The 277337-nt window shown below is 43.7% G+C and overlaps 5 protein-coding genes across 5 annotated transcripts; 2 read left to right on the top strand and 3 right to left on the bottom strand.

Annotated features, from left to right (window-relative positions):
* Window positions 1-19889: 19889 nt before the first annotated feature.
* LOC115468195 (olfactory receptor 51E1-like) lies at window positions 19890-20879 on the bottom strand. Its single transcript, XM_030199732.1, has one exon. The coding sequence runs from the start codon at window positions 20877-20879 to the stop codon at window positions 19890-19892; it is 990 nt and encodes a 329-aa protein (XP_030055592.1).
* A 20976-nt stretch (window positions 20880-41855) lies between these two features.
* On the bottom strand, window positions 41856-42837 carry LOC115467815 (olfactory receptor 51E2-like). The gene has a single exon (XM_030199301.1). The coding sequence runs from the start codon at window positions 42835-42837 to the stop codon at window positions 41878-41880; it is 960 nt and encodes a 319-aa protein (XP_030055161.1). The 3' UTR covers window positions 41856-41877.
* A 24080-nt stretch (window positions 42838-66917) lies between these two features.
* Window positions 66918-67862, bottom strand: LOC115467813 (olfactory receptor 52K1-like). Its single transcript, XM_030199300.1, has one exon. The coding sequence runs from the start codon at window positions 67860-67862 to the stop codon at window positions 66918-66920; it is 945 nt and encodes a 314-aa protein (XP_030055160.1).
* Window positions 67863-117484: 49622 nt separating this feature from the next.
* LOC115468194 (olfactory receptor 52B2-like) lies at window positions 117485-118336 on the top strand. The gene has a single exon (XM_030199731.1). It carries the CDS (start codon window positions 117500-117502, stop codon window positions 118334-118336), a length of 837 nt encoding a protein of 278 aa, XP_030055591.1. The 5' UTR covers window positions 117485-117499.
* A 16923-nt stretch (window positions 118337-135259) lies between these two features.
* On the top strand, window positions 135260-264880 carry LOC115468266 (cytoplasmic FMR1-interacting protein 1). The gene is made up of 31 exons (XM_030199840.1): window positions 135260-135341; window positions 144943-145066; window positions 148196-148285; window positions 149976-150053; window positions 151085-151186; window positions 154091-154272; window positions 162741-162837; window positions 166684-166812; window positions 169647-169751; window positions 172005-172096; window positions 176006-176123; window positions 178146-178268; window positions 180029-180154; window positions 185988-186154; window positions 189548-189695; window positions 204120-204273; window positions 215356-215512; window positions 219231-219327; window positions 222129-222205; window positions 222299-222407; window positions 222598-222717; window positions 223354-223553; window positions 226762-226849; window positions 231057-231200; window positions 236262-236352; window positions 237190-237320; window positions 242083-242155; window positions 250020-250114; window positions 253488-253726; window positions 259200-259347; window positions 263259-264880. Exons 2-31 carry the CDS (start codon window positions 144950-144952, stop codon window positions 263421-263423), a joined length of 3762 nt encoding a protein of 1253 aa, XP_030055700.1. The 5' UTR covers window positions 135260-135341; window positions 144943-144949; the 3' UTR covers window positions 263424-264880.
* The last annotated feature ends 12457 nt before the right edge of the window (window positions 264881-277337 follow it).

The raw sequence follows: 277337 nt of genomic DNA, 5'->3' as shown, positions 1-277337 counted from the left end.
AGCCGAAGTCCTCTTCTCTGACGCGGCCGCGTTGCTGATCTGCAAGGGCAGGCTTCTGTTTCTGTGAGTCTGACGTCCTGCACGTACTCACAGAAACAGAAGCCTGCGCGGCTGCGTTACTGATCTGCAAGGGCAGGCTTCTGTTTCTGTGAGTCTGACATCCTGCATGTACTCACAGAAACAGAAGCCTGTGCGGCTGCATTGCTCATCTACAAGGGCAGGCTTCTGTTTCTGTGAGTCTGTTACACTCACAGAAACAGAAGCCTGCCCTTGCAGACCAGCAACGCGGCCGCGCCGGAGAAGAGGACTTTGGCTGGCGGGGGTTGGGGACTCCCACCAGCAAAGGTACCCGACGGCGGCGGTGGCGGAGGAGGGTTGGCGGCAGCGGGAAGAGGGGGTTGAATGGGTTGGCGCCGGGGGGGGGGGGGTCAAAGGTGGAGGTGGCGGCGGGAGTGGTCAAAAATGGCAGCGGGGGTTAAAAAGGGCAGGGGGTCAGTGGCGCTGGCGGGGGGGCTAAAATGTGCCCCCTCACCTTGGGCTCTGGACCCCCCTCCCGCCAAAGTCTGGCTACGCCCCTGCCACACACATGAGAGTGCAGGAAGGTAGCCTCTGTTTTTGATATAGTTAAAAGGAGGCAGTAGCTCCTATTTCAGAGTCCTGGGTCCAGCCTGCAAAGAGGACATCAACCAGAGAAGAGTGACGAAGATAAAGCTAGTCATCGTAAGTAAGCATCGAACTGGAGAAGATAAGTTTAGGAAATTCAAAGACCTTGTTACCAAGAAAAGACTTGTGGAGGGGCATTTTCAATATGCCATCTAAATCCAATTTTGGACGATTGTGAATGTCCAAAAAAACCCCAAAGAAACAAACAAACAAAAAATAGTAGCAAATCAAGCCAGAAAAACATCTAACTTTTTGTTTTGAAAATGGCCATTTGCTAGACATTTTTGTGCTCAATGCATCTATCTTTTAGGACCATTAAAAAAAAAAAAAAGTCCAAAGCAAAAATGCATAAGACAAACCATCAGGATATATGGGAAGGGGAAAGGAAAATGGGACTGGATATTCTGGCTTTCTTACATTTGAAGCAGTTTACATATATTCAGGTACTTATTTTGTACCTGGGGCAATGGAGGGTTAAGTGACTTGCCCAGAGTCACAAGGAGTTGCAGTGGGAATTGAACTCAGTTCCCCAGGATCAAAGTCTGCTGCACTAACCACTAGGCTATGCTTCCACTTGCATAGTAGCCAGTTCTGTGGGTTCTATGTGTGCTTGAGCAACCTTGACTATTGGGCAAACTCCCTGACTGTGTCCAGGGAGATATAATTTCCATAGGGTTTAGCACCTCCAATAATTTGAAAAGTTGGCTCCTACGATGGGAGGCCAACATTCTTAGTAGACTGGCCAGACAGACATCCCAAAAGAGCAGAGAGGCAGACTAGGGGGCTCTACAGTGGACTTCACATAAAAGGTCCTAGGTACATATGTCACCATTACCCCCTTATATTGTATGATGAGCCATCCAAAACCCACCAAAAGCCTACTGTTTCCAACTGTATACCACTACAATAGCCCATATGCCTGCAGGTGTCACCTCTATATAAGTACAGTAAGTTGTTGGTGGGATATTGGCCTGGGTCCTGCTGCGGTATATGCAGCCTGAGTCACTCCTTGTGCATGTGAGTGAGAGAGACAAAGAAGTTAGTTACTTCTTCCATTAAAGGCTTGGTTGAAGAGCCAAGCTTTCACCTGCTTCTTGAAGTAGAGGTAGTCTTGTGTTAAGTGGAGCCTTTCAGGCAATGCATTCCAGAGTGTGGGGGCTACTCCAGAGAAGGCTCGCTTGCGGGTATCACATCGTGTAATGTCTTTGGAGAGGGTGTAGTTAGCAAAAAGTCCTCGGGAGGACCTTAGTGTCCTTGGTGGTGTGTGGAGGATCATCCTATTTTTCAGGTACTCAGGGCCATGCGTTTGAAGACCCCTGAGGGAGGCTCTTATGCCGAAACATGGCCCGCGTAGGATCAGGATCATTACATAAGAATAGAAGAACATAAGAGTAGCCATATACAGGGTCAGACCAATGGTCCATCTAGCCCAGTATCCCATTTTTCAAACAATTACCAAGCCAGGTCACACGTACCTGGCAGAAACCCAAATCATGGCAACATTCCATGTAGAACCCCAAAGAATAGCAAGATTCTGGAATCCTAGAGAGTAACAAGATTCCATGCAGAATCTCAAAGAGTAGCAACATTCCATGTAGAACCCCAAAGAATAGCAACATTCTGGAATCCTAAACAGTAACAAGATTCCATGCAGAATTTTGCTACTCTTTAACATTTCATTTAGAACCCCCAAAGAATAGCAAGATTCTGGAATCCTAGAGAGTAACAAGATTCTATGCACAATCTCAAAGAGTAGCAGCATTCCATGTAGAACCCCAAAGAATAGCAAGATTCTGGAATCCTAAAGATTAACAAGATTCCATGCAGAATCTCAAAGAGTAGCAACATTCCATACTACAAATCCCAGGGCAAGCAGTTGCTTCCCATGTCTGTCTCAATAGCAGACTATGGACTTTTCCTCCAGGAATTTGTCCAAACCTTTTTTAAACCCAGATACGTTAACTGGTGATACAACATCCTCTGGCAAAGAGTTCTAGAGCTTAACTATTCATTGAGTGAAAAAATATTTCTTCCTATTTGTTTTTAAAGTATTTCCATGTAACTTTCTTGAGTGTCCCCTAAACTTTTGGAACGAGAAAAAAATAATTTTACTTCTACTCGTTCTACACCACTCAGGATTTTGTAGACCTCAATCATATCTCCCCTTAGCCTCCTTTAGCCTCTCCTTATTCACGCATGATAGGTCAAGACTATCAGGCTTATTTTCAAAGGAGAAGCACGCCTATCTTTCAACACAAATCACAAGATGGGCGTCCTCACAGGGTCGTTCAAATCTGCATAATTGAAAGCCAATTTTGGGAGTCCTCAACTGCTTTCCGTTGTGGGACGACCAAAGTCCATGGGGGCGTGTCGGAGGCATAGCGAAGGCGGGACTGAGGCATGCCTAAGACATGGGCATCCTTGACTGATAATGGAAAAAAGAAGGGCGTCCCTGACAAACACTTGGACGACTTTACCTGGTCCTATTTTCTTATGACCAAGCCACAAAAATGTGCCCTAAATGACCAGATGACCACCAGAGGGAATCGGGGATTACCTCCCCTTACTCTCCTCAGTGGTCACTAACTCCCTCCCACCCTCAAAAAGAATTTTAAAAATATTTTTCCAGCCTCTATGCCAGCCTCAAATATACTCAGGTCCATCACAGCAGTATGTAGGTCCCTGGAGCAGTTTTAGTGGGTGCAGTGCACTTCAGGTAGGTGGACCCAGGCCCATCCCCCCTACTGTTACACTTGTGGTGGTAAATGTGAGCCCTTCAAAACCCACCCGAAACTGTACCCACATCTAGGTGCCCCCTTCACCCATAAGGGCTATGGTAGTGGTGTACAGTTGTGGGGAGTGGGGTTTGGGGGGGTTTGGGGGGCTCATCACACAAGGTAAGGGAGCTATGCACCTGGTAGCAATTTATGAAGTTCACTGCAGTGCCCCCTAGGGTGCCCGGTTGGTGTCTTGGCATGTCAGGGGGACCAGTGCACTATGAATGTTGACTCCTCCCATGACCAAATGGCTTGGATTTGGTCGTTTCTGAGATGGGTGTCCTCGGTTTCTATTATCGCCAAAAATCGGGGACAACCATCTCTAAGGATGACCATCTCTAAGGTCGACCTAAATTTTGCGATTTGGGCGTCCCCGACCCTATTATCGAAACAAAAGATGGACGCCCATCTTGTTTCGATAATACGGGTTTCCCCGCCCCTTCACCGGGACGTCCTGCGAGGACGTCCTCAGGAAAACTTGGGCACTCCTTTCGATTATGCCCCTCCATATGTACTTTTGGAAGACTGTTGAAGATTAAAGTTATTTCATAACTTTGAACCGTTGCCTCCCAAACTGATTTCCTGGAACATGCTTTTTGTGTCTCATATTGAACACCGTGGGAATTTGTTGTTCCTCCTGTTTGCTGCAAGGTCATGGGTGTAGCACGCATTGTTATAGAATAACGTGGATATGCGCCTCACGCAGGCATGTTTCAGTTGGTACAAATGGCTGCACCTAAAGTTAGATGCGATTCCTGGGCATAACCACTATTCTAGAAAGAAACCACTCTTAACTTTAAGCGCGGCATTAGAATAGCGCTTTTTCAACACCATGTATAGAATTAACCCCATTTAGAGTACTTCATGCGATTCTGGAGACCGAACCTATGGAAAGATATAAACAGGATGGAGTCAGTCCAAAGGGCGGCTACCAAACTGGTAAATGGTCTCTGTCATAAAACATACAGGGACAGGCATAGACGATCGGTAGCCAACTATTGGGGGGAGGCTAAAGGGGGCGGTGCTTACCTCCATAGCGACATCAATGACGTCGCTGCCAAGGGGACAGAGCTGACCCCATACTCTCCGTGGAAGCGACATCAATGACGTCACTGCCACGGAAGTAAACAATTAAAACGCACGTGCGAGGGGGGCGTGTACGGCGGGCGCAACACCCAAATGGAAGTCGACCATTGGGCTAGGGAGGCTTAGCCTCCCCAAGCCTCTTATACGGGGTGCCTATGGGGACAGGCTTATGGAACTCAACATGTATACGCTGGAAGAGAGGCGGGAGAGAGGGGATGTGATAGAGACGTTTAAATACCTCAGTGGCGTTAATGTACAGGAAGTGAGACTTTTTCAAATGAAGGAAAACTCTGGCATGAGATAGGATGAAGTTAAGAGGAAACAGGCTTAGCAAGAATCTAAGAAAATATTCTTTCATGGAAAGGGTGGTGGATACGTGAAGTAATGAGTGGAGTGGTACAGGTAGACATGAATCACTTGTTTACTCTTTCCAAAAATACTGGGGACACACAATGATGCTACAAAGTAGTACATTTAAAACGAATCAGAGAAAAATTTTCTTCACTCAATGTGTAGTTAAACTCTGAAATTCATTGCCAGAGAATGTAGTAAAAACAGTTAGCTTAGCGGGGTTTAAAAAAGGTTTGGCCGGCTTCCTAACGGAAAAGTCCACAAGCCATTATTAAAATTAACTTGGGGAAAATCCACTGCTTAGTTCTAGGATAAGCAGCATAAAATGTACTGTTTTGAGATCTTGCCAGGTACTTGTGACCTGGATTGGCCACCGTTGGAAACAGGATGCTGGGCTTGATGGACCTTCATTCTGTCCCAGTATGCCAATACTTATGTGGAGGTCGAGGAGACGAGGACTGTGTCGAAATTTAAGAAAGAGTGGGACAGGCATGTGGGATCCCTTAGGAAAGGGAGGAGTTAGTGGTTACTGAGGAAGGGCAGACTGAATGGGCCATTTGGTCCTTATCTGCCATCATGATTCTATGTTTCTACGTTCTCTATGTCTATATAAACAGTATCTAAATGGTGCTGAATATCCTGCAATGTCTTCTTTCCCTTTGTTTTTTCCCCTTTTCCTGAGTTCTCATCTATCATCCGTATGGTTCACAGAAACATTTTTAAACTGCTTATTCTCTTTAGATGTCTGAAGGTCACTCATAGTTAGTCAGCTATTAAAAAAAACCAAGTAATGATGACACTGGTTTAAAATAAATTCTGGAATCTTCTGCCCCTTTCAGTAGTGTTTATAGTGACAGCAAGCATCCTCATGTTTATTTACAGTAACTAAATCCCTTTCAGTCCTTTAAAATTGTTTTTCAATGCTTTCCAAAGTGCGTCTGCCAGACAGCACTGTGATGCTGAGTGGGGTTTTGCCCCCAGTCTTTCAAGAATATTTAAAGAAGCCTATGAGTCTGATGCAATTTCTTTAATGCGACTTGTGAATCATCTTTCCAATCGTTTAAGGCAACTTAACATCTTTATGTAAAAATATTAGAAAAAGGCTAACATGTAATAAATTATCATTAAAATAACCCAAAACCAAAGTAAAAGCAGTGGCCCGAGAACCAGGGAGGCCAGGGTTAACATTTATTTATTTATTATTTATTTATTGCATTTGTATCCCACATTCCCCCACCTATTTGCAGGCTCAATGTGGCTTACATAGATTTAATAACATTGTCATAGTTGGATCTCAGATACAGTTAGTTAAGGAAGGGGAGAGGGAAGAAGGAAGAGAGTTGTTAAGGTAGTTACAGAGGGTGTACGATCATAATTGAGTGGATTTAGAGAGGTTATAGGTTTTCATTGTAGGCCTTGTTGAAGAAGAATGTTTTCAGAGATTTTCGAAACATAGTTGTTTCTTTGATTGCTTTCAGGTCTGTAGGTAATGCATTCCATATCTGCGTGCTCTTGTAAGAGAAGGTAGTGGCGTGCATCGGCTTGTATTTAAGTCCTTTGCAGCTGGGGTAGTGCAGGTTGAGAAACATAAGAGTTGCCCTACTGGGTAAGACCTAGGGTCCATCTAGTTGCCAGTCCAGCTCACAAGTACTTGGACTGAAAGTGTCTACAGCCCATTTGTCAAATTCGGATTGAGTTATAACCAACGTAGGCAGCTGATTCCAGCGACTAAATACAATCTTCCACGCATGGGCGTAGCTTGCCTGTTTCATTTGGGGGTGCAAAGGGTGGGGCTTGGTACATTAGCATATTCACTTGCATACATACATATTCATGCCAGGGGCACAGCTAGACCTCGGCGGGAGGGGGGCCAGAGCCCGAGGTGGGGGGGGGGGGCACTGTTTAGCAGCCTCCTCCCACGACTGACCCCCCCTCTGCCGCCGCCGCAAAAACCCTCCCCCGTCACCATCAGGTAACTTGTTTGCTGGTGGGGGTCCCCAACCCCCGCCAGCCGAAGAGTCTTCTTCAGCACCGATCGACTCTGGCGCCTTCGTTGTGTGATGATCTGTTTCGAACTCCTGATGTCCTACACTGCGCACGTCCTGTTACGTAGCCCCGTGCAGGATGTAAAGCGTCAGAAACAGATTATCACACAATGAAGGTGCCGGAGTCGACCGGCACTGAAGAAGACTCTTCGGCTGGCGGGGGTTGCGGACCCCCGCCAGCAAACAAGGTACCTGATGAGGCGGTGGGGTGGGGGCGGTGGCGGTGACAGGAGGGGGTCAATTGTAGAGGGGGGCAGGGCTTAATCTGTGGGGGCCCATGCCTCCGGGGCCCCACATAGCTACGCCCCTGATTCATACACACACTATCTATCTCTCCCCCTCCATGGATCCAGTGTCTTTCCCCATCTCCCCAACCCTCCCATCACAGAATCTGTCACTCTACTCCCCCATCCAGCTTTTCTTCACTTTCTCGCTTCCCTCTCCACCTCCCCCTGGGTCTGGTATCTCTCTTCCCTGTCTCCTCCTCCCCCCCACCCTCCACCATGATACAACATTTTTTTACCCTACCTGCAGGTATGGCATCTTTCTCTCTCCTTCCACCTCCATGAGGTCCGTTGTAGCTCTCCATACCCCTCGCCCCACCTGCAGTCCTCTAATCTTTCAGCCGCTGCGCCAGCATTGCATCTCACCAATGAAAACTCATTGCCTTCAGCCTGCCCTGGAAGCTCTTCTCGTACGCGGGAACCAACAGACGTCATTGTACAGAGAAGGGCTTCCGGGGCAGCCTGAAGGCAGTGAGTTTTCATTGCTGAGGCTGAGGCTGCCGGCGGCTGGAAGATTGTAGGACTGCAGATAGGGCATTGTGGAGGTGTTGGTGGATAGCGATACCGGGTGTGGGGGCTGGAAGAAGAAAGAGAGAGAGAGAGAACAGCCTGCAGCAAGCTGTTTTTTGGGGGGCTTCGAGTTCAACTAAAGGCAGTTTGTTTGGGGGGGCACTGCCCCCTCTTGCTCCCCCCAAACTATATCCATGCTGCCACATGAAACCAGGGCCACCGAGAGGTGGGGTAGGGGGGAAAAATTCCCCAGGCCCAGGCAACCAAGGAGGGCTGGGCCCCGGAGTCTCTCGCCCTCTCCTGCTCCCAGGCCGCTGGCGCCACAGTCCCGTCTCCACCTGCCTACCCTCAACTTCCTTCTGTCTGTTGTCCAACTCCCTGCTTTTAAAAAAAATCTCTAAAGCAGCAGCGCAGCGCCTTCTGTGCGAAAGCGGCAGATTGCCTCGGGCGGGCCTTCCCTCACTGTGTCCCGCCCTCCTCTGGTGTAACTTCCTATTTCTGTGAGGGCGGGACACAGTGAGGGAAGGCCCGCCCGAGGCGATCTGCTGCTTTTGCACAGAAGGCGATGCGCTGCTGCTTTAGAGATTTTTTTTTAATTTAAATGAAGGGGGTCGGACGGCAGACAGAAGGGAGTAGAGGATATGTAGGTGGAGACTGGGAACTGTGACGCCTGCGGCCTGGGAGTAGGAGAGGGAAGCGACAGCAGTAGCGATTGAGGGGTGGGGGGTGGAACGGTGGCGATCCGGGGGGGGGGGGGGACATTACAGCAACATCCTGTGCAAAAATCAACTGAAAAGCTGTCCCAGGAGAGAGTTAAACTAAGCTGGGTCTTATAAGACAGTAGGAATGAAACATTTGGAGCAGAAAGTCAGGGAGGGGCTTTTCTCACGCCCTTGCCTAGAACTGCTGCAGGCCCATCTCCAGATACGTTTTTTCTAGTCAGTCTCAATCTCTGCCCCGCTGACCTTAACTGATGTGAGCTTCCTTATGTTTAAATCTACGTCTTTCATCTGCTTCTCCATATCAGAAACATCAGACTGAGTGGAATAACTATGGTAAATTCTGGGGAATGACAACACACTTGAATAACCTACAGAAGTTTGAGCTCTCAGAGACACCATAGCTCTCTGCAGTTCCCCAGATGCAAATTGGCACCAGGGCAACTCAAGAAACACTGCAGGAAGGCCTCGGCCAAATTAATTCTCCCATGATGTGAAAAAATATTTCCATCTAGTTTTTGGACAAAATAGTGTGGTCTACTTGAATGTTTCTGTAAAATAATCCTGGGCCCAACACGGGCTTACCGCTCGCTAAACAGGAAGTACCGCCGGGCTACCGCAACAGCCTAGCAGTACCTCCCACCCCCAGCGCTACAGAAATATATTTATTTTTGTAGTACCAGTGTGTACCCGGCAGTAATCGGGCAGAGCTACGCGCTACCCAGTTACCTTCGAGTTAGCGCAGGAGCCCTTACCAGCACTTCAATGGCTCCGCGGCAAGTGCTTTACTTGCCGCACGGCCATTTCCTGCCATAAAAAAAGATCTACCCTTTACCCGCTATCGTAAAAGAGGCAGTGGTCTAGCTAGGTGGGGGTGGGGCGCCAGGGGAGCGACTGCTCCCCCAAACGGAGTTCTACTGGCCCCGGTGCCTATTTTTTTCTCATCGTGTTTCATTGAAAATGAGGGCCGGTGCTGGCGGAAGTCCGCTCTCGCACCGCTTTTGCTCCCCCCGCGCCGTCAACCTGGCTCCGCTACTGAAAAGAGGGCCTCGGCGTGCGTCAAAAAACACACGCCAACACCAGCGTAGGCCCCTATTTTACTGCACTAACTTACTACATTTCCTGACTTGCTTTGGGGAGCTTACATGATCCTTTTCAGGGTACACCTGATAAAATCCGCAAATGTTTTCTCTTTTTTATCTTTATTTGCACACAGTAGCTGAAATTTGAAGATCGCCCTCCAAGTTTTTCTTCACAGGATTCAGAAATGGGGATGACAGGAAACATTTTGCCTACCTCGAAGGCTTGTGGTTTCCTTGTTTGTTCTTCACAGTTTTCCACACGGTCTGGGAGTCAATAAATGGACCAGGGAGTCCATTTTCCAAAGCTCTATCACGTCTAATGTTCTCTCTGAAATAAAAATAACTAACCCTCCCCTCCTGTAAATCTTTTCGACGTTAGAAAATGTAGCTAAAAGTAATTTTTTTAGGAAAGTTTTGGTTGAGGCCTGGCCAAGTGTGTGTGAGCACGGATCTCCTCCTTTTCCCAATCCAAAAAGGCTCTACCTAGGCAAATGCCTTCTTCCTGCTGACAAATGAATCAGGAGCCCCGTTGCAGAAAACGTACAGGGGGGGGGAAGAGATCCTGCCAGAGAGCTGGAGATGTATTCCACCTGCTAGGAAGAACAATGATCTTCTCTTCCACTAGGAGCTAAGGTTCGTCTTCAATGAAGTGCTGCAATTATACTTCCTATTTCAACAATTCACAAGCATGAGGTGTACAGCAGTGAAGAGCAATTCAGGTAGTTCAACTGGAGAATGTCCTGACCAGCTGCAAAATTTTGGACCTGTTCAACAGAGCTTACAATCTAATTAGGACAGACAGTACTGAAATTGTTTGTAGCCCCATTGGACAACCTCTTTTGCCAGACAGAACACAAATGACCTGCTCTCACTGTTACATTTGATTTAATAGCAGTGTTTCATTGCGTACCCCCTAGTCCTAGTATTTTTGGAAAGAGTAAACAAGTGATTCATGTAATTAAACTCTGGAATTCGTTGCCGGAGAAAGTGGTGAAGGCGGTTAGCTTAGCAGAGTTTAAAAAGGGGTTGGATGGTTTCCTAAAGGACAAGTCCATAAACCGCTACTAAACGGAAAAATCCAAAATTCCAGGAATAACATGTATAGAATGTTTGTACGTTTGGGAAGCTTGCCAGGTGCCCTTGGCCTGGATTGGCCGCTGTCGTGGACAGGATGCTGGGCTCGATGGACCCTTGGTCTTTTCCCAGTATGGCATTACTTATGTACTTATGTACTCATTCCACTCCACTCATTATTTTAGAGACCTCTCTCATATCTCCCCTCAGCCATCTCTTTCCCAAGCTGAAGTGTCCTAGCCTCATTAGCCTTTCCTCATAGGGAAGTCGTCCCATCCCCTTTATCATGTTTATCAATTCAGAGTGGGAGGGCAATAGATTGACTTGGATAAGAAGCAAATATCCTACAGGCTTTGATTGCTGGCTTCTGAGATAACTGGGTATACCCACTGGTCTTTATCTGCCATACTGTTGAACTATGTTATCAACGTCTTGTAGTGGTAATGGAAAGGGAGAGATGAGGAGGGACCAGAAGGCAGAACAGAGGAGTGATGGAGAGAGGTGCATGAACGGATTATAGGGGAAGAAGAGGAACATGGGGCTGAAAAGAAACGAGGGGAACATAGATGGGAAAGATTAACATGATGGGGGTTATGACGGGGGGTGGGGGGGAGAAGAGGAACACGAAAGAGAAGAGAAGAGCACAAGGGGAAAAGATGGGAATCAGAAGCATGAGGAGTGTTGAGAATTTAGGGGTCCCGAGCCCCCCAAGAAGGCTGGAGTGACCTTAAATCTGACTCCATCTCTAAATAGCACTAATACTGGGGTACTCAAGGAGTTATTGCCTCTAAGGGAGACGTTAGGTCTAAGGAAAAGATACCAGCCTTATGACAAACTGGATTTAGATTACAAGTTATACAATGCATTTATACTTACAGCCTTTGATCATTAAGTGAAGCCCACGAATCATCATTTGGAATGAGGAGTTTATTTGCTAAGGTATAAGTCAAATCAGTGATGGACAACAGGCATTGTACAATCAATTAATTATAGGAATATGATAAGCTGCAAACAGGTGTCAATTATTTGCTAATCTTTTATAATTTATTTTACCAATTAGAGGTTTTACAAGGGAAAGCAATTAGGTAATTTGTTAATTCTGCTGGACACATTGGTTTCCCTTGGAGAGAGAGTGCCAACCCTTTTCTCTCTAACTTAAACCAGGAACTACCCTGAATTTTATAGGCGCCCTCAGGATATGGATAATATGACAGTAGATATACCTGATTGGATCTATGCTAATGTCATGGTTGTCACTGATTGGCTCATGCTAATGAGTAGCTTCTATCTTGCTACGCCTTTCCTTTCTCACACCAGCTGACCACAATCCTGCTCACAGGAAGTCTCCCTCCTCTCTGGAACAGCTAGTTCCCTATTTTCTTTGCACCTGCTATGACTCACTTATTTCTCAACTTGTTTTTCTAACTTACATTAGAGAAAATTCCACTTTGTAACAGATACGGGCTTCCATTTTGTGTTGAAATCCTCTATTTTGTTTCCATATCTATTGACTTTTCCTAATTTAGCTTATTTAGGCCTCAATGTGGGCTACCAACTAGGCCATACTTTTCCAGTAAACTCCCAGTTGTGTCAGCCATCAGATTTCTGACTCAGCCAAGGTCTGTAATGGCCTGAGCTCTATGACCGGGCCCTCCACCATTCCAGTGGGGGGATCTCTAGCTGTACCATAATTATACATTCCCCACTTGTCACCCCCTCTGGGGAGGGGTGACACAAAGCTCGTCAAGCTTGTCATCATCCATTCCAGAAGGTAGCAAGCTATCAAACGAGAGGGGGAGTTTTGGTCTTACAAATTGCTAGAAGGTATGGTGCAAGACAGGAAACTTCATTCTCAGGTTATATATTATTTGGGCATATGGAATTCCCTTTATATTACCTAATCCCTTGGGCCTTAATCCTGATGTCATCTCTCTTGAGACTTACTCAAACCTGTAGTGAGAAAGGTTTTATGAATGGGACAAATTCATGAGTTCATCTACAAAATCTCATGAAGTATCGGTATGTGGGTAATAGCAATTTCAGGTGGATCGTACTAATAAACACTTTCAGGTCTTTCTAGGCTTCTATTGTATCTGTTGCATAGTGCATGGGGAGATAATCTAATGTATCTATCTCAGTGGTCTTGAGAAGGAACAGTGGTTTTGATTAAGCATTGTTATGGTGGCTCAACAAATATATGGTTAGTACTCTGTTTGCAGGCTGTTTTTGTTGGATTATTTGTAGTAAATAATTAGCAGATCTTAGTACACACAGCTTCAGCTTTAGAAATGTTAATTTCTTTCTTCATCTCTCTCTCATTCACCCCTGAATAATTCACTGCTGAGTCACTTTAAAGTTGAAGTAACAAAACATCTGTTTACTCACAGTTTGTAGTTAGATTATAATCAGACAGGCTTATATATACATATTACTATACATTTGTATTATCAGCTCCTTCCATGTGCTTAGATGGTAATGGATGCTCACACCACCATAGATCCTCTCAGGTTAGGAGAGATCATGAGCTCCATGTGCTCCATGTGCTGCATGTGCTGTGTCTAACCCCCACAGGAAGTTACATAGCTGTGTGACCTCTCTAAGTAATTCACATCAGAGGTCACAGAGTAATCACAGAGAAATAATAGGTGACAGGCAATGCATGTAAAAATACAATACATTCCAACAAACCCCTTCTCATGCATAACTGTCATGCAATTATTTATTCATACAAAGTCCAAGCTTTATACGCAGATTCACAAAATGTTCTCTGGGTAACGGTTTGGTCATGATGTCAGCTGTCATCTCACTGGTGTGACAATAGTGTAGACTGATGACCCCTTCTTTCGCCAACTCTCGCACGTTGTGGTATTTCGTTGCGATGTGCTTGGTGCGTGACTGAACCTTGTCATTCTGTGACAGTCGGATGCAGCTCTGATTATCTTCCATTAACTGGATTGGTCTCTTTTCAGCTATTCCAAAATCCAGCAAAAGTTTTTCAATCCACATCAGTTCTCTGCACGCTTCCGATACGGCCACATATTCAGCTTCTGTAGAAGACAAACTCACAATACTTTGTTTATGACTGGCCCATGAAATTTGTACATTTCCATACATAAACACATATCCACTTGTGGATTTATAATCAGAATGATCCCCTGCCCAATCTGAATCACAGTAACATATTAGTTTTGGATTACTATTGGCTGAAATCTTTAATTTACAATCAATGGTACCCTTTAAATACCTTACCATCCTTTTAACTGCAGTCCAATCTGATTTGGTAGGTGAGCTGACCCTTCTGCTCAAAATTCCTACTGCATTTGCTATATCAGCCCTGTATGTGGTAGTTAGATATAAAAGCTTACCTATGGCTGATCTATATTGGATGTTATCTGGTAAAGGTTCTCTTACTGTTTCATCCTTCAGAAAATCAGTGATCATGGGAGTGCTTACAACTTGGGCATCTTGCATACCTAAACTTTCAATAAGCTCATTTATTTTCTGCTTCTGGCTTAGAAGATAAGAACCATCATTTTGTTTCTCAATTTCTATACCAAGATAGTATGACACATTACCAAGTTCTTTTATCTCAACATTGTGGTTTAAACATTTTACAATGTCCTTGTACTCTTGCTCACTTTTGCTTGCAATGAGCAGATCATCAACAAAAGCTAAAATGTATGCATATTGTCCATTTGTGCACCTAGTGTACAAGCATTTATCTGCTTCACCTTGCTTAAATTCTAAATTTGTCAATATTTCATGCAATTTGTCATTCCAACATTTTTCACTTTGCTTTAATCCATAAAGACCTTTGTTTAATTTACACACTAGCTGTCTTTGTTTTGTATTTATGAAACCTGTTGGCTGTTCCATGTACAAGTCTTCAGTTATATCTCCGTGAAGAAACGCTGTTTTCACATCAATGTGGTTGACTTGCATGCCTTTTGAGACTGCAATGCTCAGAAGTGTTCTGATTGTCGTGTGTTTCACTACAGGTGCAAACACTTCATCAAAATCTTCTCCATATTTTTGAAGATATCCCTTTGCCACTAATCTGGCTTTATACCTTTCCACTTTTCCTTGTGCATTCCTTTTTAACTTGAATACCCATTTGCATCCTATAGCTTTCTTGCCAGGAGGTAATTTTGTAAGAATCCAAGTATTATTTTTATCCAATGCATCAATTTCTTCTTGTGCAGCTTTATGCCATTCAGCAGCTTCTTCTGCTGGCATTTTCTCAATCTCATCCCATGTTAAGGGCTCTTGAGCTTCTGCTGACTTTGTGACGTAAGACAGTCTTGGGGGTGGAACACCTTTGTTTTCCCTGGATGAGCGTCTGACAACAGGTTGGTCTGACCTTTCCGCATCCTCTAAATCTGAGAGTCCTTCTCCAATTGATTCCCCTTCTCCAACTGTACTGTCTTCTTCAATGATCCTTTCGGTGTCTGCTTCCTCTGCCTGTTCCTCGTTAGATACAGGTGAGTTGCTTTCAGACATCTGCCTTGGTATGGCATTTATATACACTGGCATGTCTATTATGGTTCTAGTTTCATATTCTGGATGATAAGGCTCATCTGGGATAATCCAGCCTTTATCAACCCTTTTGTTTTCATCAAAATATGTAACATGTCTTATGCCAACAATGCCAGTTTTCAGATTCAAAATTCTATATCCTTTGTGTCCTGGAGCATAGCCAACTAAAATCCCCCTTTCTGTTGTGGAATCCAGCTTATGCCTTCTTTGCTTTGGTACATGAGCATATGCTGTACTTCCAAATGTTCTTATGTGTGACAGGTTTGGCTTCCTACCATGCCATGTCTCATGTGGTGTGCGCTCAGCGCCTTTAGTTGGCATTCTGTTTTGTAGGTACACTGCTGTGAGAATGGCTTCCCCCCATAGTCTTTTAGGGAGATTGCTATCTGACAGCATACATCTGGTCATTTCCACAAGTGACCTAAATTTTCTCTCTGCAACAGAATTTTGCTCTGGTGTATAAGCTACTGTTGTGATATGTTGAATGCCTTCTTGTTCTAGAAATGTGCGCATGCTTTGTGAAGTGAACTCACCACCATTGTTGGTCTGAAGAACCTTTGGTTTTCTTTCAAATTTATTGCTCACCATGGCTACGTATTTCTTCAGCATGTCTGTGACTTGACTTTTCTCTTTCAGCAAATAGGCCACACAATATCTAGAGAAATCATCCAAGAATATTAGCACAAATCTGTTATTTCCCAATGATGGGATATTAAACGGTCCACATAAGTCACTGTGTATTAAGTCCAGTACTTTATTACTCCTATTTCCTGTGTGTGCAGGAAATGAGGGTCTTACACCTTTTTGAGTAACACAGTCTATGCATTTCTCCATTTTACCAGCATCTGCACTTATCTGAATGCCTGTGGCTAGTTGCTTACTGTAAAGATCCTGGATCACCTTAAAATCACGATGTCCCAGGCGGCGGTGCCAGATTTCCAGACTACATTTACCATCATTCTTCCTTACTTGCGCCATATGTGAGGCTTCACCTGAAATGCTCAGTTTATAAACATCATTATGCATAAAAGCTTCAGCATACACTTCATCATTTTTAGAGATTGTGCACTTACTGTTTTCAAAATGAATCACAAATCCCTTCTTATCTAATGTAGATACACTAAGCATATTGCAAACTGCTTGGGGAATATACAAGACATCACTTACAGGAATTTCTTTAACTTCATTAGACACTTTGCATTTTAAGAATCCAATACCTTTTGCTTGGATCTTAGCAGTCCCTGCGTTTGCAGTTTTAAGAATACCTTCTTCTGGACACATTTCCTGAAAGAAATTCTTACAATTGGTTAAATGGCATGTGCTCCCTGAATCCAAAATCCAAGTACTTTCATTTGAATTATTATTTACCATAGTCAAAGATTTTTCTGCCATTAGAAAGCCCTTGTGTTTATCTTTGTCCTTCATACATTTCCTGGTTTGAAAATTCTTTAGTTCCATTGGCTTAGGTGAGCTAGAGGGAGTGTTTTGTGTTTCCTTACACCATTTAGATACATGTCCCTCCTTTCCACATGAGTAGCAAATCAGCTTGCCCTTGGGTGGAGTTTTCCCATAGCTCCGCCTTCCTCTGTTCTTTGCCAAGAAATTTGTTTCATTTCTCTCTGACTGACTTTGAGAACACATCTCCTCAGAATCATTTATTATGCATTCCTGCCTTAGTTTTGATGTTGCCTGTTCAAAAGATTGCCCTTCAATGGCCTCATTTACAGACCTAAAAACATCAAACTTCTTTGATAGTGAGGTAAAAAGAAATGCTCTTTTCAATGCATCACACATGGGAATTCCAGAAAGTTCTAGCTTTTGAAATGAAGACATAAGATACATAATGTGATCATTACATTTACTTTTATCCCTTAATTTGGTTTCATTCAACTCTGCCAACCAAATTGGTTGCTGCTTTGCATATGTAGTTGCATACATAGTTCTCAGTTTATATAAAATGTCCTTTGGTGTATCTTTTCCCTCCACTAATATGGCTTGTTTCTCTGAGAGAGCTTCCAAAAGCATGCACTTCACATAATAGTTTGCATTGTCCCATTCAGCCATATTTTCAGCTGTTCTGTCTTGGTCTAAGCATATATCTAATCTTTTTGCTCGAAGGAAACATATGAATCTTAATTCCCACTGCTGATAATTAAACTCAGTTAATCTAGGCACCTTGAGAGAATAGAACAATGGTGAATTTCTTCCCTCAGCCATTTTCTTAGCCTTCTGTCTGCTGTGTGGGGGGAGAGAGAGACAGACTGAATCTTTCCTTTAAAACTTAAGAGAAAAAATGTGGCCTTTTTTTCTGCCTGGTAATATTTCTCTTCTTTTTCAATTCCTGAGCCCTGGGCCCATAACCCTTTTGTTGGATTATTTGTAGTAAATAATTAGCAGATCTTAGTACACACAGCTTCAGCTTTAGAAATGTTAATTTCTTTCTTCATCTCTCTCTCATTCACCCCTGAATAATTCACTGCTGAGTCACTTTAAAGTTGAAGTAACAAAACATCTGTTTACTCACAGTTTGTAGTTAGATTATAATCAGACAGGCTTATATATACATATTACTATACATTTGTATTATCAGCTCCTTCCATGTGCTTAGATGGTAATGGATGCTCACACCACCATAGATCCTCTCAGGTTAGGAGAGATCATGAGCTCCATGTGCTCCATGTGCTGCATGTGCTGTGTCTAACCCCCACAGGAAGTTACATAGCTGTGTGACCTCTCTAAGTAATTCACATCAGAGGTCACAGAGTAATCACAGAGAAATAATAGGTGACAGGCAATGCATGTAAAAATACAATACAATCCAACAGTTTTAGGTTGTAAGTATTCAGAATCCTTAAACAGGTCGGAATTCCTGGACCTTACTATTACTCATCATTAGCATCCAATAATGAGCACTAAAAAGTGGATAGCAAGTATGAGGTTGCCTCATACAGCAAAAAGGGTCAATCCTAGGAAAATTTATATTAACAAAGGTCATGCATGGATTTTGACATATGCATAATGACCTGGAAGTACGGGAAGCATTTTATATATCCGTTACCCCACTTGGAGCTTAGTCAAACCTACAGAAAGATATGCAGCTTAAGTAAGCCTATACCAGAGTTAAACAATTGCATAACTGGTTGATACTAACAGGGTTTACACCTACATTATGATATCATAGCCAGTATTAGGGTTTGATGTTACCCTTGTATCTGAGCAATATCAACTTCAATTTAAATTACATAAACAGAAATAACGGGGAAACTCTTGGAAAAACAATTAGAACAATAAAGGAAATAATAGGAAAATAAAAATAAAACCTTTTGCAATATATAGACAGGATTACTGCGAAACTGAAAATAAAACAAAATATGAGTCTATAATGTCCATAAACAGCAACTATAAATCTCAAATGAAGTATCAGTTCTTAATCCTCTTTCATCGATCATGGTTGAGGCAGTGGAAGCGCAGAAGAATCTGGACGGAGATCTGGAAGATCTAACAGGGCTGGATTTTCACAGCAACTTGGGCACGGAATCAGTAGAAGGAATTGGGATTTGCAGAATGTATCCCCACTTCTGGCTTGCATAGTGTGCAAGACAGATTGGTAATTACTACGAAGAGATGATCAAATAACAATAGTTAAGTATATGGAACAAAGAAAAGGGTACCAAAAAAACAATATAAATTGAAAATTAAGAGATGATGTTGATTGTTCAAGTTATTGAGGTATGGAGGGTCAGGAATATGGTGCACAAAAATAGTCAAAAAGCACGGGCAATGCATTGAAATCTATCGCCAATAGGTATGGAATCTTCACCTGCGATGACTAACATTCACCAAGGGTTGGGCCCTCAGCTGCAGGAGGCCAGCAGGAGTTATGAGAAAAGAGAGCACCAGGTATTCAGCACTGGCATCCAGATACCAGCCAGTGGTGAGTATTTGGGAACCAACACCAAATGGTGATGCTGCCTAGTTAGTAGCAGAATTCAAATTGCTAACCGGATAACCATTAGGACAGTCTTTTTGCTGGTTAATAGTCTGAGTATCACCATTAACTGCATAACCTCCAGCTCCGCCCAAGCTTTGCCAGCAGACCACCCTGCCTCTAACCAGTTAGCGCCAATGTGGTCAGAAGGAATTTTCAGTGGTGCCTACCCTTTGATTATGTTGTGTGAAGGCAATACCTCTTTATCAATTTAATCATCTTTATTTCTGATGCAGGTCACAAACATTGATCAGTTAAGCAGAGCAGGTCTGTTCAGAGCCGGTTTAAGACATGGTGAGGCCCAGGGCAGAAATTAAGGAGGGGGGCCCCTGATCCCCCTTCCCTCCGATCTCCCCACCTGCGTTTCTACTACGCGGTCCAGGCATCTTTTCCCCTTCTCCCCACCACAGTCTGTCTGTCTCCCTCCCTTCTCCTCACCTTGCAATCTTCTTTAAAATGTTTATTTCCCTTTTCAGAGGGGCCCCAGCGCAGCAGCTATCCTCACAAGCGACCTGTGGCTGTCCCGAAGCTTTCCCTCTCTGTCACAATCCATCCAGGTGAAAACAGGAAATTATGTCAGAGAGGGGCAGATCACGGCAGAGAGGAAAAGCTTCAGGGCAGCCACAGGCAGCTTGTGAGAATGACCTGATGTGCCAGGGCCCCTCTGAGAAGGGAAATAAATGTTTTAAGATCGGGAAGGGAGAGGGGGATGGACTGTGGTAGGGAGAAGAGGAAGAGATGCCTGGACCGCGGGGCCTCCTAGAGCTGTAGAGCTCAGGACAATTGCCCTGTTTGCCCCCCCCTAACACCAGCCCTGGGTCTGATGATGTTACGATGGAACATCTTCACAACCCTTTGCCGAATCTGTTTGGTTTTCATTCCATAGACAAGAGGGTTCAGAACAGGAGGGACCAGGAGGTAGACATTGGCCATGGCAATAGCGATACTTGGGGCAGAATGTTTCCCAAACCGGTGCACCATGGACAGGCCTATGAAGGGGATATAGAAAATTAGCACAGCACAGAGGTGGGAAATGCAGGTGCTGAAAGTCTTGAGTCTCGCTTCCCGGTTGAGTTTGAGTACCGCCTTCAGAATCAGGAAGTATGACAAGAAAATCAACAGAGAGTCCACCCCCATTGCTGAAATAATGACAATGAGGCCATAGATGATATTAACACTGATGTCAGCGCAGGAGAATTTCATCACATCCTGGTGTAAGCAATATGAATGGGACAGTACAGTGGGCCTACAGTATGGCAACCTTTTAATGAGGCAGGGCAAGGGAGCCATGAGTATTGCCCCTCGGATTACAGCCACCAGCCCTGTTTTGGCTACGACTGAGCCAGTGAGGATGGAAGCATGTCTCAGAGGATTGCAAATGGCAACGTAACGATCAAAGGCCATGGCCACAAGGATGGTGGACTCCGTAGCTGAGAGGGAGTGAATGCAGAACATCTGTACCAAGCAAGCATTGAAGGAGATTTCTCTGGAGTTAAACCAGAAGATCCCCAACATTTTTGGTATCACTGAATTGACCCCAAGGATGTCAATGACTGCGAGCATGGCGAGGAAGAAGTACATGGGCTCATGGAGACTAGACTCGGTTTTAATGATGAAGACAATGGTGCAGTTCCCTATGATTGCTATGAGGTATATGCAGCACAGAGGGAAGGCAATCCAGAAGTGGGCATCATCCAGGCCAGGAAAGCCAATCAAGATGAACATGGAGAAACTTGTGTCTGAGGTTGCGTTGAGTGCTGACATGATGTCTCAAAATATCTTCATTTCCTACAATTAACAGACCAATATACTCATAAATATTAAAAACAGATTATGCGAATATGGGTATATGTAAGGGTATGTTGACTGGGATAGTCAGAGGCACTATCCGGATAATGTCTCTGAATATTCTTAAAGACCCCCTCTGTACTATCTGGATAGAGCCTCTGAATATCCTTACAGACCCCCTATGTACTATCCGGATAGAGCCTCTGAATATCCTTACAGACCCCCTCTGTACTATCCGGATAGTGTCTCTGAATATCCTTACAGATCTCCTCCATACCACCCAGATAATGCTTATTTTTAAAATTATTATTGCATTTCCAAGGTTTTTACAAATAAAATCATATTACAAAGCAACTTCACAAATCTATACAAATATAGCAAAACACTTCAAAGCAAAAGAATAGGTATCTTAGCCCCACATCAAGAGGCACATGTGAACTACAGAGAAAAAAGAATTAAAAAGAATAAACATTAGAAAACTACTAGATCATAATTAAGTTTCCTAAACTATCTGAGGAGTACATTAAAAATAAGGTCAAACACCAAACTCCCCCCAAACAAAAACTAACACAACTCTATCCTATAAATGTATTTATTTATTTATTGCATTTGTACCCCACATTTTCCCACCTCTTTGCAGGCTCAATGTGGCTTACAATACATCATGAATAGTGGAAATAAGAAGAGAAAAGACATTTGGTATTACAGAAGGATTTTGGGTTGCATGGTAATGGAATACATGATAGTAATATAACAGAAGGCATTATTAAACATTTCTGGATATATGTGGGGAGTTTCACATGTGTTGATCTTTGTGGTATATCTTGTCGAAGAGATGGGTCTTCAGTAGTTTGCGGAAGTTGGTCAGTTCATAGATCGCTTTTAGGTTGCGAGGCAGCGCATTCCAGAGTTGCGTGCTCATATAGGAAAAGGTTGATGTGTGCATTAATTTGTATTTTAGACCTTTACAGTTGGGGAAATGAAGATTGAGGAATGTGCGAAATGATTTTTTAGCATTCCTGGGTGGTAGGTCTATCAGGTTTGACATGTAGGCTGGGGCATCGCCATGGATGATTTTGTGAACACAGCTCAGGTTCTAAAGTGTTCTCACAGGTCTTGCATTTCGAACATTTAACATGACCCCCAGTTATATCTATGGGACTTAAACTTGATACATCACTGTTTGGCTTAGCGAGACATAATTATTCTTTAAAGTTAGAATTCCTTGTGTACGATATCTGTAAATTCTTGGCTGCAAAAGTCTCATGTAAAGAAAATATTGACCAGTGCTTGTATAGGATTTTAGTGACATGTTCAATCCCTGGAGCATACTGAAGAATGCATGTAGGAGTACAGTCTTCACTGGTTTTCTCTCTCTCGCTCAATAGAAGACTATAGACTTTTCCTCCAGGAACTTTCCCAAAACTTTTTAAAACCCTGATATGCTCACTGTTGTTACCACATCCTCCGGCAATGAGTTCCTGAGCTTAACTATTCATTGAGTGACAAAATATTTCCTCCAATTCGTTTTAAAAGTATTTCCATGTAAATTCATTGAGTGTCCCCTAGTCTTTGTACTTTTTGAAAGAGTAAAAAATTGATTTGTAGACCTCATTCATATCCCGCCTCAGCCATCTCTTTTCTAAGCTAAAGAGCCCTAACCTCTTTAGCCTTTCCTCGTATGAAAGGCGTTCCATCTCCTTTATCATTTTGGTCAACCTTCTTTGAACCTTTTCTAATTCCGCTATGCATTTTTTGAGATATGGTGACCAGAATTGCACACAGTACTCAAGGTGAGGTTCCACCATGGAATGATACAGAGACATTATAATATTTTTCATTTTATTTTCTATTTCTTTCCTTATAATTCTTTGCATCCTGTTTGCTTTTCTTGTCCGTCGCCACTGCACACTGGGCAGAAGATTTCAACATAATGTCTTGGATGACACCTAGATCTTTTTCTTGGCTGCCGACTCTTACGGTGGACCTCCAGAACTGGACACAATCCTACACATGATGTCACGCTAACAACCTGTAAAATATCATAATCACATCCTCTTTTCTACTAGTAATACCCCTTCTCATGCCCCCTAGCATCCGTCTGATGCTAGACAATGTCATCGCACCATCTCCCTACTTTGAAATCATAAGATATAATCACCCTAAGTTTCTTTACTGCTTCAAGAACATCAGCACTCCAGCCCTTGAATTTCTGAGCCCAAAATGCAAAGCTCTGCAGACTTTCAAGTGTATAATGCTGCCAAGCAGTCAACTATTTCTCAAGGTTCCTAAGACCACCTCTCATTTCATTTATTCCCTCAGATGTGTCCACTGTAATTCTAGACCTTTGCTTCATTCACAAGGGGCCAAATTCAATAAATGACACCTTAAAAATGGTTCCGTGGAATCTTAGCGGAGATTGGGTGGCGACACCGGTAATTGTGAAACAAAACGGGAGCTGGGCAGACTTCTACGGTCTACGCTCTGATCGTGACTGAATAGATAGGGATGGACTGGAGTGTAAATTTTAAGAGGCTTCGATGTTAGCTTCAGAACTTAGTACAAGAACAGTGCTGGGCAGACTTCTATGGTTTGTGCCCTGAGAATGGCAAAGACAAATCAAACTCGGGTATAAAGTATCACATACCATGTATAATGAGTTTATCTTGTTGGGCAGACCGTTCAGGTCTTTATCTGCCGTCATTTACTATGTTACTATTTTACTCTTTGGGGTTCTACATGTAATGTTGCTATTAATTGGGATTCCAGAACCTTGTAACTCTTTAGGATTCCAGAATCTTCAGAACTTTTAGTATAGGAACAGTGCTGGGTAGACTTCTACGGTCTGTGCCCTGAGAAAGGCAAGGACAAATCAAACTCAGGTATACATATAAAGTATTACATACCATGTAAAATGAGTTTATCTTGTTGGGCAGACTGGATGGACCGTTCAGGTCTTTATCTGTCGTCATCTACTATGTTACTCTTTGGGGTTCTACATGGAATGTTGCTACTAACTGGGATTCCAGAATCTTGTAACTCTTTAGGATTCCTGAATCTTCAGAACTTTTAGTACAAGAGACTTCTACAGTCTGTGCCCTGAGAATGGCAAGGACAAATCAAACTCAGGTATAAAGTATCACATACCATGTAAAATGAGTTTATCTTGTTGGGCAGACTGGATGGACCGTACAGGTCTTTATCTGCCATCATTTACTATGTTACTATCCTGCTTATTTTCGTAGGAGAAGGCTGGCCATCTTCCGACACAAATCGGGAGATGGCTGGCCATCAACTAAACCCGGCCAAATCGGTATAATCGAAAGCTGATTTTGGCCGGCTTCAACTGCTTTCCATTGCAGGGCCGACCAAAGTTAAAGGGGGCGTTTCGGCAGGGCACAGAAGGTGGGACGGGGGTGTGGTTACGAGATGCCCGGCTTCGGCCGATAATGGAAAGAAGAAGGCCGGCTCTGACGAGCACTTGGCCAGCTTCACTTGGTCCATTTATTTTTAGGACCAAGCCTCAAAAAAGTGCCCCAACTGACCAGATGACCACCGGAGAGAATCAGGGATCACCTCCCCTTACTCCTCCAGTGGTCACCAACCCCCTCCCACTCAAAAAATATATTTTTTAACATTTTTGTGCCAGCCTCAAATGTCATACCCAGCTAGATGACAGCAGTATGCAAGTCCCTGGAGCAGTTTTTTAGTGGGTGCTGCAGTGGACTTCAGGCAGCCGGACCCAGGCCCATCCCCCCTACCTGTTAAACTTGTGGTGGTAAATGTGAGCCCTCCAAAACCCACCCGAAACCCACTGTACCCACATCTAGGTGCCCCCCTTCATCCCTAAGGGCTATGTTAGTGGTGTACAGTTGTGAGGAGTGGGTGTTGGGGGGTTTGGGAGGCTCAGCACCCAAGGTAAGGGAACTATGCACCTGGGAGCAATTTCTGAAGTCCACTGCAGTGCCCCCTAGGGTGCCCGGTTGGTGTCTTGGCATGTGAGGGTGACCACTGCACTATAAATGCTCTGTCTACTTTTAGTTTGGCAAGCTCCTTATGAGCACAGTCCTCCATAAACGGGTCTTGGTCTACCATACATCCATCCCCTTTAGCCTTTGTTTTCTGCAGCCCTACCCCCGGACTTTCATTCGTGAACACAGAGCTAAAATAATCGTTAAGCAGTTCAGCTTTATCCTTATCATCCTCCACATATTTTTCTCCCTCAGCTTTGAGCCTCACAATGCTATTATGGCACTTTTGCATTGAGTGTCACATCATACATGTGGCACTCAATGCAAAAGACTGGATTGAACCCCTCTTGCTGCTGGACTGCTGACTCCATCTTTTTTTTTAAGTTTTTCAATAATTTAAAACTTGCTACAGTATTAAGGATATTAGCCTAATACATAAGTACATAAGTAATGCCACACTGGGAAAAGACCAAGAGGCATATTTTCAAAGCACTTTGGGAGGCTAAGTTCCATAGGTTTCTATGGAACTTTGGGAGGCTAAGTGCTTTGAAAATATGCCTCCAAGGGTCCATCGAGCCCAGCATCCTGTCCACGACAGCGGCCAATCCAGGCCAAGGGCACCTGGCAAGCTTCCCAAACGTACAAACATTCTATACATGTTATTCCTAGAATTATGGATTTTTCCCAAGTCCATTTAGTAGCGGTTTATGGACTTGTCCTTTAGGAAACCGTCTAACCCCTTTTTAAACTCTGCCAAGCTAACCGCCTCCACCACGTTCTCTGGCAACGAATTCCAGAGTTTAATTATGTGTTGGGTGAAGAAACATTTTCTCCGATTTGTTTTAAATTTACTACACTGTAGTTTCATCACATGCACCCTAGTCCTGGTATTTTTGGAAAGCGTGAACAGACGCTTCACATCCACCTGTTCCACTCCACTCATTATTTTATATACCTCTATCATGTCTCCCCTCAGCCATCTCTTCTCCAAGCTGAAAAGCCCTAGCCTCCTTAGTCTTTCTTCATAGGGAAGTTGTCCCATCCCTGCTATCATTTTAGTCGCCCTTCGCTGCACCTTTTCCAATTCCACTATATCTTTCTTGAGATGCGGCGACCAGAATTGAACACAATACTCAAGGTGCGGTCGCATCATGGAGCGATATAACAGCATTATAACATCCTCACACCTGTTTTCCATACCTTTCCTAATAATACCCAACATTCTATTTGCTTTTCGAGCCGCAGCAGCACACTGAGCAGAAGGTTTTAGTGTATTATCGACGACGACACCCAGATCCCTTTCTTGGCCCGTATCTCCTAACGTGGAACCTTGCATGACGTAGCTATAATTCGGGTTCTTTTTTCCCACATGCATCACCTTGCACTTGCTCACATTAAACGTCATCTGCCATTTAGCCGCCCAGTCTCCCAGTCTCGTAAGGTCCTTCTGTAATTTTTCACAATCCTGTCGTGAGTTAACGACTTTGAATAACTTTGTGTCATCAGCAAATTTAATTACCTCGCTAGTTACTCCCATCTCTAAATCATTTATAAATATATTAAAAAGCAGCGGTCCTAGCACAGACCCCTGATGAACCCCACTAACTACCCTTCTCCATTGTGAATACTGCCCATTTAACCCATTTAATATAAAAATGGCTTTTAGTTTATGTGGTATATTATATGATTTATTTAGTGTTTCCTTCTTAGATGGTAATGAAATGTATTTAAAACTCTGTGAGAGCACTCCTTACTTGTTACCCTAATTACAATATCTGACTATAAATGAAGAGTTGTCCTAGGGGTGGGCAGGTGTTTGGGAGGGTGGGTGGGAAAACTAAACTAGATCCTGCAGTGCCTGTCAAGCCTCTTAAGACTTGTTACTGTAAAGTCCTAATATCTTGGAGTATAACCTTGGCACACCAGAGCACACCTGAAGTCTCTATTATTTATTGAAGTTTCCTTTTATTGAATGAATACAGATAATTTACTCACAGTCATGATGTTCAGTAGTGTTGCCCCAGGGCACAGAGACTCCGTAATTCTGAGAGCTGTATCAGTGGTTGGAGGTAGAAATCTGAAGAGAGGCAGCTTTATTGCAGAGGTGGGAAATAGTTGAACAGATAGAAGTATCTCAGAGCTGGGTGACTGGACAGTGCAATATCTCATTAGGAAGACATATTCAAGGTAAAAAAAAAAAACAAGTTCGTTCCAAGGAGTGAAGCAGGACAAGTGCTGTCTGAAGCAAGATGGAGAATGCCTCATGGCGAGGGGGAGGGAGAGGCTAAGAAGGGCTCAAACAGGCCCAGGGAGGAGGGGGTAAATAGATCAATGGGAACAGAGCCTGCCATCGGGTAGCAAGGGGTGGTCCTAGAGGACAGAACCTCGATTGGAGAACCTCTCAGGACAGAAATAGTAAGAATGACCAGGAAATGATGAGATTGATATTGAGTAAATTGGTGATCACAAGTTATCCAAATCAGGGGCGTAGCCAGACACCCAAGTTTGGGTGGGCCTGGACCCAAGGTGGGTGGGCAGAACTCCGCCTTGCCCTACAAGTGATTTGGTTTCTCCCTCTCTCGCCTGCATGCATTATGGTCCTTCAAACATTCCCTCTCTCCCGTAAACCTTTTAAATAACAGATTTTCACTGGCAGCAAACAGTTGTTGGGAGTTTTTGGCTGGTGGGGCTTGGGGTCCCTGCCAGCTACATTATAGGTGTGTTGCTACTTGATGGGCCTGAATCTAAAGTGGGTGGGCCTGGGCCCACCCCAGCCCACCCTTGGCTATGCCACTGATCCAAATCAGTGGAACCTGTGCACAAAGTTATATCGTTGAATATCTCTGGTTATAATTACATGCATAGTTTTCCTAACTTTAGGGCAGACCTTTCACTTCAACCAGACTTATTCCCATCACTTTATCTGCCCAATGCTGAGGACTAACACTGAATGAATGAAACATAACTGCAGGTCAGGAATGTCTCTAGTTTAACATCTTTTTATGCGGCTAAATCTTCCATAAACGATAAGTTAGAGACACAAAATTTACCTGCAGAGTTGGGGAGAGGAGATTTGTCTGGTTAACTCTGAAAGTTAATCTCTTGCATGCCAGCAATTCAATACTATCAACTACATCTTAACAATTGTGATAACCTCTGGTATTTTCAGGCCAGAATTTTATTTCAAAGCCTGTCTTGTGATTTTTAAGATAACTCATGGTATCACTGCTTCAATACTTGTTTCCTGTGATAACTTTCCCAATGCATGAAGCTGCTTTTTGGCTACAAGATTACTTAGCCCTGCATCTACCGTCATTTAAAGTAGTTAGATATTTTAAAAATGCTTCTTTTTTTGGTTTGTTGCAAAATTAAAATATGGACTGATCTTCCTATGGATTTTAGATATTTCAGTAGTTACGTTTTGTTTCAGAAAGTTTTGAAAACTTGACTGCTTAAAAAATATTTACGTAGTAAATCATATTTTTGTGGGTCTCTTAATGAATGACATTATGTGCAACATGGTTTATGTGGAATCCCCAGGTATTCCTGGTCTCTTTTCATGTGATCTGCATAGAACTTATACGGTGTTTGCAGAAAATACATATTGTTTTAATATTAGTAATACCTCCTGGTGAACAGAATATAACAGTTGCAATACTGGGTCAAACCAAAGGACCCTGTAGCCCAACAGCCTGTTTCCAGCAATGACTAATTCAGATTTCTCTCGGTATTCTGTTGGTTTCTTTGCTATTCTCAGCCTTTGTGTTTCCACCATAATCAGTGCATTTTTTCTAGCGAATAAGGTGCCGGTACTCAAATGCCAGGCCACCCTTCAGGGGTGGGGTGATCACTGCGGGACACACCCCACAATAGCCAGGCCCCCTGCAACCAGTCACAGAATCTATGACAAAGCAGAATCAGTGTGTAGAGCCTGAGCTCTTTCATTAAAACTCAGGGACCATGGGTCAATTTTAGCAGACAATGGAAAAGATGCCGGTACTCAGTACCCCCAAGTACCCCCTCAAAAAAAGCCCTGACCATAATACTTCCTGTATTCAGCCCAGGCAGTCCATGTTTAGCTGAGAATCATCTAGATGTAAATTTTCACACAATTCAAGCTATGTCGAGCCCAAGGTGCCCACATACAATGCTTCGCAATCTTGATTTGTTCTAGAAATGTGCACTTGCACAGCCTTAAAACAATGGTGGAAAATATACAGTATGCCTTAGCCACAAGCTAACGGAACATGCAAGTTTATAAAATGGAATTGGACATGGAACGTTTCCAACCACACTTGCAAAATGCCCACAGATCATCTCTTTTTTAAAATCCCAAACGTGCAACTTGCTAAGAATGCATTGCATTAAAATTCCTCTAACCATATTATCTCTAATTTAGGAAGGTTACTACTACTACTACTTATCATTTCTATAGCGCTACCGGACGTACACAGCGCTTCACACTTGAACATGGAGAGACAGTCCCTGCTCGATAGAGCTTACAATCTAATTATGACAGACAGACAGGACAAATAAGGGATAAGGGTCAGGACAGACAGGACATATCAGGGATAGGGGACAGTTGAAGGGTTAGGTTTAGGAGTTAAAAGCAGCATTGAAGAGGTGGGTTTTTAGCTTAGATTTGAAGATGGCCAGAGATGAGGCTTGGCGTACTGGCTCAGGAAGTCTATTCCAGGCATAAGGTGCAGCAAAATAGAAGGAACGGAGTCTGGAGTTAGCGGTGGAGGAGAAGGGTGCAGATAAGAGAGATGTGCCCAGTGAGCGGAGTTCCCGGGGAGGAGTGTAGGGAGAGATGAGAGTGGAGAGGTACTGAGGAGCTGCAGAGTGAATGCATTTGTAAGTCAGTAAGAGGAGTTTGAACTGAATGCGGAAATGGATAGGGAGCCAATGAAGTGACTTGAGGAGAGGGCTAATATGAGCATAACGACAGTGGCGGAATATTAGTCGTGCAGCAGAATTTTGAACACATTGAAGAGGAGAGAGATGGCTCAGTGGGAGACCTGTGAGAAGCAAGTTGCATTAGTCTAAGCGGGAGGTGATAAGAGTGTGGATGAGGGTTCTGGTTGCATACTCAGAAAGGAAAGGGCGAATTTTGGTGATGTTATAGAGGAAGAAACGACAGGTGAAGCGAAGGAGAGGGAGGAGTCGAAGATAACTCCAAGGTTACGTGCTGATGAGATGGGAAGGATGAGCGTATTATCCACAGAAATAGAGAAAGTGGGGAGAGGAGAGGTCGGTTTAACTCTGATTTTGCATATATAAAAGCTGCTTAATAGCCCGATTTGGGGAAAACCCCCTTAGTGAAGAGAGTCTAAGGCACTGATATTCAGCTCATAGCAGTCATCATTTTTTAAAATGCTGACCGCCAGGATTAAACTAACACCGGATACTCAGCTCTGATATCCGGACACTGGCTGTGGCTAAATATCCGGTTTAACACTATGAAACCGTGCTGTCCACTAACCATAGAGTTAAATTGCCTCTCTGTCCTGTTCTCTCTTCCCCCTTGCTTTGTGTCCCTTCTCCCTCTTCCACTCCCTCCCCCTAGCCCCTTATACCCCTTCCCCTTGCTCTCATAACCCTTCCTGGCATCAGCTTTGGCCTGTATGTTTATTGCGTAAACCGCTTTGTCGCCTGTTAAGGATCATTAAGCAGAATATCAAGTCTACCGAAGAAAGCAAATACATGGATAAAGTTAGGACAGTCTGTTTGCTGTTTTAACATTATCTGGTTGATTATCTAGTTAGCTGTCTGAATATGGCTTCAAACTGGGTAACCTGCTGCTCCACCCAAGCTTCGCCTATGGATCACCCTATCATCATCATTCTGGATCATGACAAGGCAGTAACAGGACATATTCAGTGGCATTACCCACCCCTAGCTGTCTGTTCGTCTGTCCAATTTAGATTGTAAGCTCTGTTGAGCAGGGACTGTCTTTTCATGTTAATTTGTACAGCGCTGCGTAAGTCTAGTAGCGCTATAGAAATGTTTAATAGTAGTAGTAGTAATTATCTTCTAACCGGATAGATGCCTTTGAATATTACCTCTAAATTCTTGAATGCACTTTTTCATTGACTTTTCCAAGGAATTAACACATCTCTAGCTACATTCCTGGACACCTTCAACGTAGCTCTGAAAGCCCTTGCAAAAAAATTGCCAGACGAGTTCTCAGCATTGCCTGACTTCTAGCAAACACACTGAGAACACTTGATCATGGAAACCAAGTTCATAGCAAGCTCTCTGCTTCCTGTAGACTATAAAGAGTGTTTCACTTACTGACACTCTCAAAACACTCAACCGACTCACCAGATCCTGAATAGGTGAAGATTGAGCATGATCTGCATGTTGCATGCAATTACAGCTGTTGCCGAAATTGCACACAGACAGGCAGGCAGGGGTGATATATATATAATGCCCCTGCAAAGCCGCACAGGGATGCATTAATCACCGTAGTGCCACAGCTAATTCTAATCTCATTAGCAAGGTACCTGCTTTGCAGCTCAGGGAATTAAAGACACTATACAAACTGTAAGTAACTCTTTCCTTCCCTGGGAGAAACAAGTGCCTCTTGCACCACGTTTCAAATACCTGTATTGCCATCATCTTCAATGGGATTTCTCTCTGATAGCTCAAATATCACAAATCCATTTTCTGGGTCCATATATGATGTTTGAGGAACTGAAGCATGCATTGGAGAAATGTGCATTTCTTTTGTGCTAATTTCAAGTTGTAAACATCTGAATGTCTACTCTTAATTACAGCATCTTCATTGGAATAAATACTGGAGTTTTAATCATCAAAAAGGTAGATGGGTTCCACGCTATTTAACCCCAGGGATAAGCAGTGGATTTCCCCAGTCTATCTTAACAGAGGTCGTGTTAAGGACCACTGGGACTTCACTATTGCCCATGAGCAGACATGGTGGACTGGAAGCAATTTTTGCAACTCCCTCCATATTTGCATCCTGTGTGGTAGTACCATTCACACAGCTCTTGGCATGGCACTGCCAGAGATTTTTCATGTCATATTTTAGCTTTAAACCCACGTGGAGGGGCATAATCGAACAGGGCGCCCAAGTTTTCCTGGTGCCGTCCTTGCAGGACAGCCCCATGAAGGGGCGGGGAAACCTGTATTATCGAAACAAGATGGGCGTCCATCTTTCGTTTCGATAATACGGTCGGGGACGCCCAAATCTCAACATTTAGGTGGACCTTAGAGATGGTCATCCTTAGGTCATCCTTAGAGATGGTCGTCCCCGGTTTTCGGCGATAATGGAAACCGAGGACGCCCATCTCAGAAACGACCAAATCCAAGCCATTTGGTCATGGGAGGAGCCAGCATTCGTAGTGCACTGGTCCCCCTCACATGCCAGGACACCAACCGGGCACCCTAGGAGGCACTGCAGTGGACTTCAGAAATTGCAGGTGCATAGCTCCCTTACCTTGGGTGCTGAGCCCCCCAAAACCCACTCCCCACAACTGTACACCACTACCATAGCCCTAAGGGGTGAAGGGGGCACCTACATGTGGGTACAGTGGGTTTCAGGTGGGGTTTGAAGGGCTCACATTTACCACCACAAGTGTAACAGGTGGGGGGGGGGGGGGGGAATGGGCCTGGGTCTGCCTACCTGAAGTGCACTGCAGCACCCACTAAAACTGCTCCAGGGACCTGCATACTGCTGTCATGGAGCTGGGTATGACATTTGAGGCTGGCATAGAGGCTGGCAAAAAATGTTTTTAAAGTTTTTTTTAGGGTGGGAGGGGGTTGGTGACCACTGGGGGAGTAAGGGGAGGTCATCCCCGATTCCATCCGGTGGTCATCTGGTCAGTTCGGGCATCTTTTTGAGGCTTGGTCACAGGAAAAAATTGACCAAGTAAAGTCAGCCAAGTGCTCGTCAGGGACGCCCTTCTTTTTTCCATTATCGGTCGAGGACACCCATATCTTAACCACGCCCCAGTCCTGCCTTCATTACGCTGCCAATACGCCCTCATGAACTTTGGTCATCCCCACGATGGAAAGCAGTTGAGGGTGCCCAAAATCGGCTTTCGGTTATGCCGATTTGGGCAACCCTGAGAGAAGGACGCCCAGCTCCCGATTTGTGTCGGAAGATGGGCGCCCTTCTCTTTTGAAAATAAGGCTCTCATTTTCAATACAGATGGACATCTCAAAATGGTCAAAAAAAGGTCCATCTGCCAAAAAGGTCCAAATCGCCATTTTCGAAAGGCAGAATTTGGACATTTTACATTGCAGTTCATCCAAATAACAAGGGGAGCTGGTTGATATTGTGTATCTGGATTTTCAAAAGGCGTTTGACAAGGTACCTCATGAAAGGCTACAGAGGAAATTGGAGGGTCATGGGATAGGAGGAAAAGTCCTATTGTGGATTAAAAACTGGTTGAAGGATAGGAAACAGAGAGTGGGGTTAAATGGGCAGTATTCACAATGGAGAAGGGTAGTTAGTGGGGTTCCTCAGGGGTCTGTGCTAGGACCGCTGCTTTTTAATATATTTATAAATGATTTAGAGATGGGAGTAACTAGCGAGGTAATTAAATTTGCTGATGACACAAAGTTATTCAAAGTCGTTAAATCGCGACAGGATTGTGAAAAATTACAAGAGGACCTTACGAGACTGGGAGACTGGGCGGCTAAATGGCAGATGACGTTTAATGTGAGCAAGTGCAAGGTGATGCATGTGGGAAATAAGAACCCGAATTATAGCTACGTCATGCAAGGTTCCACGTTAGGAGTTACGGACCAAGAAAGGGATCTGGGTGTCGTCGTCGATAATACACTGAAACCTTCTGCTCAGTGTGCTGCTGCGCCTAGGAAAGCGAATAGCATGTTGGGTATTATTAGGAAAGGTATAGAAAACAGGTGTGAGGATGTTAAAATGCCGTTGTATCGCTCCGTGGTGCGACCGCACCTTGAGTATTGTGTTCAATGCTGGTCGCCGCATCTCAAGAAAAATATAGTAGAATTGGAAAAGGTGCAGCGAAGGGCGACTAAAATGATAGCGGGGATGGGACGACTTCCCTATGAAGAAAGACTAAGGAGGCTAGGGCCTTTCAGCTTGGAGAAGAGACGGCTGAGGGGAGACATGATAGAGGTATATAAAATAATGAGTGGAGTGGAACAGGTGGATGTGAAGCGTTCGTTCACGCTTTCCAAAAATACTAGGACTAGGGGGCATGCGATGAAACTACAGTGTAGTAAATTTAAAACAAATCGGAGAAAATGTTTCTTCACCCAACGCATATTTAAACTCTGGAATTCGTTGCCAGAGAACGTGGTGAAGGTGGTTAGCTTAGCAGAGTTTAAAAAGGGGTTAGACGGTTTCCTAAAGGACAAGTCCATAAACCACTACTAAATGGATTTGGGAAAAATGCACAATTCCAGGAATAACATGTATAGAATGTTTTTACGTTTGGGAAGCTTGCCAGGTGCCGCTGTCGTGGACAGGATGCTGGGCTCGATGGACCCTTGGTCTTTTCCCAGTGTGGCATTACTTATGTACTTATGAAGCATGTTGAAGACATGTTTTGGGCAGGACTAGGTCAAGCCCAAAATTAGGATGTCTTCCAGCGATAATGGAATGGGAAGACACGTCCAAGGCAAAAAAGAAGGACGTTTTTATCTAGACCTGTTTCAATCTCATCCAGGGTACAAAAAGCTGCCCTGATTGAGCAACTGACCACTGGAGGAATGAAGGCATGACCCCTCCTTCACCCCACAGTGGTACTGACCCTCTCTTACCCCCCTAAGGAGAGAAGGTAACAGTGGATTCTAGGCTTTATGACAGCTTCAGATATTATGGCCATTCCTATTAGAGCAACAACCAAGTGTAAGGAGTAGCCTAGAAATACTTACTGAATTTATAAGACACCTGCCAGCGTGATGGTCATTGTAGTGGTGGACAGTAGGTTTATATCTGTTCCTGTAGGGCTCACAATAACATATAAAGTGTTTATCTTTCTGCCCTCTCCCAGTTATAAAGGTACTAGTTACCTGTAACCTGGAATGTCCAGGACTTCAGGAATTATGATCCTAACGCCACCAGGTGGAGAGGCAGAAAGACACAGAAGGCTATAGTAATATGAGAATAACGAGTAATTGTTTATTACACTTACCAATCAGGAATACAATTAGAATACGTAATATAATTAATTAATTAATTAATTAATTCTCATATGAGACAGCAACCGGGACACAAACGTGACCTCTGACATTAACTCTCTGATTGCCTCTGTCCATAATTCACCTTTTCTACCCTTTTCTCCCATAGGATAGTATTGGAAGTACAAAGTCAGCATATTCTAGTAAATTCTAATTTACAGAAGCAAAGCTTTACTTTGCAAAAACCATCTTCCCAGCAACCAAAGTTATGTCTCTTCATTATCTGCTTCCATAGTCAGCAACAAATTTCCCCTTACATTACTATATTCATGCACAGTATTCTCTTGCCACACATATCTTTGTTATGACCATATCTGCCTGTCTCCTCAACAGAAAGGGCAAGCTGACATGAGACTCACATTCTGTGTAATTTCTTATGATTTAGCTTCTCAGTGATTCTTAACCTGTTCATAACCTGTTCACAGAGGCCTAGCTTTGCTCATAATTCTCAGTTACTGTTGTAAAATTATTTTATGGTTCATAACCTGCATATCCCATATAAACAAAAGGAATTAAGGTGGGATTTGTACTTGGGTCCCATTGTTTAAAGTTCATTGCACTGACTATTAAGCTGTCCTTGTGCTCTTCAGGGAGGTCTGTGGGGTCATTTTTGTACAAATGATGCCTTGAACGTTTCATTTTGGAAAATGGCTGTTCATTTTGGATGTTTTCAGTGCAAAAATGTCCTTCCCATGTATTTTTGAACAGGAAATCCCAATGCTTTTCCAGATTGTAAGCTCCTTGAGCAGGGACTGTCCTTCTATGTTTGAATTGTACAGCGCTGCGTAACCCTGGTAGCGCTTTAGAAATGTTAAATAGTAGTAGTAGTAGTAGTACAATGGCTTAATCAGAAGCATACCGAGTTCTATCAAGATTGGGTTAATGTGATCCTTTTCATTAGTCCTCTTCCTACCTTCATTCAAGAATCCTGTATTTCTCTTCATATATATGCACATGACATTCTACTACTATTTAGTCCTTCTAATCTAAATTTCTTGCCTCTTCAACAATGCCTACAAGCAGTGGTGTGCTGGAGCAGGGCTCTCACAGGCTCTCGAGAGCCGTTTGTTAAGTTTTTAAGAATTTTGGGAGCCGGTTCTCCATGGCTACTTTAACAAATGGATCCCAAAATGTGGGCTTGGGCCCCTCCTGAATTCTCTTTTACTTTGCTGGCGAGAGAGAGCCCCCTGTTAACAATTTACCAGCACACCCCTGCCTACAAGTGGCTTTCAGATCATCATGTTGTGATTAACTGTAGCAAGATGGTGGCCTGTTGGCTGACGGGACATCATATCGCACCAACTGCATCACTTCCATTGCTTGGTTCTCTCATTTCTCCAGTTTCCAGTTTTCGGTACTTAGGAGTCTTTCTTGGTTCTAGTCTTTCTTTTGAACCACAGGTCTCTGCTCTATGTAAATCCCAGTTTTTTCTTCTTTGACAACTCAGATCTGTTCGCTCACTTTTCGATCGTGACAAGTTCCAGTCATTTATACTATCTCTTTTTATGACCCGATTAGATTACTGTAATATTGTCTATTTAGGGATGGCCAAGATTTTAATTACTAGGCTCCAGACACTTCAGAACACAGCTATTCGATACAGAATGGAGAATCCAAGATGACGTTCGTGAGAGGCGCTGTGCTGTGAGCGTTCTCATTTCTCCACCGACCTGCGCTAAGCTTTCTTTCTAACCCCTTAATTAATGGGGAAACGAAAGGGGAAAACAGCGGCTAAAGCCTCCTCTAGCCCGGGTTTTATCCCAGTGGTGCGACAGACTACGATGGAGACGTTTTACGCCCCAACACAAGGACTACAGTTACCGACCTTGGTTGGGTCTCCGGGGGTTCTTTCTGGAGATCTTAGCTCTGAGACGGTCTCATTGAGCCCGCCTCAACAAACGGCACCTCCAAGGCCCGCTGGAGCGATTCTCCCGCAAGGAGAGCTGCTGCAGACATTGACAGCATCTACAGGAGGCCCCGCGGGAACGTCAACACCGGGAAATTTATCAACTGAAGGCGGCCTGAGTGGAGTACCTACTCAGGCCTCTCCTATCCTGGCGACTCCAGCGACGGGTCCTGGAGGATTTGTAAGACCTGCCGTGGTTACATTGGAAACCCTGTTGGAGGCAATCCAGGCTTTGAGTTCGACTGTGCAACAATACAATGATTTACTTAAAGCTGAAGTAGCTGAAAGGAAACTTCAACATCATATGTTAGACGAAAGGGTGAAGACACAAGAAGAAAAATGTGAGTTTAACAGTACTGAAATTAAAAAGTTAAAAGTGTGCTCTGAAACCTTGATTGTTGATACTGATAAGGTTCAGAAGAAGACTGAATACTTAGAAAATCAGTTAAGACGAAATAATCTCAGATTCCTGAACTTTCCAAAGTCACCAATGTTACCTGCAATAGAAATGTTGAAAAAATATTTCTTGGAAGTTTTGGGAATACCAGTTGACTTATTTCCACCTATAATAAAGGCATATTATATTACAGGACTGAGAGTACCGTCTGTCCCAAATGTATCACAAAATTTAACTGAGTTACTGCAAACCTCTTTGGAGGTAATTACAGAACGTACAACTTTGCTGGTAACCTTCGCCTTCGAGTCTGACAGAAATAATGCTTTGAGGCTCTACTTCAGAAACATTTCTCAACAATTTCTTGGGTCAAGGATACAAGTTTTTCTGGATTTAAGTAAAGCTACACAGAGATGGAGAAAGGAATTCCTAGTGCTGAGGCCACGTATTTTAGCACTGGGAGGTTCTTTTACTTTAAAATTTTCCTGTAGATGTTTAATTTCTTTGAACTCTTTGACCCTGGTAAATTGGCAGAACTTATTTCCCACAAGGAAAGTGACACAGCTGAGTGGTCCTTGACTGCTCCAACAGGTAGCGGAAACCGCTGGTTGGGTAACGAGTTCTAGCCTCTCATAATATTTCTTTTTGCTAAAGATTGAGATAATATGTTTCTCTTTAAATAATTACCTTATATCTTGGAGCTATTTTTGTGGACGAATTTAAATGTTATTTTTCCTGCTATTTAACTTGAGTGATACCTTATTTTTTCTGGCATTTATTTTATGTAAATGTATAAGTGAAAATATGATCATGTCACTTCTGTTTTTCACGATCATCACCGGTTACCAGTCCAATATCGCATCCAGTTTAAAGCACTATTTTTGGTTTCAAAGCTTTCCATCAAGGTACACCTCTACATCTGTCCTCATTAACTATTCCATACTCCTCGACATATGTGTTATGCTCTATTAACGACTACCGTATGGTCCTGCCAAGGCCTCATGTTGCCCAACTTGAAACGACCCATTGTAGTGCATTCTTTTTTGCTGTTCCCCATCTCTGGAATCCCATGCCTTTATCTCTTGATGGTGAACTCAATGTAAAGAAATTGAAGGCATTATTGAAAGCTTGGCTATTCCAGCAGGCTTACTCTGTCTGATCAGGATGGCTTCAGAGGTAGCTGGTACTTGAGAGAGGGAAACTTTTTACGCTTGCATGTGATATGTGTGTGATGCGACTTGCATGTGTCCTATCAATTTATTGATGTTCCTTTTATTTTGCTTTTATCTTGTTTTTATTGTTAACCACCGTGCTCTGCTTGTCAGTTAAAGGCAGTATAACAAGTTACAAATAAATAAATAAATCGTTATATTGTAATCCACCAATCATGTGAATAATCGTAAGGGTGTTTTAGTTATTCAACTAGACTTGACAGAGGCTTTTGATGTAATAGATCAATCAGTGCTCCTTTCAAGACTTGAGCAAACTGGTCTCTCTGGAGTAGTTTTAAAATGATTTAAATCGTATTTCTCAAGATCCAAAAATTGAATCAGATTTTTAAAAAATGACTTGATGATCCAGGTTATTTTTGAACCCCTCATGTGACTCACCTACTCCTGCCTTTTTCCCATTATCGAAGATCAGCCTATAGCAGAGGTAGGCAACTCCGGTCCTCGAGAGCCGCAGGCAGGTCAGGTTTTCAGGATATTCACAATGAATATGCGTGAGATAGATTTGCATACCTTGGAGACAGTGCTTGCAAATCTATCTCCTGCATATTCATTGTGGATATCCTGAAAACCTGACCTGCCTGCAGCTCTCGAGGACCGGAGTTGCCTACCCCTGGCCTATAGTAACAGGAAACATGATCACATCTTTGTGTAAATTTGGAGTCTAATCTTTCATTGTCTTTCCATATTTCAAAGATAACGAAAAACTCTTTTTTCCCACTTGAGGAAAATTAGATCATTAAAACATGGACTCAATTTTAATGCGACCAAGGAATCTGCATCCCTTAGTAATCAGTAGAACTGACTATTGTAACTCACAATTGGTAGGTTGTCCTCTATATCAACTAAAACAGTTTCAGTTAATTCAAAACCCAAAACACGACTGTATGATTGTTCTACAATGCTTAAACCTTCTGATCCTGTTATCCCTTTATTTCAAGAATAACATTGGCTTCCGGTTTCGATTTGCATCACGTGGAATATCTTGATAACGTCACATCAGGCATATTATACAGGGATGCCAACATATTGCATGCCTTACTTCTACCATACCAACCGCCTCATCATACATTGCTTTCAGTTGTGTGGCTCTTACCTTTTGGAACTCAAGTTATAAGACGTTTAAAATAGCCCTTAAGACATGGCTTTCCAAGCAAGCATGTCCTAGAAGCTGAAGATAACAAAGGATTTAAAAAATATATTTTTAGGTAATATAAGACAAAAGGCAAGACACAATAATGACTGTTTCTGTTTCCCTACCTTTTGTGTTCAGTAACAGTAAGTTTATAAGGATTATATTTTTGTTTTATGCATTTCCTTCCAAATTTTTCCCATATACTACCAGATTCTATATATTGCGTCGAGATTTCCATGCAGAAATCGACATCAGCATTTACACCAAGTTTTACTTGGCTTAACTGCCTGTGACTAAATTTAGTCGCGTGGACGGACACCCAGCGCATTCTATAAACTGTGTGGAAAGTTAGGCTTATTCTATAAAGTACAACTAAATTAAGGTGTACTTTACAGAATGCACTTAAGTGAATTTCATTTTGCCGCTGAATTTTTAGGCATGATATCCATAATGTTTTGTTCATTTACTGATCTCTGAGTTAGATGTTTCTCTATTTTCCATACCAAAATATATATTGTAAACTGCCTTGATAATACATTCTCCAAAATAAATAAATAGCTGCGTTTTGAGGCAGTTCTAAAGATTTCATAGATAACCTCGGTAATCCAATATATGATATACTGCAGTAATTGAGAAATGGTATAACCAGTAGCTGCTCCACCATTCAAAAGTTCTCTGGTGAAATCGATGTATGTGTATGTGTGAAGATTTTCTCATATCTCTTGGATTCAGAGGTTTGTGTTTCAGCATCCTAAAACCTCCCACTGTTTAAAGTTTAGGTTGCCACGTCACAATCTCAGCAACATGGTCTGAAATGCATCATTTTTTACCTCTGACATCTACAGTATTTTTTATTTAATTTATATTTCTCTCACACCTTTTTCAGTAGTAGCTCAAGATGAGTTTTATTCAGGAACACTGGGTATTTCTCTATCTCTAGATGGCTCTTAAGCTAATTTTGTACCTGAGGCAATGAAGGGTTGAGTGACTTGCCCAAGATACTAAGGAGCAGCAGTGGGATTTGAACCTACCACCTCTGGATATCAAGACTGGTGCTCTAACCACTAGGCTACTCCTCCATGCTAAAGGTTGATTGTTTTTGGTGGTACCGATTATGTCTCTCCCCCCTACCACTTCTCTCCCAGCCATTCCTAGCTGTTGTTCTGCATCTGGGGGTGGTTAAACCATAACAATCTGGCCAACTGCAATAGAGGCTGAATTGGAAAACATCTCCTACATCACGTGCTCTTTCTGCGGTTCCAGCATGATGCATCTCAAGAAGGTAACCAACCTATTTTGGAAAGAACATCATCAACAAATTCTTACCCAACACTCTCCCATCCTTTTTCAGGTCTCTCAGTAAATGATGACATTGGTCCAAGTTAACACATCGTTGTCTTGTACTGGTACACATTTTTTTATTTTTTTATCTTTTTAAATACCACTTGCAAGTCTGAAAGCTATCAAAGCGGTGTACATTCAGGTGTCCCTGGAGGGCTTACAATCTGAGTTTGTACAAAGTAGGCACAACACCCTTATAAGAAGTACGTGAAGCCCAAGTATAATAATGAGAATTAGACATTCTGAACTTGATATCTCTCTTAAATAATAAAAAGGGCAAGCCTTAAACAATTCTTCAAAACCAATAATGATGTACAAAGTAGGAACGATAAGATTCATTCCACATTAATGTGTGAAATAGTAAGTTGCCTCCATTTTATGCACATAGATCTGATTCATATTCATTCTGGAAATCCTGAAAATCCGACTGGGTTGTGGACCTCTAGGACCGACATTGAGTACCCCTGCCCTAATGATAGTTGACCTTGAAACTCGCAAAGCCTGCCAACATTTGAAAGCCTTTAGGGAGCTAGAGAGTTAATCATTAGTCTGCAGTGAAGTACATTGCACTACGTGAACATTTTAGAAGGCCAACTAGAAACATAGTTATGCTATATACTGAAACTGATCTTCCAGAATTAGATGAGTTGGACGTTGTTTTGCCTTTCCACCAGCTTCCACAGCACATTTGGATCAAGGAGCCAAGGTCTAAGTTAGTAGTCAAGCCCGTATCTCTTACTTAATGGCAACCATTGATTAGCTGCTGAGCACTGGAAAACCATCCTATGAATTGGGAGGACTGGGTTAAACTAAAGACAACATTGAGATTCTACGTTGGAATATCTTCAGTGCCCTCCTTCGGATCTGCTTGGTTTTCACACCATACACGATAGGATTTAGTGCAGGGGGTACAAGAAGGTAGACATTGCCCATAAAATTATGAGCGGTAGGAGCTAAGCTGTTTCCAAACCGGTGTATCACCGACAAGCCAATCAGGGGGATGTAGAATGTTAAGACTGCGCAGAGATGGGATACGCAGGTGTTAAATGCCTTAAGGCGTTCCTGTCTGGATGCAAGCTTTAGGACTGTTCTCAGAATTATAACATAAGACAAGAAGATGAGCAATGAATCTACACCCATGACCAAGAGAATGGCCAGTAAACCATATACTATACTGGGTGTAATATCAGCACAAGCCAGTTTCATTACATCCTGGTGCACACAATAGGAATGGGACAGTACGTTGTTTCTGCAAAAGGGCAACCTCATAATCAGAAGGGGAAACGGGGCAAAGAACAGCACACCTCGGACTATAGCCATCAGAGCTACTTTGGCTATGACTGGAATGGTAAGAATGGAAGCATGTGTCAGGGGATGACATATGGCAATGAAGCGATCGAAAGCCATGGCCACCAAAATTGTTGACTCAATGGCTGACAGGGAATGAATCAAGAACATCTGGATCAGACAGGCATCAAAGGAGATTTCTGTTCTATCAAACCACAGCAGCATCAGCATTTTGGGCATAGTGGAAGTGGATAAAAGTAGATCAATGACAGCCAGGATAGAGAGGAAGATGTACATTGGCTCATGGAGGCTTGGTTCTGTCTTGATGATGAAGAGGATTGTGGTATTTCCTAGTAATGTGATGATATATATTGAACACAGAGGGAATGCGATCCAGATGTGTGCAGCTTCCAGTCCAGGAATGCCGATCAGGATGAAGCTAGAATGGCTGAAGCCAGTAGCATTGGAAGAGATCATGGTGTACTCTGCTTCACGAGGTCCCATGTCCTGTGGTGAAGAAAATGAGTGATATTATTTAGGAGGCATTTTCTTCAGTAGACGTCTCTGTTTGAAGATGTATTTTGGGTACAACTCATCATAATTAATCAATTAAGGTTAAAAGTTATCAAATTAGCCTTGAAAAAGTCACTCAGAGGCAGTATACACAGCGATTGCTAATTACAAAATGAGAACCATTCAGTACTATACCCTTCTCTGTCACAATGACTCTGTGCAACACTTTGAGATCTATGCATTGGAGCATCATGGGGAGGGGGCACTAATATGTACATGCATATTACATGCATAAATGTTTAGAACACTAGTATGTGTGCACATACATGCAGAATGCCGACCAAGTGCTATTCTGCAAAAACCCAGTTAACTTACACAGAGTGGGCACAGGGGAGGAGCATAAGAGAGATAGGTAGACGTAACTTATACAATACTGTTGCCACCAGCTCTATAAATGCATCAAAACTGAATTGCACTAGCATTGTACAATGCAACACTGCTTGCCCTGGGATTTGTAGTATGGAGTGTTGCCATGATTTGGGTTTCTGCTAGGAACCTGTGACCTGGCTTGGCCACTGTTTGGAAAACAGGATACTGGGCTAGGTGGACCATTGGTCTTATGTTCTTATGTTCTTATCTGCAAATTTAATCACCTCACTCGTTGTTGCAATTTCCAGATTATTTATAAATATGTCAAGTAGCACCAGTCCCAGTACAGATCTCTGTGGCACTCCACTATTCACCTTCCTCCATTGAGAAAAATAGCCATTTAAACCTACCCTCTGTTTTCTGTCCAATAACCAATTCTTAATCCACAGAAGGATATTGCCTCCTATCCCATGACTCTTTAATTTTCTCAGAAGTCTCTCATGAGGTACTTTCTCAAAAGCTTTCTGAAAATCTAGATACACTACATCAACTGGTTCACCTTTATCGACATGTTTATTCATGCCTTCAAAGAAATGGAGCAAATTGATGAGGCAAGACCTCCCTTGGCTGAATCTATGCTGAGTCTGTCCCATTAAACCATGTTTGTCTACATGTTCTGTAATTATATTCTTTATAATAATTTCCACTATTTTGTCCGGCACTGAGGTCAGGCTTAATGGTCTGTAATTTCCCAGATTACCCCTGGAACCCTTTTAAAAAATTGGTGTCACATTGGCCACCCTACAGTCTTCAGGTACGACGGATGCTTTTAACGACAGTAGCAGTAGATCAGCAATTTCATGTTTGAGTTCAGTACCCTGGAGTGTATACCATCTGGTCCAGATGATTTATTACTCTTTAACTTGTCGATTTAGCTCCATACATCTTCCAAGTTCACCAAGATTTATTTCAGTTCTTCTGCATCGTCACCCCTGAAAATCATGAAAAATACAAAGAGATCAGAGATGCTGCACATTCCAATTTCCAAAGGTGGCATAGAGGGGAATAATCGAACGTTGCCGGCGAAATAGGTCGCCGGCGATCTATTTTGGCGGCAGCGCAACAGCAGGCCGGAACCGTATTTTCCAAAAAGATGTCCGGCCATCTTTTTTTTCGATAATACGGTGTGGGCTGGCGAATTGCCTTGGATTTCGCCGGGTTTGAGATCGCCAGTTTTGTTTTTCCGCGATAATGGAAAAAACTGCCGGCGATCTCAAACCCGGCGAAATCCAAGGCATTTGGCTGTGGGAGGAGCCAGCATTTGTAGTGCAATGGTCCCCCTCACATGCCAGGACACCAACCGGGCACCCTAGGGGGCACTTCAAACATCTTTTATAAACAACCAAATTAGCTTCTAGGTGCATAGCACCCTTCCCTTGTGTGCTGAGTCCCCCAAATCCCCCCAAAACCCACTGCCCACAAGTGTGCACCATTACCCTAGCCGTAAGGGCTGAAGGGGGGCACCTACATGTGGGTACAGTGGGTTTTGGGGGTTTTGGGAGGGCTCAACATTACCCACCACAAGTGGAACAGGTAGGGGGGGATGGGCCTGGCTCTGCCTTTCTGCAGTCCATTGCAACCAACAACAACTGTTCCAGGGACCTGCATACTGCTGTCAGGGTGCTGGGTATGACATTTGAGGCTGGCATACAGGCTGGCAAAAAAGGTTTGTATTTTAATAATTTTAGTGTGGGAGGGGGTTGGCGACCACTGGGGGAGTAAGGGGAGGTCATCCCCCATTCCCTCCGGTGGTCATCTGGTCAGTTGGGGCACCTTTTTGAGGCTTGGTCGTGAAAATAAAAGGACCAAGTAAACCCAGCGAAATACTGCTTATCGCCGGGTTTTATTTTTCCATTATCCGCGAAAGCCGGCCATCTGGTAGCCACGCCTAAGCCTGCCCATGTCCTGCCTTCGCTTCACCACCAACATGCCCCTTTGAACTTTCACCGGCGAGGCGAAGGGAAAGCGGCGAAGCTATCACAAATGTAGCTTTCGATTATACGCTTTTTGCCGCTTTTGCGAAATCGCCGGCCATATCCCGATTTGTGTCGGGAAATAGCTGGCGATTACTTTCGATTATAAGCTGGATAGTCAAATTACTAAACCAAAGCTAAAATATTATTTTCTACCTTTATAGTCTGACAGCTCAGCCTCTGTGCCTCAGACTATTTCCAAGGGTTGAGCTATTATGTGCTGGCTGCAGTTTCTGCTTCCACATTCTCCCACGGGCTTGCAGTGACTGGCTGAAGACACCACTTCTCCCATGAAGGGGTTCTCTCTATATGTGTGTTTGGGGTGAACAGAGCTTGGGCTCTTTCATTAACACTTTGGACCATGGGTCAGTTTTAGCAGGCAATGGAATAGCTTCCTGTACTCAATGAGCCCCCCATGAAAGAAGCTCTAAATTTAGCAGCAATGAGGGAGCTAGATTTTCATCTAGTGCAATCTAATTACGCCTCCCCATTACTGAACAATCTAACCACGCCTCATCAGTACTGAGCAATCTAACCACGCCTCCCCATTACTGAACAATCTAACCAGCCTCCTCAGTACTGAGCAATCTAACCACGCCTCTCCATTACTGAACAATCTAACCACGCCTCATCAGTACTGAGCAATCTAACCACGCCTCCCCATTACTGAACAATCTAACTACGCCTCATCAGTACTGAGCAATCTAATCACGCCTCCCTAGTACTGAGCAATCTAACCACGCCTCCCCATTACTGAATAATCTAACCACGCCTCCTCAGTACTCAGCAATCTAACCACGCCTCCCCATTACTGAATAATCTAACCACGCCTCCTCAGTACTGAACAATCTAACCACGCCTCCCCATTACTGAATAATCTAACCACGCCTCCTCAGTACTGAACAATCTAACCACGCCTCCCCATTACTGAATAATCTAACCACGCCTCCTCAGTACTGAGCAATCTAATCTACATGTTACTAACCACTTGAAGGTACTTTCCTCTTCACACTGGAATACCCTGCCTCCATCTCTCAGAGGTAATACCAGCCATTCTCACTTTAGTGCCCTTAAAACACTGTCATGCACACCTTGGAGGGGTGGGTTAGGGTTTGGGAGAGCTGTGATGTGTTTCCTCAGTTTTGGGGGGAATCAGCACATGGTTCACTCAGGTCTTCTTTTTTCTTCTTCATTCTGTTTATAGTATTGTAAATACCAAAGTGCACAACTCAAAAGGGGAGAGGCAGGAGATACTATAGTCCCATGCATCTAAATATCAAAGGGCAGAACTGAAAAGGAGACATGGCCAGGGGAGAGGCAGGGCCGTTCTGAAAAACTGAATACAGGGTTAATCCATAGCCCCATTTTCATGCACAAATGCCAGGCGCTATGTATCAATTCCCAAGCAACTATTATTTCAAAATTGAACAAAGTAAACATCCCTTCAAGCACACTAAGTAACTGCATAGATGGCTCAGCTTGTTCTAAATGTATCAAAACACATTTTACATACATTTTTTAAGGATCATCAGAGTTAACAGCATAAACGTTGCAATCCAGGCTTTCCAAAGCAATGATATGCAAATCTTCATTGATCCATAGTATTTTCCATTTTTAACACACGTAAATGGTTTGTACATGTTAAACACTAATGTGCCCATAGAAATGTATAGACACGTTAGCATTTTACGCACCTTAACTTTAAAGACGCATTAGAAATCCTAATGCACCTTAGTAAACAAACCCCTAAGTGTTGTCAGTGAACATTTTTCAAATTTGAGATGTCTATAGTACTACTACTAACTACTAACTAGCATTTCTAAAGCGCTACTAGGGTTACGCAGCGCTCAAAGAGCTTACAATCTAAAAGACAAGAGAACAATCTAAAGACAAGTGAACAATCTAGAGGACGAGTGAACAGTTAGTCTGATAGGGTGGATAGATTGGGGCATTCTATATATCTCGAGCAGTTAGGCGCCGAAGGCAGCATTGAAGAGGTGAGTTTTAAGCAGAGATTTGAAGATGGGTAGGGAGGGGGCCTGGCGTATGGGTAAAGGAAGATTATTCCAGGCATAGGGTGAGGCAAGGCAGAATGAGCGGAGCCTGGAGTTGGCAGTGGTGGAGAAGGGTACTGAGAGAAGGGCTTTGTCCTGTGAGCAGAGGTTACGGGCGGGAACATAGGGGGAGATGAGGGTGGAGAGGTAGTGAGGCGCCGCAGACTGAGTGCATTTGTAGGTAAGGAGGAGGAGCTTGAATTGTATGCGATATCTGATCGGAAGCCAATGAAGTGATTTGAGGAGAGGGGTGATATGAGTATATCGGTTTTGGCGGAATATAAGACGTGCAGCAGCGTTCTGAACTGATTGAAGGGGGGATAGATGGCTGAGTGGGAGGCTGGTGAGGAGTAAGTTGCAGTATAGATTGTCTATTTAACAAAAAAAGGTTTTTTTTTTTTACTAATTATGGAGTTATGTGTACATTTGAACAAACAAATTTATTTGAAAATTTAAAATAATTGAAAAACGGAAAAAATATGGATCGATGAAGATTTGCATATCATTGCTTTGGAAAGCCTGGATTGCAACGTTTATGCTGTTAACTCTGATGATCCTTAAAAAATGTACGTAAAATGTGTTTTGATACATTTAGAACAAGCTGAGCCATCTATGCAGTTACTTATGTAAGTGTGTTTGAAGGGCTGTTTACTTTGTTCAATTTTGAAATAATAGTTGCTTGGGAATTAGATTATTGGTACATGTTTGTCCCGTTTGTCTGTCCTAATTAGATTGTAAGCTCTGTCGAGCAGGGACTGTCTCTTCATGTTCAAGTGTATAGCGCTGTGTATGTCTAGTAGCGCTAGAGAAATGATAAGTAGTAGTGTTTGGGATTCCTGCATCTTGCTACTGTTGGGATTCTGCGCAGAATCTTGCTACTCTTTGGGATTCCGGAATCTTGCTACTGTTGGGATTCTGTGCAGAATCTTGCTACTCTTTGGGATTCCGGAATCTTGCTACTCTTTGTCCTTATCCCTTATTTGTCCTGTTTGTCTGTCCTAATTTGATTGTAAGCTCTGTGGAGCAGGGAGTGTCTCTTCATGTTCAAGTGTATAGCGCTGCGTACGTCTAGTAGCGCTATAGAAATGATAAGTAGTAGTAGTAATGTAGGTCCCCTGCACTACTAGACGGTTTAGTACATCCTACAGGACCTAAGATGCCGAGATTTACACCAGGTTTCAGCTGGCAAATACCAGCTCCCAACCTTCAGTGCAGGAATCGACTCAACCTGGAGCACTGTTTATAGAATTCCACTCCATGTCGATTTTTTCCAGCACCAATTTTTCTGCACTATTTATAGAACGTTCCCCATAGAGCATAAAAGTTCAGAAGAATTATATATTGCTTTAATATTAGCACATACAATGTTTCATTATAATTTGCTTGAGTTGTTTGGATTGAGTTGGGGACTTGAGATTATTATATCATGTTAAGGTCTTATAGCCTGCTACAACTAACAAGTTCTAATATATATATATATTTTTTTTATTACATTTGTACCCTGTGCTTTCCCACTCATAGCAGGTTCAATGCAGCTTACATATTATATACAGGTACTTATTTGTACCTGGGGCAATGGAGGGTTAAGTGACTTGCTCAGAGTCACAAGGAGCTGCCTGTGCCTGCAGTGGGAATCCAGCCCAGTTCCCCAGGACCAAAGTCCACCACTCTAACCACTAGGCCACTCAATGTGGCCGCGCAGGCTTCTGTTTCTGTGAGTCAGACTCACAGAAGCAGAAGCCTGCGCGGCCACATTGGTGATCTGCAAGGGCCGACTTCTACATGGAATGTTGCTAGTGGAATAGCAACATTAACATTCCATGTAGAATGTCAAATAGTAGCAACAGAATCTCCAATAGTAGCAACATTCCATGTTGTTGTTACATTTGTAACCTGCACTTTCCCACTCAGCAGGCTCAATGGGGGTTACATATTATATACAGGTACTTATTTGTACCTGGGGCAATGGAGGGTTAAGTGACTTGACCAGAGTCACAAGGAGCTGCAGTGGGAATCGAACCCAGTTCCCCAGGACCAAAGTCCACCACTCTAACCACTAGGCCACTCAATGTGGCCGTGCAGGCTTCTGTTTCTGTGAGTCAGACTCACAGAAGCAGAAGCCTGCGCGGCCACATTGGTGATCTGCAAGGGCCGACTTCTACATGGAATGTTGCTAGTGGAATAGCAACATTAACATTCCATGTAGAATGTCAAATAGTAGCAACAGAATCTCCAATAGTAGCAACATTCCATGTTGTTGTTACATTTGTACCCCCCGCTTTCCCACTCATAGCAGGCTCAATGCAGCTTACATATTATATACAGGTACTTATTTGTACCTGGGGCAATGGAGGGTTAAGTGACTTGACCAGAGTCACAAGGATTGATGAAATCAGTTTAAGTTTACTAGACCTTGGGCTTCTTGGTGAAAGGTGCAAAATGAAATCTCAATAATAAATACAGTAATACTATAATGACTTAATTAATGAACTTTACCTACCATTCAAAACTTACTAAACACAAGAAATATGGAAAGTGTCATCCCTCAAAGAGTACATATTCTCAAAAACTAAACCCCTCAATCGAAAAGGCAATAACATTTCCAGTAAACTTGCAGACTTTTCAGTACCCGAGTGATCTCTGAAATATCAATACTTTGTCACAGATGGAGCGGCAGGACCTGTACGTGAGGGACCTTCCTGCTCTACCTTTATACACGAATTCCTAAAATCACCGGGTACTATGTTGACCCAGTGGCTGAATAATCAATAGTATATGCAGTGGTGTGCTGGTAAATTTTTAACAATGGGCTCTCTCTCCAGGCGTAGCCAGCCCTGCAATTTGGGGGCGGTAATACATGTCTCTCCCCCCCACCCATGTGGACACATTAGGCATACCTTTTGCTGGCAGGAATGCCGAGACCCACCAGCCAAAATACACTGTCACTGCTCCCCACTGGTTGTTTCTGGCTCTGAGCAGCATGCCAGGACTTCTCGCACACAGTCAGAACATACAAGTGAAGTCTCGGTCTGCTGCTCAGAGCCAGAAACAACCAGTGGGTAGCAGTGCCAGTCTATTTATTTGGCCAGTAGGGCTCAGCATCCCTGCCAGCAAAGTAAAAGGGAGTTCAGGAGGGGGCTCGAGCCCACCTTTTTGGAGCAGGTTGTTAAAGTAGCCACATGGGGCCTATTTTAACAACCAGCTCTTAAAATTCTTAAAATTTTAACAAACGGCTCTCGAGAGCTGGTGAGAGCCCGCTCCAGCACACCACTGAGTATATGGAACATTTGAGGCAAGATGATCTGACAATCGAGAATGAGATGAAGCGACTTCCACATGAAATAAACTGAAAGATTATATGTGCGGACCATAAATGAATAAATCAGTGTGCAAGGTAATTAATTCTATTCATGACTAGAAAAGCCAATGTCTACAAAGTATTGCGGAAAGACTTCAAAGAATACCCACCATCTATCAGGGAAGGCGGTAGGCACAGTCGTTAAGAAGTGAATTAATGGAGGCTTTTGAATGTAGATTAACAACCTCTGTTTTGGATTCCTTACACACTTCCCTTTGGATATGGTTTATTGGTGGAAAGAGTGTATTAAAGTATGTTACGAGATGTGCATGGGGTGGGAAAGTTTATTATAAGTGCTACTCAAGCAATAGTCTGTTGCCTTGTCTATCATGTATCTACTGCTAGCTGTGTAATGTTTTGCCTGCGTGGAAATAATCTTATATTTATGGCTGTTCTATTAATCATATTGTGCTCACCTGGGTATCTCGTCTTCTTCAGTCCTTCTCGGTTGCTCATTCCTGTAGGTTCAGTGCAGTCACAGTGCCGAGGTCTTTATGAATCATCATTTGTGAATCCCCACCGGGAAGCACAGTCAGTTGGGACTCATGACTGTAACTACAATTACTCTTCTGAGCACACCCAGAACTTCCAGGGAGGGGAGAGATCAATGGCTTCTGTTACCTAAGAATTATTCAAAGGTATCATTGCACTTGAGACCATGTTTCTCTCACACTGGTAAAATAAAAGACATCTTGACCTACAAATAATCCTGTTTTCTCCAGGGCCAGTGTGGCTGATAATGTGTACGCTACATAACAAGTAAATCAGGTTTTCTATTACAGAATCCAGGAATCAGAGATCCGTTTTTCAGAAAATAGTTGTCCTCTATTGATTGTCACTATAGAGACAAAATTCCGCTGTGAGGACGGAATGTACAGTGTTTCTAACTCCCTGATATTCAGCCCACAGCAGTCAGTGAATTAAAGATACGACCATCACATGCTGAATCTGACCCAGATATTCAATGCAAGGCTTAACCCAGGTCCTGGAATTAAGCACCTGAGTCATAACATGGCTACCAATACTTACCCAGATCCGGGCTGATAGCCAATCCATGGCCCAGATATTTTGGCAGATAAAGTTAGTGCAGCGTTCTTGCTGTCCTAACTTTTATCCAGGCACTTGTAATGTTATTGGGCTACTAACAAGGTAAGTCCCAGCTCTGCCTTGACTCTGCCCTTGGACTATCCTGACACTATCCAGAGACTCTGGGGTTGGCCAGCGGGATTTAACCAGCCAGGAGCCTTCCTACAGTATCAGAAAGTGTTTGATCTGCTGCCAGACGCAAGAATGAGAATGTGCCCCCAGATTCCCAGACCCCCTGCTCCCCACACCCAACATCTCTCCTTTCACACACACTGTCTCTCTCTCATGCACCTCCCTTCCCCCCCCCCCCCCCCCCACCGCAGTCTGGCATCTCCCCCTTCCTTCCTCAACCCCCTTCCCCAAATGTACCTTCTTTCTTGGTTTTCCAAAAGTTGGCGGCATCAGCGATTCCCATACACTGCCCTGCCACCAGCACTGGTTTCTTCTCTCTACAGCAGTCCACCTTTGAAGGAACAGGAAGTTACATCAGAGAGGCAGGTGCAGTACAGAGAAGAAGCCGGTGCCAGCAGCAGGGTAGTGTATGGGATTCACTACTTCCTCCGACAACTTTTGGAAATCAATAAAAAGAAGGTACACTTAGAGAAGGGAGTTGAGAAAGGAAGGGGGGAGAAGCCAGTCTGTGGTCAGTTTAGGGGGTGGAAGGGAGAGAAATGCCACTCCATGAAGAGGTGCTGCCTGAGGCCCCCACCTGAAAGCCTGAAAGCTATTGGAGCAGTGAGCATTCAGGTGCAATGGGTATTTTTCTGTCCCTGGAGAGTGCTGGTTAACTTGAACTGGATATTGGGCTGCTAAATACTGGTCTGATCAGTCCCCAGCTCAGTCACTGTGATAAGGGGAACCACATGTGCTCATACTCAAATATGTAAAATTAGCAGGAGGGGTATATATTAAATTATACACATTCCTCAGAGGGAAGTGGGTCGCCTACACCTTCCCACACCAGCAGCCAAGTTCTTTCTCGATTGCAGATTTATAGGATTTCTGGAGTCTCACTGGAGAAATCATCTCGGCCATGTGATGGGCTGCAAACATCCTTCAGAGGTTGGGAAGGGGGAGGGGGGGTCATGGAATTTCTTACTGGGAATGTACAGAAAATTGGTCTCTGGTTCATACAGGACAAAATCAGAAAGCCCCGTTCCTCCTGCGGAAAACAATATTCACTTCCCAAAAATCAAGGCAAGGTTTACAGTTTGGGTCTGTGTCTTCCATAATTCTTTCAGGGGGTGTCTAACCCTCCAGCAAGATTAGAACTGGAACATTACTGTTTCCTCCTCTGTCATCTTCCTCCCAGTTCCTCGATCAGAGCCTGAGTCCAGCTGCACATCAACCAGCCAGTGGTTAGAGCAGTGGGCTGAGAACCAGAGTTCAAATCCTCTCTTTATGATTTTACGAAAGTTGCTTAACCCTCTGTTACCTCAGGTAGAAACGCAGGAGTCGATGCTGAAACCGATTTAACCCACCAGAAATGGCTCCTGGCTGTTTAAGTTGCCCTTTTACTAAGCCACACTAAAAAGTGGCTGGCGCTGATGTTAGCATGTGGGTTTCCCACGTGCTGTGGCCACTCTAGCGTGGCGGTAAAATGGCCGCATTTCTACATTTTCCCTTAATGTCCTTGTGCTAATTTTCCAATTAGCACATAGCCATTAATTAGCGCAGGAGCCCTTCCCGCCACCTATTTTGTAGGCGCTAAGGGGCTCCCGCACTTACCCCAGAGTAATTGGTCAGTGTGCGGCAATGTGCCTGCTTTACCTGATTAGCGTAGCGCATGCCTACCCTCCGTCCACAGTCACGCCTCCCATGCTGAAAAAGAAAGGATTAGCGTGGGCTGATCAGAACACTACTGCGGGACAACTCAGTGTGCCCCACGGCAGCGCGTTTTGGCACGCTGTAGGCACAGCTTAGTAAAAGAGTCTGTAAGTAATTCATGTGGGTCTATCCACTGATATCCAGCATCACTTAAGGGGTTAATGTCACTAATATCAGCACAGTGAATTAGAAAAGGTGTAGAGAAGGGCGACAAAGATGATTAAGGGGGTGGGACGACTTCCCTATTGTCGGGTGATTGTGACCTGGATTGTCGGAGACAGGGTGCTGGGCTACATGGACCTTTGGTCTGTCCCGGTGTGACGATGCTTATGTCTTATGACCATTGAGCTGAAAGCCACCTATTTTATGAACGATCCAGGAGGGGTGGAGTCGGCACGTAAGCGGTTAAGTGCCAATACTCAAGCGTCCCTTTTACAAAGTGGTAGTAGATCTGGAGCCACCGTCGCCCCAGAGCACGCCATTTCCCGCCCTGGGGAAAATAGGGCCGTAATTTTTAGCACTGCGCTAATCCGGCAGTCATCGGGCAGCACTGCGCACTATCCAGTTACCACTGGTTTAGCATGGGAGCCCTTACCACCACCTCAGTGGTTGGCGGTAGATGCTCCCCCTCGCATGGCCACGCGGTAAGAGCAATCTTACCGCCTGGCAATGGCTATTTTCAGCCTTTGTTACCCGCTGCGGTAAAAAGGGTTGCAGTGAGCGGCAAAAACGGCCCCCCACCAGTAGCACAGGGCCCTGTTTACAACAGTTTGGTAAAAGGACCCCTTAACCACAGAAGATTAGCAGTTAAATCGGATATGTTTATGTGATGTTGCTTAGGTGGGTAGTTAAGTGCTGAGTATCGCGCTTAACCCCACAAGAAATAGCCGGATGCATAAACCGAGATATTTAATGCCAGTACCTGGACATGGCTTGAGATTGAATATCCAGGAATAATGCTGATGGCAGCTAAGAAAAGACTCGCCACCACCGGCCAACTATCTAACCTTCAGAACGTAACACGTTGAGCTACTGCAGAAAAAGCAGTGAGTTATCGCCAAAGTCCCCTTCGCTAGACAGTTTCCAAAGTGGCTAATTATTTAATACTACCAAACTTACATGCAGCCACCTCTGGGGTGGAGGGCCTTTTCAAAGGGTGCGGAAAAGAGAAGCGAGGGTTTTATGACATAATTACAGCTGGCACTATTGAAAGTTAAGATGATTTGCCGGTCATGTTTTGCCAAGGATATGAAAAGAATTGAGGCAGTTCAGAGGAAGGTGAACAATATGGTGTTGGGATCTGCACCAGAAAACATATTTATTTATTTATTTGTTACATTTGTATCCCACATTTTCCCACCTATTTGCAGGCTCAATGTGGCTTATATAACACCATAAAGGCATTTGCCAAGTCCGGTAGGGAACAAATACAATTAGATGTTAGGGTGGAATAGGGAAGATAAGATTCAGGCACGTAGGGTTAAAGAAAAGGAGGGTTTGATAATGTCCAATATGATCTTTGGTATTGATGTGTTGCGGAGTTGAGGCATTTATGTTGGGTCAGTCGGGTACACCTTTCTGAACAGATGAGTCTTTAGTGATTTTCTGAATTTTAGATGGTCGTAGATTGTTCTCACAGCTTGTGGCAGTGCGTTCCACAGTCGTGTACTGATGTAGGAGAAGTTGGACGCATGAGTTGTCTTGTATTTAAGTATTTTGCAATTTGGGTAGTGGAGATTCCGGTAAGTCCGTGATGAGCTGGTTCTATTTCTGGTTGGGAGATTGATCAAGTCAATCATTGTTTTATTCACCCTTCTCTAAACCCCGTTGGACCCTTGCCCACGGAGGTGAAGAGAGGGTTTCCAAAGGCTAATTCTAAATCTGTTAAATAGGACCTCTGCTTTCTGACTCCTAACATCTAAGTGCATCTTTGTGTATCTGCTCTCCCACATAATGTGTTAATAAATAGGAGTTTCCTTGCTTATGTGGATATTATAGAGAATAATTTGTCTGTGTAGGTGTATTAAGAGAAATAAATATGTAGCCAAGGAATGGATACAGACAAGGGAGATAAGTAGCAATATTGATTTTAATTCTTACCCAATGCAACTTCAATCAATCTGGCACGCTCATCAGTCAAAGTCTCAGGTTAACCGACCGTAGTTCTGCCCTCTGGGTAGAGTTGGGGAATTCTCCAAACTCCTCCCAAATTGGCATTTCTTATATACCCTCTTTTCACCCTTCAGACCCAATGGGCGTACATATTTTAATATATGAATCATACCTTTCTAACAGTTAGCTTAACCGTAGATCGGAAGCCCATCTCCCCCTTCTACCTATTTCTCAATAACTGTCACATCCTAAGTTGTAAACAACCCTTCTAAAACGCAGAGACAAGTATCCATATTTCATGAAAAGGACTCCATCTTATAAAAAGGGACTCCATTTTCTTGACCTAACTCTTTACTATTCCAGCCATTTATTCCTTCATCTTGGCCCTTACACTGTGTTTGGATGTCACACCAGATCCTGATAAGGCTTGCCAGCTGGGCCCTGCTTCAGCAAGTACTCAGCTGCAAAGTCATCATCAGATTTCTGGCCTAGTCAGTGCTTCTTGGCAGCCTAGGCTATAGAACTCGGCCCACCACTATTCCAGTGGAGGGGTCTCTAGCTGCAACACATCATGTAGCCTGGGACTTCACCGTAGATAATCTTGTGGACCAGGGTGCAGGTTTTGAAAGTGATGCGTTCTCTGATCGGAAGCCAGTGCAGTTTTTCACGGAGTGGTGTGGCGCTTTGGAATCGTGTTTTACCAAATATCAACCTGGCTGCTGTGTTTTGGGCTGTGTGGAGTTTCTTTGTGAGTTGTTCTTTACATCCCACATAGATTCCATTGCAGTAGTCAACGTGGCTTAGTACCATTGATTGAATTAATTTACGGAATATTTCCCTTGGGAAGAAAGAGACTTGAAGACCTGAGTATGTATATCCTAGAGGAGAGGAAAGGAGAGACAGGGGTGATATGCTACAGATATTTCAGTACTTTAAAGGTATCAGTGACCAACAAATGTTTTGTCAAAGACAGGGAGAATATGAAATGAATCTGCAAGGAGGTATCTTAAAAGCCAGAAAATATCATCAGTATTATTACAATTTGACATATCTGGGGCTTTTGATACAGTCAATCATTCTTTGTTTTTAGATAGGTTATTAGAACTGGGCATTTCTGGAAAAGTAAATGGGTAGATTAGGGGGTTTCTTCAATGCAGGGAACAATGTCAAAAAGAGCAATGCTTTTTTCTGACTGTTGGAGCTCAATTTACGGAGTTCCACAGGGTTTCCCATTGTCACCAATTTTGTTTAATATTTTTACTTGGATCTCTGTTGAAATCTTCTAAATATTACTTATTTTCTCAAGCAGATGATAATTTTATTTTAGGTTCATTGTATTTGAACACCGAGGTCTCCAACACTTTGATTTTGGAATGTATTGAGAAAGTTCAGGCTTGCGTAACTAGTAACTTATTGAAACTAAATACTGAAAAAACAAGTTTATTATATTTCAGTAATTCCCTCTTAGAGGAACCTAAATACATAAGGTTCAAATCTGGTGAACAAATTGATTATGTGACATCAGCTCAGGTATTAGGGGTCATTTTGGACACTCAGCAATGGGAAATCGATTAATAACCTTAGTAAAAAAAAAAACAAATTTTTAACATTCTGCCAATTAAGATCCGTAAGATCTTTTTTTTTTTATCTGGAGCATTTTAGATTGTTAATTCAAGTTATATTATTGTCCCAGGTTGACTATTGTAATGCTTTGTATGTGGGTCCTTCTCATAAGATTAGAAATAGGATTCAGCTCTGGCAGAATACTGCTACAAGAATGATTTTTGGCTGTAAAAAATTTGACCATGTGACCCCGCAACTAAGGGTCTTGCATTGGCTGCCAATAGATGCTCATATTGAATTTAAGGTGGTATGTTGGGTTTTCAAAATAATTCATGGTTGCTGCCCTCAGACCCTTGTTCAGTTAATTAATTTTCCTACTGTTTGTCCTGCCTCTCGCTTTGGATCATTAAGGTTGGGTAACCCAAGTCTGCTATAAATGCATTTATGATAGTTCATTTCGCTTTCAGTCTAGACCCCTGCAGAACCCCACTATCAACCCTTCTCCATTGAGAATACTGACTATTTAACCCTACTCTCTGTTTTCTTTTAACCAGTTTTTAATCCACAATAGAACACTACCTCCTATCCCATAACTCTCCAATTTCCTCTGGAGTCTTTCATGAGGTACTTTGCCAAATGCCTTTTGAAAATCCAGATACACAATATCAAATGACTCACTTTTATCCACATGTTTGTTCACCCCCTAATAACTGAGGAGAGTAGAATAAAGTCTTTTCAGGATCTACAGAGAGAATTTTCTCTTCCATCCTCTCATCACTTTGCTTATTGGCAATTGCATCATTAAATAACTTCATTACTCTGGACTCATCTCACAGAGGATGTTCAAGAAATTTGGGGGGAGGCACTTACCTTGGGGTCTCAACAGAGAGTGCCATTAACTTGCTACCATAGATTTTTGTTCAATACAACCCCAGAAGTAGACGATCAAGATCATTTTCAAAGCACTTAGCCTCCCAAAGTTCCATAGAAACCTATGGAACTTAGCCTCCCAAAGTGCTTTGAAAATATGCCTCTATGCTAAATTGGCAGCTACCTGGACAATGGATTTGGCGACTTCTCTTTCCTCTCAGGTGCTACAGAATTTTATGAGCATCTTACATAAGAGGGTGGATCAATAGAAATCAAACAAAATAAAACATGGAAAAGAAAATAAGATGATACCTTTTTTATTGGACATAACTTAATACATTTCTTGATTAGCTTTCGAAGGTTGCCCTTCTTCGTCAGATCGGAAATAAGCAAATGTGGTAGGTGATAGTATATATAAGAGAAACATCAAAGCATTACTTTGACAGTCTGGCCGGGTGGGAGGATGGGGGTATGCATGGGGATATCAAAGCATATCATTGATATTCTAACAGGGTGGGTGTAGATAGGTGAGGGGAGGGTGATCAACAGAGACATACAGCTTTATGGTTTATAATGGGCTAGGAACCCCAGATCCTTGTTAAGTCCTTTCTGTTGGGTGTTAAAATATTCAATCATTCTGACTTCAAAGGTCTTACGTTCTTGTATGGTTTTAAAGTTACCTTTGAGGATTCTCACTGTGAAATCACTGGTACAGTGTCCTGGTCCTGTAAAATGTTGACCAACAGGCGTGGGAACCCTGCTGGCACCAGTATTGTTCATATGATGTCTATGTAAATTGAATCTTGTCTTAAGCATCTGGCCTGTTTCTCCAATATAGCATCCTTCGTTACATTTTTTACACTGAATGATATATACCACATTGGAAGATGAGCAAGTGAAAGATCCCTTTATGTTGAATATCTTTCCTTTGTGGATGACTTTGGGGTCCTGTGAAATATTTTGGCATAGTTTGCAACTGGATAAATTACAGGGAAGTATGCCCTTCTGTTCCTTTTCAGTCTGTGAAGGAAGTTTACTTCTGATTAGCTTGTGTTTTAAATTGGGTGGACTAACACGGCTACCACACTCCTCTACATAAGAGGGTGGAGAATCTGCTCCACAGGGAGACATTGTACAAGTTTGCATTAAGATTGTTCATCTCGCCACATAGATCTAGTTTGCAGCATAGGGCCATTGTCTGAAGTGTGCCTTACCCAATGCGACCTTGGGCCACATATTTTGGAGGTATGCCTCTGTACTCTCTTTTTGGAAGGCACTCCAAGCTTATCTTCTGAAATTGTGGAACTCTACAATTACCATTGATCCTCATATACTTTTTGGCCATTAAGGATTTAGTGACCTGGTGCCAAAAGGTTTCAAGAGATTTTGCTTTCTCTCACTCTTGTTTGGAGTTAAGACTATTCTCTATTTTTGGCTGCAGGTGGAACCACCCTCTCAACAGAGATGGTGCAGTTATATGATTGACCAATTACGCTTTGAGCATCTTCAAGTACGAACTACACCACTGTAAAGAGTCAAACATTTCAAGCCGTGTGGGAACCTTTTTGGCTGACTTTGCCTCGCTCAGAACAAAGTAGGCTATTACATTTTTGACTTTAGTTGGCATCCACTGGACAAGTTGATGCTTTATAAGAGTTCATCCTGTCATCTCTGCTGGATTCTGGAAGAGGAGGAGGGAGTTGTTATTATTGAGGTTTGTATTGCTGGCTGTACTGGTTTCTCTTTGTATTTCTTTGGTTTGAAAATAAAACCAAATGTAAATATACATATAAATAACAAGCATCCTGCCCCCTCCGGTTCACTGTTGCTCTGGCAACTTTTCTCTCGCAGTCTCACAGGAGCTGAAACGAGAGACAGATGACACAAACAACGTACAACACAAAAGAGTGAGAAAAGTCTTTGAGTCTCTGGAGTGGACAGCGGTCCACAGAGTCCTCGTCTCATTGTGGTATGCAGGGCCGGTCTTAGCAAGTGCGGGGCCCTGTGCAGACCAAGTTGGTGGGGCCCCATCCTAGCCCCGCCCCCACCCTACCCTCCACCCCATTGATACGATTATTCAATTTTTAGAAAAATTTTTATTTATGAAATTTCAAATAAAAACAAATGAAGCTAAACTTGTACAGAAAAACTGATTGAAATAATGAGCACAATGCTATCATGAACCCCCCCCTCCCCAGAAATTATTCAGTTCAAGTCCACTACAATTAGTAGTTCCAATTCTCATAACAAAGGAGAATAAAGGAAAAATATTAATAAAAGATCCAGTACTTTCAAATTCCCCTATTACTCTGTAACCCATCAAACCAGAGAGGCAACACAGAGATCCCCAACCCCAAGTAGCCAAAAAAGATGTAAGTGCATAGGTTCCCATTAAAGACAAAACCACAACACATTTACAGTACCAAATGTTTCCATAAATCAGCTATATTAGAGATAGACTTTTAATTAAATTTAGATATTAGATATGTATCATATGACAAAGAATAAAGTGGTTGCTCAAAGCATATTCTAACCACAGTCGCTCAACTGCAAAACACTATGCACAAAGTTGTGCAAAAACACACTCAGAACCTTACTGTATCATAAATATTACACTGAGAAGACCCTAATACACCAATATACCACCCATAGGGAAAATGTAGACCGTCAACAATATGAAACATGGGATCATAATATCACAATTCTCATGTAGAGCCACAAAACACCCTTTTAGGGTGGATAGTGTTCACAATGAGCTCCTTTTATGAACGACCATATGTAGATCCTTCAAGAAGTAGTGTGTCATGATTTAGGCTCTACGCCCTTTCTGATGTTTTGGTGCCACCTCAGTAAGGCCAACACACAATCTCTCCACTGCAAAACACTATACACAAACTTGTGCAAAAACCCACTCATAACCTTACCAAACCATAACAGCACTAATTCCAAGGACAGGACGAGCTACAACCTTATGCGTGGAAAGGCAACTAACTCCTGGTTTTAAATTAACAGACCCAAACGTTTATACAGAAACACCAGTTAATCACCATGCTTAGTTGCTACTTCCTACCTACCAAGATGGGAAACGGTTGTCCAGACCCCATTTGGGCTGCTAGGGAATTAATGAAGGAACAGATGGAGGGGGGGGGGGGGGGATGTGGGGTCCAGTTCAGCCATTAGATATATTTTTTTCTCCATGGACAGTGAGGACTTCTACAGCCACCCAGATGGTGATGTTATTGCATCAATGCGAAGAAATGCAAAGTGATGCACTTAGGGAATAGAAACCCTCGGGAGATGTATGTGTTAGGCGGGGAGAATCTGATAGGTAAGGACGGGGAGAGGGATCTTGGGGTGATAGTATCTGAGGACCTGAAGGCGATGAAACAGTGTGACAAGGCGGTGGCCGTAGCTAGAAGGCTACTAGGCTGTATAGAGAGAGGTGTGACCAGCAGAAGAAAAAAGGTGTTGATGTCCCTGTACAAGTCGTTGGTGAGGCCCCACCTGGAGTATTGTGTTCAGTTTTGGAGGCCGTATCTTGCTAAGGATGTAAAAAGAATTGAAGCGGTGCAAAGAAAAGCTAAGAGGATGGTATGGGATTTGCGTTACAAGACGTATGAGGAGAGACTTGCGGACCTGAACATGTATACCCTGGAGGAAAGGAGGAACAGGGGTGATATGATAGAGACGTTCAAATATTTGAAGGTATTAATCCGCAAACAAACCTTTTCCGGAGATGGGAAGGCGGTAGAACGAGAGGGCATGAAATGAGATTGAAGGGGGCAGACTCAAGAAGAATGTCAGGAAGTATTTTTTCACGGAGAGGGTGGTGGATGCTTGGAATGCCCTCCCGCGGGAGGTGGTGGAGATGAAAATGGTAATGGAATTCAAACATGCGTGGGATAAACATAAAGGAATCCTGTGCAGAAGGAAGGGATCCTCAGGAGCTTAGCCTAGAATGGGTGGCAGAGCTGGTGGTTGGGAGGCGGGGCTAGTGCTGGGCAGACATATACGGTCTGTGCTGGGGCTGGTGGTTGGGAGGCGGGACTAGTGCTGGGCAGACTTATACAGTATGTGCCGGGGCTGGTGGTTGGGTGGCGGGGATAGTGCTGGGCAGACTTATACGGTCTGTGCCAGAGCCGGTGGTGGGAGGCAGGGATAGTGCTGGACAGACTTATACGGTCTGTGCCAGAGCTGGTGGTGGGAGGCGGGACTAGTGCTGGGCAGACTTATACGGTTTGTGCCGGGGCTGGTGGTTGGGCGGCGGGGATAGTGCTGTGCAGACTTATACAGTCTGTGCCAGAGCCGGTGGTGGGAGGCAGGGATAGTGCTGGGCAGACTTATACAGTCTGTGCCAGAGCCGGTGGTGGGAGGCAGGGATAGTGCTGGGCAGACTTATAGGGTCTGTGCCAGAGCTGGTGGTGGGAGGCGGGGTTGGTGGTTGGGAGGCAGGGATAGTGCTGGGCAGACTTATATGATCTGTGCACTGAAGAGGACAGTACAAATAAAAAAGTAGCACATATGAATTTATCTTCTTGGGCAGACTGGATGGACCGTGCAGGTCTTTTTCTGCCGTCATCTACTATGTTACTATGTTACTATGTCAATATATCTTCCAATGCTTAGAGAACTCCAAAGAGTTTTGTGAGCCTGCACAGGTGTTCTGTGCTGCTGCTAGTTACAGTAAACGTCAGTCTTTCTATTAGCAAATTGCTTCCCTGATCTACCATCAAACCCTTCTGTGTAAACAATGAAACTCAATCTGAAATTCCTACAGAACATTTTTAAAGTTGTCAGGAAGCAAGAGGCAGAATATGAAGTAGTTGAAAAATTAGGATGGGTTTTTTGACTACTGTCTGAGCTTCATCAACTCAATCATTTTCTGACTTACCCCTGTCCTGTCCCTCCAAGTCCGACACCGATTCACATAGCCTGCTTTCTGCCAGCGTCGGGGCCTCTCGCTCAGACGCGTCCCGCCTCCTCTAATGCAACTGCCCGTTTTGCGCAGAGGTGGGACGCGTCTGAGGGAGAGTCCCCGATGCTGGCAGAAGGCAGGCTATGTGAATCGCCGGTGTCGGACTCGGAGGGAGAACGCCGCCGCTCTCAGGGCTTTTAAAACTAGCGACCACGCGGATGGGCGCGAGCGGGGAAAGGTGGAAAACTCGCGCGGGAGAGGAGGAGGCAGGCAGAGAAAGGTATTGCAGGCATTGAGGAAGACTCGAGGCGTGCCGCGCGGGGCCCCCTTAAGCGCGAGGCCCTATGCAGCCGCCTCGGTCACCTCGGTCGCCTTGGCCTAAGACCGGCCCTGGTGGTATGAATCACTGGCTCAATAATGATTCTGTTAAAGAAGTTCTTTGTCTTCCAGTGAAGTCTTACTTCGAAGTTCCCAGGTAGTGCCAAATCGTCATTGATGATCTGTAATTCTGTATCTCTGATGGCATTCTTTCATCAGTTGGTTGATGAAGTGAAGATGTAATCTGTTTGTGAGAGGCAGTACTGAGTGCTGCAAGGATGTAAGTGCATGGGAAGTGCAGTTGTACAAGAGTCTTTAGAGCATCTTTCCATTTCTCCCATTCATGTCACATTTCTGGTGGTAGTGGAACATTCCACTCATCAGCACTTAAGGAAAGCTCCCTCAATAGGGATCTACCTTGAATGGTGACTGGAGTCACAAACCCCAGTGGATCATACAGACTATTGATTGTGGACAAGACACCTCTGTGTGTATATGGTTTCTCTTGAGTGGAGACTTGAAAAGTAAAAATGTTTATTTTAGGACCCAATCAGGCTCATTTTCAAAAGAGAAAGACGCCCATTTTCGACACAAATCGGAAGATGGGTGTCCTTCTCACAGGGTCGTCTAAATTGGTATAATTGAAAGTCGATTTTGGACGTCCCCAACTGCTTTCCGTCACAGGGATGTCCAAAGTTCAAGGGGGCATATCGAAGGCATAACGTAGGCGGGACTTGGGCATGCCTAACACATGGACGTCCTCAACCCATAATGGAAAAAAAGGGCGTCCCTGACGAGCACTGGGATGACTTTACCTGGTCGTGTTTTTCTTACGACCAAGGCACAAAAAGGTACCCAAAATGACCTGATGACCACCGGAGAGAATCGGGGATGACCTCCCCTTACTCCCCCAGTGGTCACTAACCCCCTCCCACCCTCAAAAAATATCTTTCAAAATATTTTTTGCCAACCTCTATGCCAGCCTCCTATCCCATGACTCTTTAATTTTCTCAGGAGTCTCTCTCATGAAGAACTTTGTCAAAAGCTTTCTGAAAATGTAGATACGGTTAATATTCTCAATGGAGAAGGGTAGATAGTGGGGCTCCCCAGGGGTCTGTGCTGGGACCGCTGCTTTTTAACATATTTTTAAATAATCTAGAGATGGGAATAACTAGTGAGGTAGTTAAATTTGCTGGTGACACAAAGTTATTCAACTTTGTTAAACCATAAGAAGATTGTGAAAAGCTGCAAGAGGACCTTGCAAGATTGGGAGATTGGACATCCAAATGGCAGATAATGTTTAATGTGAGCAAGTGTAAAGTGATGCATGTGGGGAAAGAGGAACTGAAATTCTAGCTACATGATGCAAGGGTCCACATTAGGAATCACCACTCAGGAAAAGGATCTAGGTGTCATCGTTGATGATATGTTGAAACCCTCTACTCAGTGTGCAGCAGCGGCTAAGAAAGCAAATAGAATGTTGGGAATTAGTAGGAAAGGAATGTAAAGCAAAAGTGAGAATATTATAATGCCTTTGTATCACTGTACCTCGAATACTTTGTGCAATTCTGGTCACCGCATCTCAAAAAAGATATAGCAGAATTTGAAAAAGTACTGAGATGGACAACAAAAATGATATAGGGGATGGGACGACTTTCCTATGAGGAAAGGCTAAAGCAGCTACAGCTCTTCAGCTTGGAGAACAGACAGCTGAGGGGAGATATGACAGAGGTCTATAAAATACTGAATGGAGTGGAACAGGTAGGCATGAATCGTTTGCCCTTTCCAAAAATACTTGGACTAGGAGGCATGCAATGAAGCTATTAAGTAGGTTATTAAAAAAACCAGAGAAAATATTTCTTCACTCAACATGTAATTAAACTCTGGAATTGGTTGCCAGATAATGTGGTAACAGCAGTTAGCTTAGTAGGGTTTAAAAAAAAGTTTTGATATTTTTGTTCTAGCATGAAATTTAGGTGTATTAGATTGTTTAATTATTGTGAAAACTGTAATCTTGGGTTTCTGCTTGTCTGTTCTTCTTGTTGCTGCCAATAAAAATATCTCTCTATATAAAAGGCACCACCAACATTCTAAATGAAGCCTCCAGCCGGAAGTGTGAAGGGGGAAGAGATATCCGGTTTCCCCATGAGTGTCTGCCCCGCCCTCGCTCTCTCTGTAACACAAACAGTGAAGGAAAACACAGCAAAGCACGAAATCAAATCGCTCTCTCTGTAACAGTGAAGGACTCAGAGGGGGAGGGGAGAGAGGGCAGAAGCCCTCACTATCTCTGTAACACAAACACAGCACAGCAGGAAACAACACTGATGGACTCGACTCCGAGGGGGGAGGGGACAGAGAGCAGAGGGGACAGACAGCACACTCCCACATGCACACAGAAGAAAACCTTGCTAGCCCCCGTTTCATTGATGGACTTGAGAAAATCTATTGTTTATTTCTGGATAAGCAGCATAAATTCTGTTCTACTCTTTTGAGATCTTGCCAGGTTACTTGTGACCTGGATTAGCAACTGTTGGAAACAGAATACTGGGCTTGATGGACTTTCGGTCTGTCCCAGTATGGCAATGCTTATGTTCTTATGAATCTTGCTACTTTTTGGTATCCTGCCAGGCATTTATGACCTGGATTGGTCACTGTTGGAAAAGAGATATTGGGCTAGATGGACCTTTGGTCTGACCCAATATGGAAAATCTTATGTGGTCAATATTCAGCCAGTGGTGGTTAGCGTTTTTTTTTTTTAACCCTGACAGTCGCCAGTCAAATTAGGCCTGGATATTCATTCTGGGCCATGTCTGGGCACTGGCACAGAATATTCGTGCTGTATGGCCCTGTGATGCCCTCTGACTGTTATGTGGGTCCTGGCCAATGTTCAGCCAGAACCTGCATAAGACATGCAGGTCCCAAATGAATATCAGCTGGGACCAACGTAAGGGATCCCCCATTTTGATCCTTCCCTTCACTATGGGCTTCTCCCTATCTGCCCCCAATAGCTCTAATCCCCCTGGCCAGCGCTCACCACCTAGCAGGCCCTTCATGAAGCTGCTACAGTACAAATAATTGATCCTGAATTTCTGGCTGGACATTTTGAACCATAGCTAGTTGGGAGTGTCCAGGGCCTTCTTTTTGAGCAGTGGACTGGATGAAGGCAGATACTGAAAAGCACTGTGAGTGTGTGTGATCATCTATAAGCTAAGGCCTTGAAGAACTCTCTTCCCCATTCTTTTCTACCAGAAAACAGACTGGCAATTGGTCCACATTTTCCAAAAGGAATTAAGTCGTCGGAGCAGACACGGTGGTGAAAACACCACCATGCCTGCTCCGACACCTTCAGTCCATTCTTTTCTACCTACACAGGACTAACAAGAAGGAGGTAAAGAGCCATCTCACCCTCCAAAAATTGTAGCCCTCAGAGCCCCAAGAGACTTGCTATACATGATATTAGCTGAGGAGGTATGAGTTGATTTGGATTCTCTTTATGTCCTGATGTCAAAGTGGAAGGAATTGAGATGACTCCTTGTTGACTACTTGCTCTTTTGATAGAACAAGTTTAGCACCCTTTCACGAATCTGCTTTGTTTTCACACCATAAACAATTGGGTTTATCATGGGTGGGAGAAGGAGGTAAGCATTGGCCAGTAAAATGTGAATGTGAGGAGCCACCTTCTGACCAAACCTGTGTACCACAGAACTGAGGACAACAGGAACATAGAACACTAAGATAGCAGAGATATGGGAGGCACAGGTGCTGAGGGCTTTGTGGCGAGCTTCCTTGGAGGCCAGTCTAAAGACTGTTCTGAGAATCAAAACATAAGACAATACAATAAACATTAAATCCAACCCAACAATGAACAAAGCAACTATTATACCATAGATGTTATTGAATGTGGTGTCGGCACAGGCCAGTTTCACCACAGCCATGTGCTCACAGTATGTATGGTGAACTATATTACTTCCGCAGTAGGGGAACCTTTTAACAAGAAAGGGTAAAGGTATCATTAAAGCAACCGCTCTGATTAAAGCGGCTACACTGATTTTAATAATAACCTGGTTCGTTAAAATGGATGTATATCTCAGGGGGTTGTAGATTGCAACATAGCGATCCAAGGCCATAGCTAGAAGTAGCGCAGATTCCATGATGGCAAATGAATGAAGAAAGAACATCTGGGTGAGACAGGCATAAAAATCAATGTCTCTGGAATTGAACCAAAAGATGGCCAACATTTTTGGCGTGGTGGAAGTGGACAACACTAGATCGATGACTGACAACATGGAGAGGAAAATATACATAGGCTCATGCAAGCTTGCTTCTACTTTTATAACGAATAGAAGAGTGAAATTCCCGATCAGAGCAATGACATATGCTGAACAGAAGGGCAGTGAGATCCAGATGTGAAATGCTTCAAGCCCAGGAATGCCGACCAACAGGAAAGTGGAAGGTTGAAGGCTGGTAGTGTTTAGAATCAACATGATGTGTTGACGATGTCTTCTTCAATTCCAGAGAAAGCTCCTTTCCTGTGTAAAGATGACTGGAAAGTTAATGGTTCAAGCAGCCTAAACAAAGATGCATAAATACACCACAGAGCAGGCAGTCAGATTCAGCTCTGGTTCTCAAGGATTGGAAATGAAAGTCTCACAATTCATATCTGTGGTTTCTAAATTCCTTTTCCTTTCAGCCTACAGCAGGCCCCCATTGATCCAGCTGCTAATTTATAAGGTTCTTCATGACACCTAGAAATGTCTCCCCCCACCCCCCCCACCCCCACCCCCACACCTTGCCTACTTCATTCAGCTAAGCACTTGGTGTAGTCGGTAAAGAGTTTCCTATCTTATAAGTATGAAAACCTCTTCAAAATGCCTGTAACTGCCAAGTCATGCTAGAGGCCCAGTTTAGGGTAGACATAGAGGGCAGTGACCCCGAATAGTACAGGTGTTAATGCTGAATTGGTCCCCCCTCCCACCACTGCCAATGTGTCTTTCTTATCCTCCAAGGAAGTTTAATGACAGGAGACAACATGATTCTATCTGGGCTGAAGGCAATGGGTGGAGCTTGCTACCATATTGGTCAGAGCAAAACAATAACAATCACTATTGAAAACAATAGCAAACTTTTGAGGTTTATATTATTTTATTAGACCTTCTAGATTTTGCGTTCTCTCTGTTAGGAGGGGATCGGTGGGGATGCAAGGGGAGTTGTGGGGTTTGGGGAGTCTGTGAAGGGGGGGAGGGTTAGATTCAAAATGTTGTACTCAGTGCTCCACAGCTTGCTTTGTTACTGTGTATTGTGGATTTCAGTGCTGTGCTATATGCCTTTATTTTTGCTTATGATGACAATAAAAATATTTTAAAACAATAGTAAATGTTTATGACTGCCTATATGTGTGGGTTTTTTTATTTGACTTTTTTATTTATTTGAAAGCTTCCCAAATGTAGAAATATGTCATGAAATAAAATTGAAAACCACTGAAATAGCATTAAAAATGATTGTAGCTGGTAGAAACAATAATAAACTGTATTTCGTGCTCATTTTTCCATACTGTTCTATACAATATAGTAATACATGGCCAAATTTCAGTGAAGATATCCTGTTTCTTGATGGGTTCATGTTAACTGTTTTTGGAATTTGCCTTGGGAAACCTGGAGGGGCATAATCGAATGGGGCGCCCAAGTTTTCATGAGGACGTCCTTGCAGGACTGCCCCGCAAAGGGGCGGGGAAACCCGTATTATCGAGACAAGATGGGTGGCCATCTTTCGTTTCGATAATACAGTTGGGGACGCCCAAATCTCAACATTTAGGTCGACCTTAGAGATGGTCGACCTTAGAGATGGTGGTCCCCGGTTTTCGGCCATAATGGAAACCAAGGACACCCATCTCAAAAACAACCAAATTTGAATGTAGTTGCAAAAACCATAGAAAGGCAGTATATCAAGTCCCATTTCCCGTTCCCTATTTGAGATTCTATATGGAATGTTGCTACTATTTGAGATTCTGTTGCTACTATTTGAGATTCTACAGGGAATGTTGCTACTATTGAGATTCTATTGCTACTATTTGAGATTCTCTATGGAATGTAGCTTCTATTTGAGATTCTACATGGAATGTTGCTACTATTGGAGATTCTAGATGGAATGTTGAAACTATTTGTAGATTCTACATGGAATGTTGCTACTATTTGAGATTCTACATGGAATGTCACTAGTGGAGGCATAGCCTAGTGGTTAATGCAGCAGACTTTGATCTTGGGGAACTGAGTTCAATTCCCACTGCAGCTCCTTGTGACTCTGGGCAAGAAGTCACCTAACCCTCCATTGCCCCTGGTACAAAATAAGTACCTGAATATATGTAAACCACTTTGAATGTAGTTGCAAAAACCTCAGAAAGGCAGTATGTCAAGTCCCCTTTCCCTTCCTTTTAAACGTGGCAAAGTTACAAGCTTTTTAGTATAACCACCCAGCTGCGTGATCAAAAATGTTTCCACTGTAAAACTACATTATTTGAAAAAAAAATGGGGTACCAGCTTACTGTTAATGGTGTCACAGTGACATAGACTTTTGTCTGGGGAGCAATGTGGAGACCTATCACAAACTGCACCCAAAGCCGCAAAGAATCGCCGAACTCAAGGAAGCGCTGCAGAAGATCTGGGACGGCCTGCCACGGGGATAGATAGACAAGGCTGTAATGTCAATATAGCTTAAACCAACTTAATGTTGTTTAATAGTAATACGTAAGTAAGAAGACTAAATAAGTATGTAAAATTTCTCGTAAAAATTCAAAATGGTTGCTGAGAAAATGGCAAAAAAACTGTTACTTCAAGGTGGGTTTGAACTCCTGAAGAGTGAACACCTCCAAAAATACCCCAGTTCAAACCAACAGCCCATGGTTATGCATGACTTGAAGTAGGTTTAAATGCTATCATGGAAAGTTTCTTCAGTCCACATATATGTAAACACCTTTTCTAACAGTACTATCCAGACGTGTATGTCAATTTACACATGTAAAGCAGCTTTTCACCCATGTAAATGGAGTCTAACCCTTCTAAAATCACCCCATGAGGATGGGTTGTGACAGTCACTTCTGACTCTACATTCTTTACTATTTATCTACTTTATTAATTAGGATTTATTTACCATAGGAGCTCAGTTTTATTTGGGTTCAGGTGTTTTTAATCCAGTCTTGAATTGCTGTTAAACAGGTGGTCTGTTTATTCAAGGTTGTAGAGTAAGTCTGGTTCAATGGGTATGAGTAGATGTAGACGTAGAATTGAGTATCCATTGATCGATCAGTTCTGTTAGTGGCCTGAGATACAGAACAGAATATTCGACAGTATTACAATCCTTATGGGCCGATGAGGTGCCACTGAATAGTATGGGCTGAACCAGGCACATACTGTGCCACTGAGGCCTTTCTGCCCGTCATGCTAGCATGGTGCTGTGGTTCCAAAACAGCAGAAAACCAAATCTTCCACAGGCAAATACAACACAACAAATCACAAGAGTGGAAGAACATCAGGATATGTTAAACCAAGGTCTCTTTATTCTTCATCATCCAGCAAATACAAGTCCCAGCAGACGAAACTCAACACCAGCTGTGTGGAACCACTTCTTTCGTGGCCGGCGTAGATGATGAAAGGCAGAATTTAAGAGATGACCAAGATTTTATGACCACACTTTTTTCGTGAAGATATTTTGTTCTGTGAAGACTCGGCAGTGTATGCCCGATGAAGGCTGCAAAGCCGAAACACAGCTGGTGTTGAGTTTCCCCAGCTGGGACTTGTATTTGCTGGATGAAGAACAAAACAGACTTTGGTTTAACATCATCCCTGGTGGCTGGTGTTCTGCCGCTCCTGTGATCTGTTGTGTAGCATGATATTGTGGAAATAAAAAGAGGTGGGAATATAAACCAGGCTACCCGTGTGAATATTAAGACAAAAAAATGTGTATTAATATTTTACTTAAGAAGGATTAAACAATTTTTCATTAAAATGACTCGACACAACGTTGTGTTTCAGCCTGGTGGCCTACATCAGGAGTCTTATATCTGTGATAAAAATAAAAACAAGAACATGAATTGATGATTTGAAATAATCTCAAATCTCACGTGAAAACCTGCAAGCAAAAACATAAAACAAAATTGTGGTCCACAGTATCAAAAGCTGCTGTGAAATCCAGAAATACTTTTCCACATTTTAAATACTGGTAAAAGTGTTGAGGTCTTTAAGGGAATACAAAAATTGAATGAAAAGCCAGAACCATGGCAAAATGCAGGGACAGCACAGCAGGCACCACAGAAACCTCTGTACGGGGGTCTCTTATCAATCCACGAGAGCCCAGTGCCTGACTTCACCTCTATCCCTGAAGGAAACTTTAGCACGACCCCTAACATAATGTAGAAATTCAGCGCTAAAAACATAAAATATGGGAGTTTGCTGGACAGATCTGTAAGGTTGAAAGTATTTCCCCATGGAACAGTTAAATTTGGTCTGAGAAAACCGTTGCCTGCACAAAATCCAGCCAGATAAATTTAGAAGGAACAGGAAGCCTTCCCTGGACATGTTCCCAACAGAACTGAACAGCTCTTATATTAAGCACTATCCAGGTAAAGGAAGGTTAATAACTTTGATCAGGGCTCTTCTAAAGTTACCCAGATAAAATTATTCACATTTTATTCAGATCTAGTCAAAAGTCCTGCCAGATGTCTGGATGAAGTTATCCTGCTAAACAATTGGCTAAGCACCTGCTCGATGGATATCGGCTTCTCCGTAATATTTTTTCTGAAATGTTTGCACACTTCCTTACGTACAAAACAACAATGAGAGCTTTTGTAGCAACTGAAGGGACAACACAGGCCAGGGAGAGGAGTGGCCTAGTGGTTAGGGTGGTGGACTATGGTCCTGAGGAACTGAGTTTGATTCCCACTTCAGGCACAGGCAGCTCCTTGTGACTCTGGGCAAGTCACTTAACCCTCCATTGCCCCATGTAAGCCGCATTGAGCCTGCCATGAGTGGGAAAGCGCAGGGTACAAATGTAACAAAAATAAAATAGATACTATTGGAGATTCTACATGGAATGTTGCTACTATTGGAGATTCTACATGGAATGTTGCTATTCCACTAGCAACATTCCATGTAGAAGGCTACGCAGGCTTCTGTTTCTGTGAGTCTGACGTCAAACTCACAGAAGCAGAAGCCTGCGCGGCCACATTGGTGATCTGCAAGGGCTGACTTCTACATGGAATGTTGCTAGTGGAATAGCAACATTCCATGTAGAATCTTAAATAGTAGCAACAGTGGAGGAGTGGCCTAGTGGTTAGGGTAGTGGACTTTGGTCCTGGGGAACTGAGGAACTGAGTTTGATTCCCACTTCAGACACAGGCAGCTCCTTGTGACTCTGGGCAAGTCACTTAACCCTCCATTGCCCCATGTAAGCCACATTGAGCCTGCCATGAGTGGGAAAGCGCAGGGTACAAATGTAACAAAAAAATGTGTTTTATTTTAAAATGGAAAAATCCCACATTATGAATCTTTGGCCTGGTGGCAGTGGAAACCAGTCAAAGCTCCAACATTGGGGCCTTTTCACTAAGCTCTGCTAACAAATACACCATTACTGCTGCTAATGGTCAGTGCACTGGGCTGAGAACCTGGGACATTGGGTTCGATTCCCACTGCAGCGACTTATGATCCTGGGCAAGTCACCCAATCCCCCATTGCCCCAGGTGTAAAACTTAGATTGTGAGCCCACTAGGGGCAGAGAAAGCACCTGCATATAATAAATGAAAACCAATTTGCTTGTACTGCAGAGAGATGGTATATCAAATCCATTTCTACCACATGTGTGAAAAAGGGCTTTTTTCAATGATTGGAATATCTGGCCATGCGCTAATTTTTGCATTGGTGCAAAACATTAACGCATGAGCAATTACTGCCCACTCTCGGCCCATGTCATGACCCCTGAAATTTTTTTTTATTTAATGTACAGTAGCAAGTGCACCTTGAAAACTAAGGCAAGATGCTTTAGTGCATCATGTGTTTGGCCATTAACATTGTACATACGCATATAAGTATTGCCACACTGGGACAGACCAAAGGTCCATCAAGGCCAGCATCCTGTTTCCAACAGTGGCCAATCCAGGTCACAACTATCTGGCAGAAACCCAAAGAGTAGCAACATTCCATGTAGAACCTCAAAGAGTAGCAAGATTCCATTCAGAATCCCAAAGAGTAGCAACATTCCATATAGAACCCCAAAGAGCAGCAACATTCTATTCAGAATCCAAGTACATAAGTGTTACCATACTGGGACAGACCAAGGGGCCATCAAGCCCAGCATCCTGTTTCCAACAGTGGCCAATCCAAGTCACAAGTACCTGGAAAGATCTCAAAAAAGTACAAAACATTTTATGCTGCTTATCCTAGAAATAAGCAGTGGATTTTCCCCAAGTCAATTTAATAATGGTCGATGGCCTTTTCATTTAGGAAGCCATCCAGACCTTTTTAAAACCCCGCTAACCTAACCACCTTTACCACATTCTCTGGCAAAGAATTCCAGAGTTTAATTACACGTTGAGTGAAGAAAATTTTTCTCCGATTCGTTTTAAATTTACTACTTTGTAGCTTCATCACATGCCCCCTAGTCCTAGTATTTTTGGAAAGAGTAAACAAACGATTCACGTCTACACTGCATTAGACGTCTGTGTATGTGTGTGTTTGTATATATAGACAGGATATTTATACACAAACCCTTAAGAGATTGATATTAGGCCTATGAATGACGGTAAAGGTTTCCAGATTCTTTGCCTGAATTTTAAATGTCCTCTCTATCGTTAACTGGACAAAGCTGTCCGGGTGCCTTTAAGCCTGCCGTTCGGACAGCCCGTGTTCCCCTGCCTGAATATCACAGCTGACCAGCCAAAGTGACCCTGACACCCTGGAAACATCCCCAGATAAAATGTATTGGCTGAGCAGAGGCTAAATTTCAGCCATGAAGGTTTCTGCAGCTAAGTCTAAAAGTTAGGCTGAGAAATGCTTTGAATGCAGCCACATTTATTCTAGAACTCTCCTTCCTGGACGGCATTGACTTCACTCTTCTCTTGCTCTGCCTTTTACACTTGTGAAACTGTGAACGCAAATATGATCTGACGGCTTCCTAAGCCACGGTAGGCTCTAAGTGCATGTGGCACGAGCCCAAATGAGACTACCGCAAGGCCAGTGTGCCCTCCTGGTGGTAATTTCAGATTTGGCACACGCCCATAATGCATGGATGGATTATTTATTTATTTCCTCCTATGGACGCCAAATCGGCAGTTGGAATGCGCCGAATGGTCACCGCACTTGTAGAGAATGAGCCTTTACCGCTAGATGAATGGCCGGTTTTGGGTGTGAGCTGGTTTCATTTTTACCGCAGGTCCTTTTCCCATCCCATTAAAAAAAGTCCTTTTTTGTAGATGCGGTAAAAACTGGTCTGGTGCGGGGCCCAATACACACGCCTACACTAGCGCAGGCCACTCTTTACTGCGGCTTAGTAAAAGAGCCCCATAGAAGTCAACCTGGAGATGCTTTAAGAATGTTAAATACTAAATATGTCTTCAGTCGTGAAATTAAAATTAGAACCAAAAGGGAAAATAATCCGTTTTTTTACAGTCATTAGAACTGAAAAATGCATTGGCCACATTGTTGTATCTGTCAACACATTCCCTCCAATGGCTGCCAATGAATTAAATTTAAAATCTAAGGGGTCCTTTTATTAAGGTGCTGCGAAAAGTGGCCTGCGCTGGTGTAGACGGGTGTATTGGGACACGCGCAGGTTCATTTTTCAGTGCACCTGCAAAAAAAGGCCTATTTTTCGGCCAAAAATGGACGTGCAGTGAAATAAAAATTGGCGCACGTCCATTTTGGGCCCAAGACCTTACAGCCACCCACTGACTTAGCACTAAGAACTCATGCGTTAACCAGGCGGTAATCATCAGCGCACGTACAACACCGATTACCGCCCAGTTAGCGCTGCGTGCCAGAAATTTTCCAGCGCGTGTAGTGGGCACGCGTAAAAAAATGAAATGACCGCCTGGGCCAAGCAGTAGCAGGGCAGTAGTCCCAAATTGGTGCAGTTAGGCGCACATAGGCGCCTACATGGCTTAGTTAAGGGCCCCTAAATGTGTTGGTTGATTTGTAAGATAAGCACATAAGCACTGCCATACTGGAAAAAAAAAGAGGGTCCATCAAGCCAAGCATCCTGTCTCCGACAGCAGCCAATCCAGGCTCAAGAACCCGGCAACCCCCCCCCCCCCCCCCCCCCCCCCAATGTTCAATGGACTTTTCCTTCAGGAATCTGTCCAAACCCCCCTTAAACTGCGTAAGGCCAGCCGCTGTCACTACATTCTCCGGCAACGAGTTCCAGAGTCCAACTACATGCTGAGTAAAGAAAAACTTTCTCCTATTTGTTTTAAATCTACCATATTCTAGCTTCATCTTGTATCCTCTGGTTTTGTTGTTGTTTGAAAGTGTAAACAAACGCTTCACATCTGTCCGCTCTACTCCGCTCATTATTTTGGAGACTTCTATCATACCACCCCTCAGCCGCCTCTACTCCAAGCTGAAGAGCCCTAACCTTCTCAGCCTTTCCTCATAGGGATGTCGTTCCATCCCTTTTATCATTTTCGTCGCCCTTCTCTGCACCTTCTCCAATTCCTTTATATCTTTTTTCAGATGCGGCGACCAGAATTGGACACAATATTCGAGATTATGAGGAACAGTGCAGAGAGGCTCTTAAATCGCCTACTTCATGTCATGCACTGACCTGTTGTGAGGCTGGTGAACACTCGTGTAAAAGCCCCTTCAGTGGCCACCCCAGTCCTACGGAATAAGCTGCCACCTGAAGTAAGAGCAGAAAAACGGGCAAGAAACGTTTTGGGAAACTGCTCAGGCTTTGAAGAAGCTTTTGATTGCTGCTGGATACTGAATTTTAAGATGGTGCACATGCAATTTAAGTGTCTGTTAGTCTCCTTTTCATAAATGCATTTTTATAAACTGCACAGAACAGCTTTAATCATCGTCTCTAAAAAAGGTTTTCCGGTGGCAGCTGCTTTAGCCCCAAAATAAGTTACTCACAGTTCAGGTGGATGAGTGCAGTACCCCCAGACTCAGGAAGGAAGTCCTCCTCTGCTGCATTAACAGTGCTGGAGGCTTTTTAATCACTTGTGGATGTGCCCCCCCCCCCCCCCCCCCCCCGGGACTCTGGTGTCACCTGCTGCATCAGCTGGATGCACACAGGGCTGGGAAGTTTAGGATGCCAAAGGGAAGTGTCGGAACTAGAAAGGCAATCTTTAAAGCCAAAGACTCATGAATGTTTGTGGATCTTATAAGAGATATTTAATTGAATATCCCACTTTTAAAATTAAAAAGGAGGAAAAAGACCTCAAATGTCCCAGCATGGTAGCAAGCAGTAAAATCTTCGTGCCAGCATATATTGGACTCCAGTCATTTCATTGGTATATGAACCCATCTACCCAACACATACCCAGGCGACTACGTCATTGACCCAGAATATATCTCCCATCCTACTCCCCTCTCCACTGCCTAACTCTATCTACGTATCCCTTTTATTATTCTGTTATACTTAACTTATACCTTCTCTAACAATTTGCTGAATTCCCTATTACTATGTAAGCCGCATTGAACCTGCTTTGAGTAGGAAAGCACGAGATACAAATGTAATAAATAAATAAATAAACCTTCTTAGCTACACTACTAGTTCTATCTTCTAGATAATACGGTATTCAGTGGTTAAGCCAGTGGTGTTGTTTCAGTAAAGGGGTTATGTGATCAGTGCGACAAACATGACAGAGTAATCTCATAGCCGTGATCTGGAGGGTTTGTAGTTTTTCCAATATCATATGACATAACACCAAATTATCTGCAGCCCTTAATAACTCTTCCCCTATGCAATATAACCTCTAAGGGACTACCTTGGACTTCATCTTCCAGATTACAAGAAAGTGCGTTCGTTATAAGTCAGTTCACTCTGCTGACTTTAGATACTAGGGTGCTAAGTGGTGGAACTCACTGCCAATGGCAATCAAGGGTCAGCCTGATTACTTGGTATTTCGCAAAAGTCTGAAAACTCTCCTCTTTAAGAGGTTTCTATCCATTGATGGAGTATCTTCATCAATGGTCTATATTTGATATTTTGTTTATGGCTTTGTAAACCTTGCCTGTTGTTTATTTACTGTTAGCCACATTGAACTTGAGTATGTTTGGGATAATGTGGGCTATAAATGTCAAAAGTAAGCCTGCATAAATGATATTTCAGTAGTCAAGACGGGATGTGAAAAAGAAAATGAGTGCCTGGAAAGTGTTATGATCAAAAAGCCCTTAACTGATAAAAAGAGAAAAATCAGAGTTCAGACAAGGAGGAAATGTGAGACAAAAAAAGTGGGTCACAGGAGAGATTGATGTTCCAAAGAGAGTGGTAGGGGAGGAAGGAGGAGATGTAGAACCAAAGAACAATCAATCAACTGTTTTGTCAGGCTTAAGTACAAGTTGAGAGGTTCAAATAACCAAGTTGCAACTGCATCCAGACAGACCTGAAGAGGGGCAATCAAAAGAGAATATATGTTAGTTGGATAAACGAAGAGAATATCATCAGCACAGAAATAAACTAAGATCCCAAAAGACTGAATAAGGGCTGCCAATGGACTTAGAAACAAATTGAACAGGAGGGAAGACAGGATAGATCCTGAGGAACACCGCAGTGAAGTTCCCTCATCCGAAAGGTAGAAGTGGGAGTGATGACCTGAAAAAAAATGGTGAGATAGAAAAGAGGTAAACCAAGAAAGGGCTTCACCAGAGATTCCCATATCTGATAGGTGAGAGATCAGTAGAGAATGAATGACCAGATTAGAGACAGCAGGTCGAGAGAAACTGCCAGTACAACTTTACGTTGACCAAAATAGGAATGCTACAAGGTGGGGCAACACATCACAGTACTATAGTTACAAAAGTTCACAAAATCATCTACGGCGAGGCACCGGGATACATGACAGACCTCATTGACCTACCACCCAGAAACACCATAAAATCAGCACGATCATACCTAAACCTCCAATACCCAAGCAGCAAAGGACTCAAATACAAATCCACCTATGCTTCCAGCTTTTCCTACCTGAGCGCACAATTGTGGAACACATTGCCAAAAGCAGTAAAAACTACGCTCGACCACCTAAATTTTTGGAAAGCACTAAAGACAGACCTGTTCAGAAGAGCATAGCCCACCGACCCAACATAAAATACCGAACACTTGTGATACAATACAACCAAAGACCGTAATGGACATTACCTGACTCTTCCTCTCCTCTCCCTCTTTAAGTTCCCCCCAATTACCTATCATACCACAATATCATTTTGTAATCATTCATACCATGTATTTGTTCAGACTGGAATTGGCTAATGCCATTAACGGTAAAAGTAGTAAAAACCACACTCGACACATGAATTTCTGGAAAGCACTAAAAACAGAACTGTTCAGAAGGGCATACTCCACCGACCCAACATAAAAAACCTGGACATCTGCGACACAACTTAACCAAAGATCGTAATGGACATATCCTAACTCTTCCTTTCCCTCTCTGTTCTTCCCAATTGTCTTTACTATACATGTATCTCACTCTACCATAATATCACCTTGATATTAATCACAACTTGTATTTGTTCATACCGAAATCGGTTAACGCCGATTATGGAACCATGTAAGTAAGCCACATTGAGCCTGCAAAAAGGTGGGAAAATGTGGGATACAAATGCAACAAATAAATAAATAGTAACATAGTAAATGTCGGCAGATAAAGACCTGCACAGTCCATCCAGTCTGCTCAACAAAGTGGCCAGAGACAGAGTTGAATCTGGCACTCTGTACAGGTTCCACTTTTTCATTAATCTCAGTCTGTTCATGCCAATTTTGGGGCACAGACTATAGAAGGTCTGCCCGGCACCAGTCCTACTTCCCAACAACTGGAATTGTTATTGAAGCCCACTCCAGCCCTTGATCCTGATCTGTTTTTGCCATTTATGGGACACAGACTGTAGAAGTCTGCCCAGCATTGGTCATTCTTCCCAACCTCTGAAGCCGCTATCAAAGCTCACTTCAATTATGAGATCGTTGAAGTGTCCTTTAATTGGATCCTATCCTTTTTTTTTCTGTATAGTGTTCCTTTGTGTTTATCCTACACATTTTTAATTCCATCACCGTTTTCGTCTTTACAACCTCCCGTGGGAGGGCATTCCAGGCATCCACCACCCTTTCTGTGAAAAGCTATTTCCTGACATTGCTCCTAAGTCTTCCACCCTACAACCTCAACTCATGACCTCTAGTTCTACCACTTCACTGTCTCTGAAAAAGATCTGTTTTTGGATATTTTATTTATTTATTAGTCTTAGTATTTTTATTGAAATTTAAAGCGAACATTACAAAGAGAAAATAATATACAACATATATAACAAAGTTGCATTGCCATGAATTGCATACAATCATGAGTAGTCATGGAATCACCAACAAAACATACATAAAATCCCCCTGATATTCAAAACAATTTAGCCAGCACTTAGCTGTCTATCCAGCGATATTCAGCTAAGAATAGCTGGCTATTCCCAGCTGTATATCTCCAGTTAGCGCCCAGCAGATAACTGATATAACAGGCTATCTTCTAATTTTTAGCACAAAACCAGCTAAGTTTGGCGGCCATATGTGGCTGGTTTGAACTTGAATATCAGCTTGGCCAGTTAAGTTCAAACCAGCTAAAAATAAACCAGATATTCAATGCCGGTCACAGAAACGGCCAGACACTGAATACCTGGCTTCATAGCAGACCGCCAGAGTTAGAGCAGCTAACTCCAGTGGTCTGACTATCAACCCAAATATTCTTATTGAGAGTATAGCAAATGACTTAGCTACATGAAGGGAAATATTAGGGAAGTTTAGATATATATAGACCATTTTGTAAAGGATTTAGAAGGAATCTTTGATTTTTTTTTCTTAGCTGAGTATTCCTCATATCTAAATGTGATGTAGCTTAAACTAAATCAAGAAGTTTAGAGGGTTTTTTTTTTTAACTAAGCCATGGTAGCATTGTCAGCTGGTGGTAAACAGCAAGACACCCATTATATTCCTATGGGCGTCTCGGCTTTTACCGCCAGCTGATTTCCACCGCGAGCTAAAAACTCTACCACGGCTTAGTAAAAGGCCCCCCCCCCCCCTAGTTAGCTTGTTTTAAGTTTTTCCGGGATGACAATACAATTTTAATTGCTAAAGATAGCAAAGTTATCTAACAATTAACAATCTAAACCTGTAAGTGAAGATTGAAAATAAAAGGATTTAAAAATATATATATTTATAACACAGTTCCCCTTGAATATTACAGATCTTACAATGGTAGACCATACTGAGGTCCAATAATTATGTATAAAGGAACGTTCAAAAAAGCAGCTGTTTATATATGTCAGTTTGAAGGTTACATGTCCAGCAATTTTTTGATAGACACAACACAGTTTATACCTAATTGTTCAACCACCCCTAGGATTTACCTTTGGGTTTAAAAAGCAAAACCTTGTGCATGTAAGGTCTGGATAAACAACTTAAAACAATCAAAGTTTAAAGCAAATGCCCTTAAGATGTAATACTTGGTAGTAATAATGAAACAGTGATGGAATAGTCACATAGCAGGCAGCCTGAGGCAACAGATTTATTTTCCACTGAACATAATTAACTTCTGCATGAAGGTAGCTCTGCCCTCATTATTCAACATTACTATATGTCTTTTAAATAATAGTAATAACAAATATCAAGTGCATTTTTATAATATAGCACTGCAATCCACAAAACAAAAGGAGCAAATCATTTTGAGTTTTTCTTATTTTCTTTAAGATTGTTTTCCTGATCTTGGATCTTCCAATTGTGGACAATTGTTTAAATATATATATTGTTGAGAGAAAAGGTTTTCCTTTTTCTTTATATTAATTTCTGTATTTCCTTACATTTATGTGATAAATGTGAATGCAATTATGTAAAATGATAAATAAAAAAAAACAAAAGGAGCAAGTTCCCACATGCCATCGTGTAGGCACAGGAAATTTTTTTTCTAAATGCTCCCAGGTTTCAATCTAATTCATGTTTAATATGTGATATAAATGTCATTAATAAATAAATAGATAGATAGAAACTCTAATGTTGAGCACCTGATTCTCATAACATGATGCCTGTTTTAGTGGCCCTTTACCAGGAGAAAAAACATCTCTGTATGAATATAACAGTGCTAGAGTGTCTCTGTAACCAGCCCCTCCAAATGACACATTGATTATGATTTATAACAAATTACTACTCTACCTATGAAAAGTTATTCCCTTATTATACTTCCTCTGTGTACATCCGCATACTGCACAAGCCAGCATGTTTGAAAAAAAAGTGAGATTAAATAAAACTGCTACCAAAATAAAGAACGACAATGTGGATACAGCAGCTTATAGGTTTGTTTGCTTTGTTTTGAGTGTACACAGAACGATGGCTGTGTGGGGAAGAGGAAACGCAGACTAACCTAAGTGGCTTCAACGTTTAGACGTCACTTCGTCCACAGTTTTATCTAACCTTCTTGTTCTCCTCCACTGGCAACTGACCCCCTTCCAGAACAAACTCCATTCGTTCAGGCAGTTGCCCCCCTGCCCCCTCCCCCCTTTCAGGCAGGTCAGTTTCTGTCTCACAGCATTTCCCCTGGAAGGATCGGGCTCCAGTTCCGCTCTCTTCCCCAGCTTCCTGGCTGTGCATTAACTTTGGGGTCCTCCTCACCTGTGTTGGGTAGCCTCTGTGAGGAAATTCCCTTCTCCCTCTTACTCTGGCTTTGTATACTGCTGGTGACTGATTATGCTGGTTGTCTTTCTGCAGTGATAGTACTGTTTCTGTTTTAACCTTCCTCTTGTCCATCCTTTCCCCATTCTCCTTATGTAATAATAGTGTAAACACTCCAGTCCTTCCTCCTATTGTATAAGTCAGTATCGTACTACTTTGCACTATATCACACTGCACTTTTGAGCTCTTTTTCCCCTTAATTTTGACTTTGTAAAGCACTTAGATTGTCTAAGATATACAGGCAGTAAACCAAACAAACTGAACTTAAACTTGGGTTGGATTTTCAGTAGTGATGGTTAATCTATTAAAAGCCAGCATTTCAATTAATTGCACACACTATATCCAGCATCACTTTGGTGGTTGTTTTAGAGGCCTTATTCACAATATACGCTCAAGTAAACATAAAACCCAGTTTCAGAAAGCTGATATGAGCACATGTAAAGTTGTACTACACATAGACGGCAAGAGGAAGGGGCTGGGAGGGATCAAAACCTACTGGTGTATTCCCTATTTCAGAAAGGAAATTCTCTGTAAACCTGGAAGATGTAATGGGGCAGTTCTACAAACTGAAGAGTAGCAAATCTCCTGGACCAGATGGTATTCATCCCAGAGTACTGATAGAACTGAAAAATGAGCTTGCAGAGCTATTGTTAGTAATATGTAATTTTGTACTTTTTGGGGATCTTGCCAGGTATATTGTGACCTGGATTGGCCACTGTTGGAAACAGGATGCTGGGTTGATGGACCTTTGGTCTTTCCCAGTATGGCAACACTTATGTACTTAGATGCCTTAATTTATCAGCATCGAGATTTACAGCAGCTCCCGGGCTTGCATTTGCTTTCTAAAAGTTCAGCCCCTTACAGGACTGCTAAGGGAGATCTCCTCCAGAATCCCCCATAGATTTTGCCCCTCAGAAAGGAAAGTACAGAAAGGTTGCGACCTCTGTTCTTAATTTGAAGCATTTACACATGCAGGATTCTAAAACTGCAGACATGCACTCGTGTACGTTCTGAACCACCCTTTTACACATCTAAGTTGCCGAGTTCCCTCCATTAACGTTTTCCATGTTGACAACTGTAAAATGGCTGCGCCTCCTGCTCGTAGCCACCGCACAAATGTGTATTCCTGCATGGATTGTAGAAATGGCTGTGTGTTGGCAGCTCTGTTTCTAAAATACTACCAGAATTGTACAATTCCTGATTTGGACGTACGAATTCCATAAGCACATAAGCACCGCCACGCTGGGAAAAAAACAAAGGTCCATCAAGCCCAGCACTTCGTCTCCAACAGCGGCCAATCCAGGCTCCAATAACCTGGCAAAAAAAAAAAAAATTTAATAACGATCAATGGACTTTTCCTTCAGGAATCTGTCCAGACCCCCTTTAAACTCAGCAAGGCCAGCTGCCGTCACTACCTTCTCCGGCAATGAGTTCCAGAGTCTAACTACGCACTAAGTAAAGAAAAACTTTCTCTGATTTGTTTTAAACCTACCACATTCTAATTTCATCTTGTGTCCCCTGGTTCTATTATTGTTAGAAAGCGTAAACAAACGCTTCACATCTGTCTGCTCTATCCCACTCATTATTTTGTAAACCTCTATTATATCACCTCTCAGCCGCCTTCTCTCCAGGCTAAAGAGTCCTAGCCGTCTTAACCTCTCCTCACAGGGTAGTCGTCCCATCCCTTTTATCATTTTTGTTGCCCTTCTTCTCTGCACCTTCTCCAATTCCTTTATATGTTTTTTGAGATGAGGCGACCAGAACTGAACACAATACTCCAGGTGCGGTCGCACCATGGAGCGATATAACAGCATTATAACATCCTCATGCTTGTTTTCCATCCCTTTTCTAATAATACTCAACATTCTGTTCGCCTTCTTAGCTGCCGCAGCACATTGAGCTGAAGATTTCAACATCCTATCCACGATGACTCCCAGATCCCTTTCTCGGTCCGTAACTCCTAACGCGGAACCTTGCATGACATAGCCGTAATTCGGGTTCCTCCTTCCCACATGCATCACTTTGCACTTGTCAACGTTGAACTTCATCTGCCATTTGGACGCCCAATCCCCCAGTCTCACGAGGTCTTCTTGTAATTTTTCACACTCCTCCCGCGACGAGACGACCCTGGATAACTTTGTGTCATCTGCGAATTTAATTACCTCACTAGTTACTCCCATCTCGAGGTCATTCCGATTTCTGTGTTCTGTTTAAAATAGGCCTTCACAGGTATACAGACAGAAGAGTAAGGGGAACAGGCTCTTTCCAAACCACAAGGGAGGCGCATATTTAATTAGGAGTCTTTATTGCAAAACATCAAATAACTGGACACAGCAACTGTGTTTCGGCACCTAAGCGCCTGCCTCAGGAGTCTACAAGACATATAGAAAAACTAATATAAACATACAATATTAAGAAGGATAAAAATGACAAAATAACTACATATATACACATGTAAAATATACATACATATATAAAACATATAGATAAAGATAAATTAATGAACTACCAAAATGATATGTAGATGAAAAGATGAGCATCTTCAAAAATATATACGACATCAGCCACTGTGTCGAGTCGTTTGATGTTTTGCAATAAAGACTCCTAATTACATATTTTTATTTTTTTATTTATTTATTTCATTTGTATCCCACATTTTCCCACCTATTTGCAGGGTCAATGTGGCTTACATTGTTCACCATGGCTAACGCCATACCAGAGTAAAAGATACAATTAGTAATTACATAAGAATAGGGGTAACATCTCCCTATCCGTTTTCGCATCCTGTTCAAACTTCTTCTACTAACCTATAAATGTACTCACTCTGCTGCTCCCCAGTATCTCTCCACACTCGTCCTTCCCTACACCCCTTCCCGTGCACTCCGCTCCATGGATAAATCCTTCTTATCTGTTCCCTTCTCCACTATTGCCAACTCCAGACTTCGCGCCTTCTGTCTCGCTGCACCCTACGCCTGGAATAAACTTCCTGAGCCCCTACGTCTTGCCCCATCCTTGGCCACCTTTAAATCTAGACTGAAAGCCCACCTCTTTAACATTGCTTTTGACTCGTAACCACTTGTAACCACTCGCCTCCACCTACCCTCCTCTCTTCCTTCCCGTTCACATTAATTGATTTGATTTGCTTACTTTATTTATTTTTGTCTATTAGATTGTAAGCTCTTTGAGCAGGGACTGTCTTTCTTCTATGTTTGTGCAGCGCTGCGTATGCCTTGTAGCGCTATAGAAATGCTAAATAGTAGTAGTAGTAGTAGTAACCACTCGCCTCCACCTACCCTCCTCTCTTCCTTCCCGTTCACATTAATTGATTTGATTTGCTTACTTTATTAATTTTTTGTCTATTAGATTGTAAGCTCTTTGAGCAGGGACTGTCTTTCTTCTATGTTTGTGCAGCGCTGCGTATGCCTTGTAGCGCTATAGAAATGCTAAATAGTAGTAGTAGTAGTCTCTTGTAACCAGAGCTAATATTGTGATGTCATAATGCCTCAGTCCACCAATAAGAGCCAACCTCATCAGTGATGTCACAATGGCTTGATTGTCCTATACTTGGCTCACTTTTATTACATAGCTCTTTGAGCAGGGACTGTCTTTCTTCTATGTTTGTGCAGCGCTGCGTACGCCTTGTAGCGCTATAGAAATGCTAAATAGTAGTAGTAGTAGTAGTAACCACTCGCCTCCACCTACCCTCCTCTCTTCCTTCCCGTTCACATTAATTGATTTGATTTGCTTACTTTATTAATTTTTTGTCTATTAGATTGTAAGCTCTTTGAGCAGGGACTGTCTTTCTTCTATGTTTGTGCAGCGCTGCGTACGCCTTGTAGCGCTATAGAAATGCTAAATATTAGTAGTAGGTAACATAATGGAGTAAAGCATCAGGTATAAAGAGATCAGAATCAAAATAACAGTTAAAGCAGTAATGCACTAAAGTTCAAATGATGGATCGTTGTGGTATGCTCTGTTGAAGAGGTAGGTCTTCAGTGATTTCTGAAAGTTGATTAGGTCAGGCATTTTTTTCACATCAAGTGGTAATGCATTCCAAAGCTGCGTGCCTATGTAGGAAAAGCTGGATGCATGTGTTAATTTGTATTTTAGTCCTTTGCAGCTGGGGAAGTGAAGATTCAGGAATCTACATGAAGATCCCTTGGTGTTCGAGCCTCCCTTGTGGTTTGGAAAGAGCCTGCTCCTCCTGCTCTTCTTCTGTTTGTTTGACTGGCGTAGAGATCAAGCACACCTCCACTAAATATATGTATTTGGCACTGACCACCTCTGCTACTCTCTGTAACGCAGCTGAATACCGTTGCTGGATGGATAGTTTTCAGTTGCAGCTCTCACTTTGCCCTAATTCCACATCTGCTAACCCCCCCCCCCCCCCCCACCACCACCACCACACACACACACACACACACAGTGGCAGATCAGTTAGACAGATTTCCCACTATTCAAGCAGGGGCTGAAAATCTACAGAAAGCGGAGTTATATTTTCACTGGCCGTCAGTGAACTTAAAACTGTTTAATATTAGATGAATTATGAACTTCTATTGACCCAAAAACACTCCTACTTTCACGTTCCAGCCCTTCGGGATCCTAAATTAATAAACTTTGTGACTTTAGGAGTCTTAATTTAGAAGCACGGGAAGGGCAACTATCCAGTTTTCCAACATTAGTAAGCAAATTCTCAAAGACAGCCTAGATTGTGTGAAAACTGGTCGATAAGAACATACAGATCATAGAGGGAGGGGAGGGTAATATGCTAGACACTTAAGGTAATACACAAGAAAGAAATATTATCTTGCAGAAAGGAATTTCTAGAACAGGAGAATTTACCAGTGTAGACTCAGAAAAAGCGTTTGGAAATATTTCTGCACTGAATGGGGAGGTGGTGGGTTCAAAAATAGTAATAAAATTGAAGAAATTCCAGTGAACAATATTTGCATCCTGTGCACTGTTATCATGCATTAATCATTAAGCTATATAGCAGATGAGAGAAGATTCAACAAGAGCCATGAACACAACATCTAGGGAAATGGGACTTGATATCCTGCCTTTTTGAGGTTTTTGCAACTACATTCAAAGTGGTTTACATATATTCAGGTACTTATTTTGTACCAGTGGCAATGGAGGGTTAAGTGACTTGCCCAGAGTCACAAGGAGCTGCAGTGGGAATTGAACCCAGTTCCCCAGGATCAAAGTCCACTGCACTAACCACTAGGCTACTCCTCCACTCATTCCACCAATAAGAGCCAACCTCATCAGTGATGTCACAATGGCTTGATTGCCCGATACGTTCCCCAGGATCAAAGTCCACTGCACTAACCACTAGGCTACTCCTCCACTCATTCCACCAATAAGAGCCAACCTCATCAGTGATGTCACAATGGCTTGATTGCCCGATACAGTTCCCCAGGATCAAAGTCCACTGCACTAACCACTAGGCTACTCCTCCACTCCTCCACTAAGAAGATATGGGAGTGATTTTACAAGCTTTATTTGAAATTTGCACATGGAAACAACGTCCTCGTATAAATGGCAGTTTTAGAAAGGGCTCCGTTTACACATACTGGCATTTACATGTAGCATTTACTCGTGTAAGTTGCTGACTTCCCTCTTCATTTTTCCATATATCTGTATTTGTAAAATGGATGATCCCACCGCATGTACTCGCCGATAAGCTGTACATCAGCAGATCCTGTTCTAAAATATCTGCAGAACTGAGCACATACTGATCTGGACGCCTCACTTTCGATGTTTACATTATAGGTAAAATGAGGTTCATTAATGCAGTTCCTGGCTGCACAGTGAAATTTATTTATTTTATTTATTTATTTATTTATTTATTTGTTGCATTTGTATCCCACATTTTCCCACCTTTTTGCAGGCCCAATGTGGCTTACATGGTACCGTAATCAGCGTTAACTGATTTCGGTATGAACAAATACAAGTTGCGATTAATATCAAGGTGATATTATGGTGGAGTGAGATACATGTATGGTAAAGACAATTGGGGAGAACTTAGAGAGGGAAAGGAAGAGTTAGGATATGTCCGTTACGATCTTTGGTTAAGTTGGGTCGCAGATGTCCAGGTTTCAGTGGTGTACCAAGGGGGGGCGGTGGGGGCGGTCCGCCCCGGGTGCACGCCGCTGGGGGGGTGCCTCGCGCACCTGTCCTTCGTTCGTTCCATGCTCCCTCTGCCCTGGAACAGGTTTGTTCCAGGGCACAGGGAGCATGGAACGAACGAAGGACAGGCATACACGGCACCCCCCCAGCAGCGTGCACCCGGGGGGGTTCTTTCACTAGGGGTGTCCTTTCACCGGGGGGGGGGCGCGCTGCATCCGGGGGGGCACTGCACCCGGGGGGGGGGGGCGCTGCACCCGGGGGGTGGGGCGCATCGGCGATCTGCCCCGGGTGTCAGCCCCCCTAGGAACGCCACTGCCAGGTTTGTTATTTTGGGTCGGTGGAGTATGCCCTTCTGAACAGTTCTGTTTTTAGTGCTTTCCGGAAATTCATGTGGTCGAGTGTGGTTTTTACTACTTTTGGTAGTGCGTTCCACAATTGTTGCACTCAGGTAGGAAAAGCTGGAAGCATAGGTGGATTTGTATTTGAGTCCTTTGCTGCTTGGGTAATGGAGGTTTAGGTATGATCTTGCCAGGGCTTTTTTTGAAGGGGTACTTGGGGGTACTGAGTACCGGCACCTTTTCCATTGTCTGCTAAAATTGACCCATGGACCCCAAGTTTTAATGAAAGAGCTCAGGCTCTACACACCAATTCTGCCTTGTCATAGGTTCTGTGACTGGTTGCAGGGGGCCTGGCTATTGTGGGGTGGGTCCCTCAGTGATCACCCCACCCCTGAAGGGTGGCCTCGCATTTGAGTACCAGCACCTTTTCCATTGTCTGCTAAAATTGACCCAAGGACCCCAAGTTTTAATGAAAGAGCTCAGACTCTACACACCAATTCTGCCTTGTCATAGATTCTGTGACTGGTTGCAGGGGACCTGGCTATTGTAGGGTGGGTCCCTCAGTGATCACCCCACCCCTGAAGGGTGGCTTAGCATTTGAGTACCGGCACCTTTTTTGCTAGAAAAAATGCACTGGATCTTGCTGATTTTATGGTGTTTCTGGGTGGTAGAAATGGGTGGTTTTGCACAATGTTCATTCACTTTTACTGCCACATCATGATTCAACAGAGACCATGAGATGTACACACACGGGGCGGTAGAAATGGGTGGTTTTGCACAATGTTCATTCACTTTTCAACAGAGACCATGAGATGTACACACATGGGGCTGTTTTAATGCTCCCTCTCTTCAACATAGTAATGTCTGACAACAGACTAAAAACAGGATCCATAAGCCAGCATGACAAAGTATCTCTGTGTTTCTCAAGAGCTCCCTCATGTGGTCCAATCCCCAAAATGCATCTGTCCACCAGACATTTAAAAACGTTTAACAGGCCAGGAATGGCTCTTGGCCAGTTAAGTGGCACTTGGCTGGCTATTCAGCAATATTCAACCAGCTTTCTCCTGCTGAATATTGCCAGTTTGTCCATAGCCAGTTATATCATTCGATATAACCGGCTATCCACCGATATTCAGCTCATCGCCGGCCAAAATAGCTGGAATATCTTTGGCCGGTTTAAACTTAACAGCTGAATATCAGCTTGCCAGTTAAATTTAAACCAGCCAAAACACACCCAGATATTCGATGCCGGTGACTGAAAACGACCCGACATTGACTATCCAGGCTGAGCGCCAACCGCGAGACGCAGCTTGGCTACCTCCCGCAGCCTGAATATTATCCCCAGTAACACTAAATGACAGCAGATAAAGACCGGTCTTGATTTGAACGAAGCCTTTCAGGGAGTCCCTTCCAGAATATGGAAGCTACTCCAGAGAAAGCTCTTTGGCATGTTTCACATTATGTGATGTCCTTTGGAAAGGGTGTGGTTAAGGATACTTTTGGGGAGGACCTTCAAAACCTTTGAGGTGTGTAGAAGGAAGCCAAGATCTTCAATTACTCTGGCCCATTTCCTTTAAGGCCCTTGAAGATTTTTATTTATTTATTTATTTATTGCATTTGTATCCCACATTTCCCCACCTACAGTGGGGGAAATAAGTATTTGATCCCTTGCTGATTTTGTAAGTGTGCCCACTGACAAAGACATGAGCAGCCCATAATTGAAGGGTAGGTTATTGGTAACAGTGAGAGATAGCACATCACAAATTAAATCCGGAAAATCACATTGTGGAAAGTATATGAATTTATTTGCATTCTGCAGAGGGAAATAAGTATTTAATCCCTCTGGCAAACAAGACCTAATACTTGGTGGCAAAACCCTTGTTGGCAAGCACAGCGGTCAGACGTCTTCTGTAGTTGATGATGAGGTTTGCACACATGTCAGGAGGAATTTTGGTCCACTCCTCTTTGCAGATCATCTCTAAATCATTAAGAGTTCTGGGCTGTCGCTTGGCAACTCGCAGCTTCAGCTCCCTCCATAAGTTTTCAATGGGATTAAGGTCTGGTGACTGGCTAGGCCACTCCATGACCCTAATGTGCTTCTTCCTGAGCCACTCCTTTGTTGCCTTGGCTGTATGTTTTGGGTCATTGTCGTGCTGGAAGACCCAGCCACGACCCATTTTTAAGGCCCTGGCGGAGGGAAGGAGGTTGTCACTCAGAATTGTACGGTACATGGCCCCATCCATTCTCCCATTGATGCGGTGAAGTAGTCCTGTGCCCTTAGCAGAGAAACACCCCCAAAACATAACATTTCCACCTCCATGCTTGACAGTGGGGACGGTGTTCTTTGGGTCATAGGCAGCATTTCTCTTCCTCCAAACACGGCGAGTTGAGTTCATGCCAAAGAGCTCAATTTTTGTCTCATCTGACCACAGCACCTTCTCCCAATCACTCTCGGCATCATCCAGGTGTTCACTGGCAAACTTCAGACGGGCCGTCACATGTGCCTTCCGGAGCAGGGGGACCTTGCGGGCACTGCAGGATTGCAATCCGTTATGTCGTAATGTGTTACCAATGGTTTTCGTGGTGACAGTGGTCCCAGCTGCCTTGAGATCATTGACAAGTTCCCCCCTTGTAGTTGTAGGCTGATTTCTAACCTTCCTCATGATCAAGGATACCCCACGAGGTGAGATTTTGCGTGGAGCCCCAGATCTTTGTCGATTGACAGTCATTTTGTACTTCTTCCATTTTCTTACTATGGCACCAACAGTTGTCTCCTTCTCGCCCAGCGTCTTACTGATGGTTTTGTAGCCCATTCCAGCCTTGTGCAGGTGTATGATCTTGTCCCTGACATCCTTAGACAGCTCCTTGCTCTTGGCCATTTTGTAGAGGTTAGAGTCTGACTGATTCACTGAGTCTGTGGACAGGTGTCTTTCATACAGGTGACCATTGCCGACAGCTGTCTGTCATGCAGGTAACGAGTTGATTTGGAGCATCTACCTGGTCTGTAGGGGCCAGATCTCTTACTGGTTGGTGGGGGATCAAATACTTATTTCCCTCTGCAGAATGCAAATAAATTCATATACTTTCCACAATGTGATTTTCCGGATTTAATTTGTGATGTGCTATCTCTCACTGTTACCAATAACCTACCCTTCAATTATGGGCTGCTCATGTCTTTGTCAGTGGGCACACTTACAAAATCAGCAAGGGATCAAATACTTATTTCCCCCACTGTATTTGCAGGCTCAATGTGGCTTACAGAGTCCTGTTATGGCTCTGTCATTCCAGGACGTCAAATACAATTAGTGATGTAAAAATATTAAATAAGGGAAAGAAGAAAAGATTTAGGCGGATAGGTATTGAAAGTAGACTTTCATAACTGGGTGGTTTGGCGAGGTGATTTAGTAAGGTTATGGGTTCTCTTTGTAGGCCTTGTTGAAGAGATGTGTCTTCAGAGATTTACGAAAGTTGGTTATTTCGCCAATAGTTTTCAAGGTAGTAGGTAGTGCATTCCACAACTGCGTGCTCATGTAAGAGAAGGTAGTTGCATGCATCAGCTTGTATTTTAGTCCTTTACAGCTGGGGAAGTGTAGATTTAGAAATTTGTGGGATGATCTTTTGGCATTTCTGGGAGGCAGGTCCACGAGGTTTAGCATATAGGTTGGGGCGTCTGCGTGGATGATTTTGTGAACAATCGTGCAGATCTTGAACGTGATGCGTTCCTTGAGTGGCAGCCAGTGAAGTTTCTCTCTTAGGGGTTTTGCACTTTCATATTTAGTTTTTCCAAATATGAGTCTGGCGGCAGTATTTTGGGCTGTTTGGAGTTTTTTGATAGTCTGTTCTTTGCATCCAGCGTACAGTGCGTTGCAGAAGTCCAGGTGACTCAGTACCATTGACTGTACCAGGGTACGGAAGATGTATCTCGGGAAGAAAGGTTTTACTCTTTTGAGTTTCCATATCAGACATAGAGTTTTAAATACGGTTGCAGACTGATCATACAGGCAATCGGGCAATGCTCGAAGGCCCAGAGGGTATGGGGGACCCGGTGCCTCTCTCCCCACCCCTGCACACTACAGCCCCCAGGCCTACTTTGAAGGACCCTGGTGGTCTAGTGGCATCTTTGGGGCAAGAAAGAACCCTACTCTTTCCTGCCTGCTGCGCTGCTATGTCCAACCCCACTGTGTCTTCAAAATGACTGCTGAGACCTGTGAGACTGCCACAGGGAGTCTCAGCAGCCATTAAGAAGAAACGACAGCAGGCAGGAAAGAGTGGGGTTCTTTCCTGCCCCCTGAAGAGGCTGCTAGACCACCAGACTTGTGATTTAAGGAGGAGTTTGTATCTTGCAAAAGTGATTTTGATGTCAGGTATGTACCCAACAGGAGCTCAGTTTTACTTTGGTTCAAGCAAAATTTGTTGATTTAGCCCATTCTTGAATTGCTATATTCAAGAGTGTAGGTAAGTTCGGGGGGACACTCAATGAAAATACATGGAAATATTTTGATACATTAACCTCTGTTACCACATCCTCCGGTAATGAGTTGCAGAGCTTAATGTATCTGGGTTTAAAAAAGGTTTGACAAATTCCTGGAGGAAAAGTCCATAGTCTTATTGAGACAGACATGGGGGAAGACACTGCTTGCCCTGGAATTGGTAGAATAGAATGTTGCTACTCTTTGAGATTCTGCATGGAATCTTGTTTCTCTTTAAGATTCCAGAATCTTGCTATTCTTTGGAGTTCTACATGAAACGTTGCTACTCTTTGAGATTCTGCATGGAATCTTGTTACTCTTTATGATTCCAGAATGTTGCTATTCTTTGGAGTTCTACATGGAATGTTGCTACTCTTTGAGATTCTGCATGGAATCTTGTTTCTCTTTAAGATTCCAGAATCTTGCTATTCTTTGGGATTCTACATGAAACGTTGCTACTCTTTGAGATTCTACATGGAATCTTGTTACTGTTTAGGATTCCAGAATCTTGCTATTGTTTGGAGTTCTACATGGAATGTTGCTACTCTTTGAGATTCTGCATGGAGTCATGTTACTTTTATGATTCCAGAATCTTGCTATTCTTTGGGGTTTTACATGGAATGTTGCTACTATTTGGGTTTCTGCCAGGTACTTGTGACCTGGATTGGTCACTGTTGGAAGCAGGATACTGGGCTAGATGGACCATTGGTCTGACCCAGTATGGCTACTCTTATGTTCTTATGAGGCAAATCCCCTGTCTCGGTTTCTGTTAAATCCATCTATTAAGGAAATGAGGACCATCTCCATTCCATAACTGGGTCTGCATCCCATGGATCTAGCCAGTTTCTCTCTTCTATGCAATCATTGACTTGAACATAGACTGTTTTATAAGTTTTCCTAGAAATGGGATGCTAGATTCTGGCCGGTTACTTTCAAGTTTGTCCTGTTCAAGGTCATTCTTCCTTAGCAGAGGTTGCATCACTGCCCTTTTTAATGGTTGTTGTCCATTAGAAAGCAAGGAGTTCAGAATTTCTGTGGACCCTTCTATGAGGTCCCTGCTTGCCTGCTGCACCATCTGTGATGGGCAGGGATCGGGAACAGATAGTTGGTCTAAATTCTCTTACAACTGTGAAGTCCCTCCTCATTGGATTAAAAAAAAATCTCATATGGAATATGGGAGGATGATAAGTTTGTGTGCTTCTGGCTAACTGGCAGGAGACTGGTTGAGACGGCTTGTAAATCCTGGTGGCAAAGTATGCAACAAAAACTGGGTGGGTCAGCTCTATTGCAGGGGCTGCAGTAGGCTATTTACTATGCTGAGCAGGTGCTTGGTTGAATTGTCAGCCTGTTTAATGCATTAAGTAATCATGTATGATAGAACAATCATGCAGTCAGTAGAATTAAGTCATTTGTTCTACTGTAATACTCTTTATGTGGGCCTTGCAGAAAAACTCTTGTCGAGGTTCCGAAAGCTGCCAAATCTAGTGGCCAAAGTAGTGACACACAGTGCATGGTCGGATAGGGTTAACCCTACCTTGCACTGGCAGCCAGTAACTCTGAGCAATAATTTAAAAACAACTGGGCTTGATATTCAACCCATGTCGGAGCTGAGTGCCTCCAGGTCTTATCTGGGAACTAGTACTGAATATCTCTGGGTTTGCCTGGGTACCAGAAGGTATCACGGTACTGGCTAATATTCAGGCCAGTACCTGGATAAAGTTAGGACATTTTACCTCAGTACTTGTGGGACAAGGTAATCAAGCACACGTCTGATCATGCAGAACAATCTAAAGGGTAAATATTCAACTCTAGGGCTAGGGGGCACGCAATGAAGCTACAAAGTAGCAAATCTAAAATGAATCAGAGAAACTTTTTCTTCACTCAACGTGTAACTAAACTCTGGAATTCATTGCCAGAGAATGTAGTAAAAGCAGTTAGCTTAGCAGGGTTTAAAAAAGATCTGGACGGCTTCCTAAAGGAAAAGTTCATAGATCATTATTAAAATGGACTTGGGGAAAATCCACTGCTTATATCTCGGATAAGCAGCATAAAATGTATTGTACTGTTTTGGGATCTTGCCAGGTATTTGTGACCTGGATTGGCCACTGTTGGAAACAGGATGCTGGCCTTGATGGACCTTCGGTCTGTCCCAGTATGGCAACACTTATGTACAGTACTAGTGAGTGATTTTTAGCCTCCATCAGCAATGTCAGGGTATAGCCGCCAAGAGGGGGGGAGCAAGAGGGACAAAAGTTCCCCGGGCCCGGCGCTGCAGTCCCACCCGCCCTCCCTCGTTGACTGTCTGCCACCGGGCCCGGCCCCCTGCATTGAAATCACAGCGCCTCTCACCTCCGTGTGAAAGCGCTGCAGGCAGCAGGGCAGTAGATCGCCTCCCTTTGGGCCTCCTTCCCTCCCTGTGTCCCGGTCTTGTCTGACGTAACTTCCGAGAGGACGGGACACAAGGAGGGGCTGACTGGATTGATCATTGTGGCTGTTCTCTACTGTCCTTTACAATATTAACTCTTCATCAGAAGCTGGCCATCAGATGCTTGTAATCACTTCCTAACTGATAGGAGTGGATCAATAATGTGAGTCCTATTTTCGTACAGAATCTTTACAAGATTTTAGGGTATCAGCTGCCCTTTTAGACCTGCCAATTAAGTATCCATAGTTTGTTTTTTTTTGTTACATTTGTACCCGGCGCTTTTCCCACTCATGGCAGGCTCTATGTGGTGGGCAATCGAGGGTTAAGTGACTTGCCCAGAGTCACAAGGAGCAGCCTGTGCCTGAAGTGGGAATTTAACTCAGTTCCCCAGGACCAAAGTCCACCACTCTAACCACTAGGCCACTCCTCCACTGTTGCTACTATTTGAGATTCTACATGGAATGTTGCTATTCCACTAGCAACATTCCATGTAGAAGTCGGCCCTTGCAGATCACCAATGTGGCCGCGCAGGCTTCTGCTTCTGTGAGTCTGACGTCCTGCACGTATGTACAGGACGTCAGACTCACAGAAACAGAAGCCTGCGCAGCCTTCTACATGGAATGTTGCTAGTGGAATAGCAACATTCCATGTAGAATCTCCAATAGTAGCAACATTCCATGTAGAATCTCCAATAGTATCTATTTTATTTTTGTTACATTTGTACCCTGCGCTTTCCCACTCATGGCAGGCTCAATGCAGCTTATATGGGGCAATGGAGGGTTAAGTGACTTGCCCAGAGTCACAAGGAGCAGCCTGTGCCTGAAGTGGGAATTGAACTCAGTTCCCCAGGACCAAAGTCCACCACCCTAACCACTAGGCCACTCCTCCACTGTTGCTACTATTTGAGATTCTACATGGAATGTTGCTATTCCACTAGCAACATTCCATGTAGAAGTCGGCCCTTGCAGATCACCAATGTGGCCGCGCAGGCTTCTGCTTCTGTGAGTCTGACGTCCTGCACAGGACGTCAGACTCACAGAAACAGAAGCCTGCGCAGCCTTCTACATGGAATGTTGCTAGTGGAATATCAACATTCCATGTAGAATCTCCAATAGTAGCAACATTCCATGTAGAATCTCCAATAGTATCTATTTTATTTTTGTTACATTTGTACCCTGCGCTTTCCCACTCATGGCAGGCTCAATGCAGCTTATATGGGGCAATGGAGGGTTAAGTGACTTGCCCAGAGTCACAAGGAGCTGCCTGTGCCTGAAGTGGGAATCCAACTCAGTTCCTCAGGACCAAAGTCCACCACCCTAACCACTAGGCCACTCCTCCACTGTTGCTACTATTTGAGATTCTACATGGAATGTTGCTATTCCACTAGAAGTTGGCCCTTACAGATCACCAATGTTGCCGCGCAGGCTTCTGCTTGTCTGACGTCAGACTCACAGAAACAGAAGCCTGCGCAGCCTTCTACATGGAATGTTGCTAGTGTGGAATAGCAACATTCCATGTAGAATCTCCAATAGTAGCAACATTCCATGTAGAATCTCCAATAGTATCTATTTTATTTTTGTTACATTTGTACCCTGCGCTTTCCCACTCATGGCAGGCTCAATGTGGCTTACATGGGGCAATGGAGGGTTAAGTGACTTGCCCAGAGTCACAAGGAGCTGCCTGTGCCTGAAGTGGGAATTGAACTCAGTTCCTCAGTTCCCCAGGACCAAAGTCCACCACCCTAACCACTAGGCCACTCCTCCACTGTTGCTACTATTTGAGATTCTACATGGAATGTTGCTATTCCACTAGCAACATTCCATGTAGAAGTCGGCCCTTGCAGATCACCAATGTGGCCGCGCAGGCTTCTGCTTCTGTGAGTCTGACGTCAGACTCACAGAAACAGAAGCCTGCGCAGCCTTCTACATGGAATGTTGCTAGTGGAATAGCAACATTCCATATAGAATCTCCAATAGTATCTATTTTATTTTTGTTACATTTGTACCCTGCGCTTTCCCACTCATGGCAGGCTCAATGCGGCTTACATGGGGCAATGGAGGGTTAAGTGACTTGCCCAGAGTCACAAGGAGCTGCCTGTGCCTGAAGTGGGAATCCAACTCAGTTCCCCAGGACCAAAGTCCACCATCCTAACCACTAGGCCACTCCTCCACTCTTTTCACTCTGCTTTACCTTTTTAAGCAGAAGTTTAGGGCACAGGTCAAGGTCTTTTTGTGTCTCTACGTTTAGACTCTCGTTGACCTGATGATAGAATAATTTTGCTGCTAATTAACTAGATTTGTTAGAAGTCTCTGAAGATAAATGATCTTAGGAATGTAGTGACGCACTCAAGGTAAGGCAGAACGTGAAAGTCAGCTACGAATAGCTTCTTCAATATTAAATCTGTTTAATGGGTTCCATAGAACAGGCGCAGATCCCTTTCACGGTCGCATGGACACCATTATCATTGCTTATGGGCTGGAGCTCAGCTTCTGATCCGTAACAGGTTACAGAAGGAGATCGATGCCTGGGGACCTGTGGCCGGAGACCTGTCGATAAAACAAAGCTGATGTAAAACCCCGCATGAGCAGGGCCACGAGGAGAAAAACAGGCCCACTAATTGAGCCACGTGTGACCAGAGGAACTGCTGTACAGGCCATAGCTTCTAGCCAGTTCTAATCATCTCTCCAGGCGCAACTGCTAATTGGTGTCCACTTCATTAGCTTAATCGGCAACGAGAGTCAGTGGGGGACCAGGACTCCCGGGGAGCTCTGTACTTTTAGAACAACAAAACAGGAAAATCCAGGGAGATATTTTTCAGCACTGCAAGTTTCTTCCTTGTTATTTCTGTACAAACACACAGAGAAACCCAGCTCGGCTGAAGCTCGGGGGGGGGGGGGGGGGGGGGGGGGGGGGGGGGGAATTACCTGCCTTTGCAACCAGGCTCTAATCCTGCTCTGGTTCAGGTGCTGCCTGCCACGGTCTAGGAGTGAAAAACAGTCACTGAAATTTACTCCACTGTCAGGAAATGTCTGACACGTGAACATTACATTATATTGGTTAGACCACAGACCTTCCTGAGCAGAAACAGCTGATATCTGAAGAGACAGCTTTCAAATTTCCCCTCACAGTGTCCACAGCTATTTCTGTATCCACAGACCTTCCAACTAATCAGAGGGAAACACCCAGCACTGGGCTGCAATGTAGGCAAAAGATCTTGGAGTCATTATGGACACTAGTCTGACATCCTCAGCTCAGTGGGCATCAGATAGAATGAGAATGAACGAAAAAAAAACTGCAAATATCATAAAACCTCTGTATCTGTGGTTAGGGTGGTGGACTTTGGTCCTGGGGAACTGAGGAACTTGAGTTTGATTCCCGGCACAGGCAGCTCCTTGTGACTCTGGGCAAGTCACTTAACCCTCCATTGCCCACCGCATTGAGCCTGCCATGAGTGGGAAAGTGCAGGATACAAAATGTAACAAAAATATCATTCCGTGATCCAGCTGCACCCGGAGTAATATGAGCAGCTCTAGCGCTACAAAAGATACAGGGGCACTTTTACTAAGGTGCACCGAAAAATGGGCTGCGCTAGTTTTGGGTGTGCGCAGATCCATTTTTCAGCACGCCTCTAAAAAAGGCCTTTTTAAAATTTTTTGACGAAAAAGGACGTGCGGCAAAATAAAAATTGGCGCATGTCCATTGTGTTAATCGTCTACACACGTAGAATGACAATTACTGCCCGTTTTTTCCGCACGCTAAAAATAGTTGCGCATCCATTTTGGGTCTGAGACCGTCAGCCATTGACTTAGCGGTAAGGTCTCACGCGGTAACCGTGCGGTAATCATCTACACGTGTGTAGAAAGACGATTAACAGCCAGTTTCTGCCGTGAGCCAGAAAATAAAAATTATTTTCAAGCATTGCACAACGGAATGCGCATCAAAAATAAAATTACCGCAAGGGTCACGCAGTAGCTGTGCGGTAACTCTAAATTGACGTGCATTGGGCTTGCGTAGGCAACTATCCTGCTTATTTTCGAAGGAGATGGCCGGCCATCTTCCACACAAATGGGGAGATGGCCGGCCATCTCCTAAACCCGGCCAAATCGGTATAATCGAAAGCCGATTTTGGCTGGCTTCAACTACTTTCCGTCGCAGGGCCGGCCAAAGTTAAAGAGGGCGTTTCGGCAGGCTACGGAAGGCGGGGTGGGGGCGTGGTTACGAGATGGCCAGTTTCAGTCAATAATGGAAAAAAGAAGGCCGGCTCTGATGAGCAGTTGGTCAGCTTCACTTGGTCCATTTAGTTTTAGGACCAAGCCTCAATAAAGTGCCCAACTGACCAGATGACCACCGGACGGAATTGGGGATCACCTCCCCGTACTCCCCCAGTGGTCACCAATGCCCTCCCATCCTAAAAAAAAAAAAAAATTAAACATTTTTTTGCCAGCCTCAAATGTCATACCCAGCTCCATCACAGCAGTATGCAGGTCCCTGGAGCAGTTTTTAGTGGGTGCAGTGCACTTCAGGCAGGTGGACCCAGGCCCATCCCCCCCCACACCTGTTACACTTGTGGTGGTAAATGGGAGTCCTCCAACCCCCCCCCCCCCAAAAAAACCCCACTGTACCCACATGTAGGTGTCCCCCTTCATCCCTAAGGGCTATGGTAGTGGTGTACAGTTGTGGGGAGTGGGATTTGGGGGGGATTTGGGGGGCTCAGCACACAAGGTAAAGGAGGTATGCACCTGGGAGCAATTTTTGAAGTCCACTAGGGTGCCCATTTGGTGTCCTGGCATGTGAGGGGGGCCAGTGCACTACAAATGCTGACTCCTCCCACGACCAAATGGCTTGGATTTGGTCGGGTTTGAGATGGCCGCCATTAGTTTCCATTATCGCTGAAAACCAATGCAGTGAGCTCTAAAGGAAAATTTGTTTATAACCCACACTATACAACAGGCAAGGTACATAACTGCATACACATTAGCTTAAAACAAATAAAAATGCATTAAACAAGTCATGTTTAAACAAACGATCCAGCATTTACAAAGAGACTCAAAAATCAGCCTATGCCTTTAGCTATTTCCTAAAACACTGAGTATGCATTCAAATTCTCATATAAGATGGTGAAAATGAATTTTTCTCAGGGAGGGAACAGATAAATAGCTCTGTACTTCAGATCTCAAATCTCAGGAAGGATTATAAATCCTTAAAGTAGATGTTCAAGAGCTGTATGAATTAAAAGTAGTATCTTGAAAAGAATTCAGTACTGCACTGGGAACCAATGTAACAATTCCAAATATGGAGTTATATGTTGGCATCAACCGCAAACAAAGCCATAAGATCATACACAAACAGCATAAAGAAAGCAACAGCAGAACACTACAGTACATATACAAATGTTGACCAGACAAATACCAAAAAAATGTTCGAACTCATGAACAAACTACTGAAAACCCAGAACATATTGGCAACAACTGAAACACCACCAACTGCAGACGAGATTTCACAATACTTCAAAAACAAAATAGCAAGCACAAGATCAAACCTTGCAAAAGCACAAATAAACATCACAGCCTCCCTACAGCACTGCGAAACAAACGACAAGCACACCGCAGCAGATTGAATATGGACCACGTTCAAACCACCCCATCTAGACACAGTAAAGACACTATTGATAAAATACATGCGTGCATACTGCCTACTTGACAAATGCCCCAACTACATGATGAAAAACCCACCAGACTGGTTCATCGAGTACCTCACTAAACACATCACATGTTTGAAAGAGGTCAATTTACAACAGACAACGGTCACATAGTACTCACATCGATCCCCCAAAACACTTCCAGCAAGATCAGCGATATCACAAATTACAGACCAGTAGCTTCAACACCACTACTGACCAAAACGATGGAAGGTCTAGTAAACCAGCAAGTAACGAACTACTTGACAAAATTGTCAATTCTTCATAAATCCCAATCTGGTTTCAGACCACAACACAGCACTGAAACAGGCATAACCACCCTGATAACGAAATTCAGAAGCATAATAAGCCAAGGACAACTCAACTTGTCACGTGCGTTCGACCAAGAAGACTACACCACACTAATGACACTGCTCGACAACATAGGAATCAGTGGTGCGGTGGCAACGTGTTTCAAAGGCTTTTTAAAGACCAGATCCTACATTGTAAAGATGTCCAACCAAACATCAACCTCATGGATCTCTGAGTGTGGGGTACCACAAGGATCGCCAATATCACCAATACTATTCAATGTAATTTATTTATTTTTATTTATTTGTTACATTTGTATCCCACATTTTCCCACCTATTTTCAGGCTCAGTGTGGCTTACATAGTACCTTAATGGTGATCGCCAGTTTCGGTATGAACAAATACAAAGTGATATAGTAGTAGAGTAAAAGTTCATGTGTGACAGACACATTGGGGAATCATAAGGAGGAGGTTAAATTATGTCCAGTATGAGCTTTGGTTTCATTATGTTGCAGGGTTCAAGCGTTTAAGTTAGATCGTTAGGGTATGCCTTTTTGAACAGGTTAGTTTTTAGTAATTTCTGGAAGTTTAGGTGGTCATATGTTGTTTTCACGGCGGTTGGTAATGCGTTCCATAGTTGTGTGCTTATATAGGAGAAGCTGGATGCATAGGTTGATTTGTATTTGAGGCTTTTGCAGCTTGGGTGGTGGAGATTTAGGTATGTTCGTGTTGATCTTGTTGTGTTTCTGGTTGGTAGGTTTATAAGGTCTGTCATGTAACTCGGGGCTTCGCCGTATATAATTTTATGAACCAGGGTGCAGATTTTGAACGCAATATGTTCTTCGATTGGAAGCCAATGCAGTTTTTCCCGTAGGGGTTTGGCGCTTTCTAATCTCGTTTTTCCGAATATAAGCCTGGCTGCTGTGCTTTGAGCAGTTTGGAGTTTCTTTTTTATTTGTTCTTTGCATCCCGCATAGATTTCGTTGCAATAGTTTAGATGGCTTAGTACCATAGATTGTACCAATTTGCGAAATATTTCGCTCGGGAAAAAAGGTTTCACTCGTTTGAGTTTCCTTATTCAGTGGAACATTTTCTTTGTTGTTGATTTCACTTGACTCTCTAGTGTGAGGTTTCGGTCGATTGTAACTCCGAGAATTTTCAGATTGTCTGAGATAGGTAGGGTGTAGTCTAAGGTGTTTTTATTGGTGGGTTTGTTTGTGTTGTATTGGGATGAGAGGATAAGACAGTGTGTGTTTTCTGTGTTTTGAGTTGAAATGCATTCACCCATGAGTTCATGATGTTCAAGCTGAGTTTGATTTCGTTGGTGATTTCCGTTAGATCATGTTTGTAAGGGATGTATAATGTGACATCGTCTGTGTAAATGAATGAGTTAAGGCCTTGGTTGGATAGGGCCTTGGCTAGTGGGGTCATCATTAGATTGAAAAGGATCAGTGATAGTGGTGATCCTTGAGGTACTCTGCAGGCTGCTTTCCATGGTGAAGATATGTTTGAATTTGACTTCACTTGATATGTTCTAGTAGTTAGGAAGCCCTTGATCCAGTTAAGTACACTACCACTTATCCTGAAGTATTCTAGGATATTTAGTAGTATTTTGTGATTTACCATGTCGAATGCACTAGACATGTCGAATTGTAGGAGAAGTACGTTTTTGCCTGTTGCAATTTCATGTTTGAATTTGGCTAATAGAGTGATTAGTACTGTTTCAGTGCTGTGGGAGGAACGAAATCCTGATTGTGATTTGTGTAATATTGAGAATTTGTTTATGTAGTCGGTAATTTGCTTGGTTACCAAGCTTTCCATCATTTTGACTGCCAGTGGGATAGATGCTACTGGGTGGTAGTTGGTGAGATCAGTTGTTTTTTTTCTTGGTATCTTTTGGTATTGGGGTGAGTAGGATGTTACCGTTATCCTTAGGGAAGAGACCATGTTGGAGCATGTAGTTTAAGTGGGATGTGAGGTCTGCTATGAAGCGGTGGGGAGCGGATTTTAGCAGGTAACTGGGGCAGGTATCCAATTTGCAGTGAGTCTTGGAGAACCTTTTAATCACTTGGGTGACAGTTTCAACGGTGAGGGGGGCGAAGCTTGTCCAGATTCTGTCCGCTGGGTATTTGCCGAAGATTGGATCCATACACTCGATGAAGTTTTCGATGTCAGTGATGTTCTGAGGTAACGTATTGCGTAAGTTTACAATTTTTTCGTTGAAGTATTTGGCAAGTTTGTCTGTAGATGGGATGTCTGTATTGGTTGTGGTGACCAAGGAGGTGTCTAGTAGTTTGTTCACGAGGTAGTATAATTTCTTCGTGTCTTTGTAGTCTGGCCCTATTTTGGTTTTGTAGTATAGCCTTTTGGCTTGTCTTGTAGCGTATTTGTAGCTTCTTTGAGTTTGTTTCCATGTGTTGAGTGTTTGTGGGTCTTTTAGTTTTTTCCATGCTCGTTCGAGTTTCCTGGATTGTGTTTTTAATTTTTTCAGTTCTTCGTTGTACCATGGTATCGAGTTATGTCTGCGTGAGGTTCTTGTTTGTAAGGGTGCTATTTCGTCTAATATGCTTTTGCATCTTTTGTCCCAATCTGAGAGATAATATGTTGTGTCCGTTTGTGCTGTCCATTCATTATTGTATATCTGTTGCCAGAATGTTTCTGGGTCTGTTTGGCCTCTTGTACTGTATGTTGTCTGTTCTTGTTTGCGGTGTGAACCCTTTTTCTGCCATTGTAGGGATAGGTTTAGTTTGTAGTGGTCTGACCATGGTGTGTTTGACCATTGAGCAGTGACGTTCCGTGGTTCACTTCCACCCGGGGCGGATCACTGCTGCGTGCACCCCCCTCCCCGGCTGCAGAGCAACAAGGCACCACCCCCCACCCCCGACCCAGGCGACACAGCACCCTCCCAGTCCCAAGACTCCATCGACATCATTGTGAAGATTAAGGGGGGGCTACTGCCAACATTGTGGGGATTAGGTACGTGAGTGGGAGGATGATGTAAGGGATAATGGGTTGGGGGGGGGGGGTGGGATGTGCCACTGTGGCTTGATGCCTGAAGGAAACCATAGGTCTATGTTTCATTGTAGTGTAGAAGGGAGTGTGGGGGGGTTTAGTAGCAAGTATTCAGGGATTCACTGGAGGCCATTGCAGGCATATCAAACGCACGTAAATGCATTACGTGCGTTTGATATGCCTGAAATGGCCTCCAGTGAATCCCAACTATGGGATCTTAAATGGCCACACAACCAAGCAACCCATGTCAAAGGGCATACACTCGACCTTATCTCGCACAAACTGTCCACAGACCAGAACCTAATAATAACAAATACTCAATGGCAGTGGTGTACCAAGGGAGGGGGGGCGGTGGGGGCGGTCCACCCCGGGTGTCAACGTGTGGGGGGGTGCTCTGCTGGCGAGTCCAACTCCATCCACCCGGCAGCTGCGTGGTGCGGTGCCTCACGTCTGCGCTGCTGTAAAAGAAGAAAATCACCTCGTCGGCCCTTCCCTTACTCTCTCTCTGTCCCGCCCTCTGATGTAACGTCCTATTTCCTCGAGGGCTTTTTGTTTTTACCTCAGCTGTTGTCTTTAACACAGGACACAATAGCACAGGTCCACTGTCGATTTTTCTACCTGTCTGGCCACCTTAAGATCATCCAGAAAAAAAAGCAACACTGGGCCTTCAAGACTAGGACAACAGGAGTACTTTATTAATAGGTGACCCGACACGGGCCGTGTTTTGGCGCCAAAAGGACGCCTGCCTCAGGGGTCAGAATATTGATATGGTAGCGTATGAGTGATGAAGCTCAAATGCCTTAATAAAATAAAGTGTGTCACAGGAGAAGGCTCTTTGTTACAGCCAGCGTTTTTCGCGCTACAGTGGATATTCTGTGAGTTACACTTTATTTTATTAAGGCATTTGAGCTTCATCACTCATACGCTACCATATCAATATTCTGACCCTTGAGGCAGGCGTCCTTTTGGCGCCGAAACACAGCCCCTGTCGGGTCAGCTGTTAATAAAGTACTCCTGTTGTCCTAGTCTTGAAGGCCCAGTGTTGCTTTTTTTTCTGGATACTTTGGTTGTATGCTGTTTTGCCCTCTCTGTTTGTGTAGTATATCACCTTAAGATCATCACATACAATCACACCCAAGTCCCACTTCTCTGCTTCTGCATGTAATTAAACAATATAGTCAGACAACTCTTGAAGTGACAGCTGAGGCAGATGGAGATATGCCATCATTGCTTGGCAATAGCACAGGAATGTGCATACATCCTTCATCTGCACTGGAATAAGGACATAGCCAGAAGAGGACAGAAGGGAAGAGAGAGAGAGTGGAGACAACCAAGGACACCCTAACCTTGCAGCTCTCCCTGCTACAGTATCATCAAAAGCCATTGATAATGACCTTGTCAGGGATGGCCAGTGGGCCAGTAACACAATTATTATAATCAAAGGTTTCCTAATATTGACTGGGCTGGATAAAATGGTCCCTAGGTCCATAGTTTGCCCACCTCTGATCTAGAAGATTACAGAGTGTGAAGTGCAGTGGATTCCCCACAAGGCGAATGAGATTAGGGCTGGTTGACTAGGGCATAAGATTAAGGGAGAGATTCTTCATATGGTAAAGAAAGGGAGCCAGGTCTGAGAGAAAACAAACACCACATTAACATCATCTCCTAGTCCTATCCTACCTTTCACTTCATAAACAGATTCCAAGCCGATTGTATCAACATAAAATTAAGACCATCTAAATATAATACTTTAACTGTTCTATGAATTAAAAAAAAGTATATATGTACTACATTGTAAATACACAGTTATACCTTCACAAGCAAAGTGCAATGTACATCATGTAAACACCCCTGTGGGCTCCTCAAAAGCTCAGTCTGCCCCCTGCATGCAGTGAGGATATGCGGACCATTCTACTACACAACTACAGCAACCCCTGCAGACATGGCTGAAATGGTTCTGCCAACAAGCATATAAGCCACAGACACTTAGGTCACGGTGGCAGGCATTGATTTCTTTTAGCTTGCTCTGGAAAAGCAGTGGTTTTTTTCTGCAAACTGAGAAGCCTGGACACAAGCAAAGAAGACTGAAGGAGAATGAAAACTTCCGAAAGCAGAGCTTGACCTGAAAACAAAAAGGTACTGTGCGTGGCAAATTACCAGGTAGAGAAAGACTGTCTGTGGAAGAGGAATCCCATAGTGGAAGGAGAAAGCCCTTAAAAACCCAGCGCCCAGGAAATCATAACCCTAAAATAAAAGGATCACAGAACAGAAGAAGGAGCACTATATCGTACTAATCTACTGAAACAGTGTTTAATCAATGCAGTACTTCCTTAGGAAGAGATTGCTTCACAGCTAATTTATTGTTTTCTACGAGTCTTTGTTAATTTTATTTATTTATTTGTTACATTTTTATCCCACATTTTCCCCCATATTTGCAGGCTCAATGAGGCTTACATAATATTGTGAAGGCATTCGCCAAATAGGTACAAAATGTTGTATTGGGATAGGGAAGATAAGATTCGATCAAGTTGGGTTGAGGTAAAAGAGTTCATCAATGTCCAATACGATCTTTAATAGTGAAGTGTTGCAGGGTTGAGTCGTTTAAGTTGGGTCATTCGGATATGCCCTTCCGAATAGGTGAGTCTTTAAGGACTTTCTGAATTTTAGGTAATCATAAGTTGTTTTCACCACTGTGAGTCTGAGGCTTACATACCGTGGGTCTTAAAGGTTATATGATATTTACTGTCTGTTTGGCATCAAACTAGGAATAAGGCTCAATTGTTAACATAAGCTGTTGATGTACAATCAATAATAAAAAGAAAAACTGCTTATGTAGTGTACTCAATTCAAATCAATGTTTTGTTTTTTTCAAGACCTCAGTCAAACGGAATCATGGGGCACGAAGATGCTTTCAAAAGCCACCAACTCTCCTGTCGTCACTGGTCTTCGCTTTTTTTTTTCTATATAACAGAATGTCATTTCGAATATAAAAATCCCCTTGGATCCGATTTGTTTAAGATAAGTGAAATTGTCTATGAACATTACAATTTTTCTAAACTTTGAATCCTATTTTATTTTATTTTTAATCATTTATTTATAATTTTAATTTTACAAGGGTCACTTGCAAACAGTAATACAGAGAAGACTATACAATAATACAATATTAGAAGAAAACAATCTCAACTAGATAGATAGATTAGGGCCGGTCTTAAGGTGAGGCGACCGAGGCGGCCGCATAGGGCCCCGCGTGCGCCTCAGGTCGCCCCGCCCGCCCGAGCTCCGAATCCGATGCGCGATGGCGGCGTGGTGGGGGCGGTCCGCCCCCCCCCAGATGTCAGCGGGTGGGGGGGTGCTCTGAGTCGCTGCTCTCCTGTCACTCCTGCCTTTAAAAATGCAATTTGGAAGCGCCGAAGACAGTGACAGGCAGTGCCCCGCGTCTGCCCGCCCTGCTACTAAAATCTGTTCAACGTCATTGGGCCTTCCCACATTGAGTCCCGCCCTCCTCTGAGGTAACTTCCAATTACCGCAAGGGCGGGCGGGACTCAATGTGGGGAAGGCCCGAACGACGTCAAAGAGATTTTTAGTAGCAGGGCAGACGCGAGGCGCTGCCTGTCAATGTCTCTCCGACGCTTCCAAATTGTTGTTTTAAAGGCAGTGAGAGTGGTGGGCAGCAGAATGGAGCTCAGCTGGTAGGTGGGTCGGGGGGGGGGAGGGACTCAGATGGGAGAAGGGTGGGGGGTGGGGGTTCTCAGGTGGGGGAAGGGTAGGGTGGGGAGGGGACTGGGGTTCTTGAATGGCATAAGGGGACTGAGGTGGGAGGGGTATTCACGGATGGGAGAAGGGGGTGGGGAGGGGGTTATTGGATGGTTGAAGGGGACTGGGGTTGGGGAGGGGGTCACAGATGGGAGAAGAGGACAGGTGGGGAGGGAACTGGGGTTCTTGAATGGGATAAGGGGACTGAGGTGGGAGGGGTATTCACGGATGGGAGAAGGGGGTGGGGAGGGGGTTATTGGATGGGTGAAGGGGACTGGGGTTGGAGAGGGGGTCACAGATGGGAGAAGGGGATGGGTAGGGAGGGGACTGGGGTTCTTGGATGGGATAAGGGGACTGAGGTGGGAGGGGTATTCATGGATGGGAGATGGGGGTGGGGAGGGGGTTCTTGGATGGTTGAAGGGGACTGGGGGTGGGGAGGGGATCACGGATGGGAGAAGGGGGCGGGGAGGGGGTTCTTGGATGGTTGAAGGGGACGGGTGGGGAGGGGACTGGGGTTCTTGGATGGGAGAAGGGGACTGTCACTGGGGTCTGAGAAGGGGCCATATGGGGCCTGGGGCTGGTGGGAAAATGGGGCATGCATGGGTCAGGTGGGAGAATGGTTCTGAAAAGGGGGCCCTAATACAAGGCATGTGGATGAAGGGGGCTGGAACTGGGGGCTGAATAGGAGGGTAGGTGGGATAAGGGGGCTAGTACTGGGACTGGAGGCAGAAACTGGGGACTGGGGGCTGAAAAGGGGACAGGGAGAAGTGGCTGGGGGGCTGAAGCTCAGGACTGGTGGGAGAAAAGGGTTGGGCTGAAATGGGGGACTGGTGGGATAGTGGGGCTGGAACTGGGGGCTGAAAAAAAGGGGAGGAGAGAGGGACAGATCCTGGATGGGGGAGCGAGAGGGAGGGCAAACCCTGGATGGATGGCAGAGGGAGGGCAAATGGTGGATTGAAGGGGCAGAGAGAGAGAGGGCAGACAGTGGATGGAAGGGATAGAAAGGGCAGACAGTGAATGGATGGGGGGAGAGAGAGGGCAGACAGGGGCAGATGGTGGATGAATCATGGAAGGGGCAGAGATAGAGGGCAGATGTGGATGGAAGGAGCAGGGAGAGAGGGCAGACATTGGATGGAGGGGACAGCAGAGAGGGCAGACACTGGATGGCAGAGAGAGACCGAAGACAGATGCTGGATGGAAGGAAGACAGTGAAAAGAAGATGAGGAAAGGAGAAACCTGAGACAACAAACTGTAAATAAAATATATATTTTTATTTTTTTGCTTTAGGATAAAGTAGTATTGTAGATGTGTTAATAAATGTTTATAATATAGAACATGTAAACAAGGTAATCTTTTGATTGGACTAATTTTAATACATTTTTAATACATTTTGTCTAACTTTTGGAGAACAAAACCCCCTTCCTCAGGTCAGGATAGGATACTGTAACAGTACTATACTATATTGACCTGAGGAAGGATGTTTTGGCCTCTGAAAGCTAAATCTATTAGTCCAATAAAATGGTATTATTTTATTTTCTATATTTGTTTTATTTCTATTTGTTAATTTGTAAAATGGTGATTGGTATTTGTTAGTTTTTTTTTCAAATGTACATCTGCTGTCTTTATATTTTGCACAGTATTAGGGGACATTTTCTGTTTCTGTGGTGTTGCATTGTATGCAGAGTCTGGCATCTTGGGGGTTCAGTTTAATTTTTGTCTAAATAGAAAGTTTTAATATTACTACTTATTCTATAGTGGATTAGGGAGTATCTGTGTTTGTGAAAAAGACATGGCTTTCACTTGGCATTGACTGTGCAGGATCGACGACGATCTGTACTATTCTGTCTGGTTTCATTTTACAATAGGTGAATTGATGTTCTAGTGCTCACTGTAGTGTTTTAAGATGTTTTCCTTTTCTTTGTGTGATTAGTAGAAATGACTGCTTATGGTATGGTAAAATTGCTCTATAGGTCCTGAGTGTTTTGTATTCTCGGCATACCTAGTACTGGATTTTGGAGGGGGATGTTAAAAAATGACTGGGAGGGAGGGAGGGGGGCCTTGGAGCTAGGGAGGAGGCGGAGCTAGGAGGCGGGGCTAGGGTGGGGCCCCATCAAATTGGTCTGCATTGGGCCCCGCACTTGCTAAGACCGGCCCTGTATACAATCTTTCTCTTTCTTAGACCACTTGGTTCATTAATCTCATCCCATGGCTTTTCCTACCATCTCTATGCTGATTACTCCCAAATCTACCTTTCTACCCCTGATATCTCACCTTGCATCCAAACCAAAGTTTCAGCGTGCTTGTCTGACATTGCTGTCTGGATGTCTGAACGCCACCTGAAATTAAACATGACAAAAACCGAGCTTCTCATTTTTCCCCCCAAACCCACCTCCCCACTCCCCCCATTTTCTATTTCTGTTGATGGCTCTCTCATTCTCCCTGTCTCCTCAGCTCGAAACCTTGGGGTCATCTTTGACTCTTCTCTCTCCTTCTCTGCTCATATCCAGCAGACCGCCAAGACCTGTCGTTTCTTTCTTTACAACATCCGTAAAATCCGCACTCTACCAAAACCCTCATCCACACTCTTGTCACCTCTCATTTAGACTACTGCAATTTGCTTCTTGCTGGCCTCCCACTTAGTCACCTCTCCCCTCTCCAATCGGTTCAAAACTCTGCTGCCCGTCTCGTCTTCCGCCAGGGTCGCTTTACTCATACTACCCCTCTCCTCAAGTCACTTCACTGGCTCCCTATCCATTTTTGCATCCTGTTCAAACTTCTTCTACTAACCTATAAATGTACTCACTCTGCTGCTCCCCAGTATTTCTCCACACTCGTCCTTCCCTACACCCCTTCCCGTGCACTCCGCTCCATGGATAAATCCTTCTTATCTGTTCCCTTCTCCACTACTGCCAACTCCAGACTTTGCGCCTTCTGTCTCGCTGCACCCTACGCCTGGAATAAACTTCCTGAGCCCCTACGTCTTGCCCCATCCTTGGCCACCTTTAAATCTAGACTGAAAGCCCACCTCTTTAACATTGCTTTTGACTCGTAACCACTTGTAACCACTCGCCTCCACCTACCCTCCTCTCCTCCTTCCTGTACACATTAATTGATTTGATTTGCTTACTTTATTTTTTGTCTATTAGATTGTAAGCTCTTTGAGCAGGGACTGTCTTTCTTCTATGTTTGTGCAGCGCTGCGTACGCCTTGTAGCGCTATAGAAATGCTAAATAGTAGTAGTAGTAGTAACAAGACAAGGAGATCAATTAAACAACAGTAAACAAAGAAAACGTGGTATTAACCTGATTATCTCCAGTTATTATTTATCTGAAACATTATTCCATATTGATCGTCTGGTTGGCTTCTTCAAACCCAAAATGGTGTATAGTCAATTAATTTCGTTGGAAACATACTTATTGTCCAATATTAGTGGAAATAATACGCCTGATTTCATTTTTTTCTCTTTTAAAACCAGAAGTTATTTAACAATACAAACACTTGAGTCTCTAATCCAATTCCCACTGATTAAGGTAATCCCAGTTTCACAGGCTTCACTCCTTTTGAATTAATATACAAGAGGAATCATTTCAGAGGAAAAAAAACTTTAGGAGTCATACCCGGAACTCTGGGAAAACAACAATCTCGATATTAATCATCTGTAATCAGTGGCGTAGCTATGTGGGGCCTGAGGGGGCCTGGGCCCCCGTAGATTTCAGTCTGGACCCCCCCTCCCGGTGAACCCGCCCCCGCCTACCTTCACTTTTGCTGGTGGGGGACCCCAATCCCTGCCAGCCAACGTCCTCTCCGTGCTGCTGCAGTGAAAAAAGTCTTCTTCCTTCTGTTGCTGTCCCTTTCTGGGTCCTTACCGGTGCTCCCGCGGCGGGGAGCGGGGGTCGCCGGGGGCCGTGGGCTCCAGGGCGGCAGGGACCAGCCGCCGACGGGGCCAGCGCTACCGCGGGTCACTCCGAGGCCGGCGACCGGAGGGAGCGGACGCCGGCCTCGGGGAAGGGGAGACGCCGGCCAAGATGGCGGCGCCGGCGTCGTCGGCTACCTGGCCAGAGCAGCAGCAGGCAAGTTCCGCCCACTCGCGCCGGATTGGCGCGTGGTAGGAGAGTCTCCGCCTGGTAGGCAGGACCGCCAATCCGGGCGCTCCTTGCCTATCAGGGCCGGCGGGATTGGCTCCTTTTCCGGAAGAGGAGAGATGGGCGGGGGATTTAAACCCTGAAGCAAGAAGGGCCCAGCGCTTCCGTTTCGTGTGTTAGAAGCCGACGCCGTGGAGTGCAGAGACTGTGTTTCTTCAGCTAGCTGTCCTTGCTAGCCACCTCCAGTGACTGTCTTCAGCTAGCCGTCCTTGCTAGCCACCCCCAGTGACGGTGCTCCCTTCAGCTAGCCGTCCTTGCTAGCCACCTCCAGTGACTGTGTTCCCTTCAGCTAGCCGTCCTTGCTAGCCACCTCCAGAGACTGTGTTCCCTTCAGCTAGCCGTCCTTGCTAGCCCCCTCCAGAGACTGTGTCCCTTCAGCTAGCCGTCCTTGCTAGCCACCTCCAGTGACTGTCTGCAGCTAGCCGTCCTTGCTAGCCACCTCCAGTGACTGTCTTCAGCTAGCCGTCCTTGCTAGCCACCCCCAGTGACGGTGCTCCCTTCAGCTAGCCGTCCTTGCTAGCCACCTCCAGAGACTGTGTTCCCTTCAGCTAGCCGTCCTTGCTAGCCACCTCCAGTGACTGTCTGCAGCTAGCCGTCCTTGCTAGCCACCTCCAGTGACTGTCTTCAGCTAGCCGTCCTTGCTAGCCACCCCCAGTGACGGTGCTCCCTTCAGCTAGCCGTCCTTGCTAGCCACCTCCAGTGACTGTGTTCCCTTCAGCTAGCCGTCCTTGCTAGCCACCTCCAGAGACTGTGTTCCCTTCAGCTAGCCGTCCTTGCTAGCCCCCTCCAGAGACTGTGTTCCCTTCAGCTAGCCGTCCTTGCTAGCCCCCTCCAGAGACTGTGTTCCCTTCAGCTAGCCGTCCTTGCTAGCCACCTCCAGTGACTGTGTTCCCTTCAGCTAGCCGTCCTTGCTAGCCCCCTCCAGAGACTGTGTTCCCTTCAGCTAGCCGTCCTTGCTAGCCACCTCCAGAGACTGTGTTCCCTTCAGCTAGCCGTCCTTGCTAGCCACCTCCAGAGACTGTGTTCCCTTCAGCTAGCCGTCCTTGCTAGCCACCTCCAGTGACTGTCTGCAGCTAGCCGTCCTTGCTAGCCACCTCCAGTGACTGTCTTCAGCTAGCCGTCCTTGCTAGCCACCCCCAGTGACGGTGCTCCCTTCAGCTAGCCGTCCTTGCTAGCCACCTCCAGTGACTGTGTTCCCTTCAGCTAGCCGTCCTTGCTAGCCCCCTCCAGAGACTGTGTTCCCTTCAGCTAGCCGTCCTTGCTAGCCAACTCCAGAGACTGTGTTCCCTTCAGCTAGCCGTCCTTGCTAGCCACCTCCAGAGACTGTGTTCCCTTCAGCTAGCCGTCCTTGCTAGCCACCCCCAGTGACGGTGCTCCCTTCAGCTAGCCGTCCTTGCTAGCCACCTCCAGTGACTGTGTTCCCTTCAGCTAGCCGTCCTTGCTAGCCACCTCCAGAGACTGTGTTCCCTTCAGCTAGCCGTCCTTGCTAGCCGCCTTCAGAGACTGTGCTCTTGCCGCGCTAGCCGTCCTTGCTAGCTGCTCTTCCGAGACTGTGTTGCTGGCGTCCAGCCAGGCCGGCCGTCACCCCGCGGTTCCAGCAGTCCCGCTGGCCGCCTGCAGCTGGGGGCTCAACCCTCGGTGAACGGCGGTCGCCGCGGGTGAAGATCCGGGGTGCGCGGCAGTCCTCTGAGGTCCTCCGGGCCTCAGGGAACCTAAGGGCTCACCACTACCCAGACCCGACAGTTGCATGCTGCTGATATCCTGCACGTTGTACGTGTAGGACGTCAGACTCAGAGAACAGAACTGCAGGACGCCAGCAGCAACAGAAGGAAGAAGACTTTTTTCACTGCAGCAGCACGGAGAGGACGTCGGCTGGCGGGGATTGGAGTCCCCCGCCAGCAAAAGCGAAGGTAGGCGGCGGCGGGAGAGGGTTTGCGGCGGGAGGGGAGTCGGCAAAGACGGGGGGCGGCACCGGGGGGGGGGGGCTAAAATGTGCCCCCTCCCCTCGGGCTCTGGACTCCCCTCCCACCGAAGTCTGGCTACGCCCCTATCTGTAATAATATTCATTTTGTTCAAATTTTTCTGGTCTATTAACATTTTCAAAATCTTAACCGTTTCCTATTCCTGTAGAACTTCATTTGCTGTATCAATTTTTCATTCTCCAAGGATTCGATTAGATTATCCATGTAGCTCACTAATAAGATTATATCTGAAGCAAAATTATTTACTACCACCGTTAGGTCCTGGCGCGCCTTCCAGATGATATTCAATGTAACCTCCACGGGAGCCAAAAACTCCAAGCTGATAGCTCTTACAGGTTTAGGAGTGGCACCGCCGACACGGGTTCAGCTGTAAACGACTTCCGTTTCAGCATACACTCCTAACTCACTCCTATTTTAAAGTAAGATATTCGGAATGCACATGAAAAAGTAAAATAACTAAAACACCTATATACAGAGAAAAAAAAGCGAAGACCAGTGATGGCAGGAGAGTGGTGGCTTGAAAACATCTTTCTGCCCCATGACTCCGTTTGACTAAGGTCTTCAAAAAACAAAAATTTGATTTGGATTGAGCACATTACAATTTTTCTTTTTATTATTATTATTTGTTACATTTGTATCCCACATTTTCCCACCTATTTGTAGGCTCAATGTGGCTTACCTAGTACCGGAGAGGCGTTTTCAGACTCCGGTGTGAACAAATACAAAGTGATGTTGTGGTAGGGCATCGTACAACGGAAGAGTTGAGTTATGTCCATTATGTACTTTAGTTTTCTTGTGTTGCAGAGATCAGGCATTTATGTTGGATCAGTAAGGTATGCCTTTTTAAACAGGTTAGTTTTTAGTGTTTTCCAGAAGTTTAGGTGGCCGTTCGTAGTTTTCAAGGCTTTTGGTAATGCGTTCCACAGTTGTGTGCTTATGTAGGAAAAACTGGACGCGTAAGTTGATTTGTATTTGAGTCCTTTGCAGCTTGGGTAGTGCAGATTTAGGTACGTTCGTGTTGATTCGGATGTGTTTCTAGTTGGTAGGTCGATCAAGTCTGTCATGTATCCCAAGGCTTCACCGTAGATGATTTTGTGAACCAGAGTGCAGATTTTGAAAGCAATGCGTTCTTTGGGAGCCAGTATAGTTGATTGATTGTACTGTCTGTTTGGTGCATGTGTTGTCTTTATACCTATGTTGATTCTACTGTCTTGTGTACATGTTGTCCCTATATATGTTGTTTCTACTGTCTGTCTGGTGTATATGTTCTCTATACTTATGTTGCCTCTGCTAGTGTTGTCTTTACATATGTTGACTAAATTCTCTGTCTGGTGTATGGGTTGTATCTATATACGTTGTCTCTATTATCTGCTATATGTGTTGTTTCTACTTATGTTGTTTCTACAGTCTATCTGGTGTATGTGTTGATTGGAGGGACGTGCACTTCAGAGGAAAAGGACACAAGGACTCTGCAGACAGAGCGGAGCAGCACTTTCATTGATCCCTATGCAGTCACTACCACTCTCTTTTATTCTGTGAAAATGTATTAAACATAATGAAAGAAGGGTTCCCATTCCCACCTTAGTTATTCCCTTATCTCTTATTTGTCCTGTTTGTCTGTCCTAATTAGATTGTAAGCTCTGTCGAGCAGGGACTGTCTCTTCATGTTCAAGTGTACAGTGCTGTGTAGTGCTATAAAATGATAAGTAGTAGTAAGTAGTAAGGGTGTGTGAGAGAGAGGGAACAAAAGAGGGGCAATGGGAGATAGAAAATGAAAAGCTATGATGAAGGGCGAGAAACAAAGCAAGAAAGAGTGATGGGGTGAGAGGGAGCAAAGTATAGGGTGAAAGAGGGGAGAGGAGACCAGAAAGAAAGTGATGGGACTAAATAAAAGAGACATGGAGAAGGGATGATGGGAGGTAGTGAGATATAGACAGAGAGGCAATGGTGAGGGGGAGACTAGAAAAGGAGAACAAGGAGTGATAGGGTGGTGAGTGTGAGAGGGGGTGATAAGGACTGACTAGAGAATGACAGAGGGGTGATAAGAGAGAGAATGTGGTAAATGTGATGATGGGGCAAGAAAAAGTCAGAGAAGGTGTGAGAAGGTCAGCGAACAAGAGGATGTGATATTGAAGCGAGAGAAAGCAGGAATGATGATGCATGACAGAGAGTCATAGAGGAAAATGCAGTGTGAGGGAAAGATAGGAGCAAGCAGAAGACCGAAGTGGAGTGGAACTCAATGAGGGTGAGAAGGACAGCTGAGGAGGTAATAGAAGGGGAGAGATGGGGAAAAAAAAACCCAAGCATATCCTGCACTTCCTAACTTAATAATATAATAATACCATATTTATAGCGCTACTGGACTATAAGTGATGGAAGTATTTGGGTACAATATGTCCTTGACCCAAGGAACTTATAATTTAAGAGCTTACCTGATGCAATAAGAGACATGGAGGAGTATTTTCAAAGCACTTAGACTTACAAAGTTCCACAGTAACTTATGGAACTTTGTAAGTCCAAGTGCTTTGAAAAAGAGCACCAAAGTGACTTGCCCCTCATCACAAGGAGTGCCAGTGACAGAAGCTGGATTTGAACTCTGGTTCTCTGAATCTTCTTTGATTTTTACAGGCCTAGTTCTTAGCCTGAGCCATTGGCCTGTATTTCACTGAGAGCAAGTGACAGCATATTTCTACATTCCCCTCTTGCCGGGCCCCCCCCTGGGGGAGACCCAATTATATTCAATCTCACCACATGTCACCAAAGAAAGAAGAGAATAAAACATTGTTATTTTCCCTTTCCAGGTTCTCCAGAGATGTTTGGAATTTATAAACAAGATTTTCAGACCAGTCCAAGAATGACAGCAGAAAAATGGAATCAGACCACCAATTTCTCCCACACTGAGTTCATCCTGTTCGGGTTCCCTGGGGTTTCCGAGTACAGGCAGCTCCTGGTGATTCCCTTTCTGACCCTCTATGTGGTGAGCATGATGGGGAACAGCATCCTGATCTATGTCATCTGCAGAGAAGAAAATCTTCACTCCCCTATGTATATACTCATGTCTCTGCTTTGTGCTGTCCACATCTGCAACGTGAACACCATCATTCCCAGAATGCTATTGGGATTAGCATTTCATCTGAATCAGATTTCTCTAAATGCTTGTCTAACCCAGATGTTTCTTATTTACTTTGGGATTACTCTATGGTCCAACATCCTCTTAGTGATGGCTTTAGACAGATACGTTGCAATCTGTAAACCTTTACGTTACTTAGAAATAGTGAACAAGACATTGTTGTCACATTTAGCTGCGGCTGGATTGTTACGCAGTGGGTGCGTTGTCTTACCTATAGTCCTCTTGGCTTCACAGGTGCGGTTCTGTGGGTCTAACATCATTAGGAATTTTGTATGTGAAAATATGGCCCTTCTGCTCTTGGCATGTAGTGACATTTCCAGAATCAAGACTTTAGGCATGCTGATGAGAGCTCTGATTGTGTTTATGGACATTGGTTTAATTCTGGTTTCCTACACACTGATTCTCCGGGCAGCGCTGAGAATCTCCTCAGGATCCATCCGCAACAAGGCTTTGCACACCTGTGGCACTCAGCTGCTGATCGTTTTCGTGGGTTACTTTTGTGCCCTGCTTTCCTCGATTGTGTATCGGGCTGGAAAGTCGGTCTCACAAGACGTCCACAACCTTTTATCTGGAATTTATTTTATACTTCCAGCCACTGTTGATCCGATAATTTATGGTGTGAGGGTCAAAGGTATCAGGCAATGTATTCAGAAGCTGCTGAGGACAAGAGTAGCCATAAAGGACTCTTAAAATAATGTATGTACAACTATAATGTTTAGGAACAAACAGTGGTACTCATTGTGGGCGGGGTCGCCATTGATAGCTCTGCCCCCTATGGTAACCACACCACTTATACCAGCCATGGCACATGTAAATAGGCATCATTGAAATTTTATACCAGTATAGGAGAAAAAATAACTTGTGATTTCTTTTTTCATTATAAATAATGTCTGTTACAGCTCCAGTATACCCAGTGCAAAATAAGACAGCTGATGTAAATTCTCAAACTGGACATATTCCAAACACTAAAATGAAAATAAAATGACTTTTTTCTACATTTGTTGTCTGGTGACTTTGTTTTTCTGACCATGTTGGCCCCAGTCTCTGATTCTGCTACTCTCTATCTGTTCTCTTAACACTGTTTCCAGGGCTTCCTTTCCACTTATTTCTTTACTTTCCTCCTTTCTTGCCCTCTGATATTACTTGCTGTTTTATTTATTTTTTTATTTATGTTAATTTATATACCGTGTCTTATTGCAACTGCAAAACAGAACGGTTTACAAATGTATAAAAACAATTAGTGTATACAAATAAACAAACATAGGAATTCCGGGGCAGAGGAAGCAGGGAACCGGCAGACAGTGCCCTAGCGAGGGCGGCTGGCACCCGGGGCTACTTCCTGTTCCGGGGCAGAGGGAGCATGAAAACGAAGAGCCGGCAGGGAGTAGAACAACTGAGTGCCAACACAAGGGTGCTTCTTTATTTATATTCAATCGAAAGAATTCTTGACATCTAAGCACAATAGACTTGACGCAGTCCTGCGTTTCGGTGCAGCAAGCGCCTGCCTTGGAAGTCAAAGCAATTCCATATGCTCATGGCTTTTCAAACAATGAAAGCAGAACTGTGTCAAGTCTATTGTACTTAGATGTCAAGAATTCTGTCGATTGAGTATAAATAAAGAAGCACCCTTGTGTTGGAACTCAGTTGGTCTACCCCTATTTTTGTTGTCTCTGTTGGTGTGCTTGGGAGCTTCTGCTTTTTGTTTTCATAGCTAATGGTTAGAGCAGTAAGCTGAAAACCAAGAAAGATAGAGGACTAAATACACTGTGCGTTAAGAGTAGTATATTTTTTGTTAGGAACAGACAAATAGAACAATGCCAGATGTGGCCATGTTTCACCTAAGGATAGGCTGTGTCAGGGCTTACAACTGTCAAAGGAACATAATTTTAAAAAAACAAGTCCAATTTTTACAAAATCTCAAATCCTATATAATAATTCTCACCTCCAACAGGATGTGCTTGGGACCGTGCCTGCCGGAAGTGGTCTGCTAGGCAGGCACGCACTGACCTCAGTGACAGACAATTTGGCAAAGCAAAACAATCTGAGTGCTGGTCATTAGGACACAGGGTTGATAGGAGAGTTTTAAAAGACTGAAGGAACCAAAAGTGTTCGGGGGGGGGGGGGGGGGGGGGCAAGTTCTGAATGAATGAAAGAAATGAAAATTTACGAGAGGAACACAATCTGAATGCCGGGCATTTGTACACAGGGTAGATAGGACACTTTTTTTAAAAAATGAAGGACGTGAAAGTATTACATCTTGGGGGAGGGGTGAGGAGGAAAGCGGTGGGGTATCCAGATACTGGGCATTAGGGCCACGGGGGTACATAGACTTTTGAAAGCCTTAAGGAACCCAAAGTGTGGGAAGGAGGAGGAAAAGGAGGGGAGGAACGGGGTGAGAGGCATTAGGAACAGAGGAGGGGGCCCTGTCACACACTCTCATTCTCACACACACACTGTCACACAGACAGTCTCACTCTGTCACACACCCGCACATTCACTCTGGCTCTCTCTCTCAAACATACACACTCCCAGGAAAACCTTGCTAGCGCCCGTTTCATTCGTTCCAGAAACGGGCCTTTTTTACTAGTCATATATAAATAAATACCAATCAAATAAAAAAAAGTTCAAATCATATATAAATAAAAACATGAATCATACTCAAAAGGGCCTTCAATAATAATTAGCAATAGTAAATATCCAAAAGACAAAATGAATAGTAGAAAATCTATTGTAATGTGAACCTTAACATCATTTATCTATTGATATAATTCAAATTGTTATGAAGCATTGGCATGCAATGAATGTTATAATGCCTTTGTATCGCTCCATGGTGCGACCGCACCTTGAATACTGTGTGTAATTCTGGTCATTGCATCTCAAAAAAATATAGCAGAATTCAAAAAGGTATAGAGAAGGGCAACAAAAATGATAAAGGGGATGGGCGACTTCCCTATGAGAAAAGGCTAAAGCAACTAGGGCTTTTCAGCTTGGAGAAGAGACAGCTCAGGAGAGATATGATAGTGGTCTGTAAAATACTGAGTGGAGTGGAACAGTTCAAGGTGAATCTCTTGTATACTCTTTCCAAAAATACAAGGACTAGGGGCCACACAATGAAGCTACTAAGTATTAAATTTTAAAACAAACTGGATATAATATTTCTTCACTCAAGGTATAATTAAATTCTGGAATTCGTTGCCAAAGAATGTGGTAAAAGCAATTAGCTTAGCAGGGTTTAAAAAAGGTTTGGATAATTTTCTAAAAGAAAACCCCGCAAGCCATTATTAAGATGGACTTAGGAAAATCCACTGCTTATATCTAAGTTAAGCAGAATCTGTCATAATTCTTGAATGTTTATGGGTGATATATGTCATTTATACATATATTTAATGTTTTTTATATATGAATGTATACATGGGTATGTCATTACGTTCATTTATAATGTGATTGTACTCCGATGCTTTTACGGTTCCTATCACATATGCATGTAATTGTGTATGTGTGTGTATATGTACATGTATTTTTAACTTTTGCTCTTATGGTTATTATAGACCCCTGAGGCAGGCGCTGTGCGCTGAAACACAGACCGTGTCTGGTCCATTCAAGTACTGTTTCTTCAACATATGATTAAAGACTTCAATCCCCATTTTTTGGACGCCCTTGGTGCTTTTTGTTTTTTTGGCTAAGTTAAGCAGAATAAAATCTGTTCTACTGTTCTGGGTTCTTGCCAGGTACTTGTAACCTGGATTGGCCACTGTTGGAAACAGAATACTGGACTTGATAGACCTTTGTTCTGTCCCAGTATAGCAACACTTATGTACTTATGTACTTGGGATTCTGAATGGAATCTTGCTACTCTCTGGGGTTCTACAAGGAATGTTGCTACTCTGGGATTCCAGAATCTTGTTATTCTTTGAGGTTTCTGCCAGGTACTTGTGACCTGGATTGGCCACTGTTGGAAACAGGATGCTGGGCTTGATGGACCATTGGTCTGTCCCAGTATGGCAACACTTATGTACTTGGGATTCTGAATGGAATCTTGCTACTCTCTGGGGTTCTACATGGAATGTTGCTACTCTGGGATTTCAGAATCTTGTTATTCTTTGAGGTTTCTGCTGGGTACTTGTGACCTGGATTGGCCACTGTTGGAAACAGGATGCTGGGCTTGATGGACCTTTGGTCTGTCCCAGTATGGCAACACTTCTGTACTTCTGTACTTGGGATTCTGAATGGAATCTTGCTACTCTCTGGGGTTCTACATGGAATGTTGCTACTCTGGGATTCCAGAATCTTGTTATTCTTTGAGGTTTCCACCGGGTACTTGTGACCTGGATTGGCCACTGTTGGAAACAGGATGCTGGGCTTGAAGGACCTTTGGTCTGTCCCAGTATGGCAACACTTATGTACTTGGGATTCTGAATGGAATCTTGCTACTCTCTGGGGTTCTACATGGAATGTTGCTACTCTGGGATTCAAGAATCTTGTTATTCTTTGAGGTTTCTGCCAGATACTTTTGACCTCGATTGGCCACTGTTGGAAACAGGATATTGGGCTTGATGGACCTTTGTTCTGTCCCAGTATGGCAACACGTATGTTCTTAGGTTTTACCACATTTCTCTGAGAAAGATATTATGGTTGCTTTTAAGAGATATCAACTTCTTTGCACCTTCTGCCTTTCCAGCCCCTTAAAAATAAAATTGGGTAGACAATTACTGGACAGTACCCGTGTTACACTTGTTCAGTATGTAATGAGAATTTGAAGACGAGGACAGTTATTCATCCAGTTACAGGAGATTGTTTTGAACTAAGACAATTCTATAGTTGTAAAACTCAGAATGTGATTTATGCTGTCATCTGCCCATGCAGTTTAGTTTACACTGGCAAGACCAAAAGTCATTCAGTAAGCGTGTTATTGAGCAGTAAAGTGCTATGAAAAGAAAAGTGACAGAGAAACCACTTGTAGAACATACAGAAACATATAATCATGTCTTTGAAGATTTTAAATTCTTGGTCCTCTAAAAAGTTCAAAATTCATTGAGAGGTGGCAACATTGATGGGATTCTTTTACAGGAAGAACAGAGATTTATTTTTAGACTTAACACTGTCACATCAAATGGTTTGAACAATGAGTCAGATCTGAGTGTCTTTCTATAAGAAACATAAATGGATACCAGTTCCTTTTTTCAGTTTACAGCATAAGCTCATGGGGTGCATTTGATTTTTATGTAGAGACACACATTTTGAGATGTTCCACTCAATATGGAAATTAAAAAGAGTAAAACATTTTTTCCCAATGACAGTCTTCCGTAACCTGGTACAATCAATGGTGCTCAGTCACCTAGACTACTGTAATGCACTATACGCTGGATGCAAAGAACAGACAATCAAGAAACTTCAGACAGCCCAGAACACCGCAGCCAGACTTATATTCGGAAAAGCAAAATATGAAAGTGCCGAACCGCTACGAGAAAAGTTACACTGGCTCCCACTCAAAGAACGCATCACGTTTAAGATTTGCACTCTAGTTCATAAAATCATCCATGGAGATGCCCCAATCTATATGTCAGACCTGATAGACTTACCGACTAGGAATGCCAAAAGATCAGCCCGTACATTCCTCAACCTTCATCTCTCAAGCTGCAAAAGCCTAAAATACAAACTTACGCATGCAGCAAACTTTACCTACCTGAGTGCCAAGCTATGGAATGCACTACCGCACAACCTGAGAAAGATCTACGAACTAACAAACTTCCGAATATCATTGAAGACCCATCTTTTTAACAAGGCATACCACAAAGAACAACAAATATAAATGCGTGCGTCTCCTCTACCTTAACACAGACCTATTTTTACAATATCTGTTTGTTCTAAACTTCTACTATGTTACTCTAATTCTCCATGTAACAATAATTAACTATGTTCTACTACTACTTAACATTTCTAGAGCGCTACTAGGGTTACGCAGCGCTGTACAATTTAACAAAGAGAGACAGTCCCTGCTCAAAGAGCTTACAATCTAATAGACAAATAGGGGCAGTCAAATTGGGGCAGTCTGGATTCACTGAACGGTAAGGGTTAGGTGCCGAACGCAGCATTGAAGAGGTGGGCTTTAAGCAAAGACTTGAAGACGGGCAGGGAGGGGGCTTGGCGTAAGGGTTCAGGAAGGTTGTTCCAAGCATAGGGTGAGGCGAGGCAGAATGAGCGGAGCCTGGAGTTGGCGGTGGTGGAGAAGGGTACTGAGAGGAGGGATTTATCCTGTGAACGGAGGTTACGGGCGGGAACGTAAGGGGAGATGAGGGTAGAAAGATAGTGAGGGGCAGCAGACTGAGTGCATTTGTAGGTAAGAAGGAGAAGCTTGAATTGAATGCGGTATCTGATATGTTCTATATTCTAATCCGGTATGTTCTAATCCAATACCACCAAGAACGATACATTGTAGCCACTTTGAACCTGCAAAGAGGTGGGAAAATGTGGGATACAAATGCAATAAATAAATAAATTAAATGCCGTTTGAAGTTTTATATTATTCAGTTTGAAATATGTGTTATGAATTGCTGACATATTTCTTTCTATATGATTTTTACGTGTATTTCCATATTGTGGAGTATATTAAACACATTGTTCATTTTTATGCATGATACACCACCATGTGTTTGGATAATTTTTATGTTGTTTTATTTATATATATATGTGTGTGTGTGTGTGTGTGTGTGTGTGATTTACTGCTTTATTACAGGATTTATTGTTTTAAGAATTGCACTTTTATTTTTATTAGTCACATGGGGCCCAATATTCAAAACTATTTAACTGGCCAGTAATGGCTCCTGGCCGGTTATATAGTGGCTCCTGGTCGGTTTAATCGTGTGACAAGAGTTTTCAGTTTTAGCACAGTATAAGCCATCACAAGAACAAAACATAAGAAAACCAATGGGCTGCATTAGGGGCTTATAGCCCATTTAGTTATGTTTCAACAAATGAGAGACCTGCTTGACAGGAAATATTTTTATTATTTTGACTTATAAACCACTTGTCCCTGAAACATGCTCAAACAACAGAATAATCCATTTGTGTATCTAAAAAGTAAACTTCTACAAAACAGATGAAGATGTGATTCCATGTGCCCCAATGAAAGGAGAGTTTAATTCTACTCCCATTCCATCATCTTTATAACACCAGGCTTCCCCAAGGCAGATTACAACAACAGTTAAGATGAACCCATCAGGAAACAGGATATCCTCACTGAAATTTGGCCATCTGTATTGTATACAGTGTATTTATTTAGTTTTTAGTGTAGAAAAATGAGCACAAAATACAGAGTTTAAAATTGCTGTTTCTCCCAGCTATGATTATTTTTAAGCTGTTTTATTGATATTCAATTGTTATTTCATGATGTTTATATGTGCTAAGAATGATATCCAAGTGACAGAACTGCAGGACATGTGGGGTAGGGAATAAAACGCTGTGGGTTATACTGGAAAGAGGGAAAGGAAAATGTATCTATATCGGAGTGATATACAGACCTCCCTCACAGTCAGAGGAACTGGACAGAGACTTAATTGAAGACATCTGCAAGATAGCTAGGAAAGGGAAAGTACTACTGATAGGTGACTTCAATATGCCAGATGTTGATTGGGGTGTCCCGGCTGCGGGGTCGTCTAGAAGCAAAGAGATCTTAGATTCCCTACAGGAAAAATTGTTCCGGCAGTGGGTATTGGAACCGATGCGGGATGGAGCTGTTCTGGACCTGGTGCTTACGAATGGAGAGTACGTTTCTTACGTCAAGGTGACAGACCATTTGGCATCTAGTGATCATCGTATGGTATGGTTCAATATTAAAACAGACGGGAGGGCTCATTCGAGATTGAAGGTCCTGCATTTCAAAGGAACTAACTTTGTCGAGATGGGGAAATTTCTCAAGGAACAGTTAGCGGGATGGGAAGGGCTGAAGGATTTAGAACAGCAATGGACAAGACTGAAAGGAGCTATATTAAAGGCAACTAACCTTTATGTTAGAAATTTACATAAAAGTAAGAGGAAAAGAAGGCCTCTCTGGTACTCGAATGTAGTAACTGAAAAGATAAGGGGAAGGAGGCTAACCTTTGCACGTTATAAGACAACTCAGAAAGATGAGGACAGGAGAGAATACCTAAATAAGCGAAGAGAAGCTGGAAAAGCTATCAGGAAAGCGAAGCGGCAAATGGAGGAAAAGATAGCTAATACAGTAAAATTGAGGGACAAGACCTTTTTCAGATATGTAAGTGTCAAGAGGAAGGGCCATAATAGCAAAGCTGAGGGAGAGAAATATGTGGAAGATGATAAGGATAAAGCTGAACTGCTTAACGATTATTTCAGCTCTGTGTTCACAAATGAAAGACCGGGGGTAGGGCTGCAGAAAACAAAGGCTAAAGGGGATGGATGTATGGTAGACAAGACCCGTTTATGGAGGACTGTGTTCGTGAGGAGCTTGCCAAACTAAAAGTAGACAGAGCGATGGGGCCTGATGGACCTCTTCAATGCTTCCTTAGAAACTGGAGTGGTCCCGGTGGACTGCAGAAGGGTGGGTGGATGTGGTTCCTTTGCACAAGAGTGGAAGTAAGGAAGAGGTCAGTCTGACCTCGGTGATGAGTAAGCTAATGGAAATACTTCTAAAAAGGAGGATTGTGACGTTTCTTGAACTACATGGAATGCAAGACCCGAGGCAGCATGGCTTCACTAGTGGCAGGTCGTGTCAGATGAATCTGACTGTCTTCTTTGACTGGGTGACCAAACAGTTGGATGTGGTAAGGGCGCTTTATGTGGTATACTTGGATTTCAGCAAAACCTTTGACACGGGTCCGCACAGGCGACTGATAAATAAATTGAGTGCCCTCAGTGCGGGATCTAGAGTAACTGATTGGGTAAAATATTGGTTGAATGGTAGGAGACAGAGGGTGGTGGTAAATGGAGCTTGCTCTGAGGAAAAGGAGGTAGTCAGTGGAGTACCACAGGGATCGGTCCTAGGGCCGGCTCTTTTTAACGTCTTTGTGATATTGCGGAAGGGCTGTCTGGTAAGGTTTGTCTCTTTGCAGACGATACTAAACTCTGCAACAGGGTGGACACCCTGGAGGGTGTGAATGACATGAGGAAGGACCTAGTGAAGCTAGAGGAATGGACCGATATTTGGCAACTAAGGTTTAATCCCCAAAAATACAGGGTCATGCACTTGGGTTGCAAAAATTCAAGGGAACGGTACTGTATAGGGGGTGTAGTGCTTCAGTGTGTGAAGGAAGAGCGGGACTTGGGGGTGATTGTGTCCGACAACATTAAAGCTTTCAAACAGGTAGAAAAAGTGATGGCCAAAGCCAGAAGGATGCTTGGGTGCATACCGTGCATAAAGAGAGGCATGACCAGCAGGAAAAAGGAGGTGATAGTGCCATTGTATAAGTCTATGGTGAGGCCTCGTTTGGAGTACTGCGTGCAGTTCTGGAGACCTCACCTATGGAAAGATATAAACAGGATGGAGTCGGTCCAGAGGGTGGCTACGAAATTAGTAAGCGGTTTTGAATGCAAAAATTATAGGGACAGGCTTATGAACCTCAACATGTATACGCTGGAAGAGAGGAGACATGATAGAGACGTTTAAATATCTCAAGGGCATTTATGTACAGAAGAGAGCCTTTTTCAAATGAAGGAGAGCTGTGGAATGAGGGGGCATACGACAAAGTTAAGAGGGAATAGGCTTAGGAGTAACCTAAAGAAGTATTATTTCACAGAAAGGGTGGTGGAGGTGTGGAATGGCCTCCTGGTGGAGGTTGGTGGAGTCGAGGACTGTTCCAGAATTTAAAAAGGCATGGGATAAGCATGTGGGATCGCTTAGGAACAGGTAGAATTGGGGGTTACAGAGGTTAGGCAGACTGGATGGGTCATGTGGCCTTCATCTGCTGTCAAGTTTCTATGTTTCTATATCTACATATGGGAAACTTTCAAATAAATTAAAAAGCTGTCCAATAAGTAAAATAAACCCTTTTATCTTCCACCTTTTAAGGCACTGCCTATGCAATTGAAACAGCTTTAGACTTGTAACAGATGGGCCATGACCAAGAATAAAAAAAAAAAAACATAGCTGACACTGCTATAATTATTGGCAATATCTAGATTTATTTAAAAGGAAAGTTATTAATATCTTAGGGCAGTTTTAAAAAGTATAATAAATTGTAAAGTGCTGGATCAGACACTACCATTTTGGTCCATTCAACTAGAGAATTCCCTTGATAGCAGCACTTAAGCTGACCCATTGGGACTTAAGCACCCCCACAGCTGGGGGCAAGCAGGGTTGGACTCAAACTAAAGGTCATTCCACTTTTACTTCCACCTTCCAGGTGCTGGGACTGAACCAAGCTCCTACAAAAAGGACAGGTTTATTCTGACCCCTAATTCCCATACTCTTCTCAAATTGACTGGCATTAGGTGCAGGACTGAACCAAGCTCCTACAAAAAGGACAGGTTTATTCTGACCCTAAATCCCATACTCTTCTCAAATTGACTGGCATTAGGTGAGAAACATATCTGATATTGTCTAAAATTTTTAAGGCTTGTTGCTTAATCAATTTAATTAGCACTGGGAAACCTCTCTTTCTGTCTTTCTTTCTTTCTTTCTGTTCCTGCCAAACTCTGATAGAGGGGAGGGGCATTTTTACATAGCTGACACTGCTATAATTATTGGCAATATCTAGATTTATTTAAAAGGAAAGTTATTAATATCTTAGGGCAGTTTTAAAAAGTATAATAAATTGTAAAGTGCTGGATCAGACACTACCATTTTGGTCCATTCAACTAGAGAATTCCCTTGATAGCAGCACTTAAGCTGACCCATTGGGACTTATAATCCCACCCACCCCAGGGTTGTCCACTCATTTATAGACAAACCAAACCTTATTAACTTTACTCCACAGTCATACACAGGCAGTCTTGCAGGCGGATACTCCAACATAGTACACCTGTTCATACCCATTTCAACCAATCAGGATGACTTTTATTCTCTGCAATAATTGTGCTGCTTTAGTTTCAAGGCCAATCATCTGGAAACTTAAAGCCTTCAGCTATCTACTTTAAAACAAGAGCTATATAAAGTAATGCAAGAATTAGATGCAATTAAAGCAACTTATAGGACTGTACAGAATCATAACTTCTCACCACTGCCTCAGAGAATAAAACCACAAAGGAACAGATGGTTCACAGTAGGCTCAGGCAGAATTCGTCATGTCACACAGAAACATCTGCCCACACAAGTGTTGCCACTACAAAATTCTTTTGCTCCACTACAGCACTGTGATGTTCCTGAAACTAAAATTGAAGCAAAAGAAAAAGCAAGGAAGAGGGAACAAAAAGAGGAGAAGGTACCCAAAGAGAAAAGACACTCACAAATCACTAAACCCAAAACACATACTAGGAAATGTAGTTGGAAAGCAATGACCACAAATGCTCACAGTATAAGCAATAAAATTCATGACCTTTAAGCCCTGATGTTGGAGAATGACTTGGACATAGTTGCAGTCACAGAGACATGGCTATAATCTTTTTAGGAAGGATAGAGAGGGACGTAAAGGTGGAGGAGTAGCTCTGTATGTGAGAAATGATATCGCAGCGACTGAAATGACAGGGAAGTGGGGAAAGGAAGAAGCGATATGGATCACCTTAACAAGAGAGGATAAAACCTTGGTCCACGTGGGTGTTGTCTACAGACCCCCGACACAATTGGAGGAACTGGATAAAGATCTGATCGCTGATATTCAAAAGTTGGGGAAGAAAAGAGAGATGCTGCTGTTAGGAGATTTTAATCTGCCGGATGTAGATTGGAAGGTTCCGTCTGCAAAATCGGAAAGAAGTAGAGAGATTGTGGATGCTTTCCAAAGTGCTCTGCTCAGACAAATGGTGAACGAACCCACGAGGGAGGGAGCCACATTGGATCTGGTGCTCACGAATGGGGATAGTGTGTCAAATGTCCGAGTGGCTGCGCACCTGGGAAACAGTGACCATCAAACGGTTTGTTTTGATGTAACGGCTCATGTGGATGGCGGCCACTCTAAACTCAAAGTCCTGGATTTCAAGCGAGCTGAATTTAACAAAATGGAAGAATACCTGAGGAAGGAGCTGATGGGCTGGGAGGACGTACGAGAAGTGGAAGGACAGTGGTCCAGGCTAAAAGAAGTAATAAACAGGGCCACAGACCTTTATGTAAGGAGAGTAAATAAAAGCAAGAGAAAAAGGAAACCGATATGGTTCTCAAAGCAAGTGGCTGAGAAAATAAAGATTAAAGAGTTAGCGTTCCAGAAATATAGAAAATCTCAAGAGGAAGAACACGGGGAGGAATACCGGATGAAACTGAAAGAAGCCAAGAGAGAGGTACGTCTGGCGAAGGCGCAAGCGGAAGAACAAATGGCTAGAAATGTAAGGAGGGGAGACAAAAACTTCTTCAGGTATATTAGTGAAAGGAGAAAGACTAAAAAGGGAATTGTGAGACTAAAAGATACAACGAAACGCTATGTAGAAAATGATGAAGAAAAAGCCAATTTGCTAAATAGATACTTTTGTTCTGTTTTCACTGAAGAAAACCCTGGGGAAGGACCGAGAGGGACTGGCAAAAGTACACCTGAGAATGAGGTGGATAGAGCGCCGTTCACAGAAGAGAGTGTGTATCAACAACTTGGAAAGCTAAAGGTGGACAAAGCCATGGGGCCGGACGGGATCCACCCCAGAATACTGAAGGAGCTCAGAGAGGTTCTGGCGGGTCCTCTTAAAGACTTGTTTAATAAATCCTTGGAGACGGGAGAGGTTCCGAGGGATTGGAGAACGGCGGAGGTGGTCCCTCTTCACAAAAGTGGGGATAGGGAAGAAGCTGGAAACTACAGGCCGGTAAGCCTCACTTCGGTTATTGGAAAAGTAATGGAAGCCATGCTGAAGGAAAGGATAGTGAATTTCCTGGAAGCCAATAAGTTGCAAGATCCGAGACAACATGGTTTCACCAAAGGGAAATCGTGCCAAACGAATCTCATTGAATTCTTTGACTGGGTGACGGGAGAATTAAATCAAGGACGTGCTATGGACGTCATCTACTTAGATTTCAGCAAGGCTTTTGACACGGTTCCCCACAGGAGGCTCTTAAATAAACTAGACGGCCTGAAGATAGGACCCGAAGTGGTGAACTGGATTAGGAACTGGTTGACGGACAGACGCCAGAGGGTGGTGGTGAATGGAGTTCGCTCGGAGGAGGGAAAGGTGAGTAGTGGAGTGCCTCAGGGATCGGTGCTGGGGCCGATTCTGTTCAATATATTTGTGAGTGACATAGCCGAAGGGTTACAAGGTAAAGTTTGCCTTTTTACGGATGACACCAAGATTTCCAATAGAGTGGACACCCTGGAGGGAGTGGAAAACATGAAAAAAGATCTGAAGAAGCTAGAAGAATGGTCTAACGTTTGGCAATTAAAATTCAATGCGAAGAAATGCAAAGTGATGCACTTAGGGAGTAGAAATCCAAGGGAGACGTATGTGTTAGGCGGGGAGAGTCTAATAGGCACGGACGGGGAGAGGGATCTTGGGGTGATAGTATCTGAGGACCTGAAGGCGACGAAACAGTGCGACAAGGCGGTGGCTGTAGCTAGAAGATTGCTAGGCTGTATAGAGAGAGGAGTGACCAGCAGAAGAAAGGAGGTTTTAATGCCCCTGTATAAGACGTTGGTGAGGCCCCACCTGGAGTATTGTGTTCAGTTTTGGAGGCCGTATCTTGCGAAGGATGTTAAAAAAATGGAAGCGGTGCAAAGAAAAGCTACGAGGATGGTATGGGATTTACATTCCAAGACGTATGAAGAGAGGCTTGCTGACCTGAACATGTACACCCTGGAGGAAAGGAGGAACAGGGGTGATATGATACAGTCGTTCAAATATTTGAATGGTATTAATCCGCAAACGAATCTTTTCCGGAGATGGGAAGGCAGTAGAACGAGAGGACATGAAATGAGATTGAAGCGGGGCAGACTCAGGAAAGATGTCAGGAAGTATTTTTTCACAGAGAGGGTGGTGGATGCTTGGAATGCCCTCCCGCGGGAGGTGGTGGAGATGAAAACGGTAACGGAGTTCAAACATGCGTGGGATATGCATAGAGGAATCCTGTGCAGAAGAAATGGATCCTCAGAAGCTTAGCTGAAATTGGGTGGCGGAGCAGGTGGGGGAAAGAGGGGGTGGTGGTTGGGAAGCGAGGATAGGGGAGGGCAGACTTATACGGTCTGTACCAGAGCCGGTGCTGGGAGGCGGGACTGGTGGTTGGGAGGCGGGAAATACTGCTGGGCAGACTTATATGGTCTGTTCCCTGAAAAGGACAGGTACAAATTCAATTCAAGGTAAGGTATACACATATGAGTTTGTCTTGGGCAGACTGGATGGACCATGCAGGTCTTTTTCTGCCGTCATCTACTATGTTACTATGCTATGACAGTGTGGATGCAGCAACTCCTAGGTTTGCTTGCTTTGTTTTGAGTAAACAGGGATGACGGCTGCGCTGGGAAGGGGAAACTGAGACTGTCCTAATCGGCTTCATTGCATACAATGGACTAGATAGGCTCACTTCCACTGTTGTCTATTAAACCTCCTCGCAGCAGCTCATAGGTTTGCTTGCTTTGTTTTGAGTGTACTGGATGACGGCTGCGCTGGGAAGGGGAAACTGAGACTGTCCTAATCGGCTTCATTGCATACAATGGACTAGATAGGCTCACTTCCACTGTTGTCTATTAAACCTCCTTGCAGCAGCTCATAGGTTTGCTTGCTTTGTTTTGAGTGTACTGGATGACGGCTGGTCTGAGAAGAGGAAAGTCAGACCGTCCTAATCGGCTTCCTTGCTTGCAGTGGACTAGATAGGCTCACTTCCACTGTTGTCTATTAAACCTCCTTGCAGCAGCTCATAGGTTTGCTTGTCTTGTTTTGAGTGAACTGGATGACAGCTGCGTGGGGGAGTGGAAATAGAGATTAACCAAATTGGCTTCCTTCCTTGCAGTGGACTAGATAAGCTCACTTCCACTCCTGTCTATTAAACCTCCTTGCAGCAGCTCATAGGTTTGCTTGCTTTGTTTTGAGTGTACTAGATGACGGCTGGTCTGAGAAGAGGAAAGTCAGACCATCCTAATTGGCTTCATTGCTTACAATGGACTAGATAGGCTCACTTCCACTCCTGTCTATTAAACCTCCTTGCTCATAGGTTTGCTTGCTTTGTTTTGAGTGTACTGAATGAGGGCTGCGCTGGGAAGAGGAAACCGAGACTGTCCTAATCGGCTTCATTGCTTACAATGGACTAGATAGGCTCACTTCCACTCCTGTCTATTAAACCTCCATGCAGCAGCTCATAGGTTTGCTTGCTTTGTTTTGAGTAAATGGGGATGACGGCTGCTCTGGGAAGGGGAAACTGAGACCGTCCTAATCGGCTTCCTTGCTTGCAGTGGACTAGATAGGCTCACTTCCACTCCTGTCTATTAAACCTCCTTGCAGCAGCTCATAGGTTTGCTTGCTTTGTTTTGAGTGTACTGGATGATGGCTGGTCTGAGAAGAGGAAAGTCAGACCGTCCTAATCGGCTTCCTTGCTTGCAGTGGACTAGATAGGCTCACTTCCACTGTTGTCTATTAAACCTCCTTGCTCATAGGTTTGCTTGCTTTGTTTTGAGTAAATGGGGATGACGGCTGCGCTGGGAAGGGGAAACTGAGACCGTCCTAATCGGCTTCCTTGCTTGCAGTGGACTAGATAGGCTCACTTCCACTGTTGTCTATTAAACCTCCTCGCAGCAGCTCATAGGTTGGCTTGCTTTGTTTTGAGTGAACTGGATGACAGCTGCGTGGGGGAGTGGAAACAGAGATTAACCACATTGGCTTCCTTGCTTACAGTGGACTAGATAGGCTCACTTCCACTGTTGTCTATTAAACCTCCTCGCAGCAGCTCATGGGTTTGCTTGCTTTGTTTTGAGTGTACTGGATGACGGCTACGCGGGGGAGTGAAAACAGAGATTAGGCTCACTTCCACTCCTGTCTATTAACCCTCCTTGCAGCAGCTCATAGGTTTGCTTGCTTTGTTTTGAGTGAACTGGATGACAGCTGCGTGGGGGAGTGGAAACAGAGATTAACCACATTGGCTTCCTTGCTTACAGTGGACTAGATAGGCTCACTTCCACTGTTGTCTATTAAACCTCCTCGCAGCAGCTCATGGGTTTGCTTGCTTTGTTTTGAGTGTACTGGATGACGGCTACGCGGGGGAGTGAAAACAGAGATTAGGCTCACTTCCACTCCTGTCTATTAACCCTCCTTGCAGCAGCTCATAGGTTTGCTTGCTTTGTTTTGAGTGAACTGGATGACAGCTGCGTGGGGGAGTGGAAACAGAGATTAACCACATTGGCTTCCTTGCTTACAGTGGACTAGATAGGCTCACTTCCACTCCTGTCTATTAACCCTCCTTGCAGCAGCTCATAGGTTGGCTTGCTTTGTTTTGAGTGTACTGGATGACGGCTGGTCTGAGAAGAGGAAAGTCAGACCATCCTAATCGGCTTCATTGCTTACAATGGACTAGATAGGCTCACTTCCACTCCTGTCTATTAAACCTCCTTGCAGCAGCTCGTAGGTTTGCTTGCTTTGTTTTGAGTGTACTAGATATGACGGCTACACGGGGGAGTGGAAACAGAGATTAGGCTCACTTCCACTCCTGTCTATTAACCCTCCTTGCAGCAGCTCATAGGTTTGCTTGCTTTGTTTTGAGTGAACTGGATGACAGCTGCGTGGGGGAGTGGAAACAGAGATTAACCACATTGGCTTCCTTGCTTACAGTGGACTAGATAGGCTCACTTCCACTGTTGTCTATTAAACCTCCTCGCAGCAGCTCATGGGTTTGCTTGCTTTGTTTTGAGTGTACTGGATGACGGCTACGCGGGGGAGTGAAAACAGAGATTAGGCTCACTTCCACTCCTGTCTATTAACCCTCCTTGCAGCAGCTCATAGGTTTGCTTGCTTTGTTTTGAGTGAACTGGATGACAGCTGCGTGGGGGAGTGGAAACAGAGATTAACCACATTGGCTTCCTTGCTTACAGTGGACTAGATAGGCTCACTTCCACTCCTGTCTATTAACCCTCCTTGCAGCAGCTCATAGGTTGGCTTGCTTTGTTTTGAGTGTACTGGATGACGGCTGGTCTGAGAAGAGGAAAGTCAGACCATCCTAATCGGCTTCATTGCTTACAATGGACTAGATAGGCTCACTTCCACTCCTGTCTATTAAACCTCCTTGCTCATAGGTTTGCTTGCTTTGTTTTGAGTGTACTGGATGACGGCTGGTCTGAGAAGAGGAAAGTCAGACCGTCCTAATCGGCTTCCTTGCTTGCAGTGGACTTGATAGGCTCACTTCCACTGTTGTCTATTAAACCTCCTTGCTCATAGGTTTGCTTGCTTTGTTTTGAGTGTACTGGATGACGGCAGTGCGGAGGAGTGGAAAACAGAGATTAACCGCTAGGCTCACTTCCACTCCTGTCTATTAACGCTGTTTGTTGTACCATCTTAACTTCCTTGGTTCCGCCTTCCTGTGACGCGACTTCCTTTTTCCGGCAGGGCAGGGCGGGGCGGGGCGCGTCCGACTTCAGACTCTGTGAGAAGGAGAAGTTGTGTCGGGGCCACCGGAGAAGGGGGAAGTGCGGGGCGGCCTCGGGTAGGTTAGGAATGGGATGGGGGGGATTTAGGGGCCTCGGAAAGAAAAGGATGTTGGACGGGCAGGAAAAGGGCGGCTTTGTCACTCCAGAACTTTGGCTCTTTTTAGGCAACAAACGAGTCAGAACTCTGAGGACCCGGGGGGGGGAGGGGGGGACTTTGCCTTCCTTTTTCATGTTCTCTGGCCTGGCAGGGCTCTTTTCTCTGCTTAATTCATTTATTTGTTGCATTTGTTTCCCACCTTTTTGCAGGCTCAATGTGGCTTACATAATGCTGGAGTGACAGTCGCCACTTCTGGATCTGAAAAGTACAGAGTGGTATAGCAGGTACATCATTGGAGCCGACTCTGTGGGTGCTTGAGCACCCCCAATATTGACAAAATTCCTTGTATGTGTCCAGGGAGGGGTAATTTCCATTGAGCTTAGCACCCCCAATAATTTTGAAAAGTTGGCTCCTATGATGTACATTATAAGGTAGATTGCAAAGTGATGTTGCATTAATGTTCATGCATGATAGTGATTTATATTATGTCGTAATGGCGGTCACCATTTCCGCATCTGAGAAATACAAAGTGGTATGGCATTGTTATTCGTAGATAATCGCGTAAATAACAAGGTGCTGTTGCATTAAAGTTCATAGATGATAGAGTAAAGTATAGGGTAGTTAGACAGTCAAATATAGAAAGTTCATTTACGGTGCGTTACACATCTCCGAATAAGTGAGGCTGTCCAGTGTAGGGAGTTCGGCTTTGTTTACTTTTGTTGATAATTCGTTGTCTGGTATTTAGGATGAATCATTGTGGTATGCCTTTTTGAACAGGTTGGTTTTCAGTAGTTTTCGGAAGATTGTTAGGTCGTGCATTGTTTTTATGACATTAGGCAATGTGTTCCATAGTTGGGCACTTATGTAGCAGAAACTGGATGCATAGATTGATTTAAAGTATTAAAGTGAGGGTGATTGAATAAGGGTTAGGAGTTAAAAGCAGCATCAAAAAGGTGGGCTTTTAGCTTAGATTTGAAGACGGCCAGAGATGGCGCTTGACGTACCGGCTCAGGAAGTCTATTCCAGGCATATGGTGCAGCAAGATAAAAGAAACAGAGTCTGGAGTTAGCAGTGGAGGAGAAGGATGCAGATAAGAGAGATTTACCCAGTGAATGGAGTTCCTGGGGAGGAATGTAGGGAGAGATGAGAGTGGAGAGGTACTGAGGAGCTGCAGAGTGAATGCACTTATAATAAGAGGAAATGGATAGGAAGCCAGTGAAGTGACTTGAGGAGAGGGCTAATATGACTATAGCGACACTGGCGGAATATTAGTCGTGCAGCAGAATTTTGAACAGATTGAAGAGGAGAGAGATGGCTAAATGGGAGACCTGTGAGAAGCATGTTGCAATAGTCTAAGCGAGAGGTGATAAGAGTGTGGATGAAGGTTCAGGGTTTCACTAACTACTATGGTGCTTATTTTCAAAGCATGTAGACTTACAAGGTTACATTGTAACTTATGTAACTTTGTAAGTCTGTGTGCTGTGAAAATGAGCCTCTTTAATGAGACAAGTTGTACGACACGTTCATAAATAGGTCCTTGAAATTTTCGTGTGTTAGAGAAGAGAGATGTGCTAGCCCTGTTAGTCCACTTTTAAAGGTAATCGATAGAAATGAATAAAATAAAACATAGCAAAGAAAATAAGATGATACCTTTTTTATTGGACTAACAATACATTTTTTCATTAGCTTTCGAAGGTGGCCCTTCTTCGTCAGATCAGAAATAAGCACATTTTGATAAGTAACAGCATATATAACTGAAACATCAAAGTATTTCTGTGACAGTCTGAAGGGATGATGGAGGGGTGGCTTAGGTGAGAAACAGAGAGGGCTGAGAGGATGGGGGACAGGGAGATATGCATGGCGATCAGAGAGTGACAAAGCAGTGAAATTTCATGGTTTATAATGGGCTAGAAAACCCAAATCCTTGTTAAGTCCTATCTGGTGGGTGTCAAAATATTTAATCATTTTGTCTCCTGTGTCCTGTCTCCTGATGTAACTTCCTGTTTCCTTGTAGGCAGGACGCAAAAGAGACAGCCTGTATTTATCATTGCCCACCACAGTCACTGCACCTGAGAACAACAAAGGCACTGCTGTCTAGCTGACACCAACCGGCGCCTATTTTATAAAAGTCTGCTCCCCCTGATGTCAAAACCTGGCTACGCCTCTGGGGAGAGTCAGAGTAAAATTGTGAGTGAGAGAATGGGTGTGATCCCTGCCATCCGGCGAAGAGTGTTCCTCTTCAGTTAGGGAAACAAGTATAGGATAGGCCCCTTGAAAGGGAGATTATTTTGCTTTAAAAAATAAGATAGACGGCCACAGTAAAATAGAATTAAATAAATCCCTTTTAGGAATCCGGCTGAGTAGAGAGAGAGGGTTTTGTTTCCTCTTTAGTTAACTAAAGAACAGGTCACAATAGCAGCTGAGAGGACACCGCGGGACCAGAAAGTGCACCAACGTACAAGAAAGGCCAAAGTTACCACCATACATCCCAGGAAAGCAGTAGGGCACACTAGGGGGCACTACAGTGCACTTCATAAAATGCACCCAGGTACACATTACTACTACTACTACTTAACATTTCTAGAGCGCTACTAGGGTTACGCAGTGCTGTACAAGTTAACAAAGAAGGACGATCCCTGCTCAAAGGAGCTTACACCCAGGTACACATCTCACCATTGCTCCTTTATCTTGTCTGCTGAGCCCCCCACCAAACCCACTACCCCCAACTGTACACCACTACCATAGCCCATACGGGTACAGTGGGTTTCTGGTGAGTTTTGGAGGGCTCACAGTTTCCTCCACAAGTGTAACAGGTAGGGGGAGGTATGGGCCTGGGTCCACCTGTCTTCAGTGCACTGCACCCAACACTAGACTACTCCAGGGACCTGCATACTATTCTGATGGACCTGAGTATAACATCTGAGGTTGGCAAGTAATGTTTTTAATCACATTTTTGGGGGGATGGGAGGGAGTTAGTGACCACTGGGGAAGTCACCCATGATTCCGTCCGGTGGTCATCTGGTCATTTAGGGCACGTGTTTGTGCTTTATTTGTTATAAAAACAGGTCTAGCACAAAACATCTTAGTGTTAGTCTTGGGCGGTTTTGTTCTGTTCCATTATGGCTGAAAAAAGTGTTAGAAACTCTTAAATCCCACCCTTAACACGCCCCTGATATGCCCACTTGTGATTTGAAAGGTATTAATCCGCAAACAAATCTTTTCCGGAGATGGGACGGCGGTAGAACGAGAGGACATGAAATGAGATTGAAGGGGGGCAGACTCAAAAAAGATCTTGGGAAGTATTTTTTCACGGAGAGGGTGGTGGATGCTTGGAATGTCCTCCCGCGGGAGGTGGTGGAGATGAAAACAGTAATGGAATTCAAACATGCGTGGGATATGCATAAAGGAATCCTATGCAGTAGGAAGGGATCCTCAGAAGCTTAGCCGAAATTGGGTGACGGAGCAGGTGGGGGAAGAGAGGTTGGTGGTTGGGAGGTGAGGATAGTGGAGGGCAGACTTATACGGTCTGTGCCAGAGCCAGTGATGGGAGGCGGGATGGGACGACTTTCCTATGAAGAGAGGCTGAGAAGGCTAGGGCTTTTTAGCTTGGAGAAGAGACGGCTGAGGGGAGATATGATAGAAGTGTATAAAATAATGAGTGGAATGGATCGGGTGGATGTGAAGCGACTGTTCACGCTATCCAAAAATACTAGGACTAGAGGGCATGAGTTGAAGCTACAGTGTGGTAAATTTAAAACGAATCGGAGAAAATTTTTCTTCACCCAACGTGTAATTAGACTCTGGAATTCGTTGCCGGAGAACGTGGTACGGGCGGTTAGCTTGACGGAGTTTAAAAAGGGGTTAGATAGATTCCTAAAGGACAAGTCCATAGACCGCTATTAAATGGACTTGGAAAAATTCCGCATTTTTAGGTATAACTTGTCTGGAATGTTTTTACGTTTGGGGAGCGTGCCAGGTGCCCTTGACCTGGATTGGCCACTGTCGGTGACAGGATGCTGGGCTAGATGGACCTTTGGTCTTTCCCAGTATGGCACTACTTATGTACTTATGTACTTATGACTGGTGGTTGGGAGGCGGGAAATACTGCTGGGCAGACTTGTACGGTCTGTGCCCTGAAAAAGGCAGGTACAAATCAAGGTAAGGTATACACATATGAGTTTATCTTGTTGGGCAGACTGGATGGACCATGCAGGTCTTTTTCTGCCGTCATCTACTATGTTCTGATGGACTTCATAGAGAAATGTCTAAAAATTGGTTGTGAAAATAGCAATTTGGACGTTTTTGTGAGAAAAATGTCCAAATGCAGATTTATGCCACTTTTTGGATGTTTTTCTCGTTTGAAAATGAGCCCAAGAATATACTAAAAGGCTGCATTAACTTTTTTTTTTTTTTTTTTTTTAATCTCCAGGAAGCAAAATCATTCTTTCCTGCCTATCCTACTACTACTACTACTACTTAACATTTCTAGAGCGCTACTAGGGTTACGCAGCGCTGTACAATTTAACAAAGAGAGACAGTCCCTGCTCAAAGAGCTTACAATCCCTTGGAGAAAAGCCATTTTGCTATGTCAGTGCACTGGAATCAATTTTAGGGCCTGATATTACTATTTCTCACTCATTTAATTTATATCTGTCTCATAACCTTTAGGTGGTTTGCAAAGAGCGTGCTGCTTAATTCATATAAAACAAAATAATAACATGACAATACTTTTAAATAAGAGTAAAGGGGATGGCACGACTTCCCTATGAGGAAAGGCTAAAGCGGCTAGGGCTCTTCAGCTTGGAGAAAAGGCGGCTGAGGGGAGATATGATAGAGGTCTATAAAATAATGAGTGGAGTTGTACGGGTAGATGTGAAGCGTCTGTTTACGCCTTCCAAAAATACAAGGACTAGGGGGCGTGCGATGAAGCTACAATGTAGTAAATTTAAAACGAATCAGAGAAAATATTTCTTCACTCAACGTGTAATTAAACACTGGAATTCGTTGCCAGAGAATATGGTAAAGACGGTTAGCTTAGCGGAGTTTAAAAACGACGTCACCTAGATCCCTTTCTTGGTCCGTGACTCCTAGCGTGGAACCTTGCATGACGTAGCTATAATTCGGGTTCCTCTTTCCCACATGCATCACTTTGCACTTGCTCACATTAAACGTCATCAGCCATTTAGACGCCCAGTCTCGTAAGGTCCTCTTGTAATTTTTCACAATCCTCCCATGATTTAACAACTTTGAATAACTTTGTGTCATCAACAAATTTAATTTACTTTGTCAGACGCCTTCTGAAAATCCAGATACACAATAACAACCGGCTCCCCTTTATCCACATGTTTGTTCTCCCTTTCAAAGAAATGTAGTAGATTGGTGAGGCAAGATTTCCTTTCACTAAATCCATGTTGACTTTTTCTCATTAATCCACGCTTTTGAATATGCTCTGTAATTTTGTTCTTAATAATAGTCTCTACCATTTTACCCGGTACCGACGTCAGACCCACCAGTCTATAATTTCCCGGATCTCCTCTGGAACCTTTTTAAAAAATCGTCGTTACAGTGGCCACCCTCCAGTCTTCCAGTACCACACTCGATTTTAAGGATAAATTACATATTTCTAACAATAGGTCTGCAAGCTCATTTTTCAGTTCTATCAGTACTTTGGGATGAATACCATCCGGTCCAGGAGATTTGCTATTCTTCAGTTTGTAGAACTGCCCCATTACATCCTCCAGGTTTACAGAGAATTCATTAAGTTTCTCCGACTCATCAGCTTCGAATACCATTTCCGACACTGGTATCACTCCCAAATCTTCCTCGGTGAAGACTGAAGCAAAGAAGTCATTTAATCTCTCCGCTACGGCTTGGTAGTTCAAGGTTAGTTAAATTCAGCTTTTGGAGAATGCTAACTCCTTTGATCCAAGACAGTCTGGATTCCGTGAAGGTCATAGTAGGGGAAACTGCTCTTACAGTGGTAAGTTGTGCCACTTGAATGCACGGAAGATCATAATGATAATTCATCTGGATTTGAACTCATTTCTCTGCTTGTTGATCCTATTTCTGAGACAGGTGTAAGAGGCTCATACCTTTCCCATCACACATTGCTGGTCTCCTTTTCTTGATCTTTTGCGTTCTGTCACCATTGTTCCCTCTAAGCTGAGCAGGAGTCTTCCACCTTCAGCCCTGCCAGTGGGTGGTGCTGTTTCACTGTCACATTTTCAATAGTGAGGGACAGGCAAGCTCTGCAGGACGCAGGGGAACCTGCCTGGCCCTAGTCATTGAAAGTACAATGTTGACGCACCTCCCCCCACTGGCATCAGTGTAGTTGGAGGACTCCAGGGAACACTGTCTGTCACTCTTTTTTCAGGAGTTCCCCAAAGTTCAGTTCTTGCATGGACTTTAATATTTTTCTTGCTCCACTAGTCACTGTTATCCAGTCCCTGTGGTCCACCATTTATTTCCATGTAGATGATATCTAGCTTCTGTTACTACTACTACTATTTAGCATTTCTATAGCGCTACAAGGCGTACGCAGCGCTGCACAAACATAGAAGAAAGACAGTCCCTGCTCAAAGAGCTTACAATCTAATAGACAAAAAATAAAGTAAGCAAATCAAATCAATTAATGTGTACAGGAAGGAGGAGAGGAGGGTAGGTGGAGGCGAGTGGTTACAAGTGGTTACGAGTCAAAAGCAATGTTAAAGAGGTGGGCTTTCAGTCTAGATTTAAAGGTGGCCAAGGATGGGGCAAGACGTAGGGGCTCAGGAAGTTTATTCCAGGCGTGTAGGGTGCAGCGAGACAGAAGACGCGAAGTCTGGAGTTGGCAGTAGTGGAGAAGGGAATATTAATGCATGATTCCTGGGATTTTAGCTTTCAGGCTCATCTGTCTAGCTCCCTTATTCAGATCTCTGCATGGTTTGCTCAGCATAAAATGTCTTCATCCCTATATGTCTGAGGCCCAGACTGCCTTGATTTCAACTCCAGTTCTTGTTGAAGACTCCCATTTAGTCATTGGTGGTCCTCTTTGATAAGTTGGTTGCCCTTTTGTCTTCATTTCCTGCGTTATTTAGACTACTTTTTGCTCCCTCAGGAAAATTTAGATCCTTAAAATCCTCATGGTTCAGCTTTGAAGACCCTCTTAAGCACTCTGTTTCGGAGTCAACTGGATTATTATACAATCCTGGCCAGTGTTCCTTCCTACCCTATTCATAGATTGCAACTGATGTAAAAGATTGCCATGAAACTTATTTATTTAAAAAAACTTCTATTCCGCCCTATCGCAGTTCTTCACATACATAACATAAAACTAAACAAACAAATATGGATGCAGAACGATCCGACTATGTCACATTTTTTGCTGAAACCCCAGTACTGGCTTCCTATGTGTAGCCACATTCAGTACAAGATTCTGTTCCTTACAAGGCCTTTTTATTCCCGTTTGCCTGCTTCTTTCTTTTCTCCTGGACACTCTCTTCGTTTGTCTAACACTAGTCTGTTGTTCCATCGGTTTCTGCTTGTTCTACTCCCTTTAGGTGTTTGGTATCATGTCTGTGTAACCAGCTCTCAGTGGAGCTTCATCTGGGATCCTCCACTCTCAGCTTCAAAGCTGCTTGGACGTCTTGAGGCCCGATTTTCAGCTGTCAGTAATTGGCGTTTTGCTGACTGCCAACAGCGTTAAACCCAGAAATCCAGTGCAGGGCCACGTCTGGGGTTCAGCATTGAATCAGCCAGCATTATCCAGACTGTAATGGTCTTAGATACAAATCAACTTATGCATCCAGCTTCTCTTACATAAGTACACAACCGTGGAACACTCTGCCCAAAACCTTGAGATCTATTCATAACCATCTCAACTTCAGGAAAGTAATAAAAACCTGCGACACAGAAAAACTATGGACCGTACTAGACTTCTATCACCACCCCCTCTTTATTACTTTGTTGATCTGTGCCTATTTGTTTATTTATTGCATTTGTATCCCACATTTTCCCACCTATTTGCAGGCTCAATGTGGCTTACAATTTTCTGTCATGGCTTTCGCCATTCCAGAATACAGATACAATTGGTATTGTTAAGAAAACATGGATGATATAATAAACAATCAGGTAAAAAGAGAAAACATTCAGTTGGTATTTTATAAAGGACATGGATGGCTTAGTAATAGTAAACAATCCAGTATAAGGAGAAAATGTTCAAAATATTAAGTGGTGGTGCATTACAGTTCCTGTTATGAGTCATTATGGTATGTCTTGTTAAAGAGATGTGTCTTCAGTGCTTTACGGAAGTTAATTAGGTTGTGAATTATTTTCAGGTCAAATGGTAAAGCATTTCACAGCTGCGAACTCATGTTTGAAAAACTGGACGCATGTATTATGTTTCTTCCATGTTGATTAATATATTGTGTATTTGTATGTTATTGAACCGGAGCCTGCCTCTCCGGTATGGTGTAAGCCACATTGAGCCTGCAACTTAGTGGGAAAATGTGGGATATAAATGTGTTAAATAAAATTTCCAGGTATAGGGAGCCAGCTGCAATATTTGTCACTTAACCGACTATGAAGAACTGCATAAAGATAGGACTGCATTTTATGCGGTTATCTTAACCGGTTAGTTGCTGACTTCGCTCCCAGAATAGCCAGTTTCAGCTTCAACACTAACCAGGCATTTTTAACAGCATTGTCTGGTTAATTGCTGCTGACAGTGTCCAGTTAGCCCTGGGCAGGCGATTTAAACGGCCTGGAGTTTCTCCTGGCTGTTTAAAGCATTTGAATATTGGGCCCTTGGTATTAAATATTTTTCCTTCAGTTTTTGCTTTTTTCGTATTTCCACCCCCCTCAATTTGTGTTCTATTTAGGTTTTTTGTTTCTTGGTGTTTTATTCAACTTCCGCTACCCCTTTTATGTCCTGTCTGGTTTTCATGTGATTATGTGATTGGTGTTTATTTACTTTTCAACATTGGGTTTGTGTGTTTGGTAATTCTACTTTGACCCGGTCCTTGTAAACTGCCTTGATACTTTAGTGATGTATACCAAACGCCCAAAATAAGTAAGTAAATAGAATAAAATATATACCTTTTTATTGGACTAACTTAATATGTTTTGTGACTAGCTTTTGAAGGCTAGAGATTTGCCTTCCTCAGGTCAGGACAATATGACCAAAGGAGGCCATTTTTCAGAATATATAAAAGCATTCCCAGTGACAATCTCAAAGGGAAAGGTAGGGGGAACAAGGAGAGGTGGATGGGCAATCAGAATGTGACAAAGCAATATAATTTTATGGTTTGTAGTTTGATAAGAAATCCTGTCACATTGGTACCAAAATATTTTTTCTTAATTTCAATGTTTTTATGTTTCTGGGTTGCTCTGGTCTTGGAAAGTGGTCTCTAGCTTCTGTCCTGTCTCCCTGATAGCTCACCCTTATACAGATTGTCTGCACTGAATAATTTATTTGCATTTGAGGAAAAGCATGTGTAGGATCTGTTTATAATGTGTGAGTAACTGGATTTAGATGGTATAAATATTAAACCATTTGCCTGTATCTGATTCTTTATTCTCAGTGCCACAATGACTACTCAAGTGACCTTGGAGGATGCCTTATCCAATGTGGACCTTCTGGAGGAATTGCCTTTGCCAGACCAGCAGCCATGCATCGAACCTCCTCCATCATCCTTACTTTACCAAGTACGTTACCTGGTTTCTCTACCATACCACTTTTCTGCCCAGAGGTTTCCAGCTGGGGCTGCGTTCTGGGCGTCCAGACCCTGTTGAACAACTCCAGCGGGAGGATTGTGCCTTGGGGTTGTGAACAGAGATACAATGGCATATGAATCCAAAAAGAGATGTCATGGGGATAAAAAAAAAACGTTGTAGTCTGCACTATTTATAGTAGGTAGGAAAAATGGAGCCCACAAGATGTTAATTCCTATGTATGTTTCACTATATCTACTTAACTAGGCAAGAAGAAAGATGTGATGGGGAAGGTAATGGGGCAAAATCTTAAAATGCACACCAGGGACTGACTGTTCTGTTTGAATCCGAGTATCATAATTTCAAACTTTAAAAAAAAAAATAATTACCTGTAGTATTTCCAGTGCAAATACATAGTAACATAGTAGATGACGGCAGAAAAAGACCTGCACGGTCCATCCAGTCTGCCCAACAAGATAAACTCATATGTGCTACTTTTTGTGTATACATTACCTTGATTTGTACCTGTCTTCTTCAGGGCACAGACCATATAAGTCTTTCCCCGCCTCCCCCCACCGGCTCTGCCACCCAATCTCGGCTAAGCTTCTGAGGATCCATTTCTTCTGAACAGGATTCCTTTATGTAGGGGATGATCTTCTCATTTATAAATAACTTTGTTGCGATTTTTTTGTTGTTGTTACATTTGTACCCCGCGCTTTCCCACTCATGGCAGGCTCAATGCGGCTTACATGGGGCAATGGAGGGTTAAGTGACTTGCCCAGAGTCACAAGGAGCTGCCTGTGCCTGAAGTGGGAATTGAACTCAGTTCCTCAGTTCCCCAGGACCAAAGTCCACCACCCTAACCACTAGGCCACTCATTGTTGAACTGCATAAGTGTGTTTATAAATTGGAACTAATAAACTAAACTGTTATGTGATTATCACTCAAGTATTTATACTAAATCATTCCTGGTCTAGTATTATTACGTAGTCTAATATTTAAAGCACAAAGCTGTGAATGAGGAAGAGGGAGGCGGTAGAGACAAACAGTGACGGGATTCAAAAAGGCATAGGATGAACACAGAGGATCTCGATTTAGAAAATGGATGGTATAAAAAGTGGTTGCACATATGCGGATGTGTGAGTGACGCTTGGATAGCGACTCAGGCTGTGAAGAACTGTGGCCAGGGCCGGGCAGACTTTCAGGCTCATTTTTAAAAGAGAAGGACGCCCATCTTTTGACAGAAATCGGAAGATGGGCGTCCTCACAGGGTCGCCCAAATCGGTATAATCGAAAGCCGATTTTGGGCGTCCCCAATTGCTTTCCGTCGTGGGGACGACCAAAGTTCCTGGCGGCGTGTCAGAGACATATTGAAGGCGGGACTTGGGCTTGCCTAACACATGGGCATCCTCGACCCATAATGGGGGGAAAAAAAGGGCGTCTCTGATGAGCACATGGACGACTTTACCTGGTCCTGTTTTTCTTACGACCAAGCCACCAAAAGGTGCCCGAACTGACCAGTTGACCACTGGAGAGAATCGGGGATCACCTCCCCTTACTCCCCCAGTGGTCACTAACCCTCTCCCACCCTCAATAAACATCTTTCAAAATATTTTGTGCCAGCCTCAGATGCCATACTTAGGTCCATCAGAGCAGTATGCAGGTCCCTGGAGCAGTTTTAGTAGGTGTAGTGCACTTCAGGCAGGCAGATCCAGGCCCATCCTCCCCACCTGTTACACTTGTGGTAAATGTGAGCCCTCCAAAACCCACCAGAAACTCACTATACCCACATCTAGGTGCCCCCCTTCACCCGTAAGGGCTATGGTAAGGGATCAATTTCTGAAGTCCACTGCAGTGCCCCCTAGGGTGCCCGGTTGGTGTCCTGGCATGTCAGGGGGACAAATGCTGGGTCTTCCCACGACCAAAGGGCTTGCATTTAGTCGTTTCTGAGATGGGCGTCCTTGGTTTCCATTATCGCCGAAAATCAGAAACAACCAAGTCTAGGGATGACCATCTCTAAGGACGACCTAAATGTCAAGATTTGGGCGTCTCCAACCGTATTATCGAAACTAAAGATGGACGTCCATCTTGTTTCGATAATCCTGGTTTCCCCACCCCTACACAGGGACGTTTTGCGAGGACGTCCTCAGCAAAACTTGGGTGACCCTTTCGATTATGCCCCTCTTTGTAGGTCTCTGTTCAGTATATGGCAGTCCAGTTTAGGATGGGCTGGAAAGAATTTCAACAGCAACTTCAGTAGCTGGAACTGAGGACAGTCCTGGGCAGACTTATATGGTCTGGGTCCTGCAAATGACAAGACAGATTTGAATAGGCTGGATTGGGCTTTGACGGCAACTTCAGTAGTTGGAACGTAAGGACAGGGCTGGGCGGACTTCCCAGAAACGCCAAAGAGAGACCATGATCAAGTATGTAATATCTCGTTCATTGTTGATTTAATCATGAATGCGACTGTTGGACAGACTGGATGGACTGTTCAGGTCTTTATCTGCCATCATTTACTACTAGTAAAAAAAGCCCCGTTTCTGATGCAAATGAAACGGGGGCTAGCAATGTTTTCTTCTGTGTGCATGTGGCAGTGTGTGTGTCCCTGCCCTCTGGCCTCTCTCCCCTCCCCCCTCTGAGTCCTTCACTGTTACAGAGCCAACGATTTGATTTCGTGCTCTGCTGTTTTCCTTCACTGACTGTGTTACAGAGAGGGCGGGGCAGACACTCATAGGGAAACCGGATATCTCGCCCCCTTCACACTTCCGGCTGGAGGCTTCATAGAACGTTGGTGTTGTTTTTTATATAGAGAGATGTTACTATAGGGCTGATTTTCAAAGCATTTAGAATACGCCTCCATGTTACTATGACCCAAGAACTTCAATGTAAGTCAAGTAAAATCTCTATACATTATGAGGTGTATTTTCAAAGCACTTAGTTACATAGTAACCTGTGCAACTTTGTAAATCTCAGTACTTTGAAAATGAGCCCTAGTTTCTCACTACAGTGTGTACAAAGGTAGAATATGAAACTAGATTTCTTAACACCAGGTTGAAGTAAATACTGCATGCCATATTCATTGTCTGTTACTGAGTGGCTGGTTGTTTTTCTTCCTTGTAGCCAAACTTTAATACGAACTTTGAAGACAGAAATGCATTTGTCACAGGCATTGCCAGATACATTGAACAAGCCACTGTTCATTCTAGCATGGTAAGAAAACTTTTAACAAAAAATTTTAAATCCATTTTTAGTGTGTTTACTTCAATTGATCTTTACGTATTTGATTTTGTGAAGAATTTTAAGATTTAAGGTAGTCAAGCTCAGAGGAAAAGCAATTGTTTATAATATAGTTAGGAATTAATTATTGTGGTTGCCATGTCAATATACCACTACTACGACTTGTGTCTATTTACGAAAGTCCTATTTTCCATAGCTTCCCACAAATCAATCCAGAGACTGGTGGGTTATGACCCTCTGCCAGCAGGTGGAGAGAGAGAGAACTTCTGAGGCTCACTATATGTGGTCATACACAGCCACCCAAACCTCAGTATTCTCTCTATCTAGCAGGTGGAGGGTCATAACTCTGGTGTCTGGGCTCCTCACCCGTTCCCTCGGGACAAGTTGAGCCTTCTTTAGGGGGTTGAGAGCTCTCTTCTTGGTGAGCAGGGTACACCTGGTGGTGCCAGGTACCTACCTCCCCCCATAGCCCTTTTGGGACCCCTTCTACAGCCACACGAGGATCAGATCTTCGTTAAAAAAAATAAAAAAAATCCTCCACAGCGCTCTCAGCAGCAGGATTTCGTTTCCGCCAGTGGCGGTGGTGAGCGTGTGGGGAAGGGATCCGTGGGGTGCGCTGGCGGCTCCCTCTGAAATAGTGAAGCGCTGCTCTCAGTGTGGGAGCCGGAGAGCAGCGTTGGGGGTTTTTGTTGCGTGTCCTTGCGAGGCCATGGAGAGAAAATGTCCAGCCGACTTCGGGAGCCGCACGGAGTCTGGGGGGTGCTTGGCTTCGGAGTCGTCGGCCTGCTGCAGTGCTGCATTGGCGGTTTCGGGGGGAGAAGGTTTTTGGCGCCTTTTCTGCCCAGGACTCTTCGGGGACGGTGTGCGCGTCAGCGGATGCGGTTTTTTCTGGTAGAGACAACAATTTTGTTTAAATTTCTTTGTATTCTTTTTAAAATATTGACTGCAGAAGTGTGTCTTTACATGTATGGTCCTTGTATTTTACCAATATCAAGGTTGGGAAAGAGAAATTTGAGGATTTAATTATGATAAAATGGATCTGCATTTTTCCATATATTCTAATTTTAACATTGCACGTATACATAAACTAGAGAAAACCAGACCAATAGATGAACAGGATGACTGGAGTAAAATATTTTCTGATATTTGTTTCACAGTACAGTAGGTTGCTGGGGTTGTTAATGGGGAAGAGGGGAGTATAAGGGGTGAATTCTACAAATACTGGATATATGGATGAGTTTTGGGTTTAATTTCTATCAAAACATCTAAAGATAAGTTCGAATTCAGGTACAGTAGGCAAGGGCCCTGCTTGCTTGAAGGCATATGATCTGATTTGGTATGTGAAGGCAGTGGAGGGTGAAGTGATTTGCCCAAGGTCACGAGAATTAGAAGAAGCATGCTTTCCACCTGGCCTCCCTGGCGCTCTCCTTGGTGCTGAAATCGCTATGCTATTTCTTCACTTCTAACTTTGACCCTCTTTTGTAACGTGACATAATCTAACACTTATAGACTGCTTTCTCTCCCAGTGGGTCCAGTTAATACTGTGCAGTACAGGAATATGTGGGGCTGAGACCTGTTTGCAAAAAAACAAAACAAAAAAAATAAACCAACTTTGCTTTTCATAATTAAAGTAAAACTAAACAGCTTAATTATTTAATTGTAGAATGAGATGCTGGAAGAAGGCCAAGAATATGCTGTTATGCTGTACACGTGGAGAAGCTGTTCAAGGGCGATTCCTCAGGTAAAATCTGTAAATGGCTTTGTCACAGAATATTGGTCTGTTAATATTCTGTAAGGTTAGGTGCTTGGGGGGGGGGGGGGGGGGGGGGGGGGTTGTGAAGAGATGCTGTTTGGCAGTCAGGTTTAAGGACCACAAAGCTACCGTACATATTCTAATATAAACCCATCCGCATATAAACAGAGAACATTTTCTCCCTGAAATAAAAGGGGGGGGGGAGGGGAATGTTAATATAAACCAACGATTTATATTCAAGTACCAGTAATCTGGCTCCTTCCTTCCCTCCCCCGAGGCATCCGGCATTCCTGCTGTGGTGTCCTGCCGTGGCCAGCTCCACCCCCAGCCCCCCCCCCCAACTGGAAATGCTCACTCCCTCCTTGTAAATAGAACCCCCCCCCCCAACCAGACTCACCATAGGCCCCCTCCTTGGTTCTACCTTACAGCCCTGGTGGTGAGCTGGGGCAGGAGCGATCCTCTTACGCTCATGCCCGTTCAGTCTCCGAAGTGAATATGGCTGCTGAGAGTTCCCGTGGCAGTCTCGTGGCGGTCATTTTTACTGCAGAAACTGCATGGAGGATCGCTCCTGCCCCAGCTCACCACTAGACCAGGGGCATAGCCAGACTTCGGCGGGAGGTGGGTCCAGAGCCCGAGGTGAGGGGTGCTGTGGAGAAGATAAGGAGATGGTTTTAGAGTCCCTAAATTTTTATAGAGTCTATGTAGGTTTCTCAGGCTGATCTTATAATTGGAGCAGGAACACCCAGACACAGTCAGGAGGGTCTGCAGGGCACTCCTGAGATATGAAGAGAGTGATAATAGCCTGGCAAGAAGGACAGTGGATGATGTCACCCTTTTTGATGGGGTCATTGAATCCTGTGTGTTCAAGGAGGATGTCTCACTCCCTCCTGCCTTCCCACAGATGAACAAGGGTAGTGCACCCTGGGCAGCAGACTCTCATTGTGTTTGACTTGCTGCTAGTGTTTTATATTGAAAACTTGTTTGTATGTGTGATTTAATTTTTTTTTAAATCCCACTAGGTCAAATGTAATGAACAGCCGAACCGGGTGGAAATTTATGAGAAGACAGTGGAGGTCCTGGAACCAGAGGTTACAAAGCTGATGAATTTCATGTACTTCCAGGTACTGCTTATAAAATTGTCATTTAAGACCTATTAAATGCTTCCTGGTATAACCGTTGGGGCAATTCTGTAACTGTGCACCAAATTTAGATGCCCAGATGCAGCTTTCTGAGCGTGACTTCTAAAACCACATCTGCGGGCCAGGATTTCATTAGAGAATACTAGAGCGCAGGTTGACAGTTATGTGCCTGCGGTTGGCACCCCTTACGCCATGTCAATAGAAGGTGAAAATGCACGCTCCTAAATGTGGAGCTTTTGTATTCTGTAAGTTGAGTGTGTTAACTGGGAGCCCTGCCCATACTGCTCACACGTGTAAGTCTTCTCGGGAGATTGGGCATCACGGGGACACTTACCCCTAGAAGTGTTAGTATTATGTAATTTTAGCAAGCAAGTGGTGCTTCCGTTTAGGTGCTAAAGTTATAAAATGAGAGGGATTTTGAAGGTATGAATGTTCCCAAAGCAGCCGTGCATTCTAGAGACATATCCAGGTAAGTTATTAATGCAGACAGGTGGACAATAAAATAAATACCTGGGGTCTTGCAGAGCTGGAAGTAGGGATATGGATGTAAAAGCGCAGGGGATGTTTTAGTCCATAGCAGGTCTGGTCTTTGTTAGGGATCAGAAACGCAGCAGATAATTTTTTTTTATTATATCTGTCTATAAGATATGAATGGCAGCTAAAATGGAGCCAGTGCCCATGGGAAGAAATCTGACAGCTGTGATTGGGGGTGGGGTGGAGGCAGCGATTAGCAGCAGATGCAGGGCAAATGCAGACATGACAAGCTGCAACTTGCTGGAAACAGAGGGAGCAGTGCTGGGGTGGCAAAGAGGGGCCCCGATGCTGTAATGGTGCTAGATTGCAAGGGTAAGAGAAAATCCGCTGGCAAGCGGAGAACTCAAACGCCCCACGGTAAAGACAACAGAGAACAGAAAGTGGGAGAGCGACCAAGGATATCAGAGACTGGAGGATGTTCTTAAAATGAAAGTTTATTAAGAGTTTCGAAGACTCGACACAACGTCGTGTTTCGGCCGTCAGGCCTGCATCAGGAGTCTGCTGTGCAGGGTGGTTCAGAAAAATGACGATGGGAGATTCTTTGAAGATGTCACAACAGTCTCTTACACAAAAGATGACTGGATAATGATGTAATTGATTCTTCAACAGTGGTATAATTGAAAGATCTTTCAATTATCTAGCAGCGCGTGCAGCGGTTCGACAAGACCACGCGATTATCTTCCAAACAGTCTTTTTCAAGACTATTATACCACTGTTGAAGAATCAATTACATCATTATCCAGTCATCTTTTGTGTAAGAGACTGTTGTGACATCTTCAAAGAATCTCCCATCGTCATTTTTCTGAACCACCCTGCACAGCAGACTCCTGATGCAGGCCTGACGTCCGAAACACGACGTTGTGTCGAGTCTTCGAAACTCTTAATAAACTTTCATTTTAAGAACATCCTCCAGTTTCTGATATCCTTGGTCGCTCTCCCACTTTCTGTTCTCTGCTAGGTTGCAAGGGACCATGCAGGTATTCCCTGTGGCTTGGAGGTGCAAGCGTGACTCTGAATGTTGCTGTGGTGTATTGGGGAGAGGTGTGAGATCTGTTTTGTGAGTCCTGATATTTTATTTAAAGAGTCCATACCCAAGGAGAGCCCAAAAAGAGCTTTGTGGGGGAGGGGGTATGACAGAATGTGCAGCATTAAAACGGACAATACCTGTAGAAGGGCTGGGGTCGAGGGGGGGGGGGAATAACATTGTTGAGAGCAGAGTAGTTTGTTGGGAGTATGTGTTGAGTGTATAAATGGACATGAATAGTTTTGGAAATAAAAAGTGGATTTGATCTTGTTTTGTGGCATACCCAGCGTAATTCCCTTTAAGCCTCATTTATAGCTGCATAGATGTTGATTTGTTGGAGTATGTGGCGAGTGTATGAGTGGGGGGACACAGTTTTGGAATGAAAAAGTGGCTTTGAACTGGTTTTGTTTCGTGCCCAGCGTAATTCCCTTTAAGCCTCGTTCATTGGTTCATAGATGCTGATTTGGAATCTTGGTGCCCAAATGCCATTCAAGTCGACTTGTAGCCAGTTTCTTATCTTAATTTTAATGGCCTTGAGCTGAGCCCCTTTCACAGTTAGTAGAAGATACAGTTTACTGTTCCTGTTGGCTGTGTAAAGCTAATCGTATATTCTCGTGTATAAAGTTAAGAAATTTTGACTCAAAAATGCCTTTATAAAAAGAAGCATGCAACACCATGGTGGAGTATATAATTTAATTCTGTAAGAAATAAATCTCTTAAAATACCAATAACATATCACAAAGATAGTGCAACATTTTTAGGGGTCCTTTTACCAAGCTGCGGTAAAAATGGCCCTATGGTAGTGGTGGGGGGCCGTTTTTGCTGAACACCAGGGCCCTTTTTACCACAGCGGGTTAAAACCCCTAAAAAAATGACTAAAATGTGCCCCCTCACCTCGGGCTCTGGACCCCCCATCATGCCAAAGTCTGGCTACGCCCCCGATACGTGCATTAGTGTACCCTTACCTGTGAAAGTATTCTGTTCATTGACTTAAAGCGGGTGCCCAGTTATAGAGTTGCCCTTTATATGTTCAGTGTTAGAAATATTGAAACCTACAGTAAAGATAAGTAAACTGCAGACTCTAGATTTGTGGCCTAACTGTGGGAATGGCCATGGAGGGGTGGAACAGGTCTTTGTCTTATAGCAGCTGCCTCTGATTAGGACTTCCATGGTTGAGAGAAGATGTTCCTGTTGGCTGTGTGAAGGTTTCCATGCCTCCTCCATCCTTGCAGCTCCTGCTTTTCCCCAAATCATTTCCACTATTAAATTTTGTTCCAGTTTATTTTTAGATCTGTCATAGCTTAATGATGATCTGTTGTCCGTCCCAGAGAACTGCCACTGAACGGTTCTGCGCTGAAGTGAGACGTTTATGCCATGCAGAGAGAAGGAAGGACTTTGTTTCTGAAGCCTACCTGCTTACTCTGGGAAAGTTTATCAACATGTTCGCAGTATTAGATGAGCTGAAGAATATGAAGTGCAGTGTGAAAAACGACCACTCCGCATACAAGCGGTGAGTTACTTCTATACAAAACGAAATCATCTGGCATTGTGTTTTAGTGCAATACCGCTCAGATGGAGGCAGGAGCTTTCCAACTTTGCAGCAAGCTTGTTATTCCTTCTAATGCAATGGAAGTTGGAAAGAATTATACAAATGTGCTTGAGAATGTCAGTCTCTTCTCTGGAAATGCAGTGGCGTTCCTAGGGTGGCTGACACCCGGGGCGGATCGCCGATGCGACCCCCCCCCCCCCCCGGGTGCATTTTTACGTGCTGGGGGGGGGGCCGCGCGCCTTTCAGCTTCGCTTATTCCATGCTCCCTCTGCCCCGAAACAGGAAGTAACCTGTTCCCGGCCAGAGGGAGCACGGAACGAGCAGACAGGCGCGCGGTGTGCACCCGGGGCGGACGGCCCCCCCCTTGGTACGCCACTGTGGAAATGTAACAAAATGGGGATGACATGGGGAAAAACTGGTAAAAAGACACATTAAGTTCAAAAATGAGCCAAATTAGACCAAGGGTTTGAGAAAAATAAGCCCCATGCCCCCCCCCCCCCCCCCCGACAACTGCCTCACCACCTTGCAAATTGTTTTCATGTTAAACTACCCCCAAGTCTCCCATCACCCTGTAACTTTCCACCCCCAAAACCTAGCCCCAGATGTACTAACAAAAACACACACACACACACCAGGATTTCAAATCATTTTCTAAGATGTGCCAGATATATATTTAATTTTCTTTGCACTGTGAATTTTATCTGTTGACAGAGCAGGGGGCAACCAGGAATATACCTGGGGTCCAAAATTTTACAGATGATCTAAGGAAGTTAGGATTGACAACTGTCTGGCTTTTTTCAGGTTTCTACTGATTTTTTTTTTTTTTTTACATTCATGTCTGTAAAGCGCATAGAAGGGTATTTGGCTTCAGTCACAACGCGGATTCAGTAGTAGTTATCCTATGTTGACCAATACCAAAACAGAGAAGAACTCTCCTCCGCACAGATGAAGACAACCAAACACAGCAAAGACAATGAATTCACACTATACCGTTGATCAAAGTGTCAAGAATCTCTTGACAAGTGAAGACTCCACATGAATCATGTTTTGGCCATACGGCCTTCATCGGGAGTCTTGAGTGTAAACCAACTGTATTTCTTTGGGAGCTCTATGGTGCTTTCAAGAATCAACATTATATAAGCACATCAGGCATATACTGCATAGTGAACTGGAAGCAAAACTGCTAGGATGAAGCACCCGTTTATATTTCTGTTCTTTTGCGTCGTTATATGCCAATTCGTGAGTTGCATTGCTCTTACCTGCTCTACCACAACTTAGATTGGAGAGCTCAAGCTTCAGCTTTTTCTGATTTGGGGCCTCATTTATTGAACTTGTTTCCTCTTGTATTCCGTCGGGAACATTCATTGAAGAAATTCAAGATTTTGCTTAAGACATAAAGTGGAGGCGGGTGAGGTTGACTGAATCCAATTCAGTAATATGCATTTCTTTGCGAGTAGACAAGCTTTACACACAAACATATCCTGTGCAGAGAAGGGCGACAAAAATGATAAAGGGGTTGGGATGACTTCCCTATGAGGAAAGGCTAAAGCGACTAGGGCTCTTCAGCTTGGAGAAAAGGCGGCTGAGGGGAGATATGATAGAGGTCTATAAAATAATGAGTGAAGTTGAATGGGTAGATGTGAAGCGATTGTTCACGCTTTCCAAAAATACTAGGACTAGGGGGCATGCGATGACGCTACAATGTAGTAAATTTAAAACAAATCGGAGAAAAGTTTTCTTCACTCAATGTGTAATTAAACTCTGGAATTCGTTGCCAGAGAATGTGGTAAAGGCGGTTAGCTTAGTGGAGTTTTAAAAAAGTTACCATTATTAAATGGACTTGGGGAAAGTCCACTATTTCTGGGATAAGCAGTATAGTACATAAGTAATGCCATACTGGGAAAAGACCAAGGGTTCATCGAGCCCAGCATCCTGTCCACGACAGCGGCCAATCCAGGCCAAGGGCACCTGGCAAGCTTCCCAAACGTACAAACAATTCTATACATGTTATTCCTGGAATTGTGGATTTTTCCCAAGTCCATTTAGTAGTGGTTTATGGACTTGTCCTTTAGGAAACCGTCTAACCCCCTTTTAAACTCTGCTAAGCTAACTGCCTTCACCACGTTCTCTGGCAATGAATTCCAGAGTTTAATTATGCGTTGGGTGAAGAAACATTTTCTCCGATCTGTTTTAAATTTGTTACACTGTAGTTTCATCGCATGCCCCCTAGTCCTAGTATTTTTGGAAAGCGTGAACAGACGCTTCATATCCACCTGTTCCACTCCACTCTTTATTTTATATACCTCTATCATGTCTCCCCTCAGCCGTCTCTTCTCCAAGCTGAATAGCCCTAACCTTCTTAATCTTTCTTCATAGGGAAGTCGTCCCATCCCCGCTATCATTTTAGTCGCCCTTCGCTGCACCTTTTCCAATTCTACTATATCTTTCTTGAGATGCGGCGACCAGAATTGAACACAATACTCAAGGTGCGGTCACACCATGAAGCGATACAATGGCATTATAACATTCTCACACCTGTTTTCCATACCTTTCCTAATAATACCCAACATTCTATTCGCTTTTCTAGCCGCAGCAGCACACTGAGCAGAAGGTTTCAATGTATTATCGACGACGACACCCAGATCCCTTTCTTGGTCCGTAACGCCTAACGTGGAACCTTGCATGACGTAGCTATAATTCAGGTTCTTTTTTCCCACATGCATCACCTTGCACTTGCTCACATTAAACGTTATCTGCCATTTAGCCGCCCAGTCTCCCAGTCTCGTAAGGTCCTTCTGTAATTTTTCACAATCCTGTCGCGAGTTAACGACTTTGAATAACTTTGTGTCATCAGCAAATTTAATTACCTCACTAGTTACTCCCATCTCTAAATCATTTATAAATACATTAAAAAGCAGCGGTCCTAGCACAGACCCCTGAGGAACCCCACTAACTACCCTTCTCCATTGTGAATACTGCCCATTTAACCCCACTCTCTGTAGCAGTCTACCCCCAACGCTTCCACTGGTGAGGGTTGCGTCCCCGTCGAATCCTCCAATCCGCTTCTTTTAGGGTGAAGAATCAACGCTAACCCTACATCAGGTTGCGGGACAGGAGGGGTTGCTGGCCACGCTGGGCTGAGCGAAGATACGCTCTCCAATCCGGGAATCTTCCCTGTTCAGGAAGCAGAAATGCCTGATATCAGGGAAGGAGTAACAAAGGCTGTTATGGAGGTTTGTCGAGAGAGAGGAGACTCTGGCTTTGGGAGGGGGAAGTCCCTTCAGCTTGCCCTTTCTCTTCAGCATTCTCAGAATCAGATAAGAAAGAAACTATTCAACAGTAATGAAAAACAGGAGCGCTCTAAGCAGCCAGCCTATCATGCTGCCATCTTGGATCCTTTCCTGGCGACATACAGTATTTTTTTTTTAAATCAGCTTTTACCATTCATCCTGTTGACTACCAGTCTGAGCTCTGGCCTCTTTCTTTCTGACTGGAAACAAGCTGTACATTGTCCTTGTCTGAAAGATCCCAAGGTATATTCCTCAACTGCCCTATCTCTGACCTACTCTTTATTTCTAAAGCAGTTGAGAGTTTCACCACTGCTCAGCTTTTTTTTTTGTTTTGTTACAATTGTACCCCGCACTTTCCCACTCATGGCAGGCTCAATGCGGCTTACATATTGTATACAGGTACTTATTTGTACCTGGGGCAATGGAGGGTTAAGTGACTTGCTCAGAGTCACAAGGAGCTGCCTGTGCCTGAAGTGGGAATTTAACTCAGTTCCCCAGGACCAAAGTCCACCACCCTAACCAGTAGGCCACTCCTCCAGCTTTGACTTTCTAGATAAAATTGACGCCCTCCACCCCCACCAAACTGGATTTTGCCCTCATCCCTTCACTGAACAAAAGCTTCTTGGACCCACTAATTACATAAGATAAGCCTTAGATAGTGGTAGAGATGCTCTGCTTATCTCCCCTGACCTTCACTTTTACATTTGATCTCATTATCCATTCAAAACTCCTCCAAAGACTTACAGACTTGGTTGTCTCAGGGACAGTCCCATGATGGCTTTTCATCATACCTCATTGAACCAACTTTTCCTGTCCATTTGTCTCAGACCCTTTCTACATTCTGCTTCTTATTAGTCTCAATCCTCAGTCTTAATATATTTTTTGTCCTCATCCTTCCTAATTCAATCATTTGGCTTCAGTTTCTTCGTAACATCTGGATCCTTTCTCCCCTTGACCCACACTCTCCTTCCTCTATGATGCCTATTTCTGCTGCTATTGGCAAGATATCTGATTGGCTATATAAAAATGAGTTTAAATTTAACTCCATAAAATCTGAAGCTATCATCTACTTTTCCTCTAGTGTATACTCTCTTCCCTGTATACATGGCAGTCCGCTTCCTCTGAAAGATTCCGTGAAGATATTGAGAGTAATTCTTGATCGTGTACTGTTCATTCTCGAATCTCTGCTGTTGTCTGTAGAAGCTACTATTCAGCAGATATGCCCCCAGGGTTCTGTCCTTGGACCCCTCCTTTTCTCCATCTATACCTCTTCCCTTGGTACCCTGATTTCATCTCATGGCTTTCAATATCATCTTTATTCAGATGACTCTCAGATCTACATCTCCACCCCTGAAATCTCAACCGTAATCCAGGACAAAATTTCATCCTGTTTGTTTGACATTGCTGCTTGGATGTCTCAATGCCATCTGAAGCTAAACATGACTAAAACTGAACTTCTAATTTTTCCCCCTAAACCCACCTCCCCTCTTCCCTCATTCTCTACCTCTGTTAATGGCTCTCACATCCTCCCTGTCTCCTCGGCTCGTAACCTTGGAGTCATCTTTGATTCCTCTCTCTTCTTCTCTGCGCATATTCAACAGATCGCCAAAACCTGTCGCTTCTTTATCTACAACATTAGCAAAATTCTCCCCTTCCTTTCTAAATACGCTGCCAGAACCCTTATCCACACCCTTGTCACCTCTCGTTTGGACTATTGCAATTTACTTCTCACTGGTCTTCCACTCAGCCATCTCTCTCCTCTCCAATCTGTCCAAAATTCTGCAGCACGACTTATTTTCTGCCAGAATCGTTATACCCACACTAGCCCACTCCTCAAGTCACTTCACTGGCTTCCTGTCCGCTTCCGCATACAATTCAAACTTGTCTTACTGACCTTTAAATGCATCCATTCTGCAGCCCCCCATTACCTCTCCACTCTCATCTCTCCCTACATTCCTCCCCGTGAACTCCGCTCACTGGACAAATCTCTCTTGTCGTCCCCCTCCTCCTCCACTGCTAACTCCATACTTCGTTCCTTTTCCCTCGCGGCACCTTATGCCTGGATTAGGATTCCTGAGCCTGTACGTCTAGCTCCATCTCTACCTGTTTTCAAATCTGTGCTGAAAACCCACCTTTTCACCACTGCTTTTGGCTCCTAACTACTACTCAATTACCTCCCCTTGTTCCTTCTCACACAATACTTCCTTCGCCCTTAATTGTCTTGTCTGTCTGTGGGGGCCCACCTCTTTAACATTGCTTTTGACTCGTAACCACTCGCCTCCACCTACCCTCCTCTCCTCCTTCCTGTACACATTAATTGATTTGATTTGCTTACTTTATTTTTTGTCTGTTAGATTGTAAGCTCTTTGAGAAGGGACTGTCTTCTATGTGCAGCGCTGCGTATGCCTTGTAGCGCTATAGAAATGCTAAATAGTAGTAGTAAGCTCTATTGAGCAGGGACTGTCTCTCTATGTCAGGTGTTCAGCGCTGCGTGCGGCTCGTAGTGCTATACAAATGTTAATAATAATAATATGCTCAGTATGACCTCAGCTTGAAATCTCTTCACTTTGGATACTAGTTCTTGACCCAGATATCACCCTTCTTGACTACTGCAACATTTTAAATTATGGCCTACAGCAGACACAGAGCACAGTCGTCAGACTCATTTACAGTCTGAGGAAATTCAGTCATTTCACCCCTTACTTTTGGTTTGAACATTAGCTCCGTGTGTCCTACAGAATTACATTCAGAGTTATCATTTATCAGATCTTAGAATGTGGTTTGCCCTTCATTCCTTGCCTCCCTGCTTATTCTGTGTAAACAGCAAAGGATGCTTCTCTCTTCCCAACATCAGCCTTTGGTTATCCCGTCACACCGTTGGGTCTGCTTTGATGTCAGTAGGCATTCTTATTTTTGTGTAGTTGCACTGGCTCTCTGGAACAGTCTACTCATCTGTCTTAGAACTAGACCCTCCTTTAATAAATTCAAACACTTTCCTTCTTTTGCCAGGCTTTATATAGTATGCAATCATGTTATTTTCTTTTCCTTTTCTCATTATAAATAGGACCCTGATAATTAGGCAGTGACTGTGTCTTATTTGCGGTATATCAAAATAAAGTTCAACTTTCTAAAATGCCATTTTATGCCATTAAGCTGAAAGGAAAAAAAAGAAATTGAAACCAAGTAGAATCTTTACCACGTACAACATTGATAACCAGATGCATGCAAAATTGTCTTTGCGTGCTATTATACCTTGGCAAAGTGAAAACAAAATTCCAAAGCACAAAATAACCTTTTTAGAAGCACCTAATCTTAGAGACTAGAAAAAATATATCCTATATAATAATTCTCACCACCAACATTCTAATGCGATACTGCCTGTGTCCGTGGCTCCTGGAGTTGCTGAGCTAGGCTCCATAGCTAGGATGGCGTCACTAACAGCTGATTCCCAGGCAGGGGGAGCAGTAGGGAAACACTCCTCCCCCTGCCTGGGAATCAGCTGTCCACGTCACTGCCCCTGGAGTAAGACCCCGGAGGAGCGCAGTGACGTGACAGGCGAGAGGAGAAGCGGCTGCAGAGACTGCGTTGTAAGACTCGGGCATTTGCGAATGATTTGGGCTGGGTTTAAAAACATTTTTCGCTTCTTTTTGTAGTGGCCGCTGCTGCTCAACAGGGGAAGCAGCAGCAGCCAGACACTGTTATCACTGGCAGCAGCGGGTGGCGAGGGGGGGGGGGTTGATGCACCGGGGGGGGGGGGGGAGGGGAGGGTCACTGGACATGGGTAGCTGCAGGGGGAGAGGAGGGTCGCTGGACATGGATGGCTGGAGGCAGGGCAGGGGAGAGGAAGATGGGGAGGGGGTCCTGAGACCAGAGAGGTAGGGGTGGGGAGGGGGGGTGGGGGCTCACACTCACTCACTGTCTCTCACATACACACTCTGACACACTCCCTGTCTATCACACTCTGTCTGTCTGTCACACACACACAGTCTCACACACACAGACACACTTTGTCTCTCACACAAACACACACACACACGCTGTCTCTCTCTCATTCTCTCTATGACACACACACTCCATCTCTCACACACACTCTCTCAAACATACACACTCCGAGGAAAACCTTGCTAGCGCCTGTTTCATTTGTGTCAGAAACGGGCCTTTTTTACTAGTATATATATATATATATATATTTTTTTTTTTTTTTTTTTTTTTTTAATGAAGTGTCCAGGTTCAGAATTGCATCAAAGATTACTAGCATATATGAGTGAATGATATAATCATCCCTCATATTAGCCCTCACCATTAAAATCTTATCTAAACATCCATGCTGCTGCTTGTTATAGAATGTTTTAATATATAGTAACATAGTAGATGACGGCAGAAAAAGACCTGCACGGTCCATCCAGTCTGCCCAACAAGTTAACTCATATTTGCTACTTTTTGTGTATACCCTACTTTGATTTGTACCTGTGCTCTTCAGGGCACAGACCGTATAAGTCTGCCCAGCACTATCCCCGCCTCCCAACCACCAGCCCCACCTCCTAATCACCGGCTCTGGCACAGGCACAGACCGTATAAGTCTGCCCAGCACTATCCTCACCTCCCCACCACCAGCCCTGCCTCCCAACCACCGGCTCTGGCACAGACCGTACAAGTCTGTCCAGCACTATCCCCGCCTCCCAACCACCAGTCCCGCTTCCCACCACCGGCTCTGGCACAGACCGTACAAGTCTGCCCAGCCCTATCCCCGCCTCCCAACCACCAGCCCCGCCTCCCGATCTTGACTAACTCCTGAGGATCCATTCCATTAATGTACATTAATCTAATTTCCTGAGGTAATGTATTTTACAAGATTGGAGCTACTGCTTGCCAAGCCCTATTATGTGTATTGCATTTATGTAATTGTTGCTAAACGGCCCTCCCATACCTTCACCACGTCTTAAGAGAATCTGGTGACATAACATTTGAAAAGTAAATTTGAATCATGCATTTTGAGCAGATATTTCCAGGACAGGTTTGGGTATCAGTGTTGTTAAGCTTAATCTTGTTGTATATTATCCATCAGTTAACTTCATGGAATAACTAATATACTTAAATGTAAATAATTTCTTTTCTGAAATTTTTTTTTATTTTTTAAAGAGCGGCTCAATTTTTGAGGAAAATGGCTGATCCTCAGTCTATCCAAGAATCTCAGAACCTCTCCATGTTCCTTGCTAACCACAATAAGATAACACAGGTAAGTTTCAGTAATCATTACCATATGTTTAAACTTTTTCAAAAATATGTAGTTGAAAAGTTACTATTTCATAGGTAATTTGACAGTTTCTTTCTTGTAAGATAAGATTACTGTAAATTTGTTGACAGCGTTTATTAGATTACCTTAGTAAAACTTTGTAAATTATTTATGTATTTAAAATTTTGGTTTTCTTCTGTACCATTAAATGAATACTGTCTGCCACCTCCTCAGTTTCAGCTCTGTCATTTTTCTTAGCTCTTACTCCCATCTTCATGACTAGACATCAAGCTTTACTGTAAAGTGTGTGGAGGGTGTCAATTTTTTTTTTTTTTTTTTTTTGCTATCATGCCTTCATTTCCTAGCCCCGTTTTCTTACTTGACTGCAAGGGTGGACCAATTGGGAACTGCTTACTCTCACATTTCATAAAGCATCGACTATAAACCTCATTTTCTATGAGACTTTGAGGTAGGAATTGGGATGTCCTGGTCTATATCCAGTATTTTACAAAACGTTCTACTGATTGTGGAGTCATATGTAAAATATTTATTTATTTAGATCATTTATACCCCGCCTATTACCACTTAAAGCTGCCCCTAAGCGGCTTACAATGAACTAATGAAGCAGTTAAAATGACAGTAGAGAGGGACCGGAGGAAGAAGGGAAGGGAATATTAATACAATATTTAATCTAATAAGTAGGCAAGGAATAGAAAACAAAAAGAAGAGAAAGTAGGAGTCCAAAATCAGATCTTGACTCGCCGAGACACTCAAGGCAGGAAATCAGATCCTGCGAACAGGACAGGAGTGCAGGCAGTAGCCAACGCCTGGAATCCTCGATCCAGGAGGAAACAGGGCCTCTTCAACGTGCAGCAGCCACAGAAGAGAAGACCAGCAGCTAACATCGCCGAGGACGACCACCCCAGTCCAGCAGTAGAGCCGAGAAGGCCACAAGATGCAGCATGCACAAAAGATCTTCCCATTGCGGAGTGGAGCCAGACATAAGCAGCGCCGCAGACCATTGTGGAGTGGAGCAGTTCGACGGAGAGGCTGAAGGAGAGCCAGGTCAGACAGACATCGGGAAGGAGCCAACCAATAATCGCACTATCGTCCCACATTGTGGGGAGCCGGTCCCCGCAAACCCTACTCCCAGTACCGGAACATCGATGTAACCGAGCGCGAAGCCAGACCGCCGACAAAGGGCAAGGACGGAAAGCCGCTCTCTTTCAAGCCCCAGTCCGAAACAGGTGCCAAGGAGAAAAGCAGACCACTGCGGTACCCAACGAAACCGGTTCGCGCAAAATCGGGCCAGTATTCAGCCAGACAATGAGACAGCTCCGCGATGTTACCTGGAGCTAACGGTTTTTCAGCCCGTTACTCAGCGGCCATTTTAGAATTTGTCTAAGGATGTCTGTAAATACACATGCATTTGGTAGTATGTGCAATGGAAACATGAATTTAAAAAACCTACACATGCAGAAAAAAGAAGTATCACTTGAAAGCTTCCACTTAAAAATGCTTGCGGGTCTCACCAGAGTGTCAGTAGACCGAAACAGACTTAGACTCAGACACCCACTGAGGAGTATTTTTATAAATATGATTTGGGTTGCCCCTGGGTGTCTGAGGAGGTACCAGAAGTGGTCTTGGTCTCCATTCAGATCTTTCCCGTCTACCAGAAAGAAGAGAGCCTCCTTTTTCCCATTTGTGTAGAAGTATTTAATGCTTTTATTACTTGAGGTCGTATAGTTACCTGGTGGGTTTGATCACCCAGCCCCAATGATTGTAGTTTAAAACCCTCTTTAGTAGCTTAGCCAGTCTTCTGCTGAAGACACTTCTTCACACTCGCTGCTGCAGCGTGGCAAGAGGAGGAGTACCACAGTTGCAGATTGGGCTGCTTCCTTCTCTGCTGCCTTGGTCCCCTGCGGTTCCTTTAAGTCGCCCAGCTCTACAGATGGTGGTGGAGGGGGTGATATGTAGAAAAAAAGTGAGGATGAACCAAGGAGGAATACCAAACAACTTTATTAAGGACTTTCAAAAAAAACGACCCGACACGGCCGTGTTTCGGCCCTAAGGCCTGCCTCAGGGGTCTTGATTAATCTCAGGTGTAGCAGTGTGAAAATATTGCACCGATGAAAGTTTATGCTTGATTTGGGCTGCTTCCTTCTCTGCTGCCTTGATCCTCAGCAGTTCCTTTAAGTCGCCCAGCTCTACAGATGGTGGTGGAGGGGGTGATATGTCATCCCTGGGGGGAGATGCCAGTCCTAAAAATGGGAGAATTCTGCACAAAATAATTAAATATTGTTCAGAAGTTGCAACTCTCTTTGTGCAGAATTCCCCCAGACAGATTGACAGGCATTCTGAACCCCCTATGTGTAATTCATTTCCAACATTATATTGCATTGGAAAGAAGAAACTGGCACATCGATGATTGTATGCAACGCTTACACACTATGAAATATAAGATTTGAACCCATGATATCAAAACCCTTCCTATAATTTAATATTTCCTTGTATTTCTAGGGTAATGTTTCTCAACTTTCTTAGCCAGTTGGCACCATGGAGCGATACAGGGGCATTATAATGTTCCTTCTCTTATTTTCTATCCCTTTCCTAATAATCCCTAGCATTCTGTTTCCTGACTACTTTATCAGTTTCTCTTAGCTTTATCAGATAATGCTGTCTGTTTTCCTCTCTCTGTGATCTCTAATCTTTTGTTTATGAAAACTAACCGCTCATCCCTTTTCAGCTACAAACTTTAAGAACAAAAACAGCCTTCTCTTCCTCTTACCTTTATTTACTTTTTTTTAAATGTTTAAACGATTTTTATTGGTACTGCAGCAGCGTAAACAATGTCATACAGGCCTCTGCATAGGCATATATTTATTTACTTATCAAAAAGATTTGTTGCCCTTAAAATAGCTCTTCAGTTTTACTCACTGTTTTTCTACTTCCCCCAGATGTTCCCACCTAGCTAACAACTCTTTCAGGCATTCTCATTATCTTTTGAAGTCTAGTCCCTTTACTTTTGAATAAACCATTCTCCACTTGTGTCTTAATATTGGACTTACACCATCAGGTGATCACTAGATGCCAGATGATCACCCACTATAACGTCAGAAACACTCAAGCACATAGTATGACTCCATCCCGTTTGGGTTCCATTACTAGCTGAACCGGGGCATATTGAAATCATCTATTAGTTATGTTGTGAAAGTCCTCAATTAAATCTCTGTCCACTTCCTCTACTTGTGAAGGAGATGTTTATATCACACCAGTGTAAACAGGTTTTCCAGTTGTGTGCCTAAGTTATAGAATACCATAAGTACATAAGTAATGCCACACTGGGAAAAGACCAAGGGTCCATCGAGCCCAGCATCCTGTCCACGACAGCGGCCAATCCAGGCCAAGGGCACCTGGCAAGCTTCCCAAACGTACAAACATTCTATACATGTTATTCCTGGAATTGTGGATTTTTCCCAAGTCCATTTAGTAGCGGTTTATGGACTTGTCCTTTAGGAAACCCTTTTTAAACTCAGCCAAGCTAACCGCCTTGAATGTATGGCTAGTTCTTATGCACACAACTGTAACAGTCATGTACAGAATTGGTGCCTAACTTTAGGTGACCTTTTGTAGAATGATGGCGATCAGATTTAAGCCATTAATGTCTTAGTTGTGTAACTGCATGCTGATGTCATAAATAGCAGTTACCCAGTCCTGAATGCCATTCATACTGTTTGAAGGAACAATATATTTACAGTATTGTAGTAATGACTGTCCATGGCTTTTGCATTGCAGACAACTCTTTTTAAAAAAAAGCTAATTTGGGATGTTTTATTTTGTGTGTTCTAGTCTTTGCAGCAGCAGCTGGAAGTGATTTCTGGTTATGAAGAGCTTCTTGCCGACATTGTAAATATATGCGTGGATTACTATGAGAACAAGATGTATCTAACCCCTGGTGAAAAACACATGCTCTTAAAAGTAAGAATTATTGGGGAACTTGTATGGAAAAGTTTGGATCAAATGATGCCATATTTCATTGTTCATTTTGGAAGACTTCAGTGTAATGTTTCAAACTATTGTGAGTAGTAAATTATTGGGTTAGCCTTACATTATTGATCTGATAAATTAATATATGGTGGCAGGTATACTTTATACTTCTGTTTCTTCCATGGCTGCTTAGAAAACCAACATGAAATACAAATATGGTACAACAGCTTTTAAACTAGAAACAGGGGGGAGGCCAACAGTCGCTCAAAAGCGCATGGTTCGGGATAAGGTATCTTTCAAAGGTATCACCAAAACAGGGAAGATAGGGTATCCTGATAGTGAGGTTGCAAAAGAGACCGTAGTAGATCAGGTGTCCTTAAATAAAAATAAAAATCAGACAAAAGATTGAAAAGTAATACTGTCAAGTACTGAGCATGATGTAAATAGGAACAACAAACACAGTTTGAAATGTCTATAAGCGAATGCCAGGAGCCTAAGAAATAAGATGGGAGAGTTAGAATATATTGCACTAAGTGAAAAATTAGATGTAATAGGCATCTCTGAGACCTGGTTGAAGGAGGATAACCAGTGGGAGGAAACTGTCATACTGGGGTACAAATTATATCTTAGTGATAGGGTGGATCGAATTGGTGGAGGGGTAGCATTGTATATTAATGAGAGCCTTGAATCAAATAGATTGAAATTTCTGCAGGAAACAAAACACTTCTTGGAATCAATGTGGATTGAAATTCCATGTGTAAAGGGGAAAAGGATAGTGATAGGCCAGGATGAACAGACGGATGCAGAAATGTTAAAGGAAATTAGGGACGCAAACAAACTGGGCAACACAGTAATAATGGGTGATTTCAATTACCCCAATATTGACTGGGTAAATGTAACATCGGGGCACGCTAGGGAGGTAAAATTCATAGTACCGTAAAGGCATTCGCCAATTCCGGTATGAACAAATACAGTAATGTTGTGGTAGAATAAGGTTTGTGTGTACAGACACATTAGGGAATCGTAGAGAGGAAGAGTTATTATATGTTCATTACGAGCTAAAAGAAAATTCTTCAGAAAATGGAAGAAGGAACCGACTGAAAATAACAAGAAACAGCAAAAGGAATGTCAAATCAAATGCAAAGCGCTGATAACTAAGGCTAAGAGGGACTTTGAAAAAAAAGATTGCGTTGCAGGCAAAAACACATAGTAAAATATTTTTTAGGTATATTAAAAGCAGGAAGCTGGCAAAAGAATCGGTTGGACCGCTAGATGACCGAGGAGTACAAGGGACGATCAGGGAAAACAAAGCTGTAGCGGAGAGATTAAATGAATTCTTTGCTTCGGTCTTCACCGAGGAAGATTTGAGTGGGATACCGGTGCCAGAAATGGTATTCGAAGCTGAGTCGGAGAAACTTAATGAATTCTCTGTAAACCTGGAGGATGTAATGGGGCAGTTCTACAAACTGAAGAGTAGCAAATCTCCTGGACCGGATGGTATTCATCCCAGAGTACTGATAGAACTGAAAAATGAGCTTGCCCTGCCCATCTTCAAGTCTTTGCTTAAAGCCCACCTCTTCAATGCTGCTTTCGGCACCTAACTCTTACCTTTCAGGAAGTCTAGACTGCCCCAATTTGAGTGCACCTATCGGACTGACTGTTCACTTGTCCTTTAGATTGTAAGCTCTTTGAGCAGGGACTGTCCTTCTATGTTAAATTGTACAGCGCTGCGTAACCCTAGTAGCGCTTTAGAAATGTTAAGTAGTAGTAGTAATATGTAATTTATCCTTAAAATCGAGCGTGGTACCGGAAGATTGGAGGGTGGCCAATGTAACGCCGATTTTTAAAAACAGTTCCAGAGGAGATCCTGGAAATTATAGACCGGTGAGTCTGACGTTGGTGCCAGGCAAAATGGTAGAGACTATTATTAAGAACAAAATTACAGAGCATATTCAAAAACACGGATTAATGAGACAAAGAAGCTTATTTTCAAAGCACTTAGACTTACAAAGTTCCATAGGTTACTATGGAACTTTGTAAGTCTAAGTGCTTTGAAAATACACCTCTATGTCAACATGGATTTAGTGAAGGGAAATCTTGCCTCACCAATCTACTACATTTCTTTGAAGGGATGAACAAACATGTGGATAAAGGTGAGCCGGTTGATATTGTGTATCTGGATTTTCAGAAGGTGTTTGACACAAAGTACCTCATGAAAGACTCCAGAGGAAATTGGAGAGTCATGGGATAGGAGGTAGTGTTCTATTGTGAATTAAAAACTGGTTAAAACTTAGAAAAGAGAGAGTAGGGTTAAATGGTCAGTATTCTCAATGGAGAAGGGTAGTTAGTGGGGTTCCCCAGGGTTCTGTGCTGGGACCACTGCTTTTTAACATATTTATACATGACCTAGAGATGGGAATAACTAGTGAGGTAGTACTTATGAACATCGAAAATATTCTACCACATTATGGCCATTCTGAAGCACCTTGATGGAAGTCCACCAAGTTGAGAAAATCAGTTCACAGTTGTAACTCTCTCAGAAGTGAGTTCCTCAGAAGTGCCACTGCACATGTGCACTCCTGGTTTTCCACGGAGACAAGTGGATTACATAAAAGTCTCTCAGAAGCAGATCATAAATTAAGGTTGGCCATTCGTGATAATACAAATTCAAAGAATACAGTTGTCTAAATTTGGACTTATAATGCCATGTGTATCTATGCATGCCTTTAAAGATCAGTACATTAACCTGTTGCTTGTAATAGTGTGCTGTAAAATCACTGATGGTTATTAGAATCATTGACAATAACCTTTTGGTTTGCATTTAGGTAATGGGTTTTGGCTTGTATCTAATGGATGGAAACGTCAGTAACATCTACAAATTGGACGCTAAGAAGAGGATAAATCTTACTAAGATAGATAAATTCTTCAAGGTGAGAGAATTTAGTAGCCATATTATTTCCATTTCCATTTATTGGTTCTTATATCCCACATTATCCAATCAGTGTCGTTTCAATGTGGCTTACAAATTTTAGATAATGTAATGTTTGATTCCACTGAACTGCATACAAGTGTTGATGTGTATATGATAAGAAGTTGGCCCTAGGAGTGAACAGAATACAGTGATTGTGTAATCAAGTGTACATGATAGGGAATTGACCCTAAGAGTGAATAATGTATAGTCATTATGGCATACAGAGTACAGTGATTATGGAAGTTGTCATCTTAAACTATTGACCAATCTAGTGTAATAAGACAGTGCATAAAAAAAAGGTACTGATGGCAAGGTTTATCACCCTTGATAAGTAGTGTGTGAGGTTACAAGTATCAAGACAGTGGAGTTGAGATCATAGTAGATTTTAGAGTATAAAGTCTATTCATCATAATCTGTTTTTGTAATTAACCATCCTCTGGTAGGATCTTAAGAGGTAGGATTTTAGTTTCATGCGAAAGGATAGTTAGTTGATCATCTCTGATCTCAAAGTTATCACTGACTAACCAGTTAGTGACCAGTGTCCTTTCTAAGGTGCACTGGAATCTGCCACCCATGTTCTTGCTTTCAGGCGTAGAATCAGTCACATGGAGCAGCTAAGTTCTGCAGGAATCTAAGCAACCCGCCTGCCCCATATGACTTGAAACTGTGATATTGCACTCCATCTCTGATGGTTGGAAAAAGGGTGGAGGTTATTTATGAACATGTGTATTTGCATCTGAGCTCAAAAAGATGGATATAATAAACCTTTTCACTGCTATATGTTGTAAAATGTTGAAGGAAACAAAAACAGCAAAGTGGATGATGGGTGGCAGAAGATTCTTTATCATACAAATGACTTGTCACAGACCATGTGTCGACCCTAAGGCCTGCCTACAGGAGTCAAATGTTATCTGATAAAATAGTATATAATGTCATAAAAAGCGTAGATGTAACATGAACATCCATGGTATGGGATTTGCGTTCCAAGACATATGAAGAGAGACTTGCTGACCTGAACATGTATACCCTGGAGGAACAGGGGTGATATGATACAGATGTTCAAATATTTGAAAGGTATTAATCCGCAAACGAATCTTTTCCGGAGATGGGAAGGCGGTAGAACGAGAGGACATGAAATGAGATTGAAGGGGGGCAGACTCAGGAAAGATGTCAGGAAGTATTTTTTCACGGAGAGGGTGATGGACGCTTGGAATGCCCTCCCGCGGGAGGTGGTGGAGATGAAAACGGTAACGGAGTTCAAACATGCGTGGGATATGCATAAAGGAATCCTGTGCATAAGGAATGGATCCTCAGAAGCTTAGCTGAAATTGGGTGGCGGAGCAGGTGGGGGGAAGAGGGGTTGGTGGTTGGGAGGCTAGGATAGGGGAGGGCAGACTTATACGGTCTGTACCAGAGCCGATGATGGGAGGCGGGACTGGTGGTTGGGAGGCGGGAAATACTGCTGGGCAGACTTAAATGGTCTGTGCCCTGAAAAGGACAGGTACAAATTCAAGGAAAGGTATACACATATGAGTTTGTCTTGGGCAGACTGGATGGACCATGCAGGTCTTTTTCTGCCGTCATCTACTATGTTACTATGTAAGCACATAAGTGTCTGTCCTCATCCTCAAAGCACATCGTAATGACCAAGGATTACACTAGTTAAAAATCTCATCTAGCAGAGTATCACGAACCAGTTCTCCCAAGATTCTCCATGTCAAGTCATTTCTATGTTAAATAAAGAATCTTCTGCCAGCACATAATTGTCTATCCTTAGCCTCAAAGCACGTAGTAAAGACCAACGATGACACTAGTTAAAATCCGATTCTCCGTCAAGTCATTTGTATGTTAGAGTCTTCTGTCGGCCATCGTCCACTTCACTGTTTTTGTTTGCTTTTGTTGCACTTCAGAGTGTGCCTTTCTTGTTCTTTGTTCTTCTGTAAAATGTTGTTGCATATTATACTTAATTTATTGTGTATTTTATTTTGGCTATACCTTTGTATATGTGGTTTGTATATTGAAAGTATTATGCTGTGGATTTTGATCTGCTTTTTATTGCTATTGCCATAAAAGACAGAGTACAAACTTTTACATTTAATTACATTGGTATTTGACATCAATGTGACTAAAGGCATTTTGTGTTTTTTGTGTGAGCATGACCTTGAAGTGCAGGCTTTTAAATTTTCAGATCTGTTTTTTTCCCCGATTATAGCAACTACAAGTGGTCCCCCTCTTTGGTGACATGCAAATTGAACTAGCAAGATATATTAAGACCAGTGCCCACTATGAGGACAATAAATCCAGGTGAGACTTGAATGGGGTGGGCATGCAGTCTGGATGTGTGTACCATTAATGAATGTTGTATATACTGAAAATTAGGCTTATATTGATTTTGATGCTGCTAGAGATAATTGCACTGTGCAAATTATTGAGGCTAGAGTAGCAGACTTGGAGGAACTGAGGGAGACAGAGAGGTACATAGATAGAGGAGGCCTACAAGGACATTATAGAGAAGTCCCACTTCCAGTCTGGTAGCCCCTGTGCTGCCTTGGAGGAGGGAGGTCTATTTATTTATTTATCAGGATTTATTTACCGCTTTTTTGAAAGAATTCACTCAAGGCGGTGTACTCAAGGAGAGCACCACCCTTGTGCAGTAGGAAGTAATCCTGTAGCGAGGGAAGGGTTAGGACAGCTGTTGTAGTTGGTGATCTGATTATTAGGCATGTAGATAGGTGGGTGCCTGGTGGGCTTGAGGTTCACCTGGTCACTTGCCTGCCTGATGCAAAGGTGGTGGACCTCATGCATTGCCTAGATAGGATTTTAGGTAGTGCTGGGGAGGAACCTGCTGTCTTGGTACATATCGGTCAAGCAAAAAAAAGCACAAAGGGCCTTTAAAAACAAAAGGGAACACAGTTTTTTCATTAAAAAAAATCCTTTAATAGTGAACTTTGTTACATTATTGGTACATATCGGTACCAGTGACATAGGAAAATATGGGAGGGAGGTTCTGGAAGCCAAATTTAGGCTGTTGGGTAGAAAGCTGATATCCAAGGTAGTATTTTTGGAAATGCTCCCCGTTTCACGTGCAGGACCCAAGAGGCAGGCAGAGCTCCGGGGTCTCGATGCGTGGTTGAGACAGTGGTGCAAGAATGAGGGAACTGGACAGCATTCTGGGGAAGATGGAGCCTGTTTTGAAAGGATGGACTCCACTTTAACCGAGATGGAACCAGGCTGCTGGCACTAACATTTAAAAAAGAGAGAAACTTTTAAACTAAAATGTGGGGGGAGCTGACAGTCGCCCAGGAGCGCATGGTTCGGTGTGGAGTATCCTGGAAGGATACTATTGAAACAGGATCTTTAGGGAATCCCAATAGAAAGGTTTCAAATGGTGAAAGAAAGCCAGGAGTGTTTAATGGGAGAACAGAGTAGGGGAGGCAGATTATCCCTGTCAACTTACAGCTTGTAGATGCTAGGCGGAAAAAAATGGAAGTGTCGATATGCAAATGCTAGAAGCCTAAAAAATAAGATGGGAGAGTTGGAATATAGCATTAAATGAAGAGGTAGTATAATGGTGGATGGAGGACACTATTATCAGGGTGCAAATTATATCGCAATGATAGAGTGGTTCAAATTGGAGGGGGGTTGCACTATATGTTAGAGGGAATTAAGTCAGACTAAATAAACATTGTGTAGGAAACAGCAATGTGGAATCTTTGTGGATTATTCGTATTTGAATTTAAATCACTATTCGGCCAAATACGAATAATGTATTTGGGGCTGAATCAAATTACTAATACTTCTACTACTATTTAGCATTTCTATAGCGCTACAAAGCGTTCGCAACGCTGCACAAACATAGAAGAAAGACAGTCCCTGCTCAAAGAGCTTACAATCTGATATGAATACGAGTTTTCGGTGCAGCCCTATGTATGATGCATTTTCTTTTAAGTTCTCAATGAAAGCTGGCTAGAAACCCTGGAACTAGTAATTAAGAGAAAATAAATCTATCTTGAATTGAACAAAACATAGTCTTGCATATGAAAAATAAGAGTAGCATAAAAGTACTGTATTTACAATCTTAGTAAACGTATGTCATTACCATTTTTAAGTCAACTTTTGCAGAGGAAGTGAAGAAACATATCTGTGCCTACAGACCTGCTGTGCTGGTAAAAGACCTAAACATGTTTTATTCTTTCTTGGATATCAGTACTCAAGGCATGAATATCAGGCAGTCCGGCATATCTATAGTAACATAGTAACATAGTAGATGACGGCAGAAAAAGACCTGCACGGTCCATCCAGTCTGCCCAACAAGATAACTCATATTTGCTGCTTTTTGTGTATATCCTACTTTGATTTGTACCTGTGCTCTTCAGGGCACAGACCGTATAAGTCTGCCCCGCACTATCCCCACCTCCCAATCACCAGCCCCAACTCCCAACCACCGGCTCTGGCACAGGCACAGACCGTATAAGTCTGCCCAGCACTATCCTCACCTCCCCACCACCAGCCCTGCCTCCCAACCACCGGCTCTGGCACAGACCGTATAAGTCTGCCCAGCACTACCCCCCCGCCTCCCAACCACCAGTCCCGCTTCCCACCATCGGCTCTGGCACAGACCATATAAGTCTGCCCAGCACTATCCCCGCCTCCCAACCACCAGCCCCGCCTCCTGATCTTGACTAAGCTCCTGAGGATCCATTCCTTCGGCACAGGATTCCTTAATGCTTATCCCATGCATGTTTGAATTCCGTTACCGTTTTCATTTCCACCACCTCCCGCGGGAGGGCATTCCAAGCATCCACTACTCTCTCCGTGAAAAAATACTTCCTGACATTTTTCTTGAGTCTGCCCCCCTTCAATCTCATTTCAAGTCCTCTCGTTCTACCACCTTCCCATCTCCGGAAAAGGTTCGTTTGTGGATTAATACCTTTCAAATATTTGAACGTCTGTATCATATCACCCCTGTTTCTCCTTTCCTCCAGAGTATACATGTTTAGTTCAGCAAGTCTCTCCTCATACGTCTTGTAACGCAAATCCCATACCATTCTCGTAGCTTTTCTTTGCACCGCTTCAATTCTTTTTACATCCTTAACAAGATACGGCCTCCAAAACTGAACACAATACTCCAGGTGGGGCCTCACCAACGACTTATACAGGGGCATCAACACCCCCTTTCTTCTGCTGGTCACACCTCTCTTTATACAGCCTAACAACCTTCTAGCTACGGCCACCGCCTTGTCACACTGTTTCGTCACCTTCAGATCCTCAGATACTATCACCCCAAGATCCCTCTCTCCGCCCGTACCTATCAGACTCTCCCCGCCTAACACATACGTCTCCTGTGGATTTCTACTTTCTAAGTGCATCACTTTGCATTTCTTCGCATTGAATTTTAATTGCCAAAACTTAGACCATTCTTCTAGCTTCCGTAGGTCCTTTTATATAGATCTGAAAAATAACAACTATTATTTATTTATTTATTTATTGCACTTGTATCCCACATTTCCCACCTCTTTGCAGGCTCAATGTGGCTTACAATACATCATGAATAGTGGAAATACATTAGAAATAGATATTTAGTGTTACAGAAGGATCTTGGGCAACATGATAATGATAAAACATGATAATGATAAAACATGATAGTAGTATAACAAGCAGATATAGTAGGGTAGTTCTGAGTATGTGTGGAGGAGTTGTGTATATTCACATTGGTTGATCTTTGTGGTATGCCTTGTTAAAGAGATGGGTCTTCAGTAGTTTGCGAAAGTTCGTTAGTTATTCTTCATGTCTCCCATAACACAACTTGAAAATTTGGTATGGATAGGACCTAAACTGTCCCTTTCCTTAGAAAACAGAATATAAAAGTGATTTGCCAAAAGCTTTTGTCAAAGTTATAATGCTGGTTCACCTGTTGATGGCATCTCATGTGCTCTGTAAAGTGTGTTTCTGACTCTTAGAAGAGTTGCAAGTTGCTGTAAATAATTTTGTGCTTAAATAGCAAAATACTTCTGGTATGCTATAGTGTTACATTTATTTGATGTCTTTAGGTGCCACCTTCAAAATAGTGTGAATAAAACCTCTTAACCTTCCAGTATTGTGATGAATTCATGTGCACGTTAACCAGAAGCAGTAGAAAGCACGTCATCTGGGCAGAATGACTAGGAGAGTTGATCCTCATTTTGCTGTGATTTATTGTTACTTCTTATGTAGGTGGACGTGCACCTCCTCCAGCAGCAGTCCCCAGTACAACATTTGTGAACAGATGATCCAGATCAGGGAGGACCACATGCGCTTCATTTCAGAGCTGGCTCGTTACAGTAACAGTGAGGTGTGTGGGATACTGATGCATTACTAGTACTACCTTTTATCTATTCACTAGTGAAAAAAGGCCCGTTTCTGTCAGAAATGAAACGGGCACTAGCAAGGTTTTCCTCAGAGTGTATGTTTGAGAGAGAGAGAGTGTGATAGACAGAGAGTGTGTGTGCACCCCCTCCCTTTCTGGTCTGAGGCCCCCCTTCCACCCCCACCTTTCTGGTCTTAGGACCCCCCTCACCCCCCCTGCAGCCACCCATGTCCACCGACCCTCCCCTCCCCCCCTGCAACCACCCATGTCCACCGACCCTCCTCTCCCCTGCCCCCCCTCCAGCCACCCATGTCCTGCGACCCTCCTCTCCCCCTGCCCCCTTGCAGCCACCCATGTCCACCGACCCGACCCTCCCCTTCCCCCTCCAGCCACCCATGTCCTGCGACCCTCCCCTCCCCTTCCCCCTCCAGCCACCCATGTCCTACGACCCTCCTCTCCCCCTGCCCCCTTGCAGCCACCCATGCCCAGCGACACTGCTCTCCCCCTGCCCCCCCTCCAGCGACCCTGCTCTCTCACCTGCCCCTCCTTCATCCACCCAGGTTGTGTTTAACGAAATCTTCGTGGCAGGCAGGAAAGATCCCCGTTCCTGCCTGCCCGCTGCTGGCGCTGAAGTCAAATTAAAATATATATATTTCATTTTCTTAATGACTGAGAAAAGTTTAAGAGGTAAAAATATTACTGTATGAAGACATTAATATGATTCGTACAAGGACAATTTTGGCGGTCTGCTTCTCCACAGCTCTAACTTTATCAGTATGATGTGGGAGGATTCTGGTATATAATGTGTGTTGCTGGCAGAGAGACGATGGGGATAAGTCAATGCTGTTGCTGCTGGTGACAGTTTAACTCCCATATCTGAACCGTTGTGTCTGGGTCAGGAGTGGTGGGAGAAAGGATGTGTCAACAGGCAGAACATTTTATTTGCACTGACTTCCTTCTGAAGTTTGAGTATGTGGATTCAGCAGATACTCTTAAGACTTTATGTGGTTCTGACTCCAGAGGAATGCCAACAGGAAATGATTGCAGATAGGATGTGCTGCGTGTTTGATTTCTTTTGATGGCTGGAGCTAGATGTGGAAAACCAGGTAATTGTTTGGAGATAGAGAAGATGATTACAGCAGGAGAGGAGGGTGAAGGAAAGAACAGATTAATGGTGCCAGGGAGGAAAGAACATGATTATGTCAGGGGATAAGGTGGTGGTGATGAGGGGATTAGGGAGAGGAAAGGGAAGGGAAGGTGATGGTGCCAGATGTGGATAGGAGAGGGAATGGTGAAAGGGAAGAGAAGATGATTGTTCTGGTACAACTTTGATGCCCCCTACATCCTTTTTAATAGTTGTATATAGTTTTATGATTTGTGTGCAATGCATATTTCATATGTTCTGTTGTACATCACTTAAATATGTTGCATGTAAATGATATATTATTTTTAATTAAAAAAGAAAAAAGGCCCGGGGCTGGGAAGGGTCAAAGAAAATAAAATTTACATTCAGATAATTGATAAAAACATTTACAGGGAAAACACAACACAAATGAGGTACCTCAGGGGCGTAGCAATGGGCGGGCCCGGCTGGGCCCACCCAATTTGGGGTCAGGCCTGCCCAGCAGCAGTGTTCCTGCACAGCGATTCCGGTCGCAGGCTCAGCTCGCAGTGATTCCCACACGCTGCCTGCCGGCTGCCGCTCAACAATCTCCTTGCAGCTACTAAGTGCTAACCCAGAAGCCTCTCCTCTGCCGCTTCTTGACTGGGCAGAAACCGGAGGTTAAAAGCAAATGGAAAGATTGGGATCCAGTAGAGAAGGTCTTCTGCCAGGTCTCATTTATTTTAGTCTTTGTGGGAATGAATGGAAATGGCATAAAGGCAAATGACAATGAAATGAGTATTTCTGACTAACCTTTACTTAGATTTCTAAATTATGGCATTTGTTATTGAGGTAGAATTTTATGAAAAGCTGTAAATAATCACTGAAATTGTGCTTTGTTTTAGGTTGTTACTGGATCTGGCCGTCAGGATGCTCAGAAAAGTGACGCTGAATATCGAAAACTGTTTGATTTGTCTCTTCAAGGACTGCAGCTTCTGTCCCAGTGGAGTGCACATGTCATGGAAGTGGTATGTGTGGTAGAACATGAAAGGCATGGCATTTAGCAAAAATGCCGTCACCTCTAACAGACTTGATATATCTGACCAAATTGTCTGCTCGCTTTTGCCCTTGTCCTCATTTTCTCTCACTCATTTTTTTCTCTTTCAGTTCTCATCTTTTGTAATAAGACATTTAGTATAGTGTGCTTATCTTTTAAATGGATGCTTTTGTCCTTGTTTGATACATTCTGTGAGGACAAGCCAGACGCCGTGTTGTCACATCTGGGTGATGTCATCCGATGGAGTCATTGGCAGATACAGTCCCCAGCAGTGTTCTAATTTTCAGAAGCTTATGTGCGTGCATGTTCCCACATGCTGTAGCGCAGGACCAGGCAATGTTGTTCCCCCCTCCCCACCCCGGAGCTGAGTTGACATAGTTTTTTTTTTCCGTCAGGATCATCCTTTGCTGCGTTTTCTTCTTCATTCCTTTGTGGGATCAGGTTTCCCTTCTTCCCCGTAGTTTTTATTAGAATTTTCAGCATTTTTTTCAAGTTTCATTGTTTTTTGTAACTTTCCTGGTCCTCTTAGGCCCTGAGCACCTGGTCAGGTAAGTTTTTTTCCTTTTTTCAAATTAAAATTGCCATTTGATTTCGCTTCAGCTATTTTTCTTCCAGTGTCCTGAAAAACTCCCAGTGGCAATACTACATCCTTCATGGACACTCATTCCTGGTGCCTGTCATGCCTGGGACCTAAGTTAAAATTGTGGTCACAGCTTTTCCAAAAAGAGTCATAATGCGTTTGAAAGATTATTTAACTACTAGTAACTTTAAGACGGTTGTTCAAAGTATTGTGATAGTTTACCTTTAGGTGTATTTAAACAGATTCTGAACTCCTTACAAATAGCAAAAAATGCAGTAGCTTGTGTCCCCTTTAAGGATTGTCAAAATTTGTTCAGATTTGATTTCTTTGCACTGGTTTCCAATTGAATTTCAAATACATTATAAGATGTATTGATGCTGATTTTTAAAGTATTGACTGATAACCATAGAGTGGAGGAGTGGGCCTAGTGGTTAGGGTGGTGGACTTTGGTCCTGGGGAACTGAGGAACTGAGTTCGATTCCCGGCACAGGCAGCTCCTTGTGACTCTGGGCAACTCACTTAACCCTCCATTGCCCCATGTAAGCCGCATAGAGCCTGCCATGAGTGGGAAAGCGCGGGGTACAAATGTAACAAAAAAAAAAAAAAAAATTCAAAATTGTTGATTTCATCTAGTGTATATTTACATCAGCTTTACGGTCACCCGTATAATTTACTAAATATTCCTTCATTTCATGCAATACAGTTGTAGAATACAGAGCATCTGTTTTCTCTGTTTCAGATCCTAAACTGTGGAATAAATTACCAGCTTATATACACTCCTTTAAGAAACCTGACGGAGTTCAAAGCTGCTTTTATTTCGGACAATCTGGTAGCTAGGAATTCCCAGATCTGATAATATGATGTTCTGCTTGTCCTCGGAAGAAGTGAAGTTACCTTGTAGCAGGTGTTCTCACATCTCCGCCTTCCCCTCCTAGGAGTTGTTTTCTATCAGCTGGTATTTTAGACTCTGGTTTCATGCAATGGCGGCAAGTGTGTCACACTCAATGATCCTAAAAGCTTCTGAAAGTTAGATTGCTGGGGAATGTCTATGGCTAGGGCTGTGTCTCCCAAATGTGAGAATGTGTTCTGCTGTCCTCGGAGAGCATCTGCTGCTTTACTTATTGTCATTTTCCTTTTGCTATAAATTACAGTATTCATGGAAGCTCGTGCATCCAACTGACAAGTACTCCAACAAAGATTGTCCAGACAATGCTGAAGAATATGAAAGAGCAACACGATACAATTATAGCAGTGAAGAGAAGTTTGCACTAGTGGAGGTAGGATTGCTTTGCTTTTTCGGTTACTGAAAGAAACATTATAAAAATAGTAAAAAAAAGGCCCGTTTCTGACACAAACGGGCGTTAGTAAGGTTTTCCTTTTAGAGTGTATGTTTGAGAGAGTGTGTGTGAGAGTGACTGTGAGAGAGAGAGAGTGAATGTGCGAGTGAGGCTGCACAGCCCAGTCAATAGCTTCAATCATGCTTGTGTCTGCTGCGTGCAGTCTGCAAAAGGCAGCTTCCTGCACTCTTTATCTTGGGCTTGGTTGAGATTGCTGCCTGCCTGCAGCCTTTAGCCAGTGGCGATGAGCTGCTGCAGGCAGCTAAGCGCTTCAGGTCACTCCCGGGTCCCAGCCTATTAGATTGTAAGCTCTTTGAGCATGGACTGTCTTTCTTCTATGTTTGTGCAGCGCTGCGTATGCCTTGTAGCGCTATAGAAATGCTAAATAGTAGTAGTAGTAGTAGCCTCTGCCACCTCTCTCACACATGTAACGCACCTCCTCTCCTCTCTCTATATCAGACAACTTGAAAATACTCGGCGTCATAATCGACCGCAATCTTACGCTCGAAAGCCAAGTGAACTCCGTAATAAAGAAAATGTTCCACTCAATGTGGAAACTTAAACGAGTAAAACCTTTCCTCCCGAGGGTCTCATTCCGTAACCTAATACAATCAATGGTACTAAGCCACGCAGACTACTGCAACGGAATCTATATGGGATGCTGGATTTTGGCTGCCTTGAATTGGTTAGCTGACCTGACGGGTATACTTGTGCTGTTTGTATTGTGTAACTGTTTGTTAACTTCCAACCTGGACACTTTCTGGGAGCTTTTGTGTAGCTCAGAGCATTATGCAGAACTATAGGACTGAATACTGCTAGAGTGGTTTTGAATGCTCCAGGATGGACTCTTGAGTGGCAGTTTACTAAACTCCTGACATAACTTTCTAGTCAGTATCGTGTCTAGTTAAGTAGGATAATTGTGAAGTTTGGAATGCTCCACAGCAAACCTCTGTATTGTGTTGCATGCTGAATCACCCCCTGTAATTACTCTATAGTCACACAATATTGCAATGTCTACGCTCACATGAGACATGTATATCCTCTACTCCTATAGAAACTTTTAAATGTTAGAAAACTACATTAATTAATACACTAAACTACAAGAGATATTACCGCATTGTTGAACTGTCCACATATATCACATTCACTCACTACTTAATGCTGCTAATGATCGACGCTGACACTGCTTAAAGCAGATACCGCTTAGTGTTGATACTGCTTAGTGTGACACTGCTTGCTGTTGATACTGCTTAATGTTGATACCGCTTGATGTTAAGACTGCTTAATGCGGATACTGCTTGAAACTACATTTACTTACTGCTTAATGTTCACAATGCTTGATACTGACACTGCCTAACGTTGTTACTGCTTGATGTTCATACAAATTTTCATTCACTAATTACCTTCAAGCACAACCAAACACCACGAACCATAGCCAATATGAACACCAACAAACTGCTCCCCCTAATCTACCATGCATGGTCTACTCCCAACATAAACAACAATCTACCCACAGCACACAAACCCTATAGAGAACCCATTCACAACTCACCAGACCACAAGAACAACAACCAACTAAAAGGAAAAACAAATACATACGGAAATAACCAACAGAAAGGGAAAAAAGGACACAATAAAACCAGATACCAAGAAAACAGGCAACTAATAACAATTAACACATCAATGCCAAACCGAACCTTACCACTCAATCCAAATGGGATACGTAAACGCCAGATCAGTAGTAAATAAAACAGAGATTATAACAGACTGGATCACTACAGACAATCTTGACCTCCTGTTCATCACTGAAACCTGGATCCACGACCTTAAAGACCCCATAATCTTAGATTTATGCCCACCAGGATACAAAATCACCCACTGGACAAGAAACAGAAAAAGAGGAGGAGGAATAGCCATAATATACAAATCCGAGTTCACCATCACAACCACAGCTGAACCCATTCTGCCACAACTCGAAATCGCCTCGGTAAGAATCAGTCACCCAAATTTGCAGGAACACCTTAACGCAGTCCTACTCTACAGACCGCCAGGCAACTGGCAAGATTCCCAAACTCACTTTATGGACTTTATGTCGAACTCTTGTGTCTCTACCTCAAACCTTATCATAATAGGAGACATCAACCTGCACTTTGAAGATATCACCTCAACAAGCACCCAATAATGCAAAGAATTCTTACAACTATGGGATCTGCATGGAACAAATACACAACCAACTCACACTAAAGGACACACACTAGACATTATCACATACAAATTCGATTCTGACTCAAACCTTATACTAACAAATACAAAATGGATACCCGCACCATGGTCAGACCACTATAAAGCACACATCTTCTTCCAATGGCAAACGAAAGACTCAACAAACAAGAACGAAAAACCTACACCACGAGAGGCAAAATAGAGCCGGTAATATTCTGGCAACAGATCTACCACAACGGATGGACAATAAAGGCAGATACAAACCAATTTCTCATAGAATGGGAGGAAAGATGTAGATTAATATTAGACAATATAGCCCCAACTCAAACCAGAACCTCACACAGAAAGAACTCAATACCATGGTTCAATGAAGAACTGAAAAAACTTAAAACACAAGTTAGAAGGTTAGAACATGCGTGGAATAAAAAGAAAGACGACCCCACATTTAATGCCTGGAAACAACTTCAAAGAAAATATAAATACACCATAAGACAAACTAAAAGATTATATTACAAAACTAAAATTGGACCAAACTGCAAGGACACACATAAACTCTTCCAACTCATGAATCAACTACTAGATATCACACCAGTCACAACCAACAGCAAAGATACACCAGGAGCAGACAATCTCACGAGATACTTCAATGAGAAAATCGTAAAACTGCTACTTAAAATACCTGTCAGCACCATTGATTAGGCCGATATCCTTGACTGTCTAGATCCAGACTCTGGTGTATACCTAGCAGACAGAACCTGGACCAACTTCGAAATACTATCGGAGGATCTCATCTCCCAAACGCTCAAAAGATTCGCCAAATCTCATTGCAAATTAGGCATATGCCCGAACAACCTTATGACATCTGCCCCTCAACAATTTGTAAGAGACCTAATGAATCATTTGAACTATATGTTACAAAATGGTCTTTTCCCGAAGGAGAAAGGAAACATTCTGCTCATCCCTATACCCAGAGACGCAAAGAAAAGTGCTAGTGAGCTAACCAACTACAGGCCAGTAGCATCCATCCCCTTAATAACCAAACTAACGGAAGGAATGGTGACCAAACAACTCACAAACTATTTAAACAAATTCTCAATACTACACGACTCCCAGTCAGGATTTCGGTCTAACCACAGTACTGAAACAGTACTAGTCACTCTTATGACTAAATTCAAACAATTGATTGCAACTGGCAAGAACATACTACTCCTGCAATTTGACATGTCCAGCGCCTTCGACATGGTTGATCATGGAATACTACTACATATCCTAGAGTACTTCGGAATTGGAGGCAAAGTTCTCAATTGGTTCAAGGGGTTCCTAACCACACGATCATACCAAGTGACATCTAATTCGACTACATCAGCCACATGGATACCTGAATTCGGAGTTCCACAGGGATCCCCCCCCTCTCACCGACCTTATTCAACTTAATGATGATACCCTTGGCCAAACTACTATCAAACCAAAACCTCAACCCATACAAGATTTAAAGGAAATTTCCAATGACATCAACCAGAATCTACATATCATGCATTCATGGGCGGATGCATTTCAGTTGAAACTCAATGCAGAAAAAACCCAATGCCTAATACTCACCTCTCAACATAACACGAACAGATTCACCACCTTAACACACCAAAACTGAATCTTCCAATTTCGGACACCCTAAAAATTCTTGGAGTTACCATTGATCGACACCTAACACTTGAGAATCACGCGAAAAACACAACCAAGAAGATGTTCCACTCAATGTGGAAATTAAAAAGAGTAAGACCTTTCTTCCCAAGGAAAATCTTCTGTAATCTGGTACAATCAATGGTACTCAGCCATCTAGACTATTGCAACGCACTCTATGCTGGCTGCAAAGAGCAAATAATCAAGAAACTTCAGACAGCCCAGAACACTGCAGCTAGACTCATATTTGAGGAGTGGCCTAGTGGTTAGGGTGGTGGACTTTGGTCCTGGGGAACTGAGGAACTGAGTTTGATTCCTGGCACAGGCAGCTCCTTGTTACTCTGGGCAAGTCACTTAACCCTCCATTGCCCGCCGAATTGAGCCTGCCATGAATGGGAAAGCGTGGGGTACAAATGTAACAAAAATAATAAAATAAAAAATATTCAGTAAAACAAAATATGAAAGTGCTAAACCCCTACGAGAAAAGCACTTAAAGGACGCATCACGTTCAAATATGTACCCTAGCTCACAAAATCATCCACGGAAATGCCCCAGCCTACATGTCAGACCTGATAGACTTACCACCCAGGAACGCTAAAAAATCATCCCGCACATTCCTTAATCTTCACTTCCCTAACTGCAAAGGTCTAAAATACAAACTAACGCATGCGTCAACCTTTTCCTACTTGAGCACACAACTCTGGAACGCGCTGCCACGCAACTTAAAAACGATCTATGAATTAACTAACTTCTGCAAACTACTGAAGACCCATCTCTTTGACAAGGCATACCACAAAGATCAACAAATGTGAACTCCTACACATATATCCAGTACTGCCTTATGATATTTGCTTGTTATATTACTATCATGCTTTATTATTATCATGTTACCCAAGATCCTTTTCCAATACTAAATGTCTATTTTCTCAGCCACATTGAGCCTGCAAAGAGATGGGAAAATGTGGGATACAAATGCAATAAATAAAAATGCAAAGAACAGCTCACAAAGAAACTTCAGACCGCCCGGAACACGGCAGCCAGACTGATATTTGGCAAATCACGATTCGACAGTGCCAAACCCCTCTGAGAAAAACTGCACTGGCTTCCAATCAAAGAGCGCATCACTTTCAAAATCTGCACCCTGGTCCACAAAATCATCTATGGCCAAATCCCAGGTTACATGACAGACCTTATAGACCTTCCACTCAGAAACATAACCAAATCATCCCGAACATACCTAAACCTTCGCTACCCAAACTGCAAAGGACTTAAATACATAGCAGTCTACGCATCCAGCTTCTCCTACTTAAGCACACAACTATGGAACGCACTACCAAAAGCTGTGAAAACCACATATGACCACCTAAATTTCAGGAAAGCATTAAAAACCAACCTGTTCAAAAAGGCATTCCCCACCGACCCAACATAACCATCTACACACTGCAACACAGCAAAACCCAAGATCGCATTAGACACTACACAATCTCCTCTCCTCGATCCCCATAATAATGGACACTATTTAACCTTCCTCTCCTCTATCCCCATTGTACCTATCCACATGTATCTATAATCAACTCTTATCACCTTGTATTTGTTTTTCTACCAGACTAGGCGAACGCCTTTACGGTATTGTGTAAGCCACATTGAGCCTGCAAATAGGTGGGAAAATGTGGGATACAAATGAAACAAAATAAATAAAATTATTGTGAACTGGCGTCCGCATGCAGCATCAACTATTTTCACCAATGTAAATTTTCTTCATTCTTCTTTTCAGTGTACAGACAAAACAAGAGATGCCCTGCCACTTACCGTCTGTTTCTCACTTCTTAATCACGTTTGTATTCACATGAAAATGTGGTCTGATTTTCTGCAGGTTATTGCCATGATCAAGGGGCTCCAGGTGCTAATGGGTAGGATGGAAAGTGTTTTCAATCATGCAATCCGCCATACCATTTATGCTGCTCTGCAAGACTTTGCCCAGGTCACACTCCGAGAACCATTAAGACAAGCTATCAAGAAAAAGAAGAATGTCATTCAGAGGTTAGAATTTGCTTTCACATTTCATTGTTCTCCTTGAAGAAATTAACTTTCTTTTTGAATGTGTGGTTTTTGTTCCATTGCAGTATCAACTTCAATGACTTTTTCTAGTGAAACAAACAGAAAACTTGTCCGTATAGTTAATCAAATACAAATTCTTCTTATTTATGTTTAAATTATTTTTGTTAAGACCGAAACGCTAAAAAGGAAACAATACACAAGCAGAATATAAATGGTCAACAGTGTTTTACAAATATTACCCACTCCTACCCCAATGGTCCAATCAAAAAGAAATCCCGCAAAAAGGTCATAAGCGTCCAGACATCTTGCGGAATTTCTTGTTGATTGGGCCATTGGGGTGGGAGTGGGTAATATTTGTAAAACATATAGCAATGTTAACCACAAAGACCCTACAAGGAAAAAAAAAGAAGGGGGATAAATATTTATTTATTTATTTATTGCATTTGTATCCCACATTTTCCCACCTATTTGCGGGCTCAGTGTGGCTTACAATAAGACATGAATAATAGAAATACATTTGTTACAACTAGGTTATGGATTACATTGAACAGAGTTGTGCGAGACATTCGAATATCATTGGGAATATAACAATGGGACATCAACATAGAAACATTAGAAGGAGACAATGGGAAAGAGGGCATTGTTAGACACCAAGACATATGGTGTACATAGTTCCGTGAATAAATGTATGATTGACTGGATAACGGGATGAGGGGTCAGAAGTGGATGTGTATTGCATTGGTGAACAGTGAGTGTGGTCTCTATGTGTTTTGGCTCTTTCCGTAAGTTTGTTCAAACAGGTGAGTCTTTAGTAGTTTACGGAAGGAGGCTTGTTCGTTTATCATTCTTAGGTTGTGCGGTAATGTATTCCAAGACTGCGTGCTCATGTAGGAAAAGGTTGACGCGTGTAGACTACACTGGAGCATCTGGAGAGTCTTCAGAAAGTATTAAGAATCCCACTTCGAGCTGTGGGTGATCAAGATTGTATATATACGACTCACATGGACAAAAAAGTTTTTTATGTTTTAAGGGAACCCCCACAAATTCCTCTTCTTTAAAAGCAACTCTGTAACTTAGCTGAAAATTGAATAGGTCACAGCACTTTTCCTTGTGAGAGTAATATAGTACTGAAATGTAGTCTTGTGCCCTAAGTAAGGGAAAATTTAAAATAGTTGTAGCTCTTTCCACAGTGGAGTGGAGGAGTAGTCGAGTGGTTAGTGCAGTCGGCTAAGAACCTGGGTTCGATTCCCGCTGCAGCTGCTTGTGACACTGGGCAAGTCACTTAACCCTCAGTGCCCCAGGTACAAAAAAAAATTGAGCCAGTTAGGGACAGAGAAAGTACCTGCATGTAATAAATGTACCACAGAAAGCTGGTATATGAAATGCATGACCCTTTACCCCTTACCCTTTAGGAATGGAGTGGCCTAGTGGTTAGGGTGGTGGACTTTGGTCCTGAGGAACTGAGTTCGATTCCTGGCACAGGCAGCTCCTTGTGACTCTGGGCAAGTCACTTAACCCTCCATTGCCCCATGGAAGCCGCATTGAGTCTGCCATGAGTGGGAAAGCGCAGGGTACAAATGTAACAAAACTAAAATAGATACTATTGGAGATTCTACATGGAATGTTGCTACTATTGGAGATTCTACATGGAATGTTGCTATTCCACTAGCAACATTCCATGCAGAAGCCTACGCGGCCACATTGGTGATCTGCAAGGGCCGACTTCTAGTGGAATAGCAACATTCCATGTAGAATCTCCAATAGTAGCAACAGTGGAGGAGTGGCCTAGTGGTTAGGGTGGTGGACTTTGGTCCTGGGGAACTGAGGAACTGAGTTCGATTCCCACTTCAGGCACAGGCAGCTCCTTGTGACTCTGGGCAAGTCACTTAACCCTCCATTGCCCCATGGAAGCTGCATTGAGTCTGCCATGAGTGGGAAAGCGCAGGGTACAAATGTAACAAAACTAAAATAGATACCATTGGAGATTCTACATGGAATGTTGCTATTCCACTAGCAACATTCCATGCAGAAGCCTGCGCGGCCACATTGGTGATCTGCAAGGGCCGACTTCTAGTGGAATAGCAACATTCCATGTAGAATCTCCAATAGTAGCAACAGTGGAGGAGTGGCCTAGTGGTTAGGGTGGTGGACTTTGGTCCTGGGGAACTGAGGAACTGAGTTCGATTCCCACTTCAGGCACAGGCAGCTCCTTGTGACTCTGGGCAAGTCACTTAACCCTCCATTGCCCCATGTAAGCTGCATTGAGCCTGCCATGAGTGGGAAAGCGCAGGGTACAAATGTAACAAAAATAAAATAGATACCATTGGAGATTCTACATGGAATGTTGCTACTATTGGAGATTCTACATGGAATGTTGCTATTCCACTAGCAACATTCCATGTAGAAGGCTGCGCAGGCTTCTGTTTCTGTGAGTCTGATGTCCTGTGCGGCCACATTGGTGATCTGCAAGGGCCGACTTCTAGTGGAATAGCAACATTCCATGTAGAATCTCAAATAGTAGCAACAGTGGAGGAGTGGCCTAGTGGTTAGGGTGGTGGACTTTGGTCCTGGGGAACTGAGTTCGATTCCCACTTCAGGCACAGGCAGCTCCTTGTGACTCTGGGCAAGTCACTTAACCCTCCATTGCCCCATGTAAGCCGCATTGAGCCTGCCATGAGTGGGAAAGCGCAGGGTACTAATGTAACAAAAATAAAAAAACCTACATGTAACAAGCCATAGGGGCAAACTTTTCAAAATGTCATGTAAGTTTTCATTAGATAATGGGTAAAATTACCTTGTTACGGCCCCCCACCCTCTCGCTAAAGCTATAGTTTTACCCACACCCACTTACTTCTCCTTTTGATTGTTTATCTGGATACTGCACACGTCCTTAGTCATAGGAGTCTCTGGCTCTTAATTGCTGACCAGCAACTTATCACAAGTTAGCATAGGCCAAATGTCAAACCACGGCCTTAGAAGGGTAGCTTTCAGAAAAAAACTCATTTATAGCTGTCTTGCAACTCTTAAGTCTGCTCCCAGCTATATTAAAATGAAAACTAGAAATATGTCTGGTTTGCACCTTTTCATGGCCTCTGTGATATACAGGTGTTGTTCTTCTGCACTGTTCTAGCACTATTTTTACGGCGCTATTCGGAACAGTGGCCGGAGGTTTGAGCATCGGGGCCTTTCTGTGTGAGTTTTCAGGGAATCTGTGTATAAAGGTACATAGATAGGATGCCTTTATAAAATAAGCACCTAGGTATCTTTACAGTGAGACCCCTCTTTATGAATAAACATGGATGTCTTAGAAGCTGAATGAAGATGTCAGTGTTATTGTTGAGATTACTACTTATTATTAATTTTATTCTGCATTAGTGTTCTTCAGGCTATTAGAAAGACAGTTTGTGACTGGGAGGCAGGTCACGAACCATTTAATGACCCAGCACTCAAAGGAGAAAAAGATCCCAAGACTGGCTTTGACATCAAAGTTCCTAGACGGGCAGTGGGACCCTCCAGTACCCAGGTATTGCCTCTTTTGCTATTTTCACAGCATTTGTGTCATCTGTTTCTAAGATTTACAGTTTTTAAAAAAAATGTTGATAAACCAGCTTTTCACTGGGTTGTTTATTTCAAAATAAGCCTGAAAATATGGAGTCCGATTATCAAAAATAGCTGGGCTCCTAGTTGTCTCCTAAATTTGCCCTATTTTCAGCCAAATTTAAAGTTTTTAGCTGAAAATGTTTCTGAATTTAGGTGCTTAAACGTTATGCTGTAAATTTAGGCCTAACTACTCAATGTAATTCCCAACTATCTCTCTGGTAGAGATTATTACAATAAAACGCAAACCAGAACACTAACTTAAAGAGAACTATGAGAAGACTGACTTCGAAGAATATAAACCAAAAATCCAAAATATGAAAAAAAAAATGTTATAAGTGAAGGAGAGATTCTCAGAGTGTTAACTCACCCAAGCGAATCAGTACTCAAGTAATATCTGCTCTTAAGGGTGGACAAGTTTCTCGATCATCGAACGTCTCCAAAATTTTAAATATGACGTGAGCAAACAAAACCAGTGCTCCCAAATTCAGCATGGTAAATAATCACCTAAAGAAATTTTTCAAATTATACACTTCAAGGTCTATCCTCTCACATTCTCAATAAATCTTATTCTCACTACTCACAGGGATATATTCCCTCTCATCACTTATTATTTATCACAAGTTCTAGAAATATATTTCAAAACTAAACTCTCTATCTTAGAAGTCAGCCTGAAACTGTTCTTAAGTTATTATTGTTATGTACGTGTATACAATAATGAAATAATTGTTTCTGTATATTAGTATGTTATCAGATACTATCGAGTATACACCTCTCTATATACATACAGTGGTGGAAATAAGTATTTGATCCCTTGCTGATTTTGTAAGTGTGCCCACTGACAAAGACATGAGCAGCCCATAATTGAAGGGTAGGTTATTGGTAACAGTGAGAGATAGCACATCACAAATTAAATCCGGAAAATCACATTGTGGAAAGTATATGAATTTATTTGCATTCTGCAGAGGGAAATAAGTATTTGATCCCCCACCAACCAGTAAGAGATCTGGCCCCTACAGACCAGGTAGATGCTCCAAATCAACTCGTTACCTGCATGACAGACAGCTGTCGGCAATGGTCACCTGTATGAAAGACACCTGTCCACAGACTCAGTGAATCAGTCAGACTCTAACCTCTACAAAATGGCCAAGAGCAAGGAGCTGTCTAAGGATGTCAGGGACAAGATCATACACCTGCACAAGGCTGGAATGGGCTACAAAACCATCAGTAAGACGCTGGGCGAGAAGGAGACAACTGTTGGTGCCATAGTAAGAAAATGGAAGAAGTACAAAATGACTGTCAATCGACAAAGATCTGGGGCTCCACGCAAAATCTCACCTCATGGGGTATCCTTGATCATGAGGAAGGTTAGAAATCAGCCTACAACTACAAGGGGGGAACTTGTCAATGATCTCAAGGCAGCTGGGACCACTGTCACCACGAAAACCATTGGTAACACATTACGACATAACGGATTGCAATCCTGCAGTGCCCGCAAGGTCCCCCTGCTCCGGAAGGCACATGTGACGGCCCGTCTGAAGTTTGCCAGTGAACACCTGGATGATGCCGAGAGTGATTGGGAGAAGGTGCTGTGGTCAGATGAGACAAAAATTGAGCTCTTTGGCATGAACTCAACTCGCCGTGTTTGGAGGAAGAGAAATGCTGCCTATGACCCAAAGAACACCGTCCCCACTGTCAAGCATGGAGGTGGAAATGTTATGTTTTGGGGGTGTTTCTCTGCTAAGGGCACAGGACTACTTCACCGCATCAATGGGAGAATGGATGGGGCCATGTACCGTACAATTCTGAGTGACAACCTCCTTCCCTCCGCCAGGGCCTTAAAATGGGTCGTGACTGGGTCTTCCAGCACGACAATGACCCAAAACATACAGCCAAGGCAACAAAGGAGTGGCTCAGGAAGAAGCACATTAGGGTCATGGAGTGGCCTAGCCAGTCACCAGACCTTAATCCCATTGAAAACTTATGGAGGGAGCTGAAGCTGCGAGTTGCCAAGCGACAGCCCAGAACTCTTAATGATTTAGAGATGATCTGCAAAGAGGAGTGGACCAAAATTCCTCCTGACATGTGTGCAAACCTCATCATCAACTACAGAAGACGTCTGACCGCTGTGCTTGCCAACAAGGGTTTTGCCACCAAGTATTAGGTCTTGTTTGCCAGAGGGATTAAATACTTATTTCCCTCTGCAGAATGCAAATAAATTCATATACTTTCCACAATGTGATTTTCCGGATTTAATTTGTGATGTGCTATCTCTCACTGTTACCAATAACCTACCCTTCAATTATGGGCTGCTCATGTCTTTGTCAGTGGGCAAACTTACAAAATCAGCAAGGGATCAAATACTTATTTCCACCACTGTACATAAACCTGCCTACATGTACGCATATGTGTTATTCATGTAATATCATATAGTGTGTTGCTATATTTTATCTTGTCTCCATGCAGGCGATTCTCTTCAGAGATTTATCACACAGATTTACACTGATTTAATCATATGATATACATTCCCAAACTGTGGTATTGCACTCTAAATGGATGAAGGCACACTTAACTTAATGCTGTCGGGTGTGTGCACCGCACCCAACGGGTTTAAACTTCTCTCAGTGTCTCTCAGTTTTTTAATAATGATCCATGATCACCAGTTGTTTCAAACTTTCCTCTATCGCCAATTTCATAACAAGTTCCACAATGCAGAGTTTTGAAAGATCTTCATCAGGAACTCGAAATGCAACATTCTGAAAGCCAAAATGCGAAGAAATGCCACAATTCTGATAGTAAATGGCTCACTAAAGCCAAAAGTTTTTATGCTCCCTAGACAGCTACGTTAACACATCTGGCAATGAGTTCCAGAGCTCAACTATTTGTTGAATGAAAAAATATTTCCTCCTATTTGTTTTAAAAGTATTTCCATGTAACTTCATTGAGTGTCTCCTAATCTTTGTACTTTTTGAAAGACTAAAAAATTGATTCACTTGTTTTACACCACTCAGAATTTTGTAGACCTGAATCGTATTCCCCCTTAGCCGTCTCTTTTCCAAGCTAAAGAGCCCTAAAGTCTTTAGCCTTTCCTCATAGGAGAGGAGTTCCATCCCCTTTATCATTTTGGTCGCTCTTTGAACCAACCATTTCTAATTCTGCTGTATCTTTTATTTAGATATTTTGACCAGAATTGAATGTAATACTCAAGATGAGGTCTCGTTTTTTTTGCCCACTATCAAATCTCACCGCAACTCAGCAGGTTTTTAACCTGTTTATCTACGATTCAATATGTCTGGGAGTGCTTATTGTAACTAATTGTCACAGTACTTAAGGGAGCCCAGTGACTGTGCAGTCATTCAGTCGGGTGACGTCACTTCCTCTAGCAGGTTGGTTTCTGATATGTAAGGCTAAGTCATTCCAAAGCTTAGGTCCCAAATATCTTATGGCAGAGTCCCGGGAGATGTTAAAACAAAGGATTGAGAGGGCAGTAAAGTCAGAAGATTGTTGTCAGTAGAGGGGAGACAGTGCAAGGGAGTGTAGGGATAAGGAGATTGTTTAGGTAGGATGGAGCTGAGGGAAGGCGGGACTTGTAAAGCAAAAGAATAACAGGAAGCCAGTGTTCTGAGTGAAGGGGGGGGGTGACATTATCAAAACTTGTGAGCATTATGTAAAAGTTTGACTGCAGTGGACTGAATAAGTTGCAATTTAAAGGAACTTAAGAGGCCAGCATAATTTCATAGACTAGATATACCGCTGCGGCCTAACCAAAGGCATAAAGCAGTTTACAAAATATAAAATCTACCTAAAAGAACGATTAATATTAACAAAACATAAAATGCACAATAAAAACAGAGTTTAAAAAACAAGTATAATCCAGACAAAGCCTCTGTATATATTAAAGGAACAAAAAACAAACCTCATGAGGAAGAGGGAAAAGTCAAGGAGGACAGATGGGTCTTCAGGGCTCATTTAAAGGTCGGGTTGATTACGGATGCTGGATGGGAGGTTATGCCAAAGTTTGGGACCAAGGTAGCTGAAAGCAGTGTTACAGGTGGTTGTTAGATCTGTATAGGGGAGGGGAAGGTGAGAAGGTTGTGATCTGCTGCGTGAAGAAAACGTAAAGGTGTGTATGGAATAAGAAGATTTAAGAGCGAGGATAGGGCAGAGAAGAGCTTAGACTTGAACACTAGAGTTAGAATTTTGAAGTGTGTAAGTGCTGATAAAGGAAGCCAATGTTCTCCGAGGACAAGCAGGCTGCTTGTTCTCACGACTGGGTTGACGTCCGCGGCAGCCCCCACCAACCGGAAAAAGCTTCGCGGGACGGTCGGCACGCAGGGCACGCCCACCGCGCATGCGCGGCCGTCTTCCCGCCCGTGCGCGACCGCTCCCGCCAGTTACTTTTTTCCCGCGACTGAGAGAGTCGTGTTTTTGCAACTCTCTCGTTTCAGCCGCCGGAATTTTCGACCGCGTTTACGCGGGTCGTCGCTCTTGGCCTTTTTGGCCTCTTCTTCTTTCAGTTTCGTTTGTTATCCAAAAAAAAAAAAAAAAAAAAAAAAAAAAAAAGAATTTTGCGCGTGTGGAGCACGCGCTCCTCCTTTTTCCCTCGCTTTCTAGCGGGGACGCCTCGTTGCGGCCTAGTGGCCGCTCGGTCGGTTTCAATTTTCGTGGTGTGATTTTAGCCACCATTGCCGACTTTGACTTCGCCGACGCGATTTTTCCGTCGATGTCCTCGAAGGTCCCGAGTGGATTTAAAAAGTGTGGTCGCTGCGGCCGGCCGATCTCGCAGACCGACACCCACGCTTGGTGCCTCCAGTGCCTCGGGCCGGAGCACAATCTCAAGTCGTGTGCTTTGTGTCTCGGTCTCCGGAAACGGACTCAGGTTGCGAGGCAAGTTCTGCGGGACCGTCTTTTTGGAACTTGCGCCGGCCCCTCGACGTCGACCTCGACGGCATCGGTATCGAAGGCCGGTTCTTCGGTACCGGTATCGATGCCCGAGACATCGGCACCGATGGCAGCGACCCCAGGAGAACAGGTCCCGTCGGCCCGCCGGTCCGCCGGCGAGAGTGGGGTAGAGAGACCGCGTGGGCAGTCGGCCCCGGTCACTCCCTCAACTCGTGAGCCACGGGACCGAACCCTGTCGGACCCGGTACCTCGAGACCGAGGGGGATCGACCTCCTCCTCCTCCATGCCCTCCGGCACCGGTGACGTGCACCGGAAGAAGGACAAGAAGCGCCGTCACCGGGAGCCCTCGGTGCCTGAAGAGGTGTCGACGCCGAAGCGTCATCACAGAGAGGAGAGATCTCCGTCGGTGGTGGAGGGTACCGACGCGTCGGGGTTCCGGCACCTCGGTGCCGTCTCCTGGCCCCCAGCAGCTTCTGGCACCGACACCCCTTGCCGGCCCCACCGCCTTTCTCGGCAGCGGGCCTGGACGAGTGCCTCAGAGCCATCCTTCCGGGGCTCCTGGAAGGGCTGATGCGCCAGGCTGTGCCGGCGCCGGGGGTGCTTGCGCCCTCGGCGCCGATGACTGTGGCGCCGGCGAGCTCTAGCCCGGCGCCGGGGCAGTCGACACCGCCGCCGCTTGCGGTGCCGGTCTCGACAGCCACGCAGGTGGAGTCCCCGTCGACGTCGATGGAGGGAGCTCCGTCCCCGCCGGCGCGGGAGTCCACCGCTCGACGACACCGAGGCCTCGGTGCCTCGACGTCGAGCCGGGCCCGGTACCGGACTCAGCTACATGAGCTAATGTCCGATACCGAGGATGAGGACTCGTGGGGGGAAGAGGAGGACCCGAGATATTTCTCCTCAGAGGAGTCTACGGGCCTTCCCTCGGACCCCACGCCGTCACCGGAGAGGAAGCTCTCACCCCCTGAGAGTCTCTCCTTTGCCTCCTTTGTGCGGGATATGTCTATAAGCATTCCCTTTCCCGTGGTCTCTGTGGAAGAGCCGAGGGCCGAGATGCTCGAGGTCCTCGACTATCCATCACCACCTAGAGAGTCCTCCACGGTACCGCTGCACAATGTCCTGAAGGAGACGCTGCTCCGGAACTGGGTGCGACCATTAACTAATCCCACCATTCCCAAGAAAGCAGAGTCCCAGTACAGGATCCACTCTGACCCAGAGCTCATGCGGCCCCAGTTGCCCCATGACTCAGCGGTCGTGGATTCTGCTCTCAAGAGGGCACGGAGTTCGAGGGATACCGCCTCGGCGCCCCCGGGGCGGGAGTCTCGCACTCTGGACTCATTTGGGAGGAAGGCCTACCAGTCCTCCATGCTCGTGACCCGCATCCAATCGTACCTGCTCTATATGAGCATCCACATGCGGACCAATGTGCAACAGCTGGCGGACCTGGTCGATAAGCTCCCGCCGGAGCAGTCCAGGCCTTATCAGGAGGTGGTCAGGCAGCTGAAGGCGTGCAGAAAGTTCCTGTCCAGGGGGATTTTTGACACCTGTGACGTGGCATCTCGTGCTGCGGCCCAAGGTATAGTGATGCGCAGGCTCTCATGGCTGCGTGCCTCTGACCTGGACAACCGCACCCAGCAGAGACTGGCCGACGTCCCTTGCCGGGGGGATAACATTTTCGGTGAGAAGGTCGAGCAGATGGTGGACCAACTGCATCAGCGGGAAACCGCTCTCGACAAGCTCTCCCACCGGGCGCCTTCAGCACCCGCCCCCACGGGTGGGCGTTTTTCCCGGGTGCGGCAGGCTGCACCCTATTCTTTTGCAAAGCGTAGGTACAACCAGCCGGCCCGAAGGCCTCGTCAGGCACAGGGACAGCCCCAGCGCGCTCGTTCTCGTCAACAGCGTGCGCCTAAGCAGCCCCCTGCGCCTCCACAGCAAAAGCCGGGGACGGGCTTTTGACTGGATCCACGGGAACATAGCCGCCCTACAAGTGTCCGTACCGGACGATCTGCCGGTCGGAGGGAGGTTAAAATTTTTTCACCAAAGGTGGCCTCTCATAACCTCCGACCAGTGGGTTCTCCAAATAGTGCGGTGCGGATACGCCCTGAATTTGGCCTCCCTGCCTCCAAATTGTCCTCCAGGAGCTCAGTCTTTCAGCTCCCATCACAAGCAGGTACTTGCAGAGGAACTCTCCGCCCTTCTCAGCGCCAATGCGGTCGAGCCCGTACCACCCGGGCAGGAAGGGCAGGGATTCTATTCCAGGTACTTCCTTGTGGAAAAGAAAACAGGGGGGATGCGTCCCATCCTAGACCTGAGAGGCCTGAACAAATTCCTGGTCAAAGAAAAGTTCAGGATGCTTTCCTTGGGCACCCTTCTGCCAATGATTCAGAAAAACGATTGGCTATGTTCCCTGGATTTAAAGGACGCATACACTCACATCCCGATACTGCCAGCTCACAGACAGTATCTCAGATTCCGCCTGGGCGCACGGCACTTTCAGTATTGTGTGCTGCCCTTTGGGCTCGCCTCTGCCCCACGAGTGTTTACAAAGTGCCTCGTGGTGGTAGCGGCCTACCTACGCAAGCTGGGAGTGCACGTGTTCCCATATCTCGACGATTGGCTGGTCAAGAACACCTCGGAGGCAGGAGCCCTCCGGTCCATGCAGTGCACTATTCAACTTCTGGAGCTGCTGGGGTTTGTGATAAATTACCCAAAGTCCCATCTCCAGCCAACTCAGTCTCTGGAATTCATAGGAGCGCTGCTGAATTCCCAGACGGCTCAGGCCTACCTTCCCGAAGCGAGGGCCACCAATCTCTTGGCCCTGGCTTCGCAGACCAGAGCGTCTCAGCAGATCACAGCTCGGCAGATGTTGAGACTTCTGGGTCATATGGCCTCCACAGTTCATGTGACTCCCATGGCTCGTCTTCACATGAGATCTGCTCAATGGACCCTAGCTTCCCAGTGGTTCCAAGCCACCGGGAATCTAGAAGATGTCATCCGCCTCTCCACCAGTTGTCGCACTTCACTGCTCTGGTGGACCATCCGGACCAATTTGACCCTGGGACGTCCATTCCAAGTTCCGCAGCCCACGAAAGTGCTGACGACGGATGCATCTCGCCTGGGGTGGGGAGCCCATGTCGATGGGCTCCACACTCAGGGTCTGTGGTCCCTCCAGGAAAAGGATCTGCAGATCAACCTCCTGGAGCTCCGAGCGATCTGGAACGCACTGAAGGCTTTCAGAGATCGGCTGTCCTGTCAAATTATCCAAATTCGGACAGACAATCAGGTTGCAATGTATTACGTCAACAAGCAGGGGGGCACCGGATCTCGCCCCCTGTGCCAGGAGGCCGTCGGGATGTGGCGTTGGGCGTGTCGGTTCGGCATGCTCCTCCAAGCCACATACCTGGCAGGCGTAAACAACAGTCTGGCCGACAGACTGAGCAGAGTCATGCAACCGCACGAGTGGTCGCTCCATGCCAGAGTGGTACGCAAGATCTTCCGAGCGTGGGGCACCCCCTCGGTGGACCTTTTCGCCTCTCAGACCAACCACAAGCTGCCTCTGTTCTGTTCCAGACTTCAGGCACACGGCAGGCTAGCGTCGGATGCCTTTCTCCTCCATTGGGGGACCGGCCTCCTGTATGCTTATCCTCCCATACCTTTGGTGGGGAAGACCTTACTGAAGCTCAAGCAAGACCGCGGCACCATGATTCTGATAGCGCCCTTTTGGCCCCGTCAGATCTGGTTCCCTCTTCTTCTGGAGTTGTCCTCCGAAGAACCGTGGAGATTGGAGTGTTTTCCGACTCTCATTTCGCAGAACGACGGAGCGTTGCTGCACCCCAACCTTCAGTCTCTGGCTCTCACGGCCTGGATGTTGAGGGCGTAGACTTCACTGCGTTGGGTCTGTCTGAGGGTGTCTCCCGGGTCTTGCTTGCCTCTAGGAAGGATTCCACTAAAAAGAGTTACTTTTTCAAGTGGAGGAGGTTTGTCGTGTGGTGTGAGAGCATGGCCCTAGAACCTCGTTCTTGCCCTGCACAGAACCTGCTTGAATACCTTCTGCACTTATCAGAGTCTGGCCTCAAGACCAACTCAGTAAGGAATCACCTTAGTGCGATTAGTGCTTACCATTATCGTGTGGAAGGTAAAGCCATCTCTGGAGAGCCTTTAGTCGTTCGATTCATGAGAGGCTTGCTTTTGTCAAAGCCCCCTATCAAGCCTCCTACTGTGTCATGGGATCTCAACGTCGTCCTCACCCAGCTGATGAAACCTCCTTTTGAGCCACTGAATACCTGCCATCTGAAGTACTTGACCTGGAAGGTCATTTTCCTGGTGGCAGTTACTTCAGCTCGTAGGGTCAGTGAGCTTCAAGCCCTAGTAGCTCATGCTCCATATACCAAATTTCATCACAACAGAGTAGTGCTCCGCACTCACCCAAAGTTCCTGCCGAAGGTGGTGTCGGAGTTCCATCTTAACCAGTCAATTGTCTTGCCAACATTCTTCCCCAGGCCGCATACCCGCCCTGCTGAACGTCAGTTGCACACATTGGACTGCAAGAGAGCATTGGCCTTCTACTTGGAGCGGACACAGCCCCACAGACAGTCCGCCCAATTGTTTATTTCTTTCGACCCTAACAGGCTAGGGGTCGCTGTCGGGAAACGCACCATCTCTAATTGGCTAGCAGATTGCATTTCCTTCACTTACGCCCAGGCTGGGCTGACTCTTGAGGGTCATGTCACGGCTCATAGTGTCAGAGCCATGGCAGCGTCGGTGGCCCACTTGAAGTCAGCCACTATTGAAGAGATCTGCAAGGCTGCGACGTGGTCATCTGTCCACACATTCACATCTCATTACTGCCTCCAGCAGGATACCCGACGCGACAGTCGGTTCGGGCAGTCGGTGCTGCAGAATCTGTTTGGGGTGTAAATCCAACTCCACCCTCCAGGACCCGAATTTATTCTGGTCAGGCTGCACTCTCAGTTAGTTGTTCTTCGTAGGTCAATTTCTGTTGTACCCTCGCCGTTGCGAGGTTAAATTGACCTGGGTTATTGTTTTGAGTGAGCCTGAGAGCTAGGGATACCCCAGTCGTGAGAACAAGCAGCCTGCTTGTCCTCGGAGAAAGGGTATGATACATACCTGTAGCAGTTGTTCTCCGAGGACAGCAGGCTGATTGTTCTCACCTTCCCTCCCTCCTCCCCTTTGGAGTTGTGTTTCATACTTTATTGCTTGTCATTCAACTGGCGGGAGCGGTCGCGCACGGGCGGGAAGACGGCCGCGCATGCGCGGTGGGCGTGCCCTGCGTGCCGACCGTCCCGCGAAGCTTTTTCCGGTTGGTGGGGGCTGCCGCGGACGTCAACCCAGTCGTGAGAACAATCAGCCTGCTGTCCTCGGAGAACAACTGCTACAGGTATGTATCATACCCTTTCAGCGAAAAGAAGAGGTGTAACATGGTGAAATCTACATGCTTTGTAAAGAAGTTTAATGGCCATTGATTGAACTAACTGTAGGCGCTTGAGAGAGTGTAGGAGAAGGCCAGCATAAAGAGAATTACAGTGGTCTAAATGAGAGAGGAATAGGGCCAAGATCAAAGAATTGAGAGAGGTTGCTAGAAAGACGGGAAGTCGACAAAGAGCAAAAAGAAGACCAGTGAACTGTATCAGTTTGAGGTTTGAATGAGAGGTCAGAGTCGAAGATAACACCGAGAATTTTGACAGTGCATTTAAAGGGGAGAGGAAGATCACCTAACGAAGGAGGGGGGAACATGTATTCCACAGGAATAAGGGAAGAGAATAGATTCGCATTTTGTTTCATTCAGGAAAAGAAGATTAGCCTTAACTCATAAGGATACCTGAGATAGACAAGAATTGAGGTGGGACTGGATGAATGAAGCATAAATAACATAATCTATCTGAGGTTGAAAAGTGAGTTTAGAGTCAAAGGCGACACTCAATATTTTAATAGAATCTCTAAAAGGGAGAAGGTGGCCTTCAATAGAAGGTGCAGGGGAACAGAGATTACCAGTAGTAGAGAAGAGAATATATTTACATTTAGAGGTGTTCAGAAATAAGATTGGATTTCAGCCAGGAAGAGATGTGAGAGAGACTGTCATTGAGACGAGTGATGCACAGAGTGTCAGAAATCTGGCAGAAAATCTGAATGTCACCAGCATAACAGAAAGGTGTACAGGAATGGTCCTCCTTGAATGATGGTGAGAAGAGGCGCAAGGAAGATGTTGAAAAGAGTAGAAGCCAGAATAGAGCCCTGTGAAACACCTGAGTGAGGGGGGGATGTAGAAGTTAGAGCACGGTTAAGGGTGAGCTGATAGGATTGGCCAGATAGATAACCAGAGAACCAAGTTAGAACGGTACTAGTAATTCCAATAGAGTGAAGATGGCAGTGAAGTAGTGAGTGGTCAACAAGATCAAAAACAGAGGAAACAACTGAAACAATTCTGGGGAACATACCTCTTAACACATTATTTAGATTAGGAGGTTCTGGTAAAAATTATCAATATTTAAGGCCAATTCAGCAAGATTCAGTCAATTTTGATTCAGGTTCCCCCAACTACTGTTCTTTGCTTTTACTTTAACGCCAGATCTGTAAATAACAAGGCAACCCATTTGTATGTCTATCCAGGAACCAGATCTAGGCTTGGTTTTTGTTACGGAAACTTGGCTTAAGTCCTGTACTATCACAGCTTTATCCTTCTGGTTACAGCATTCTTCATAAACCTAGGTCTAAAAAACGAGGAAGTAGATTTGCTGTTCTATACGAGAACTTGTTGAATTTGAAGATGATAGATTCCAAATTTGTCCCCAGTTTAGAAACTATAATTTGTCAACTCTGTGATGACTCCATTAACCCTTCTAGTTCTGTTGGAATCATACTTCTATCGCCCTCCTGGTTCTTGGGTTATTCAGAATATCTTGTATGATACTATATCTTACCATGCTTCATTTTTCCCAAGGTTGTTTTAGAAGACGTTAATTTATGTCTGGAAAATAATTCAGAATCTAACGTCATTGCAAGTTTATTTGTACTCTCTCACCTACTCATGAAAGAGGTGGACACACTGGTCGCTAGTGCCTCATATCCATCAAATCTGGTTTCTGATGGTAGCTGGCAACCCATTCCATGGTTTGACCATTTTAGGCTGGATTTTAAACATTTTCTTGTCTAGACTTAATTTTTTTCAGGAACTCCAAAATAATCTGGACTATAGCAATGCTCTCTGTAATTTTTTTAAGGTTGTATCATCTGTGCAGATTTCTTTAATCCAAATTAAAATTTGTACACAGGTCATAAAAGTATACTACAGTGACTATAACAACATTAGTTGGCACATTTGGGTGTTAAGCATCCACAAATATACCCCCACTCAATTCCAGAGGACCCCCACCCCCCATAGGGTAAGCAGCTTTATTATTCATCCATTCCCCTCAGCCTGGATGAGTTTTTTTGTTGTTGTTTTTTCTTTGTCTCTTCCTTTACACAGATCGAAGCCACTGCTAATATGTCATTTCTTTTCTCTGTAGTGTCACCAAAATTTGTCCCTTCCTTTCCAAACATGCTACTAAATCTTGGACGACTGCAGCCTGCTCCCAGGTCATCTTAACTCTTTCCCCTCTAGTCTATTCAGAGATTACTTGTGTGACTTTTCTACCAGTGCTGTTTGCCCATATTACATCTCTTCTCAAGTCACTACTTTGGGTTCCTACCGTTTTCCACATACAGGTCAAGTTTCTCTTACGAGTGCGTTTACCTCATTACATCTCCTAACTGACCTCACTCTATAACCCTCTTGGTGAACTCCATTAATTGAAAGGGTAGCTTTTTAACTGTGTTCCTTTTCTTCTTTAGCAGTTGCAATTCCAGCGCTTTTTGCTTTGCTATTCTTTGCTTGGAATAGGGGTCCTAAGATTTGTTTTGGATTTTGCTCACACCTTTTTCAGGTGAGTTATATTCAGGTACGCTGGGTATTTCTCTGTCCCAGGAGGGCTCACAGTCTAATTTTGTACCTGAGGCAATGGAAGGTTGAGTGACTTGCCCAAGATAATAAGGAGCAGCAGTGGGATTTGAACCGACCACCTCTGGATGTTAAGACTGGTGCTCTAACCACTAGGCCACTCCTTCAGTCCAGAGATGGTGTGTCTGACTCCATTTCTATCCAAATTCAAATCCTACATTTTTGAGGATGCTTTTGAAGACAGTTTTCAAAAATCACTGCAAATACCTGTGTAGTTGTGAAAATCAACCCTTCCAATCTTAATCCTTGGTTTTAATAAATTAAACTTAAGAAGTATTTTCTTGTCCTGTATTTTGGTTTTACCTAGGTTGCTAATAGTGATGTTGTTTAACAGCACGTCTACTGATTTACCAGTGCCCAAGTATCGAGCAACTAACATTTTAAACTATCCCTGTGGTATGGGTCACAAGGTTTTTCATGCTTTAGATATCCAGGGTCTGGGTGATAGTCTTGATAAAAGTCAATATCTCAATGACATTTTATCTGTCGTTCTTATAGAATTTGCACTCTATGCCCAGATCCCCTATTCCTGTGAGGCTAGCATATGAAGGTGTTAGGTTGTTACTATGCATTTCATTTAGTGAGTGTTAGTAAATGTATTGTTTTCTCTATTCCTCTTTCATTATTGTTGAGTGGACGGATTTCTTCACCTTCCTGGTTCTTACAGATTGATATCTTTTCTGTACTTTATCTGGTGAAGACTAACCATGTTTGAGTATTTTAAGGGAGTTGTGAAATTTCATCTACAGTAACTGATGTTTTTACCGGAGACTTCTCACTGAAGTTGACTCGCATTATGAAATTAATTAATCCTGGTACATACTTGCATTGTTTCTTGTTATTCTCTTAATAGTCTAACTTGCACTTTTTTCTGCTTGTCTTTCCCTTCACCTTCCTTTCCTCCCTGGTTATTTTTTTTCTCTTATTTTAAAATGTATCTAACAAACCCTTTCCCCTACCTTCCCTGTCTGTTGGTTTTTAGCTCTACATGGTTCGCACTTAGAGTCCTTTAATTCTGTTGAGCTGTTGAAAAAAAGTCTCTTGGGATGGAAAAGCTATTGTATGTGGTAAAACAAGTTTCTGAGACAGTCCTACATCTATCCACCTCTTTAAACTTTGGTGGTAAGACTTTACTTTTGTTTCCATCTTGTCGGTGACGTGATCTGTTCCATTACAAATATTTAGTTCATTCTGAAAACTAATTTTTAAGAGCTTCAGGTGTATAGAATTGTTTCAAGTGATTGCCCTGGTAAATTTCTGCTTTAAGCAGGGGATCCACATTGTTCGCTGGCTAACAATTTTCAAATGGTATTTTCAGGAAAATTTGAAATAGAACAGTCGCTCATATTGTACTGCTTCAATATGTCCTAACTAATGTGTCGTGTATATTTTCTGTTTTTTTCCCCATGAATACTTTTTAATTTGATGATTCAGCTTTACATGATGAGAACTATGTTAGAATCTCTCGTTGCTGATAAAAGTGGCGCCAAGAAAACCTTGCGAAGTAGCCTCGAGGGGCCCACCATATTGGATATCGAAAAATTTCACCGCGAATCTTTCTTCTACACTCATTTGATAAATTTCAGTGGTAAGATATAGCTAACTGTTCTCCAACAAGCATGTTCTAATATTTCTACCTTGGTTTGTCAAATCTAATGAAATGCATCTTACAGTTTCTCTTGTAATAACGCAGTGTTATTTCACTTGTGAAGTTTGCATATAATCAGTTATATTACGTACAGCACATTTTCTATTTAGTGGATTTTGTGTGTCAGCCTTTGCTAGAACTTACATAGCTGTACCTTGTTTATAGTATACCAAGTTAATTCCCCAACTATTCAGAATAAATGACAGTGAATTTAATGGGAAAGACATAACTTTAATAGTGTCTCCCATTATTGAATATTTAATCTATTATGTTTTGTTGATTTTCATACTGTGTATTTTGTTAGAGCTTTCTTTGCCCAGGGATGTTTCTAGTGCAAATATAAAGAAAAGAAATATACTTTTGTCTCAGGTAATTAAAAAGTTCTCCTTTCCAAATTTAAGCTGCCATCTTAAATGGACACACAACTTTAAAGGTTACTGGGACGTTTGTGTTCTGACCTTGGTTTACACTAAGTTTTATTTAATTAACTTGTTTTTTTAATTATTTATCACTAGCGACCAATTTATCCATCATGTGCTGGATTTTATTTCTTTGTCTAACTCTTTTGGATATTTTTAATGGCCATTTAGATAATGTATCTGAATATAATTCGACTATCCCGGTTGGTGTTCCATCCATAAACCATAAGTACATAAGTAATGCCACACTGGGAAAAGACCCATCGAGCCCAGCATCCTGTCCACGACAGCGGCCAATCCAGGCCAAGGGCACCTGGCAAGCTTCCCAAATGTACAAAGATTCTATACTTGTTATTCCTGGAATTGTGGATTTTTCCCAAGTCCATTTAGTAGTGATTTATGGACTTGCCCTTTAGGAAACCGTCTAGCCCCTTTTTAAACTCTGCTAAGCTAACTGCCGAATTCCAGTGTTTAATTATGCGTTGGGTGAAGAAAGAATTTCTCCGATTTGTTTTAAATTTACTACACTGTAGTTTCATCGCATGCCCCCTAGTCCTAGTATTTTTGGAAAGCGTGAACAGACGCTTCACATCCACCTGTTCCACTCCACTCATTATTTTATATACCTCTATCATGTCTCCCCTCAGCCGTCTCTTCTCCAAGCTGAAAAGCCCTAGCCTCCTTAGTCTTTCTTCATAGGGAAGTCGTCCCATCCCCGCTATCATTTTAGTCGCCCTTCGCTGCACCTTTTCCAATTCTACTATATCTTCCTTGCGATGCGGCGACCAGAATTGAATACATACATAGATCTATGTATTTTTACACTTGTGGAAGTTTGTTAGATTGTCTATCAGTTTGCTCTCGGAGAATGTCACATACTAAGGGGTCTTTTACAAAGGCACAGTAGCGGTTTTATTGTGTTCTAATGATTGGTGCATTCTAAACACTAGAGGCACCCATAGAAATATATGGGCGTGTTAGCGTGCCTTTGTAAGAGGACTCTTAAGTCCCTAACTCAGTGGCTCCCAAACCTGATCCTAGAGGCAACCCAGCCAGTCAAGTTTTCAGATGAAGTCTACGCACACTGTTAGTAATACATCAACACATTCTCATCTGTACTCTCATTTTAACATACTTAAACCTCAATCTACAGGTAAAATGCTATACCCGAAAGTTTTTCGCGCTATTGTTCTATAGTCCTATCAGTATCCGTTGTTCTTCCTTTGTTCCATTGTTTTGTTCCATTGTACTATTCTCTTAACGATACGTAGACTCTGTTTTAAACTCAATGCATAACAATGTAACCACAATCGAGTTGTAACAAATTGTACTTCCATTAATACAATGTATTGTAAGCCACACTGAGCCCGCAAATAGGTGGGAAAATGTGGGATACAAATGCAATAAAATAAAAAAATAAGTAAAATTTCCACCTTCAAGATTTCATGATCAATTTCAGATTTTTTTGATTTTTTTCAGCTATGAATACTCTCATACATGCATTTATTATTTCCATACTCGATTATTGCAACGTAGTATATTCTAATATTCCCCCTTCTCAGATAAAAAAGTTACAGACATTACAGAACTCTGTGATTCAGTTGTTGTGTGGGCTCGGTGTAGGGACTATGTCTCTCCATTGTTTCATAGGTTACATTGACTTCCTTTTACCTGTCGGATTAGGTTTAAGATTTTGTGTTTGACACATAGAGCATATTATAATAATTTGTCATCTTATCTTTCACAGATTGTAATTCCTTACACACCACTGTCCCAGGCTTTAAGGTCCCTAGATTCTCATAGACTAATACTGCCTGGCCCTAAGTGGGCCAGATTTGAATCCACATGGAATACTCTTTTCTGTTTTTTCGCTCCCTGCTTATGGAATGCCCTGCATCCATGCATTCAAAATGAGGAATCTTTTATCAGATTTAAATCTTCTGATTTACCTATTTTACAGTAGTTCATGTCTCTTGTCTCAGGTTTGAATGTCTCAACTGTTCATTTGGATTTTTTTTAACTTCTTAATTTGGTTGCTTGCTCGCTGTGCTGTGTGGAGTCTTTCCTGTTTGGTTTTTAGATTTGTACACCGCTTTGATCTGCTAGTCAGAAAAAGTAGTTTTAGAAATACATAATAAACATAAACATTGTAGACCGTAATCAAATACGGTTACTACTTATATATCGTCCTCCAGGGAATTGGAGTAAGGCTGAATCTCAGCTGCTGGAAATAATTTCTCTTCAGTGTACAGACTTTGCTAATTGCTTAGCAATCCTTAGGTATCAATAGGATTCAAGACTGGGCTTTAGTTAATAAGCTGAAATTAAACTGATAAAGCACAGGTTTCATGGTTTAAAAACTCAGATATTACTGTCCCTCAACAATTTTGCCAAGGGATCAAGTTTTACCTGTGGAGTTAGAATCAAGAATACTGAATGTTATACTTGACTCATCCATGACTTACAGTGCTCAAGTAAATCAATTATTGCGGAAGACTGTTTTTAGGCTGAGACACTTCCGATTATTAAGATCTTACTTTGACCAAGGAGCATTTGCTTTATTGGTTCAAATGTTAATTTTGCCACATTTAGATGATTGTAATGTACTTTACCTTGGTTTACTCTCTAAATTCTCTAATACAGACTATCTCAGAATGATCTTTAAACTGTTAGTTAACATATATGCACCAAATTGTGATTCTCCAGAATTCTTCTCCTCCCTTTTTAAAAATATATCGTCCTTTAAAGTAATGCCTATATGCTTCTCAGGAGATTTTAATCTTCCACTAGATGTTTGGATGGATAAACACTCCTCAGCAAAAAAAATTGAGACAAAATCTGCTCAGACTTTAAAATCCCTCTTGACACAATTCAACTTGGTTGATCCATGGAGAATTTTCCATCCCGACACCAAAGAGTTTACTTTCCATTCACTACCACATAATAGCTTTTCAAGAATAGATTATTTTCTCCTCTCAGCTACTCTCTTACCACAAGTCTTAAAATCTGATATACACGCTAGAGTCATATCAGATCATTCTCCCATCTCTCTTCACATAGCATTTTCAAATGCACAAACATCAAAATCACCAATTTGGAGACTTAACTCTCAGATTTTGAGAGACGAGTCTATCAAATCCCGGTTAGAATCTTTCATATCAGAATTCTTTAAATTTAATCCTCCGGGTACAGCTGCCCCAATCACCATCTGGGAGTCATTTAAAGCTACCCTGCGAGGAGAATTCATCTCAATATCAGCTCATATTAAAAAACAACAAAATACTCTTATTAAAAATATGGAAACTGAGCTAAAGGACTATGAACAAAAATATCTCCTAAATCCAGATCAGAATCTTCTAAACTCTATTTATAAATTAAAATATGCTTATAATAAATTGTGCACTAGTCTTGCTAGAGAAGAAATCTTTCAGACCAAATCCAGATTCTATCTTGAAAGTAATAAAAGCAGTAAACTTCTTGCCAATTACCTTAAGCGTAAACGTATCAAAATTCAAATACCATCAATTAAAAATAATAAAAATAAAGTAACAACTATTACCCCGGATATCCTACAGACATTCTCTGAATTCTATCAAAAACTATATCAATCTGAATTTACTGGAGATTCAAAAGAAATAGAAGCTTTCCTCTCTCCTTTATCTCATCCTAAATGGTCACAAGCTGATAGTAATTTATTATCTAATTCGATTGAATTGAAGGAACTACTGATCGCATTATCTGATCTCCCATCTGGAAAAGCCCCAGGACCAGATGGATACCCAGTTGAAATGTATAAGATTCTCAAAAACTCTCTATCGCCGAATCTGCTGAGTCTATTCAATAATTTATCTCCCAATGAAACTAGTTTCAATCATTTCTCTGAGGCTGTAATAACAGTAATACCCAAACCAAATAAGGATCCCCAACTAGTCCAAAATTATAGACCAATATCTCTTCTTAATTCGGATTATAAAATATTTGCCAAAATTCTCTCTAATAGATTAAAAAAAATAATTGGAAAAATAATATCTCCCTCGCAAGTTGGATTTATGCCAAACAGGCTCATCACAGATAACTCAAGACTATTCTTTCACATTTCCCAAATAGCGAAAACTTGTCCTGTCCCTGCCATGGCCATGTCTCTAGACGCAGAGAAGGCATTCGACAGGGTCGAATGGCAATTCTTATTTGCAGTGCTTAAATGGTTTGGAGCCCCTGATAACTACATCGATAAAGTCAGAGTACTATATACTAACCCATCTGCAAAAATTATAGCAAATAATACCCTGTCGGGATCCTTCACAATGGGTCGAGGAACCCGACAGGGTTGTCCACTTTCTCCGTTCCTGTTTAACTTAGTATTGGAACCTCTCTTAATTGCAATAAAAGAAAAACCTGACATTACCGGTATATCATACAAAATTATCAGCATATACTGATGATATTCTTATTTACATCACCAATCCATCCTCTTCCATACCGGCATTACTTTCACTCATTAATAACTTCTCAGCTGTCTCAGGTTACAAAATCAATCAATCCAAATCTGAAGTCCTTCCACTCAACATTCTCATGTCAAAAGACTTGATTGATCCCTTCAAACTATCCTGGTCTAATAAATCAATTAGATATCTTGGTATCGATCTCTACTCCTCAATACATGACACTATCAAATTTAACTGTAATAACATATTGACCTTTCTCAAAAACCTTCTTTTATCATGGCACCCCTTAAATATTTCTTGGTGGGGAAGAATTGAAACAATCAAAATGATGGTAATGCCTAAAATCAATTACATACTCAGCATGATACCTGTATTATTTCATTCATCATTTTACAAACAAATAGACACACTCCTAACATCTTTCTTATGGAAATCTAAACAATCCAGAATTTCATTAAAAAAACTCAAAGCCCCAAAAGAAAAATTTGGTATCCTTTTTCCAGACTTTATGCTTTATCATAAAGCCTTCATAGCTCAGCAGGGATGTCAATGGTTTTCTACTAACACTGATTATACTCCTACTTGGCTATCGATAGAACAAAATATAGTTCAACCTTTTCACCTTCCCCATCTTCTTACATCTACATTAAGTGCATCACAAAAAGAAAATATAATCATCACTAACACCAAAATATGCCTTTTACACCTAGACGGTATCCTTGAGCATCCACTTAATAAATCTCTACATTCCTCACTATGGTATAATCCAGATTTTCTTATAGATAACAAACCTTTTTATTGGAAAATATGGTCTGATTGTAACATTTGGTATCTCAAAGATATATATAACAGCAAAGAAAAATCCATTAATTCATTCTCAGATCTCCAAACTAAATATAATATTCCTTCTTCACAATATTACAGATGGCTACAAATATCACAATGTATAAAATCATTTAGTAAAAAAAAGAAAATTCCTTCTCCTTCAACTCCCACAATATTCCAACTTTGTGAGACTCTACTTCACACAGGACATGTAGCATCCGCATTATACAAACTATTCTTGTCTTCCATCTATAAAAAACACAACACGCTAATACAAACTTGGGAGAATGACATACATATATTAGTTCCTGAACACATTAAAGATAAACTATGGCTCTCTCTCATCAAACCATTACCATCTGCTAACATATTACAATCAATGTATTTCCTCTACCATAGATCTGTGTGGACACCGAGGAAATTACACTCTGCACGTCTAACCCCCACAAACCTATGCTGGCATTGTAATGGAACATGTGGAACATTACTGCACATGTTATTTGATTGCCCTCATATTCTAAAATTTTGGAAAGCAATATGGACCATCATTAGTAAAATATTTGATTCAGATATTCCACTAACTTCTTCATTAATAATTTTGAAATCCTGTTCTCCAGAATTCACGTTGTCTCCCAATAATTACAAATTGTTTGACATATTAGTTACTATAGCACAACGTATGATTCTAAATAATTGGAAAACCTCTTCAGTGTTAAATGAACATTTCTGGTGGCAATCTGTTCTAATGTACCACAAGCTAGAATTGGCTTCCGCCACATTCACAGGATCAATAATTAAAACAAATACTGTATGGTCTCCAATTGCTTCCTATCTTGATTCCATTACAAATGAAACTACATAAATGATAACTACCTATCTTAGATTACTATTATAACTATAATTATATAATTCCTTGGCACACTATAATCCATTATATATCTCCATAATGCATCTTTATTTCTTTTGGTTAATGTTATGTACTATTTACATTGTACTAAAATCAATAAAAAAAATCTTGAAAAAAAAAAGAATGATCTTTAAACTTAGCAAGTTCAATAATATATTTCCTTATATTGCAAAACTTCATTGGCTTCTGATCTATGAGTGAACCTTACTTAAAACATCTTGTCTGCTGTTTCAGATTTTGAATGGTTGTACTTCTGAATTATTGATAAATATTTGCTTCTGTTTCTCTGCCTAAACTTTCACTTCGTTTATAGAATCAGTTCACACTTCATAAGTACATAACATAAGTAGTGCCATACTGGGAAAGACCAAAGGTCCATCTAGCCCAGCATCCTGTCACCGACAGTGGCCAATCCAGGTCAAGGGCACCTGGCACGCTCCCTAAACGTAAAAACATTCCAGACAAGTTATACCTAAAAATGCGGAATTTTTCCAAGTCCATTTAATAGCGGTCTATGGACTTGTCCTTTAGGAATCTATCTAACCCCTTTTTAAACTCCGTCAAGCTAACTGCCCGTACCACGTTCTCCGGCAACGAATTCCAGAGTCTAATTACACGTTGGGTGAAGAAAAATTTTCTCCGATTCGTTTTAAATTTACCACACTGTAGCTTCAACTCATGCCCTCTAGTCCTAGTATTTTTGGATAGCGTGAACAGTCGCTTCACATCCACCCGATCCATTCCACTCATTATTTTATACACTTCTATCATATCTCCCCTCAGCCGTCTCTTCTCCAAGCTGAAAAGCCCTAGCCTTCTCAGCCTCTCTTCATAGGAAAGTCGTCCCATCCCCACTATCATTTTCGTCGCCCTTCGCTGTACCTTTTCCAATTCTACTATATCTTTTTTGAGATACGGAGACCAGTACTGAACACAATACTCCAGGTGCGGTCGCACCATGGAGCGATACAACGGCATTATAACATCCGCACACCTGGACTCCATACCCTTCCTAATAACACCCAACATTCTATTCGCTTTCCTAGCCGCAGCAGCACACTGAGCAGAAGGTTTCAGCGTATCATCGACGACGACACCCAGATCCCTTTCTTGATCCGTAACTCCTAACGCGGAACCTTGCAAGACGTAGCCATAATTCGGGTTCCTCTTACCCACATGCATCACTTTGCACTTGTCAACATTGAACTTCATCTGCCACTTGCACGCCCATTCTCCCAGTCTCGCAAGGTCCTCCTGTAATCGTTCACATTCCTCCTGCGACTTGACGACCCTGAATAATTTTGTGTCATCGGCGAATTTAATTACCTCACTAGTTATTCCCATCTCTAGGTCATTTATAAATACATTAAAAAGCAACGGACCCAGCACAGACCCCTGCGGGACCCCACTAACTACCCTCCTCCACTGAGAATACTGGCCACGCAATCCTACTCTCTGCTTCCTATCTTTCAACCAGTTCTTAATCCATAATAATACCCTACCTCCGATTCCATGACTCTGCAATTTCTTCAGGAGTCTTTCGTGCGGCACTTTGTCAAACGCCTTCTGAAAATCCAGATATACAATATCAACCGGCTCCCCATTGTCCACATGTTTGCTTACCCCCTCAAAAAAATGCATTAGATTGGTGAGGCAAGACTTCCCTTCACTAAATCCGTGCTGACTTTGTCTCATCAGTCCATGTTTTTGTATATGCTCTGCAATTTTATTCTTAATAATAGCCTCCACCATCTTGCCCGGCACCGACGTCAGACTCACCGGTCTATAATTTCCCGGATCTCCTCTGGAACCCTTCTTAAAAATCGGAGTAACATTGGCTACCCTCCAGTCTTCCGGTACTACACTCGATTTTAGGGACAGATTGCATATTTCTAACAGTAGCTCCGCAAGTTCATTTTTTAGTTCTATTAATACTCTGGGATGAATACCATCAGGTCCCGGTGATTTACTACTCTTCAGCTTGCTGAACTGACCCATTACATCCTCCAAGGTTACAGAGAATTTGTTTAGTTTCTCCGACTCCCCCGCTTCAAATATTCTTTCCGGCACCGGTGTCCCCCCCCAAATCCTCCTCGGTGAAGACCGAAGCAAAGAATTCATTTAATTTCTCCGCTACGGCTTTGTCCTCCTTGATCGCCCCTTTAACACCATTTTCGTCCAGCGGCCCAACCGACTCTTTGGCCGGTTTCCTGCTTTTAATGTATCTAAAAACATTTTTACTATGTATTTTTGCTTCCAACGCTAATTTCTTCTCAAAGTCCTTTTTTGCCCTCCTTATCTCCGCTTTGCATTTGGCTTGGCATTCCTTATGATCTATCCTGTTACTTTCAGTTGGTTCTCTTCTCCACTTTCTGAAGGATTGTTTTTTGGCTCTAATGATTTCCTTTATCTTACTGTTTAGCCACGCCGGCTGACGTTTAGTCTTTTTTCCCTTTTTTCTAATACGTGGAATATATTTGTCCTGAACCTCCAGGATGGTGTTTTTAAACAGCATCCACGCCTGATGCAAGTTTTTTACTCTGCGAGCTGCTCCTTTCAGTCTTTTTTTCACCATTTTTCTCATTTTGTCGTAATCACCTTTTCTATAGTTAAACGCTAGCGTACTTGATTTCCTAGTTTCACTTCCTTCAATGCCAATATCAAAACCGATCATATTATGATCACTGTTATCAAGCGGCCCTTGTATCGTTACCCCCTGCACTAGATCATGAGCACCACTAAGGACTAAGTCTAGTATTTTTCCTTCTCTTGTCGGCTCCTGAACTAGCTGTTCCATGAAGCTGTCCTTGATTTCATCAAGAAATCTTATGTCCCTTGCGTGTACAGATGTTACATTAACCCAGTCTATATGCGGGTAATTGAAATCCCCCATTATTATTGTGTTGCCCAGTTTGTTTGCGTCCCTGATTTCCTTTAACATTTCCGCATCCGTCTGTTCGTCCTGGCCAGGCGGACGGTAGTACACTCCTATCACTATCCTTTTCCCCTTTGCACATGGAATTTCAATCCACAGTGATTCCAAGGAGTGTTTTGTTTCCTGCAGAATTTTCAATCTATTTGATTCAAGGCTCTCGTTAATATACAATGCTACCCCTCCACCAATCCGATTCACCCTATCACTACGATATAATTTGTACCCCGGTATGACAGTGTCCCACTGGTTATCCTCCTTCCACCAGGTCTCAGAGATGCCCTCCTCCTTTCCAAAATGTGCGTTGCTCTAAAGTTCTAACACTATTTTTTTCATTAATGGGCATAAGTATCCCTTTGGAATTCATTTCCTCTCTGTATTAGAATGGAACAAAATTTCTTATTGTTTAGGAAAATGGTTAAAACTTTTGTTGTTTGATCGATCTTGAGATGTAATCATGTTAGGAGCACTAGTGAAGACTGCTTTTATTCTGTTAATTCATATTGTAAATTTGTGACAGTCTGTTATTTTTTGTATTATTGTACACCGCATTGAATCCTATCAGGGAAATGAGCTGTATTGACATTGACATAACGTGCAAAGTTCTAGTTGTAGAAATTCTAAAGCATAACTCAAGTATGTTTTTACTGCTAATAAAATGGCTTTTGAGTCTTACTGACAGCTAATTTCCCTAATGGTATTAACCCTAGAAATCATCCTTCCATATACTGCTGATGCCTGTGAGACTACCGTTAGGAGTCACCAGAATCATTTTGGGTTCTGGCACTGACCCAGTTGGCAACAAAGGGGGATCACTGCCACCTGAGGCCCACTGTACCACCAATACTGGTAGATCCCTGGGCTTAGTGGAGGGGCTTGACTTGAGGGATCAGTGTTCTTGAGGGGTGGGGTTTTGAGTTGGGGGCTTAACCGGGGCAGTTGAGAGGCTTATATTTGAGAATGGGGTTGTAAAATTTGAGTTTTGGGGTTCCTGACTAGATGGGGGTTGGATTTGTTAATTGAGGGGAAGTGTGGGAAGGGTTGCAACCTTAGGTGGGGAATAGGGAGGCCAGGGCAGCGCTCCGCTCCATTAGTTTTTAAGCAACCGTGCTACTGGACTTCTGTTTCGCAGCTGCAGTTACGGCCTCTCTTGAGGTGATTGTAAGTTTGGCTGCACCTTCAGCAGTTGTGACGGCCAGTTTGCGATACAGACCTGTGGCATTACCAGTCACACCTGGTCACTCCTCCACTGCCCACGTTACGCCAATCTCCTACCCGCTCCTGCATTAGGTTTTCGTACTGTGATGGCTGTCTTTTTGCCACAGAAGACAGTAGTGTGGGTCCATGTTACTGCCTGCATTAGTAAAAGGGCCCCATAATTTCACTAACTGAAACCTTATAATAAGTGTCTTATCACTTAGTTTGTTGTTTTAAAGTGTGCTGTAGCATTTTATATTATTTTCAATTCTAACATGATAGTAATTTATGTTTAAGAAACCCTCCAGCAATGCTGCGACCTTTCACAGCTGTGGTTCAGGGAATTTTTCTTGGAGCTGACTATGGGCAGAAGAATTCAGTTCCCTATTGAGATGTCGATGCCGTGGATTCTGACTGACCACATCTTAGAAACCAAAGAAGCATCAATGATGGAGTAAGGCCCATATCTGTTATTTTCTTCAGTTCTTTTACTGAGTAGCAGCATGTTAATAAGTGTAATGTTCAGGGCATAGCAGATACTTTCGTGGTTATTGAGTTCATGTCGTAACTGCTTTGTGTTTTGTTCTTTCCTTTTGGTGTAGTAACTTTAAGCTATTTGTAGGCCACTTGGGCTGCTTATATGAAATGAGATGGTGGTCTCAGTCCAGTAGGCCAAAGCAAAAGCGATCACATTACAGCTCGTTAGATTGCTATCAATATTTGAATTCCGCACACCCTGTCACTGACTTATCTCACTGCACCTCACGCCTGGAATAGACTTCCCGAGCCTCTACGTCTAGCCCCCGTCTTTGGCCATTTTTAAATCCAGGCTAAAAGCCCACCTCTTTAACACTGCTTTTGACTCCTAACCACTACTCACTTGCCCTGTACCCTTTTATCCCCACCTCTTTAATTCCCTTACCTCTTAGTTGTTCTGTCTGTTTGTCCATCCTATTTAGATTGTGAGCTCTTTGAGCAGGGACTGTCTTTTCATGTATGGTGTACAGCGCTGCGTATGCCTTGTAGCGCTATAGAAGTGATAAGTAGTAGTAGAAATCTAGGAGAGTACGCATAACATGTTGTAATGAAGGTAATTGTTGCAATCTTTACTTTGGAGAGATGAAAACTTGTCATCCTAGGGTTCCTAACCATGGAACAGTTTTGCTATAAGCTCTGAAATGGCACCGGGTTGATCCATGTATCCATGTGTAATTTAAGGAAGGGGTTTAAAATAGAGTAAAGCTATAAGTTTTGTTAAAATTTTCTTATGTTATACACAGTCTTTCTTAAATCAAGTGTTTAAAAAAAATTAATACCTACGGTATCGATAATCTAATACATCAGTAAAATTCAGCTAACAAAGTCATGATTCAGTACATAGGGGAGGAGGATTGTTTGTAAATTATTGTAAAACTCACTAAATCTCACTTCCTTTTCTCACTAAGGAAAACCAAAATTAATGATGATAAAACCAAAAATATAACATTTAAACTCATTGAATTTTGGGGTTTAACTATGGTCACTCAATACCTTTTTAGAAGTCAGAGTTGTACCCACCACTTTGTATAGGTTACTCCAGTGCTGTGTTGGAGGCCCATTGCAGTCATACCATTACTCTTGCTGGAGTAACTGCTATTTCATGTAGGTTAGTCCTTGACTACCCCCATTGCCTTTGATGCTTCTAGGTCATGTTTCTGCTACCCTTCACTTTTTCAAGTACGGATACTCTCCTTGTCCCATAATTTGTTGGAGTCCTTTAACATTTTAGCTCCCACACCTGTTAATTCCACAAAGTCACTTTTGTCATTGGAGTGCTACAACTAGGTTACTCGTTCAGAGCCAAGAGCTTACACTTTACCACAACATTTACAACTGATCTCCAAGATGTCTGCTGTTGAGAAACCCAGTCTGGATCTACCTTCCAGCCTCAAACTTGACCATAGGTACTCTGTGGCACAAGAGATGGTCAGCTACAAACACATGCAACTCTGGACTTGTTCAAGATCTGGCAAGTCAACAACCTGACTGTTGTCCATGTTGATTGTGGTCACTGCTAAACCAATTGCCATTGGGCTGTGACCAGTGCACATTTGATGAATGGCGCTGGTGCTTCAGAGGTGATCTACAGTACCCTTGTGGGGTCAGCCAGACAATGGAAACACACTGTCAGTACTTGTCTTCTCATATGCCTGCCTGGTAAACTTGAGGGTTTGCACACCACAGTTGGACTCCGTTGTCGATTGGCTTAGTTGGGAAATAAGCACATGCTAAGAAGTTTGTAACACTTCATTTCTTTTCATTATAGTGTCATGTTTCAGATTTATTAAGGGTTTCATATACCACCTATGATTAAATACTATCTATGCAGTTTACAACGAGACAGATAAAAAGTGAGAAACAGTGAGAGAGAAAAAAAGGAATATTAAAGAGTTATAAATAAGGGTGAACTACATTTTTGACAGGAGAGGAAATGAGCAGGGCTACAGGCAGCAAAGGCTTAGTGTTGCTGAGTCAAGTCAACTCACCATAAAGGCCTAGTAGATAGGGAAGGCATCAACGAATAGGAAGGTTACATTTTTTGAAGGATTGTTCTAATTGTAGATCTGGGGGAAGGGCATTCCATAATACGGGACCAGTTACACTGAAAACTTTTGAACGGACAAAGTTGTAGCACAGTTGATGAAAGTAAGGGATTACCTGACGTTAAAATCGTCCTTAGTACCTGAAAATTGGAGAGTGGCCAGTGCCATTGGAGGGTGCACATGCCATTTTGAAAGTTTTGAACACCAAGGAAGTTTGCCGGCGTTTTTGTTAGGGCTATCACCCTGATTCAGGGTAATCGAAACATGGCCCGAGTCGGTGATAAGTCCTAGGTAACACGTTAGATTTCAATAAAAGTATTTATACTTCACATTAGCAATTGGAGCCAATGTTGATTTAGGTAAGGCACAGGGCTGTGTACCCTGTTTGAAGAGAGTTACCTCCGAGGCTTCGCTACTGTGTGCATTTTTAATCTTTGATTGCTACCTAACAAATTCAAGTACCTGTTGCACTGGGGTTGTGTACCTGTTGTATAATTGATTGGCCCCCGCATTTACAAATTTTCTTTGGGACTTTTAATTATTGATTGCCCTGGGATTGATAGCGTGGAATGTTGCTACTGTTTGGGTTTTTTCCAGGTACTTGTGACCTGGATTGGCCGCTGTTGAAACTGGGCTGGACAGACCATTGGTCTGACCCAGTATGGGTATTCATATGTTTTTATCATAAGGAGCATTCATGGGATTTGTAGCTTGGCTTCCCTGGTTCATAACCTGCTGCTCTGACCACTAGACTACTCCTAAGCCTTCTACAAAGATAGTGAACTGTACCATGGTAGATCTCCAAAGCACTCAACCACCCTTCTCTCCTTGAAATTAATTCCATTTACCACTATCCCCTCTGGTCTGTCACTCAGCCTTTCTCTAATCTATGTCGGCATCATGGCACCTACCTTTAGGTCAGGAGTTCTTAACCACTGTTGGAGGTGCAGGAAGAGGTCAGACATGGTGTAGAGAAGGGTCTTCAAATCTAGTATGTATCATTTATAAATGGCCATTTTATTCAAAAATATTTTGTACGATGTATGTAGCTTTGTGTGACTTGTATAACTGTAATACTGTAATTTTAATGACATAATAGCAGTCGGTACTGTTCGTGGCTAACAACGCCATATGTAGCTGTCAGTAGTCACTGGTGAACACATGGCTTAAGGGGCTTCGTAGAGGTTAAAAAACCCTGATCTAAGTTGCTCACCTTACATGAAATAGTATCAAAAACTTTGTTGAAATCCAGGTAAACTGCATGTAATGTATACTGTTGATCTCATTCGCTAGCCACCCATTTTGGCACAGTTTGCTTCCTGTAAAAGCAGGTCTTAGAACCTTCACTTGCCAGTGAGTTCCCCTGGTAAAGCTTCCATTAATGTTCTTCTCTTCTTAGCCATTTGTCACAAAGCAGGTCAGTTGTTTCCCTCTCATGCTTTCTGTGATTCTCGTAGTTGGGTTTTATTGTTGTTTTGGATACATTTATTAGCAAGACAGGTTATAAGTCCAATCAGCCAGCCCTTGTTCATAAACTTATCACTTTGTGTCACATCAAGCAAAACATTTTTTTTTATTATTATCGTTTAGGTATGTTCTCTACTCCTTGGATCTTTACAATGACAGCGCACATTACGCACTCACAAAGTTCAAGAAACAGTTTCTTTATGATGAAATTGAAGCTGAGGTAAGATATGATTGCACTTCAAATAGTAACCTACTTGAAAAAGCAATTATTGTGATGTATTGAGTTTGGGGAAATTGATTTGTAACGTGAATAATTCAGCTACAGAGCAGATTTTCTCAGTGACAGACCAGCTTAGCCGTCCAGATACTGCTGCCAATTGCATATAGCAAACACGCTGGCCGGCTGGCTTCCTTGCTTCAGTCATCTGGTCTTTTCATTTCGATCTAATTTTAAGGATCTGAAGGCAAAATGTTGAACTCCTTTAATGAGTTTGCTGTGCTTAAGCAGCATAAAATGTACAGTTTTGGGATCTTGTCAGGTACTTACAACTTGGATTAGCCACCTTTGGAAACAGGATACTGGGCTTGATGGACCTTCGGTCTGTCCGAGTTTGGCAATTCAGATGTTCTTATTAACCACACAAATGTTCTCTGGATCAGAGAAATCTTCACCTATTTTAAGGTTTGGAGGACCCCTCAAATAGACCTATTCACAAGCTCTACCATAGATACTCCCATCCTCCAGTCAACTGTCAGGTGATGCTTTTATTTCAGCCCCTTGTCCCTTTCCTCTGTTTTGTTTATCCCTTCATTCCTCCTTTCCACTCAAAGTGAAAACCGTGTACAAGTTTAAACAGATCTAGCAATGTGATCCTTGTAGCACTAAACAGACCTCAACAGAACTGGTACCCTGTGCTAAAAAAAGGTTCACAGTTCTTCTCCCTTTCAGGCTGCCAATATTCCCATCATTGATCATTTAGAGTGAGGCCTACCATAAGTACATAAGTAATGCCACACTGGGAAAAGACCAAGGGTCCATCGAGCCCAGCATCCTGTCCCCGACAGCGGCCAATCCAGGTCAAGGGCACCTGGCAAGCTACCCAAACGTACAAACATGTTATACAAGTTGTTCCCGAAATTGTGGATTTTTCCCAAGTCCATTTAGTAGCGGTCTATGGACTTGTCCTTTAGGAAACCATCCAACCCCTTTTTAAACTCTTCCAAGCTAACTGCCTTCACCACGTTCTCTGGCAACGAATTCCAGAGTTTAATTATGCGTTGGGTGAAGAAAAATTTCTCCTATTTGTTTCAAATTTACTACACTGTAGTTTCATCACATGCCCCCTAGTCCTAGTATCAGATCTCTATTACTCAGAGTTCGGAATCTGAGCAGCAGATTTCGGATACACACGTTGCCACAAGAAAACCATCTACCAGATGTACTACGCTTTTAAATGGAAAAAGGTTTCCATCACACATGGCAGAGTCCCACTATTAACATACCTCTGTTGTCACAATTCATCTCAGCACTGTTTCAGCCTATCATACTGCAGTATGCATGGTACTGCAAAATCTTGGACCTTTTCTTGGTGTGTGGGCTGCTCCTATAAAATGTACAATATATAAACAGATGAGCAGCTCTGAACTTGGGAGTCACCACTTGTGTGCCTAGATCAGTTTCTGCTTGTTGACGAAAAAAAGCATTGTTCATCTTTATTTATTTATTTAACACATTTATACCCCACATTTTCCCACTAGTTGTAGGCTCAATGTGGCTTACACAATACCGTAGTGCAGGCTACAGTTAGTAAAATACAATTAATCGAATATGCAATGTATAAAACAACAGAGATAATAAAAAGATAATTAAAGGTAATAGAGTCCATGAATTTTGCTGTAACAAAGAAGAAGTAAGTTAGGTTGAGTCTGGAAGGTAAGCCTTCTTGAACAGGGTGGTCTTCAGTCATTTTCTGAAATTTAGATGGTTCTGAATTGATATGGAGTTGAGGAGTGGCCTAGTGGTGAACTTTGGTCCTGGGGAACTGAGTTCAATTAACACTGCAGCTCCTTGTGACTCTGGGCAAGTCACTTAACCCTCCATTGCCCCAGGTACAAATAAGTACCTGTATATAATATGTAAGCTGCATTGAGCCTGCCATGAGTGGGAAAGCGCGGGGTACAAATGTAAGAAAAGAAAAAAATATTAAGATTTTTGGGTAGTGCATTCCATAGTTGTGTGCCTACGAAGGAGAAGCAGGTGTTAATAGGTGTTTTCTGTTGATGACGAGATTGATCATACAGAGCTGCATTAATTCTTGAGCAATGAAACTAATTCTGAAACTGAGGAGACTAATGAATGTGGAAGGATTTCACGTGTTTGGGACTTTACATAATGTTCTGAGCTCTGATTAAAAGTATTCATCTTGGCAGTGGGTCATGATGCCAACCACTTGTGTGCCTGATCAATCTTGCCCCCTACCGAAAACACCTATTAAAGCAGATCAACAAATGGTTTCTGAGATTGTGTAGAAGTTTACATGTGTGAAAGCAGGTGGTCCGCAAGATCTCACTTTTTTGCCATCTGGGCATAGTTTGAGCAAAGTTGCGATGTATACGTGTATTTTATACAACAGTCATGTAGGTTTAAATTTGTGGAATTTATGTACTATAAGGAGTACTTCTCTTTTATAAAGGTTCATATTTATTACCTTTATGAAATAGGGACCTTTTTGGACACTTCACATTGGCACTGTGCTCCAGAATTGTGCCCTTAAAGGTATAAGTACATAAGTACATAAGTAGTGCCATACTGGGAAAGACCAAAGGTCCATCTAGCCCAGCATCCTGTCACCGACAGTGGCCAATCCAGGTCAAGGGCACCTGGCACGCTCCCTAAACGTAAAAACATTCCAGACAAGTTATACCTAAAAATGCGGAATTACAGGTCTGTGAATGTTGCATTTGTTCAGATTCACTTTACTATAGTTGAGCATTTATTTTTATTCTGTTATCTGTTTTCAGGTGAATTTATGTTTCGATCAATTTGTCTACAAGTTAGCTGACCAAATATTTGCATATTACAAGATCATGGCAGGAGGGTATGTAAGGTGTTCTGTATTCAACTTTTTAAAATACATTAAAATTGATTTCTACTGTACCTTAGTGTAATTTGGATGATTTTCTTTCACAAGTCTGCTTTTAGACAAACGTTTGCGTGCAGAATGCAAAAACCATGGAGCAACTATTCCACTGCCACCCTCCAACCGGTATGGAACACTAATGAAACAGAGGCATGTACAGGTTAGTTCAGCTGTGGTTCTGGAATCTCGTACATGGAACTTTGTTCAGAATTATTGGGAATAGTGGACCTGGTATCTCAGGGGAATTGTGTCTGAGAAGTGAGTGGATCCCTCAACCTTACATGACGATAGGAAATGGGATGACGTTCTAAAATAATCTCTGCTTAAAGCTGTTTTATGTTTTCATCTAGCTTCTAGGTAGGTCCATAGACCTCAATCGCTTGATTACTCAGAGGATTTCAGCAGCTATGTACAAATCACTGGAACTGGCACTTGGTCGTTTTGAAAGTGAAGACTTGACCTCTATTGTGGTAAGTATTGCGCAATGTTAGTGTTCTGCTTTTGGATTTAACTTGTGCCTTTCATCAATAGTAGCTCCAGGTGTGTTACATTCAGATACAGTAGGTGGTTTCTTGTCTCTGGAGAGCTTGCAATCTCTTTGTACCTGAGTCAATAGAGAGAGTTAAATAACTTGCCCAGGGTTAGAAGGAGTAGCAGTGGGGTTTGAACCTGGCTTTCATGTTTTTTCAGCCCACTGCTGCAGCTGCTCCAGGCCTGCATCCCATCAGTTCTATAGTGATTGCAACAACATTGGGGCACAATACAGTAGCTTCAAAAAAGGGATGGGAAATCAGATCAGAGACGTACCTAGCTTAGTTGCCACCCGGAGCAGAGCCGGTGGGCTCTTGAGGTAGCTGTTGCTAGGGGCCTCTCAATAAAGACAAGTCCCTGCAGTTGCTAGTCTTAGAGAGGCGTTAGAAAATAGAGAAAAAAATCATTTGCAGATGCAGGTCTTGGTGTTGCTCCTGGTTCTGAATAAGCTGGAAGCCCAAAGGAGCTGAAGGAACCTTCCAAGGCAAAAAGATGATCTTTCTTTGATTTGTTCTATACCATATAGCACAATGGTGCATTTTAAACTCGCTACCCCTTTTTCTCCTTGTGTTCAGGAGCTAGACGGGCTAATGGAAGTTAACAGGCTGACACATAAACTGCTGAGGACGTACTTAACTTTGGATGACTTTGATGCTATGTTCAGAGAAGCCAATCATAATGTGTCTGCACCATATGGAAGAATCACTCTTCATGTCTTCTGGGAGCTCAACTATGATTTCCTTCCAAACTACTGCTACAATGGCTCCACTTATAGGTGAGCAGGACAGTTTGTCTTCCTGCTCACATTAGTCATTTTAGAAAACAGCATAAGTTGTATTTGTTCTGAATGTTCACACAAGTAAAGTAACCAGCTTATCAGAATATATATGCCTTGAAATTTCTTAGCCTCCCAGAGACACTGGATTCCTTTAGAGAGCTCTCTCAAAATATCAAAATAACTGATCTCCCATTGATGATAGCTATACCACTAACCTCGTTGGTGTCACTCACTGATTCATTTCTTAATTCAGCAAGAAATACTAGGACTAGGGGGCATGCGATGAAGCTACAAAGTAGTAAATTTAAAACGAATCAGAGAAATTTTTCTTCACTCAACGTGTAATTAAACTCTGGAATTTGTTACCAGAGAATGTGGTAAAGGCGGTTAGCTTAGCAGAGTTTAAAAAAGGTTTGGACGGCTTCCTAAAGGAAAAGTCCATAGACCATTATTAAATTGGACTGGGGAAAATCCACTATTTCTGGGATAAGCAGTATAAAATGTTTTGTACATTTTTGGGATCTTGCCTTGTATTTGTGACCTGGATTGGCCACTGTTGGAAACAGGATGCTGGGCTTGATGGACCTTTGGTCTTTCCCGGTATGGCAATACTTATGTAAGAATTATACACCCACCTCTTCATCGGTGTATGGTAGTGATTTTCTAATATCAAAATTTTTAAATCTTTTTCCTTTTAGGATTTATATCAAAATTATTTCAACTTTAATCCATTCTTGTAGTTTTAATAGATGCTTAAATTGCAATACTCATCTCAATGATGTATTTCAGCCGGGGGGGGGGGGGGGGGGGGGGGGGGGAAGTTGTCCAGTCTTAAAAAATACCTGCGTAGAAGGGCACCAACATTGATCAATCCACACATCTTCCCAACTTCAAAATGGCGGCGGCGTTCTAACTCTATTTTATATACTTCTCAAATAGATCACGTGATTATGGGTGAAAGCCAGTCACAGAGCCCAGGATCATAACGTCACCCATTCAATTTCTAGATTTAAAGCCCTTGGGGAAAGTGTATGTAACCTAAATATCCAGTTTTGTTCATGGTAATTCAATACTTTTTCTAAGTCACCACCTTCCCACCCAACGTGCAGTTGATCTGTCATGCACCACCTAATATCCTGCTCAGAATGCTGATTTTGTAAAGCTGCTTTTTTCTCTTCCCTTTCAACTTTTTAAACAGTTTTGAGAAAAACCAAGAACAGTCAGTGGTCAAAGGGGAAGAGGATAAGGACTAGTGAATAGAGTTTTAACCAGTTTGGAAAGTGTTTGATGTTCATAGATGGCTTGTTTAGCATAATTCTTAATTTACCCTGGGTGTATGATACTTCTGGAAAACTCACATACCTCCTTGTATCTTAATTTTTGATCTTTATAGAAGTCTTTTTATGGGTGATATCTTTTTCATAACATGGCAATAGTACAATAATTAAGTAATTATCCAACAAAAAAAACCCCTTTTAAACTGCATTATCCCCTTCCTTCATTTCCCCACCCATCCCTTCCTCACCTCCCCCTTTTATAAAAGTTCAGCCGAGAAGAGTTTGTGCCCTTATAACCCTTATTGGCATGCTTACCCCCCCCCCCCCCCCCCCCCCCAACCTCCCTCATTTATCATCTCATAACTCTGCCATTCAGTCTCTGTCAACACATTGCATAGTTAAATTCTCTCTTCTGTGCTTTAGTGCTAAATACCTTAGCAGGGGAATAATATATAAGGACATGACAGATAATGATAGATGACGTGGCTAGGATAGCTACAATGGTATGCACTGTGGACTTGTCTAGACAGCTATCTAAGTTCATGTTCTGTATAGTACTGATAGATCATAAGACCCCGTAACTAAGATAAAAACATGGGCATAGTTTTTTTTTCTGGGGAGGGGTTGAGGGGGGCATTTCTCCCCCCAAATCAGGTGCCTGTCTGGTATCCCAGCCTCCCTCCCCATGGGATCCCGTACACTGGCTGCCCTTCCACTCCTTGCACTGCTGTCCTCCAACTTTCTGGGCTGCCAGCAGTGTCAGTGAGATAAGCACACTGCCTCCGGCGATCCTGGAAGCTTTCCTTCTGCTACAACTTCCTGTCCCCCATAGATGGGATGCTGCAGTAGAGGGAAAGCTTCCGGGACTGCCAGAGGCAGTGTGCTTACCTCACTAATGCTGCCAGCAGCCCAGAAAGTTGAAGAAGGGCAGCGGTGCAGAGAGCAGGAAGGCAGCCAGTGTACCAGATCTCATTGGGGGGGGGGGGGGGGATCAGAGCAAACCCCCAGACCCTGTCAGCAGTTGCTTACTATCTGCTACCCATGAGCAATTACAGAGTTTGACCATGCAACCTATATGGGTTGTCAGTGTCTCTCGAGCATGACTGAAGAAGTAGTGTTTGTCTCCTGAAGGGCTCAAGTGTGCAATGAGTTGATAGGGAAAGTCTGACTAAGGTAAAGGTCCTGTCCCAGTTGTGCCATCTGATGTTTTGATAAGATTACATTATAGGACACTTATACCCCCACACATGCCTCATGAGTTCAGTGTGGCTTACATAGTGAAGAGACTGGGCATTCCCAAGAATAAATTACGCTACTGAGATCATATTAAGACAAATATTTTCTAAATAAAAAAGATTTTAACAACTTTCTTAATTTGGTATAATTAGCCTGACCCCTAAATATTACAGGGAAGACTGTTCCAGTAAGTAGCAGCCTGATATGCAAAGATGCTAGTGTGATAGTGGGATTAGGGAAATTAAGCAATTTAAAAAAAAACCCTAGCGTTAAAATTGGAATGCCTAATAGACTGATGAATAAGAGAGGCCATATAATGAGGGAGCCAAACCGTGTATTACACACGCCTACATAGGCAACCAACAGTGGAGTGACCCTCTCAAACTTTGGTACCTTGTAGATCGAGCGAGCTGTTGTGTTGATCAAAGTTTGAATTTTCTTGATTACCTTCTCTCTATAGCCCATGTAGACTGCATTACAATAATCAACCTGGGACAGTATCAAAGTCTGGGCTTTCTCCTCAGCTTCCAAAGTACCTTAAAGACTGTACCCGCTTGCGAGTTCCAGATTGTTGTTCCTCGGTTCCATAGTTCCCCCATGTATTATGCATGTTCTTTTGTTGACTACCTGGAATTGTAGATAGGCAGTCATATAAATTGTTTTAAATAAATATTGTCTCTCTTTCGTTCTAGATTTGTTCGAACAGTGCTGCCATTTTCACAGGAGTTTCAGAGGGATAAGCCTCCTAATGCACAGCCACAATATCTGTATGGATCAAAGGTTTGTTTTCTAGCTCCTACTTCTGTATTTGTGCATGTGTATGTATACTATATAACAATGCTTTTTTTGTTCCGGTACGTGCCGGCACAGCGTACCGGCACCTTTTTCCTGAGGTCCCGCTCACCTGCCCGCTCTCGTCCGTTCCTGCTCCCGCGCTCTGTTGAAATCTTTTGATTACCCAAAGTTGCGATTCTCCTCTCTCCCCTGCCCTCCCCTCCATGTCCAGCAATTCTCTCTCCCCTCCCCTGCCCTCCATGTCCAGCATGTCGCCTTTACTACTTAACATTTCTAGAGCGCTACTAGGGTTACGCAGCGCTGTACAATTTAACAAAGAGAGACAGTCCCTGCTCAAAGAGCTTACAATCTAATAGACAAGTGAACGGTCGGTCCGATAGGGGCAGTCAAATTGGGGCAGTCTCCCCTGCCCTCCCCTCTCCAAGTTGCAGCGAACCAGAAGTGAAGGCAGCAGTGCTCACTGAAGCAGGCATGCAGGCTGGTTTGTCTCCTCTCGCGTCACTTCCCCCTCAGAGCAAGCAGATGGAGAGTACGAGAGATAGAGGTCACGATGTAAGAAAGTTTGTTGCAGACAGAGCGGGCATTTTTATAGAGCACATGAGAAAGATAGTGCAAACACTTCCCATGCCGCTTGGCTGTGCTTCAACTTTCCAGGACCTGGGCCCAACTCCACACCAGGTTTACTAGGTAACTCTGGATACTTGGCAGTTCAAATAATATCAAACCAGTCAGAAATTTCCTGTATTTAATTAGGAATAGTCTCTTCCCTGGGGCTGTATGCCCCCCCCCCCCCCCGGGCTTAGTACATAGCTCCAGCACTCTTATAGCTTCAACTCAGCAACAAAAAGGAAAACAGAAAACAAACTCTGTTTCCACAGGTATTAACCCAGCCCTGAGTCCCACAGTCCAAATCCTTCCCTCCCCGAGTTCATCAAGCCCACTAATCCTTGGGCAAAAGTTCCAGCACTTTCCCCAGCAAAAAGGTTCCCAAAGTTCTTTCACCCAAAAGTTCCCCAAAGTTCATTCAGCAAAAAAGGTTCTGCTGCGCGCTTCACACTCACCCTAGCAAACCCTCACCTCAGAGCAACCTGAGGAAAGGGGACCTCCCCCCCTCCCATTCAAACCAGCCATTAACTCCTGGTATCCTCCCCAAGGGTCATGCTTGAGCCCAGGGCCAGTTGGAAGCTACTTCCCCAGGGAACCCGCTCAGATACTTCTCTGGGCTTTTCTCTCAATTAATTGAATTAACCGGTTCATCAAGGTTGCTAACAGGCCCTGAGATTGCCCCTTTTCCACCCGGGCTAAGGCAGAAACATCCATGGGCTCTACCTGCATTCCTTCACCAACCTCTTTGGCCTTGGTAATCACATCCTCAGGCATCCATTCCATAGGCTCTATCTGTCTCTCCCCTCTCCCCAGCTGCTCCCAATCTTTATCATGAGCCTGTTCAAAAGCCTCCTCCTGCCCCCTGGGAACCTGGGAGTTGTAGTCTGGTTCACCTTCTCTAAGGGAGTGTAGTGGCCTCCTCTGGGAGTCAGGGGCATTGCAGCGCTGATTAGCCGTTCTAGAGGGTTCAAGTGATCCTTCCCGAGGATGCTGGGATTGGTAGTCCCTCCATTGTTCCCACCCACGCCGGCCTTTCCAGCGCCCCGGTCCAAAGTTCCAGCTCCTGGATCTACCTAACCCTTCACAAGTGTCACAGTAGGGAAGAAGGGGGGAAGAGAGGAACAGAAATTAGATTGAAGACATCATGGTGTGACCTTCACGAACAGGATGAGAGCTGATGTGGAGGACCAGGATTGGGATTGATATCCCCAGCGGAGAGCAGGAGGAAGAGTAGGAGAGGCATGACGACAGCGACATGTACTCAGAGTGGAGATGGTTGAATGGAAGGAAGGAAATGTTGAAGTTTGAGAGCTGAGAAGAAGGGAGAAGACGAAATAGATGGTGAGATGATGAAAGCAGAAGGTGAGCACAATGTGTTCCTGCAGTATACAGTGGTTTCAGATGGAGAAAGAGGTTGGGAAGGGATAGTACCAAGAAGAGAAAGTGTACTGGAGCCATAAGAAATAACTGGGAGAAAATGCAATGTGTAGAAAAAATGAGTCGCCCCAGAGAAGGCTGTGAGAATATACAGATGGACTGCAAGTCCTCCACAGCACCTGGAAGGTAGCTGGTGGGGAGCACTGGGCATCTGGAGCAAAGACCTGAGCAGATCGGAGTGGACCTGGGATTCACCATGGAGAAGGCTATGAAGATATGCAGGTGGGCTGCAAGTCCTTCACAGCACCTAGAAGGCAGCTGGTGAGAGCGCTGGGCACCTCCCAGCCAAGAAAAGGCTTACTAGGGTTTAGGCCGAAGCCAGCATTCCTCCCCCTGAGGGTCACCTGATCACTCAGTACTATGGAAAAGAGTTAAATTAGCCTTGGTGATGGTAAAACTGACTAATAGCACTAAAAAAAAAAAAAAGAGAAGAAGGAGGTGGAAAAATGGGAGAAACAACTCCTCTGGAAAGGACAAATGATCACAGCACTGAAGGAGAAAGAGAATAAACCCTTGAAAGAAGTTTTTAAAAACAGAGAGAGATGTCGAGCAGAGGAGACTGGAGGAACCAGCGGGGGGAGGGGAGAAAATTGTTTTGCAGTGAAGGAGACGGCACAAGGAAATCATTCAAAGACTGAGTATCAAGGTGTGGTAGAGAAGGACAAAAAATTAGAGATAACAGTGGCACAGTAGTGAAAAATATAGGACAATACAAACAAGGACATGATTCAAACGTTGATTCCCAATGCATGGCAGAGAAAGCAGGAACAAGCAAGTCAGATTGAATCGGGAGGAAAAACAGCAGGAAACACTCATGGAGAGGATTTACAATTTTATTCACAATGCACTGAACTGGAGGGCATAGATAAGTGGCAGCAATTGCAGGAGCAGCATGCAGGAACTCCTGGAAAACAAAAGCAGAAAGCCGGTGAACCGAGAGGGAAAAAAAAGCGGTTCTTTCAAGAAACCTGGACCAGAGGGAGAAGGGAATGCCCAAATTTGGGAAGTTATACAAGAAAGCGACAGTGATAAAGTGAGTTTAGGAAGGAGCGGAAAGTAAAAGCAAGAGCCGGCACAAAAAGACGCTCTAGTTTGGCCAGCAGGTGGCGCATGTGTTATGTTAAAGCAGTTATAGAAAACTGAATGCTCCGTCTTTAGTTTCACTCAGTTCAGAAGTGATCTACAGTATTGTGAGCAGTATACTTTTGAACGCTTGTGGTTCTGGGCTCTGATTGGCCCAGGAGCTCAATTCATCTAGGATATGCTGGTTTCCCCCCCCCCCCCCCCCCCCCCCCCAGTCTTAGCCAGGGAGAAGAGAGAGACAGATCTCTTTGCTGAGGCCCTGTGATCAGTTATAATTGATCCATATTTCAGTTACCTGTTATTGTTTACTGACAGCACATTTTCTGTTCACTGTTCAAGTTGTGACGACAAACCTGTTTCCAGTCCAGACAGCAGAGTCAACAAACTAAAGAATCCTGGTGGTGCATCCTGTGGGTGCTTTCTAGGAACTATGGGACCACTGGGAGTGTGGCCCCAGTAACCTAGAAATCACAGGGAATATTTTGAGAGCGGGAGACTTGCCCAGAGGCAGTTGGGATCCAGTCGGTGGGAGGAGGGTGCTAGTGTAGAGCACATACACACGTGCATTAGACCCTGAGCAGTGCTGGGGCAGACCCTGTAAGTGGCCACAGGGTTAGCCCCAGGTGGGTGATGGCCATTCTGTGACAAGGATGCTTTAGTGTGTCCTGCGTTAAGCCATTTTTGCTACGTTAGGTGCGGGTTAATACTTAAGCTTAGTAAAAGGGCCCCATAACGAGGAAGTATACAATTTGAGGTAAAATATTTCAGTAACATTTTTAAAAATAAAAATAGGTTTTCTACTCGGCAGTTAATGTCTGGTATATACTGTAAGCTCTGCAACTATTCTGCTTTTATTTTCTTCTTTCGAAATACTTTTGTTGTTAGAGATGAGGGAAGTCATTTGGTAGAATATTCTAATTTGAACAACATAGAAACAATGCATGGATATTTGACTTCAGGAAAAACAGACTGATTTAGTGTATTTCAAATGTTGAAAATAAATCTTTTATAGTAAATAGTATCAAAATGTTTATTTTGTTTGGAAATGTTTTTTACTTTATTTTAGGCTTTGAATTTGGCCTACAGCAGCATTTACAGCTATTACCGGAACTTTGTGGGCCCACCCCATTTTAAATCTCTCTGCCGACTCCTTGGATATCAAGGTATTGCTGTGGTGATGGAAGAATTACTGAAAGTTGTCAAGAGCTTGGTGAGTAAATGAACCCCTCTGTACTGTTCTTCAAAGAAAGTTTGTGATGTTTGTATTACTTGGGATGTATTTGTATTCAGAAGATGGTTATAAAAAAGCCCAAACGGGAGGACCCTTTACTAAAATGCATTAGGCACTTAATAGATGATTAACCTGAAAACAGCCTCATGTACAACCATGTTAAACTACGCAGTAATCAATTTCACTAACTTTCTCGGGGGAAGTGGTGTGGGTGGGGAATGGACATGGAAACCTTACCCAGTTAACATTCACAGTTAACGCGGGAGTGCATAGCGCTAAATAACATGAAAACAGCCTAACGTGCAACCACGTTAAACTGTACATAGTAACATAGTAGATGACGGCAGAAAAAGACCTGCACGGTCCATCCAGTCTGCCCAACAAGATAAACTTATATGTGCTACTTTTTGTGTATACCTTACCTTGATTTGTACCTGTCCTTTTCAGGGCACAGACCGTATAAGTCTGCCCAGCACTATCCCCGCCTCCCAACCACCAGCCCCACCTCCCACCACCGGCTCTGGCACAGACCGTATAAGTCTGCCCAGCACTATCCCCGCCTCCCAACCACCAGCCCCACCTCCCACCACCGGCTCTGCCACCCAATCTTGGCTAAGCTCCTTAGGATCCATTCCTTCTGAACAGGATTCCTTTAGGTTTATCCCACGTGTGCTTGAATTCTGTTACCGTTTTCATTTCCACCACCTCCTGTGGGAGGGCATTCCAAGCATCCACTACTCCCTCCGTGAAAAAATACTTCCTGACATTTTTCTTGAGTCTGTACAGTAATGAATTTCACTGACTTTTCTCTGGCTGGGGAATGGACATGGAAACCTTACCCAGTTAGCATTCGGTAAGTGCAACACACAGTTAACGCAGGAGTACAAAGTGCTAACTGGGAGGAACTGAGTTCTCCCTGATTAACTGTGGTGTCATGTGCTAATAGAAGCATTAATACACAATCTAAATAAGAAAACTGCTACAGATGCTTCCAATCATTCTTATGTTAGATTTGCAGCAAAACACATGGTAAAACCTGCGTTAAGCTACATTAACTACAAATCTTAACATACTTTAGTAAAGGGGTCCCAAAATGTGTACCATAGTAAGTGATGTCACTTTATTATTATTATTTGTTACATTTGTATCCCACATTTTCCCACCTTTTTGCAGGCTCAATGTGGCTTACATATAACCATTAACGGCTTAGCCGATTCCGGTTTGAACAAATACATGGTGAATGAATACAAAGTGATATTGTGGTATGATAGGTAATTGGGGGGAACTTAAAGAGGGAGAGGAGAGGAAGAGTCAGGTTTATTTATTTTTTGTCTATTAGATTGTAAGCTCTTTGAGCAGGGACTGTCTTTCTTCTATGTTTGTGCAGTGCTGTGTACGTCTTGTAGCACTATAGAAATGCTAAATAGTAGTAGTAGTAATAATGTCCATTACGGTCTTTGTTTGTATTGTATCACAAGTGTTCAGGTATTTTATGTTGGGTCGGTGGTTCATGAGGACAGGAGAGTCCTGGTTTCAGTAACTAGAAACTGTTGATAACTTTGAGAACTGATTGTCTTTATTCATCATGGCATCTCTTTATAGAACATAAGTGTTGCCAAACTGGGACATCCTGTTCCAACTGTGGCCAGTCCAGCTCACAAGTACCTGGCAAGATCCCAGAACAGTAAAACAGATTTTATGCTGCTTATCCTAGAAGTAAGCAGTAGATTTTCCCAAGTCCATCTTAATAGTGGCTTATGGACTTTTCTTTTAGAAAATTATCCAAACCTTTTTAAACCCTACCAAGCTAACTGTTTTTACCACATTCTCTGGCAATGAATTCCAGAGTTTAATTACACATTGAGCGATGAACTGTTTTCTCTGGTTTGTTTTAAATTTACTACTTAGTAGCTTCATTACGTGCCCCTAGTCTTACTATTTTTGGGAAGAGTAAACAAGCGATTTACCTCTACCCGTTCCACTCCACTATTTTATAGACCTCTATCACATCTCCCCTCAAATGTCTCTTCTCTGAGCTGAAGAGCCCTAGCTGCTTTAGCCTTTCCTCATGGAGAAGCTGTCCCTCCTCTTTATCATTTTTGTCGCCCTTCTCTGTACCTTTTCTGATTCCGCTATATGTCTTTTGAGATGTGATGGCCAGAATCGTACACAGTATTCGAAGTGCAGTCACATCATGGGGCGATTTAAGGGCATTATAATATTCTCATTTTTGTTTTCCATTCCTTTCTTAATAATTCCCAACATTCTATTTGTTTTCTCAGCCGTTGCTGCACACTGAGCAGAGGGTTTCAACATATCATCAACAATGACACCTAGACCCTTTTTCTAGGCAGTGACTCCTAAGGTGGAACCTTGCATCACGTAGCTATAGTTTGGGTTCTTCTTTCCCACATGCATCACTTTACACTTGCTCACATTAAACGTCATCTGCCATTTAGACGCCAAGTCTCCCAGTCTTGTAAGGTCCTCTTGTAATTTTTCACAATCCTCTTAAGTACATAAGTATTGCCATACTGGGACAGACTAAAGGTCCATCAAGCCCAGCATCCTGTTTCTAACAGTGGCCAATCCAGGTCACAAGTACCTGGCAAGATCCCAAAAACTTTGAATAACTTTTGTCTTATCAGCAAATTTAATTACCTCACTAGTTAATCCCATCTCTAGATCATTTATAGAAACATGACGGCAGATAAAGGCCATATGACCTATCCAGTCTGCCCATCCTCTGTAACCCCTAATTCTTCCTGTGTCCTAAGCAATCCCACATGCTTATCCCATGCCTTTTAAAATTCTGGAACAGTCCTCGACTCTACCACCTCCACCGGGAGGCCATTCCACGCCTCCACCACCCTTTCTGTGAAATAATACTTCCTTAGGTTACTCCTAAGCCTATTCCCTCTTATCTTCATCGTATGCCCCCTCGATCCAGAGCTCTCCTTCATTTGAAAAAGGCTCTCTTCCTGTACATAAATGCCCTTGAGATATTTAAATGTTTCTATCATGTCTCCTCTCTCCCTCCTCTCTTCCAGCGTATACATGTTGAGGTTCATAAGCCTGTCCCTATAATTTTTGCATTCAAGACCACTTACTAATTTCGTAGCCACCCTCTGGACCGACTCCTTCCTGTTTATATCTTTCCGTAGGTGCGGTCTCCAGAACTGCACGCAGTACTCCAAATGGGGTCTCACCAGAGACATACAACGGCACTATCACCTCCTTTTTCCTGCTGGTCATGCCTGTCTTTACGCACCCAAGCATCCTTCTGGCTTTGGCCGTTGCTTTTTGTACCTGTTTGAAAGCTTTAAGGTCGTCGGACACAATCGCCCCCAAGTCCCGCTTTTCATTCGCACACTGAAGCACTACACCCCCTATACTGTTCCATTCCCTCATATTTTTGCGACTCAAGTGCATGACCCTGCATTTTTTGTTTGGATTAAACCTTAGTTGCCAAATATCGGTCCATTCCTCTAGCTTCGCTATGTCATTCACACCCTCCAGGGTGTCCACCCTGTTGCAGAGTTTAGTATCATCCGAATTGGATGATAAATGTTAAAAAGCAGCAGTCCCAGCAGAGACCCCAGGGAACCCCCACTGTCTACTCTTCTCCATTGAGAATACTGGGCCCTACGTGCACAATGGTTTGTGTTCCAGGTGGGACCAGCCTACCTGAGCACTCACTGTGAGGATACCCTCTTCACACCACGATGGAGCCACTTATCAGTTGACACTCGGAGAGTGAAAAACAAGTGGAAATTTCTCCGCATTTGGTCTCCATATCTTAATACTTTTATTTTGAATACATTAACCCTGTAACATCTGTGACAGAGTTTGTCGGGTGTGTATCTTCACTGTTGCACATCTTCTCCTTATTTTATTTGGGGATCGCAGGGGACAAGGGTTGGGTGGGTGGGGGCCTGTAGGTTGCGGATTGCAAGTTGTTCTCTATCTGTTTTGCTGTGTTTGTTCTCATATCTTATATAATAAAACACAGCTCCAACATTCTGAAGCTGATTGCATGGCTGAGGCATTCCTGCTCTCTGTATCCATTTCCTGAATTGACATCACGTACTTCCGGGTTCGTCACAAGCAGAAGTGACCAACCACACGAGGTTTCTCGGCTTCAGAATGTTGGAGGTGCATTCTATTAAATAGGATTGGTCAGTTCCTTGAAGTACAGCCAGAGCTCAGCGTCCTGCACAGTAACGCTCAGACACCAGAGGGAGGGAGGGGGGGGCCTGACACCAGGGGGGGGGGGGGAGGTATCTCTGTCACACACACTCTCTCTCACAATGTCTTTCTCTCTCACACACACTGTCTCTCACACACTCTATGTCTCACACTGTATCACATTCACTCTCTATGTGTCACACAGTCACTCACACACTCTCTTGGTCTCATACACTCAGTCTCACAGACAGCCTGTGTCTCACACACACACTCTCTTTCGCACACACTGTATCTGTGTGAAACACACTCTCTCTTACACTGTGTCTCACGTACGCACTTGCACACACTCTCATTCTCACACACACACTCGTACCCAGACTCACTCTCTCTCTCTCACACACACACACGCACATTCACTCTCTCTATCACACAAAGTCACTCTCACATGCACACTCCGAGGAAAACCTTGCTAGCGCCCGTTTCATTTGTGTCAGAATCGAGCCTTTTTTACTAGTGAAAATAATAAAACACATTTTCCATTTAAAAAAAAAAAAAAAAGGTTTGGACAAGTTCCTGGAGGAAAAGTCCATAGTCTGCTGTTGAGATAGACATGGTGGAACCCACTGCTTGCCCTGGGATTGGTAGCATGGAATGTTGCTACTATTTGGGTTTCTGCCAGGTACTTGTGCCCTGGATTGGCCCCTGTTAGAAGCAGAATACTGGGCTAGATGGACCATTGGTCTGACTCAGTATGGCTGTTCTTATTAAAGAAAAATAAAGCAAAATGCATAAATGATCATTTTGTTATCTCAGCTGAACTTGGTCTTTCATGCTGCTTTTTGTTTTCTCTAGTTGCAAGGCACAATTCTCCAATACGTGAAAACCTTGATGGAAGTGATGCCTAAAATATGCAGGTTGCCGAGACATGAGTATGGCTCTCCAGGTTAGCTTGTTTTTGACTGTACTTCTTATAGCAAAGAGAAACGAAATATTTTTCTTTTGTTCAAGTATTCTAGTGTGTTGAATCCATCAAATAGCATATTTGTTACATGTGCTAACCAAATGAAAGCAAGTGATTATTCTGTGCATCCTGATTTTATTTATACCTCACAGCTTAGATGGCCAGTTTCTCCTGTTGTAGCAAAGTGGATTTGGCCCACTTTTGTTCTCAGGAGCTTTTTTGGTCACTGAAAAAGTGAAGCTCAAGCTGTTCACTGTGCCGTTTCTGGTGAATAACAGTGGCTCAGTGGCAGAATCAAATGTATGAATTAATGATGATGGAGCACTTCTCAGTTCAATTGCCAGCTTATGTTGGTTGGGAGGCGGGGCTAGTGCCGGGCAGACTTATACGGTCTGTGCCGGGGGTGGGAGGCGGGGCTAGTGCTGGGCAGACTTATACGGTCTGTGCCGGGGCTGGTGGTTTGGAGGCGGGGATAGTGCTGGGCAGACTTATACGGTCTGTGCCAGAACCGGTGGTGGGAGGCGGGGCTGGTGGTTGGGAGGTGGGGATAGTGCTGGGCAGACTTATACGGTCTGTGCCCTGAAAAGGACAGGTACAAATCAAGGTAAGGTATACACAAAAAGTAGCACATGTGAGTTTATCTTGTTGGGCAGACTGGATGGACCGTGCAGGTCTTTTTCTGCCGTCATCTACTATGTTACTATGTTTTGCTTCTGTGTGAAACAGGAATTATTGTCACGGTTTCTCTAATTGCAGTTGGGTGATCTACATATTGAAATTTCTCTAACAAGAAATGTGATCAATCTTTCTTCTAAACAGGTATTCTTGAATTCTTCCACCATCAGCTGAAGGATATTGTAGAGTATGCTGAGCTAAAGACGGTCTGTTTTCAAAACTTGCGGGAAGTGGGCAATGCTGTTCTTTTCTGTCTCCTCATTGAGCAGAATTTGGTAGGTACTTGGAAAGAGAATCTGCTGATATAATTTGATAGTTTTTCTTTAAATACTCCATATGAAATGAGACAACGTGGCTTTGGACAAGGGATACAGTGCTGTTGGTTGGGCCACAAAAGCATTCCAAGAGCAGCAGGGCAGTAGTGAAGTCCTGAAGCCTAGAGAGGGTGTGATGTTGCCAATGCGCAGCTTACAGGAAGCACTTTTCCACCCCTGTGGTTGCTGAGGGCTTTCAGAAGTGTTTGGGCTTACCAAAGCTGGAAGACAAAATATAATCACCATAAATGTTCTACTAAAAATGTGTTCCTTTTTACCTACTGTTGATACTTTTTTCAGTCTACAGTATAAATCAATCTTATGGTTTTTGAACATTTGCTTTTTACATTGTATTAGGTGGAAAAGTTAAGTATTTTGAAATACTCGTGATGTTCATAAGATTTGTTTATTTATCTTGACAAAAAAACTAACTTCATAATGATATTGTTCATACATAGTTATACAATCTAAATATAATTAGCTCTAAATTGCAATGGACCCCTCAATTAACATTCACTGGGTAACTGAATAGAGAAATCAAACGCTGTTGAAAATCACATAAAATTTAACAAATCATGTGCTTGATACCACGTTAAGTCCACTTAGTCCTCCTGTGTATTAAACAATTGGCTCTATTGCTCTGTATCCAAGCCATACTCTTCCATCTGATGACTTAATAGCTTCGGAAGACCTTAATGTAAGTGGCAAATCCACTGAATCCTCCTTGCTGGTTAGAATCAGATTTATTCAGTACAATTCAATTCAACTGCAATCGGTGAACATTGCTTTGTCAATATGTTCAACTTGTCTTCCTTTCGTCATGATTTCATTGTCAAAAATGTAATCAACATGACACAACCCAAAAATTCCAAAGTTTGTACTTGATAAATACTCCGCTTGAAGTGTTCATCCACTGCTTACAATAGAATCTTCAATATTGCGCGTCCTTGACTCTGGCCAAGTTTGGCTCTAACACTTTCTCAAGAGGCACGCTGTATCGTTGCCTACAGACATATACAAATCAAATCACTTTACATTGTTCAACTTTTCATTATTCAACTTTTCCACCTTCATTGCCCTATAAGTATCAAAAACCAAACACTTACATTAATGTATCTTGTTAGCTTACATGCTACAGCAACCATTCAATCTGGATGGGTCTTCAAACCAGTGAGTCCCACAGTTCTGGCAGTTCATACTGCCGTGCCCTCCTTTCTCCAATTTATACCAGAGAGGACGTCATACCAATTTACCTATCCCATTCGATCTCCATATTAAGTCCCCCTGGCTGTGTAGTGTTCCACATGTAGATCAATCGCTGTTCTTTCTGAATAAGCCAGTCTGGATTAATTGTACTGCGAGATTGAAGCTTCAACAACACCACAAATCTTAATTCCGATATGTGATGCTGCTGATACCTCCAATGAGCAGATAACGGAGCCTCCTTTTTATTAGTTCTAATGATGCTGACGTGTTCCCCTATACGAACCCTTATCTTCCGTATGGTTTGTCCGATATAATAACGACCACAGGGGCACACTACACAGTAAATTACCCCTCTGAATTGCAATCCGTTCTAAAATTTAAACAAAATTTTCTCTGTGAATGAGGAATCTGTACCTCTGTGGTCTGAATCGCATATTGGCACATATTGCAGTTCCCACAAAAATGGCCTCTTTCAGTCGTATAGGGAATTGTGTAATTTAATGCAAAGAAGTGTAGAGTGATGCACTTGGAGTGCAGAAACCCAAAAGAAATACTGGATAGGAGGGGAGAGATTAGTAAGCTCGACTCAGGAGAGAGACCTTGGGGTATTGGTGTCTGAGGATCTGAAGGTGAAGAAACAATGTGACAAGGCGACGGCCGTAGTCAAAAGGATGCTGGACTGCATAGAGAAGGGTATAACCAGCAGAAGAAAGGATGTGTTGATGCCCCTCTACGAGTCATCGATGAGGCCCCACTTGGAGTATTGTGTTCAGTTTTGGAGGCCGTATCTTGCTAAAGATGTAAAAAGACTGGAAGCGATGCAAAGAAAAGCTACAAAAATTGGTATGGGATTTGCATTGCAAACCGTACGAGAGACTTGCCGACCTGAACATGTATACCTTGGAGGAAAGGAGAAACGGGTGACGTGATAACAGACGTTCAAATATTTGAAAGGTATTAATCTGCAAACAAACCTTTTCCAGAGACAGGAAGGTGGTAGAACTAGAGGATATGAATTGAGGTTGAAGGGGGCCAGACTCAGAAGTAATGTCAGAAAGTAATTTTTCACGAAGAGGGTGGTGGATTTGTGGAATGCTCTCCTGCGGGAGGTGGTGGAGATGAAAACGGTAATGGAATTCAAACATGCGTAGGATAAACACAAAGGAATCCTGTTTAGAAGGAATGGAATCTTAGCGGAGATTGGGTGGTGGCAACGGTAATTGAAAAGCAAAACCAGTGCTGGGCAGACTTCTACGGTCTACGCCCTGATTGTGACTGAATAGATATGGATGGGCTTGAGTGTACATTTTAAGGGGCTTCGACGTTTGCTTCAGAACATTTAGTACAAGAACAGTGCTGGACAGACTTCTACGGTCTGTGCCCTGAGAATGGCAAGGACAAATCAAACTCGGGTATAAAGTATCGCATACCATGTAAAATGAGTTTATCTTGTTGGGCAGACTGGATGGACCGTACAGGTCTTTGTGCCGTCATTTACTGTGTTACTATCTTACACCATATCTATAATCTTTAGTGTAATCTTGCAAGAAAGTTTCATTAGCCAGAGTCTTAATTGTGGTGCCATATATTGTAATACTATAGAGTATGTAGTGGTGTTATCCCTACACCTTCAGCTACATGAAGATATCTCCCGAGTCCTGCTTTCTTCCAGGAAACTTTTCACTAAGGTCATGTAATTTCAAGTGAAAGAGGTTTGGCCATCTGGAATGAGGGGCAGGCCTCAGATATTTTTTCCTGCCCTACATAAAACCTACTTGAATACTGTTTGCACCTTTCTGAGTCTGGCCTCAAGACTAACTCTGTAAGGTTCACCTCAGTGTAAATTGTCACTTAACATCACTGTTTGGAAGGGACGCCTATCTCTGTTCAGTCTCTAGGAGTGGAGGAGTGGCCTAGTGGTTAGAGCACTGGTCTTGCAATCCAGAGGTGGCCGGTTCAAATCCCACTGCTGCTCCTTGTGATCTTGGGCAAGTCACTCAACCCTCCATTGCCTCAGGTACAAACTTAGATTGTGAGCCCTCCTGGGACAGAGAAATATCCAGAGTACCTGAATGTAACTCACCTTGAGCTACTACTGAAAAAGCTGTGAGCAAAATCTAAATAAATAAATAAAGATTCTAGAATTCTAAAGAATAACAAGATTCCATTCAGAATTTCTAAGTGTAGCAATATTCCATGTAGAACCCCAAAGAGTAAGAAGATTCTTTGGAGTGGAGGAGTGGCCTAGTGGTTAGAGCACTGGTCTTGCAATCCAGAGGTGGCCGGTTCAAATCCCACTGCTGCTCCTTGTGATCTTGGGCAAGTCACTCAACCCTCCATTGCCTCAGGTACAAACTTAGATTGTGAGCCCTCCTGGGACAGAGAAATATCCAGAGTACCTGAATGTAACTCACCTTGAGCTACTACTGAAAAAGCTGTAAGCAAAATCTAAATAAATAAATAGTTGTTCAATTTATGAGAAGTTTGTTTTTGACAAAACCTCCGACCAGACCACCTACTCTGTCTTGGGACCTCAACGTCATCCTCTCCTCCTCCTACTACTATTATAAATCATTTCTATATCAAGGCTTCATTTGAAGTACTGGACACCTGCCACCTGAAGTTCCTGACCTGGAAGGTTTTGATTTTAGCTGCAGTCACTTCAGCATGCAGTGTTGTGCGAGCTTCAGATCCGTATATAAAGTTTCATCTTAACACAGTAGTTTGTACACATCCTAACGTAGTTCCTAAGGTGGTGTCGGAGTTCCATCGTAATCAGTTATCTTCCAACATTTTTCCCAAAACCTCATGTGAATGCACGCTGCATACCTTGGACTGCAAACGAGCCTTATCTGGAGCAGACTGAAGCTCATAGACACTCCACCCAGCTTTTTGTTTCTTTTGACCCAAACAGGATGGGGGGCAGGCCATCAGCAAATGCACCTTATCCAGTTGGTCATCAGATTACATCTGCATTAGTTATGCCCAGGCTGGGCTGACTCTAGTGGATCATGCCTCGGTTCACAATGTCAGAGCCATGGCTTTCAGTAGCCCAGTTGAGATGAGCTTCCATTTGACAAAATTTGCAAAGCTGCAACGTGGTCCTCTGTTCATGCATTCACCTCTCACTACTTGTCTTGAGCAGGATTCAGCGAAGACGGTTCCTCAGAATTTGCTTGGAGTTCAGAATCCATCTTCACCCTCCTAGGCCTAGGAATGTATATAAGTTCTAGTTTTATTGTTCCTTGTTGGCATTGTCTGTTCTTTGTTTTGGTACTTGAAATTTGTTTTACTTAAGGGGTACTTGGCTTGAAGAAGGTGAGAAACATTGCTTTGCATCAGTATTTGATACAAATTTAAAATAACAACGTTAGGAAGATTAAGCCTTGCTCAAGGTCATGCTGTATGTGTAGACTCAAAACAAATTGTCCAGATTTGCAGTTCTGGTTTTCTAAAAATTGTGCTGTACTAGAAGGTATTTCTGAATAATCTCCTGTTGACTCTGTTTTATTTTTAGTCGCTGGAAGAAGTCTGCGATTTGTTACATGCGGCACCATTCCAGAACATTTTCCCAAGAGTGCATGTCAAGGGTACGTACTGCTTCTTGGTATTTTGTCAATAGCAAACAGTATGTGTGAAAAAATATACACTAACTGCAAAATAACTGAGTAAAGGAAACCCATTTCAAATAAGGCTAATTAGTCTCCATTTTCCTTTGTCCTAAGTTTTTCTTTTTGTACCTAAATTAGTTATGTAGTATTTTTTTAGTCAATAACAAATGTTAATAGCTGAAAATAATAGCTTGTGTATCTCTTTGTTTCAAATACTCTTTAAATCATACTCAGATTTCTCTACGTCTATGTTGATAAATGGAGGAAAAAGACCTCAAATGTCCCTGCTTGGCAGCAAGCGAATTTTCTTTCTCCGAGGACAAGCAGGCTGCTTGTTCTCACTGATGGGTGACGTCCACGGCAGCCCCTCCAATCGGAAACTTCACTAGCAAAGTCCTTTGCTAGCCCTCGCGCGCCCGCGCGCACCGCGCATGCGCGGCCGTCTTCCCGCCCGAAACCGGCTCGAGCCGGCCAGTCTTCTTTTGTCCGCACTCGGTACGGTCGTGTTTTCGCCGTGTCGAGCCCCGGAAAGTCGACCTCGCGCGTCCAATTTGTTTTGAACGTGTTTTTTTCCTTCGGGAAAGCTTTGTCCTAGTCGGGAAGTGCTCCGGAAACCCCCCGCCGGGTTTCGTGTAAATCCTCCCCGTACTTCCAGCTTTTTTGCCCCGGTAAGTTTTCTTTCGTCGTCGGGGTAGGCCTCTTTTCGGCCTCGGTCGAGATTTTTTCTCCCTCTAAATTTTTGGTGCTTCAAATTTCGCCATTTCGGCTTTTGATTTCGCCGGCGTGATTTTTCCGCCCATGACATCGAAGCCTTCCAGCGGCTTCAAGAAGTGCACCCAGTGCGCCCGGGTTATCTCGCTCACTGATCGACACTCGTCGTGTCTTCAGTATCTGGGGGCCGAGCACCGCCCTCAGAACTGTAGTCTGTGTTCCCTGCTTCAAAGGCGGACTCAGGTAGCGAGACTAGCCCAGTGGAACGTGTTGTTCTCGGGCTCTTCGTCGGCATCGGCACCGGGATCTTCGAGTGCATCGACGTCGTCAGCGTCCAGACCATCTTCCTCGGCCGCCCCTGCATCGAGTGCATCGAGGCATCGGGCCTCTGCATCGGCGCCGAGACATCGGATAGCTGCATCGACGTCGGTGGTACCAGGACCTCGTCTGCTGATGTCGTCGGACGGTGGTGCATCGGGTGGAGTGCAGGTGAGGGCTGTCCATTCCCCTGCTGGTGGCGGTGAGCCCTCGGGTGGGTCTCCTCCTACCCTGAGGGCTCCTGCGGTACAGCCCCCCCGAGATCGACCTTCTTCAGTCTCGGCCCCGAGGAAGCGACGGATGGATTCGACGTCCTCGTCGGTGCCGGGGAGCTCCGGTGACATGCTTCGGAAGAAATCGAAGAAGCATCGACACCGGTCTCCTCCCCGTGTCGGCACCGAGAGCTCTGGGTCGCCGAGGGATTCGGCACCCAGCAGGCATCGGCACCGAGAGGACCGCTCACCCTCTGTTCAGGAGGTGTCGATGCGCTCCGCTCTGGACAGCCCGGAACAGCCTCCACGCCCGGAACAGGTACTGACGTCGACGCCTGCATCGACCTCTCAGCCTTTCTCTGCAGCCGCTCTAAACGAGAGCCTCCGGGCCGTTCTCCCAGAGATTCTGGGAGAGCTGTTGCGCCCTACCCCTCCGGTACCGGCGGTGCTTGCGCCACCGGTACCGTCGAGCGTGGCGCCGGCTGGCCCATCGCCCAGGTTGAGGTCCCCGACGTCGGTACCCGCGTGCGGTGCCGACCGCGGCCACCTCCCAGGAAGGCTCCCCGACTACGTCGGCGGAGGGAGCTTCGCCGATGCGGGCGAGGGAGTCTACCTCTCGACGCCCCCATCGTGGACGGGGTTCCACGGAGTCGAGTAGGGCGAGGTTGCAGACACAGGTCCGTGAACTTGTGTCTGACACCGAGGGTGAGGCCTCGTGGGAGGAAGAGGAAGATCCCAGATATTTCTCTGACGAGGAGTCTGAGGGTCTTCCGTCTGATCCCACTCCCTCTCCTGAGAGACAGCTTTCTCCTCCCGAGAGTCTGTCTTTTGCCTCCTTTGTCCGGGAGATGTCTACGGCCATCCCCTTCCCGGTGGTTGTGGAGGACGAGCCCAGGGCTGAAATGTTTGAGCTCCTGGACTATCCTTCTCCACCTAAGGAAGCGTCCACTGTTCCCTTGCACCATGTCCTGAAGAAGACATTGCTTGCGAACTGGACCAAGCCATTAACTAATCCCCACATTCCCAAGAAGATCGAGTCCCAGTACCGGATCCATGGGGACCCAGAGCTGATGCGCACTCAGTTGCCTCATGACTCTGGAGTTGTGGATTTGGCCCTAAAGAAGGCTAAGAGTTCTAGGGAACATGCTTCGGCGCCCCCGGGCAAGGACGCTAGAACCTTAGACTCCTTTGGGAGGAAGGCCTACCATTCCTCTATGCTCGTGTCCAAGATCCAGTCTTACCAGCTCTACACGAGCATACACATGCGGAATAATGTGCGGCAGTTGGCGGGCTTGGTTGATGCTCTTCCCCCTGAGCAAGCCAAGCCTTTTCAGGAGGTGGTCAGGCAGCTGAAGGCGTGCAGAAAATTCCTGGCCAGAGGAGTTTATGACACTTTTGATGTTGCGTCCAGGGCCGCTGCTCAAGGTGTGGTGATGCGCAGGCTCTCATGGCTGCGTGCCGCCGACCTGGAGAATAGACTCCAGCAGCGGATTGCGGACTCGCCTTGCCGTGCGGATAACATTTTTGGCGAAAAAGTCGAGCAGGTGGTAGAGTCTCTCCACCAGCGGGACACCGCATTCGACAAGTTCGCCCGCCGGCAGCCTTCAGCTTCTACCTCTACAGGTAGACGATTTTTCGGGGGAAGGAAGACTGTTCCCTATACTTCTGGCAAGCGTAGGTACAATCCTCCTTCCCGACAGCCTGCGGCCCAGGCTAAGCCCCAGCGCGCTCGCTCTCGTCAGCAGCGTGCGACTCAGCAAGGCCCCGCGGCTCCCCAGCAAAAGCAAGGGGCGAGCTTTTGACTGGCTCCAGCAGAGCATAGCCGACATCCAAGTGTCAGTGCCGGGCGACCTGCCTGTCGGAGGGAGGTTGAAAGCTTTTCACCAAAGGTGGCCTCTCATAACCTCCGATCAGTGGGTTCTCCAAATAGTCCGGCAAGGATACACCCTCAATTTGGCTTCAAAACCTCCAAATTGTCCACCGGGAGCTCAGTCCTACAGCTTCCAGCACAAGCAGGTACTTGCAGAGGAACTCTCCGCCCTTCTCAGCGCCAATGCGGTCGAGCCCGTGCCATCCGGGCAAGAAGGGCTGGGATTCTATTCCAGGTACTTCCTTGTGGAAAAGAAAACAGGGGGGATGCGTCCCATCCTAGACCTAAGGGCCCTGAACAAATATCTCGTAAAAGAAAAGTTCAGGATGCTTTCCCTGGGCACCCTTCTCCCCATGATTCAGCAAAACGATTGGCTATGCTCTCTGGACTTGAAGGATGCCTACACACACATCCCGATACTGCCAGCTCACAGACAGTATCTGCGATTTCAGCTGGGCACACGCCACTTCCAGTACTGTGTGCTACCCTTTGGGCTCGCCTCTGCGCCCAGGGTGTTCACAAAGTGCCTAGCTGTGGTAGCAGCGGCGCTTCGCAGGCTGGGGGTGCACGTGTTCCCATATCTCGACGATTGGCTGGTGAAGAACGCATCCGAGGCAGGAGCCCTGCAGTCCATGCAGATGACTATTCGCCTCCTGGAGCTACTGGGGTTTGTGATAAATTACCCAAAGTCCCATCTTCTCCCAGTGCAGAAACTCGAATTCATCGGAGCCCTGCTGGATTCTCGGACGGCTCGCGCCTATCTCCCAGAGGCGAGGGCCAACAACTTGTTGTCCCTCGTCTCGCGGGTACGAGCGTCCCAGCAGATCACAGCTCGGCAGATGTTGAGATTGCTGGGCCACATGGCCTCCACAGTTCATGTGACTCCCATGGCCCGCCTTCACATGAGATCTGCTCAATGGACCCTAGCCTCCCAGTGGTATCAGGCCGCCGGGGGTCTAGAGGACGTGATCCACCTGTCCACGAGTTTTCTCGAATCCCTGTTTTGGTGGACGATTTGCTCCAATTTGACTCTGGGACGTCCCTTCCAAATTCCTCAGCCACAAAAAGTGCTGACCACGGATGCGTCTCTCCTGGGATGGGGAGCTCATGTCGATGGGCTTCACACCCAAGGAAGGTGGTCCCTCCAAGAAAGCGATCTACAGATCAATCTTCTGGAGTTGCGAGCGATCTGGAACGCTCTGAAGGCCTTCAGAGATCGGCTGTCCCACCAAATTATCCAAATTCAGACAGACAATCAGGTTGCCATGTACTATGTCAACAAGCAGGGGGGCACCGGATCTCGCCCCCTGTGTCAGGAAGCCGTCAGCATGTGGCTCTGGGCTCGCCGTCAAGGCATGGTGCTCCAAGCCACATATCTGGCAGGCGTAAACAACAGTCTGGCCGACAGGTTGAGCAGGATTATGCAACCTCACGAGTGGTCGCTCAATTCCCGTGTGGTGCGACAGATCTTCCAGGCGTGGGGCACCCCCCTGGTGGATCTCTTCGCATCTCAAGTGAACCACAAGGTCCCTCAGTTCTGTTCCAGGCTTCAGGCCCACGGCAGACTGGCGTCGGATGCCTTCCTCCTGGATTGGGGGGAAGGTCTGCTGTATGCTTATCCTCCCATACCTCTGGTGGGGAAGACTTTGTTGAAACTCAAGCAAGACCGAGGCACCATGATTCTGATTGCTCCCTTTTGGCCGCGTCAGATCTGGTTCCCTCTTCTTCTGGAGTTATCCTCCGAAGAACCGTGGAGATTGGAGTGTTTTCCGACCCTCATCACGCAGGACGAAGGGGCTCTTCTGCATCCCAACCTCCAGTCCCTGGCTCTCACGGCCTGGATGTTGAGGGCGTAGACTTTGCCTCTTTGGGTCTGCCAGAGGGTGTCTCCCGCATCTTGCTTGCTTCCAGGAAAGACTCCACTAAGAGAAGTTACTTCTTTCATTGGAGGAGGTTTGCCGTCTGGTGTGACAGCAAGGCCCTAGATCCTCGCTCTTGTCCTACACAGACCCTGCTTGAATACCTTCTCCACTTGTCTGAGTCTGGTCTGAAGACCAACTCCGTAAGGGTTCACCTTAGTGCAATCAGTGCATACCATTACCAAGTGGAAGGTAAGCCGATCTCAGGACAGCCTTTAGTTGTTCGCTTCATGAGAGGTTTGCTTTTGTCAAAGCCCCCTGTCAAGCCTCCTACAGTGTCATGGGATCTCAATGTCGTTCTCACCCAGCTGATGAAACCTCCTTTCGAGCCACTGAATTCCTGCCATCCGAAGTACTTGACCTGGAAGGTCATTTTCTTGGTGGCAGTTACTTCGGCTCGTAGAGTCAGTGAGCTTCAGGCCCTGGTAGCCCAGGCCCCTTACACCAAATTTCATCACAACAGAGTAGTCCTCCGCACTCACCCTAAGTTTCTGCCAAAGGTCGTGTCGGAGTTCCATCTGAACCAGTCAATTGTCTTGCCAACATTCTTTCCCCGTCCTCATTCCTGCCCTGCTGAACGTCAGCTGCACACATTGGACTGCAAGAGAGCATTGGCCTTCTATCTGGAGCGGACACAGCCCCACAGACAGTCCGCCCAACTGTTTGTTTCTTTTGATCCCAACAAGAGGGGAGTGGCTGTAGGGAAACGCACCATATCCAATTGGCTAGCAGATTGCATTTCCTTCACTTACGCCCAGGCTGGGCTGGCTCTTGAGGGTCATGTCACGGCTCATAATGTTAGAGCCATGGCTGCGTCGGTAGCCCACTTGAAGTCAGCCACCATGGAGGAAATTTGCAAAGCTGCGACGTGGTCATCTGTCCACACATTCACATCTCATTACTGCCTGCAGCAGGATACCCGACGCGACAGTCGGTTCGGGCAGTCAGTTCTTCAGAACCTGTTTGGGCTTTAGGATCCAACTCCACCCCCCGAGGGCCCTGTTTGTTCTGTTCCAGGCTACACTCTCAGTTAGTTGGTAAATTTTTTTAGGTCAATCTCAGTTATGTCCTCGCCGTTGCGAGGCCCAATTGACCAATGTTGTTGTTTTGAGTGAGCCTGGGGGCTAGGGATACCCCATCAGTGAGAACAAGCAGCCTGCTTGTCCTCGGAGAAAGCGAATGCTACATACCTGTAGAAGGTATTCTCCGAGGACAGCAGGCTGATTGTTCTCACAAACCCGCCCGCCTCCCCTTTGGAGTTGTGTCTTCCCTTGAAGTGTATTGTCTTGCTACATACTGGACTGGCCGGCTTGAGCCGGTTTCGGGCGGGAAGACGGCCGCGCATGCGCGGTGCGCGCGGGCGCGCGAGGGCTAGCAAAGGACTTTGCTAGTGAAGTTTCCGATTGGAGGGGCTGCCGTGGACGTCACCCATCAGTGAGAACAATCAGCCTGCTGTCCTCGGAGAATACCTTCTACAGGTATGTAGCATTCGCTTTAGTGCCAGTATGTCTAGGACTCCATTCTTATCATCAGTCTAAAAAACCTCCAAACTATAATTTTTTTATTTTATCAATATATATTGTGAGCTTAAATTTCCATATGTTCAAATCTTCATAGAATATTACTTTTGTAGTTCATATGAAATTAAGTACTTAGCTTTATTCTTGTGCCCAACGGGGCTCTCCGTTTCACCAATGATAAGAATGGAGTCGTTTATGTGCTGGCACGAAAGAAGATTTGCTGCCAAACAGGGACATTTGAGGTCTTTTTCCTCCACTTATGAACTTAGATTACCTAAGTACAACTCAGAACACCGCAGCTAGACTAATATTTGGAAAAACAAAATACGAAAGTGCTAAACCCCTAAGAGAGAAGCTACAATGGCTTCCAGTCAACGTACCGTGTTCAAAATATGCACTCTGGTTCACAAGGTTATTCACGGAAATGCGCCGGCCTACATGTCAGACCTTATTGATCTTCCACCCAGGAACGCTAAAAGATCATCGCGCACATTCCTAGGACTCCACTTTCCAAGCTGTAAAGGCCTAAAATACAAGTTAGTACATGCGTCTAGTTTTTCCTACATCGGCACGCAGATGTGGAATGCACTGCCACCTGACCTGAAAACTATTCACGACCTAAGCAACTTCCGGAAATCATTAAAAACTTATCTTTTCAACAAGGCCTACCACAGCAATCAACAATAGGAATTCTAACACGCCGCTAATCACTTGATTTTCTGACTATTTGTTCATTGTACTGATCACATTCATTTTGTCACACTTTGTAACCAATTGTTCCCTATTCTTTAACGATGCTTGTCATGTTGTAATACTGTAAGCCACATTGAGCCTGCAAATAGGTGGGAAAATGTGGGTTACAAATGCAATAAATAAATACAATTTAAAGAGTATTTGAATCAAAGAGATACACAAAGTATTATTTTCAGCTATTGACATTTGTTATACAGACTGACTAGTTGCTGAAATAGTATTTTGTTTTTAGTCACCAGTGTATCTTAGGTATTTCTCCTAGTTTTATTTGTCAGGAGGATCAGTTTTCTTCTACTCATGGTAAACAAAGCAGCGGCAAAATGCGAGATTTTACCACAGCGTAATAACTTCCCCCTCTAATAGCGGCTATGACTAAGTAGGTGGAGTTTTCAAAAAGTTTAAGCGTGTCAGTGTGAAATTCTCCTTTACGGGTATTTAAAAATAAATTGTAGCATTGTTGCTACCTGCATGCGGAACACACAGGGAGTGCCTTGATTGTAGAAACTGTTTTGATGGAATTCCAATATGTTTTTCTTGTAGAGACTGAAAGACTTGACGCTAAAATGAAGAGACTAGAATCAAAATATGCTCCACTCCACCTCGTTCCTTTGATTGAAAGACTGGGAACCCCTCAGGTAAACAAAACAAATTATAGCATATATTAAAATTTTCCAGGGTTTGAGATCACTAAAGGATATAGCTTTTCAATTCTTCTACTTTCATGTTCCACTATTACACAGAAATGGACATGGCGCAAACTGGACAGAAAAATGGTTGAATACGCATTAGTTTCCCACCTGTGATCCATAGCACCATAATCTGTGTTCACACATCATTTGGTCTTTACATTTTAGATCAGAAAGCATTACTGCTGGTTGGAAACTGTGATGTGTGTGAAGAGTTGAAATGTGATTCCAGGTCAGGTAGAGATGTAGCAGCATTATCCCTGCCGTACTTAGGGTGTATATTTAGTAAAGGAACAGTGGCATCTTAGCATGTTTTAAATACCTGTGTTGACCTCTTAATGTGTTGAAATGGCTTTAGCATATATTTATTTATTTATTTATATCCCACATTTTCCCGCCTATTTGCAGGCTCAGTGTGGCTTACAGTTTTCCATCATGGCATTCGCCAATCCAGAGTGAAACATACAATTGGTATTACATAAAGAAACATAGATGGAACAAGGCTGCTGGCGCTAACATTTAAAAAGGAGATAGCTCCCCCTCCCCCCCCCCAAAAAAAAAATAAAAAATTCTAATTTAAAAACTGCTCTGACACTCGCACAAGAGCACATGATTATCAGAGTGAGATATCCTTGAAGGATACTATCAAAATAGGACATTTAGGAAATCCCAATAGAGAGGTTTCAGCAAAGATTAAAGAAAGCCATGAGTGTTGAATGGAAGAGCAGAGTAAAGGTGGCAGATTATCCCTGTGAACTACTAAGCAGTTTGTAAATGCAATGAGTTACCACAGTTTGAAGGGTCTGTATACAAATGCTAGAACCATAAAAAATAAGATGGGAGAGTTACAGTATATAGCACTAAATGAAGGGGTAGATATAATAGGTATCTCAGAGGAGTGGTGGAAGGAGAACAGTCAATGGGGCACTGTGTTGCCAGGGTATAAATTATATTGCAGTGATAGGGTGGATCAAATTGGGGGGGGGGGGGGGGGGGGGGGGGGGTTGCACTGTAGATTAAAGAGGGAATTGAGTCAGACAAAATAAACATTGTGTAGGAAACAGCAATATGGAATCTTTATGAATAGAAATTCCATGTGAAAAGGGAAAAAGTATACTGGTAGGGATATACTACTGTCCACCAGGCCAGAACAAATAGATGAAGAAATGTTAAAAGAAATTAGGAAAGTTAGCAACAGTATCATAATTGTTGATTTCAATTACCCCAATATTGATTGGATAAATGTTACATGAGGGCGTGATAGAGGTAATAAATGATTGCTTCCTGGAGCAACTGGTCCAGGAAACGACAAGAGTAGAAGCTATTTTAGATCTAGTCCTTAGTGGAATGCAGGACTTAGTACAAAAAGTAACAATGTTGGGTCTGCTGAGAAAACAGTGATCATAACGTGATTAAATTTGATTTAACTGAATGAAGTCACATAGGAAACCTACTGCAGCAGCGTTTAATTTTAGAAAGGGCAACTATGATGAAACGTATCATCAACGTGGACAACTAGATCCTTTTCTTAGGCAGTGATTCCTAATGTGGAACCTTGCATCACGTATCTATAGTTTGGGTTCCTCTTTCCCACATGCATCACTTTGCACTTGCTCACATTAAACATCATCTGCCATTTGGATGCCCAGTTTCGTAAGGTCCTCTTGCAGTTTTTCACAATCCTCTTGCAATTCAACAACTTTGAATAACTTTGTGGCATCAGCAAATATTATTACATCACTAGTTATTCCCATCTCTAGATCATAGCCGCCGAGAGGGGGGCAGGGGGGACAAAATTCCCCGGGCCCAGGTCTCCGGGGGGGCCCGGCGCCGCAGTCCCACCCGCCCTCCATCGTCGACCGTCTGCCACCGGGCCGGGCCCCCTGCATTGAAATCACAGCGCCTCTCACCTCCGTATGAAAGCGCAGCAGGGCAGCAGATCTCCTCCCTTCGGGCCTCCTTCCCTCCCTGTGTCCCGCCCTTGTCTGACGTAACTTCCGCAAGGGTGGGACACAAGGAGGGCCTAAGGGAGGCAATCTGCTGCCTGCAGCGCTTTCACACGGAGGTCAGAGGCGCTGTGATTTCAATGCAGGGGGCCTGGCCCAGTGGCGGACGGAGAGAGGCGGCGGGAGTTTCGGCGGCCCTGCTCTAGATCATTTATAAAATATGTTAAAAAGCAGCGGCCCCAGCACAGACCCCTGGAGAACCCCACTATCTTATCCATTAAGAATACTGACCATTTAACCCTACTCTGTTTTCTATCTTTTAACCCAGTTTTTAATCCACAATAGTACATTACCCTCCTATCTCATGACTTTCTGATTTCTTCAGGAGCCTTTAATAAAATTAGTTAAAAAGAAATAGGAGGAAATATTTTTTCACTTAACAAATAGTTAAGCTCTGCAGCTCATTAACAGAGGATGTGGTAATAGGGATTAACATTTCTGGGTTTTAAAGTTTTGGACAAATTCCTGGAGGAAAAGTCCATAGTGTGCTATTGAGATGGACATGGGGGAAGCCACTGCTTCCCCTGGGATTGGTAGCATGGAATGTTGCTACTAATTGGGTTTCTGTTAGATACTTGTGACCTGGATTGGCCACTGTTGGAGGCAGGATTCTGGGCTAGCTGGACCATTGGTCTACGCGGCAATTAGACAATGTTTGTCTTGTGCCTATTTTCTATTATCATCGGTCAAAATCCCCCAACCAACCATGAAGGTTGGACAAAATTATTCATATCCTTTAGTTGTATTTTTAAATCATTTTTATATGCAAAAAAAAAGGACAAAAAGAAAAAAAAAAGATTTAAAAATACTATGGACTTTTCCTCCAGGAATTTGTCCAAAACTTTTTAAAATCCAGATATGTTAATCCCTATTACCACATCCTCTGTTAATGAGCTGCAGAGCTTAACTATTTGTTGAGTGAAAAAAAGATTTTAAAATACAACTAAAGGATATGAATAATTTTGTCCAACCTTCATGGTTGGTTGGGGGTTTTTGACCAATGATTATAGAAAATAGGCACAAGACAAACATTGTCTAATTTTTTTTTAGGTCTTTTCCCCCTATCCTTTGTTAAAAGTGGTGTGAATCACACTTCTAAAGCATGTCCATATGTACAGTTGTTATGCAGACTTAGATGTCTTACGTTAGAGATGTTAATATTGAATGGGCAAATCTAAACATGCATTATCAACAGAGTTGTCATATAATAAACAAGTATTTTTTTTTTGTCGTAAGTGTGCTAAGTGCTGCTGTTTTTGTTATTAATTAAAACACCACAAAGTTCTACATCTCTGTATTTTTCTTTTCATTCGTAGCAAATCGCAATTGCAAGAGAGGGGGACTTGTTGACCAAGGAGCGTCTTTGCTGTGGATTATCTATGTTTGAAGTCATTCTGAGCAGAATTCAGAATTTTCTGGATGACCCAGTATGGCGTGGATCTCTCCCTAGCAATGGTGTGATGCATGTGGATGAGTGCGTAGAGTTTCACAGGCTCTGGAGCGCGATGCAGTTTGTATACTGCATTCCTGTGGGTGCTCATGAATTTACTGTCGAGTAAGTAACCTATTGCAGTATGCAACCTACCACTGTGAGAGAAGTGAAAGACTCCTTGTATTGAAGCACTGGCTTAACACAATTTAAATGTATCGTCTTGCATTTTCTACGGATCAATTAACAAAACTTAAGAAGAAATGACAGTAAATACACATTTATTAAAGTGATACCTTCCAAAAATATAATCTTCACAAAATCTTATTGTTTGAGGTCAGAGTAAAACCAAAAATATGTATTCTAACAGATCTTTATGGAAAGGAGTAAGCATAGAAAAGCTAGGGAGCTGGATCAATTGTTCAAGATAGAGTAAGAAATGACAATTGCCATTAGTTCAGATTCAAAATAGAATTGGTGCCTTAGATGCAGAGTGAATTGAGCATTCATTAATCGTACCAGATAATACTATCTAGAATATGATGGAAGAGCCATATCATATTCTTCCATAATTTCTGTATTACTTCTTGGCTTTATTTCCCCCTTTATTTCTTTCACTGATACTGTAGAAGGTCTCGGAGGTCAAAGACCTGCAGAGGAAGTATAACTGGCTTATTTATTCTTTTTTTTTTTTATTACATCTTCTTAATATACCACAAAGCCACACAGGTCGTTTCTGTGCCGTGCATAATAATTAAAAAAAAAAAAGAGTGAAGAGAAGGAGAGAGTGTGGACAGAGGAAAAGGACTCTAGAAAGAGCTGAATGAGTTTCAAGTCTAATCTGGGAGTGTAGCATTAGGTCCGAGGTAGCTGAAAGCAGTTTCACGGGAGATGTTTAAGCATAGGGTAGAGGGTGGTGGAGGTGGAGAAGCTCACTGTTACAGGAACAGAGGGGTTGGGGAGGGATTTAGGGGATGAGCCATTGTACTGTTCAAATTCCAGCTGGTTTTCTTTAGGAGAATATTTAGCAGAATATAACCAGCTAGATTTTCAGCTAAATATTAGATTGGATTTTTTTTAACTTCAGATACCGCTTTCTACCCAAGTATTAAAGCTGTGCAAAATAAAATATCAAATATTCTTCTAAATGTAGCCATTCAAAATGTGACTGATTAGATCAGTGTCTGCTCTCCTTCTCTACAAGAGAATTCAAGGTGAGATCTCCTACACCTACACAGGCTGTAACTCTGACTGCATCCACACCGCTTTCTCAGCCGATACCGACGCCTACTCAACAAGAGCAAATCCGAGCTATGCTCAGAGGAACTTTCAGGGCTACTGCATATACATTCTATTCAGGCTTATATGGTGCTTGCGCCAGCCTCAGCTCAGCCCGTAGATACATCAGAGAGACGGTCACGGAAGAGATTACACCCACCGGCTCTTTGTCAGCCGTGTCAACCGTTGGGGGCACCACAAACCCAACTGGTGCATATGTCCACATCGGAAGAACTTTCTCCAGCCTCGGAGGCTCATCTGCTTCAACATACTTTGACCAACAGTGATCATCAAAATGATGTGTGAGCTAAAGTGGAAAATCAGACTCTCAAAGCTCAAAATCCTGGATTTTATTCATGCTGACATTGTTAAAATGGAGGGAGTACCTGAAGAAAGAGCTGATGGTATGGAAGGACATAAGATCAGTGGATGATCTGTGGTTCAAACTTATGCTTTGGCAGTATTTATTTATTAGGATTTATTTACCGCCTTTTTAAACGAATTCACTCAGGGCGGTGTACAATAAGAATAAATCAAGCGCTACTCGACAGAGCTTACAGTCTAAAATCAGCATGAAAAAGGTGGGCTTTTAGCTTAGATTTGAAGACGGCCAGAGATGGAGCTTGACATACTGCCTGGAATAGACTTCCTGAGCCAGTTGAGATTTGTAAGGGGGATACTCCAGTCCACACCTGGCAGATTAAAGTCACACCTATCCATTCATTCTTATATTTGCTTTATCATCAATCAAGTTTCTGTCCAATTTCTCCATCTGTTAGAGATCCGCGATTCTCTTTCCAACACAATGCACTGACCTGCTTCTTTTCCCCATACCCACCTGCTTTTCAGCTGCTTTAATACTCTTTTACATAGTGCACTACTTTTCCCCTTTTTTTGCCATCTCTATCCCTCCTAAATAGGTTTAAGCCAGATGTGGTGAGATCACATTCATGAGTCTCATTGAACCATGTCTATTTAATGACCACGGTGTCTTAACTGCATGTCCACCATTAGGTCTACCAAATCAGGAATTTTATTGTCTAGACTATGAGTAGTTATGTTTGTAGCCTTCTACTAATATTTAGATGCTTTTCTTATATTTTGTAAAGTTTTTGTTTTGGTCACCTCTCTTTTTTTTATGGTTATTTTTACTAGAGGTGGGCAATGATTAAAATTTTTAAGCGCAATCAACTGGGTGGTCCAAAATTTTGATCGTGCGATTAATCACGCTTGGTCATGCCAGGCATTTTGGGCACCTGCTTTTCAGTTTTTTCTTAAATGCCGACCGAAACATCCTTTTGAGCAGATGTTTAGTGTGGCTGATTCTCCTTCATAACATGCTGTTCGATTAGGTGTGGGCAACAATTAATTTTAATGAAAATTAATTGTGGTATTAAAAATTTTAATCACATAGTCAGTCACATCTCTGGATTGGATGGCTTGGTACTGGTAAATTTTCCCACTGCATGGAAACAGGAAGCAAAAATACATAGTAAAAATTTTTTTAGATACATTAAAAGCAGGAAACCGGCCAAAGAGTCGGTTGGGCCGCTGGACGAAAATGGTGTTAAAGGGGCGATCAAGGAGGACAAAGCCGTAGTGGAGAAATTAAATGAATTCTTTGCTTCGGTCTTCACCGAGGAGGATTTGGGGGGGGACACCGGTGCCGGAAAGAATATTTGAAGCGGGGGAGTCGGAGAAACTAAACAAATTCTCTGTAACCTTGGAGGATGTAATGGGTCAGTTCAGCAAGCTGAAGAGTAGTAAATCACCGGGACCTGATGGTATTCATCCCAGAGTATTAATAGAACTAAAAAATGAACTTGCGGAGCTACTGTTAGAAATATGCAATCTGTCCCTAAAATCGAGTGTAGTACCGGAAGACTGGAGGGTAGCCAATGTTACTCCGATTTTTAAGAAGGGTTCCAGAGGAGATCCAGGAAATTATAGACCGGTGAGTCTGACGTCGGTGCCGGGCAAGATGGTGGAGGCTATTATTAAGAATAAAATTGCAGAGCATATACAAAAACATGGACTGATGAGACAAAGTCAGCACGGATTTAGTGAAGGGAAGTCTTGCCTCACCAATCTAATGCATTTTTTTGAGGGGGTAAGCAAACATGTGGACAATGGGGAGCCGGTTGATATTGTATATCTGGATTTTCAGAAGGCGTTTGACAAAGTGCCGCACGAAAGACTCCTGAAGAAATTGCAGAGTCATGGAATCGGAGGTAGGGTATTATTATGGATTAAGAACTGGTTGAAAGATAGGAAGCAGAGAGTAGGATTGCGTGGCCAGTATTCTCAGTGGAGGAGGGTAGTTAGTGGGGTCCCGCAGGGGTCTGTGCTGGGTCCGTTGCTTTTTAATGTATTTATAAATGACCTAGAGATGGGAATAACTAGTGAGGTAATTAAATTCGCCGATGACACAAAATTATTCAGGGTCGTCAAGTCGCAGGAGGAATGTGAACGATTACAGGAGGACCTTGCGAGACTGGGAGAATGGGCGTGCAAGTGGCAGATGAAGTTCAATGTTGACAAGTGCAAAATGATGCATGTGGGTAAGAGGAACCCGAATTATAGCTATGTCTTGCAAGGTTCCGCGTTAGGAGTTACGGATCAAGAAAGGGATCTGGGTGTCGTCGTCGATGATACACTGAAACCTTCTGCTCAGTGTGCTGCTGCGGCTAGGAAAGCGAATAGAATGTTGGGTGTTATTAGGAAGGGTATGGAGTCCAGGTGTGCGGATGTTATAATGCCGTTGTATCGCTCCATGGTGCGACCGCACCTGGAGTATTGTGTTCAGTACTGGTCTCCGTATCTCAAAAAAGATATAGTAGAATTGGAAAAGGTACAGCGAAGGGCGACGAAAATGATAGTGGGGATGGGACGACTTTCCTATGAAGAGAGGCTGAGAAGGCTAGGGCTTTTCAGCTTGGAGAAGAGACGGCTGAGGGGAGATATGATAGAAGTGTATAAAATAATGAGTGGAATGGATCGGGTGGATGTGAAGCGACTGTTCACGCTATCCAAAAATACTAGGACTAGAGGGCATGAGTTGAAGCTACAGTGTGGTAAATTTAAAACGAATCGGAGAAAATTTTTCTTCACCCAACGTGTAATTAGACTCTGGAATTCGTTGCTGGAGAACGTGGTACGGGCGGTTAGCTTGACGGAGTTTAAAAAGGGGTTAGATAGATTCCTAAAGGACAAGTCCATAGACCGCTATTAAATGGACTTGGAAAAATTCCGCATTTTTAGGTATAACTTGTCTGGAATGTTTTTACGTTTGGGGAGCGTGCCAGGTGCCCTTGACCTGGATTGGCCACTGTCGGTGACAGGATGCTGGGCTAGATGGACCTTTGGTCTTTCCCAGTATGGCACTACTTATGTACTTATGTACTTATGTAACAGCACATTGCTCCCCCTCCCCTCTACACAGGTACCTACCTTTCTCCTCTCCTTCTGCATCCTTCCCCTGTACATACAACCAAGTGTCTCCCCTTTTGCTAAACTGTTACCAGTGAGTGGCCTGGTGCGTGCAAATATTTTTTCATCTGAGCAACAAGTTTTAAAAACAATAATATTTGAGCACCAGTATTAGCAGTGCATTTCACGAGACCGGAAGTGACACAGAAACAGCAGCATAGACCATTTCATCTAGCACAATTTTTTAATTGAAACTCGTCAGTAATTAATTTAGTTTAAATTTTATAGTTTAATTTTGGTTGAAAGTCGGGTCGACATTTTTGTGAGCGACCATGTAAAATCTGTTAGCCACACTCCTAAAATGTGTGAAGCTCACACACTCTGCTTAGAGGAAATATTGCCTGTTACCCCTGACACACACCATTTCTCTCCTCTCCTGCTGCTGTCACCCCCCCCCCCCCCACTCCCAAATTTCTCTTAACCTTTATCTGGCTCTTCATAGGGTCTCCACCAGCGATTCCCACATGCTGCTTGCAACTGATACCTTCCCTCTGCTATGTTATACCAAGGTGAAATAGGATAGGCAGAGGAGAAAAAGCAGGAGTTAAAAATATTTTGATCTTGATTAAAAAAAAGTTAAAAATGAATCACATTAATAGTGTTACCATTACACTAATATTTTTGCTGGGAGTGACTTCCTGAAATTTTGTTCCATCTGCTACCCTTTTCCTCTAGTTTAAACACCTGTCCATATTTTGGTTGAATTTTTCAATATGTGAACAGGTGTTTAATGGAAAAGGAAGGAAATAAAGTGGACTAGATAAAGCTGAGCTCTTTATGTGTTATTAAAATCTAGGGTATGTTGTGATTAAAGGAAATGTTCTCGTTGCAGACAGTGCTTTGGAGATGGCTTACACTGGGCTGGTTGCATGATTATTGTTCTTTTGGGACAGCATCGACGATTTGATGTCATGGATTTCTGCTACCATTTACTGAAAGTCCAGAAACATGATGGGAAAGATGAAATCATTAAGAGTGTGGTATGTTCTTAATTTATGACACAATCGCATGTTTTAAACAATCACTTTGGTGTGTAATTTTGGTAAGGCATCCACATCTTTCTGACCTTTTTTTTTCTATTTTAGTAGGGCTAACACTGGACACATTTAGGTGGAGACTGAAGGCTTATCCATGTAATAGAATTTTCAACGTTTGGTGAAAAAAAAGTTGGAAGAATTATAAAATTTAGAATTGAAAATCATGCATGGATCCTGCATGCCCCGGGAGCAGTAAAGGAAGGCACTGTTGAAGGGAGACATTAGGATTAGAAGCTCTGTAGTTAAGTGAAAAGGTGGTAGATGTGAAACTAAGAGGTGTATTTTCAAAGCACTTAGCCTTCCAAAGTTTCATGGGTCACTGTGGAACTTTGAAAGGCTAAATGCTTTGAAAATAAGCCTATAAGTCATGCAAATAATGAATACAGATAAACAAACCTAACTTAAAAGCCAAGTTTCTAGATAGGATGAAGGCCGAAAGTTGGGGAGGATTTCAGCCATATTGACTTGCCCAGGGTATCCTCAGAATTGTCCAGATAACCCAGGATAAGAATATTGTAATATCAGTGACAGCTCAGGCCTGACTTAAGGCTCAGGAAAAGTACAGGCCTTTAGCCATTATGTAAACTCTGAAGTTCCAGCAAGCTCCTGAGCTATTGGGACACACCATGCAACAAAATGAGGGAGGAGCTAGGGTGCAAAAACCTCAAAAACAGGACACTGCTCCTCAGGAAGATGTAGCAATATGTGGGTAACAGTTGTTTTGGGAAAGGCCAGGTGCAAGGGGCTTGCAAAAGTTTGTGGTTGGAGCTAAAAGATGAAAAACATGTTTATGAGATTTTGAAGCTACTCATTAGCATAGCCAATCAGTGTTAACCATGACATAAACATAGATCCAATCAAGTGTGCTTACTGTCATAGTACCCGTATCCTGAGCAAACCTATAAAATTGGCGTACTTCCTGCTTCAAGCGAGAGAGGAGCGACCACTACTCTCTCTCCAGGGGAAACCAATGTAGCACAACAGAATTGGCAAATTACCCAATTGCTTTCCCATGTGTACCTTTGAGTGCTAAGATATGTCACATAAAACTAAGACCCAGAAAGCACCTATGTGCAACTGGAGTGCTATATTCGCACAATCAGTTAAATGGTGTTCTGTAAATTGTATCCGCAGACTAATGGCTAATTGTAATTATACTTGATGCCTAAGCAATAAAAGATACCTTCTTATAAATTATATTTAGAATGTGTTCTTGGCTACTTATGAGCTAGTACACAGCTCTGGTAAGTAAGGAGTTCAGATATACGAGGTGAATATATTAAAAGCAGCCTTAGGGAGTTTCCTGTGCTCAAGATACCTCCATTTGGTTTGGGGGTGTCTCGGGGACTGGAAATAACCCAGAAAAATATTCACAGCACAGTGAAGGATCTGGGTTTGACCTACTCCTTTTCCTCTTACTTTTATTTAATTTTATATATTGCTTGGCACACAATGAAGTATTAATGCAGTTTACAAGAAGTTACAAATTTTATGATTTTAAATGATTTATTTCTCCTTTGTCAAAGGCAGCCTGTGGCTAGGGAGTCCCATCTGTATGGACTTGCTCTCCTGCTTGTCATTGGAGAACACCAAGTTGCTTACCTTTAGCAGCTGTTCTCCACGGAAGGCATGACACAAGTCATCACATACCCACCCACTTCCCCAAAGAGTTGTTTTCTGCTCTGAGCTTTAATACAGACCGAAGTCAGTGTTAAACAGTGGCTGGAGGGAAGTGGCGTGTTCTCAGAACCTTCTTGAAATTGTCTAGCTAGTAAAGCTTTTTTCCTGCATCAGACTCGGTCATGACCCATCTGTGAAAACTCGTATCCTGCAGTCCACCGAGAACAATTTTTACAACGCATGCATTAAGAAACTGCATTGAAGATTACACAGTTGTACAGCTTTTTACATCAGCCCGTTAAATTGTTACTCCTCTGGGAACAAGGAAATACCTACTGCCCTCGGCTACCACTGAAAAAGACATGAATTAATCCCAAATACAGAATCCCCAATATTCAGTCCACCAACCACCTGGGGGTGTTCAGTGCTAGGTACAAGTTGGCTGGTGTTACTTATTCAACCTTATTTCTCTCCTAACGTTATCCAGGCACTGCCCAGTTAGCGGATTGAATATTGTCACTAACCACGTGACTCCTGGCTGTACCCAAGCACTGCCCTGAACCGCCCCAGCACTACTTAGATAGCAGTTCAGCCATATTCTCTGGATTATGAATCCGCTCAGCAAGATTTATCTGGTTAGGAGCCATTCCTACCCGACTAAGTCCTGCTGCATATTGACCCCGAAGTTGAACAATGTTTGATGTTACCAATTCTGCTTGTTGACTGGCAATAGTATGGGTTCTATATGTGGTTTCATTGAGTTGAATTTTGAAAGCTAATTTTAGCATGTTTCAAAAAAAGTTTTAATGATATTGTGACCATCTTTGGGGAAAAGGTGACTAAAGCGCCAGATCCAAAATGTTGAGAGTGGCCAGTTTTTCATGTCATGGCTCCATAAGTAGACTGAAAAGGTTACATGTTTGAACTTCTGTAACTTTTTTTTCACATAAAAAGATGGATTACAAATTGTTCTAACAGAATTCATTAAAACTTCATATTTTGTTTCTGGAGACTTTTGTCACCTTTTCCCAGAGATGGTCACATCTTGAATCCTAGTCCAATAACCACAAGAAATAATATTGTGGCAGCACAAGGCAATGGCATACTACAATCAAACATATAAATGGCAAGTGACCGATTCACCCGCAAATGCGCAGTAGAGACTTCCCTCTCTGTCCCGCCCTTGCGTCAAGATGTGATGACGTCAGAGGGCGGAACAGAGAGGGAAATGGAGTTGGACGCTGCCTGGAAAGTTGAAACGAACCAACATCGCCGGTGCACCAACCTCCACCCCCCCATCCCCAACGTCGTCGCCACTCCCGCCCCCCTCCGTATCGGGCCCCCTGCACTGACATGACAGCGCCTCTCACCTCTGTGTGGAAGCACTGCAGGCAGCAGCAGAGCGATCTGCTGCTGCTGCCTGCAACGCTTTCACACGGAGGTGAGAGGCGCTCTCATGTCAGTGCAGGGGGCCCAGCACAGAGGAGGGAGGGAGTGGCGGCGAGGAGGGTAGCTGGACATGGGGGGAGGGCAGGGGGGAGAAAGGAGGGTTGCTGGACATGGGCAGGGGAGAGAGGAGGGCTGCTGGACATGGGGGGAGGGCGAGAGCAGGGTTGCTGGACATGGGGGGGAGGGCAGGGGCGAGAGCAGGGTTGCTGGACATGGGGGGGGAGGGCAGGGGAGAGAGCAGGGTTGGTGGATGGGGGGGGGGGGAGGCCAAGGGAAAGAGGAGGGTTGCTGGATATGGGGAGAAGGCAGGGGAGAGAGCATGGTTGGTGGACGGGGGGAGGCCAGGGGATACAGGAGGACTGCTGGACATGGGGGGGGGGGGCAGGGGAGTGAGCACAGTTGCTGGACATGGATCGGGGGAGGGGAGAGAACAGGGCAGAGTGGAGGTTTGCAGACATGGATGGATGGAGGTGAGAATTATTACATTTTGTAAAACACAAATCTCGCCCGTTTTAACGGGCTTAACGGCTAGTAATTGAATAAAATACAATCGCAAAAACTTCTAGTAAAGCAATTTCTGAAAGACATTGTATGTACTAGCAGATGGTGTTGAGTTATAGATAGATAGAAATCTGCATGTGCACAGTCATTTAGCATTAAGAAAACCTTCCAGAACATCTTTATCTATTTCTAAGACCCAAAATATGCCCAGAGCATTACTGATCAATCTTGTTTATCAATACACTGCTAAATTTTAATCTATAACATTTTATTTTGTTTTACAGCCTTTGAAGAAAATGGTTGAGAGAATTCGCAAGTTCCAAATTCTGAATGATGAGATACTTGCCATTTTAGACAAGTACTTGAAGTCTAGTGAAGGAGAGAATATGCCCGTGGAACATGTTCGCTGCTTTCAGCCTCCAATCCACCAGTCCCTGGCCAGCAACTAATATATGCTGACTTTCTGCTCTTTACGTTCCTTTCTTACTGTTCTACTACCCATGGACACTTTTTTAAGATTTAAATTTACGCTTTCAAGGAACTCCATAAGCAGCATTTTTCTTTATTTTACTTTGAGAAATTCTACTGCTGTTTTGGTCTAACTAGATGGAAGCTTTTGTATAATGCCTACTATTTTTCTAAGTTAAATTTGTGTTCTGTATGTAGGAATTGTATAGAGCTAAACAGACTGCAGTCAAGATAAATCTCTGAAGAATGTTTGATGCAGCAGTTGCCTAAGAATGGTTGGCATCAAGTTTGGTTATTTTGCTACCTTGCTGTGCATATCAATTGAGAGACTGCAGGCTAAGAGATTTTATATTTGTTTACACATTACAAAGCCTCCATTGGGTCTGCCTTTACCTACAAAGTACCCTTGGACTTTGCACCTCCGTTTTCTGCTGGTGTCAATTTCCCAAACCCAAGTCCCTCAAAGTGAAGAAAAAGAAAAATGTTTTGGCAGCCCAATAGAGGATGGCAATTTTCAGACAGACCAATTTACTCCATGTGAATCCCTTTGAAAATGTCCTTCTAACTGCATGAAAGCTGTCTGTGTAGTAATGCTGTAAGCTTTTGGTTTTGTACGCATTATCCTTACAAGTGTAAGTGCGAACAAAGCATATGGGCTAATGTGGCTCCTGCTTAGAGTTCTCACATCAAATCAAAAGTTGCAAAGGTTTCTTTCTTGTTTTAAAAACTTGGTTTGTGTGAGAACTGTATCAGTTGTGCATTTTTGTACATGGCCAGCAATATGGAAATGGTGCTTTATATGCTCTTTAAGGGAATTGTTCTAATGTTTATGAATAATCTGTTTCGCTGAATAGGCCTGCCTTTTTGTTGCTGTGCCACTGAACTTCAATAAACGCAGAATAACAACTTTTCAGGATGCCAGCTTGTTTTAACATTAACAATTAAACTTATATTCTGCCGTATACCTCTCCGTTCAATGTGGATTACAGTCACTAAGAAGCTGGACATTTCTGGGAACTATAGAGGATTAATCAATGTAATAAAATAAAGTACAGTTTAACATTAAAAATATTACTAATCATTACAATTTAAAACAAACTTTCTAAATAAATAACTTTGAATTTGCTTGCAAAACTGACTATAGTTTGTCTCAGAAAGTAGTAAAGCTTGATCATCCTTTTCCAGGTGAGGTGCTTGATATGAAAAAAGAATATCTAACCTCGGGGGCCCTTTTACAAAAGCACGTAAGGTCCTACACGCGTGCAGCATGCATCAAATTGGTATTACCACTCGGCTAGCACATACGCTCGGCGGTAATTCCGAGTTTGGCGCACCCTGAAAACACACCGTAGAAAATAGTTTTCTATTTCCTACTGCGAGGGCATTCCTGGCAGTTGGCGTTCGCTGGACAGTTACCGGGCGGGTAACATGTGAGCCCTTACCACTAAGTCAGTGGGTGGCATTGAGAGCTCAGGCCGTAAATAGACGCGTACTGGTTTTCATTTTGCCGCACATCCATTTCCTGCCCCCCCCCCTCCAAAAAAAACCCTTTTTTTTCTAGATGCGCTAAAGAAATGGTCCAGCGAGCATCCAATACACGCAGGCCGCTTTTTGGCACACCTTTGTAAAAGGGCCGCCCTAGTTCTTCTTATTCTTTAGGGGAGGAAAAGTAAATAAAGCCAATGCTCTTGTGACTCTAGATTTTTGTTGGAAACTAAATGATCCAAAAATAGGATGGAGCTAATCCATACAGTGATTTATAATAATACAAAAAAATTTAAATATCCCATCTAATAAACTCAGAATCAAAGATTGCACTATAATCTGGAAATGAAATATTTCCATACACATCCTAAATTAGAGATCTTGAAGATCTAACAAAATCCTCAATACCTTTGTAAAAGGAGAAAACTGATACAATGTCTGATTTATCATTACACTAGAGTCACTAGTAGAAATGTGTTTGTTTGTTTTTTGGTGGGGGGGGGGGGGGGGGGGGGGGGGGTCAGAGTTTAAGCTTATACTTTCTCATCCATAATTCTAAACTATTAAGAATATTGTGAAGTAAATGTAGTGAGATGAAACTTGAGATAATAGGACTCATGACTGTTTTATCATCTATATAGCTATAAGAAGACACCCAACTGGAACCCTGTGGCACACCACTTGAATTATTCCATTTAGCAGATAGATTACCACCATCCTTTACTGTGTATGAGTGATCTGTCAAAAAGCCTGAAAAAAAAAAAACATTTATAGATGTTTCCAGTCACTCCTGTACTATCCAGTATTTGAAGAATAATATCATGATTAAATCAAATGAAAGATTGAACTGTAGCACCAGAGCCTTTTTACCTTCGGATAAGGTACTACCAAGAGGTTTGAATCGGGAGATTGAATGGTTGATAATGATAGGAAGATAGACGAGGAAAGGGCATGGGATTTAATATACCGTCTTTCTCTGTTTTTTGCAACTACATTCAAAGTGGTTTACCTAGTATATACAGGTACTTATTTGTACCAGGGGCAATGGAGGGTTAACTGACTTGCCCAGAGTCACAAGGAGCTACAGTGGGAATTGAACCCAGTTCCCCAGGATCAAAGTCCACTGCACTAACCACTAGGCTACACTCCACATGAGCCAATCAGAGACAGCAATGGGTTTGTTTACTAGGTACTAACTGGTATAGTGTGCTGGCAGCTTGAGAAGTTGGAGCAAAGGTTTCCAACCCAAGATAGCTGTGGGAATAAAGTGTCAGTATGTCATTAAGGTATAATTTTATAATGGAAATTTTAGGGTAGATAGTTTATGTCGTAGTTCAGAGTATGGGAATTGACTTGGGTTTTTAATTTTTAGCTCTGTTCTCCTGACAACACTTTGGAAAGTGAAACATGGCTCCGTGTTGGGAATGGAACCAGGATTGGACAGATAAGTTTGTTCTCACATAATCAAGAGCTTTACAGTGGTTTGTGGATTTGTTCTGATTAGGGAGTGTACCAGAACCAATTCAGTGGAGAATAACGTGCTTAGTGGAGGACAGAACATGTGAGATCAGCTGTCTACAACGTTCAAAAGTAGCAGATAAGTAATGATTTTCACAATGGACATTTTCTCCAATTAATATTTAAACACAAATAGTGAAAAATAAAGAGTAAGGATATTTGGACAGAATGAATGATTTATGAACTAATTGGATTGCTGACAAGAGGACCGGCAACATGTATTTTTTAAAAATTTTTGAACTTGCTGCTTTATACTGAATACAGATAACCAGTGTATGTTAGTAGGATATTTATTACTTTGAACACAATAAAACATTTTTTGCATATTGAATGAAAGTAATTTTTTAAGGACACCAGGTTTCTTACTTTTTTTTGAATATTATAATTTTGCTAGAAAGCAGGCATTGAGGTTACCCCAGTGTGTATCGGATTAGTTAAGATTTAATGCCAAGAAGTGCAAAGTGATATACTTGGTGTGCAGAAATCCAAAAGCAGATGTACCAAATAGGAGGAAAGATATTGATAATCGCAGCTCAGGAGAGGGACATTGTGGTGATGGTGTCTGTTTTTCGTCATCTTGAGATCCTCAATGTGACAAGGCGGTGGCCACAGCTAGAAGGATACTAGGCTGCATAGAGAGGGTATAACCATCAGACGAAAGAAGGTATTGATGCCTCTGTACAAATCATTGGTGAGGCCCCACTTGGGAGTATTATGTTCAGTTTTGAAGGACCAAGCAGTTCAGAGAAAAGCAACCAAAATGGTAAGGGGATTGCGTTGGAAGACATAGGAGAGAACTGAGGACCTGAACATGCATACCCTGGAGGCAGAGGGTGATTATTATTAGCATTTGTATAGCGCTACCAGATGCACACAGCGCTGAACACCTGATACAATGACAGTCCCTGCTCAAAAGAGCTTATCTAAATAATTGACAGATGAGTTACGGGTGAGGGAATTAATGGGACCTAAAAAGCAGCAGTGGGAGAAGGACCACGATGGACTGGCAAAAGTTCATTTGAGAATGGAGTGGATATAGCACCGTTCACAGAAGAGAGTGTGTATCAACAACTAGAAAAACTATAGGTGGACAAAGCCATGGGACCGGATGGGATCCACCCCAGGATATTGAGGGAGCTCAGAGAGGTTCTGGCAGGTCTTCTTAAAGATTTGTTTAATAAATCCTTAGAAATGGGAGAGGTTCCGAGGGATTGGAGAACGGCGGAGGTGGTCCCTCTTCACAAAAGTGGTGATAGGGAAGAAGCTGGAAACTACAGGCCGGTAAGCCTCACTTCGATTATTGGAAAAGTAATGGAAGCGATGCTGAAGGAAAGGATAGTGAATTTCCTGGAAGAAAATGAGTTGCAAGATCCGAGACAACATGGTTTTACCAAAGGGAAATCATGCCAAACGAATCTCATTGAATTCTTTGATTGGGTGACCCGAGAATTGAACCGTGGACGTGCTATAGACGTAATCTACTTAGATTTCAGCAAGGCTTTTGACACAGTTCCCCACAAGAGGCTCTTAAAAAAACTGGATGGGCTGAAGATAGGACCCAAAGTGGTGAACTGGATTAGGAACTGGTTGACAGACAGGCGCCAGAGGGTGGTGGTGAATGGAGTTCGCTCGGAGGAGGGAAAGGTGAGTAGTGGAGTGCCTCAGGGATCGGTGATGGGGCCGATTCTGTTCAATATATTTGTGAGTGACATTGCCGAAGGGTTAGAAGGTAAAGTTTGCCTATTTGCGGATGATACTAAGATTTGTAACACAGTGGACACCCCGGAGGGAGTGGAAAACATGAAAAAGGATCTGAAAAAGCTAGAAGAATGGTCTAAGGTTTGGCAATTAAAATTCAATGTGAAGAAATGCAAAGTGATGCACTTAGGGAGTAGAAATCCAAGAGAGGCGTATGTGTTAGGCGGTGAGAGTCTGCTAGGTACGGATGGGGAGAGGGATCTTGGGGTGATAGTATCTGAGGATCTGAAGGCGATGAAACAGTGTGACAAGGCGGTGGCCGTAGCTAGAAGGTTACTAGAGAGGTGACCAGCAGAAGAAAAGAGGTGTTGATGCCCCTGTACAAGTCGTTGGTGAGGCCCAACCTGGAGTATTGTGTTCAGTTTTGGAGGCCGTATCTTGCTAAGGATGTAAAAAGAATTGAAGCGGTGCAAAGAAAAGCTACGAGGATGGTATGGGATTTGCGTTACAAGACGTATGAGGAGAGACTTGCAGACCTGAACATGTATACCCTGGAGGAACAGGGGTGATATGATACAGACGTTCAAATATTTGAAAGGTATTAATCCGCAAACGAACCTTTTCCGGAGATGGGAAGGCGGTAGAACGAGAGGGCATGAAATGAGATTGAAGGGGGGCAGATTCAAGAAGAATGTCAGGAAGTATTTTTTCACGGAGAGGGTGGTGGATGCTTGGAATGCCCTCCCACGGGAGGTGGTGGAGATGAAAACGGTAACGGAATTCAAACATGCGTGGGATAAACATAAAGGAATCCTATGCAGAAGGAAGGGATCCTCAGGAGCTTAGCCTAGAATGGGTGGCAGAGCTGGTGGTTGGGAGGCGGGGCTAGTGCTGGGCAGACATATACGGTCTTTGCTGGGACTAGTGCTGGGCAGATTTATACTGTCTGTGCCGGGGCTGGTGGTTGGGCGGCGGGGATAGTGCTGGGCAGACTTATACGGTCTGTGCCAGAGCTGGTGGTGGGAGGCGGGACTAGTGCTGGGCAGACTTATAGGGTCTGTGCCAGAGCTGGTGGGTGGGAGGCGGGGATAGGGCTGGCCAGACTTATACGGTCTGTGCACTGAAGAGGACAGTACAAATAAAAAAGTAGGACATATGAATTTATCTTCTTGGGCAGACTGGATGGACCATGCAGGTCTTTTTCTGCCGTCATCTAACTATGTTACTATGTTATATGATACAGACGTTCAAATATTTGAAAGGTATTAGTTTACAAACAAACCGTTTCCAGAGACTTGAATATGGTAGAACTAGAGTACATGAATTGAGGTTGAAGGGGGGCCAACTCAGGAATAATGTCAGGAAGTACTTTTACCCAGAGTGTGATAGATACCTGGAATGCCAGGTGGTGATGAAAACAGTAACAGAATTCAAAAATGTGTGGGATAAACACAAAGGAATTCTGAATAGTAATTGGGAAGTGAAACTGTGCTGGGCAGACTTCCGTGTTCTGTGCCCTGAAACCCCACGGTGACCTCCAGACCCTGGAAAGACTGCAGGCGGCTGCTTAAGATATATCTGGGAATGGAGTGGATATTGCACCATTCACGGAAGAAAGCATTTAGAAGCAGCTTGAAAGCTGCCAATGGACAAAGCTATTGGACTGGATGGGATACATCCCAGGATACTGAGGGGCTGATGTGGGGTCAGGTTGTTGAATCAGTTGGGGTACAGGAGCAGGTTCTCGGCTGCCAGGAGACAGACACATCGGCACCTCTTGGATAGAGGGGAAGCGGTCCTCCCGGCGTTGATGCTTCTCAGGTGCTGAATCCCTTGGTGTCCTGGAACTCTCGGCACCGTGCATCGAAGGAGATCAGGGTTGGTGCTTCTTGGCCTTCGCCCGATGCACGTCACCCAAGCTCCTCGATGCTGACAAGGAGGACGTCGAATCCTCACTTCTCCTCAGGGTTGGGTCCGATGATGGATGGTCCCGGGGGCCTGCACAGCAGGAGGCCTCGAGGCAAATGGAGACCCACTCGATGCCTCACTGCTTCCATTGTCTCTAGGTCTCTCAGCAGCCATTCATACCTCGACTTCTGATGTGATAGTTCCCTTGACTCCAACACTGCCAATGCTGATGTCGAAGAACCAGACCGGGCTCCAAAATGTTTCGCCCGTTGAGCTTCTCAGGAAATTTGTGTCCTTCTCTTCATACGAAGACAAAGGACACAGTTTGCCAGGCTATGGTCAAGCCTGAGATACTGAATACACCAAGAATGTGTATTAGTACCTGAGATTGTCCGGTTGCACAGAGTACAACACTTGAAGCCACTGGGAGTCTTCAATGACATGGAAGGGAAAAATGGCTTTGGCTAAATTAAAAGTCGCAATTGTGCCTGAAAAAAGAGAAAGGAGACCTGGCTGAGCAGGCCTGAAAGTGGCCTGCACCGAAAATAGAAAACAAACGCGGGCCAGAAAAACTAAAGAAATAAAAGGAAAAAATTTTTTAAACAAATGAGAACTAATTTTAAAAGGGGAAATAAGCGAAAAAAACAGTGATGCACAAAAATAGGCTGTTTCCCAGGCATGTGAGGAGTGACAAGAAAAACACCACCATCCCTCACACAGAGAAAAAAAAACTGGTTACGCTCAGGTGGGAAGGCACTTTGCACATGCACATTGGGGCATCCCAGAAGGCTCTCAGAAACTTTTTTGCTAGCTATGTTGCCGACCCAGGAGACACAGATCGTCTACCCAGTTGTGAGAATTGTAAGCCTGCTTGTCCTCGGAGAAGTATCTTTTCCCAATTTAGCAGCTTAATAAAGGTCTATCATTTTCTTCTAAATTTACCCTTTAAAGATGGGAAAGAAAACAAATTTCTTAAGCGAATATTATTCTCTGAATTGGACAGAACAAAACAATTTAACAAGTATGAAGGAGGTAATCCATACATCACACAAGACAATTTAAATATAACTCCTGCTGCCACCAGTAACCAATTAGCTTTAGAATAGTAGAATGTTAAGTGATAGATTGGTTTACTCTTTAAAATGTTCTCAGTGCAGTGTTTTGAATCATCTGCAATTTTTGAATTAATACTTGAAAACATCCCAAATAGATAATGTTACAATAGTCCACAGAAATTAAAGCCTGGACCAACAACTGATAGTGATGAACTTCAAAATATTTACAAATACAAAACACAATTTACGCATCAGAAAAAAAAGCTTTCTGGATTACCTTATTAACCTGAAGCTCCAAGATAATCTGTTAAATCAAAAAACACCCCTAAAATCCTTACAGAGGGGAAAAACATACTTTTGTTTATTAATTATAATAGATTCCTCATGCTCCTTGGGGTCTCTAACTAACAGCACCGTTGTCTTTTCTGTATTTAACTTTAGTGGATAGACATCCAACATTCTACTGTACTAAATATTGTCTGTATAGTAGATAATTCTTTGGAAACTTGATTGGATAGGAAGAACAGTAATAACTGTGTAACTAAATTACTCTCTCAATGAATGTACATATAAATTAAACAATAAAGGGGAACCTTGAGGAACTCCAGCTACCAGACAAAATTTGACATTTTAACTATATTTCCTATTCAGAAGAAAGCCCTGAAACCAGGATTTAATAGACTTCGAAATTCCTACAGCGTCAAGAATCTACAGAAGTAGATAAGTATTGCTATACTGGGAAAGACCAAAGGTCCATCAAGCCCAGCATCCTGTTTCCAACAGTGGCCAATCCAGGTCACAAATACCTGGCAAGATCCCCAAAAAAGTACAAAACATTTTATACTGCTTATCCCAGAAATAGTGGATTTTTTCCAAGTCCATTTAATAATGGTCTATGGACATTTCGTTTAGGAAGCCGTCCAGACCTTTTTAAAACTCCGCTAAGCTAACCGCCTTTACCACATTCTCTGGCAACGAATTCCAGAGTTTAAGTACAGGTTGAGTGAAGAAACATTTTCTCCAATTCGTTTTAAATTTACAAATCCACCCCGACAGAAATCACCAATGAAATCAAGACAGGCCTAAACATCATGTACGCATGGGCAAAGGCATTTCAACTTTAAAAAAAACCCCACTGTCTCGTCCTCTCATCCCAATACAGCAGGGACAACCCCACAACTATCAGCACCCCAGGTCCCTCCCAGTCTCAGACAGCCTGAAAATCCTCGGTGTTACATTGGACCGCTACCTAACGCTAGACAGCCAAGTAAAATCCACAATGAAAAGAATGTTCTTCACAATGTGGAAACTCAAACGTGTTAAACAATTCTTTCCAAGGAAAGTATTCCATAACTTGATACAATCGATGGTGCTATGCCATGCTAATGCAATAGAATTTATGCAGGATGCAAAGAACATATCTCCAGGAAATTTCAGACCGCTCAAAATACGGCGGAAAGACTCATCTTCGGAAAAACACGATTTGAAAGTGCAACACCCCTACGCGAAAAACTACACTGGCTCCCAATCAAAGAACACATCGCCTTCAAAATCTGCACTATGGTTCACAAAATCATCTACGGCGAAGCACAGGGATATGACAACACTTGATTGACCTACTAACCAGAAACACAACCGCATCAGCTCACAAATACCTACATCTCAACTTTCTAAGCTGCAAAGGACTAAAATACAAATCTACCTATGCAGCCAACTTACTACTACTACTTAACATTTCTAAAGCGCTACTAGGGTTACGCAGCACTATACAATTTAACATGGAAGGACAGTCCCTGCTCAAGAAGCTTACAATCTAAGAGACAAATGTAAAGTCAATCTGTTAGGTCAGGCAGATTGGGGCAGTCTATGTTCGAAAGGTTAGGTTCTGAAAGCAGCATTGAAGAGGTGAGCTTTAAGCAAGGATTTGAAGATGGGTAGGGAGGGGGCGTAGGGGTTCAGGAAGATTGTTCCAGGCATAGGGTGAGGCAAGGTAAAATGGGCGGAGCCTGGAGGTGGCAGTGGTGGAGAAGGGTACTGAGAGGAGGGATTTGTCATGTGAGCGGAGGTTACGGGTAGGAACGTTGGGGGAGATGAGGGTAGAGAGGTAGTGAGGAGCAGCAGAGTGAGTGCATTTGTAAGTAAGGAGGAGAAGCTTGAATTGTATGCGGTATCTGATCGGAAGCCAGTGAAGTGACCTGAGGAGAGGGGTGATATGAGAATAGGAGTGGAGGAGTGGCCTAGTGGTTAGGGTGGTGGACTCTGGTCCTGGGGAACTGAGGAACTGAGTTAGATTCCCACTTCAGGCAGCTCCTTGTGACTCTGGGCAAGTCACTTAACCCTCCATTGCCCCATGTAAGCCGCATTGAGCCTGCCATGAGTGGGAAAGCGCGGGGTACAAATGTAACAAAAATAAATAAATAAATAAATAACGGTTTTGGCAGAATATAAGACGTGCGGCAGAGTTCTGAATGGATTGAAGGGGGGATAGATGGCTGAGTGGGAGGCCAGTGAGCAGTAGGTTGCAGTAGTCGAGGCAAGAGGTAATGAGGGCGTGGACGAGGGTTCGGTTGGTGTGCTCAGTGAGGAAAGGGCGAATTTTGTTGATGTTGAAGAGGAAGAAGCGACAGGTTTTGGCAGTCTGCTGGATATGCGCAGAGGGAGGAGTCAAAGATGACTCCGAGGTTGCGGGCAGAAGAGACGGGGAGGATGAGGGTGCCATCAACCGAGATAGAGAGTGGAGGAAGAGGAGAAGTGGGTTTAGGTGGAAAGACGAGGAGCTCGGTCTTGGACATGTTCAGCTTCAGGTGGCGGTTGGACATCCAGGCAGCAATGTCGGATAGGCAGGCCGATACCTTGGCCTGGGTCTCTGCTGTGATGTCTGGTGTGGAGAGATAGAGCTGGGTGTCATCAGCATAAAGATGATACTGGAAACCATGAGATGAGATTAGTGAGCCTAGAGAAGAGGTGTAGATAGAGAAGAGACAGGGTCCAAGGACAGATCCCTGGGGAACTCCAACTGATAGCGGGATGGGAGTGGAGGAAGATCCATGAGAGTATACCCTGAAGGTGCGGTGGGAGAGATAGGAGGAGAACCAGGAGAGGACAGAGCCCTGGAACCCAAATGAGGCCAGAGTGGCAAGAAGTAAATCGTGATTGACAGTGTCAAAAGCGGCGGAAAGATCGAGGAGGATGAGGATGGAGTAGTGGCCTCTGGATTTGGCCAGGAGCAGGTCATTGCAGACTTTAGAGAGTGATGTTTCTGTCGAGTGGAGAGGGCGAAAGCCGGATTGGAGTGGATCGAGGACGGCATGAGAGGAGAGAAAATTGAGGCAGCGGCTGTGAACGGCGCGCTCAAGTATTTTGGAGAGGAAGGGTAAGAGAGAGATGGGGCGATAGTTGGAGGGGCAGGTAGGGTCAAGTGAAGGTTTTTTTGAGGAGAGGTGTGACTACGGCGTGCTTGAAGGTGTCAGGGACAGTTGTGGTGGAGAGAGGTTAAGGATTTGACTGATGGAGGGGTTGACAGTATGGGCGATGGTGTTAAGTAGGTTGGTGGGGATGGGATCAGAGGAACAGGTGGTGCATTTCGAGGAGGAAAGAAGGCGGGAGGTTTCATCCTCGGTAATCTCAGGAAATGAGGAGGAGGCGGCCTGGGTTGGTTGGTTGAGGGAGAGGGTTAGTAGGTGAAGAGGAGGTGATGGCTTGTTAGTGAACTCAAGGTTGATATTTTGCACCTTGTCGCGGAAGTAATCAGCCAGTGATTGAGGAGAGAGTGAGGGGGGAGTGGGAGCGGGGGGGCACCATGAGGAGAGAGTTAAGGGTGGCGAAGAGACGACGAGGGTTGGAGCTGAGTTGGTCAATTGGGTGTAATAGTCCTGTTTTGCAAGGAATAGGGAGAAGTGGAAGGAGGATAGCATGAATTTGTAGTGAAGGAAATCTGAATGGGTGCGGGATTTCCTCCAGAGGCGTTCAGCAGATCGGGTGCAGGAATGAAGGTAGCGGATGCAAGGGGTCAGCCAAGGCTGAGGAATAGTACGCTTTGTGGGACGAGAGGTGGATGGTGCGAGGGTGTCCAGAGCAGAGGAGAGAGCGGCATTGTAAGCGGAGACCGCTTTGTTGACAGTTTCGGAGGACATGATGGATGGAAGGAGATTAGAGATGCTAGAGGATAAGGTGGGGGGGTCAATGGCCTGGAGATTCCTGGAGGTGGTGGTTAAAGTTGGACAGGGCTGGGGGGGGGGGGGGTGAAGAAGTGTGAATGTGATCAGGTGGTGGTCGGAGAGAGGAAGAGCTGAAGCTTGGAAATTGGAGGGTGAGCCGGAGGAGGAGAGGATGAGGTCAAGACAATGGCCGTCACGGTGAGTAGGGGTGGTAGAGCACAGCTGGAGGTTGAAGGAGGATGTTAGGGTGAGGAACTTAGAAGCGTGAGGGTCAGATGGGTCATTAGCATGAATGTTAAAGTCTCTGAGAATGAGGGATGGAGATGAGGGTTCAAGGAAAACAGAGAGCCAAGCTTCGAAGTCGGTGAGGAAGGAAGAGAAGGATTTATCAGGGGGGCGGTAGATGACTGCCACTCTGAGTGGCAGCGGGTAGAATAGCTGGATGAAGTGGGCCTCAAAGGATGAGAAGCAGTGAGACTGCGGTAGGAGGGGGGTTTGGAAACTACAGGAGGGCGAGAGTAGTAACCCAACGCCTCCACCGCGGCCAACTGGGCGGGGAGTGTGTGAGAAGAGATAACCACCATGGCAAAGGGCTGCGACTGAGGCAGAGTCATCCGGGGAGATCCAGGTTTCAGTTAGGGCGAGCAGTTGAAGGGAGTGGGAGATGAAGAGATTGTGAGTGAAGGACAATTTGTTGCAGACTGAGTGGGCATTCCACAAGGCGCATGAGAAGGGGAGGGAAGAGGGGGGAATAGAGATGAGATTGGAGACGTCCCGGGATCGTTCGCGTGGATAGGTCAGGGACAGATGAGGGGGACCTGGATTAGGGTTAATGCCTCCCGCGGATAGCAGGAGGCGCAGCAAGAGTGCGCGGAGGAGGATGGGGGAGGTCGGGCGACGGAGGCGATGAAGACGGGGTGGACTTAGGAGGAATGGGGATGGGTTAATAGCAGGAAGGAAGTGTTGAAGGTTGAGAGCTACGATGGAGGAGGGGGACAAGAGGGATGGTGAGGTGGTGAGGGATGGGGGTGAACAGGGTATTGCCGTGGCGGGCCAGGCGGGAGGGCAGTGAGTTCCAGTGGTAGATAGTGGGAGTGGGGGGGGAAAGAGATTAGGAAGGGACAGGGCAAGGAAGAGAATGTGGATAGGAGCCATACGTAGTGTAACTGATGTGTAACAGGTGACTGTGTAGTGACTGAGGTGTTAAGCAGATAGATAGAATGGAGAGCTGGGTAGGAGGCTAGGAATTGATGGACTGGTAAGTTGATGGTTGACAAGCTAGCAGCAGGCAGGCCGGTAAGTCAATGGCTGAGAGGCTCGCAAGCAGGCAGGCAGGTTACTTGATGGGTTAACAGGCAGGCAGGCAGCAGCTGGGACAGACAGACAGGAACAAGCTGGGATGGATGGACAAGAGCAATGGGATACGCTGAGATGGATGGATTGGAACAACTTCTCCTACATCAGCACACAACTGTGGAACGCTTTACCAAAAGCCGTGAAAACCACGTACGATCACCTCCAATTCAGGAAAAGACTAAAAACTCACCTGTTTCAAAAGGCATATCCTCCCACAACACCACAACATTATAGTTTGTCATGATCACCAACAAATCCATCTGCTCCTGACTTCCATCATGTGGTCCCACCACATGATCCTTATGTGGTTCCCACCACATAAACCTTTTCCTACCACTACTTAAACTTGTAACAGTTTACATGAGTCTACCAACACCTCTCCGGCAACATGTAAGCCACATTGAGGGAAATGGGACGATATACCGCCTTTCTGAGGTTTTTGCAACTACATTCAAAGCGGTTTACATATATTCAGGTACTTATTTTGTACCGGGGCAATGGAGGGTTAAGTGACTTGCCCAGAGTCACAAGGAGCTGTAGTGGGAATCGAACTCAGTTCCCCAGGATCAAAGTCCACTGCACTAACCACTAGGCTATTCCTCCGCCTGCGAATAGGTGGGAAATAAATAAATAATTCTTTACCCAAAGATGACAGTACCACATTAAATAATACGGTTAACTGTGGGGAACCCGGAGGGACTCCACAGTTGAGTGAAAA

The sequence above is a fragment of the Microcaecilia unicolor genome, chromosome 4 (assembly GCF_901765095.1).
Source record: "Microcaecilia unicolor chromosome 4, aMicUni1.1, whole genome shotgun sequence".
NCBI classification, from domain to species: Eukaryota; Metazoa; Chordata; class Amphibia; order Gymnophiona; family Siphonopidae; genus Microcaecilia; species Microcaecilia unicolor.
This window is presented reverse-complemented; position numbering and strand designations above follow the sequence as displayed.

Coding starts and splice junctions, on each gene's coding strand:
- LOC115467815 (XM_030199301.1), bottom strand. CDS start 42,837: ATGATCTCTTCCAATGCTACTGGCTTCAGCCATTCTAGCTTCATCCTG.
- LOC115468195 (XM_030199732.1), bottom strand. CDS start 20,879: ATGTCAGCACTCAACGCAACCTCAGACACAAGTTTCTCCATGTTCATC.
- LOC115468266 (XM_030199840.1), top strand. CDS start 144,950: ATGACTACTCAAGTGACCTTGGAGGATGCCTTATCCAATGTGGACCTT. Junction 150,054..151,084: donor GTTCAAGGGCGATTCCTCAG/GTAAAATCTGTA, acceptor AAATCCCACTAG/GTCAAATGTAATGAACAGCC. Junction 226,850..231,056: donor AATATCTGTATGGATCAAAG/GTTTGTTTTCTA, acceptor ACTTTATTTTAG/GCTTTGAATTTGGCCTACAG.
- LOC115467813 (XM_030199300.1), bottom strand. CDS start 67,862: ATGTTGATTCTAAACACTACCAGCCTTCAACCTTCCACTTTCCTGTTG.
- LOC115468194 (XM_030199731.1), top strand. CDS start 117,500: ATGATGGGGAACAGCATCCTGATCTATGTCATCTGCAGAGAAGAAAAT.